This window comes from Anoplopoma fimbria, chromosome 14 (genome assembly GCF_027596085.1).
Source record: "Anoplopoma fimbria isolate UVic2021 breed Golden Eagle Sablefish chromosome 14, Afim_UVic_2022, whole genome shotgun sequence".
Classification (NCBI taxonomy): Eukaryota; Metazoa; Chordata; class Actinopteri; order Perciformes; family Anoplopomatidae; genus Anoplopoma; species Anoplopoma fimbria.
Window position 1 is genome coordinate 1,715,876 of NC_072462.1, and position 220,000 is coordinate 1,935,875.

At 37.3% G+C, this 220,000-nt stretch overlaps 14 protein-coding genes across 18 annotated transcripts in view; 5 read left to right on the forward strand and 9 right to left on the reverse strand.

The window, feature by feature from the left end:
• Positions 1–581, reverse strand: part of LOC129102497 (peptidyl-prolyl cis-trans isomerase-like) — a 2,151-nt gene extending 1,570 nt beyond the window's left edge. The window contains exon 1 of the mRNA XM_054612673.1: positions 483–581. Coding sequence (XP_054468648.1) covers positions 483–551 — 69 coding nt within the window. The 5' untranslated portion in view covers positions 552–581. The remainder of the gene's footprint in view (positions 1–482) is intronic.
• Positions 582–1,574: 993 nt separating this feature from the next.
• zmiz2 (zinc finger, MIZ-type containing 2) lies at positions 1,575–29,291 on the reverse strand. Its single transcript, XM_054612651.1, is given in 21 exon segments — positions 1,575–3,812; positions 5,714–5,923; positions 7,147–7,262; positions 8,039–8,280; positions 8,373–8,441; positions 8,532–8,599; positions 8,839–8,996; positions 9,690–9,795; positions 9,895–10,026; positions 11,023–11,101; positions 12,785–12,926; positions 13,567–13,656; positions 13,659–13,743; positions 14,528–14,611; positions 15,368–15,580; positions 16,291–16,497; positions 16,665–16,833; positions 18,015–18,217; positions 19,752–19,869; positions 21,399–21,500; positions 28,601–29,291. Coding segments are annotated over 20 exon segments (2,649 nt in total). The 5' UTR covers positions 21,449–21,500; positions 28,601–29,291; the 3' UTR covers positions 1,575–3,704.
• A 4,899-nt stretch (positions 29,292–34,190) lies between these two features.
• pargl (poly (ADP-ribose) glycohydrolase, like) lies at positions 34,191–43,172 on the forward strand. Of its 2 annotated transcripts, none has more exons than XM_054612461.1 (16): positions 34,191–34,310; positions 35,600–35,931; positions 36,995–37,117; positions 37,298–37,384; positions 38,262–38,333; positions 38,422–38,508; positions 39,593–39,753; positions 39,827–39,906; positions 39,988–40,054; positions 40,142–40,217; positions 40,375–40,522; positions 41,429–41,507; positions 41,608–41,716; positions 42,473–42,569; positions 42,645–42,773; positions 42,868–43,172. In XM_054612461.1, the coding sequence occupies exons 2-16, from the start codon at positions 35,602–35,604 to the stop codon at positions 42,984–42,986; spliced, it is 1,764 nt and encodes a 587-aa protein (XP_054468436.1). In that variant the 5' UTR covers positions 34,191–34,310; positions 35,600–35,601; the 3' UTR covers positions 42,987–43,172. The 2 variants fall into 2 exon arrangements, with proteins under 2 accessions (XP_054468436.1, XP_054468437.1); XM_054612462.1 differs by having other exon boundaries at positions 34,191–34,303.
• Positions 43,173–43,996: 824 nt separating this feature from the next.
• On the reverse strand, positions 43,997–66,013 carry ogdhb (oxoglutarate dehydrogenase b). Of its 3 annotated transcripts, none has more exons than XM_054612139.1 (23): positions 65,854–65,994; positions 64,405–64,817; positions 61,882–62,070; positions 60,589–60,682; positions 56,000–56,115; positions 55,117–55,271; positions 54,836–54,982; positions 54,649–54,739; positions 53,793–53,972; positions 53,573–53,701; positions 51,762–51,941; positions 50,615–50,767; positions 49,632–49,734; positions 49,421–49,549; positions 49,176–49,326; positions 48,368–48,495; positions 47,463–47,641; positions 47,214–47,285; positions 46,795–46,920; positions 46,649–46,721; positions 46,387–46,550; positions 45,701–45,855; positions 43,997–45,523 (listed from the first exon to the last, which is right to left on the reverse strand). In XM_054612139.1, the coding sequence occupies exons 2-23, from the start codon at positions 64,636–64,638 to the stop codon at positions 45,403–45,405; spliced, it is 3,069 nt and encodes a 1,022-aa protein (XP_054468114.1). In that variant the 5' UTR covers positions 64,639–64,817; positions 65,854–65,994; the 3' UTR covers positions 43,997–45,402. The 3 variants fall into 3 exon arrangements, with proteins under 3 accessions (XP_054468114.1, XP_054468113.1, XP_054468115.1); XM_054612138.1 differs by having other exon boundaries at positions 64,405–64,820; XM_054612140.1 differs by lacking the exons at positions 43,997–45,523; positions 45,701–45,855; positions 46,387–46,550; ... (8 more) ...; positions 50,615–50,767; positions 51,762–51,941 and adding an exon at positions 52,897–53,366 and having other exon boundaries at positions 64,405–64,820; positions 65,854–66,013.
• A 4,522-nt stretch (positions 66,014–70,535) lies between these two features.
• On the reverse strand, positions 70,536–110,950 carry LOC129102112 (calcium/calmodulin-dependent protein kinase type II subunit beta). The gene is made up of 21 exons (XM_054612093.1): positions 110,876–110,950; positions 107,768–107,862; positions 106,001–106,060; positions 105,137–105,191; positions 104,516–104,581; positions 99,995–100,067; positions 96,273–96,375; positions 93,875–93,958; positions 93,667–93,761; positions 93,130–93,252; positions 90,986–91,069; positions 89,586–89,628; positions 88,287–88,358; positions 86,614–86,651; positions 78,734–78,799; positions 76,623–76,667; positions 76,031–76,076; positions 73,948–74,023; positions 72,565–72,659; positions 72,247–72,483; positions 70,536–71,441 (listed from the first exon to the last, which is right to left on the reverse strand). The coding sequence occupies exons 1-20, from the start codon at positions 110,935–110,937 to the stop codon at positions 72,248–72,250; spliced, it is 1,617 nt and encodes a 538-aa protein (XP_054468068.1). The 5' UTR covers positions 110,938–110,950; the 3' UTR covers positions 70,536–71,441; position 72,247.
• Positions 110,951–114,948: 3,998 nt separating this feature from the next.
• Positions 114,949–120,151, reverse strand: nudcd3 (NudC domain containing 3). The gene is made up of 6 exons (XM_054612516.1): positions 119,773–120,151; positions 118,148–118,455; positions 117,079–117,211; positions 116,838–116,981; positions 116,556–116,744; positions 114,949–115,623 (listed from the first exon to the last, which is right to left on the reverse strand). The coding sequence occupies exons 1-6, from the start codon at positions 119,968–119,970 to the stop codon at positions 115,513–115,515; spliced, it is 1,083 nt and encodes a 360-aa protein (XP_054468491.1). The 5' UTR covers positions 119,971–120,151; the 3' UTR covers positions 114,949–115,512.
• A 668-nt stretch (positions 120,152–120,819) lies between these two features.
• Positions 120,820–122,648, forward strand: mrps24 (mitochondrial ribosomal protein S24). The gene is made up of 4 exons (XM_054612517.1): positions 120,820–121,054; positions 121,464–121,529; positions 121,795–121,906; positions 122,212–122,648. Exons 1-4 carry the CDS (start codon positions 121,013–121,015, stop codon positions 122,493–122,495), a joined length of 504 nt encoding a protein of 167 aa, XP_054468492.1. The 5' UTR covers positions 120,820–121,012; the 3' UTR covers positions 122,496–122,648.
• A 1,241-nt stretch (positions 122,649–123,889) lies between these two features.
• Positions 123,890–136,603, reverse strand: gnsb (glucosamine (N-acetyl)-6-sulfatase (Sanfilippo disease IIID), b). Its single transcript, XM_054612275.1, has 13 exons — positions 136,307–136,603; positions 134,202–134,261; positions 133,675–133,878; positions 132,789–132,854; positions 132,601–132,699; positions 130,747–130,914; positions 129,943–130,025; positions 128,963–129,081; positions 128,773–128,876; positions 128,500–128,601; positions 127,920–128,030; positions 126,256–126,366; positions 123,890–125,714 (listed from the first exon to the last, which is right to left on the reverse strand). Exons 1-13 carry the CDS (start codon positions 136,451–136,453, stop codon positions 125,559–125,561), a joined length of 1,530 nt encoding a protein of 509 aa, XP_054468250.1. The 5' UTR covers positions 136,454–136,603; the 3' UTR covers positions 123,890–125,558.
• A 2,793-nt stretch (positions 136,604–139,396) lies between these two features.
• polm (polymerase (DNA directed), mu) lies at positions 139,397–146,163 on the forward strand. Its single transcript, XM_054612683.1, has 11 exons — positions 139,397–139,798; positions 140,702–140,879; positions 141,014–141,112; positions 141,214–141,384; positions 141,471–141,542; positions 142,767–142,887; positions 142,960–143,092; positions 144,130–144,232; positions 144,834–145,064; positions 145,143–145,226; positions 145,468–146,163. The coding sequence occupies exons 1-11, from the start codon at positions 139,560–139,562 to the stop codon at positions 145,552–145,554; spliced, it is 1,518 nt and encodes a 505-aa protein (XP_054468658.1). The 5' UTR covers positions 139,397–139,559; the 3' UTR covers positions 145,555–146,163.
• An 11,583-nt stretch (positions 146,164–157,746) lies between these two features.
• On the forward strand, positions 157,747–160,388 carry ved (ventrally expressed dharma/bozozok antagonist). The gene is made up of 3 exons (XM_054613013.1): positions 157,747–158,074; positions 159,098–159,348; positions 160,059–160,388. The coding sequence occupies exons 1-3, from the start codon at positions 157,837–157,839 to the stop codon at positions 160,386–160,388; spliced, it is 819 nt and encodes a 272-aa protein (XP_054468988.1). The 5' UTR covers positions 157,747–157,836.
• A 4,332-nt stretch (positions 160,389–164,720) lies between these two features.
• Positions 164,721–165,946, forward strand: purbb (purine-rich element binding protein Bb). Its single transcript, XM_054612918.1, has one exon. The coding sequence runs from the start codon at positions 164,793–164,795 to the stop codon at positions 165,750–165,752; it is 960 nt and encodes a 319-aa protein (XP_054468893.1). The 5' UTR covers positions 164,721–164,792; the 3' UTR covers positions 165,753–165,946.
• An 11,266-nt stretch (positions 165,947–177,212) lies between these two features.
• il1b (interleukin 1, beta) lies at positions 177,213–183,095 on the reverse strand. Its single transcript, XM_054612859.1, has 6 exons — positions 182,985–183,095; positions 181,971–182,025; positions 181,123–181,312; positions 179,505–179,681; positions 178,506–178,639; positions 177,213–177,731 (listed from the first exon to the last, which is right to left on the reverse strand). The coding sequence occupies exons 1-6, from the start codon at positions 183,017–183,019 to the stop codon at positions 177,510–177,512; spliced, it is 813 nt and encodes a 270-aa protein (XP_054468834.1). The 5' UTR covers positions 183,020–183,095; the 3' UTR covers positions 177,213–177,509.
• A 9,163-nt stretch (positions 183,096–192,258) lies between these two features.
• LOC129102252 (metal transporter CNNM3) lies at positions 192,259–209,871 on the reverse strand. 2 transcript variants are annotated; one of them, XM_054612308.1, is made up of 12 exons: positions 209,450–209,859; positions 207,476–207,761; positions 204,416–204,750; positions 204,151–204,327; positions 202,687–202,844; positions 201,860–202,003; positions 201,622–201,780; positions 200,095–200,264; positions 199,090–199,186; positions 198,158–198,288; positions 197,292–197,418; positions 192,259–192,333 (listed from the first exon to the last, which is right to left on the reverse strand). In XM_054612308.1, exons 1-12 carry the CDS (start codon positions 209,857–209,859, stop codon positions 192,329–192,331), a joined length of 2,199 nt encoding a protein of 732 aa, XP_054468283.1. In that variant the 3' UTR covers positions 192,259–192,328. The 2 variants fall into 2 exon arrangements, with proteins under 2 accessions (XP_054468283.1, XP_054468284.1); XM_054612309.1 differs by lacking the exon at positions 192,259–192,333 and adding an exon at positions 194,466–194,845 and having other exon boundaries at positions 209,450–209,871.
• A 6,636-nt stretch (positions 209,872–216,507) lies between these two features.
• Positions 216,508–220,000, reverse strand: part of LOC129102251 (metal transporter CNNM4) — a 19,022-nt gene continuing 15,529 nt past the window's right edge. The window contains 3 exon segments of the mRNA XM_054612307.1: positions 216,508–217,457; positions 217,460–217,565; positions 218,515–218,690. Coding sequence (XP_054468282.1) covers positions 217,027–217,457; positions 217,460–217,565; positions 218,515–218,690 — 713 coding nt within the window. The 3' untranslated portion in view covers positions 216,508–217,026.

Here is a 220,000-nt window from a genome sequence, read left to right on the forward strand (position 1 = left end):
GTTTACATTGTTATTTGAAAGATATTAAGTTGAGTATCATAAATGAGAAGATAAATAGTTATATTATTGCATTTTGTGCTTATTGATTTTCTGTCCATTGACTAATCGATTAATTGACTAATCATAACAGTGTTTACATGTGAAGACACATCTGATAAACTGTTAAACCTGCAGATTATTATTATTATTGTATTTGTTATGAGTCCTCCAGCTGTGCTGCTGCTGCTGCTGGGCGTTTCCACCAGGATGTGTTAAATCTGTATTTGTGCAATTAATCATATCATATCACACATTAAAAAACAAAATATGCAGGTTATTTATTATGCAAAATGCTGACAAAATGGAAGCCTAAAAGCTGCATGAGAGAAACTGTCTGTCAGAGGCCTTTTTTTTAATCAAACAGTGTAAAATATATATAATTAAAGCTGAAATTAAATGAAATAAAGTGACACATGTGGAGTAAATGTTGTGTTTTATTTTACCTGCATTATGATCCTTCCGGCGTTTGCTCCATCAATAGTGATGTCAAAGAAAACTCTGGGGTTTCCCATGTCTGTGAGTGTTATTCTAACGCTCCGAGATGGAGATACGCACTTGAACGCAGCTCTGGATCTATTCTGGTCCGTATTTATACGGAGCGCTCACATAGCGGTGACGTCAGAGGCAGCCGACAGCCAATCACGGCCGCGTTCTGTCTGAGCGGCTCCGGGATGGACCAATAGGAAAGAAGATGCGTTTGAGGTGGTGCGATGGTTGGAAATATCCACCGGGGCGGCGCAGAGGAGAAAACAGAGGAGTCTGTCGGGGAGAATAAAGGAAGTGAATGTAATCGAGCGCACAAGGTGTGAGAATCAAACTCATCACAAATATTAGGTGAGTTTTGAAGGGTTTTCAGGAAAATAAGAAGTAAAAGTATCATTAACAAAATAATAAATAATGAATTAATAAAAATGATCAAATAATTAGCTTGAATACTTAAATGTGCTCCATTAAAATAGTTTTTTTTGTATTTAAAAAAATGTTTTTTTGTATTTAAAAAATAGTTTTTTTGTATTTAAAAAAAGTTTATTGTATTTTTTTCCTTTTCTTAATGTATTTAAATAGAATAAATTTATATTTATTTCTTGTGTATGCGCTAAAGCAGATTCCATGAATGTGAAAATCGACTTGGCAATAAATCTAAACTATTATCAGCTAAATCAACTTTAAGTCTCAAAAGTAAAAGTACTTTTTTTGCAGTAAAATTACATAAATGTTTGATCATTTTATCCCTTTGGCCTCAAACAGTTAATGAAATTAAACCATGGGAGAAGTTTAGAGGTTTAGAGTTTAACCCTGCTTTTATTGTGAACTTTGAATCTGTAAAGAAACTAGTGGCCACATCTGATAAATGTAGTAAAAATGACTATATTTTCCATTTAAATAGTAAAAGAAAATGAAAAAACTAAAATCCAAAAACCTAAAAATGTAATAAAGTAGCATTTTATGCGACATTAAAAACCTACAAATTAAACGTCTCGCTGCTGAATATTAAATAAAACACCAGAGGCTGCAAAACAAACATTTTTGTCAGATAAAGTGATTTTTAATTCTGAGATTCAGGAGAGGGACAAGGTAACTGTAGGTACAATGACGATTATGATTAAAAAATAAATAGAAAATAATGGCAATTACAATGTGTTACAAAATATGTGGAATAGTTTACATATTAAAAAACCTTTTTTTTCTCCTTTTTTTTCTAGCAAATTTGCAGTTAAATAGTCCATAATTTCCAAATATAATAACATTATTGTGTTGCTCAATTGGCAGAGAACATTAATTTCTTGTTGCCTTGTTGGACCACGAAGGATGAAATCATTGATAGAAAAAAACACACGTCAGCTATACAAAGTGGTATTAAGAATATTTCTGCATCTTTAACTGTCAGCTGACCGTTTTTCTGTCACACGCGCTCTCGTGGGACCTTTTTACAATTGCTTTTATAATTCTTCTAACATACAGTATGTATACAGTGCCAACAATGATCCATTATCAAACTAAATAACATTAAAATTACCATGATTAACAATTCATTTGATACACACACGTTCTCTAATGAAAACAGCTGATTATACAGTACACAAACCCGCGTCATGATGGGTTATACATGTCCAACGATTTCTTTTTTTTAAAACATACTAATAATAGCTTTCAAATGGCAGAAAAATGCCACGACACACAGCTGTACTCATTTACAGTATGCTCGAGAAAAAAAAAACTTTAGAAAGAGGGCGAAATCATCGGAGGGAGAGATAGGAGTTTTTTTTTTTTTAATATATTTCACAGTGCTGAAGGACGTCAGCGCTCCCACACTTCATGTTTTTAAAAAAATGTCTTTTGTACATCTGTTTATTTATTTTTTTCTTCTTTTACTCCGTCATCTCACTGATCGGAGAGAAACTAAAAAGTGACCACTGCCCTTATCTTACATCCCATATTAATCTGGTGATACTCTGTAGTTTTCTTTTTGTCAAATAATCCCATGAAAAGATCCAAATCAATACTCAATCTGACATTCGAATCCTCACTAGAGAGCCAAATGTAGATTCACCCGCTGCTGAAAATAGTCTCCAACAAATTCACTTTTTCTTCCAGTTTGAGTAAAAATGAATAATGATGTAATTAAGTCATTTTTAAATGGGCTTTTAAGTGACATTAACATGAAGCTATCCCATAATTTATACCTTAAAAAGCTTTAACTTTTACATGTTAAGGTGGAAACCTTTTGGGGGGATTGTTAAAACGTATGTTCTTACCTTTCACAATAAAAGCCCTGGATATATAATAATCCAAAGCGTTGCATTTTTATGTGCTTTTAATTTGTCACGACCCCACTGTGTAAAGGCCATTAGATGTCAGGAGAGGAGGCGAAGAAAGGAATCGAGGATATACAAACAGAAAAATGAGAGGAGCTCTTTGTCTTTTCATGGGATTAATAAAATATATAATAATAAAAGAATATCATAAGCTTTTACTTTTAACGCAGTGGTTCCCAAACTGGGAGGTTGCATCAGGGGATGGGGGGTTTAAAATATTACAAGAAAGGATTTTACAACTCTTGGAACTTAACATGTTATTGATTTTGTTGCGAGGACCTTGAGGTAAACGGTAGAAAAACGGCGTTTAAATTACAAAGTCATCTACCGGGAATGTGTGTGTGTGTGTGTGTGTGTGTGTGTGTGTGTGTGTGTGTGTGTGTGTGTGTGTGCGCTGTTAAAAAAGGATTTGGGAACCACTGTTTAAATAAACGTGTCTGTTAAATCCTCATAAACAGCTTCCGTTATCCTCCACTCCAACGAGTACGATCCATAAATTAAATACTGTATATTTAAATCCTTCAGCCGGTGGTTTGTGCTATAGTTTAAATGCTGGTCTGCAGAGTCGATACTTCCGTGAGTTCTGTTAAATTCTTCTTCCTGTCGCCGCACGCCGCACTGGATGAACCTCAAAGTACAGCAGCACACTTCAAAAAAGACAAAAGATACACAAAAAACACAATCGTGTACACTGACACACACACACGCATTTATACACACAGACACACACACACACAAACGAACAGGAAGTGGATGCCGACAGAGACGGCGTCGTCTTCGGGGGGCGGGGCTTCAGCGAACGGAGAGGCGGAGGCTGGAAGATGAGCGGCGAGAAGCGATGGAGGCGTTTCAGTTGTTCTCGAACAGAGACAGAAGGTCGTCGCTGCTGTTGTTGGGGAGGTCGGGGGGGCCAAGGTAGGACAGCAGCTCGTCAGGGTTGGTCAGCTCAGGAAGAAGCTTCAAGACAGACGAGAGGAGGAAAACATTTAAATTAAAAGAGCAAAATGTGAAGTTTTTAAGAATCTGGACGTGTTAAACGTTTGGGTTAGAGAGAAAGATGTTGGAGGTCAGAGTCTGAATTTATCAAACTTCAATATCTTAAGTATGATGGTGTCTATGGGCTTTTGAAGGTATAAAAAAGAAAAAAGATACGGAGCCAAGGGAGGATGTATTAATAAGAGAAAGAACTCTGAATTTCAGAGATTGAAATAGTAAATTAATAAAAAAATATATATATATTCTCTGAGATGACAAAATTTGAATATTCTATGAGATTATATATTCACAAATTCGTAAAAAAATTGAATATTCTCAGAGATAATAATATCACAAATTTGCAAGGACGAACCTCATAAATTCTTTGAAATTACAATCATAAATGTACAAGAGGAAACTTGAATATTTGCAGGGAAAAAACTCAGAGATTCCTGAGATTTAAGTGTAAATTTACGAGATAAAATCTGAATATTGTATAAAATTATACAATCACAAATTTGTAAAAAAATAAATAAAAAGAAATTCTCTAAGATTAAAAAGAATGAGGAAAAGCTTGAATATTCACAGAGATTATGAAATCCAAAATTCGTGGGTAACTTTGAGACTATAGTCTCAATAAATTTGCAAGAATAAAAGATAAAAAAAACAAACACAAATTTGCGAGAAAAAAACTCAGAAATTCTCTAAAGTTAAAGTTGTAAATATTTGAGACAAAACCTGTATATTCTCTGAGACTAAACTCATATATTTATGAGAGAAAACTGGAATATTCTTTGAGATTAAAGTTGTAAATTTGCCAGAAAAAAACCCTCAGAAATTATGAGATTATGAAGTCACAAATTTGCGAGTAAAAAAAAAAGAAAATGTTTAATGTTTCTATGTTTGTTATGTGTGTTTATATGTGGGAAAAACTTTTAGACCCCCTTGTAACAGAGATTCAAAATCTCAATAGGATCATCTTTGATTAATAAAGATTAAATAAAGTCATACATTTGCAAGAAGAAGCCTCAGAAATGATGCAACACCGTGGTAACGCCAGCCAGTAGAGTTATTTTGTTAGGTTGTCCTCTGAGCGAGGAGAAGGAAAGATGCATACACGTGTTTTCTTTCATGTTCTTTTTGTGTTATTTCATGAACATGAATAAAAACTAAATAGAATTCATATATTTTGCAGCTCGGCGGCTCACATTACCGCTGTGTTTACCGGTGGTGTTTGTGGTGTTGATCCAACCTTGCAAAGTGAAGTGATGTGGGTCCTTGAGAAACAAAAAAAAAACAAAAACAACAATTTTTCCGAGTTTTTTTTTCTCGTAAATTTGGGAGTTTTTTTTCTCTCTCGTAAATTTACCATTTTAATCTGAGAGAATATCCAAGATATTTATAACAAAAAAATAGAGAGGAAGTTAAAGGAAATATCTTAAATGAAAACAAAAGGAATATTGTTTCATATACGTTTCATGAGCAGTGATATTTTATAAATAATCTGGTTCTTAATGCTCCATAAAACATCTAATTGTAATTTTTACACTTTGTGATTTGTTCAGATAATAAAAGAAATGATATAATTTGTTAATAAGGGAGATGTAAAGATGCTCTCAGGTCGGGGCTAGCTGTTTCCCCCTGTTTCCAGTCTTTATGCTAAGCTAAGCTAAGCTAACCGGCTGTAGCTTCATATTGAGTACAAGAGTGGTGATCTTCTCATCTTACTCTCTGCGAGAAAGAAAATTTCTGAAAATGTCAAGAGTGTTTTTAAATAAGAAGAAGTTTCATAAATTTTGGCCCTGAATTTATAAACAGATTGTTTTAGTCTGAGCTCTTCTGTGATGTTCTATCAGATGATCAACAGGTCGGTTTCCACTCACGTCTAGTGCGTGGTCGGCGCCCTCCCCTCCGGGTCCTCCGGGGCCTCCTAGAACGAAGGGGCCCTCGCTCTGCAGCCGGGCATTCTGGGTATTTACGCTGCGCTGTGGCAGTGGACTGCCGGCGTCGCCCAGACCCTGACTGCCGTGAACGCCCGAGCCGTGCTGCTGGAGGAGGCTGTGGCCGTGTTCCATCCGTCCAGAATGAGACGTCTAGAGACACAAAGACAAGAGGACGATCTTTATCGATTAGGTTATAAAAACATTAGATTCATAAAGGGGGTAAACACAACGCCTTTAACTCTTGTTGGTCTTTTTCTTGAGAGGCAGCAGAAGTGTGTGACAGCGGAGGTTCAGCTGTCTGAGGCAGCTGGTATGTGGTTCAGAGACCTCGGTATGCGAGCGGACACGTTCTCCGTAAACGCTGTCCACTCCAGGTTCAGTTAAAGACTCTTAACTGAGCTCACGAGACAGAAGGACGAGACAGTCAGTGTCGTGACTAATGCAGCAGCACACTGTCAGACCCTTTAGACCCAACAGTTAAAGGTAGGACGGAACCGAACCAACGATGACGGTAAAAAGAAAAAGAACAACGGCAGTGTTTGGAAACAAGAAAGTTCTTTGGGTTTAATGCAGAGACTCTGATGTTTAAATAGATGTGATGAATGAAATGTACATGATAAATATATCGAATATTCTTTGAGATTATAATTAAAATGGTACATTTACGAGAAAATCAGGAGATTATAAAGCTTCAGGGACGACTGGAAGCTCTTTAAAGTGAAATGTTTTTATGTTGTTTTTTAGAGTAAAGCAAAGACGGATGTGATGAATAAATAAAAAGGAGATGAGGTTAAAAAAAAAGACGGCGTGTTTGTTGGTTGTTTGCTTATTATTCAGAGTAAAGGAGGGTTATATTCATAAAAACTCCACTTTAACCTTGGAAATGACAAAACTTAAATATTTACTGAGATAATAAAGTCATACATTTGGTCTCTTAACTTAAAGTTGTATATTCATGAGACAAAACCTGTAAAGTCAATTATCAAAAATCAAAAAATTAATCACTTCAAACACAAGAGGCATAAATTTGCTATTTTTTTCCACAACATTCTCAGTTGGTTTTGGGGTTTTCTTGGGATTTACTGACAAAAAAATAGAAAAGAAATCACCCGACTCATTCCTTTACTTTAACTGGCTGATTCCATTTCTACCTCTAACTCTGGTTCTGTGTGTGAATAAACCTCGGTGCCTTCAGGCTGCAGTCTTTTCATCCTCTCTCTGTCATTGTCATCAACTCATCCATTAAAGGAAGTGAACCGAACAGAGAGGACGGCGATCCTCGTCGCTGTGGCCGCGAGGCTACGTTAAAGAAAAAACAGGATGTGAACTCTCTTCCTTTCGTGACGTAGGAGTGAATAAAAAAAGTGTCTAACCTGCTCCGTCTGATAGGAGAGTGGAGGTCCAGAGGACGAGTACTCTCCGAGGGTCGGGGTGCCGGGAGTGTTGGGGAAGTCTGAGAAGCCACCTTGGCTGGAGAATCCTTGACTCCCTACGACAACAAACAAACAAAACAAATGTTACGTCCAGATATAAAAACAGCTGATTGTAGACGTTCTCCTGCAGGACAGAGCGCAGGGAAAAAACACTTCCAGCTGTGCAGCTTTATCCTTCTGGGTCACCTCACATCTAAGAGCAGATGATCCCAATGATTGTGCTAGAAAGTTTGATTGTGTACTGTATATATATATATATATATATATATATATATATATATATTACACATGTTATATAAAGAACCACTCAAAAGTACACATTCCATACAGCAGGTTTATAAAGATCTTCTATATCTTAAAAGGTATGTGAAACTTCTCTCAATTAAATGTTTAAAAATAACTAGACCTATGTTATATATAGTAGAAGTAGTAGTAAAGTACATTTACTCATGTATTAGAGTGTACATTTATGGAAGCCTGAAAAAAAAAGATCCTGTAGGTTATTATTATGAGAAACAATCTTAAAAAATGAGAAAGTTTGTCATTACTTTTGAGACACTAAGTCTTTATTTTGAGATCAATTCTCATCATAATGACTCACAGAATCTTATTTTATTTTTTCATCAAAGCAGCGAGAATGGGCTTCCATAGAAATCTGAGGTACACGTCAGCTTTAGTTACACGTTACTTTACAAAATAAGATTTGTAAATACTTTTAAATTACTTCAAGTACATTTTCGTTTCCATACTTTTCAAAGAAACATTTTCTTGTAACGTAGTATTTTTACAGTGTGGTACTAGTATTTCTGTGGGTACTTCCCCCCCACTCTACCTGGCCGGTTGTAGTCGGGGGTGTTCCTGCCCCCCCCCGTCAGACTGTGGTACGGTGACGACGCCGGGCCCAGAGCGGCGATCATCTCCATCACGTTGGGCAGAACCATGTGACTCGGGCTGACGGTCCGGCAGCGCTTCAGAACCGGACCGTCGGGCTCCTCCTTTATGTGCAGGTCCGGTTTGACGGGAACCGGTCTCCACCCGCACACCGGGTCGATGGTGATCTCCTCGTAGTCCGAACTGAGGGAGGAGGACGCAGACGGGTCGTTAAGTCACCGGACAAACATAACGAGTATTTAATTCTAAAGATCTCCACACATCTAAACACTTACTTCTGGATGTAGACCAGAATCCCAAGCATGTACTGGTCCACCTCCAGCCCTTCTAGCAGCGCCGTTTTACTGTGGAAAACACAAACAAACAGTTATATTTCATGCTTAGGAGATCCGATTAAAAGAAAAGGTGCAACGAGACCTGGATGCAGAACGTACTTGCACACAGGACATCTCCAGGTTCCTCTTTCACAATTAAGCTGCAGGTAGGACTCCAGGTCGAAACACTGCAAGATAAAAGACACCAGTATGAGAAGGATAAACCCCCGAAACCAGGTTCTAAATGAGTAAAAACCTGAAGTACATCATTAGTACACAAAGATCCAAAGTGGTTCTACATGTTCCTCCAGTAGACTCTGAGAACTCTCGTTGTCTCAAACTCAATAAACCCTCACAAGTTAAGGGAGGAAACAGCAGCAGTTTATCACAACATCTGGACAGCAAGCAGAGAGAGAGAAGCTCGTACCTGTATGTGTCTGCAGTCGTGTCCTCTGGCTGGCAGCTGGATGCGTCTGAAGGTGATCGGGCATTTGAGGGAGACTTTGATGGCCGTCTGCTCGACGCCGTCCTCTCCGTTCAGACCGGGAGTCCCGGGGATCGTACCGCTGCTGAAATTTCTCTTTACTGGGAAAAAAACAAAAAGGAAGCACAGAAACTTTACTGCTTAGTGAAAGAAACGAGTTGTACTTGAGTAAATGTTCAAGGAACCACCAGGGTAAGATAAAAAAAAAAAAGCAGCTACTGTTGAGTACCAAAATAAGTTTCATTCATGAAAAAGAGGCTTAAAAACATGGAAACTTTTGTTTATGTACATCAGACAATGAAAAGACATTAATCAAACAAAAAAAAAAAAAAAAAAAAACCTGGAGCAACACACATAAACACTAATAGTAAATAAAAAAAATAAAAAAATAAAAATAGATAAATATTAAAAGAGGAAAATGTCTATTCTTAGATTTATTTTATACCTTGAAGGTATATGAAAACTCTCCACATTAAAATCTATTATATATAGTAGTAGTAGAGTAAAGTTACTCAAGTACTGTACTGAAAATTTCTGGAAGCCTTTTTTTTCTTTTAAGTCACTAAAAACAGAAAACTCTTTTTTGTTGTAGCATATACATATTTATTTATGTATTGTCAATTTTTTATGTATATAAATATTTATTTCTTTTATTAGGATATTTTCTCTTTTTATCTGCTTTTTTCAATCTGTTCCAAAACTCCCCAAAAAAATCCTTTCACTTTAATATCATCTGATTTAATTTCAGAATTCTTTCATATAAATGCTTTCAGATTAAAGTGATCTGAACTCACTCTTCGTGATGCAGTGTTCGGCCGGCAGGAGTCTCTTCTTCATCAAACCCTGCAGGACGGAGCGGACGGACGGCCGGTGGACCAACTGTAACACAAACAGGTGGGACTGGAAAGAGACAGAAAAAGTGTTAAAAAGGGATTTAATCTGTTTAATGTAAGAAGTAGAAATGTGTTGGATTGTTTGTTTCATTATGAGGCTACTCACACAACAGCAGGCGGTCACTGTGATCTGAACAGTGTTGCGTCCTGGTTGACACACCGGCTTCAGGTACAAGGGCTTGTGGGAGGTTTTGTTGTCGCCTCTCTCAATGCACAGAGGAGTGGCATTGACGCTCACCTGATGAAAAAAAAACATCAATTAAATGACAAATACGATTATTTTACGCTTGTTTTTAGCCTCGTTTTTGATGGTTTAATTAAAAAACGTACTTATAAAACACTTCAGTAAATGGAAGCCCACAGGAGACTTTATTAAAATGATTAGTAAACTTAAAAAAATGTAATTCCATAATAGCAATATCATTTTTCACATAAGTAAAAGTCTAATTTTTTATAGAAATGCAATAATTAAACTTGCATTTTCACATCCTCGTATGGGCGTTAGACATGAACTTTTAACTCACTCTATGTGGAAGCCCAAAGATGAATTTATTTATATCATAATAAAATGTAATTTTCCACAAGTGTATGCTATATTTGAGTTAAAGTTTAAATTAAATAATCCAATTTTCATATACCTGAATGGGCGTTCTATGACCATATTGAAATTAAAATGGAAAAGCTGTTTTGACATTTCATTTTCAATGTTTTTAAAAATATTAATTAAATGTTTTAATTAAAATCCAACATAAACAATGTATTCTGAGTTTCCATTAAAGCAAGCAATATTCAAAGTCAGAGTCAAAATGAAAATGCAATTTTCTAGCAATTTGAAAATGAAAAAACACATTTCACATTTCATTTTCAGACTAAAGCTGCAGTGCAATATTTGCAATATTCAAATGCAAAAAGCCAAAGTCTATTGCATTTACATTCACATTTTAACACACTCGTTTGGTGTCAAAATGAAAATGATAATGTCGAATTACACTTTTTAAATTCCTCTATGGGCCTCCGTAGAGATATCTTGTATCCTTAAAAATATATATTTGAATAAGTATTACCACAAAATTAAGGTTTAACAGTCAATAATAGCATCCAGGAGGTATGAAATATCTATATTGATGGCATAATCAGTCTCTCTGGTGAAAAAAATAGAATATGAACCATAATATCTTTTAAGTAAATTCTCCATCTTATAGACTCATGCAAAAGAAAAGCTCTGGATGCTTACTTGAACTGAGGCGGGCCAGTTGGTGTTCATCTGTCTGTCCTCGTGGTGGTAACACTTGAACTGCAGCTCCAGGTCCGGCCTGCAGGGGGCGACACAACACAGCGATCAGAGAGAGGGAGAGAGAGGGAGAGACTGGGTGGGGTTATCAGACATTCCTCGTTTGTTTTTCTTTCTTTTTCTTCGACAAATCCCTCAGGAAGAGAAACTGAGAGCTCGGAATTCACTCTGAAGACTCATGTTATGTTACAGATGAATACTGGGTTCTACAAGAACAAAACTATCAGTAATCAGAAAATATCTTCCCTTTATAGAGAAGAAGACTCATCTGGAGTTATGATAATAGAGAAGATATTATTTCAAATCTAAATTTAAGCATAAATCCCTTTAGATCCTGTTTTCAAAAAGGTCCTGAAGCACAAAAACATGGACATGAACAGATATTTAAACAAAACATAAAGACATAAATAACGATAATAAATGAAGACAAAGAAAACGGCACAAAACTATTTACACACTTTATCTCTCCTACAAGTTTCAGCAGCACAAAATCAGCAAGATATTATATAAATTAACTCTGCAGAACAAAATAACATTATGTTGAGGTACAGAGCACCTAGAAACTATAGAAGTACATTTGAGGTAAACAAGCAAAGAAGTCATGAAAATAAGTTATTGATCTGAGTGCAAAAATAAAATGTTCTAAAATGATTTAAATTCTACCCACATTAAAAATTATAATAATTAAAATATAATAAAGGAAGAATGTTCACATGTTTGCTGATAATCAAACTGTTATTATCAGGTTCTAAGTTTGATAATATAAAATATGACACCATGTATATTAATCCAAATATCCAAGAAAAGTCCATAAATTATAAAGAAAATGGAGATTATGATCATGTAAGATTTCTGAGATAAGTGGTTTTGTTTCTTCTCTTGTTTACTATGGACTTATATGGTAAAATATGGTATATTTTTTTTATCTGGACACCAAATAAACAATTAATGCATTTCTGAAAACACACTATAACCATCTCTTATTGGTTGAAAAAGGTCTTTCAAGTGTGCAATCAATGAAAAAATGCCCTTTAGCAATGAAATCAAATAACTAAAAGACTTTGGAAAGTCATTGTTTGACGTCTTCAGAAATGATTCAACACAGTAGAACTCTATCTGATCTGATGAAGAAAGCGATGAGTTAAGAACTCTACGCTTTCTGGTTTTGATTTATTAACACTGATGAGCAGAAAAGCTTTCATTCATGAAAAGATGAAACAAGTCAAAAGGATTAAAAACATGTTTGTGTACTTCAGACAATCAAAGAGTAATCAGTCAAATACACCCTGCAGCTACACACACTACACAAAAACAGTCAAAATATATATATATTAAAAATATATATATAAAATATATATATATATATAAAAAAATATTTAAAAAAAATATTAAAAATATATATAATAAAAAAATATATATATACATAAAGAAATATATATATAATAAAAAAAGAAAAAATATATAAATAAAAAAATGTATATATAAAAAATTATAATATATATACATATATAATAAAATATATATATATAATAAATATATAATTTTTAAATATATAAAATATATATATATATAATAAATAAATAAAAAAAAATATTTAAAATATATATATATATAATAAAAAAATCCTTTCTGACCGTGTTTTGTTTGTCTCACATAGAAACTAAACAGGATTAAAAGACAACAGTAAGAACATATGTCGTCCTACCTCAACATGAGTGTTTTGTAGACGGAGTCTCTCAGCTGGAAGGCGTGGTTACTGACGGCCAGGTTGTGCTCCAGTCTGAACGGCTCCAACACGACGCCGTCTCGTACCGGGAACGTCAGACGAAGGTCGTCGCTCGGGTTTCCTTCAACGGAAAAACAAGAGGCGGCTTTTAGGGAGCGTTCACACCACAGATACTTTAAATTAATTTCCACAGAAAGCAGTAGAGAATTTAAATCCTGTATGATAGTTACAGTCCCTGTTTTGAGGGAAATACTGTCTTAACAGTTTTGTTTTGACCGCGCAGACTTTTTCATAGTTGTCCATTTGTCGTGTGGCGTTCTACTGAGCATATGCGAAGTGAGTTCTCCAAGCAGACTGATAAATCAGTGAAAACATCAGAAGACTCTTGTATTATTTTACTTCACAAAAGGAACGTGTCTGAATTTTATAAGTAGTCAAATGTTCAGTGTTTAGACTTCTGGAAGAACTTTGCGTTAATTTCAGTTTAAGTCTGACTTTTTATTTATTAACTATGAATACACATTTCTAGGCAAACATTTCTACTTCCATCCAGGGGGTCTGTTACTTTTTCTGTCATGCACATCTTAAAAAGCTAATTAGAAAGTAGAAATTGCACAGAAATCTGTGCTTTCCAGGAAATGTGTGCCTGGAGCAATCAGGTTTCTGTAATTATGTAATTATCAAGCGTTTAAATAAGCTCACTGGAGAAGAATTCAGACTTGGCGTCTATAAAGTATGACTCATGGGTTCTGATGTCTCACCTGTGGAGACCTGCTGGGGGTTGATGTTGGGCTTGGTATCCGGTGGGAGGTAGGGGGGTTTCGTGTCCTGGCCCGGGGACAGGTAGGGGGTATGGACGTCCCGGGTGTCATCGGCGGCGTGGGGTTCCCTCCCATCGGCGAGCTGGGATATCCGGGCATCACTCCCCCCCGACCTGGCTGAGAGACGAGGATGAGGACGAAGCGTTTAGAACCTCAAAGCGTCTCATAAGAAACCTTCAGCACACAGTTTGTTTCTCAGATGTTTAACACTCTGAACCTCAAAACGCCGGCGTGACTGTAAAGCATGTTTTCTTCAAACAATTGCCAAAACTACACCGTTTATTACAGCTGTTTAAACCAACATTATTGTAAGATTCTCATATTTCAGACGTTCCTTGAACACATCATGTGTGATGAAAAAGAAGCCGAACCCAAACTTGTGATATTTCATCACAAACATTTTATTCTACATGTCTCATTTAAAATCTTGCTACAAATAAACCGTTTGCTTTAACAAGATTCTGTTAAAAACAATAAATTCTGAGCTCCTCAGAGAAACTATGAAGCCATCATTGATTCAACTGAGACCAACAGTCATGTGACAAACATTCTGAGAAACTTTGACTGAACTATATAGCATGTAGAGCCTCCTTTTTTCAACATTGGTAACACTTGCTTACACTTGGAAACATGTCAGATGTAGAGATTATTTGTTTTCATGTTTTTGTAAAATAAATGATCAAATTCAACATTGTTTTTTTTCACTTTTTTATGATTTATGTCATTATAACTGTGTTATTCTGCAATAAAGACATGTTTGCGTTTTCTCTAATTCTAGTCATGATTGTTCTGTTTCTATAGAGGAGCAGGACTTTTATATTGCAGTGAAATCAAAGCCACAGAGAGTTAAATACAAGAGGAGCAAAATGGGGTTCAGAGGGTTAATAAGCGGAGGTCTTACCCCGTTGACTGCAGCCTGTGTGAAGGCGTTGTATCCTCCTGTTCCTCCAGATGGAAGGCCGCCCTGACCATTGAACGGCTCTGTCTGGAGAACACAGACAGGAAACATGACAAGTCAATTCCAATGAAATGTTTTTAAGACTCACATTTCCTTTCACTGACTGCTTTTATTACATTACATTAGTCATTTAGCAGACGCCTTTATCCAAAGCAACTTACAATCAGTGTATTGTGAAGCACTTTGTACTTTTGTTTTGAAAAGTCTCAAACAAATCAATCTTTTCTTTCTTACAAAACAAACTTTAATAACAAACTTTCAGAGACTTTTACTGAACTTTTTCTTTTGTTGCTTTTTTAATGTGTTTGGTAAAAAACAAATATTGGATTAGTTTTCAAAACTGTATTTTTTAAAACATCAATGTTGTCCTTAAACAACAGTCAGGCTCTAATTTGCAAAAGGAACAGGAAGTAATTGCCAGTTCCACTTCCTTTTGAAAGAGTGACATAAATACAAAAAGAGAAACAGGATATGTTTAAAAAGGTACGAGTACTATTGACTTCTTTTGTGAAATGTATGGATCCATCAGATGAGGAAGAGGAGGAATAAGGTTTCCATATGACGCAGAAATGTTAGGTCTATTTAGCAAAATAATGAAAGACCTTAATCCACTACCTCCTTTTATGTATTTACAAAATATAGTTCTATGTCTGAGAGGATGAAATTGTGATTTTTGTTTGTTTGTGTCTGTATTTATATGGGAACACGTATATATGTAAAGGAAAAATATTGTTTTATAGTAAATATTGTGTAAAAAAAGAAAAGGAACAGGAGGTGGATTACCTTGTAGTACTGTGGAGGATTGGGCTGTCCGGCTCCGGGGGGGAACTGTCCCGGGTTGTGTGATCCAGAACTGTACTGCCCCATGAGAGGCATCCGACTGGAGGGGTAGGAGGGTGAGGGGGCACATCGCTGCTGTGGACCAGAGGGGTACTGCAGAGGCTGGGTAGGGTACCCCGACATCCCCCCAGACCCGTACTGCTGCACCGGAAAACCCTGGAAGAAAAAAAAACACACACATATGGGATGAGTTACCGAATCGAGTTTAATCAGGAAAAATACGCCCGTTTGTATCGGAGAATAATGCAACAAACAGAGAGTTGAGCAAAAACGCCTTCAAACATTTTCCTGATTAACTGATAAGCTGTTTGGTCTATTAAAATTATTAAAAAGATGACGTCCGTCAGTTAATTTTCACAGAGGAGTAAAGGAACCAGAAAGTATTCACATTTAAGAGGCTGGAATCACAGAATTTTCACTTAAATTGGCGATTAATTTAATTGTTGACAACTTATTGATTAATTGCTGCAGCTGTTGATGCAAATGCAGGAGACACACATGCAGACAGCAGAACATAGACTATTTATGTTTTTGCACAAAACATATAAATTCAAATGCTTTCAATAACCCACATACATAAATGTCTATTTTCAAAATAATCTAATATTTAAGGTACATTGTGTCTCATTTAGGGGGATCTATTGGCAGAAATGGAATATAATATTAATACGTATTTTTTCGTAAGTGTATAATCACCTGAAAATAAAAATTGATATGTTTTCGTTAGCGTAGACTGAGCCCTTTATATCAACATATCCAGGTTTTTGAGTTGGTTGCGATCTGCAGCTTCGCCACTAGATGGCACCAAATCTCACACACCGGCCCTTTAAGATAATATTAAGAGTTCCCTTCCTTCCTTTACTGACCTCTGAGTGAAACGGGCGTTTGAGCCCCTGCTGCGGACCAGGGTAACCTCCGTGCTGGGGCATCTTCTGAGCCTGGGCCGGGTGAGTCGGATACAGGCCTCCGCTGGAAGGTGGGGGGCCCGGTCTGGAGGAGACCATCCCAGGAGGAGGACCGCGTGGGCCCGCATGAGACAGGAACTGGGTGCTGTAAGAGGATGCTCCACCCATCTGGGAGGGGAAAGGGAAGTAGGACAGCAGGGGTGAAAAGTATTTGAGTGTGAATGGAGAGGGAAACTTTATTAAAAATGCCACAACCTAGATTTATGAAAAATCACTTCAAGGTATCACATTAAAAGTGATATATATATATATATATATATATTATTTACATTTACCTGGCCATAGTTCATCTCCTGGTTCTGTTTCTCCTGTATTGCTGCAACGGTTGCCGTGGCGGTGGCCGTTGCCGTGGCGGCGGCCGCGGCAACAGCGGCGGCTGCAGCCTGAGTGAAGTCCGAGGGAGGACGCACGCCCATACCGGCACCTCCGCCGTTACCGGAGTAACTGCAGGGGGGAGACAGGGAGGTGAGTGTGAGTGTGTGTGTGTGTGTGTGTGTGTGTGTGTGTGTGTGTGTGTGTGTGTGTGTGTGTGTGTGTGTGTGTGTGTGTGGTTTCGTCAACAGCATGAGTCAGAGCAGTGGGTGAGAGCAGCCACGCTGTCATATGTTGATGCAATAAACCCCCCCGCAGAAACAGCAACAATAAACATAGAGCTGCATTAGTAGAGAAAACTGTTCAGTTTTTAAACTAATTTTGTTTTTTTTTAATTTGCATTTTCTTCCATGATCAAAAGAAACTATAGGTGTTAATTATGTTTGTCACCTCTAAGAAATTATATTAATTGCTCATGTGTTGTTGCTTTTGTTTAATTTAATTATCTTTACTTCCTGTTTGAGGACATTAATCTACCTGGGTGTCTCCTCTGATGTGTGATGAGGTAGATTTGGCTAATTTTCTGCCTTAAAAAGACTTCCACAGAGTTCATTACAAGTGACAAAGAAAAGGTTTCTTTTTACCAAAATTGGATACAAAAACAATGTTCAATGTTCAATGTGCAACGTGGCTCTCGGGATAACAAAAGGTCCAGCCTGTTATGTCTCAACAACTATTGGATTGACTGCAATGAAATTTAGTTCAGACATTCATGTTCCCAAGAGGATGAGTCCTACTGACTTTGGTGATCCTCTGACTTTTCCCACTATCGCCATCATCTGGCAACGCATCCTCAAACAACAGTTTATATGATATCTTACAAAAAAGGTTGTTGTTGTTTTGTCACAAACAATAAACAGAAGTGACCATATATGGACTGAGGAGGAGTGACGTAGAGACGCCGTATACGTCTCTGGTGTCGACCTGTCAATCAGTGTGTAGCCCCGCCCTAAAGCATCCCCTGCTTTATGGTCTGTTTGACTCTAAATGGAGCATCATTTACTAAATGAACATCATGCTGTATTGAAGAAGACTTGAAACTAGAGATTGAGACCATAAACTCATGTTTACAATGTTTACTGAGGGAATAAATCAAGAGAGAAGTAGAGTCATTTTCTCATAGACTTCTATACAACCAGAGGAGTCGCCCCCTGGTGGACAGTCCAGAGAATGCAGCTTTAAGGTACTTTATATCATAAATATATCATTAAATCAACTGCAGGGGACTTTTAGTGAACAGAAACATTTCGTACCTTCCCCCATAGGCCGACGCCGGGTTGTACGCAGCGTTCGGACGTCCATACATCACCGGCTGGCCGTAGCCTTTAGACATGGCGTCTCCGTACGACTGCTGGCCCATGAACTGGGAGCCCATGCCTGGACCCATACCGGGGCTGCCGCCGGGCATCATGTGACCGCCGGAGCTGTCACCCGGACCCATGGGAGAACCAAACACCTACACAGGGAAAGAGAGAGACAGAGAGAGAGACATAGAGAGAAAAACATAAAGAGAGAGAGACATAGAGAGAGAGAGAGAAAGACATAGAGAGAGAGAGAGAGAGAGAGAGAGAGAGAGAGAGAGAGAGAGAGAGAGAGAGAGAGAGAGAGAGAGAGAGAGAGAGAGAGAGAGAGAGAGAGAGAGGTGTTATCTCAGTGTGTCACATAACAAGTGAGTCATATTCTCTCCTGAGAATGAAAGTTTAACTGGAACCAAAGAAAAAGTAGATGAAGAAGTTCATGTTCTCATTTAAAAGAAAGACAGAACTGAAGCATTACATTAAATTAAAAACTCAGCAGTTGTGTTTTGTGAAATAAACTAATTTTTCTTGAAAATTAACTACAAATTGCAAGAAATGTTTTTCTGCACAGCGAACACAGTATTTTCTGTTTGATTTTTACAAAACCTCCAAGAATGTGCATGTATTACCCTTTTTATATGCTTAATATATGCTTTGCAGCTCTCCTACGTCCTGTCGGAGATATTTACCAGGATAAAATAAGAAGCTTTTACTCCTACACTAATAACTAAGACCAAACATGAATCACTGAGCAGTTTGTGACCATATTTAATAAGTTAGAAATGCTCCAGTGAGAGATCTGAGGAGTCAAAATGTTGTCGTTGTTTTATTTATAAGAGAATAAGAAAACCTGTTTTATCAAGCAGCTCACTCCTACTGACAGCGGAGCGTAGGAGTGACCTTTGAGAGAAGCTTCCATCAGAGAGGATTCAGCTTCACTGTCGGATCCATTGAGAACTTTATCCAAATAAATGCCTGGAGTGTGAGGCTTTTTATGAATTTCTAAAGATCTTCACATGAAGTTGACAAGTAGCAGTCAACAACCAAAATCTGGGAGAAATTATGGGAAATAAATGGAGTTAAAAAAATTAATAAAACTCAATATGACAGATTTAACATTTAAATAATTAACATTTTAATTTTCTTCTAATCCTTGTTTTATTTTGCATCTAATTATGTTGTGTTATATATTAATATAAAAAATGAAATAAAATACATAAATTAAAATAGAAAAGTGTGGAAAAACAAACAAGAAATTACCTCTTTTACATTGTTATTTTATAAATTATTATAAACAATATATAATATAACAAAATATTAATATATAAAACTGTATTTTTACTGTAGCAGTCTTGTACATATAGGTCTTATAAAATATATAAAATAAAATAATATAAAATGTTGTTGATAATGTATTATTGTTATTATTATATATCTTATAGCTTGTTAAAATATTTTGTCATCAATATTAGGTAGTCATATCTTATATATATTATTATAATATTGTGAAATTTTACCATTTTGTAGGTGGAAGCTTCAAATATGCCCAGTGGGTTTTCTCTTCCTGCAGTGTTATATTTTTTAATCTTTGTTATATTTGTCCATTCTTTATTTATTGTGGAAATACACTGCTTTTCCATCGTTTCAGCACACATAACAGGAGCAGGAGAAGAAAGACGAGACATGTGTTACCTGGCTGTGTGTGGGATTGGTCACGCCCCACACTGTGGTTACTACGGAGAGAGATCCTGGGTGCTGATTGGTTCCTGGTTGCCAGGAGACTGGGTCATTCAGGAAGGGTCCGTCGCTGCTGCAGAGTGACACGAAGCAGAGATACTGCGACGGTTAAGGAGGGTTCAGGAGAGATCATTCATCCAGATATCGATTAACATATCACAGACGACGTTTTATTATTTACGCTTTATTTGTACTGAAGCAGCAAAGAGACGGTGTCGAGTAAAAGGTCGTCAATAAAAGGTCGTCAATAAAAGGTCGTCAATAAAAGGTCTTAACCTCTGTGAGCTAACGATTGACCCGAGTGGTTTATTCATCTGACGGTTGAGGTTTCCCTCCACTTCCTCCTGCTGAACCTCAACAGGAAACGACCACAACAGCAACACTGGCAAACCAAATGAACCCTGTGAAAGGTTTTTTTTATTTTTATATACATCATTTTTTTTGTTTTTTGCCTGAATACATATATAAAACATATATACATATATATATAAATAAATATATATTGAAATAAAAAAATATATATGTATATATATATAAAAAAAATATATATATATATATATATATAATAATACATATATATAAATAAAAATATATCAATAAATAAATATATAAAATAAATATATATATACAAATACATTAATATATATAAATAAATTAATAAATAAATATATATTTATTTATATTGATATATTGTTTCAGAGTAAACATACAGTGTTAAAAGCTGGATTGGAACGGAGTTACCTGGACCAGTTGATAACCAGGTTCATGATACCAGTTATAAGTGTCTCCTACTGCCAGTATGTTATGTGCATTTTAAATTTTCCCATAAAAATTATAAACCTGAGACGTAACACCAGAAATTTTATGCGGAAAAGTTGGTCGGACACTACCACTTTAGTCCACAGGGGCCGCCAGAATCAACACAAGATGAAAGATCCTTGTAGTAACTTTAAGTAAATGGTGATGATACATACTTTTACTTCAATAGGGTTTTGAATGCATGACTTTTACTTGTAGTGGAGTATTTTCACAGTATTAGTACTATGATCTGAATACTTCTTCCACCACTGTACTACTGTATAATGTTTTCGAAACTTCTGCTGATACACCTGCTTTGAAACACTATCACTTTTAAGGACCTACAAAATCAACACAAATTAAACTTCCTTGTAGTAACTCTAATTAGAAGCATTTATCTGTAAGGATTATGTTATTCTACAGTATGTTTGTATTTGAAGTTGTAATTGAATAAGAAGCATTTTCCTAAATGTTTGGTGTGTTTTATGCATTTGCATGCCCATAATTCAACATGAAAAGATTGTATTTTTATGGATTAAAACAAATCTAGTCATTAGTAAGTTTTAATGATGTATAATGATATGCTTAGAGCTAGTGTTAGGAAGTTAAACAGCTACAAAACTAATACATTTTCTGGAAATTCTGATAAAAACATGAGTCACTTTTAGATGGAAACTTACAGACCCCCCCATAATTAAAGCATAACAAATACAGGGTGTCACATGGTTCACCTGAGGACACTGAGCTTAATGTCACAGCAGTGTGTGTGTGTGTGTGTGTGTGTGTGTGTGTGTGTGTGTCTACCTTTGCGGATTGGGATGCTGGGAAGGTTTCATGGAGTTGAGGGGGTTCATCGGATGAACGGGGGGATCATTCGAGAGCCCCCACTGTCCTCAAGAGGCCGCCCTGAGAGGAGGAAGAGGAGGAGGAGGATGAGGAAGACACAATACATAAACGAGACGGTTACTCAAAACTCATTTGCTTCACGGCAACAATTCATCATCACGTAGCCCACACCGTGTGCACAAAAGACACAGCGCCCTCCCACTCTGAGCCACTCACTTTAATCTGTGCGTGTGTGTGTGCACATCAAAACGTTAGCCTATCACTATGACTGCTGTAGCTCTGATACCTCTCACAGGAGGAGGAAGAGGAGGAGGAGGAGGAGGAGGAGGGGTGCTGTAAGCTAAATTTAGCTCTCTGATTTCAAAAGGAATTTAAGAGAACAGAGATGTGAAGAGGCAGACTCTTCTCTCTGCAGCCCGCCGACGTACAAATCAGTCGCAGGAGGAATCGTCTTCTTCTGTGATTTATCATTTAACACTATTTTTTTATACCTGCCACCTTTCTCCTCCTCCAACACCAGATGATTTCTCTATTTTTCCTCCACATCCTCCTCTCCTGCTAATGATTTTTCTTTATCTGACAGTTAACATGCTAATTTTTTTTCTCCCAACAATAACCCTCCCTCCTCCTCCTCCTCCTCTCATGTCTTCCTCTTTGGTTTTTGCAGATTTGGGTCACATCTCGTGTAGAAGGGAGGTGGTGGAGGAGGAGGGGTGCTGCAATCACATGACCGGTTCTACCTGAATTCAAAAGGCGTCGTCGGCCTCCAGACGGCACCTCGTAACTTCCATCAAAGCCGCCGCACAAAGAGGTTTGTTTAAGATGTCTGTCTCCATCACACGGAGTACAGACTGTACCTGCAGACGAGACACGCCGTTCTCTTCCTTTCAACTTCCTGACCTTATCTTTTCCCGCAACTCTTCCTCTTCATCACACTGCTCTGATACTAACATCACACGACAGCCCAAAAACAAAGACTCAATCCACCCTCAGCTGACCCTCCACAAACTGTGGAGCTGTTACGTTTGAAACGATTCCAGCTTTGGTGCAAAAAGCAGATGAAACAAATATATTTATAGCCATATTTATTTCTCTTTGTTTCCCTTTTAAATAACGCAAGAGCTGCAACAAACAATTATTTTTTCAATTAATTGTTGTAACTTCTGAACCCGAACGGTTTTTCCCTCCTGTCACGTTTAATATACGTGCCTTGTATTTTTCACTGCAGTTTAAAAGTCTTGCACCTCTATGGAAACAGAACAATCATGGCTAGAAGAACAGGGAACTCAAAATGTATGCAGAATAAGCAGTTACAATGCCATAAATCATAAAAAAAACAACAATGAAAGATGAATTTCTGTGATAAATAATTTTACAAAAATTGGAAAACAATGGAATCTAGATATCGAACATTTTTCCAAGTTCCTACAAGTGTTTAACCTGAACCCTCCTAATGATTCGTTTAAACAGAACTATCTAAGAAGCCACCATTGGAAAAAAATACTTGTAAGGTGATTGGATGAACCATCTGTCAATCAAACTCTTACTGAAGCGAGTCGGGAGAAGAATGGAAACGCGTTCAGTGTCGTTCTTTGCTCTTCTTTCAATCAATAAATACTCTCCAGTTCTGTTGTAACTAATGCTATAAGTAGCATCTACGCTAACCTCTTTGGGAGCCTCTCCTTGACGTAACACAAAACACACAAACACACCTAAGCCCCGCCCCCTAGATGCCAGTGGCTCCTCACAGGAAGCTGATTGGTTCGTGTGTTGGCTTATCGGACACAAACCTGACAAGGTGGATTCTCGCATGATTTAGTGACATCGAGAGATTCCAGCTGCTCTTCAGAGTAAACGAGTGTTACTACTTTTGGAAAAGAAATTGAGGCTCGTTGTGCTTTACATATTAAACTATTTTCACTTTTACAAGTTCTCTTGTGATCTGTTCTTTGTTCTATGTTCATCAAACATGATGAGTTCAAGGACCGTCGTAAAGCTGATACCCGATGATATCATCTGTTTTTACAGCTTCTGGCAATGATCAATGGTGTATTTCTAGCGATTGTTCTTTAGAAAACATGCTTTTTCAAACCAGTTGGTGGATTTGGGGGTTCAGAAGGTTTATTTACCGTAATGTAGCTGCTATAAAGATTTAATTTAGGCTGAAAAAAGCATTGTGTTGTTTGTATCTTAGTCAGTATAAGGAGAGAAAAAGTAGGACCGGTGCATCCAGACTTTGTTCAGACAAAGTTTTTGCACAGCTGCCTGTGTTTAGCCAACAATAACATTAAAAACTTTTGGCTTCTTTTGCTAAATCAAAATGTTTTGGTTCATTTTGGTACAAAAACTCAGGTTTCGTATCTGCATTGGCATCTAAAGAACTCAAATTACCCTCTGCAGGAATCACCATTTACATAAAACTTAATAAAAGGTAATGCTTTAAAACAACCTCTTCATCATGATTTCATCCCTGGACCGCTGTGACAGAGAAACATAAAGCAGCATTTACACCTCAATAACAATAATATATGATCATGAGATACTTCAAAACTTACATTTTATAATCAAAACACACGGTTATGAGCACTAATCCAAACACACTGAAGTCTCTATAGATTAAAGCTGCCGATTACATCTGGAGCCAGAATAAGCTGTAATCAAATTCAATTAAACTAAGTAATCAATTCAAGTCTGGAGAACACAGCCATTACTGTTCAAGTATTCATGAACGGCTTGAGGGGACGAGAGGTTGGCAGCCAGTCAGAAAAGATGATTAAATACTCCGTCTGATACTTCGTCAAGTACAACACACAAATACACTTTACATCATTTATTAGCTGCCGGTCAGCCCATCACGTAAATTAATCAAACGCTCTTTTGTTATGGTTTCCACTTATCCAGTGGTGGATTGTAACTCAAGTACTCAGGCTCAAATTTCAGGTACTTGTTCTTTACTTGAGTACTTTCATTTCATGTATTTTCTTATTCTTCTACTCAACTATATCTCAGAGGCAAAACGTTGTATTTTTTAATTGCATTATTTTTATTTGACAGCTGTGGTTGCTAAATCATTTTCAGATGAAGATTTTGTACACAAAAAAATATAAATATATTAAATATGATTCATTGTTATGGATCAAACTACCAGAAATTTAAAGCCGAAATGATTTGTTGACCAGTTGAAGTCCATCGTCAGATAATTTGAACTATTTTGAAACTGATAAATTTATAAAACTGATGCAAATGTGTCATTAAATGGTTCCTGCTTCTCAAAAGTGTACTGTACAGAGTGTATTTTATAGTGTTGTATTAGTATCTGGATACTCCCTACACCACTGTATTTATACTACAATTCCAAATATCACACACTTTATTTTCTTGTGCCGAAATTAATAGTCGGGCTAAAATTATTAGCCAATATGACAGAAAATACTGTTTTGGTTATTGATAAATCGTTTAGGTTTTTGAGTAAAAAATACCAAAACTTCACAGGGCTCGACATCGTATCTTAATTACTAAACAAATAAGGTGACTAAAAATGTTGTGCAAAGTCACAATCTGATGCTTTAGTCTGTAAAAACTTTTGGAGGGTTGGTCAGACAGAAAAAAGACTCTGAAAGAATTTTTACTATTTTCTGATGTTTTTTTAGACGATGATTTATCGATTCATTGAGAATAGAAACAGCAGATAAACCGTCAGAAAACTTTTTCACCTTCAATCAGCAGCCACCTGATCTAACTGTAACAGGGTTGAACATGTGAGTGAGCTACTACTAAATATGTAATTATTTCTCACACATTAAACTACCGGCATCAAATGTTTTTTGACAAAGTTAACCCTCTGAACACAAAGCAGTTTCAGAGCGTTTTTTTTTGCTCCTGTCACATTTTTCTCGCTGTGTTCTTGATTTTCACTGAAATATAAAAGTTCTGCTCCTCTATGGAAACAGAACAATGATGACTAGAAGTAGAGAGAACTCAAACATGTATTTAGTGCAGAATAACACAGTTATAATGACATAAATCATGAAAGAAAAAATAAATTGTATTTCTTTGATAATTCCTTTTACAAATACTGGCAAACAATGGAATATATATATGATATAAACATGTTTCCAAGTTAGTACAAGTTCTGCCAATGTTGGAAAAAAAAATGGAGGCTCTGTTATATATATATTGAACTATTTATATACTTCCAGCCACTCCTCTCCTCTGTGCTCTGTGTTCAGCAGTCTGAAGTTCAGCCAAAGTTTCACTGAATTGTTGTCTCATGACTGTTGGTCTCAGATGAATCAATCATGACTTCATAGTTTCTCTGAGGAGCTCAGAATTGAATGTTTTTTTACAGAATCTGGTTAAAGCAAACGGTTTATTTGTGGCGAGGTTTTAAGTGAGACATGTAGAATAAAACGTTTTTGATAAATAACACAATTTTAAGCTTCATTTTGGCTGCTTTTTCTGACGGAAGCCTTTCGTTGCAGATGATGTGTTCAAAGATTGTCAGAAAGATGAAAATCTGACAATAATTACAGTTTTTAAAGCTTCTAGCTGTGATAAACGGTTTAGTTTTGACAACTATTTAAAGTAAACATGTTTTCCTATCCCATAGGTGGGTTTTCTGGTTTATAAATCTGATGTTTTACTGAATATTGGAGGAAGAACAATCTTCAGTAAAACTTTATTTCACACTGTGATGGTTAACGTTAAACTGTGTTATCAATCCGCAGTTCTGTGTGTGAAGAACCATGAGGAGGATCTGTACGGATCACGGTTCCACAATGGTGCGTTACAACACTAATTGTGGCAAACACATGAAAAGAGCAGAGAGGAAAACTCACTAATGAATATTATTAGTTAAGTGCTGAATTCTGAATAAAGAGAAAAGCAGAAGGCCACAGGCTGCTGGATGAAAACATCCTGCTCAACACAACCAGCTCAACCGGCTGATCTCGCTCTGCACCTTTTAATAAAGCGCTAATTAGGAGCCTCAATGGATCTGAGAGATTACCGATTAATAGCCTCTTAAATACAGCGGAGCAGCAGTCAACAAGAGACGTCAGCACAACAACAACAACGAAGAGAGACAAGATATCATTACTCCAAAGAATGAACGACTGTCTGACACCAACGAAGAAGAAAAGGCTGGAGGACCTTTGTATGTTGTATCTGTGAAGTGGTAGAACTACATTCACTCAATTTTCAGGTACTATTTATGAGTACTCCACTACATCTAAATATAGTACTTTTTACTGTACTACATCTCAGAGGTAGATATTGTACAAAGTACCTAGCAGTATATCAAGTAATTAAAATGAGCTCCACCTTTAACAGCTGTATGCATCAATTGTTAAAATCCAATATATGATTATTCTGCATAATGAGTACTTTTACTTTTGGAACTCTAAGTATATTTTGATACTACTGCTTTAGGTAAGATTTTGAATGCAGGAAGTTTACTTGTATTAGAGTATATATAAACTGTGGTATTACTACTGAGGGTAAATACCTGATCACTTCTACCACCACTGTATAATGTGCAGTATGATCAGTGTGCTACAGGTGCCTGATTTAAATCATCAGGATCAAGATTCAGGCTTTAAATTGAACCAAAAAGAATCAAATATCCAGTGTCGCATATAGGAAATCAATACAAAGGCTGTACTATAATAATAAAGTCATAATTCACATCACTTTACTGCAGAATTTCAGATAAAACACAAAAAGGTGCACAGAACAAATCCTGCAACAAAAAAATATATAAATAAATATCTGATGGATTCAGAATCACCAGCAGCTTCAATATCACCTTCTTGAAGCAGGTCTTCTCTACCTTCTCACATACACACTGACCAAAACTACACTCAGCCTGGCTTCCGTCCAAAACAACATGTTATTGAGCCCATGATGCATCCAGGAAGTCCTGTCCAAAGAGGAGTGGAAACAACACAAGCAATGCAACAACAATGCAGATTAAATACAAATAATCCCCTTTAGGATGTGGTGCAAAAAAAACCAACAACATGCAAATCATGTCTACCTGCAACAATGAGGAATAAATAAACAAGCAAATCATGTCTACCTGCAACAATGAGGAACAATTAAAGAAACAAGCAAATCATGTCTACCTGCAACAATGAGGAATAAATAAACAAGCAAATCATGTCTACCTGCAACAATGAGGAACAAATAAAGAATCATGTCTACCTGCAACATTGAGGAACAAATAAAGAATCATGTCTACCTGCAACAATGAGGAAGAAATAAAGAAACATGCAACAATGAGGAATAAATAAAGAAACAAGCAAATCATGTCTACCTGCAACAATGAGGAATAAATAAAGAAACATGCAAATCATGTCTACCTGCAACAATGAGGAATAAATAAACAAGTAAATCATGTCTACCTGCAACAATGAGGAATAAATAAAGAAACATGTCTACCTGCAACAATGAGGAACAAATAAAGAAACATGTCTACCTGCAACAATGAGGAACAAATAAAGAATCATGTCTACCTGCAACAATGAGGAAGAAATAGAGAAACATGCAACAATGAGGAATAAATAAAGAAACATGTCTACCTGCAACAATGAGGAATAAATAAAGAAACATGTCTACCTGCAACAATGAGGAATAAATAAAGAATCATGTCTACCTGCAACAATGAGGAATAAATAAAGAATCATGTCTACCTGCAACAATGAGGAACAATTAAAGAAACATGCAAATCATGTCTACCTGCAACAATGAGGAATAAATAAACAAGCAAATCATGTCTACCTGCAACAATGAGGAACAAATAAAGAAACATGCAACAATGAGGAAGAAATAAAGAATCATGTCTACCTGCAACAATGAGGAACAAATAAAGAAACATGCAACAATGAGGAAGAAATAAAGAATCATGTCTACCTGCAACAATGAGGAATAAATAGAGAAACATGCTGCAGCAGAACAAAGCGGTGTGCATGCTGCTGTGGAGCAGTGCATCCTCTCTGCACACCTCCTGTATGTCACCACCAACACAACACACCAACACACCCCATAAACACACAAACACAACACACACACACACACGTTGTTCCTCCCTGCTGCTGTGTGTCTGCAGCTCACTCAGTGATAAAGTGATAAAGTAATAAAGCAATAATGTGAATAAATACCTGGTGGTGCTGTGAGGTCAGAACACTGGGTGGTGTAGGTGTCAGATCCTGCAGACAGGAGGTGTTTGGGTCTCTGACACGCTGCGTTAGCCACGTTAGCCACGTTAGCTCCGTTAGCTCCCGGAGGCTAACCTGCAACGTTAGCTTGTTTTTCCTGCAGCAGCGTGGCTACGCGGCTAGCCGGGGAAGCTAACAGCCGCTAGCTTTGATAACCAGTCAACACACCGTCACAGAGAGCTGTGTGTGTGTTTGTTTGTTTGTTTGTTGGAGGAAGAGGAAGAGGAGCTGCCGCCGCTGTCGCTCCTGCACTGCTAGCTCCACTAAGCTAGGCTAGGCTAGGCTAAGCTAGTGTCGCAGTCCGGCTGTTGATCACCGGTGTCGTCGAGCGAGTTAATTATATATTTATATTTTTTTGTTAGTTTCACCTCCTCATGGCTGCTGAGGAGTGAATGCACTGGAGATAATAATGATGCATGTGCAGGTTTTGTTGTTTATTTAGAGTGTAATGTCAGCTGTGAACGGTGGCTAACAGGCTAAGCTAGCTCGATGAGGAGGAGCCTGTCTGTGAGGAGGAGGAGGGAGGAGGGAGACACCTTCCTCATTGCACAATGACCTCCATAATGTATTCATGAGATCACAGGGCTGATGTCTCCCACTGAGAAAAAGGCATTTTCCTGTCCCTCCTCCTCCTCCTCCTCTTCCTCCTCCTCCTCCTCCTCCTCTCCTCCTCTTCCTCCTCCTGCAGACCAGAGCAGCAGATCAGTTTAGAGGAGGAGGAGGAGGAGGAGGAGGAAGATCATGGAGAATGACGGCACCCATGCATCTTATGATCCATGCATGTGCAACATGGTTTTATGACCTCCTCCTCTTCCTCCTCTTCCTCCTCCTCTTCCTCCTCCTGCAGACCAGAGCAGCAGATCAGTTTAGAGGAGGAGGAGGAGGAGGTGGAGGAAGATCATGGAGAATGACGTCACCCATGCATGATCACGTATGTTATGATCCATGCATGTGCAACATGGTTTTATGACCCCCTCCTCCTCTTCCTCCTCCTCCTCCTCTTCCTCTTCCTCCTCCTGCAGACCAGAGCAGCAGATCAGTTTAGAGGAGGAGGAGGAGGAGGGTGGAGGAAGATCATGGAGAATGACGGCACCCATGCATCTTATGATCCATGCATGTGCAACATGGTTTTATGACACCCTCCTCCTCCTCCTCCTCTTCCTCCTCCTCCTCCTCCTCTTCCTCTTCCTCCTCCTGCAGACCAGAGCAGCAGATCAGTTTAGAGGAGGAGGAGGAGGAGGAAGATCATGGAGAATGACAGCACCCGTGCATCTTACATATCTTATGATCCATGCATGTGCAACATGGTTTTATGACCTCCTCCTCCTCCTCCTCCCTCCTCCTCCTCCTCCTCCTCCTCTTCCTCCTCCTGCAGACCAGAGCAGCAGATCAGTTTAGAGGAGGAGGAGGTGGAGGAAGATCATGGAGAATGACGTCACCCATGCATCTTATGATCCATGCATGTGCAACATGGTTTTATGACCCCCTCCTCCTCCTCCTCTTCCTCTTCCTCCTCCTGCAGACCAGAGCAGCAGATCAGTTTAGAGGAGGAGGAGGAGGAGGTGGAGGAAGATCATGGAGAATGACGTCACCCATGCATGATCACGTATGTTATGATCCATGCATGTGCAACATGGTTTTATGACCCCCTCCTCCTCCTCCTCTTCCTCTTCCTCCTCCTCCTCCTCCATGCACATGCTTATAAGACTCACAGAATGTGAGGGAGGTGGTGTTTTTCTGCAGCTTCTCCTCCTGCGTGGAGTCATTAGGAGGTGGTGTCTGCAGTATCTCGCCAGAGGGGCAGTGCAGCGTGGAGAAGAATACAAAAAAAAAGAAAGAAATGAAATAAAAAATGTCCAACCTGCCTGTGTTTTTCAGACCTCTGTTGCCCTGGAAACAGGTGCTGAGATTTCACATTTCTTCATTTTTTTTTTTACTCCACACTATCCATATTACTCCCCCCCTCCACCATCACCACCACCTCCACCTCTACACTCCACACTGCTGCTGCTTCCTCCCCCACGACCTGCCGCATAGTACAATCACACACACACACACACACACACACACACACACACACACACACACACAGACACAGACACACATTTTCCAATCTACTACTGCAGTCATTTCACAATGTCACAGGACGGAGTGACTCCTCCACCACATTATAGCTGCACACACACACACACACACACACGTACACACACATGTACACACATACACACACACACACACACATACGAAAAGCTGAGACTCAAACCGAGGCGTTGACCCTCCTTTGACATCCTGACCTCCAGGAGGAAATTAAAAAAAGGAGGGGGGGGTCTCTCACATTAAGGAATGTGGTTCATCTCGCTCCTGTATTTTTTTGGTGATGGAGGTGAGGATAAAGAAAAGCTTACATCCTGCCTCACTTTTCAGGCCTTTTTAAGTCATTTGTGTGTTCTGCAGTGTGTGTGTGTGTGTGTGTGTGTTTGTGCATACCATTGTAGTGACTTGTCTTTGGCAGGAGGCGGAAACATTCCAGGGAAATGGCTGACCCAGAATAACACACACACCACACACACACACTCCACCCTTTTTTTCTTGCCCAAGCTGCTGTTTTGTGACGGTTGACATTTCATGTTGGTGGAAAACAAACGTTACCGTACAGCAGCATCACATGACCATCGTCACATGAACACATGCTCCTTTATCTCGTCCTCAAACCAAATGAAATCATGATTTTCACCCTGCAGTCATAAATCACCTCCCAATTAATCAAGTAAAGGGCTGCAACTGATGATAGATTCATTTTTTTAGTCAGGAAATATTTTAAAATTGCTTGTTTTACATTAAACTACATATTAAACCTATAAAATACAACATTTTTAAGATTAAACCAGCCGTTAATAACTATTTGTCTTGTGAAAGCTGACAAAAAAAATCAGGTAGACGCCTTTTGTCATATTTGAGATCTAAAGAGGTAAAATGATTCAATAATATATCCAAAATGATTGATTATTATCAAGCAGAAACATTTTCTTGACAAATTGGCTGAAACGATGAATCAAAATTCAATTCAGAAACACATTTACTGCAAAGAAGGAAGGAATTTTTCTTGGTATTTTGGTGCAAAAGTCAAGACACATAATATAAAATAGAAACATTAACAAAAGAAAAAAATGTAAGAAATACGTTAAAAGTTTATTTTTTACGTATTTCTTATATTTTTCTATTATTTATTTAGTACCATTTTAACTTCTACTCCAATAAGTCTCAGGGAGAAATATTGTTCTTTTTATTGCAATACATTTATCTGACAGCTTTAGTTACTTTACAGATTAAATAATTAAAATTGTATAAAATAAAGATGAATATATATGATACATAGCTGCAGATTAAACTTGCCAACAGAATTAAAAAATAGATTAAAATTTGCTTCATCTTAACCAACTGATACGTTAAATAGCTAAAATAATAATAATAAAATAATAAATTAATATTAAAAATAAGAATACATTTATTTATAAATAAATTATTAACACAAAAAGATAAAAAGCTGAGGGTCATTTTTATATGAATTAATAATAATACAAAATAAATAAAAAAAACTAAAAAGACAAAATGAATGCAGTACTCTTACTTTAAGTGTAGTATTTAATACTTTTACTTGTGTAAATGATCTGAACACTTCTTCCTCTGCTGCTGTAGCAGATGATGGATCCTCGTCCATCTGTTTCAACCAGTTGAGTGTTTTTTTTTTATAATTCAAATGCAGAATTTATTTTGTTGCATGCAGCGTGAACTCCAGATCACCCTTCTGTCCTTCGACCTCTGATTTTCATCTTTTTTCCACACGTGACTCCCACGACCATCTGGTGCCGCAGACTTTAGCTCGCACTTCTATTTCTGATCTCGGCAGAAATTAAAAAGCAGCGTGAACTAAAATGTTGGAGGATCCTCAGCTCAAACTTCATGTTATTGGTGCATCGATCAGAACATCTGGAGCAGCTGGAGCAGAGCTCTGCTGCTCTGAATGGAGTATCAATATATTCTATTTTATAAGCTGATCACATGTTTTGAATGTAAAAGATTAATCAATAACTATAGCTGTTAAAAACATAAACGTAGGAGTAAAAAGCACAATATATCTCTTTGAAATGTAGTCATGTGAATTATTGTCATTGTTTAGGGTTCCTGTTCATCATTGTTGATTATAATTCTTGTTTTATGTAATAATAATAATATTAATAAATTACTATTGTCATAATATTTATCTTAAATAATTGTATCATTATTATTACTCTCATTAATATTATTGATATTGTTATTATTGTTATTAATATTATTATTAATATTATCAGCAATTTCATTATCATTATAATCAATATTAATATTGTCAATAAAGTTGTGTTATTTTATTACAGTTATTATAATTATTATTATAATTATCTTGTTTTAATCATATTGACACCAGAAGAAGAGGATCACATTGTTTTGTTGCTGTGGTGAATCTCAGCAGGCTCACTGCTGCCACCTTGTGTTCAAAAATCTAAACCAAAAAAAAAAAGTATTATGTGATTATACACAAAACCCTATTGAGAATTATTTAAAATATTCATATAGGCATTCAGATATATGAATATTTTAAATAATTCTCAATAGGGTTTTAATTAGAAAGCCTTTTCTGCAGCAGCTTAACACATTTAAAAGTAATATTTATTCAAGTACTTTCTTTTCCTTTATACTACATCTCGGAGGCATTGATTGTACTTTTTACTGCAATGCATTTATTTTTAAGGACTTTAATGACTCTGTAGATTCAGAATATTAATACAAAAACACAAACAGCTGATAAATAATGATGTATTATAATAGAGTAAACTACCCGTGCATCAATAAATATAATATATATTATTCAGCATAATGAATGCTTTTACTTTTGGTAAATTCAGTATATTTTGATAATCATATATTTCTTTTCTAAAAAGGTATTTCTTCAGTGTGGTATTTTTTACTTTAAGTTTTAGGTTAAAAAAAAAACTATCTGGTAATAATATCCGGTAGATATGGAGCCATTTACTACATAATATACTGTTAGACAAATTAATCTAGAACAAAGGACTGCATTTGTAATTAATAACCCAACACATTAAGTGGAGTCAGGTTGTAAAAAAATAAATACTATTTATATAAATATATGTATTTTTTAAATTAATTTATAATATATACATTTTCTACATAATATATTTATAAATCTTCTTTTAAATATATTTATAAATATATATATATATATTTATATAAAAAAAATATATATATATATATATATTCTTTTTTTATTTAATATTATTTTTCTTTATTTTTCTTTAAATAATTATCCAGTATTTGTTTATATAACTATGACTATAAAACGTGAATAAAGTGTAAATCTCCTTGAATGAAGATTTTATTAAAACATTTCATGTTTTTTCACAGTAGGATTTCGTGTATAATGAAAGTATACAAACGCAGTATTACTTCTTCACTTCACTTTCGTTTTTGCCTCAAAGTGAAAGTAAACCTTTGTTGGTGTGTTGGAGACGTGTCTGCTGCGTTTCCATCGATGAGCGGTTTAAATACAGATAATCTGAACGCATCTGAACGCATTCGACCACATCTTAGGTGAGAGGTGAGTATTTAAACTTGTTTTAATTAATGTAGTTTATCTGATGCATAAACACAGAGTTCTGCTGCTGCTGGTCGTGGATGTCAGGCCGAAGTCTCCACCGTGTTTATGTGTTTGAAGTGGTTCATCATTTGTCTTTCTGCTTTTAAATACGACTGTTTGAAAGATTAGTCGGATAAACAAAGTGGCAAGAAGTCAGATCCTTTGTTTACTATTAAGTTACAACCAGGATCTTGTATTCTGTGTTGATTCTGGCGACCCCTTGTGGACAGCAGTGGTAGTGTCTCTGAGCACCAGAGTCCCTTTAGAAAACCTCTCGTTTTACTGCAGCAGGGTCTGACAGTCTGACCCTCTCAGTCCTGGTTCTGGTTCTCCCATGACTGCCTTCCCTCCAGCGGGTCCAGCAATACGGCCTGGGTCTCCAGGTGTTGGGACAGTTGTTTTTAATTTAAATGAAACAAAAAGCAGACAAAAACAAGACAAAGATTTTTACTGATTGATTAAGACTCATTGATTGAAGTTTACTCAGACAGTCAGAAACAAATTAATGACAATATATGAAAATAAAGCAATTTTACAAATGTTTTGTTCATGTCAAAGATGTCTAAACAAGAGAAATTTTAAATATAAGATGTTCAAATTCAAACTGCAGATTCTTCAGTTTAAATTGTATTATTTTTACCCCAAAACGAAGTGTCCAAAACCGACCAAACCCACTCTCCTGTTAGATGTGAAGAGAAACAGCCGTTATATTTATTCCTTAAAGACACAAGACTCCATTGACAGAAACAAAAATGTAACTTTGCTGACCATTAAAAAAAACAAAACACTCAAAATCGACAAAAACAAACAAAAAAAATCATCAAAACTTTCTTTTTCTTCGTGTTTCCACTCTTCCAAACAATCACCAACTCTGGTTTGAGAGTTTGAAAAGAGAAACTGAAGAAGAAACAGACATAAACAAATAAGTAACCAATGAAACATTTTTGTTTTCATTAGCTCTGTTTTAAAATTTGTGACATTGAAAAAAACAGAAAGAATTTGTGTTTTTTTAGACACAAATACGGCGATAGTTATTGTAAGAAAAAGGTATTACAGTATTTTTTGAACAGGTGGTTACATTTTTTTATTTGAAAATCATTTCAGAAACAAACTGAATTCTGGTTTTCTTAAACATCTGGTCCGACCTGTTTGTCCTGCTCCTCCAAACTATCTTCAAGTTATGGGGTCAAAATGAAAGCTGACCCCATTGTCAGCTTTCATTGTTGTTGTTTTGTTTTTTTAACTTCCAGAGATGTCCGGGCACGACCAACGCAACGACAGCTCCCAGATGAAAGACCTGCTTCAGCCTGAAAGAGAGCACAAAGAGAGCTCAGATCAGACCGCCTGCTGCTCCACCTCCACCTCCACCACCACCTCCCCCACCTCCTCCTACACCGCTGCTGCACCCTCCAGTACTGCAGATGTGAGTGTCCGACAGGTGGAGGTGTGTGAGGCGGCGAGGACGCAGAGCGATGACGTCACTTCATCAAGTTGTCCTCTGGACGATCTGAAGTATCTTCGTCAGTGTGACAACAAACTGGGAAGACTGAACTTCAGCCAGACGCACGCCATCCTCGTAGACGTAAGACCAAGTACATTTACTCAAGTACTCGTGTACTTCTACTCCACTACATGTAGAAGTGGAAGTACTGGGATCCTTCATCAGTGTATCCAGTCACTCATTTAGAGTTTTAGATTTAGAGTTTGGAGAAACAGAGAGACCAGAACGAGAACATATGCTCTTTACAAAGCTACCAGACTCCATTGACTTTAAGGGTAATTTAACCCCCGCTACTGCTGCCTCCATCGGTTAGTTTATTTGTGTTATTGTGTGACTTTTGTGTTTTAAAGGGGAAGTAAATATTCACAAAAGTCACTCAATAACACAAACTAACTAAAGGATGGAGGCAGCAGTAGACCAACAACTCCTGTGTTCTGTGAGGTAAAATTACAGTTTTTTTCAATGGAGTCTGGTAACTTTGGCGAGAGCGCATCGATAACGGCTTTCCTGCTGAAACGTAGATTGTACAACGGTCTCACAGCAGGAAAAATAGGAGAAAATATTCTGAAAACATTGTAAACTTGAACTAGTATTGTGTTTTTTTTATTTGGGGCCGGTACTTGTGTCTGCTTCTCCAATATGTACTGTACGTCTACAGTAAGTAATTCTCTGAATATTAATAAGTACCTCATTCAACCTCACTTCGAAAGACCCGAACCATCCCTTTAAAGTACGAATACCACAATTAAAAAATACTCCATTACAAATCCTGCGTTCACTAAAATAACAGTAGTATTATCAGCTAAATGTACTTAAAGTATCAAAAGTAAAAGTACTCATACTGCAGTAAAATGTCTCCTGTGACAGTATAAGATATTTTAATACTGAAGCATTAATGTTAGAGCATAATGTTACTGTTGTAGCTGCTCCAGGTGGAGATACTTTTAAATACTTTATATACTGTCAGATAGTTTAGTCAAGAGGTTCTAAACATAGGGGTCAGGACCCTTCAAAGGGACACCAGATAAATCTGAGAAGTCGAGAGATGATTAATGGGAGAAAATAATTTGTTCTAAAATTTGTTTTCTATTCTTGATTTTTCTCTCATCTTTGTTTGTCACTAAATAATACATCTTATTCTCAGGTGACTGTTTTCAACTGTGGAGCAGGACTTGTGCCTCAGAAAGGGCCGGACATGTGGAATAGTAACTTTGTGAAAATGCCGACTTCAGCATCGAGCGTCTTCGTTAAGTCTGGATTCTTAAAGGTGTGTTCGAGGCTATTCACCTGCTGGATGTTCATCTACATCTGCGCTGCTTTTGCTAAATAAACGATACGATGTAAACATGTTAAGGAGGTAGATCCTACCTAAAGGAAACACTGGATTATATCAACTCAAGAAAAGGGGAGTTGTTGATGTTATTGAGTGGATGTTTTCTGTCGGCAGCCTTCCCAGAAGAGGAGGTGGGAGGAGATCTCCAAGCAGCTGAGCGCTCTGGCCAAGAAGAACACAGCGAGCGTGGATGATGTGGAGGTAAAACCTTTTTCATTCACTGATCAATGTTGTTGTTTCTTCCAAAACTTGTCTTCTTTCAGACTATTAAAGAAAACATTTATTTTACTACTTTGTCTATTTACATCTGTAGATTTCTCCTAAATTCATCAAAAGTAACAATAACATAATGCTGAATTTGCATATTTAAACATGACATTTCAGAAAACTTGTAATACAAAAAACATTCATCTTAATGTCAGTAATGAACTGGTGAAGTTTCATGTTGATATCTATTAGTTATTTTTTTACCCTATTCACCTGTAGTGTCTTCAACATGTATGTAATTTAACTAAACATATCTTTAAAGGACGTTTTCTCTAAATGAGTTTTTTCTCAGACTCTGATCCATAAATCTCCACTTCAGTAGCTCTTACATACACCAAACTTTACAGCTTCATTCCTCTCTATATTCTGAAGGTTTATACAGAGGGGTTTGTTCATATATCATTCATAACCTGAGTTATACAACATTTTATTACTAAAAACATGCAGAAAGTGGATGTTTTTTATGACTATTGACTGTATTTTCTGGTACAAAGACATGTAAAATAATTCCCTCTATAAAAACATTTGACTCTAATATGTCAACAAAAAGAAACAATAATTTTGAACCTGGCTTTATCCAATGTTCAGATATTTATTTTGGAAATATATTCAAATTAGCACATATTGAATAAGATAATGCCTCATTTGCATTGTTTCAAACATAAAACTTGTAATAAAATTTCTCTCTACGTTTCTTGAGACCTTTATGCACCAAAACTCAAAGACAAATCCCTTGATTGTGAAATATACCTGATACTAATTCTGCATTCATCATCTTTAAATGTCTTTAAATCTCCGTCTCTCTCACCAGGAAGCCATCATGAAATATAACCCCAAGTATAAAGGCCAGTGGTCCTTTGACACCCTCTCCAGCTTGGTGAAGGTCAGAGTTCATGAGTTCAAACCATCTGACCATCAGCTTTGTGTATAAACTTTCTTAACGATAAGAAATCATCATATTTTATTTACAGATTGTCCCAAAAGCAGAAAACTACTACCCAAAACTGTTTCCAAAGATTGCAGAGTTGGCTTTGAGTCTTCCAGATTATGTGCAGAAGGTATGAAAGTTTACAATTCACTCTACAGTCCATGATGAGGATGATGATGATGAAGATGATGATGATGATGATGATGAGTGTCTCTTACCCATAAATTCAAGCTCAGCTCTATTCCCCCTAAACCCTTATAATTATATATAAAAAATACTTTAATATAATACAATCGATTCATTTATCCAATTAAAATTCCTTAAATTATCATAAATTTAGTTTCTTTTCTTCTAGATTTTGTGTTTTAACCACAAAAAATCCTAAATATATAATTGTTATATTTCATAGTTATTTCAGGCGATTCATTTCAGTCTATTAAATAAATATATTATTATATAAAAATATATTCAGTCTTATAATTTGTCCATTAATTATCTGTTTGGGGTGAATCTAGGGGTAGTATTTTGAATGTGTACCTTCATTTTTGATCTTTAATAAAGTTTTAAATTCAGGGGTTAATTTAAAATACAAATCTCTTAATATCATAATTGAAAGTTTTTTTGTACCCCATAGTGTCTGTGTTTGATCCTAAAAAATTCCTAAATATATAAAAATATATTTAATAATTATTTCAGGCCATTCATTTCAGTCTATTGTATAAATAAAAATGAAATCAGTCTAGTAATGTATCCATTAATCATATATTTGAGGTGAACCCCTGAATTTTCACACCAATTAAAGATGACAAATTAAGGAGCACATTTAAAATAAAAATCCCTTAGAATATTATAATTTTAGTTTTGTTTTACCCCTAGACTCTGCATTTAATACTCAAACAAATCCTAAAAATATATAATATTAATATTTCATAATTATTTCAGGCCATTTATTACAGTCTACTAAATAATAGACAAATTAATTAAACAAATAACATTTTCTAGATTCTGCGTTTTATTCATAGAAAATCCTAAAAACATCTATTAATTATATTTCATAATTATGCCTGGCTATTACATCAGTAAAAATAGATGTGGTCTATTAATGTATCCATTAATCATCTGTTTGGGATAAATATTATAAAATCCCTTAAAATATCTTAATTTAAATTATATCATTTGTTTTCAAAAAATTAAATAATTCATAATTATTCCAGGCCATCCCGCTGCTTCGGAGGGGCCAACCTGCATCCATCACGCTGTCACAGGTCCAGATTTCCTGCCTGCTCGCCAATGCTTTCTTCTGCACCTTCCCTCACCGAAACACGACCGGTCCCAACGCAGAGTACAAGAACTTCACCTCCATCAACTTTTCCAGGTCAGAAGAACGTCAGTCACAAACACCCTAACTACCCCGTTCTGTGTGCTAACTCTTCTCGTTCTGCATGCAGGCTGTTTGGACAGACGTGCCACCAGAAGAAAGAGAAGCTGAGGGCTCTCCTGCATTACTTCCATGTCGTTACAGACGAGAGTGAGTCGACGATAAATCTCCTCTTCATCATGTTTGTGAGACGTTTCAGTGAAGATCTGTGACCCATTTTTGTTTCTGCAGACACTAAACCAAAAGGACTGGTGACGTTTGAGAGACGATGCCTTAAAGACTTACCCAACTGGAGAAGGTAGTAATAATCACAATAATACTAATAATCGTCTTTATCAAAAACACACAAGTTTAAATCAGTCTAACAGTTTTTTTTTTGCGGCAGCTGTAAAGAGAAGATGAATAAACTCCACGTCACGTCACGCGGCGCCATCGAGACCGAAGGAACCGGTTTGCTCCAGGTGAGAACCGACAGGAAGCAGCTACCAAAACCAGCCTTTTCTGTCCAGAAGTAGTTTTTAAACCTTTCCTGTGTGTGTGTGTGTGTGTGTGTGTGTGTGTGTGTGTGTGTGTGTGTGTGTGTGTGTGTGTGTGTGTGTGTGTGTGTGTGTGTGTCAGGTCGACTTCGCCTCCAGCTGGATCGGAGGAGGTGTTCTGAGTTCTGGTCTGGTGCAGGAGGAGATCCTGTTCATCATGAATCCAGAGCTGATCGTGTCCCGACTCTTCACTGAGAAACTCGCAGACAACGAGTGTTTGATCGTTACAGGTAGAAATGATCAGATGATTAACTGATTAGTTATTGTTAATCAGCAGAAATAAATCAATAACGATGGTCTAACAAATCAAAACATTTAAAGATGTTTCTTTAAGCTATGAGGAATTGCATTTTACATTTAATGTGGATTAATCCGCCGCTGAAAATAGTCCCCAACAGATGCACTATTTGGTTTATGTTTCTTTCTATAAAATGTCAGGAGGTCAAATTTTGTTAACAAATTAGTGTTAAGTAAAAAATGATTGTTAATTGATTATCTATATATTCTGGACAACTGTTTGGACAAAATATGGATTTTTTTTTTTTTGCAAACAATTAAGATTTAAATACAAATCCATATAATGATAAAAATAAGAAATGCGACAGCAGCGATCAATAAATAACAGGCAAACAATAAAAAAAAACTAAGAAATGAATAAATTATTGGATACATAAATTTAACATAATTTATAAAAATACAGGAAAAAAATGAATGACAAGAAGTACACAAAATAAGCAGAAAACAAAACAATCTGTAAAAGATAATCTAATAAAAAGAAATAAATGAAAAACAACACATGGACGAGGACATTTTTTATATATATATATATATATGTATATATATACATATATATCTGATGAAGTAATGGCCATGTTTAATTTTGAAAAAAGAAGGTGAAGATTATCAAACTGTTTAGTTTTATATGAATGAATCTGGGAATTATATTTCAAGAAGTTGCGAAATTTTTTGTATTTTATGTTTTATGTTCTAAAAGATGAGTTGTTTCATCAGAAAAATAATCTATAAATACAAAAAAAAAAGATGTGTTTTTAAATATTAAAGAACCAATGGGCTCGTAGCTGAGAGCCTCAAACAGGAAGTCAGGCGGCTCTGACGGCGGTTTCTCTGGTTTTCAGGCTCTCAGCAGTTCAGCTGTTACTCCGGTTACAAAGACAGCTTTGAGTGGGCCGGACCTCACGAGGACCGCCTGCAGAGGTACCATGTGTTTCTTTAAGTATCTGGACCGGTATGACGTTTCTTAATATCTCTTTATGTCTGAACGGGTTTGGTTTTCTCACGTGTCTCGTCGCCGTAGAGACCGGTGGTCTCGGCTGAACAGGCAGATCTTGGCCATCGACGCTCAGCACTTCAGAAACCGGAGGGATCAATACGACATGATCAGCATCACACGGGAACTCAACAAGGTGAGGCTCACCTGTGTGTGTGTGTGTCGTTATTCTAACAGTTACAAATGATTTAACTATCATACAGTGAAAACGTATATATAGAACAATATATGGGAATATATACTGATATCAGAAAAGAATCAGATATTTGTTTTGTTTATAGTTTTCTTCTAGTATTTGTTTGTGGGATTGAGTAAAAAAAACAAAAAACGACAGTGTGTGTTTTCATGGTGATGAAGGAACAAGTAACCAGGTGACACAGTGTGAGCCCTGCACGGATTCAGCATCTGTTCACCAAACCCCATCAGCAAAACGAGCATTTTAACGCCGGCATGCTCACCAGAGGAGTTACGTTCCATAAAGAATAGACACTTTAAACATTATCGCACGTAATACAAACTTCTAATTCATTCGGGATAGAAATTATCCTCGATATTGTAATAAAAACATTTGTGGTCGGAGAAACAAGGTCAATAATTATAAACTGTTTGGTCATTTTTAAAGAATGAGTCTGGCTTTATTCTATATTTAATTAAGTGTCATCAATTCTCACATTCAGACTCAAACCAACGATGTGTTAGTCCGTCTGTGGATAGTTCATTTTAATAGTTTTCAGAGGAAGAGGAGGATGAGGAAGAACAAACACACACACAATACTTGTTAGAAGGAACATTGAATGTTTGTTTTGGTGTTTTTGTATTTTTCCTTTAAAGTGTGTGTTGTGTTTCATCCCTGATTGTCATTTTTGCATGATTTTTTCTGGTGTCCTTGAAGGCGTACTGTGGGTTTAAGAGTGACAACCACAACGAGCCCGACATCGCCACGGGTAAATGGGGCTGCGGAGCGTTCAACGGAGACCCTCAGCTCAAAGGTACTTCAGCAACAATCCACTGATTTATCAGAACACGTTTCAGACTCTCACCCTGAACTTTCCCTCCTCGTACAGCTGTGATCCAGCTGATGGCGGCGGCGATGGCGAGGAGAGGATTGGCCTTCTTCACCTTCAAAGACGAGAAGCTGAAGGAAGGTCTGCAGCGAACGCATCACCTGCTGGTCACAGAGGGAGTCACAGTCGGTGAGACGTTTAAGGACACGAAAACGGCTCAAATAGTTCGCTTGTTTTTTTTTTGTTAAAGCAGCTTCTGATTTTGTTTTTGTTTCCGTCACAGACAAACTGTTCGGACTCCTGGAGGACTTCTGTGCTGCTCAGGATGCGTCCAGCAGGTCTGGTGTGGATCTGTTCCAGTTAATCAGGAACCAGTTCAGGACCTCCAAGAGTCAGCTGTGAGGGCGCATTCAAGTCCACGTCAGCATAATTTGCACTAAAATCGTAACAGGAATGTTTTTACGACAGAAATGAAGAAATTGATTCATAATTCTTCTTGATTGTTCAGATCATTTTTTTGTATTTGTACGTTAATGGTCGACAGCGTAGCGATGGATGTGAAATGTGTCTAATAAACGGTATGAGCTACAGGTGTGATTCATAAAGATTACCTGCCTTCTGTCCGGCTCTAATCTGTAATAAATGTCAGATTATTCCAAATGAAAAGGACTGGACCTGAATAAAGAAGTCTGAGGACACCTGGTGGACAGGTAGAGAACTGCAAGGAAGGGAGGACATTGGTGGAAAAAGTACTAGAAGTTAAAATACAAGTGTATTAACATCTCAAAAAATGTAAATAAAGTTATAACACTGTGGCATGTTATAGACTTATTTACAGTTTATAGTGTAGTAAATGGCTCCATCTCTACCAGATATTAAAATCAGTTTGGGAAGTAGTACTCCGATATTTTACTATAAAGTAAAAAAAGAAAAAGAGCTAACTACAATGTAGAAATACTCGGTTACAAGTAAAAGTCCTGCATTCACATCTTTATTTAAAGGTTGTAGATTGCAACAGGAAAACTACGGTATCAGCATCAGAATATACTTTAAGTATATCACACAAGTACTCATTATGCAGATTATTTTATATTATATAATAATTATTGATGCATTAATGTGTTCACTTTATTGATGCAGCTCATTTTAATTGAATGACTTCATATACTGCTGGTTGTTTAATCTATAATGATACATTATCACTGATTATATATTTAGTTTAAATAATCTGAATCTGCAGAGTAACTAAAGTTATTAAATACATTTAGTGGAGTAAAAAGTACAATATTTTCTTCTGAGATGTAGCAGAGAAGAAGTATAAAGTAGCAGCAAATGCAAAGTACAAGTACTTCACACTAAAGTACAGTAGAGGATGTTTTAATACCTTAAACAGACGACAAAACAAACGTCTCTCCAGGAACAACAATCTTTATTTATCCAAAACAATAAAACATACAAAGACTTTATGAAAATAAATACATCCTTTAGATCGGAGGAGATCTCATCGTGTCTTCTCAGACGTCTCCTCCGTTCCCAGGAATGATGTCGTTATTAAAAAGTGATCTCAAGTGATCTGTTACATTTGGCACCAAACAGACGGTTGACAGTGATGAAGGCAGGAGGAGGAGGAGGAGGAGGAGATAAATAGAGGTGTGTTCATGTTCACTGCATGTGAAGCTTCTGTGTGAACGCAGATTAAAGAGCAGAAACATGTTGAGTTCTGAATGTTTACTCTTCCACTGAAGAATATTTTAATTAATGTTTATTATTGTCACAGTTAATATGTGGAGGAATGTTTCAAGAAATTATAAAACATCCCTTCAACCTTTCAGCTATTGAACCTCCACCTAATCACTTTAAATAATCCCCAATATTGCACATTTACAGACGATCAATTCCAGTTAAAAAAAGGACCAGTTTGACATTCTGGGTGAAATGCAGCAGGTTATCTTAGCTTAGCATAAAGCTAGCCTGGCTCTCTCTTAACGTTTTAAAAAAAATCTGACTTGCAGCACCTTTAAAGCTTAAAAAAATAGTCACTGCACAGGAAGAAACACTTTTTACTTATAAACCCTGTTAAAAGAATAAAGTGTCATTTTTTTGATTATCTGCACAAACAGATCTCGTTACTTCTGGACTGAGCTGCTTCCCTGTTTCCAGTCTTTATGCTAAGCTAAGCTAAGCTAAAAGACTGATAACAGAGTGATGTCAATCTCATCCAACTCTTGGTATGAATACTCTTATTTTTCATCATAATACTATTATAAATAAATATATGCATCAATAAATACGTCTACATGCACAAAAAAAATCTTATTCTGAAAAATACACAATATTCTTAAAACATGAACAATATCAACATACCACACGTTTTAATCTGAAGATGATGCATTTGGAATGAGACCTAACTCAGAATATCAAACCGGAATATGATGTTTCACAATAATCACATTTTGAATATTGTCATAGTCGGAATATTAGTGTGCATGTAAACGTAGTCATTGTTTTCGACATTGTCCTTTAACTAAAATACACTTCTAGGAAATCTACCACGGATCAATAAATGATTCTGGATGAACATTATTATTAGTATTATTATTATGATGACGGCATTATTTTTTTAAATAAAAACAAATCAAAAAAGATAAAAGTCTTATTAAATTAATTTCGTATAAATTCATACATTCAATGCAGGTGAACTTAAATCACAGCTGACCATCACTGTGAACACGAGGTCGTCATGGTAACAGTGTTAGAAGTCATTGTGCGTTTCGCCTGATATGTGAATAATAATAAAAACCTGAGGAGGCGTGATAAACTACACTTTCCCTGAGAACGCCTCCAGGTCGAACGCCGTGTCCAGTAAACGCTGCAGCTCCGTCAGGTGAGTCGGTTTGTTCCCGGTGGCCGGAGCCGATGCAGGGTCACGACCCGCATACCTGAAAAACACACACACACACACACACACACACACACACACACACACACACACACACACACACACACACACACACACACACACACACACACACACACACACACACACACACAGATGAGCATACACACCTTCATATACTGGGGTAATATGGTTTTTTTCTGGTTCGTTTTGGACTCACCAGACGGGGCGGGTGTGGTTGATGGTGGTGCGGATGCGGGGCTTGACGTAGTCGTAGTAGCCCTGGTTCTTGTGCTCTTCCTGGCACCAGACCAGGTCGGCGTTCACATAACGACCCGTCTCTGCTTTCACCAGATCAAACGGGAACGGGGAGAGCTGGGAGGACAGAGAAGCAAATATGAATCAGTGCTTTTAAGATGGTGTTTGTTTACATTTTGGCAATTGGCAATATTAAAAAATATGCAGAATAATCTATAATCAGATACTGTAATCAGTGTACTCATGGACGTGCGGACAACTATCACTGGAAGACATTGATACAGAAGTAAACTTAAAAACAAGTTCTGCAGTTAGAAGTAGCGTCTTTCTTCTATCATTTCTAAGCTGATTTATGAATATTTATCCACATTGACATTAAATGATATCCTCTGAAAGTGTAAGATTCACTGAAACTAAAGATATGTGTGTGTTCAGATCTGACTGCCTTATGACTCTCCCTTTCTTAAAGTATGATCCTCAGAAAATATCGTAAAATATTTTTATGAGCATGAGTGTAAAGGTGTTGACAGGGGCCTTAGCTTTTACGCTGCAAAATGAATTCATGTTCTCGCTACTATAGTTTTTATTTCAGATCGATTTAAACCTCCTCCTCTCCTCCTCCTCCTCCTCCTCTCCTCCTCCTCCTACCTGTTCGACCCGGACCACAGCCACGGTCTCGTCCAGGCCTCTGTTCTTGCGCTCTCGGGTCAGCTCGTAGTAGATCTTTCCGGAGCAGAAGACGACTCTCTTCACCTTTTCTGGGTCGGCGGCTGCAGGACCGGCGTCTGGGATTAAACGCTTGAAGTGTGTGGCTGCAGAAAGAACCAACAAAAAAAACAACACAAACTCTTAACGACACAACGAGAGACTGAGCGATGACTCAGAGAAACGAGGTCTACAACATCTCTACCTGGCAGCATGTCGTCAAAGCTGGACTTGGCCTCCGGATGGCGCAGCAGCGACTTGGGAGTGAACACGATGAGCTGAGGAGAAACAGAGTCTCAGTGACCTTGAAGCACTAATCATCCTGACCTTTGGTTCGTCTTTAACACTTACAGGCTTCCTGAAGGGCTGCAGGATCTGTCTGCGGAGGACGTGGAAGTAGTTTGCAGGAGTGGAGCAGTTGACGACGATCCAGTTACAGTCGTAGAGCTGACGCACCGCGAAGTCCTCCGACAGTTTCTGACAGAACACGAAAAAAGGACATTTAGGAACTATTCAATACAAAACAATAAATCTTTATCGTCCATCAGGGTGGGGATTTGTCTTCGGCTCAACAAAAAAAAAAAACAACAACATAAAAAGCAGATGTCAGCATTTTTCTAGACCATTTTGTTTACATTTTGGAAAATCTGTATCACAGAAGTTCTTGGTGGTTTGTTTACCAGCAGTTTCTACAGACAAACAATCACCTGGATTCTAAAAGTCTGATAAACGTGAGCGAAATAACCTCAATGTTTCTGACAAAAACTCACAGGGAAAACATCAGGATCATCATTGCACATCTGTAGAAACCTTTCAGGGCGGGCAGACGAGTGCTCCGGACCCTGGGAGAGAGAGACAGAGAGAGAGAGAGAGAGAGAGAGAGAGAGAGAGAGAGAGAGAGAGAGAGAGAAGAGTCAACATTAAAAACAAAGTTAAAAGTTGTGTATTTCTAAGAGAAGCATCGCGGTATAATCCAGCTGTGAATCCAGATGTGTGAGTTCATGTGTCCTGGTTCGTACCATCCCCTCCATGCCGTGAGGAAGCAGCAGCACGATGCCGTTCTGTCGGACCCACTTGGCCTGACCGGAGCTGATGAACTGGTCGATGATGCACTGAGCCGTGTTGTTAAAGTCTCCAAACTGGGCCTCCCACAGAACCAGAGCGTAGGGACTGGCCATGGCGAAGCCCAATTCAAAACCTGCAGACAGAAAACAAGAGAGCAATACGGAGAAGGTTCAGTGATGAGGAGATGAAATACTTTACAACATTTACAGAGATTGGTTCTCCATCTTAACTTCCTAAAATTCTTGTGTGTCTCTCTTAACCCTGGTGCATCCCTTTAAAAAAAGTTGCTCTGATGTGATCATAACTACCAGATCATTCAAATGTTTATTTACATAATATTTCTGTCTTTTGTTTGTTTTTATGGGAATAAAACATAAAACTTTTTATTATTTTCTGTATACTAAATTCGAGAGGGGATCTTTTTTCACAGTCTGGAATATGCAAATGATTGGCAACAACTTAGATTTTAATACATTCCATCAACCACTGCAGTTCTCCATAAAACAGCAGTGATGCCCCTAGTGGACACCAGGAGAACAGCATGTATTTGCACCATAGGAGAAACATGAACAAATTGATTAATGTGGTGGAAAATAGTAAAAAAAAACGACAATTTTGATCTGATATTATTAATAGGTTTCAATGTTGACATTTTTGTCCTTAAGGTTTTGAGTTTCTGTATTTAAGCTACTTAGTTTATCTTATACTCATTATAGAGGCTGAGGTTTACCTTCCAAAATAAAAATCAAAACAACATACGCCTTTGCTTAAATGTTTGCCACATGCATTAACACAGACAAAATGGTCGAAAAAATTATAGCAGGGATTTTAAAACAGGGTGTGTGTTTGTGCTCCTCACCCAACACTCCATACTCCGACAGAGAGCTGTTGCAGACGGTGTAAGGAGCCTGATCGGGGGAGATGTAGTTCATCGGGATGCAGATCCTCTTATCAACGTTCTGGTCGTGAAGAACATGATGACGGTGGCTGTGAAGCGGTCACAGAAAAGAAACTGTGAGAATCATCAAGGAAGTTTTGTTTTTATAACTTTTTGAATTAAGAGAGGAACATATAGATATGTTTATACATGAATATTGGCAAACAACAGATGTAGTTCAATAACCCTCTGACCACTAAGCAGTTTTTGTGTTGAATTTCTTTTATAATTTCTTTTACAAAAATTGGAAAACACTGGAATCTATATGTACAACATTTTAATAAGTGTCTACAAGTGTTACCAGTGTTGGAAAAATAATGGAGGCTCCCCGTGCTATAAAGATTGAACTATTCACATTTTTCGGGGGGTCTCAGACCCATTGATTGACCCTTCAGACCGCCTGAAAGCCTCAATAGCAACATTTCAGGGGTCTCTAACATCATAACGCAATTATTTGTCACTTGCAAGAGTAAATAAAACGTCTTTTAAAAACCTTTTTAAAACATTTATTCACAAATATGAGTAGTGAGAGACGATTTTTTCCCCCATAAATGACACAGACAGCCAGAGATGAAGCGACGCTGTCTTCACGTCTCTTTGTGGACCTACTAGGACCCCCTTTGGACATATTTGATTTGAAGTGCAGTAGACAGTTGACTGTGCCAATAGTTTCTAAGCCTTTCTCTCAAAAACACAGTGAGAAACAAAACCTCGTTCCTGTATGAGTTACCTGAACGTGCCTCTCTCCACATCCTGTCCACTGAGGCGAACGTGGATCCCCTCTTTGAGCAGAGAGCCAAAGGCCATATATTCCCCCAGAGCCCAGTCACACACTCGCTGATTCACCATATTTGCTCGGCCTTTTAGGATACGACTCAAACCTGAAACACAAACACACAGCATTTAAATTACAGATTATAAAAGAGACATTTTGAGGATATTAGTTGTAAACAGGAGGAGGAGAGCGGCCGGTACCTCCATGGATCAAGAAGTCCTCCTCGGGAACAGAGGCAGCGATGTTTCCAATATGGCCGAGCTCTTCCTCACTGATGCCGGTGGAGGGGCAGTTCATAGTTTTAGGCTGTCCCTCCAATGTGAAGAAATCTACAGACGACACACAAAGAGGTCACAGTCTGGACTATATACTATGATTTAAATATAAACATACGATATAAAGCCTCCTCACCGGGCCACGGGGAGTCCAGCCAGTGTTTGATGTGAAGGATCTTCTCATCTTTGGAGCGAGCGTAAGCCTCCTCGCATATTTTGTCATAGCTCGCTACTTCCTCCTGAAAGAGAAAGATGCAGGTTATATATGTTTACCCAACATATTCATGTTCCAGACACTGACAGGGTTTGAAGGTCACTTTCACAACAGGAAGAAGGTGTTTGTTTCATACAAGGCACCTCATTCATGTCTCCAATAGTGGACAGGATTAACTGCTTTGAAAAATCTTCTTTTCAATATTTAAAATATATAATTTTCTCTCAATCAAAACAATAACAACAGTTGTAGTTTATTTATGTTGTGAAGCAGAGTGGGATCATGGGAGTCGTGAATAAAGTAGCTTCACGTTAAAATCAATTGTTCAGATGACGCAGGTTACTGGAGGAGCTGAGACGAGCTGCTGCTCACATTTGTTCTCTGATGACTCAAGATCCAGACGTCTGATGACTAAAAGTCTAAGTGACTAAAAAGTGTGTCGTAAAGTTGTTGCATAAAACTGGATAAAAGTCAGTTTATCAACGCTGACGCAGCACAAAGAGGATAAGACGCCACTGACAGGCGACCGAATGAAACACACCTTAATAGTGATCAAAACTACAGATATCTCTGTTTGAATATTGTTTGAAACATTTGGGATAATGTAAGAACACAACTCATCTAAATATATAACAAATATTGAGACATTTTCATGTTGAAAAGTTACATTTTATCTTTGTGTTGCTCGTCACAAATTGCAAATGGGTTAGCAGAAATGTTTAATCTACATTTGTTGAGCCAGAAAGTCAATTATAGTCTTGATCCTGCACTGACAAATGAGCCTTCATCATCAGAATAAGAAGGCGCCTCTGCCTTTGTTGGGATGCCAATGTAAAACATATATCACTCTGTGCATGATCACACCTGGTCTTCCAGAAAAGTGCGTACACATGTAGCATCTTTACCTCGTACGCTTGTGTTGTGACGACGCCCTCTGCGATGACTTTTTCTGCAAACTTCTGCAGGACACATTTCTGCTTCTTGATCTGCTTGTACATCAGCGGCTGCGTGAACATCGGCTCGTCCATCTCGTTGTGGCCGTTACGTCTGTAGGACACCTGAACGTGAGGAGAGGAGAGTTTAGAGAAGCTCCTCTTTACACACAGTTCTTCTCAAGTGACTGTTTTTAGTAATTATCATGTCAAAACATAAGTGAACTTCAGTATTGATATGTGCTTGGCAAAGTTCAAGGTTCCTGTTGTCTTGTGTATTTCCACATTATGTTTATTATTTTTGTATATTATCTATCTTTGGTTTATTAACTTGAACTACACGTCTGCCACTAGGCGCTCGCTCAGGTACGGTCAGAGCTGTTCAGACCTGACTGTCAGAAATAGTTCACTGATAAAATCACTATTTACATGTCTTCATGAGGATTTCATGAAGATGGTCAATTAGTTTTTAAACACCCTGAGGCTTTAAAAAAACATGTTAAGTAAATATTTTGCAGCCAAATCAAATATTTTACAGGATATTCAACCTTTGTTTTTCTAAAATGCCTTATAATACTTGACTTCTTTCTTTAAAAAGGCAATAAAGTAGTTTATGAATATGAGATATGAGTTAACAGATAATTACAATCCCTCCTCGGCATTGTGGAGTTTAGTTTATGGCTTTTTGGTGGTTACACTCGTTATCTTTTTGATTCCTCACAGTTCATTTTGTTTGTACGCCCTCTGGCCTTTTGGAGAATACTGCAACGAACCGCACATTGAGGATAAACACTTTTGTGCATGATTAAAGTTACAGGAAAAAGAAAAGAAAACTTGTCATGTACCGTAAACCCTGACGGTTTGTTAGGAAGGTATGAAAACAGAGATACAACCAAAGCCTCTGTTGTTTCCAGTCTGACCTCACAACTAGTTGCCTGGACCTGTCAGGCCACGCTTCCATGTATAGGAAGCTGTAGCTAATCCAGTAAATGTCAGTGGATAATTAAAATACCTTGACCATCATTTTTCTGTTAGGGCTCCACCTTTAAAATCCTGTCAGCAGACAAACCCCCCTGCATATAACTGTGGAGCACTAAAGACCTCCCTCCTGTGTACTCACCAGGTCCACGACTACATCTTTATGGAAGGTGGTCCTCCACTCGGCCGCCACTTTACACACATACATCACCGCCTCAGGGTCGTCCGCGTTGACGTGGAAGATGGGAGCGTTGACGACACGCGCCACGTCTGTGGGATAAGCAGACGAACGCGCCATCCTGGGATCTGTGGTGAAACCGATCTGTGTGGATGAGAGGATTAATGACAACATTAGACAGATTTAAACCAGCAGAGTTTACTCTTTTTATCATTTCAGGCTGTGTATTTAAAAAAAAAAAACTCTGATGACTAAAAACCTAAGTGACTAAAAAGTGTGTCGTAAAGTTGTTGCATAAAACTGGATAAAAGTCAGTTTATCAACGCTGACGCTGCACAAAGAGGAAACGCCACTGACAGGCGACCGAATGAAACACACAGTGATCAAAACTGAAGATTTCTCTGTTAGAATATTGTTGGAAACATTTGGGATAATGTAAGAACACAACTTGACTAAATATATAACACAAGTTGAGACATTGTGTAGAAAAGTTAACCTTGTTTTGCGCGTCACAAATTGCAAATGGATTAGCAGAAATGTATAATCTACATTTTTTGAGCCAAAAAGGCATCAATTATAGTCTTGATCCTGCTGAAAAAAAAAAAAAAAAGTTATATAAAAAGAGAAAACCCCAAATATCATAATGAATAGAAGTGTTTTGACTTTTGAAATCAACGGCAGGATTAGTTTTCTCTCCACTTTGACCTACTTGCACGTGTCCAAAGTAAGGTATAATGGCTGGAGATGACGGAGAATCCTCCTGCTTTCCCTGAACTCACCGGAGTGTCAACAGTTCTGCCTTCCTCCGTGAGTTATGTAAACAAAGAACAGGAATCTGGAGACTTTAACAGGTCTAAAGTAGCTCATGCCGTCCAGAAGCTCCTCTTTCTGTTCACTTTGTTCCCAGTTGACTAGTGAAATAAGTTATTATTACATTCATTTGACCATGTGGCCTTACTGTGGTACATTTCCCCAGAGAATATGGTGGTTATATCACACTTGAGACCATCTAAAGAGACAATATAAAACCAATAATCTGTTGACAAATCAAGACTACTTTAAAATGAAAATTGAATCCTATATTTGGAGAATCATGACAAAAACAGTGGTTGTGTTTGACTTTCTCGTGGTCCGTCATTTTGACAGACAGGGTTGTAAATATTCCGTCATAACCTGTTATTACTAGTCATTTAAATTGAGTAAATTATAAGTCAGACATAGAATGACGGACACGATGACATCTATCTTTTTAAAATACATTTTGAGTTTTTTTTACTGAGGACTGAGTCAACGACACACAAACATTAACATTAATATGCAGAACAAGTTTATAATTTATGCGTTCATAAGGGAATGGAGAGAAGAGATGAACAGAGACACGTCACCGACCTTGCTGTCAAATTTCTTGTCAACACAAACGAAGCAAATGTATAATTATATTTCCGTATTTGCAGCAGACGGATGACTTTCATGTCCTTTTTATTTCATACTGAAGGCTGAACCGGCGCTCTGCTGCCACACTAGAGACTGGAATCCCCAGACTCTCTGAACGTAGGATTTCCCAATTTCCTGCAAGCACAGATTAACCTGGAGGAAATTCCCACAACGTGTGCCGCTCTGTGACACGTCAAAGTGACAAACAGCCTAAGAATTTATGTTGCATATGATTTATGATGCCTCGAAAACTTCACGAAAAACAGCACTTCATATAGCTAAACTGGTTTCGTTTATTTAACATATCCCATTAAGGTGCTGAAAGACACGAGGGTGGGTACCTGGTTGTTGACCACCACGTGTATGGTGCCGTGTGTGGTGTAGGACGGCAGGTCAGACAGGTGGAACGTCTCGTACACGATACCCTGGCCTGCAAACGCAGCGTCGCCGTGAAGCAGAATGGACATCACCTGTAAAATCAGGGTACAAAAACGTTAAGAATACGAGCAAAGGTGCCTTTTTTATGTCCCCCTCCATTTGTCTGTATCAAACCCAGCGCACCCTCTTGCCCTCAGTGTCTCCGCAGTAGAACTGCTCGGCTTTGGTTTTTCCCTGAACCACCGGGTCCACGGCCTCCAGGTGGGACGGGTTCGCCATGAGAGACATGGTGATCTCCCGGTCGCTGACCCGGTTCATCCTCTTGTGATACATCCCCAAGTGATACTTCACATCACCAGAACCCTGAGAGCAGAAACATCAGGAAAGAGTTTATACTTTTAGGCTGCAACTAGTGCTAAAGGATTGGTTTGTAAAATCAATTCGTGATTAACAGACAATGTTTTGTCAGTTAGTCATTTAGCCGATTCATCAAGTATAAATCTTTGGGATTTGGCCTGTTGGTTGATCAAAACAAACTAATTAAAAGAATAGTTTGACATTTTGGAAAACATGCTTATAAGCCTTTTTGTCAAGATTTAGATATGAAGCTACAGCTGGTTAGCTTAGCTTAGCATAAAGACTGGAAACAGGGGGTTACAGCTAGCCTGGTAACAAATCCACCTCCCTACTGCTCTAAATCTCACTATTTGACATGTTAAATCGTGTTTGCTTAATCGCTAAACAGACCAAAGTGTGTGAACAAGATGTTGTGTTTGTAGAGACAGTTATGTGCTGGAACTATAGTATTACTCGGCTGGGCTAAGACTAAACAAAACAAGATATACACGTGATAATTAGTGAGTTTTAGAGCCATTTGTTGGCACATTCTTTTAATCTTTGGAGAAAACCAGGTTTCTCTTTCTAATTCCATTCCCTTTATGCTAAGCTAAGCTAATTGCCTGCTCACTGTAGCTTCATATATTGGAGGTATAACGATATTCTCTTTTCACTTTTAGCAAGTTCATGTTCATGTTCAAACCTCGTCAGCAGCTTCCAGTTTAGAGTCGAACTGGCAGAAGATTTGGTCCAGCTCCTTCCGGATCACGTTAGCCAGAACGTTCAGCCTCCCTCTGATGGAGAACCACACACCAGGTACAAGCTGTTTCATCTGATGGTATCATGTGTCAAAAAGGGTTGGATGTCTGCGTGGTACACCACTGTGTTACCTGTGAGGCATCCCCATGATCACACTCTCCACTCCGCTCTGGCTGGACTTGTCGATGATGGTCTTGAGGGCCGGGATGAGCGATTCGCAACCCTCCAGACCGAACCGTTTCTCAGAAGACCACTTCCTCTGGAGGAACTCCTCAAACCTGTGAACAGGTGGTGGTGCTGCTGCTTCACATTGAGGCTCATAATCCATCCCCACCCACCTCCCCCCCACTTTGCATGCTTTTCCGTTTAATTACGGAGGTGTGATGAGGAATGTGCAGAAACTCAGACAGACCTTGTGGATCGGATCATCCTGCCCAGAAGAGTCCTCTTCTCCTCCGGACTGAACTGCATGACTCCTGGTGTCTCAAACTTCTGCCTGATCCACTTGCACTGCTCCACGTCGTTAATGAACATAAACTCGACTCCGATGTGCTGACAGTAGGCCATCTGGAGGAGAGAGGTTTAATGAGTCGAATCATCTGTGTCAGTTGTCCTGTAAAAGATCGAAGCTGCACAAGATGGGCCTCCTGCAGGAAGCGATATGAGAACTCATTTCTGGGCTTCACCAATGTTTTCTTATTTTTGCTTTTCTCTTCTTACGTATGAGAAAATGTCACATGAATGGTCGGGAGCTCTTTTACAAATTTAGGAGAAAAAACATTTTTGTTTTCACAGTTCACGAATTGTTTGTCCAATACAAAGAAAAATACGTTTTTAAATATGAAGAACATAAAAAAAATGCATATTTATCATATAATCAAATCATGATTATCAATACATTTTGATTATCCTGTAACGCCAGAACTGACGCTTAAGAAAATTACATGTTTACTTTGTGTAACTTAAATTTCACTAGTGCTGAAGTTCTTTTCCTCAAGCCATCTCTCAGATTCTTGGACATATTTCAGAGTGTTGTGTTTCAACAACAGCTGTCAGATGTTTCACTTTCTTTCTTTTTGGTGTTTCCAAGAAAACCAGTGAAGCTACTTTTTGTTTGTATTGTTTTGTCATTGAAATGTCAAATTCTACTTTGTTTTATTATTTTAATTTCTAATGGTAACGAATTGTAATGAAATATTTCACTAGTTTTTAATCCTATTTTGTGGTGTTTTACAAAAAACTATTTATCACTGTAGGAATGTTTTTCACCGTTGACCCTTTTCAAAGTGTTTTACCTCCAGGCGTCGTATAATCTCCCTGAGAGGCAAAGAGCTCTCGCTGCCACCGATGAAGGTGGTGGTGGGAAGCCGGAACACTTTGTCCAAGTCGGACTCAGTCAGTCCGTAAAAACCTGTTGCAAAGACATAAACGTGAGGAGAAAAACCCAGCGAACGAGCACAGGCATGCAAACCAGGTCAAGGTGTTGAGGGGGGGAGAGAGCTGGGAACAGAAAGACACCAAGTGACTGACATATATAACCGAGGAACAGAGCATAAAAGAAGGTACAGGAAACACACCTAGAATTTGTGATCCCTGCTGCTTTATTTTCATCTTCACTATTTCAGCTCCCTCAGCAGCTGTTTACTCTGCCAGATGACATTTAGTCCAAAATGCTGCAGCATTCAGACAGTACTTTTTCCACTTCAATTACATTTGTATTATTGATAAACTTTAAAAAGGAACTGGAGGGCTGCAACTACCAAATTTTATTTTTTTTAACATATTTTGATTAATCGTTAAAAAGTGTTAAAAAAAAGCAAAAAACGCTCATCATAATCTCCAAGCAGTACGAGAGCACGTTAGAGCCGTTGTAGATACAAAAAAAAACGTTTTGGGGGATATAATGAGAGACAAAAAAATTTAATTTAAACCTTGGATATTTGCTGAGATTATACTATCATACGTTTGCAAGAAATTCTCTAATTTAAATAATTTTTTTATCTCAGAAAATGTCAGTTTTTGTCTCGCTTATTTTGTGATTTTTTTTGTTAATTTCAACATTTTAGTCTATGACATTCTGAGTTTTCCTCTAAATATTACCCCCCTTCCCCTGTTCCGTAAATTATTATTATAATTATTTTCGTAAAATGCCCTATATTCTGTTTTACCAAAGTGATGTCTTAAAATTTGGCCGACAAAAAGTCATAAACCAAAACGTATTTAATTGACTATCAAAAATGGCAACAAATTGACAGAAACATTTATCGAATTCCATGATATTAATCATAATATTAATTTTCTTTTGATGGACTTAATGATTAATAGTTGCAGCTCAAAAAGGATTTATACACAAACATCAGTTACTGATCTTTTGATTTCCTGACTGCAGGTTGAGCTACATGGAACCACATTTTGGACTCATTATGAGCGAGTTTCAGTTCTCCTCATTAAGAGTAAAATGAGCTTTTTGGGATAAAATCGGTCAAGTAATTATATCCTCTACTCCCTTATGAGGCCAAATGTCTCTCGGGGGTTTCTACTGAATCAAAACTGGGATGAATAGAATCTTTAAAAGCCTGAGCTTTCTTCATCAGGACCCCCGAGGCTCTGGTCTAGCCTGACAGACAAGATCAGGTAGGTCCGGGGTCCTCCTTAATAACCTGCTTGTGGGTTTTAACATGAAACTGTGGTCTTTGATTGTATTCTTAACCCCCCACACACACCTTTAATGAACCAGACAGTTTGTTAGACAAGACACAGAGAGAAGCAGCTGATGTGGTCCAACAAACAGGACTGGTGTGTTTATTCTGAGGAGGAGCGGTCTGAGACTCGATAGCTTCTGTTTATCTGAAGCATGTGAAGGCCTGGTGGCACCCAAACAGAGATAAGACGCTGTGAAACAGAGGTTCTATCTACGGCTGTGTCTCTGTCAGCAAATTAGGGTTGTGCTGAGGAAAGGGGGACGGTGGGTTCAATCCAATATGCCAGAGTCAGCTCTCTTTGTTACAAAAGGGATCTTTAGACTTTCCTCCCCCTCCATGAACAGCCTCGCACATGAAAAAAAAAACCCACAGAACTTTGTTTTCTCTGATGACAGAATGAGTCAACACAGTAATCAAGCGCTGCCCACGATAACATTTTAATGAAGCGCACACAGATACGCTGCTGAGCAAAGGTCACACACCCTGTAGCTCAATATACTTTTCCCTTTTCCTCCAAGAGAAGGATCATGAAACTCACGGTTCAGATCGTATCACGGATCAGAGCCACGGCTTGGATCAGCACAAAAGAAAAAAGGGAGCAAATATAACTTTTAGAGATTAAAACAGACACAACTAGCAATAAGAGATGAAGGACAACATAGAGGAGACCAGTAAAGAGCACAGTACTAGTTAATAAGCTAATGATGAACCACAGGAAACATGTTTTGAATTGAATTTCACCAGGAACACCACAGACCGGATGAGGGCCAAGAGTCAGTTAGCTCCCACTAGAAGAGCAAAGAGCAGGTTCTCCTCCAACATCTGATCAGATAACACACACGTTCAAACTCTGGAGGCATGCAGAGCCACAAACACACACATACTGTGGGTAAAGTACTGCACAGAGCTTCTCATTTACTCTCACAGGCCGTGATTAGGAACGCCGACACCGACCTTTTGTCCGACCTCTGTGAACCTCAGGTCCACCCGGACAAAGCAGAACACAGTGAAAACTGAACAATGACACTTCTAACCGTCGAACAACCCATCACAGCTCACAACAATCAACCTGTTTTTGAACTCAGAGGCCCAACCTTTTCATTAGGCACAATGACACTTTGCTGCAGGCATGCATCACACGCCACACACACACACACACACACACACACACTTTCCAATATGTTTGAACTCTTTGCATCACTGCAACAAAACTGACAAGTCAATGTTTAGTTTACACAGTAAATGGAACAGAGCAAACATGTGACCAAACTCAATAAAGAACATTTTTAATTTCCCAGATCACTTCCCAAACATTAGACCTGAAAGAAAGTGTTGTGTTAACAACCATAAAGCACGTTTTCTTATCTGGCTTCCTCAGAAACTATAACTCGCTGTACAGCCTGTGCTGATAAGATACACGTGTGAAAGGCCAAACGTGACGTATTAGGGCAAAAAACATTAATGAATAATATTCCGGTTAGAAACGTTTGAGACATATTTACAAAAGAGATAGATTTTCTAATGCAGTGTTTCTTACTTTAAGACATTATGTCTAATGGCTTTATCAATGGGTCATAAATGTTTTTTTAATAATAATAATTAATAATAAAACAACTCTTAGGTTGTTACCAGATGTAGCAGGTTTGTATCCTCTATCATAACTGTCCCTTTGATTCTTCTTAGAAAGCAAAAAAACCAACTAATTAAGTTACTCTTTCTAAGAAGCAATAAACTCTGCTGTTATTAATGTTAGTAAACGATTAACAGCCTGTTTTACTATTAAAATAATTTATAAAGTCTGCAGTTTAATAACTTTTAAAACTGACCTAAAAAAAGGACAGAGGTCGAATTCCAAAAACGTAAAAGCTCTCCCTCCGACAACTTGTTTTCAGCAACATTTTGAAGGTTAACCATAACTGGAGGGCTTCAAGTAACGACTTCTATAGATTCATCTGCAGATTACTTTCTTAAGTAATTGACTAGTCAATTCCATAAAACCTCAGATAATAGTAAAAAAAATGGACGGCACTCCTGTCCACAGATATTATACAGAAACACTTTGTGACATGGTACAAAATGTTTTTATGTACACCAGCCAAAATGATGTTCTTATCAATTACTATAAAGCATTACTTATATTTGTATATATATATTATTAAATACAAGGGATAGTTTAGAAGTGGAGTTCTATGAGGTCCTTCTCCATAGTCAGTGTTAATAATAATAATAATAATAATTGATTGTACTTGTATAGCGCTTTTCTAGTCTTCCGACCACTCAAAGCGCTTTGACATTACCAATCAATCACCCATTCACACCCATTCATACACTGATGACAGGAGCCACCATGCAAGGTGCCACCTGCCCATCAGACTCTAACTAACATTCATACACATACATACACACACCGCAGGAACAGCCTGCGGGAGCAATTTGGGGTTAAGTGTCTTGCCCAAGGACACACCGGCATGGACTGCCGGAGCCAGGGATTGAACCGCCGATCCTCTGATTGGAGGACGACCCTGCTCTCCACTGAGCCACAGCCGCCCACTGTTACTACAGTAGATGGAGTTTGGTGAAACAGGCGTACGGGAGAAAAGCAAAGTACCGCTGTGGACGTCATTTAGTCCCCTAAAAGAATCGATATCCGTTTAGGTGAACGCTATATTTAGAATATTTTCACCTCTTTATCTTACTGTCAGACAGACCTTTATGACGAGGAACTGAAGCTGTTATCTACGCTCTCTGCAAAGACCAGACTCCATTGACAAAAACAGTCATTTTACCTCAAAGAACACAGGAGGTGCTGGTCTACTTCTGCCTCCATCTGTTAGTGTGTTTGTGTTATTGTGTAAAATTACTGTTTTTGTCAATGGAGTCTTGTGACTGATAGAGCATACCTAGACCCTGAACCTACAGTACATTACATTCAAAACAGAGTAAAGGTGGGTTCATGGACGTGAACATAAGTGGTTTGACCAGGTTGGAGGGGAGATCACTGAAGATAAGTGTGTTGGAACTGACGAGTGTGTCACATGGAGAAAGGTGTGCACAGAGCAGAGTAGAAAGAAAAACACTCAATGTAAAGCGTGGGATGGGACAATTATTTGTGTGAAATGAAAACAGGAAGTGGGAAGAACTGGGACAGAGAGTAAACATGTAGGCAGGTTGATATTCCTCACCAACGTTCTGGAAGCCAACGGTACAGGGGGCATCGTCAAAGTCCACACAGCTGATCTCCAGAGGGTCCAGCTTGGCTATGTGATGTCCTCGTACCTTTTGCACAGAGAAACACAGCTCAGTGATTGTGTAACAGGTCAGTATTTGACAACCCAATTTCTGCAGATTAGTGTCTGTCTGTGTTTGTCAACTGCTGACCACTTCCTGTAAGATTTCCTAACATATGACACGTTAGTAGAAGAGATGTAGGTCAAAGTTTGTAAATCCAATGTCCATCTAGCAGGCCTTTAGCTCGCTAAGCAAACTGAGCACATTTACTAAATGTACTACTACTTGTATTGAAATATTTCCATGATATGCTACTAAATACTTCTACTTCACTACTTTTTTACCGAATATTTTACTCCCAGAAGACCTTTATCTGAAAGCTATAGTTCCTTATTGCTATAACTGTTTTCATCATGACCAGCTGCAACATTTAAATGACACGTTAAGGCATCATTCAAAAAGTAGTTTTAAAAAAATACTTTCGAAGGATATATTGTTATTGGTTTAAAAACTAGACATTGATATCAGTATCAGCCTCATAAATACAGTACGGATAGTTTGTACTCAACACAGCTCTGATAAACAATAAAATAAGGCTGTAAACAAAAGTATGAAGAGGAACACAAGAGTAAAACTGACCTCTGAACAGAAATCAAAGTTAGCTAAAAAAAAAAAGTACACAACAGCACAGTGCAGCTGGGTGTGAATATCCGCTGCTCTGTAAATATGTCAATGTAGATTAGTTAATTGTCCAGGTAAGTTTTTTTTAAATGGCAGTATAGCATCTCTCTGAGGGATTGCTTGATAATACATTTATTTTTATATTAAAAAAAGGGCATCAAAATTAATTTCTTTATCCCCTAAAATGGCACCTAACTTGAATTTAATGGAACATTTGCAAACAAACCAAACCAGAATTTTGGTTTCAGGTTGAAAACACCGGTCTGCTACATGTATAACGTTGTCTTCTTGAACACATGCAGCCTAAAAAATGAGCCATTGTTTTCTAGATGGGGTTTGTAAAATCATTTTTTTTCTTGCCAGTAAAATGAAAGACATACTATTGTCAGTTTGCTGTTTGATCTTTCTCATCGTTTCATGATCTAGTGCTGATACCAGAGGCCTGATGATGAATGCAATGTGGTCAAACAACACTCCATCTAATATGATTCACGTTCCGAAAACAATGCAGCATTCCACAAATATAATACACAACAAAAAACATTTTTGTATTTTTTGTAGTTTACCTGGTATGCTCTTATGAGTGACTGTACTGCTAGATGATCCTCCACCAGCTTCTCCACATTGGGCTGGACCCCCACCAGTGCCCGGACACCGGCCAGTCCCTGAGAAGACCCACTGAGGGGTGGAGGGCTCTGGTAGGCTGCACCAGGCGGAGCCCCGGCGTTAGCATTACGGAAAAATATATCCCAGGACTGAGAGAGAATGAAAGTAGACAAGTTATTCAACACTATAAAACAAATATTTTATTTTACATACATATTGTTATTGTGGTTGTATAATAAAAGTATGGTTCTGTTAGATTGCTGCAAGAACGCCCTGTTAATAGCAGTGCGTGCCTTGCTTTGTGGCGGCAGTGAAAATGCTGTTTTTGAAATGCTAAAACACCAACAAATATGGATTGAAGCTGAATATTCTGTTACATAAAAACAAGATGTGAATTATTATTATTATTACATCTATCTTTTGTAGCCGCGTCATTCACTGTGTGTGTGTATGAAAGCGTGACTATTGATAATGATAATAATTGGAATATCAAGGTTATGAATGAAGCTTTGAAGCGTCAAACGATATTTAGTACAGCACTAGCTATCGGTATGATTTGAATTATGCTATTAAAGTTAAGATGATGTTAAACAGAACATGATGCTGTGATATTGTCGCACCAACCTTTAAAAGGGAGCTGTGTTTTAGTAGAGGAGACTATTTATGCTATTTAACATCATTTTTTTTTAAATGTTTAGATATTATAAACAAAATGTTCACACTCTTTCATAAATGTTTATTCACTTAACTTTGACTGTATCGCTTGCAAAAAGCTTAAAGGTTCTATTAATCTAAATATGAATTGAAACGGTCGCCCAACCTCACCTAAGCATCTAAGTTTCTACCCAGAGAGAAGAGTAATTGGCTTATTGCTTTGAGAGGCTTTTAAGATCAGTGTAGTCACAACGTAAGGAAAGCTGCTTCACAAACCGCCTCTGTAGTGAGATATCAGCAAACAAGTAGCGTGACTTAACCTTTTTTTACTACGTCATTGTAACTTGGCAGCACAACAACACAGATCATTAACAACAAACAGTAATTGCATGGTGTCTGTTATTACAAAAACCAAAAGATGAACAGTCTTTCATTGGATTTACAGTGTTGCATTAATGTAACATCCCATCCCTCCATCTTTCACGAGCTGTTTGTTTGAACATTTTTTATGACGGCTCTACAATGGGAAAGCTTGTCTCCAAGGGTATCCAGGTTAATCTATTTAATGATGTTTTTCAATTCATTGGTTGTAAATGTGAGGTTGTTCTACTTGGCCGACAAAAGGCAAAGTTTAAAGTTCTAGATAAGCTTGGTAGTAAACAGGCTTTTACATCACCCTTTCTAGTAATTTGGAAGATTTGTTTGTAATGAAAGTTATTCACTGAATTCAAGTGAGAAATGACATTTAGTAAAAGCAGTAACAACGGTAACCGAGACTGGATAATCACACCTGTGCAATATTCATTAAACAGCAGAAACAGTGAGGCCTGTCTTACGTTAAAACAGATGTTTCTTCCTCATCTGTTTCAGCGCAAAACTGTCCACCACCGTATGAAAAACCCAACTGCTCTGACCAGATCACTACATGCTAACAGCTAATCTTTTTACTCTGAGCTAACAGGGAGTTTAAAACAACATTTCCTAATGTTTATCTCCCAATAAGCTCACAGTTATTCTGTATTTTCTAACCCCCACATGCATGAATCTCACAAAGACGTCACTTGGAAATCTGTTTATATTACAAATAGTACAAACTATAGTTCAGGGTAATCAGTGTTCTCTCTTAAAGCTCTCGCAAAAACTCATTTCTATCTCTTGTGAAATGTAATGTTTTGATTATGTCATGTTACTGAGACACTGTCTTCTAACAGTGCTGCATAAATAAAGTTATTGTTATTTTAATACATGTTTCTACCAGTGCCATTAAGTGAGAAAATATATGTTTACTTTTGTATGTTGGGTAAACTGACCCTCTAACAATATATTTACATTTGAAGTGTCCTTGGTAAGTCTTGCTTTCACTTTAGATCTCCAACCCTTTAGACGCTAACATGTGCTTAACACACAGCAGTCAGTTTGTCACTTAGATGCTAATGAGGTATTTTGCACTGGACTTTACATGTTGAACATTTTTTGTGACCTTTGCTCAACTTACTTCGATGTGAAATAACTTGTGTAACTGTATTTTGTATTTTGGTTTAGAGTACATTCAGTGTTTGTTTGCTGTGCTATCTGTCATTCACTGTTTGCTCTGCTTTGCTCTGTTATTCAAACATTCATAAGCAAACACAAAAAGTACCAGCAGTGTCTATTAGTACCTTTACCCTACTTAACTACTGAGAGGACATGTGTATCATTGCTGGAGGGACACACAATCATTATGAATTAGCACTGAACCTGTTTTGCATATGTGCATGAGCAAAATTCAAGGTCTCAAGCATAAATAAAGCAGGTGTGACATTAATCACAAGACAAAATATGAACAGTACCTTGTGCACATTCCTGGGATTCTCCAGCCACGCATAGTACATCTCCTCCACATAGTTAGAGCTGGTGCCATTAAGAAAGGGCTCAGCAGCCGCTGATGAGTTCAGGCGCCTCGCAGGCTTAAACGTCCTTAAGCCCCCTTCGATGGCCCACAGTCTGGGCTGCGATGGGCTCGGGGCTGTCTGTGATGCTGCTAAAGGCCGAAGCCTTAAAACTGTAGTCCTTAAGCGGTGCATGGCTGCAGATCAGCCACGGCTCCTTAAAACCCCCTCTTCCCTTCCTGGAAGAACAACACAGCAGCAAGTTCCCCGAGGCTAGGAGGCCCCTCCACGCTCCTCTGGAGCTGCTCCTCTAGTTCCTGCTGTTTGGGGTTAACTTCTCCACGGCTCCTACTCCTGAGATCGTCCCCTGGATCCTGCTGAGGGTAAATGTAAAATATCGTCCATCAGAAACACTTCATCAGTGCGACTTGTGAGCAAATCTTAAAGCATGAGATCAAAACTATAGATTAAATATGAAAGGTGGACATCGTGACGTCACCCATTAGTTTGTGGACTGCCGTTTTGAACCCTTGATTTTGGCGACTTTGCCGTCACCATCTTGGATTGTTTTTTGGTCTGTGTGACTCTAAATGGAGCATAATTTACTATAAATATATAAATATTTATTATATATATTTATTTATTCATATAAAATAAATCAAGAGAGAAGTAGAGTAATTTTCTCATAGACTTCTATACAACCAGAGGAGTCGCCCCCTGGTGGACACTAGAGAGAATGCAGCTTTAACACATGAAACTTTGACTTCACTCAAACTACAATTTCCATTTCCTAAAACACCTGAGAATCGTAGTTTTTAGCCAATGTTACAAAATAGTGCTCTTTTTATGGTCTATTTTCAGTGGTGAATTAATCCACATTTGGTGTTCTAGTGAGTATTTAGGTGGAAGCAGAACCGGTCTAAATAAACCAGTGACAGGATGCGACTCATTTATTTCAAGTTGTTTATTGTCATTGTCATATGCACAATGAGGACTAGTTTGTTGGTGATGAACATCTGAGATCTCAGGCTCCCTCCAACAATGATCATTAAATATGTTTTAAAAGAAAAGAGTCTAAGACATAAAATAGTGTTATAGTTAAAATAAAGGCATAAAATATAACATATAAATAAAATAATACATATTTTGGATAAAATGGAGCTCTATGGCACAGAGGAATCCACCTGTTCAGGCTACACATACTTTAGAGTTTAGGTTTCATTATGAATATTTAGAATGTCATCATCTTTATCTTTTTATTGATGACCATGAAACCCAGGTGTGCCTTTATCTCAGGTGTAGATCAGCTGATGAACCTGAGTTTACCTGTCACATTAACATTCACCTCCTTCAGAGTTAACCACCCAGCTTCAACTTTTGCATTCTTTACCTTTTCTTCTTTTTTCTTACCTTTCTCTGTCGCCGCTCACCTGGGGCTTTCCTCTCCGCAGCGCTCACCTGGACGACACAGAGAGGTGAGTCCGAGCTCGAGCACTGTCTCGTCACTCCGGTGCTGATCTACGTCACGCAGGACGCCGACGTCAGCAGAGAGCCAGTGCGGCTGCGTCAGAAAAACACAAGGAAAACAATGAATTATTATTATTATATTCCTTTATTGATCCCCATGGGGGAAATTCAATAAATACACATACTATACAACTACACAGACAATAAATACACATATTATACTATACAACTACACAGACAATAAATACACATATTATACTATACAACTACACAGACAATAAATACACATACTATACAACTACACAGACAATAAATACACATACTATACAACTACACAGACAATAAATACACATAAATACAACATACTATACTATACAACTACACAGACAATAAATACACATACTATATACAACTACACAGACAATAAATACACATACTATACAACTACACATAAATACAACTACACAGACAATAAATACACATACTTATAACTAAATACAACTACACAGACAATAAATACACATACTATACAACTACACAGACAATAAATACACATACTATACAACTACACAGACAATAAATACACATACTATACAACTACACAGACAATAAATACACATACTATACAACTATAAATACAACTACACAGACAATAAATACACATACTATACAACTACACAGACAATAAATACACATACTATACAACTACACAGACAATAAATACACATACATACTATATACAACTACACAGACAATAAATACACATACTATACAACTACACAGACAATAAATACACATACTATACAACTACACAGACAATAACACAGACAATAAATACACATACTATACAACTACACAGACACATACTATACAACTACACAGACAATAAATACACATACTATACAACTACACAGACAATAAATACACATACTATACAACTACACAGACAATAAATACACATACTATACAACTACACAGACAATAAATACACATACTATACTTTTATTAAAACACACAACTTATGAAAAAGTAGTACTTTATTTAGGTTTTTGTTTATTATATATTAGTATTGGATTATTATTATTATTATTATTATTGATGTACATGTAAGCAAGTTAGAAGATCACTTAACAATACCACAGTGTACATTTACATTTTTACTGATGTAAAAGTACATAAATATGATAGGAGATAGTTCATACTGAAGTCAGTGCTGTAGCTGATCCAGGTGGAGCTACTTTATATACATTTAGGCACTTTAGTTTATGACAAATCATTGTATTTAAGAGCCTTTATTTATGTTTTCTATATAAATATTTAAACTGACAAGTAATAAACAATTGCAGCTTCATACGTGATGTACAAGTACCCTAAATTGTACTTAATTAAAGGAGGAGTAAATCTACTTAGCCACTACTGGTGTTCAATATTCAACATGTTCACCTAAAATGTATCAGAGTAGAAGTACAAAGTAGCATAAAATTAAAATACTAATGAAATTGTGTTTAAGTACATCACTAAAACTGATTTGTGATTTGTTTCTTATAAAGTTCAGAGCAAATATTATTTTATAACCAACCCAATTTTACTATCTGTCTGATCTTTTGGACTGTTGAGGTAAAACATGATCTGTTACCTGTTGTACTTTTACACCCGGTACTTTTATATGTTCTGGTACACAGCCAGATGTACTTCATTCACGGCGCTGCCTCGAACAGAACAATAAACATCGACCTTTGTTCCGAGTCACTGATTATCTAAAGAGCAAGCGAATGAACTTCCTGTCCTCACAACGTCACCAGCAGACCTCTCTCAGTTATACAAGTTTTACTTCAGTTAAAGGACAAAAGTACTTTGAACAAGATGTACTAAAGTATTGTAGGTAGAAGTACTCGTTCTGCAGTATACTAGGGATATCTGGTTCAATGCAACATTATTATCACTGAACTATTAATGTTACAGCAGCATGTTACTGTGAAATACTTTATATACAGTAAACTAGTTTAGTCCAGTGGTTTCCAACCTAGGGGTTGGGGCCCTCCAAAGGGTCTCCAGATAAACTTGAGGGGTCGAGAGATTATTAATGGAAGAAGAAGAAGAAGAAGAAGAAGAAGAAGAAGAAGAAGAAGAAGAAGAAGAAGAAGAAGAAGAAGAAGAAGAAGAAGATGAATAGGAAGAAAATATATATTATTGAATAAATAATTATGGTTTAATCTGATAATCTAACGTCATTCTAAAATGGGCCATTCTACATAATGAGTACTTTTAAATTTGGTACTTCAATTTATATTTTGATGCAATTCTTTTTGTACTTTTTTTGTACTTTTGAAACTTGGATGCTGTTACAGTATTTCTACGCTGTGGTATTTATTTATTTTTCACTTCCTCCAACACGGCTGAGATGTGGCGTATAAGTATTAAGTGGTATCAAATAGAAAAATACTCAATAAAGTAAAGTACAAGTACCTCAGGATTTAACCTCTTGTGTAAGTCTATTTCCACCAGTGTTCTTCTCTCCTCTCTGTGTTTATTGAACCGACGTCTTTACCAGCTTTGTGATCAATACCCACTGATTGATTGATTGATTCCTGAGCTGTTTCTTCTGCCTCAGGTTGACCTCTGACCTCTGGTACACACACACACAAACACATCCATGTCGTGATCAGAGAGAGGAGTAATGCGGATCTCTGCGTTGTCATTTTTATTGGTTCACACACCGATTACATCTGATCACATGTTTAATATTGATAAGACTTGGAATGCACACCGTCGTCATCATCATCAGTATAATAAATCTTTAAAAAAGAAAACCAGAGAAGCTTTTGTTTCACACACAGAAGCGTTCTTTTACCGCCACACTCGTCTCCTGCTCATTAATAGAAAATAAATCCAGAGGCTCTTCTGAAGCAGTTTAAATAGCGTTTGAGAGGCTGAATACTAATGAAGGGAATCAGGATTAAATAGACCTAAGTGACCAGTAATCCCATTACAGCTCTGAGACTAGCAGGGTTTGGACTGGACAGAGAGGAGCAGCTGTTGGTTTTGGTTTCAGGCCCTTTATGGGAGTTTCACTGGTACTAATGGTGATAAAATACTTAAAATACAACCTGCAGAGCGTCTGTATGATGATAATGCAGGTTTGTTAATGAGACTCAAACACAGGGTTCGATTGTGAATTTGATTTGCAGTTTTTAAGGTTTAGTTTCAATGTGCAAAAGAGATAAAACTGACTTGTTAAATTCTTACTTTTAACGACAAAATGCTGTCTGTTTCATGCAAAGTACAGAACAAAAGGTATGTTATACAGACAGCTCATGTCAGCAAGAGTTTCAATAATTACAACTTATTTTATTCTTTTTTTATGTATCATATATATGGAAAAAACTCACTTATTTTAAATCAAGGTTGAATTATTTTCTGTTTATTTTATTATTTCTTAAACTGCACTGCAGCTTTTATTATTTTATTCTATACGCGTCTTATTCTATTTTAGCTTGTTTATATTTTTTATACTCTATGAATTTTAATTATTTAAATGACCCTTTATAACGTGTTTTTTTTTGCACTTGGTCATATAATTTTTTTATGCAAAGCGTTTTGAATTGCCTTGTTGAGGAAATGTGCTACATAAATAAACTTCTCAAAACTTAAAAAAAAAAAGAATGTTAGCCTAAATATTTTATTAGTTTATTTAACTCTTATTATCTTTATCCATATTTTCTTTTATAGTTTGATATTTTATTCTCTTATTTGCTTGATTTTGTCAACTGTATTTTCAGTTTTGCACATTTAAACTTTTGTGAAAATTGAGTCAAAGCGATCCTAAAATTTTGTTGAATATCTTTTTAATATTAATTATCTTAATTTACTTTTAAATGTATTTGTCTCACACTCTGCTCTTTAGATGCAGTGGTCCAGCTCAAAGATCAGAACTGTGTGATGAACCATGTATTTGACTCAGATTTACAGTCATTTTCTGTTGTTTGACAGTGGCGCCCTCTTGAGGACGGTGTGTTCTTTGTCACAAAGCTGGGAAAAAAGGAGAGCTCTTAACCAGAATAAATGAAATGTTTTTAGAATGCAAAAAAAAAGAAAAACTAACTTTGATAATTTTTTTCTTAAATCCTGGCCTATCTGTTTGTGTTGTGTGTGTGTGTGTGTGTGTGTGTGTGTGTGTGTGTGTGTGTGTGTGTGTGTGTGTGTGTGTGTGTGTGTGTGTGTGTGTGTGTGTGTGTGTGTGTTGTGTGTTTTCTTGTGAAGAGCTAAGCAAAAATCTTAATTTCAAAAACTGGAGAATAATCTAAACTTAGACCCTGATGTGAAATCTGACTTGTGACATTCTCCTCAGTACTGGTCTGCTCCTTAAAAAATGAAAGTGATTTGGTTGTTTTGTTTTTTTCTTTGATAAAGCGAAAAGCTATTTTAAAATCTGATCTGGATCCAGCATTTCATATCCTATATGTCTATATCCTCGCCAGTATCCTCTTATACTACACTCATCATATCAACACAAAAAATAGTTTATGCACTTACAAAGCCCAGAAAATAGAGGCAATAGATTATAGCTCAAAAGCAGTTCAGTCCAAAAAAAAAAGAAATCAACAAAATGCACAATAACACCCAACTTACCAATGTTATTAACTTGCAATATCATGCAATTAAATACCATCTACAGCATAACTGTCAAGTCACCACGATGAAATGTACATAAACAGCCTCATAAATTGTCATAATTTCAGTAGTTAGCTTGCAATGTTCAGTACACAGAGACTCAATTCAGAACGACGGTAATATGTTGGCATGCTGCTTGGTTTTCACCGCGGCTCAGAGGGGATCCGATCAACACACGGAGGCGTCGGGTCAGGGGTCAACTACACACTCCAGAGAAAGAAAAGAAAAGCTCCATTGAAATAAAACAAATCGTATAATTAAACACACCCACTGGTCTCTTTATCTGTCAAAGAGACACGTGTGGGCCTGTTTGTTGGTTTTCACACAGGCAGCCTTCAAAGTCGTGCAGAAAAAACAGCCACTGGTATTAAGTACACAGGTAGGAGTCATGCTCGTCATTAAAAAAAAAAAACAGAAGATACAAGAATGAAAGGTTTTAAAATGACTAATAAATATACTGTACAGTCGAAAGAGCACAACAATAGACTGCAGCCATAATAATAACACGAGAAGTTAAGTAACGATAACGTTATGTGTGAGGAGAAGTAAAAGGGTGGATCTTCAGCAGCACAGAAATGAAGAAGAAGAGGAGGAGGACAGGTGTTGTCCAGGTGTGTTGAACGACTCGCAGCCACAAACTGAAGTCGAAGACGCAGGCGAAAGAGTTTCCTTTTTGTTGTTGTTGTTGATTGGCTGCTGTAGTGTTGACGTGATGACAGAAAAGAAGGGCGAGGTCGGCGACCACGATCACAAAATATCAGACTCCTTTTAAGCCATCCTCCATCTTCATCCACCTGCACCTCCCTCTCAGATAATCCTCTTACTCCTCCTCTGCTCCTCTCTGCCTCCTTATCAGTCTCCTGGAAAGACATTAGATACACAATTAACAATTTACCTGCAAACAGCGAGTTTAAACGTGCAATAAGTGAGTTTTTGTGCAACTTTGAGGCACCAGAAATAAGCTGTTAAGTTGATTTGTTGAACTTGTTGTCAAACAGTTTCTTATTTCCATATTCAGTAGTCACAGAACATCATGATAATTCATAAAAAGTGTTTGTTTCTGTGTCACCTGATGAATTTAATCTAATATTCTCTCTTTTTGCTCCGTTTTTGGTCCCCACCACCAAAAATAAGGGAAATATTTGCCTCTCTAGCTGCTAAATGCTCCATTATGTTCACCAACTAGTCTCTAACTGAGTCGCAATCTCATAGCTAAAATTACAACATCACATTATGTACAGTATCTGAAACAACGGAGAAGAGACATTTAAAAGCAGGTGCAGCGATCAGAGACTATGGTTTGAAGTGAGTTATTAAAGGAAGGTAACGGAATGAGGGTGTGGAGTTTCAGCTTCTTTAACAACCCGTTCCAGTTACTTTGAGCAGAAAACTGAAACAAGAGGCGGCTGAAGGAGGTGAGAACTTTTGGAAATGACAATGATGACAAAATAGCTACAGTGTAAATTGCAGTTATAACTGATACCAGTGGATTAATCTGCCGGTATGGAGTGATGACCATCTGACTAGAGAGCTAAAAGATCGCTGTTTGAATATCAGTGTGCCTAAGGGATGCTTGTTGGCAGATTTTGTTGCATTCAGACACCCTGTTTCTAGTCGTTATGCTAAGCTAAGCTAAGTTCTGTACTGTGCATGTTGTTTCCGTACCTCATCCCTGCAGCGGGGCAGCGGGAGCTCCCGAGCAGTGGAAGTGGACGTTCTGCCACCGGCTCTCCCTGCGGTGCCACACCCGGGTCTCCTCTGATTGGCTGGAGCGGGGTTGGCCCTGCCCGTCCACGAACTGCGTCAGGCGGATGTAGGCGATGCAAGCGGCCTCATCCCCGATCATGTGCACGTGGGGGTTGAGGATGGTGGTGTGGATGGGTTTGCTGTTCTTGGAGAGGACTGAAGGGAAATAAAAAGATTAGAATTCACCAACAACTCAGACGTTAAAGTTGCAAAAACAAATTTAGATTTCTGTCTTACGATTGTCAAAGTAAAATCTGTGGAAGTCCATTCCCTCCACCAGATTACCAAGCCCCTCGGGCTCAAACGAGGTCAGACCAGGGTCGCAGATCTTCCTGTAAAAACATGCAGGAGATAATTGTCAGAATATCACATTTAAATACCACGTTTTAAAGTGCTAAATGTGAGTTTATACGTCCTTAACACAGTGAACAAAAATAATGGATGGCGTTATTTCAGCGACTCTCTAGCAGCATTATACTGCTGAAAAACAAAAAACAAAAAAGTACTTTGGCCCCGCCCCCAATGTGATGACATCATCATTTCTCAACATCAATATTACTTTTCTATTATCGTTTCCATTAGGCACTAGTGTAAGTATAATTTCTTATACACTCTATATTTTTTGTACTCTTGGATTTAATCTTTGTTGTTATATTTTACTTTTTCAGTTTTAGCTGAATTCTTTACTTTATTTCTTTACATACTCTTATTGCTATTGAGTTCTGTTTTTTAATTGTGTCAGTATTATTTATTTTACACGTATTAATTGTTATTTTATTGTTCATATATGTTTGTAATTTTTATTCTATTGTTTTTTTTGCTATTCTTCTTTTGTAATATTTAGTGAAACTCTGGCTCAAGAATTTCCTTCAGGATTAATACATTTCTATCTTATCTTATCTTATCTTATCTGATCATAGTACCACTTTGAAGTAGTGCACCATTTATGTATCCGTATTGTCCCACTTATATCTGTTCTGTATGTGCTGCTAATGTCTACCTGAACGTTATGTCACTTAGTGTCTCGTAATTTTTCTGATAATAATTTCTGATTCTGAAATCTTGACTCAGCCTTATAATTCTGACTAAGAACCTCATCATTTTGATTTAGTATCTCAATAATTTGACTTAGTAAATCAATAGTTTGACTTATTAAATAGTTAAAGACTTATTATCTCAGAATTTTGATTCAGGATGTTGAGATCTTGACTTACTAAGTCAAACTTTCTCATAAATTTGACTTTGTAACTGAACATTGTGACTCAGTAACTTTTGACTGACTATGGCTTCACTACCAGGAGTATAATACTTTCCATCGTGCATATCTTTCCATCTATTCTCGTTCTCCCAGAGTAAACAGCCCCACCCCCCTCCCTCCCTCAATCTGCCCAAGCATTAATCTTAATTGTGTGGTAGAGAGAGGATACAAAAACGACTGTAATTACTCTTTAATCTTTTAATGCAAAGATAAAACACATTTGTCCGTCAATCAGATTAATGGTTCTCTGCGGCTGATGGACGGAGCTTTAGTGCTCACTTTTGCAGGATTGAAATCAGACTTTTCCAACGAGCTGATGGGGGGGGGACAAGAAACAAGACAAGAAGAAGAGGTGGACTCACGCGTACGCCTCAAAGTCTCCATTGTTGACAGCTTCAATGAGCTGCTCTGTGATCTTTATGATCTCCTGTTTGCGCGCTGCAGAGAAGAAAAAGCAAAGTGAATGTTTGACGATTCAACCTCTTTGTGAAGCAACAGTTCACTGAAGCTCTCCTGCACTGAACTATCCACAAACATCATTAGACACAGAGGAGGAACTCACCTAAGAGCTTGTCACTCATTTTAAGCTGCAAACAAAAAACTACTTCCATGCAGAAAGTTGTCTCCCTCTCCATGACCCCTCGCCTACATATCCACCTTTTCTTTCTTCAGAAATGTTCAAATCTAGACGCCCCGTCGCTCTCCACCTCCATCCATCATCCATCACATCTCTTCTTTGCATGTGAGGCTGCTTGAGCTCATCACGCTATTCTTGTCCCAGCGCTTTAGATGAGATTTACTGTGTCCTTCTCCCCTCGCTGAGAGGAAGGCTTAGCTCACTCTGATTGACTCTCTCTCTCTCTCTCTCTGACTCTCTCTCTCTTAGTCACAGTTTTTTTATGCCTCTATTTATCCGTCACAAATCTTATCCTTCACAAATCGTATCCCTCAATTCAACAAAATAAGCCAAACATTTCCATGTAAATTAAAAGTAGCAACATCAAAGTATAAAATTCCTCCATTCAATATTTTACTTAAAGGGCCAGTTCACCCAACTACAAAGAAAATAAATACTTACATTTTTAGGTACATACCTGTATTTTGGGTTTCTACTAGAACATGATTACATGCTTCAATATCAAGAAACACATTTTTTTTCATACTGCCTTACTGAATAAAGCTGTATTCATCTTTTGTCTCAATATTTAAGTTAAAGGGCCAGTTCACTCAAATTAAAAACAAGGACAAATCATGATCATTTTCAAGTACATACTCATATTTTTAGTTTCTACTAGAACATGTAAACATGCTTTAATGGTCAAAAAACACATTATTTTTCTCATACTGTATGACTGAATATACATGTCTTCACCGTCTGTCTAAAACACTCTGTTTTAGCGCCTGTCTCTTTAAAGAGTAACTAATCCACAAATTACAAAAAAAAATACTTAAAGGGGACATATCAGGCAAATTTTCAGTTACATACTTATATTTGGGGTTTATAGTAGAACATGTTTACATGCTTTAATGTTCAAAAAACACATTATTTTTCTCATACTGTCTGTCTGAATATACCTGTATTCACATCTGGCTGAAACGCTCTGTTTTAGCGCCTGTCTCTTTAAAGAACAAATAATCCCCAGAAACCCAGAAACCACTTTTGTCATTTTCAGGTACATACTTATATTTTTGGTTTTTACTAGAACATGTTAACATGTAATGTTCAAAAAACACATTATTCTTCCTCATACTGTCTGTCTGAATTAAACAGTATTCACCTTTTGTCTCAATATTTCACTTAAAAGGCCAGTTCACCCAAATTAAAAACAAAAATACTTTAAAGGGGACAAATCATGATAATTTTCAAGTACATACTCATATTTTTAGTTTCTACTAGAACATGTTTACATGATTTCATTTTCAAAAAACAGATTATTTTTCTGAAACCTTCATTTTGAATAAACCAGTATTCACTGTCTGTCTAAACGGTCCATTTTAGCGCCAGTCTCTTCAAGGAGTAACTAATCCAGAACCATTTTTCATTTTCAGGGTTATAAATGTATTTTGGTGTTAATATTAGAACATGCTTACCTAATTTAATGTTCAAAAAACATTATTTTTCTCATACTGTCTGTCTGAATAAAGCTGTATTTACACTATATTTTACTTAAAGGGCCAGTTCACCAAAATTGCAAAAAAAATACTCAAATCATATATATTAACAGAGAAGAATGCTGTTGAATCTGCATGGATTCACATTTAAGATAAATGGTGGTGGTTTTAAATTGGGAAATATTTTTGTCACTATTATTATTATTATTTTTAAATCTTTTTCTGTGATTAAACGTGTGTGTGTGTGTGTGTGTGTGTGTGTGTGTGTGTGTGTGTGTGTGTGTGTGTGTGTGTGTGTGTGTGTGTGTGTGTGTGTGTGTGTGTGAGACCCACCTTTCACATCTTCATCCTCAATTGTGGTGCTGCTGTCAGATGATTCCTGCAAAATGCACCGACAAAAATGTTAATTACCAAAATAATTAAAACATGCATTCACCCACAAGCACACAAATGCATGCAAACACACACACGCACACACATTTCTTCTACCAAATCTACAACTTAACACCACGTTTTTTTTTTATTTGCCTGCACAGACACAGCTGTACGTGTGACTCAGCAGCACACGACTGCATAAACACGACCACATGACGTTTCTGTCACACACACACGTCTGAACGGTGGAATGATGACGGATTAATCTGCTGACACACACGGATTCCTCAGCCAGCAAAAAAGAGAACCGCTGACTTCCATTTATCTGAACACAGAGGGGCAGTATAAGACAAGCCAACACCTCACAGCTCCAGAGTCGCTCACACTCTATCTCATGCATGAAACACAGATATTCAACGAAAAATACACAAATCCTGCTTCTTCCAAATACAGCTTTACCCCACAATAAGTGAAGACAAGGGTGAGAAATGAAGAAGAACAGGACGAGGAGGGAGGAGATGGAGGGAGGAGGAGGAAGAGGAGGATGTACCTTGGTCCCATCTATTGGATTATGGATGACAGTAGTCTGAGGCTCCTGGAGGAAGAATGAAGAGAAAAATGGAGAAAAGACAGAAGCAGTAGAGAGGGAATGTTTTATGTTTAACAAAATGAGAGATATAGGAGGAAGATCAATAGTGAGAAATACATGGAGGATCAGAAAGAGTTAATGATGATGGATGTAGCAGCAATGCTAATGATTGATCTGTACTAATGCAATATTTATTATCTCTCTCACATCATTTTTGTCCCATTTTATAGATATGAAATCAATAAGAATCACACTTCTATAATATGACATATAAGTATTGTACAAAGTTTTTTCGTCTGGTGATATTCTGTTTTTTCTTTCTGTCAATAAATCCCATAAAAGCCACAAATACTCGCTAAAGAATAACACTTGAAATGAAGAAGGCACTTGCAAATGACAAGGAAGTACAAAATGTAAAACCATACTTTGGTGTTTCATTTTTACTTCTTTACTTAAGATTTCATTCAACCTTTTTTTTTTTTTTTTTTTTTTTTTTTTTTTTTTTTACAAAAAGGAACCAAAACACTGGCAATGAGGAAGATCTTTGGGAAGATAATAATGAGAATAAATATGAAACTAAATTTAAATCATACCGTCTAAACTAAAAAGGAAATCTGGTTTGAATTGAAATTAAACACTATTACTATATGTGTTTACAATTTAGTCAATGCAGATCTCTGAGCCACAAATACTCAAAAATGTGGATTAATCCGCCGCTGAAAATAGTCCCTAACAAATCCACTATTTCCTCCTGTTTGACTGATTAAAAACTACTGAGACATTTTATATTTTTGTGTTTTTAAAGATTGACGTCTTCAGGACGAACCAATGGAGCTGAGAGCCACAGACAGGAAGTCAGACATCATTGAGAGACGGACCAACACGTTGTTGGTTTGAGTCTTTTCATGGGATTTGTTGACAGAAGAACACAAAAAGCTTAACCTTCAACTAAAATATACAAATTATATATAGAATAGTTCCACTTTTATGTAAATAAACCTGTGAAATCTGTTAGAAAGTCGTCGTTATCATGTAAAATAAAACACAAAGCCTATAAACACTACACTGTGAAACATATATGTGTTTTAATACATTCTCTTAAATGTTAATTATCTATTTGTTGTTGTATATTTTTAAATCTTAGAGGAAATGTTTTAGCTCTTATTTGCTGTCTTGCAGAGAGGTGATAAAATGGATTCCACTCTCATGTTCGTACATAAAATATGAAGCTACAGCCAGGAGTTTGTTAGCTTAGCATAAAGACTGGAAACAGGGGGAAACAGCTAGCATGGATGCAAAATGAACACCTCTGCACAGAGCTGCTTCAAAGTCTTTAGGCTGAGATACACTAATAGTAGTGTTGGAAGAAGTATTCAGATCAGTAAAAGTACTTATACCTCACTGAAAATACGCTTCAGCCAAATGTTATTAAGGTACTTAATAAAACTTAGTAAATGTATCTAGTCCTGGTTTTCCTGGATCTGGGTCTGTCCACGGTGGACTGGTCTCTGCTGGATCTGGGTCTGTCCACGGTGGACTGGTCTCTGCTGGATCTGGGTCTGTCCACGGTGGACTGGTCTCTTCTGGATCTGGGTCTGTCCACGGTGGACTGGTCTCTGCTGGAGTCTGGTCTGAAGGAATTTCTGGTGAACCTTCATGATTTCATCTGGTTTCTCCAGAATCCGACCCGGTGGCTCCGATGACGAGCTTTAAGAATAACTTTATAGAAACAGACGATCTTCTCTCTGATGGTCTCGTTTACTGATGGAGGTCTATAGAGGATCAGGACTAACCTGAAACTGGTTGAGAACCAGATAAAGGCTCCTCACAGTACCTTTAAAGTACAGTACTTATAGTAATTGTACTCATAGTCTCCTGGCTGTAGCTCCACACTCAGTACACAAAGATGAGAGAGGTTTGGATCTTTTCATTTCACTCTTGGCAAAAAAACGCGAAGAAACGCATTTACCAAATTGTCAAACTATAACTTTGACTTAATACCACTTTGATCCAAAGTGCAAACACAAGAGTATTGATCGGACGGACTGACGGACGGACACAGAGCTGCATACCAGTGCAGCAGAGGTGTGGCCTTTGGGACTGGTGACTGTGCTGTTTCTCGTGCTGTTTGTCTGCGGCTGTGCAGGAAAACACAAAGTGCTACATTAGTGCTCAGCAGCAATGTTGAGAGAGGCCATCTGCTGGTTGTAAAGTGGGTGGTTACTGTGTTAAAAAAACACAAAAAAACACAAGTGTAATACAGGTAAAAATAGCAGAAGAGTGCTCCAGAGACAGAAATAGTGGGCAGAGAGAACGGAGTGCACTCAGAGAGCAGACGCGCTATAGATCCAAAAAGAAAGGTTTCCCAACATTCTCCCCACAGTTTTTAATTAGATAAAACGGTTTTAAACAATTCATAATTTCCATCCGCAGTGAAATCGAAATCAAATCCTAGACAGAGCGCCGATATTTCAACCTATTCTCATTGGCTTTCCCCCTGAATCTGGATGCTTTTTTTGGCAGATGGCCAAAAACCGATGACAGCTGTGCACCTCTGCAACATCTGTCAGATATAAAAGGAAAACATCCATTTTGTCAAACTAAGGGCATTAGCATCTCTTAATGTATCCCTCTGCGGGTGAACGGCATTCAGACGGCTCATTTTCAGCAAAACGAGGCGCTTATGAAACAGCACCATTCACATAAAGACACTGCAAACGGCCAACAACATGCTAAATATACAGACTCCCTGTTTCATAAGGACTCACATCACAGCTCTTCCTTTATGACAGCATGCACACACACGTACACACACACACACACACACACACACACAAAGCGACAGACACGACGAAGAAGATTCATGCTAGAAACCAATTAACTGTATTTTTCTGCTCGTTATTTTCCTCGGCAGGGTTCGGCTGTAATTGTGTCGGACAAAAAGAGACAGAAACTAAATTCTGGCCATTATAGGGTGAAGATGGAAAAGTGTAGGAGAGAGAAATGGCTTTAGAGGTGATGTAAGAACATGGTGTAAAAAAGTAGATCCTCATGTAAAAACAGAAGGTCATCAAACTGACAAAACACCTCCAAAGTGACGTCAACAATGATGGAAAATGTGCACAATACAGGTATAAAAACTACTAAACTAATCAAAAGGCTGCTCGGTTTCCAAAGAAACTGAAACAAAAATGATCTTATATATATCATACCATCGTCTACGTGACATTTTTTGTGTGTTTTCCTGCAAAAGTAGAGAACTTGTTTCAATTTCTGCTCGATATAAGCATAACGTTTTCTTCAAAATAAACTTCTGTCCTCACAGGAAACTACTAAGTTAAGTTTAGGAAAAGATTATCATAAAAAAAACTTCTGTAGTGCCTTTTGTGAAGTATGAGGGTTACACGACAAACACATCAACGTTGACTTGAACCACGGTTTACTGGGTGAAAGATTGGCCTCGTGCTGTTCTTTGCGTTCTTGTTCATGACAACGTGGCATATATATATGACATCTGACTTTTGAGAACAGTGTAGGCAGCATGACGGTTTTGTTTGACTTGATTTGGGCTGCAACAAGGGATGCAACCAACGGTGCATCATTATTGAACACATGTTTATTTTTTGATTAAGTGCCAGAGACATAAGGAGGCAATTATCTGAACAAAGGCCTACCTGATACCATGCATAGTCATTAGAATGTATATAAAAAGTGGATGTAGTTGTTTTGACGTCATCCATTGGTTTGTGGTCTGCGGTTTTGAAGCCTGAAGTTCTGCATTTAAGCCGTCGCCATCTTGTTTTTTTGCAACCAGTGAACAGAAGTCACCTTATTTGGACTGCCAAATTATTATACCTATTGTTGACATAAAAATTCTTGCAGCTTTAAACTACTACTTTTAACTGTCACACAAAAGTTGCGTTCAGGCATGAATAAAGCATCTGATTTTGTTTTTTACAATTACAATTACTGACTTTAATTTAATTGACTTGAGTTTAATTTGACATCTACATACAGTCAACTGTTACAATTTCTTGTCTTTTGCTGCTGGAAACAAAGACGTGATGAACAGATGACCTATTAAAGAAACATTTAAGTCCAAAATCATGTCTGCTCCTATGATGCTTTTACATATCTAGGTAAAAACATGTTGATTAAATCTTATGCAGCTCTAACAGGAACATATTAAGAGACATCCCTGAGTAAAACAGGAAGCATATGACTGTTTCCGTAGCAACTGAGGTGACCCCATCTGTCCCTGGCATTAAGGTCGGCCCATTAGCGTCACCGAAAAATCAAATAGCCAAAAATATTCAGCCAGCGTTTTTCAAAGCATCGGATTTCCCTCTTTTGAAGGTATTTGCTGTGATGTTTATCCTGCTGGCCATCCAGCCAAACGGGATAAACAAGCATTCAGCTGTTAAATCTCATTTAAAGGGACCTCATCTGTGCAGCCTTCTTCTTCTGTGGTGTCCTTATTTTGTGACTCTTTGCTGGAGAAGCAGAGGACAGCCACAGTCAGACCAATCAAAGTGGTAATCATTAATTGAATCATTTTAAGCATTAACGCTTATAGTAAACTGTTCAACATCTGGTAAATAGCTGTGTTTTCGTTTGCCTCATTCCATGAAGATAAAGCATTAAAACTAGTCCCATATCCCTAACAATTATGTTAAAATGTGCTTTATCATTTCACCCTTAGCTAAGCCCCGCCCCCTGGTTCTACCACGGAGCCCACACTGTCATTAACTGCAATCCCTAAAGAAATATTACCTAATTTTCTCTCAGTTTCAGAGAGAAGCAGTCAGAGCGGTCTATAATATGTGTTTGTTTTCTGTAAAGCCGAGTAGGTCCTTATTCACTGTGGAACTTTCAGGACCTACACCCAATTTACAACGTAATTTATGTGTTTAAAACTGCGATTGTAATCCAGTAGGAAATACGTTCCCCTTGAAACTTAACTGAGAATGCAGTTTAGTTGTATGGGAACACCGTTTTGTAGGAGACAGGCTGCTGAAACACGTTAGCTTCTTGAAGGATATTACAACCACAAAAATTGGTAACAGGAAAAAAATGAAAATGAATCTACAGGTGTGTTAAAAGCAGGTTGGCCCACCACTTTTGTTCCATACTGTTAAATGGATCGCCATTACATTTTTTACAGACATTCATGTTGCCAAGAACATGAACCATACTGGCTTTGTGATTCCCTGATGTTTCCTCTGGCACCATGCAAATAATTTGTGGTTTTTTTATTTAAAATGTCTCCACAACTATTGGATTAATCACCTTGAAATTTTAGTTCCCCAGATCATGCTTTAAAGCAATACAAAGGATGTTTGAGGAAAAAGGGGAATGCCGTTAAGTTTTGTTTTGAACTCTGAGAGTCTCAGACACTCTGAGAGAGAAGGGAGGAGAAAGTCATGAACAGAGATGTTTCTACCAAAAAGTGTCTTGAAGGAGATCAGAGAGGATGACGAGTAACTGACGACAGAAACACAAAACCACCCAGACTGACGAAAATCATTTGACTCCTCAATAAGAGTTTCTGTTAGCACGGGGAAGGTGATTTATATTCCTACTAAATTAATTATCTTTGTAACAGGAGCACAAAAGACTAAAGTACATTTGCAACAGTTGTTGATAGAACGAACGCTGTGGGAGTGAATAATGATGTTTCATTTTGCAGGAAACGGAGGCAAGTGGTTTATTCGGCTTGCACATCAATTACATCCTCTCATCTGAGGCGCACAGCCATCAATTTTCTGAGTCACAGTCTGATTCATCAAACATCATTTTAGATTAACACACTGAGCTTTTAACACCAGATGATGAAAAACAGTGTTTGGTCAATTTGGCTTCAAACAAGTGTAATTTAACGTGAAGCTAAAGGACTGAACACATCTGTCAGTTGTTGAAATATATTGTGATGGTTAGTGAATTCAATACATGTAATTAAAGCAGCGTTAATAGAGACGCCGTATACGTCTCTGGTGTGGACCTGTCAATCAGTGTGTAGCCCCGCCCTAAAGCATCCCCTGCTTTATGGTCTGTTTGACTCTAAATGGAGCATCATTTACTAAATGAACATCATGCTGTATTGAAGAAGACTTGAAACTAGAGATTGAGACCATAAACTCATGTTTACAATGTTTACTGAGGGAATAAATCAAGAGAGAAGTAGAGTCATTTTCTCATAGACTTCTATGCAACCAGAGGAGTCGCCCCCTGGTGGACACTAGAGAGAATGCAGCTTTAACACATGAAGCTTTGGCTTCAATTTCCAGAACCAGAGGTTTCTGCCTGGGTACGAGGCTGCATGGGGTTCTTCACTATGTAAACTGGGAAACAAAGATTACTAGATGAGTTAACTTTGGTTGAAACGCTCGTGATTTTAAGACATTTAAGTGACATTTAACATTCTTTTTAACAGCTTTTACATTTTAAACATGGAATTGGAATTTGCATCACATTGAAATATAGTTATTTCAGTTTAAAAAACATTTATATGCAATGTAGATGTTAAAAGAACGTTCAATTTGCAACCTTATTTAACAACCTAGATGGCTTTTAACCCGCAACTCATTAAATAAGTACTTCCTATTTAGTTCAGTTTGCACATATTCAGTTTTGTCGCTCAGTATCAGGAAATCAATAAAGTAAATACCGAAAAATAACATTGTAAGGTGTTTATTTGGGTTTAAAAGCTCCAGAAAAGGTTTATTTCTGGAGCCACCATTCCTCAGATAAACTGTCGTCTATCATTATTTAATAATTGATTTAAACTCTGTTTCATTGCCTTTATAGGAGCTATTGTACCTGCTTAGAGAGAATAAAAGAGCATTTATTATCAGTAACAGACTGGAAACTGAGATGTGATGCAGACAGAGAGAGACAGCAGAGCGGGTGGCTGTGCTAATGCAGGAATCCTGAAATAGCTCCGGGGTTGTGTGCATTGGTTTGACGTCAGGGTGCAGCAAAGGGGGAGCCGTGATTATGTAATGATAGATTAATCATCTGGTGGGAAATAATCTGAGATTAGCATCGGGCCACCCGAGGAGAGAGGGGGAGGGGCGGTGTGCAGAGGGAGAGAGGAAGAGGAGGAAGAGGAGGAGACGAGGAGAGGAAACCAGCAGATGATTCACTGTTAAACATAATCTACACTCCTTCAACTCCAAAAGTTACACTCCTCCCCAAAATAATAAATTGTTTTACAGTGTGCACAAATTGTTGTCTGGTGCAAAAAAGATCTTCTGCACATAAAGTTACTATATTTTGCGTATATAAGATTCATGTATTTTGTACATAAAACATTATCTTGTGTGAACAGGATAGAAATATAATCATCATATATAATCATAAAGATATATTATTGTGCAAACCAAATAAAATACATATCCTGTGGACACAAAATACATATTGTGAACAAAATAATATATCTTGTGCAAATAAAGATAGTTGTTATTTCAAATTATTGAAACAATATCCATATATTCTGCACATGAAATGTTATCTTGTCTGATGAAGTAATTATCTTGTGCAAGTTAGGTCCATACCTTTAGCATAAAAGCTTTTCTCTTTTATTAATCAATCCATATTTTAAGGACACAAAATCTAAAGTTTATGTCGGCAAGATCTACATCTTAACAAGAACTATATTTTGTGTACAAAAAGTTATAATCATGATGCAAACAAATCCATATCTTCTTCAAATGAAGTACAAGTTATTATCTTGTTTAAAACAAGATGTTTATCTTATGGATGCAAAATATTATTTCGCGATAATAAGATATGATCTTGTGCTTTAACACATATGACAAGATATAATGTAGCGTGAACAAGATCCATATTTTATGAACGTTAAATAATCAACATATTCAAACATAGATATCTTGCATAAATGATATCTTATATCTTAGTTATGACAATAACATTTATATATTTTAAACCAAATTTCTAATTATCATATTTAAACAATATCCATATCTTCTGCACATAAAGTATTGTCTTGCATGAACAACATATATATGTCATACACGTAAAGATTTAATCTTATGCGAACAAGTTCTGTATCTTGCATGCACAAAATACATCCATATCTTGTGCATATAAAATATAATCTTTCATGCACAAGTTATTTAATGGGAACAAGTTATAATGACATGTTCACGTGTGCACAAGTTTGGGACACTTTTCATGCTTCTGGAAAAAAAAAAGCTAAAGATCTATATTGTATGTGCAAAAGTTAGCACAATAGTACATCTTCTGCACAAGATAATAACTTTTGTGCACAACATATGGATGTTGTTCATACAACATAAAACAAATATCATCCTTCTGGGACTTTGGGAACTCTGTAAAAAAAGATCTGTGCATAAAATTCTTCATCTAAAGACAAATTTAACCAATAACCTGTAAAAGAGTGTTCATTGAACTGCTCATCCAGAGTTTATACAAAGACTTCACACTGACTCATGCATAACACACATGCGTAACAAACCACACACACACACACACACACACACACACACACACACACACACACACACACACACACACACACACACACACACACACACAGGAACATCAGTTTGCAGCGGTGCATTGAGTGCATTGAACACCGAACAAGGACACATTACAAACACTTGATGGGATGAGGAGGAGAGAGGAGCTAACAGAGGAGCACCGATAACGTCAGTCTCTGCACCATCAGCGTCTGAGTGATGAAGCAGTGCAGACAGTCGGACTCTAATGAGCTTTGATTTGGCACCGGAGAAACATTCTGGGAGAGAAAACGTCTGCAGGGGAGTGATGCAAAGCTCCCATCAAACCAGCCAGTAAGAGAGGAATAACCCTCAGAAGTGAGAGGAGTCATCCTTCAAAATAAAAGTCTAAATGTCCTTGTCAGATTAGTTAGAATGGTAAAAAGTATACTTGATTTTGTGTTGTTTAAACAACCTTTGGAATTAAAGTTACTGTGTGAATTTTGAACACACATGGACACTTTTATTTACCTACTTATTTATCAAACATCATTGCAATCCAGCTATTTATGTTAAGGTTCTTAAGGTTTTACACATTTCACCTGTAAGCATCTTACTGTGTGTCGGCGTTACTTAAAAAAGGCTTGTTTCGCACACATTTTTGCACATTTTTCTGCACATTTTATTCTTACTTTTTATGTTAAGACAGGCCTTTTTAGGAAAATGCATGATTATGAACATTTGCAAGTCTTTGAAAGGTTTTGGAAATTTATCAGTAAAAATGTGCTTTAATTGTGTTATTTGATGATGGTTAATTACATGTTGGTTTAAATTATGTGATCAGTATTTCATTGTTTTAAATTTTTTATTATATTGCATTATTTAATAGTGGTATATAAGTGTATTTAAACTTGTGTTTTCGTCAGTATTGTTTATATATATTATAGTTGTATTATTTATTATAATCAGTGTATTGTCTAAAAACAACAACACATCTTTTTGAACATTAGCTAGATTCTTTGTATAACATTTCATGATTTGTATTAGACAATTTCAACAACACGATTATTTGTGTTGTTTATCAAGATTGCTATATTACCCTTAAAAAATATCACTTTACTTGGCAATCATAAGGTGAAAGAATAAAAGCGAAGCCAACATCTCAAAAAGTATTGATGCATCTCAGAGTTACAGCGTGAAAGAATCACAGACAGGACAGGAAATGACATAAACATTATGCTTACACTGCGCCTTTAAGGCCCAAAAGAACATCTTTAAAAAAATATTAAAGTGAACGTCACAGCACTTTACAAAGTCAAACCACCCCGAACGCCTTTGATCGGAATATTTATGGAATAATAAAAGTAGATCTGAGTGCAAAGGTCGTCGGAACAGCGGTAAGGATGTGAGAAAGGAAACGAGGCGAATGAAAAACGAGGCGAGGAGAGAGGAGAGAGGAGCTAGCTCACCTTCACATCAGCCTTCTTGTTGAGGAGACTCTTGGCTGCTGCAGAGAAGCAGAAGGACACACCCTCAGACGGCAGAGTACACATCATACACCCTCAGAGGACCACGGCTCTCTGAATCTGCTCACTCAGACAGACCAACGCTGATGCATGCTTTAAAAATTCAAGGGAACATGCAAACCACCAAACAGTGACAATGCTTCTCCCTCCACATGTCCTCCACTTCTCCACCCTTCAGGGAAGAGAAAACACCGGACAGGACTCATCCCTCCCTCGAAAAAAAAAGAAAACCCTCCCTCCGTCCAAAAAGAGACTCCATGCAAAAAGACATTTAAAAACCCAACGAATGAACACACATTAAAAACAAACCCTCCATCCAACTGGCACCTCCTCGCCCTCATCCAATGCCTAGAGCGTTAGATAAGCAGAGGGCATCATGAGGAGGCAAAAAAAAAAAATCTAACTAATTCTCCATATAATCCAAATACACTCACACACATGGAGGCACGCACAGCCTCAGATAGAGGAGGGGGGGGATTAGGAGTGAAGGCATGCTGGGAAGTGGAGTGGAGATGCAGGTATGTGATAATGGGTTTATTAATCTCAAAGAGTAGACTGGATTAGTTTGAATCACTGCAGAGTTCATAGATGTGCAAGAAATGAAAAAACACTTTGGTGCAGCAAAAAATGAAACATGCAGAAGTGATTAGATGTGTTGCATTAATGCTGTTCTTTGAAGATACAAGAGGAAGAAACTGCACAAAAAACATCCTCAGCTTGAAAGCTACACGACTTCTTTTTGCACTTCACAGTTAAACTGCATCCTTTTCTCTAAGCACATCCGACAACCGCATGCATTTTGTCTCATAATTCCCCGGAGGACATGTGACTGTGTTGCACAACAGAGACGCCGTAACCCATGACGAGCAGAAGATATCTGAACTGTAATACTCTGGGCTCCCAGATGAGAGATGAGAGGCTGCTTACCTTGGCAAACATTCGGGAAGCATTAGCAGAGAGGGGGGGAGATTTAGGAGGAGAGATTAAAACAAGCTGAGGGACGGTGGAGGAGCGTGTGATGTTGTGACTCTGGGAGGGATTTTTCATTTAATCACGTTCTCCGCAAGTTCAGTGAGAGGAAAGGATGTGAGGTTTTAGGAGAGGAGAGGTTAGAGATGTAAAAAATATTAAGAAAAAAAATACAGAAGATGTTTTAATGTTCGGAAGAGTCTGGAGGGGAGGCATGATGGGAAAAAATGAGGAGGAAGATATTTTGTTTGCATTTTGAGAATAAAGTAGAAAAGTCGAGAATAAAAGGCAAAACGTAAAGAATAGAATTGAAATGTTGAAAATAAGATCGAACTTCCAGTATTAGTGACAGGCTAAAGAAAAAATAAATCAGAGGACGAAGATTCTTTTATGTTGAGAATAAAGTTAAATTTGAGAATAAAGTTGAGAGATTTAGAATAAAGTTGGAAAGTTGAGAGGAAAATTGAAATGTTGAGAGTTCAGAATAAAAACAAAATGGCAAAAAAAAATGACGTCGAACTGTTTGGAATAAATCTAAAAATTAGCTTCAGCGCTAATACAGACATTTTCCTCCCCTTATTTCTTTTCCCCTAATAGTCTAAGACTCTGATACTCTTTCTGTAACGGTACAGCTCAGGTGAGGTTACCTTGCTCCACGATGCCGGCGGTGGTTCCAGCCACAGAGCTGACGGAGGCCGGCGCTGTCGTCTGTCGACCGACTGAAACACAAGAGAGAGGAAGACAGAGTGAGACGGTGAGGAAGAGGAGGAGGATGGAGCAGTGGTCATATATAGGTGGAGCTGTTTTTTAAAATATAAGATGGACAATATTATATCATGTCAGAATAAACTACAATTTGTGTGTTTTCTGCCATCCAAAATTGTTCTACACATTTTTATGCAGATGACACTACTCTTTTTGCCACTGGCTGTTCGGTCAAACTTAGTCTTCTTTTGATACATTAAATATATCTCTCTTAAAACACAAACTAGTTTTAAATTCTCACAAAGCTGCAATAATGCATCATGATGTATTAGTTGATTTGTGTTAATAATATGAATGTGCAAAGTAACTAGCGCTACCAAATACATGTAGTGCAGTAGCTAGATAGCCAGCTGCATAATGAGTATAATTGAATAACTTAATGCTTCATCCACACACCCTTGTCACAGCATAGGAAAGCACCATATAGATTCACCTGATTTTGTAATGATCCGCTAAATATAATTGAAGTCTATGGAAAAATAAAGAAAAGGCTTCTGTTGTGCTGTGATTGAAAGGCTGCATTTCATTTATTTTGTATTTCCAGTTGAAACCTCTGAGGGTTAGTTACTCTTAAAAAAAATGTAAATCCTCTGCAGCATTAATGTTTTATGCCATTTTATGCCATCACATGTGACCATTACATATTCATATTTCTTGCATATATGCAACGCTGCAGCTACTATTTATAACGTCCAGGTACCGATGGAGCAGTTCACATCCTGTGATTAAACACGGTGGGTTTTGAAGGCTGATGATAATATTGCTTTATTGTAAATGAAGCATTTGTTTGAAGCCTGGTATGGGCCGGTGGAACGAGATTTATTCCTCCACAGCAGCAGGAGACTCAACACGAGTCCTCTCTCATAACAGCTGATCTAGTTACGTGTGACTCTAAATATGATGAGTTGTTTACAGAGAAATTGTTTTATTACTTCATGATGGATCAGATGTCGACAAAACGAAGAGGCTCAAACTCAAAACGCCTGAGAATCAAAGACAAACAAGTTATATTGTAGCACAAAAAAACCAACTAAATATCTGTGCTGTGTTTCCTGCTCGCTGTAACGCCGCCGCCCATCAACCCGCTGTGTGAGTTCGTGTATGTGTGAAGAGATGGCAGAAGACAGATGGCTCGTCATCACATCATCACGTCCTCTCGTTTCCACGAGGCTGACACTCACCAGAGAAGTTCCTGGAGACGAGCATGGTGGTCAAAATGGCGCCCTGAGGAAGAAAAGACGAGGATGAGCGTCTTTTAGAAATACACGTTTAAAGTCACGACGGCTGATCTGAAACATTTCCATAAAACTTTAAACCAAAGTCTGAAGTGAAGGCCGTCAAATTTACATAAAAGGCTGGTTAAACATGCAGAGAGAGTTATAAATGTGTGCCTGACATCACTGTGATAAATGCAGTGGTGGCAGAAGTACTTCAGTAAAAGTACTAACACCACAGTGTAGAAATAATCTGTAAAAGACCTGCATCAATTAAGTAAAAGTATCAACATCAAAATATGCTGATATCGATGTTTTTAGGTTTCTAAAATACAATATGCTGCTGCATTACATTCCTGTCTCTTTCTCCAAACTCCATCTACTGTAGTAATACACAAACTATGGAAAAGTACTTCATACAACTACACTTCAAAACGTCACAAAATAAAGTTTCATAATCCATCAATGATCCTGAGAGACGACAGGAAACACTCCTCTTCCTCGTCATCATAACATTTATAACTCATTCTCTCTCTCTTAAAACTAATTAGCTTTACTGGTATGACTAATAATAATAATCATAATATTAAAAATAATTATTATTAATATTAATATTACTATAATAATGATTACATAGTTATTATTATAATATTATTATATAAATAATAATAATATTAATAAAACCTTTACTTAGAAAAGCCACTTTACAAAGGATATAATTATTATAATTATTGTAATAATAATAGCATTAATAATAATAATAATAATATATATATGAATGATTACAATAATTAAAATAATTATAATAAGTATAATAATAACTAAAATAATACATTTTATTTAGATAAGCCACTCTACAAAGGAGATATAACCGAGAGAAATACTTAAAAACATACATCACAGGAATAGACATGATATGTTTCATAAGTTTCATAATTTCCAAAGCTAAAATATACGTTTTACACAAGTGAACGAAATAGATGACGAGATCTCTGTCTCTCTTTCTCTCTCTGTCTGTCTCTCTCTCTCTCTCTCTCTCTCTCTCTCTCTCTCTCTCTCTCTCTCTCTCTCTCTCTCTTCTCTCTTTCTGCACATGAGGCGCCAAATGTCACACGAGCTCTGGGTCTCTTTCTGTAAACGTGAAGTCCTATCTGAATAAAACATTAATGTAAAAGTCACCTCTGAAGGACGAAAGACGTCACTTAAACAGACAAATGAAGCCTGTAATGTTATATTGATACATATCTAATGTCTGAAAGGGGCCTTAATGGATATAAGAAGGGATGGGGATTATTAAAAGAAAGGATGGATTGATTTACAAAAGAATTAAAGAAGCAGAAACATCTTTTTTTTGTTCCTGTTCACACCTTGAGTTTCCTCCTGGCGTTAAACTTCTTCAGGCACTCGACTGTCTCCTGTCTGTGCATCATGGAGGCCACCGTGGAGCGTTGCTGTGTTCAGACGAGAGAGGAAAAGAGATGCTGAACATAATAAATCATAAAAACACAACAGTAGAAGAGCAGCTCTCTCTGACGCTGACAGGTTTATGTGGGCAGGAGCTGTCGCGGATAATCTGTTGATTCTGAGGCTCTTTAGGTGACAAAAAAAAACATGAAGGCAGAATACATCCAGCTCTGCTTCTGGTGTCGTGACAACCATCGCTCTTATGTATATATATATATATATATATATATATATATAGTGAATGTGTTTTATGTACATTGTTGAATTCTTACAGGATGATAAGACATTTTTTTCAGCATGATCGGTGACAGGAAACATTTCAAAACATCGCTGGTTGTGGGAAAAATGTCTGAAAAAGGTGTTTTTTACTTTTAAAAAACTCACTTTTCCTCACTTTTATACACAACAAACTATTCCAGATTGACTCCCTCACTTTCTGTGTTGTTTTTTTGGCAACCAGTGAACAGGAAGTGACCATATTTGGACTGAGGAGGAGTGACGTAGAGACGCCGTATACGTCTCTGGTGTCGACCTGTCAATCAGTGTGTAGCCCCGCCCTAAAGCATCCCCTGCTTTATGGTCTGTTTGACTCTAAATGGAGCATCATTTACTAAATGAACATCATGCTGTATTGAAGAAGACTTGAAACTAGAGATTGAGACCATAAACTCATGTTTACAATGTTTACTGAGGGAATAAATCAAGAGAGAAGTAGAGTCATTTTCTCATAGACTTCTATACAACCAGAGGAGTCGCCCCCTGGTGGACAGGAGAGAGAATGCAGCTTTAACACATGAAGCTTTGGGTTCAAGTATATTTTAGTTTATAAGAACATCTCAGGCAAACTTCAGAGTTTCCTGTGTGTGTGTGTGTGTGTTTGTGAGCTGAATATCCTGATATTTCTGCACACACACACACACACACACACACACACACACACACACACACACACACACACACACACACACACACACACACACACACAGAAGTGTTTATCCCAGCGTTCGGTTGCTCTTTTACCCTCCTGTGGGGAACAAATTGTCCAAAGATAAGCTGACCCAGAATCTGCTAGTACATCAGAGATCGCATGTTTGGAAACAGATGGTGCAGATATCTGGCAGCTCTGGACAGATGTTCACTAAGTTCCTGTTGGAGGATTTACAAATTGACATTTAGGGGACGTCCCCCAACACAGGTGTGTCACATGACAGTGTCACATGACACGAGGAGAATCCTCTTGAGCTTGATGTGTGAATTAGTTTCATTATTGAACTGTAAATATTGATTTAAGAGGATTAAACTGTGATTAGTTCAGCATGTATTCCAACACTGCTAACTCTATTCTAATCTTCTGTGTATATTGTGAATTCTGAAAAAAACATTTGATAAAAATAATGCCAGCTTGTTCTGGGATGCTTTTATTGTGAAACAGGAAGTTGTTCATAGGGCTGGGAAATATGGCAAAAGCCATCTATTCCGATAAAGATAATATAATATATGGACAATGATAAATATATAACGATGGAGCATGTTTCCTGGTATTTCAATAAATATATATATATTAATATGATATAACCACATGGTAAAGCCTGTTTTAGTATATTTTTTTGTGAATTAAATACTTAAACATAATAAATTAAAAGCTCTCTGTCTTTTATTAAGAACTTTCCTGCAAAATTATCTGATTTTCTTAGAAACTTGAGTTGTTTTGTGCTCGTTATTATGGACGTCTCCATGTGTAATTTAATCACTAAGTGGTTCCACTGAAAGACGATAATTGCAAATTTCCCCGCTGCGGGACTAATAAAGGATTATCTTATCATATTGATTGATGATTATATTAATAATAAGCCCTGTCCTTGTTTAATCTGAGCTTCCAGGATCTTTGTCTCCTTCAGATGAACCATTGGAGACTTTCTACAAAATAAAAGCATCATTCAGACATATAGAGTCGTCCTCTCAGACACAACCTAGCTTTGTGATATATATATACATATATATATATATATGTATGTATATATGTAAATATATGTGTGTATGTACTTACGCAGACCCATGGGTGCTTCAGAGCCTCCTGGGCTGTGATTCTCTTTGCAGGATTGATAGTCAACATCTGGTTGATCAGGTTTTTAGCCTCCGGAGTCACCGTGTCCCACTCTGGAGAGGGAAACTAAAGACACACACATGCAAGACCACATATATATATATATTTATATTTATGGTGCAAACAGATCTTAAAACTCACGGTTCGGATCGGATCACGGATCGGATCAGCACAAAAGAAAAAAGGGAGCAAATATAACTATTGATAACATTATAATTTACCTTCACCCAATACTCATTTTCACTTCAAGAGCCTGAACGCATCATAATGTTACTGAACTGAACCTCTGTTCGTAACATTATCGGAGATCAGAGAATAGAAAAGCATAAATGATGTCCTGATCTCATATTTTACTGAATATTGGAGGATAACGATGGTCAGTAGAACTTTATTTCACACTGTGATGGTTAACGTTAAACTGTGACGTTTAGGTTATTTTTAACCTATTTAAAGTGAGACAAAAGGTGAGTGACGGCTCACATCGTACGCTCCGGCTTTGATCTGCTGGTAGAGTTTGTGCTGGTCCTCGTCCCAGAACGGAGGGTATCCAACCAAAAGGATGTACAGGATCACACCTACGCAGCAACAAAAAACAAAAAAACACAGTCTTTGTCTGAGTGTCGAGAGAAGGAGAGCGAGGAGGCGGCTGACGGTGAGAAACGCTTAGAAAGGAAAATAAAGAGCTCACCACATGCCCAGATGTCGACTGGTTTACCGTACGCCTCCTTCCTCAAAACCTCTGGGGACAAATAGCCGGGAGTCCCTGCAAAGCCTGCACACAAAAACACACACAAACACACATCAGGGACCAGTTTCTTGTAAATAAATTAGTTTTGTAACAACGCTTTTACATGCATATGCCAAAACAACACTCGAGGAAATCAAGGAGGAAGTTAGGTGATGAAAAAAGGTCCCTTATTGTTTGATACTTGCTGTCATTTCACTTTTCCTGAATTAATTTTAGCTGAATATTAAAAGTCGATTGTTCAGATTACCTTCGCTACAGTCGAAAAAGTCCAAAAATGACCTCCTAACGTCCTTTCCTAACCACTTTTCCTTGACCTAGATGGAGAACATTATGAGGTCAAGGAAAGACGTTAAGGAGAAACCATGAGGATACTTTACTGTTTAATATTGACTTTGTAACTGATGCTTTTTGTTGCAAATGTCTCGCTGTGGAATAAAGTATTATTTTATCTTAAACATTGACACCTGCGGGAAAAATATTACTTTATTACCAAGGTTGGAATTTAAATTACAAACAGGAATGTAAGCTAGCAGTCATAATTTATATGATAAATAATGAGTTAATTGTTTGAGTTATGGATGAAAATAATTGTTAAATCAAGATTTTGTTTGTTTTTCATGGACGAACAAATGGTGCGTCAAATTAAATGTTTTTGCCGCAAGGAATTGTGGGTCGGCATTATGTTCTTTCCTTTGGTAAAGGATGGTCCAGTGTTTCCTATGCTAAAGGAGATAAGAAAGGAAGCATTGAAGCACCTTCCCTCACTTTTAAGCCCAAGTTCAGACAGTGTAAAGGGGTCTTTTATTAAAATGTTATTAATGTGACACCTTATGTGTCAATGATGAATCATATCCGAAATACAAGAAGAAAACTTAATTTATTTTATAGGGAATTGGCGACTGAAGGTTTATTCCTTTTCTTTGTTCCATGTTGGTGATTTGTGATGCAGCAAATTTACACTGAGTGCATTATGAAAATGAAGCTTGATGTAAAGTCAAGAGCTTTTAGCTGCAGAGTCTCTAATACATCTTCGTCTTGGCTCTGCATCAAAGAAAGCATAAGAAAGTCGTTTCATGCACTTTGTTTCGATCCGACTGAAGTTGCTGCTGAGCGATTCCTAAAAGCATTAGTCATCATCCCTGTTAGCTTCCTGAATAGAACAATAGAACACAATGGAATTAAGAAAAGAAAAAGAAACTATAAACAAAAAGATCAGGAAGAGGTGTCATGTCGATCAGATGAGATGAGTCTAAAATTAGAGGAAGAGGAGGCTTCTTGTTTTTAGACACCAGGGAACGCTGATAAAAAAAGGATAAATGACAGTATGAATGAACGTCTATTTGTAGTTGTTTTGCGTCTCTTTATGCTAATGTTGTGCCTCTTTTCAGTAATTTTGAGACTATTTGTAGTAAATTTGCTTCTCTTTTGGTAATTTTGGCCTTTTGGTAGTTGTTTTGCGTCTCTTTATGGTAATTTTGCTCCTCTTTTCAGTAATTTTGAGACTATTTGTGGTAAATTTACCACCCTTTGTAATCATTCTTGCTTCTCTTTTTGGTAATTTTGCGTCTTTTTGTAGTTACTTTGCATCTCTTTTTGGTCATTATGAGTCTCTGTAGTTGTTTTGCGTCTCTTTGTGGTTATTTTGTGTCCAAATATTTTGGAAGTTTTGCTGCACATCAGAGCTGTCAGGCAGTAGAGACCTTCATCACAGAGAGGAGGAAGAGGAGGATGGAGACAGACTGCCACATGTTACTGCAGATTTTATTTAATAGAAAAATAATGGGCTAATTTGAGATTCTCTGGATACAAGTACTTGTTAGTCTACAATTAATTCAAGTTAAATTAAGAAACAAAAGGCATTAGATTAGTTTCATTATAATGTTTGACACAAACAAGCTTTTGTGGGAAAAAGGTTTTTGGTAAGATTTGGAGGAAAAAACAGAGTACATTTACTTCAGTTTTGTGCTTACATACAATTTTGAGGTACTAGTATTTTGAGTATTTCAATTCTATGCTACTAGGGTAAGTATTTCACTTTTTACTCCACTACATCTCAGAGGTGAATATTGTACATTTACTACTAACATAGCTAGGTAGCTAGTTAGCTTTTGAATTAACATTTGCTAGGTAGCTAGTTGGATTTATTTTATCTGGAAGTGACTTCAATTATTTCAAACAGCAAAACTGTCAGATGGAAACAAGAAGCTGCTTTTGGTCTGTCTCCATTTAGAATCAAACTTAACCAAATTACTAAATCCTTGTGTGTAAACTGCACGTGTGTGTGTGTGTGTGTGTGTGTGTGTGTGTGTGTGTGTGTGTGTGTGTGTGTGTAACGTACCGAACCAAGCCTGCTGGTCTCCTTGGACCTCGATAGCCAGACCGAAGTCGGCCAGCTTCACCGCTGCGTTCTTACACTTGCTGGCCAGCAGCAGGTTCTCTGGCTGAGTGTTCAACGACACAAACACCAAACACAACGACGTCAGTGACTTTTACAAGTTTCATTTCCTCAACACATCATCTCAGAACAACTTTCAATAAGGCAAAACACCTCCTTTGTTTTTCTATGTTTTCATATTGTGGGTACAAACAACTATAAATTCTACTATGAAGTAATATCAATAAATAGCAGTTTTTTTGTAATTCCTTGTGGTAATTTTGTGTCTCTTTGTAGTTGTTTTGAGTCTCATTGTGGTAATTTTAGGCCTCTATGTAATTGTTTTGTGTGTCTTTTCAGTCATTTTAGGTCTCTTTGTAGTAGTTTTGAGTCTCTTTGTGATAATTTTGCCGATCTTTGAAGTCTTTTTGCATTACTTTTTGGTCATTTTAAATGTATTTGTGGTTGTTTTACATTTCCTAGTGGATCTTTAATCTCTTTGAGGTCGTTTGACTGAATTTCCAACAAGAAAGATAATTTGACACTTATTACAGATGTTCTCTTTGAGGAGAACTAGGACTGTACCGGTTAGGCCTGTTCAGTAATCAATCCATAATGCTGATAAGTCAACTACCTATAAACTTCTGACTTTGTTCGGGGCAACACCAAAGGGGGGCCACTCAGATTTCTGATTTAAACTTTAAATTAATTTAAGGGATAAACAGCAAAGAAAGTGTGACAGACCACTGGAAGGAAACCAGTTAAACCCAGATTGGAGGACTAAGAACAGCTTTGAATGCGGCGCACACACATTCAAGGCAACACTATATTCTAAAACACACACAAACACTCAAACAAAGACAAAGACACACACTCAGAGGCCTGAGACGAGCAGATGGGACATCCACTTGTTTACTTGAGGAAAACCAGCAGTCGTGTCTTTCCTGCTCTGACGCTGATGTAACAGAAATCTGACAAACATCCAACGAGTCCACGACAAACACAGAGAGAAACAGCTCCTTGTTTTATAACCAGTTAGTGCTGATGCTGAAGGCCACAGAAAACAGCTGGATGTTGCTCTCCAGCTACAGGACAGACATCATGTCACCCTCTGCTGGCTGATTTAGAAACTCAATTAGAGGACGCTTGACTTCTCAACAGGAGGCGGAACCTATTTATGAAATAAAAAATCACGTAATCAACTGAAGATGTAAATCCAGGAAGAAAAGACTCAGGATTTGAAGGATGAGTTTAATAATATGTTGACTTTCTTGCTGAGAGTAAGACGAGAAAATTGATACCATACTCATGGTGTGCGGTAAATATAAAGCTACAGCTAGCATGCTATTAGCTTAGCTTAGCATAAAGACTAGAAACAGGGGATACAGCTAGCATTGCACTCATTGTGAGCATGATAGCATGCTAAAGTTGAGAGCGGCTAGCGTCAGTTTTATTATTTATTTATTTTATAGTGTTTGTTGTTGTGTTATTTTTTTATTGTAGGAAGAATTGTTGAAAATATTTTAAAGTAGATACAGTAGATTATTATTGTTTTTGTTATTATTATAATTATTATTTTCCTTATTATTATTATTATTATTATTATGGGTTGTTAAATATCAGTATAGCCTGGTTTTCTACAACTTCACTTCTACATTTTTGACTTGTAGGATATTGTTTATCATCTTTTCATATGTATATATGTTTCAAGTAAATTAATTTGAAAACCCTTTGTGTATAAACTGTTGTATATAAATAAATTTGCCTCCCTTTAAATTACTTAAGAATTAATAGACAATCAGAACAGATGCAGAATCCACTAATTGGTTACTTAATTCATCATTGCAGCTCTAATCTCGCCATTAAATAAACTTTATTACAATAAACATTTAGTCTAGAGAGATTAATGTGAAGAATAAACGGTGTGAGTCGTTGCAAACAGCACAAAGAGATGAAAAATATATCTTATTGGGGAATAAAATATCCTTTTTTTGTTGTGTCCTTTATAAATATGCTAACATACAGAACATGACATTTCCTGGGGACCAAATATCGATCCTGGAGATATTAGAGATTCATCTTCCTGCTGGCTTTACAGAACAATAGATAACTGACTTTTATCTTTCAGCCTTGTTTCATAAACAACTAACGAGAAAACAACGACAACATCTCAGTGTCTTTTCCTTTGCAGTAACTTTATGAACCTCCACGAGTGAAATCATCACATCAACCTCTCCACCTTTTTATATACGTCCTCCTCTGAGAGGGAAACCTTTAATTCACTTCTGTAGAACAACGTCAGAGTCAAAAAACAATAATATTGTGTGAGCCGAGGCTGTATGTTTCATGAAAATTCATATAAGTAATACAAACATTACACGCTGAAAATATCAGTGTCGTTTTGAATAAAAAAATGTTTTATGACCATGTCATTCTACTTTATAGACAGTTTAATAGCAATTAATACATGGTTTCTAACATATTATAGCACACTGTAAAGCAGCTACAAGAACAAATTGTAACAAGCCACAGTAAATACTGTATATATTGGTAAGATTAGGAGGTAAGATTATAAACCCATATGTACAAATATTTAGGTAGGTTTAGAATTATTTATGATTTCTTGATAGAGGTCTTGAATTTTTCTTAAATATACATTTAATTCAAATTAATTATTCTTATTCTTAATAATAATAATTGAAGGGCATCACTTTTGAACATGTTCATAATGTCCTACTATGTTTAAGTTAATTAATACTTTTAAGAATAACCAATTTTATATCAGCAAAAATATTAATATATTAATAAAATGATAACACACTATAAATTGATTGATTTCAATTTGCTGTTATTGTTTTTGTTGTGTTATCAACCATTCATTAACTGTTTTTACCTTAAAGATACTTCATGGAAGGCGTTCTAGTAATCAAAATGTCTTTAAATCAACAACTAAATTATATTATGTTATTAAACTATTCATTAATTGTTCATATAATAAGTTTATATATAATATAATAAAGTGACATCCTTTGATTTGGCATTTATATAAATCAATTATATAAATCCAATTTCATTTTGTTCAAACACAGCTTGTATGTTCTTTAAAAAGTCAGTCAAAAATCCTACTTGTTGGATCATTTGTTTATCTAGCAAAACCTTACTTTATATTTATATTTATTAAGATTTTATGTAATTAGGAGAACCTTATCACTCTTTTAATTCAATGAACTTCCAGAGTAACTTAACACCAGGCTGAAAGTTTCGAGTCTGTTGCACCTGTAACCACACCCAACAGTGATGTCACGGCGTACCGACACACCCTTATGTACACTTCTACATCACTGCAGCAAGATGGCAGCTTAAACCACAAAAAAAAACAAGATTTCCAGCTGCTGTTAAATTGCTCTTTCACAAACATTCAGTTAAAAAACCCGTAAATGCATGCACAGACATTAGTTTAAACACAAACAAGAAGGCACAAACTCATGCATGTATCGATAGATCAGACGCACAGACGTGCATGGACATGCTAGGTTTAAATACAGCACTTACCAGCCTTCACAATGTGGTACACATCCCTCCCAACACACACACACACACACACACACACACACACACACACACACACACACACACACACACACACACACACACATAGACACACACTCACACTGCAGGTGACTCACCTTGAGGTCTCTGTGTACCACCCCCATCTGATGGCAGTGGAGCACGGCCTCCAGGATCTGCTGGATGCAATGACTGCACGCAAACAGCAGGGGGTGAGGGGGTGGGGGGGGGAGGGGGGAGCAGGTTAGTCTGATGCACATTCACCCCCCCTCAACTGTCAAGTCCATGCATGAGTGTTCTCGCTCTGCACGCTCACACCAAACACACAATAATAATAAAGGAAGTGTTAAGAGGGAACCTGTCTGGGAGCTAACGCAGAAAGAAGGTGTGCAGTTTTTCTATTTTCTGTTTTTCTAGATTAGTCAGGCAGTGTGTGGGAGTGAGCTGCAGCTCCATGTGGGAGACGCTGCTGTGTCTAACCTGCACTTTATATTTTCCATTCCTGTGTAATTTATTCAGGAGCACTGCTTCTGCCGAAAAAAAGCTTGCAGGTTTCCGAGCATCTGAAGTAGACGCTGCTGCTACTCCACTGAACTCTGCTCTCTCTCTCTTTTTCATGCCCACTCTCTCTCTCTCTCTCTCTCTGCTCTGTCTGCTGAGGCCCACAGGAAATCACACTTCTACTTCAGACGTTCTAAAATAGTGCAACAAGAGTCCCAAAAGCCAAAAAAAAAACACAAAGAGTCAGACTGACAGACAGCAAGCACAGGCATTTTTTTTAAAATCACAGGCAGGAAATTAAAAACAGTTAAACAACAAGCATGTACCCTTTGACGTGAGGGTGCAGGGCAATGCAAAACAATGAGACACACACACACATACACACACACACACCTTGAGGTCCCTGTGCACTATTTCATGTTGGTGGGTGTAAGACACACTGTCTAGAATCTGATGGATACAGTGACTGTGGAGACAAAACGACAGGGTGAGGGAGCAGATAAAAGGGAAGGGAACACAGGAAGGAAAGGAAGCATAGAAGACGGTAATACATCGATAAGGGAACATCTGACAAGAGGAACAAGAGATTAGATGGTCGGATCACCAAAATGACAATATCTGTAACTTTCTATGTAGATAGTGTGGTTTTTATTTTTCCAGGTTTTGAGATATTTGTCTCTGAATTTCCTGCCGCCATCCCAAAACAATGGAGGTCATCAGGGGGCGACTCCTCTGGTTGTATAGAAGTCTATGAGAAAATGACTCTACTTCTCTCTTGATTTATTCCCTCAGTAAACATTGTAAACATGAGTTTATGGTCTCAATCTCTAGTTTCAAGTCTTCTTCAATACAGCATGATGTTCATTTAGTAAATGATGCTCCATTTAGAGTCAAACAGACCATAAAGCAGGGGATGCTTTAGGGCGGGGCTACACACTGATTGACAGGTCTCTACCACTAAACACAAAATACAGCTGAGGCTGATGGGAATGTCAGTTTTGTAATTGTAATTTTTGACTAATTAAAATGTTGTCTTGATGTTGGCGCTGGATGAAAAGTCAGAGGATCACCAACAATTCATCCTAAGGAGAACCTGAATGATAAACTGCATTTCATGGCCAATCCATTAAATAGTTGGTGAGACATTTCTATCCAAACCAAAAACGTAAACCTCACAGTGATGCTCGAGCAGAAGTCAGGGGGATTCATCCTCTGGGGAACACGAGTTTTTGTAAAAACTGTCATGTCAGTTGATTTCATAGACTTTAAGATATTTTGTCTGTACAAACTGGCATTCAATCCCCAAAGCTGTGCTGCTAGCATGGCTATAAACTTCTACCTCACCAACAGTTTACATTGGAACTGCTTTACACTGAATGAATAGTCTCTGGGGATTAACCAGAATAATGGTGACATTAATGTGGAAAGACACCTTGCTGTTAATATTAAGAAATGCTGCCATTTATACTCCATATTATTGGGACTGAAGCAGATATCTGAGAGACACGTATCTTAAAACCTGGACGCAAAAACCCAGAACTCTCCACATGGCTGGAATATGAGAAAATATGTTTTTTTGTCATTTGGGTGAGTCTACTCCTCAACAGGGTGGAGAAAGGAGGGAAAGGATGGAGAGATTCTGTGTGCAGATGGAGTACAGAGAGGAAACTGTCAGTGAGATACTGTTGGACAGTAATCAAGCCATGCTAATCACACACCCACACACAAACACATTGAGCGACACACACACACACACACACACACACACACACACACACACACACACACACACACACACACACACACACACACACACACACACACACACACACACACACACACACACACACACACATAATTTATGCAAAGAAACCAGGGAGAATGAAGGCAGATGAGACGGGAGAAACAAAAAAAATAGGAAAGGTAGAGCTAAAGAATACAGAGGAAGAAACATAGATATTGAATACATTGAGACAGTTAACAGGGCTCTTTTGTGTTGCATATGTGCCCTATATTCAAACTGGAAAATTAATATGGAACCACTGGTGTGAGTACAAACAGCCGTCCTGGTGCCAGTGTAGCAAATCCTGCCTCAATAGAATTCACCAAACATCAATTTTGTTTAATTTTTTGTCTCAAATTGCTTTTCTTTACTTAAATGAATAACTAAATCCTTTCCAAAATAGCATTTTTACAGCTTGATTGATAACATGCAAGTTCATTAGAGTGTTCATCCTTAAAATCACTTCTTCTAACAGATCATGAGTATCTGCTGTAGTAGTGCATTCACTATGGTAAAGTGACACATGCAAGATGTACGCATACTAAATCGATTGCAGACGGCAAGATACACATCCGTGACCTTAGAAATAGCGAAAACCTTGTTTTGTTGGCATTTTAACATAAGCATATGTACAAGTATACTGTAAATGATCAACAACAACATTAAGAGAAGAGTCATGGTGTATAAAATGATATCATCTGCATTTAAATGTATATACAATGTGAAAAGGCAAGGATAATAATACTTCTGTAGTAAATTGAAGAGGACCAATAATAGAGCCTTGTGGGACACCACAAGAAACTACTGCTTGAGTTCTATCGGACAGATAAGAATGAAACTATTTCAAAGTTTAATAAACTGTTCATATAAAAAGGGTTAAGACAGGATGATATGTAAAAAATAAATATTTTAATGTTACTGTGTGTTTATAGCTGGTTTGATGAATGACGCAATGAAACGATGATTTGTTGCTCGATTAAAGTGTTGGAGGTTTGTTTAACTGCCACCACAACAAATTAGAGTGTTATCAGCCAATGTAATGCTTGTTATCAATACCTTTTTAATGCTCCCATCTGAATAATTACGGTCACTAGAGGTCGGAATTGATGTTCAGCCATGTGAATAAATGATAACGGCTTTCTGGAATTCCTTTAGGTGTAGCAAGCCTTTTTAACCCACATGAGGCTGATCACTGCTGATATCAGCCATTAAATCGGCGGATAACATTCAAAGCCGATGCAAGTGGACAAAGTTAAAGCAGAGGAACATTGAGACAGTGAGACACCTAGCTACAATTAGCAGCTAGCAAGCGGCTTAAAAAAACCCTGGCCTACCGCCTCTGCACTTTTGGCAATAATACTATTGCTTTTACACACTTCTTATGTATATCTAAATCTAATTTTTTCATTATACATTATATACAAGACTTTTTCTTGTGTAGCAAATTATGATTTGAGTCATTAAAATAGAACAAATAGTGCTATTTAGGTGTTTTTTACAAAGGGTTAATTTGCAAAAACAGATAAAAGCTATTCTTAAAATGAATAAACCGACCTACAGAGATATCTGTTTTTGTAAATGAATCCATCAAGTGAATACCTGTAATTTATTGTATTATTCTGCATGAGATGCATTCGATTTTGCGTTCACTATTCACAGTGTGCTGACTCACAAAACAAAATGTGCTTCCTCTTGAAGTCTCATGCTATCATGTGCTTGACAACTGATGAATAACTTATGCTCCAATGTCTTCATGCTGATAGAATTAGAGAATATAAAAGCCTTGATTACGATAATAAGAGGGTGATTAAAAAAAGGCCAAATAAGGGAAATAAAGATATTTAAAAAGGATCAAAAACATCCTGAAATAAATCAGTATTCTTCTTTTTGCTGCATCTCTTTCCCTCCCTTTAATATTTCGGTCCCCGTCGTTTCTTCTCTCTCTCGCCTCCACAAACCGCCTCCTCCGTCAAATTGATTTAAGTCTACCTCCGGCTGAGGGGCGGGTTCGGCTACAGCGTGGGCGTGTGTTGCGTTTTGTGCATGTGTACGTTTCCATCTGTCTGTAAATTCTGACTCTGTGGGGGGGGATACGAATAAACAACCTCGACCTCGATTGGTAATTCAGTTCACAGAAAACAAGCGCAGAGGTTTTATCCATTAAAAAAAAAAAAGCCCTGTATGTGTCTAAAATTGTCTAATGAGAGGAGCCGAAACTCTGAGGGCTGCTGGAGGACTGATACATGGAGGGGAAGAAGAAGAAGAAGAAGAAGAAGAAGAAGAAGAAGAAGAAGAAGAAGAAGAAGAAGAAGAAGAAGAAGAAGAAGAAGAAGAAGAAGAAGAAGAAGGTGTTTACCTGGCGTCTGCTTCACTGTAGTACTCTCTTGCCACGATGTCCTCAAACAGCTCTCCTCCTGTCACCCTGAGAAAACGTGAAGATGGAGGTTAAAAAAAAAAGATTATATATATACATTCTTTCACACACACACACACACACACACACACACACACACACACACACACACACACACACACACACACACACACACACACACACACATACACATAGAGATAGGAGGGGGATGTCCTCATTAGGGGAAACCCCGGCTGCAGGATTCACTCTGACTGGGTTGCCATGGAGACTGGCTCCAGTGCGGGGGAGTGTTGCATCCGTGTGTGTGTGGAAGCCGCAAGGATGGAGGTAGGGGAGGAGGGGAGGAGGGGAGGAGGGGAGGAGGGGAGGACTGTTATGTAACGGGGGGAACTGCCTAGGAAGCGAGGAGGGGATGAGGAAGAGAAGAAGAAGAAGGAATGCGGATATGAAGAAGGAGATAGATGCAGCAAGGATTGAAGAAAGAGAGAGGGGTAATGAAGGCCCAGGGGAGGTGAGGGAGGAGGAGGATGAAGGAAGGGGAGCAGCACAGTATGGTAGAGAAAGAAGAGAGGGAAGGAGGGAAGGAACGAGAAAACAACTCACAGGTCAAAGAGGAGGTAGTGGAAGCCTTCCTCTGAGATACTATCATGGAGACGAACTGCAGGAGGGCAAAGAGGAAGATAGAGGCGTCAAAATGTTCTGTTTTTCCTTTTCATCTTCATCTAGAATTTACTGTAATAACGTACACACTTTATTTATTAAGATTTAGAGGACAAAGATGGTCTGAAATCACCAATAAAATGATCCTACAACAAGTAGATTTAAGTGGATTAGTTCACATTTGAACTGTTTTCACTGCTCATTTCATTTGTACAAAATAAAATGGCGTTTGTTGTTTTATTAAGACAACAAATGCTATTATTTGTCATGTATGACTTACAGAAACATCACATCCTCACAATTACAAGCTACAAAAAGCTATTTTTCTATTTAATTAAATTTGGGACAACTTATTAATTAATGTATTGCACTGAACTGTAATCGTTATTAAAATTTTTGTATCTGTTTCATTCTATTTTGGTTTATCCTCTCATTTATTTTACTCCTATTTAAATGTTTTATGTTATTAATGGTTGCCAGTTAGATTATCTGTCAATTGACTAAACAATTATGTGAAAATCATATTATGACATATTGTATGAGACCTTTGACAAGCGTTCCTAAAGATCCTAAAAAGTTCCTAAAAAGAGCCAAGTTCAAAAGCAAACTGAAATCTTTCCTGTTCTCATCGGCCGATTGTGTTCATGTTTTCTTTTCATATTTTTATTGATGTGTGGTCAGATTGTTGTCTTCACAGTATTCTGATATTCTGTCTTTGAATGTAAATCACTTTGAGTTGACGTGTGATGAAATGTGCGATGTTAAATTTCCATAACCTCGTGACTAAAGAGAGAAGAAGAGTCTCACCGATGTTGGAGTGCTTCAGCAGTCTGCAGATTCTGGCTTCTCTCTCCAGTTTCTGATGATCTGCAACATGAAGATTAACAACAACGTCTCAGATTCACACAAACCAAGAGGAAGAGGATAAAGTTTTAGATAGTAGACGTTTTATTATTTATAAATGTGTCAATGAGATCAAATGTGTCATAATGAAAAACTCTTTTTAGTTTAAAGCGATAACTTTTCTCAAGGTGATGGACAAGGAGACATGACACACACAAGGACACACACACACACTATGAGATCAGCCCGAGGGCTACTTCTCTCCCAGATGGCTATTTAACCTCTCCTTCCAGATAGAGGAGAAATGGGAGAGGAGGAAGAGGAGGAAGGACAGAAGAGGAGAGGAACGGAAAGATGAGGAGGAAAGAGGAGGAAATAAGAGGGAGATACGAGGAAGGAGAGGAAACTAGGGGAAAAGAGAGAGGAGGAGGAGAGTAAACATTTCAAGGGGAGAAGAAGAGGAGAGGAGTTGAGATGTTGAGAGGAGACTAGAAGAGAGGAGAGGATTCACAGGAGCTACAGGAGATACGGGCACAAAGACAGGAAACATGAGGAGGAGAGGAAAAGTGGAGAGTATGGGAGCCGAAAGAGGGGAAACAAAGGAGAAAAGGAAACAAGAGTAGAGGTGAGGAGGTAATAAAAGAGGAAACGAGAGGAAACGAGAGGAAACGAGAGGAAACGAGAGGAAACGAGAGGAGAGGTGAGGAAACAAGGTGAGGTTACAAGAAAGGGAAGGAAACAAGGAGGTAAGATAAGAAATGACAGGAATAAAAAGAGATAAGGAGACAAAGACAGTAAACAAGAGGAGAAGAAACAAGGATGAGAGGAAAGGAAAAAGGGGAAACAAAGAAGGAAAGTAAACAAGAGGAGAGGAGAACTGAGGAGAGGAAATGAGAGGAGGAAAACAGTGGGACATAGAGGAAAGGGAACAGGGAGAGGAGAGTAGACCATATGAAAGGTAATGAGGAGAAGAGAAGAAATAAGAAAAAGAGATGAGAAAGGAGAAGAGGGTAGAGGAAACCTGGAATACAGATGAGATGGGCCAAGGAGACTCTGGAGGAGAGGAGGAGAGGAAACGAGAGAAATGTAGAAGAGAGGAGAGGAGGAGAGAGGAGAGGAAAGGAGAGCAGGAAAGAAGAGGAGGCTATAGGAAGGAATCGGAGAGGGGAAACTGTTAAACAGGAGCTGAAGCAAGGAGACGTAGGAGAGAAGAAGAGGAAACAGGTGGAGAGGAGACAAGCTGGTTCCTGAAGGTGGTGTGAGACTGATGCCGCCATCGTCCCTCCTGTGATCTGATTTCTCTTCTTTTATCAAATCATTGTTGCTATTTTCAGACGTTTTTTACAGTATTTGAAGCGTATTATATTCGGGATAAAAATAAACAAAAACACAGAATGACATAACGTCTAAAACGCCACGAATAGACCTTTAAAGGAGACACCGTCTGTGTTTTCTGTCTCAAAAATCTGAAGCAGAAAATCTGAACTCAAACTCGTAGTTTTTCTGTCCTCATAAATAATAATTTACTCTAAAAAAGAGTAGATTTCCCTCATCCTTCATGATCATTTCCCCTCTCAGAGGAGGAACAGACGTGGAATCAAACACTCGCTAAAATATGCTAATGTGAGTGTTCAGATCTGGGACACATAGACACATGAAAACCCCCATGATGCATCACTGCTTCCTCACACAAACACTTATGTGTGTCACATGTTACCGTCTTCCTCTCACCTCTGGCCGAGAGCTTTTTGGTGTTGATGATTTTGGCGGCGTACTCTTGGCCCGTGCAGAGTTTGACACAGCGACGCACCACTGAAAAGGCTCCCCTGGGAAACAAAGACAAGGGGACAGGAAAAGGCCACAGATCAGATGACATAAGAGCCAAGTCAGCATCGGATCGGCTCTCTGCTCTCAGAACCTCCATGATCTGCATGCACGATGTGCACGATGTGCACGAGGCCGGGGAAGAAGTTCTCAGATCATCAAAATATACTTATTTAAAAGTACTCTTTCTGCAGAATGTCCCATTTGAGATTTAAATATTGTATGTTCATCACTTTAATGTTGCAGCTGGTAAAGGTGGAGCTCATTTTATTATTTATTATTTATTAGTTGATTTATATTTTGTATTAATGATCTGAATCTTCAATTGTAATTCAGCAATCTGTGATGGATGGATCTTTAAATCCATCAGTTGGACAGTAAAGGCCATAAACTAATGAAATAAATGACGCATTCGAAACAACACAATGTTTCTGTTTTCTCAGTCTCTACTATTTCTGAGCTGATGTTTTGAAGCATCGATTTCTGCGATTTTGCCGTCACCATCTTGGCTTTTTGCAGCAAATAAACAGGAAGTGACCATATATGGACTGAGGAGGATACGTCTCTGGTGTCGACCTGTCAATCAGTGTGTAGCCCCGCCCTAAAGCATCCCCTGCTTTATGGTCTGTTTGACTCTAAATGGAGCATCATTTACTAAATGAACATCATGCTGTATTGAAGAAGACTTGAAACTAGAGATTGAGACCATAAACTCATGTTTACAATGTTTACTGAGGGAATAAATCAAGAGAGAAGTAGAGTCATTTTCTCATAGACTTCTATACAACCAGAGGAGTCGCCCCCTGGTGGACAGCAGAGAGAATGCAGCTTTGAGACATGAAGCATTGGCTTCACTTTTCAGAACTGGAGGTTGTCTCCTGACACAAACACAGAGACTCCTGATGAAACATCTTCAATACCATACAATACCCACTAATTATAATAATCTCAGCGATGTGAGCTTCATTAAACAACAAGAACTAGAAGAATAAAAAGCAGCGTTTCCAGGAGAACTACTGTACCTTTTATTTTTCTTGGGGCCACGTTTGCTCATCAAACCCAACAGAGACAAACAGAAATAACCACCTCTGTCATTTCTGTGAGCTAATTTTATCTCACCTCTGTATTGTTACGCAACGAAACACACACTCACACTCCTCTCTTCACCAGCACTCCAACATGCATTTACATGATGAGGAAGCCTGGTGTGGTAGGAAAGGCTTCGACATGACGGTTACCTGAAGGACAGGTTGGAGTCAGGAGGATCAGAGTAGAAACAAATCCAATCCTTGAACTTTAACTTTAACCGTTTCTCATTGTGTTTTCACCTCATGAAAGTTAACTGTAACATTTTGTTGACTTAAAAATGTTTTATTAAATTTAATCAGTTGTCTTTAGTTCCACCCTCTTGTGACTCTTCTGGTTGCAAAAAAAAAAGATATGGCGTAGACTAAAATACCAAACTGGAGGCTTCCAAACTGCACTTCACAAACCAATGGGTGACGTCACGACAGTTACGTCCACTTCTTATGGACAGTCTGTGGTTTGTGTCCAAATGATGAAATCAAGTCCAATATTTTCTCTCTTTTTTTAGCTCCGTTTTTGGTCTCCACCACCTCCTGAGGTAAATATCTGTCTCTTTAGCTGCTAAATGCTCCACAATGTTCACCAGCTGGTCTTTAAATGAGTCTGTCGGCTGTTTGTTGCAGAGCAAGTAGAGCAAAATTGTCTTTTTACAGCTTGTTCTCTGAAAACGACGCCACAACAAGCAACTAACGTGATTAAGAAGTTGTTTCTGCTGCCGCTAATTGGACCCAAAAGAAAACATTTTTTTGCAGGTTTATAGTGGTAGTGTTACGCTTAATTGGTAGACCAGTCTTTGTAATAATTAATGACTTCATTTAAAGTCTTATTTAACCTATTTTCAATCTGCTGAAAAAGCAACAATTAATAAGCTGGAACTGGAACATTTGGTTTTTCACAGTAAGTGTTGTAAAACATTTAATAAATCATCGAAAACAGTTGTTGAATCGACTAATAATTGGAACACTTAGGTCAACATCCTACATCTGCATCTCTCACACACACACCCACACACACACACACACACACACACACACACACACACACACACACACACACACACACACACACACTAAACACTGACAGCACCAGCAGAACAGCAATGAGTCTCTGTTATCAGTGAGGGCAGCTGCTGCTTTACTCCAACATCCGCTATTGTCTTTAACTTATCACATCCCACACACACACACACACACACACACACACACACACACACACACACACACACAGAAGGCCTGGAGATCCCAGCCTCCACTAAAGACCTCAAAATGAAGCATCAACATCGGAGCTGAAACGTCGCTGAACTGCTGAATAAATGTTCCTGAGAGAGAGATCCTCTCTTCCCACGCACAACCTGACAGAGACACTCAGTCCACTCTGCATCACTCCATCCATTCAGTCTCTCTCCATTTGTCTGCATGCACGTCCAATAAATCTCTCTACTTCTTCCTGCTTTATCACCAGACACACCTCATTAGATAAGCAGCAGATCAAGCAGCAGCAGCAGCAGCATTATTCTGTGACTCCCCCACTGAGCTGAGTGCCACTGTGATTAAAGCCAGCTGATGATGAGGGAGCTTAATGCCGACACATCAGCTATTCACTCATATTAGGCCTGTTTGTCCCTAATTAGCCTTTGGGGCAGAAAGTGGAGGATGAGGGAGGATGGGGGGGGGTTCCCAGAAGTGTGCATGCAGCCACAAATCATGCACAAATCTAACTGCATTAAAAAGAAGTATTATAGTGTAAATAAACATGAATAAAAGCAATGCATAGAGGTTTTATCATGCAGGAGAGAGGACCGGCGTGCGTTTAGTTTGGAAGAGGATGGAGCTGCATCCATCACCGCAGATGTGCAGATGCTCCATCCATCCATCCATCCATCCATCCATCCCTCTGGACTTTGCATGCAGGAAAAACACAGAGTCTTACTTGCCCAGCTCCTCGTACAGCTGGTATTCATCCGTGAAACGCGTGCATGTAGTCGTAGCCATGATGCCTCTCCACCTCCTCCTCGGGACGGGTGCGCGGTGCCGAGTCCGAATTGCACACGGGGTGCGTCGCTGCGGGAGGACGGGAGGATGGGGAGGACGGGGAGGACCTCGGTGCTCTCTAGTCTCCACCCACCGCAAAAAAAACACAACCCAAGTGGTTCAGCTGCAGCCCGACACACACACACACACACACACACACACACACACACACACACACACACACACACACACACACACACACACACACACACACACACACTCTCTCTCTGTAATGTGAGCTCACCACATGACGTGTTCCTCATGGAGGAAAAGAAATAAAGAAAAATGAATGACTTCATTTAAAGTCTTATTTAACCTATTTTCAATCTGCTGAAAAAGCAACAATTAATAAGCTGGAACTGGAACATTTGGTTTTTCACAGTAAGTGTTGTAAAACATTTAATAAATCATCGAAAACAGTTGTTGAATCGACTAATAATTGGAACACTTAGGTCAACATCCTACATCCTACATCCTACATCTGCATCTCACACACACACACACACACACACACACACACACACACACACACACACACACACACACACACACACACACACACACACACACACACACACACAGCCTTTGATTCCATATTATTATAGATCAGGTAATGAGGAGAAGCCTGCAGACCATAATGAAATGACTTCACTTGTAACTTACTGGAGCTGATTTAATCTATTTATAGGATTTTATGAGGAAGGGAATGAAAAACTGCAGAGGAGATGTGATGCACTTCATAAAGTGCAGGGGACTGCGATGCATTTTAATGTTCCTTTATTAATAACAGAAACATGTTTTCATTTATGCAGGGCCGGGTTAACCTGTCAGGGGGCTCAGGGCAACACATTTCTGTAGCCCCCCCCAAACTACCAAACACTCTGCTCTTCTAATCAATTACATAGCTGATTATACAACTTTATTTTGAAATATTGACTCTGTGATTAAGATGTAAACTAGATTATATGGCCCAGTCACAGCAGCATTTAAAGGAATAGTTTGGTATTTTGGGAATTAAGCTAATTGTCCTTTTTTTTAGGTTTTTTTTCAAATAAAGGGACCTGATTCTCCCTTAGGAGTCGATAACATGATGTAAGTTGTATGATAAGAGGTACGTGGTGACAGGAAGTAGGCCATGACAACAGGACTGAACGTAGGCGACGACAAAAGGACATGGGCGACTGGATCTAGCCAATGACGACAGGAGATAGATGTTGACGACATGACGTAGGTGACAGCGACGGGAAGTAGCTGACGACGACAAGACACAGGTGAGGTTGGTGTGATGTAGGTGAAAACCATGGGAAGTAGGTGACGCCAGCGGGAAGTAGGCAACGGTGATGGGAAGTAGGTGACCTTGATGGGATCTAGGTGTCGATGACGGGAAGTAGGTGAGGACAATGGGAAGTAAGGGACGTCGACAGGAAGAAGGCGACGAAGACGGGATGTAGGTGACGACGACAAGACATGGGTGACGTTGTTGGGAAGGAGGTGAAAACAAGGTGAAGTCGGTGACGACAAAGGTAACTAGCGGACGCCAAGGAAGTACGGAACGACGACGAGACATAGGTGACGACAAGGAGAAGTAGATGACGATGGCGGGAAGTAGGTGCCAAGACAGGAAGTAGGCAAAGGCGACGGGAGCTAGGTGACCGCGACGAGACGTAGTTGACAACAACAGGAAGTAAGTAAAGACGACAGGACGTAGGTGACAACGACTGAAAGGTGACAACGATGGGACATAGGTGGCGACGGGTAGTATGTTACAACAACGGAAGCTGGGAAACGACGATGGGAAGTAGGCAAAAGTCAAGGGGATCTAGGTGACAACGACGGGACACGGCTTACAAGTAAGGAAGTAGGTGACAACAAAGGGAAGTAGGTGACAACAAAGGGAAGTAGGTGACAACAAAGGGAAGTAGGTGACAACAAAGGGAAGTAGGCAAGGACGACGGGACGTGGGCTTCAAGAACCAGACGTAAATGAAGTCAACGAGAACTAGGTGATGGTTGAGGGAGGACATGGTTCATAAACAACGAGCCTGTTGCTGTTTCTTTCATTTGTCTGACTGTTTTGTTGGTTCTCTTTGTTATACTTTCATCTCCGTCTTAGTTTCTCGTCTCTTTGTGACTTCCAAACAAGAACTGTTTGCAGTAGCTTCAAACAGAAGCTCTGGCTCTGGTGCCCAGTATGCCCAGAATAACCAGTAACCCGTCCATGGCTGAAGTGCTTCTGTTTAAGTGGCTTTAGATCAGAAGATTGACCCTCTTCATGAAAGTGCAGCAATCAGTTTGGTGGATTTCTCTGCAGATTCGTCACGACCGAGCAAAAAACACACAGAGAGAGATTACAATTTAGATGAAGAAACTACTTATATTTATGGAAGGAAATAAGTTTTGATGATGATTGATTATTTAAAAAGGTTTCAGTTTCTAATAGTGAGTAGATATCAGTGGATATGTCTTAGAAAATGGACAGTATACATTAGATAATTTTGTAATGTGTTAATGTACTTTAGTGTATTGTAAAGTACTGTGCTTTACTGTGTTGTACTACAGTGTTTGCTGTTGTATTGTACTGATACTACTGATGGAAAAGAGCTCTCTAGCTAACTCATTTACATTTAGGTGCAAACTGAAATGTTGTTTAATGTGCACTGTTCCTGTTAAATAAACAAATGAATAGTTTAATTTCTTGCAGACAGACTGATAAATGAAATGCTCAAATATATGTGATCTTTATATGATTTTGCCTCCAGCTGAGGAGAAACGAGGCGTTCGTGTCCGACTCCACTCTTTATTTTCAATCTTTCCTTCTCCATCACCCCGTCAGCACATTATCAACTCACTGTTTCCATGTGGAGAGTGGAGAGATGGATGACAAATAAATGAATTCAGTGACGAAGGTATCGTTGGAATCAAGACGTCACGAGTAGAGTTTTTATCTCGAGCTGAGTGAAGACAGGAAAACACATTTATCATTTAAGACTAATGTTAGAGTCCAGAGTGACGGGGAAGTGATTTATGTATCAACGAAGGGAGAGATGAACAGAGGAGAAGTACTGCAGAATGTACGAGATTTATTATCTTATTTAGTTCATAAGCTGTAATTATTGTCTTATTGATAGTTAATAAAAATAATTGTGGTTCTTTATCACTAATTAGCCATAAATAAGAATATTTTTTGGGCTTGTTTCTTTCAGTTTATCAGCCTCTAACTTTTGTCTTTTTCCTTTAACTCATAAGGAGGCAGCTCAAATGTTTGACCAACTTATTACTGATTAATTAGGCATTAATTACCAATTCATTAACATTTATAAAGCATTAGTTACATTAAGTTATCTTAATAGCCAATTAATGAAATGAGAAGTTGATTAATTAACATAATTAAAGCCATTAAAGTCTTCATTAATGGATTGTGGATAAATAAGTTAGGTAACAAAGTACATTTACCCAAGTACTTGAGCAGAGTTTTGAGGTACTTCTACTTTACTGAGGTCACTTGGAAGCAACTCAGGAAACTACCTGCTGATGAGGAATACGTGATGCGTTTAAAGTCCCTGGATAAAAATTGTAAATAGGCCTTAAGTGGAGGAACTTTAACTTTCAAGTTCAAGAACGAGCTTTTATGTTTGATATTTAAATCTTTTATTAAACAATAGATTTCAGTTTGGATGTGAGGTGGTTGAGCCAGTTAAAGATTTTTTCTTTTCCATGTTTTATTATTGTCCATCTGCTGAGTCTGAATCAGCAAACATTCTGGTTGATTTTTCCAGTTGGAAGAGACTGATTCAACCAGGAACAAGAAGTCTTTTTCCTTCTACATGTTTTTATGAGCATTTTTAAATGTGCATAAAAAAACTGAGTGGAAAAGTCTGAAAATTCCGAAAAAAAACTTGATGTATTGCAAAAAAAAAAAAAAAAAGGTTTCTACACATGGCTTTGGTGGAAAAGATTAAAAAAATAAAATAAAAAAAAAAACCTTCATCACAGAAACGTTACATTTCCTTCATTTTCTACACATTGTGTCCGACTGTTGGAGGCTTGGATGAAATGTGAAAACTGGCCACAAAACTCAAAGATGGTGCAGACAAAAAGATGTCTAGCTCTATGAATTGAGTCATAATATTTGCATAACTGCAGTGGATCTATTTGCACATTTTCTGGAAGATTTGTGTAAATGTTTGTGCTACATTTGGATGAAACTTGGCTGCTGAGAGACGACTAAATGCTGTAACAGTTTGGGGGAATAAGTATGTGAACAAAACAGAAAAATAACAACAGAATTCATCATAATAGGCACTGAAGAGTTTTTTTTTAAATAAAGAGCAAATCGGTTAACAAAGTACACGTATTTATCAGATTCCAAACGGCCAAAACATCAAATCATCATTTGATATAATGACGTCTCCTCGTCTGTGTTCCTCACGCTCTCACGTCCGACACATCATCGCAGCAGGTAAATGTCGACCTCACAACGAGCGACTCCGTTTAACCAAACGAGGATTCAGTTCTTTTTTTTTCTTCGTCCGTTCCCTCAGAACTGAACGGCGCTGGGCGGGATGTCGAACATGGACGGGTCGAACTGCTGCCCTTTGAACGGCGAGCCCTCGGCGTCCCAGCCCTTCTTCAGCATGTCGTGCACCTTCTGTGGAGAGAGAGAGAGAGAGAGAGAGACGGTATATGTATGTGTTAATGCTGATTAAACCCACAGTGCCATCTAGAGGGAGTCATAAAAACAGATGATTTTTAAAACACAACTGAACAAGTTCACAGTTTTTTTTTCTAGTTTTACATAAATCCAACAGAGTGACACCTCGTCTCTCCAGCAGATCACGTCACATCGATTTCAGGAGTCGCATTTTCAAGGTTTTATTTTAACATGTTTATCACTGAAGCAGGTAAAGGTGGAGCTCATTTAATCAAATAATTAGATGAAAGGAAGAAAATGTTAAGTAAAATGTAAAGTTAAATGCATCAATCTGGTGAACTTTTAAAGCAAAATTAAGAAGCTAGATCAAGAAAAAGACTTTGTGCTTTTGATTTAACAATGGTGGAATGTAACCAAGTACATTTACTCAAACATTGTATGCATTGTATGTAACTTTATACTCCTGGTCCTCCACATCTCAGAGGGAAATATTGTACTTTTAACTTCCCTACATTTATTTGATGATATTAGTTTCTAGTTAGAACTCTAGATTCTGATTCTTTATACAAAATATAAATCATCTAATAAACCATGATGTTTCGTTAAAGTTACTACAAGGAACTTTTATTTTGTGTTGATTCTGGCGACCCCTGTGGACAAAGGTGGTAGTGTTTCTGGTGAACCTGCATGATTTCACCAGAATCCGACCCGGTGGCTCCGATGACGAGCTTTAAGAATAACTTTATAGAAACAGACGATCTTCTCTCTGATGGTCTGTTTACTGATGGAGGTCTATAGAGGATCAGGACTAAACTGAGACTGGTTCAGGACCGGATAAAAGTTCCTCACAGTAACTCTAAAGTACTTGAGTATAAGTACTTAGTTACTCTCCACCACTGTCGATGTGTTGTGTTGAGATGTGTCCTCACCGTCTCGTGGCTCTGTGGTTTCCCCTGCAGCTTCTGATGATAGTCGAAGGAGAGTCGGTCCAGGACGGCGTGCTCCTCCTCGTCCACCGTCGCCATGGAGCGCTCACGGTTTATTTGGTTTATATCAATCTCCTTTTCTCCCTTCAGCACCGCGTTCCACCAGACCTCCGAGACCTTACTGAGCGACAGCTGGAGGTCAAAGAGGACAAAGACGGTAAATAAAAAATAAATAAAAAGCCAGACAACAGAGAGATGAGTGTGTGTTTGTGTGTTTGAACTCACGACCACGCAGCTCCCCGGCTCCAGACTCCACAGAGAGTTCTCGGTGTTGATCTTGTGGGTGAACTCCCCCTCCATCAGTGTCTTCTCCTCGGCTCCCTCCTTCACACACACCTGCATGCTGTTGGTCTGCAGACTGACTCTGACCTGAGGACAGCCAGCGGGAACACGATGTGAATGAACTCACAGTGACGTATTCACCGGTACGTCAGGTGACGGGATGTGGACGGATGTTTGGTTTTACCTGTCGGCCTTTGACCACGGTCTTGGGTACGAACACGCGGATCTCCATGTCGGTGTAGTCCTGAGACCAGCTGTAGTTTTCCCTCACGGCTCCGTTGTAACTGTCGGGGTCCGACTGAAACTTCTCCTGACTCCTGAAACACAACATGGACAAAAATAATTAGACAAAAAGTTAGGAAAACCAACATTATGATTCTGTAACCCTCTTCATTACTGTCATATCGACATGTTTCATTCATTTATTCATTCATACAGTTCACCTAGAAAGTACGACAACAGATCTAACGTTACAGGCCTCAGTACCAGGGGGCAACCTTGGCGGGATGAAGTGTCTTAAAGCTGCATTCTCTCTAGTGTCCACCAGGGGGCGACTCCTCTGGTTGTATAGAAGTCTATGAGAAAATGACTCTACTTCTCTCTTGATTTATTCCCTCAGTAAACATTGTAAACATGAGTTTATGGTCTCAATCTCTAGTTTCAAGTCTTCTTCAATACAGCATGATGTTCATTTAGTAAATGATGCTCCATTTAGAGTCAAACAGACCATAAAGCAGGGGATGCTTTAGGGCGGGGCTACACACTGATTGACAGGTCGCTACCATGGTGTTGTCCGGTCTGGGAGTTGTCCCTGTTTTCATCTTACAACTTTAAACTTTTCACAATGTGTTTTCACTTCATGAAAGTTAACTGTAACTTCTTACTAAAAAATATCTTATTTAGCATATGGTTGTACTTTTGGCTCCACCCTCTTGTGTCAGTTCTGGTTGCAAAAAAAACAACAAAGATGGCGACTCAAACCGCCAAACTCCAGGCTTCAAAACAGAGAACCACTAACCAACCAAGTGCAGAGACAAATTTTAAGTGATGTTATGTCAATATATCAAACTCAAATGTTGGAGAAACACAGCTTAGGATTAGAAAGAGCTAATAAAGATATTCACTGTCTTTTTAAGTGTTTACTGAGTTTAGAGGAAGAGAAAGAAGCATTGTGTCTGAGCTCAGATGTTCTGGTCATCGGTGTGATAAAAACAGGAAGCTCTGATGGACAACAATCGCTGTAAGTCACTCACACTTCTGATGTTGTGCCGGATGCTGCTGCTGTGTCTCCCTGAGCCGTCGGGTCTGAACTGCTGCTGTCGTCGGGCTGAGCGCTGACGGTTTCTTCTGATGAAGCAGGAGGTGGAACATCTGGAGGAGAGCTCTCCTTCTCCTCCTCGGTGCTTTTCTCCTCCTCGGTGCTTTGCTCCTCCGTCACCTCAGCGCCGATCTCCAGCTCCTGAACCGCCGGAGGAATGCGTCGACTCTCTTCTCTCTTCTGCAGTTCGCTCCGCTGTCTCTCTCGGTCGTTCTCAGCGAGCTTCTCAAACAGCTTGAACGTCTGAAGAGGGAAGAAAAAGTTAAATATTAGGGCAGGAATTTAGTTGGGACACTTATTAATCTTTAAAAAAACAGAAAATACAGACAAAGCTTTGTCTTTAGTAATTCTTAACTAATTTGTAGTTAAGAAAAAAGGTAATAAATTGCAATATATGTTATCGCAATCCTCAAAAGATTGAAGTATTGTGATAATATCGCATTTTATATATAAAGTAGTGAAGAAATAGGATTAAACAGCTGAAGAAGACAACAGAAAAGCAAATTCTAACAATTGAATAAAATATACAAACTCTCAAAATGAACATATGCAACTAAGTCACACTAAGATGCCAGTTTATGAGAGAAATCCAGCTAAAACATCGCTGTGTTAAATAATCTCTTTATGCAAGTTTAAATGTTCAGGTTTTGTTACTGTTTGATCATTTTGGAGGTTGTTTAAAGAGTTTATTTGTCATATGAACTATACTTCTACACTTTTTTAATGTGATAGTGTATGTTAACATATATTTATATTAACTTTTGCAAGTCTTTTGGTGTGTTTTTATACAAGCCATAAAGGATTATCTTATCTTATCTTAAGCCATAACAGGTTTCTACCATACCCTACTATATATATATATATATATATATATATATATATATATATATATATATATAAATATATTTATATATATATATATATATAAATAAATATATTTATATATATATATATATATATATATATATATATATATAAATATTATATATATATATATATATATATATATATATATATATATATAAATATATATATATATATATTTATATAGTAGACTGGTAAACTATTGTACAGAAGTGATAGAAATGATTAGACTGTAATACAAAAAGGAAAAACTAGAGATGATGTTGAACTGTATTTATATATACATATATATATATATATATATATATATATATATATATAGATATATATACATATATATACATATTCATATATATATACACACACATACATATATGTATATATGTATATACATATATATATATATACATATATATATATATATATATATATACATATATACATATACACATACATATATATACACATACATATATACATATATATACATATATACACATATATATATATATGTATATATATATATATATATATATATATATATATATACACATATATATATATATATGTATATATATATATATATATATATATATATATATATATATATATATATATATACATATATATATACATATGTATATATATACTGGTGAAATCAGCTGCCAGGGCCCTGAACATGCAGATAAACTCCACCTTGAACACCATCTTCTCCGCCACACCTGGAGGGAAGCCCAGCCGGTCGTTGGGAGCCGACAGCAGCCGATAGAAGTCTGTTTTTCGGTACAGGAACCCGAAGTAAACCTGCAGGAAGTCCTGGATGTTCCCGACGTGCTGCAGGATCCCGAGCAGCGCGTTGTCGTACATCTCCGTCATCTGCAGCGGCGACGCCATGTTTGACCGTTTAACAGCGTGCACCGAGCGTGTAATTACCCAAACTAACGAGTTAAAGACCCAAATAAACAGCCTGTGTCAATAAATACAAGTTATTGTTCAATTTTGACCCGCTGGGGAACGATTCTTGACACCTCTGCTGCTCCTTCCAGAACAATAACAACACTTCCGGTCCAGTCTTTTCAAAGTAAGTTCACCTGTTCCACAAGAAAGTGAAAACAAAGCAAAAACATCCCTGTGTTAAATAATCTCTTTATGAAAGTTTAAATGTTCAGGTTTTGTTACTGTTTGATCATTTTGGAGGTTGTTTAAAGTCTTTATTTGTCATATGAACTATACTTCTACACTTTTTTAATGTAATAGTGTATGGTAACATATATTTATATTAACTTTTGCAAGTCTTTTGGTGTGTTTTTATACAAGCCATAACAGGTTTCTACCATACCCTACTATATATATATATATTGTTCAGGTTTTGTTACTATTTGATATATATATTGGAGGTTGTTTATAATATATTTATTTGTCATATATATTTATATATATATATATATAAATATAAATATATATATATATATATATATATATATTTATATATTTATATAGTAGACTGGTAAACTATTGTACAGAAGTGATAGAAATGATTAGACTGTAATACAAAAAGGAAAAACTAGAGATGACACACAGAACAAACACAAAAAAGCGTTATTATTAAGATACTAATCTGTATTATGTATACTTTAACACCACAAATAACTATTCAAATAAAAGTATAGAACGCTAGCTGTTCTCTAAACTATTTTACTTTTTCTACATCCGGTTGGTCCAGCTCAACAGTCTTCCGGTGGAAACAGATGTCCGACTGTCGCATAAACAGTTCCTGTGTTCACGCATAGCTTATCGGAAAAACAACAAATCTGCTAATTAAATACGAGTTATAATCATTTCATTAATTAAATATTAAAACTATAACGGAATAACAACTCATTTGTGCATATAGTGTAAGCTATCTACGCGCCCTGCATTTTGATACTGAACAAAGATGGCGGCGTCCTTGAGCAGCACAGTGAGCGTGAGGCTGCTGGTCAGTAATACTTATATTTAAACCTTTAATACATTAATATGAACACATTTCGACATCTTAACTCATCTATGTGCTCTGTTTATTCAGCTGTTCGGTTTGAGAGCATGTTTATTCAGGATCTAACGTTAATGGTTTAACCTGGCAGCAGCTGGCAGCTTCATGTCTGTCCTGTTCACGTTTGATTCCTCTGAGTTTAACATGTATATATACTCCTTTATATATTCAGTTTGCTAGGCAGGTAATGTGAACTAGTTAAAGAGAAATCAGCACCTTTTTGGGTGTCTTATTGTGGACAAAACACAACTTATAGTTTATTAAAATGCATAAACATAGGGTGGATAAACAGCTGGGTTAAACTGGGAACTACAACTAAACATCATTTAAAAGTCTCATGTTGTTTCCTCTGCAGAGTTCTTTATTCAGGTCCGGCTCCTCTGGAAGCAGAGCCCTCCATGTCACCGCAGTGTGCTGCAAGGTAAACATCCACAAATCATCATCATAGTCAACCATCAAACTGTATTCACTCACCAAAATGAGTTATAATTTAAGACGATATCTCCCAAAAGTATAGCCTTTGAAGTAGAAAAAATCATTGCATATTTGGGATTTAACTCATCTCGCTAGATCTAGTTATTATTTAACTTTTCCAGCGAGCTTCTAAACAAAGATTGTTCCCATCTGACATTTGTTCCTCTTTCTTTCTTTCTTTCTGTCTTTCTTTATCTTCTTTTCTTTTCCAGAATCGAGCAGCTCGTGTCCGAGTGGGCAAAGGAGACAAACCTTATACGTATGAGCAAGCACTGCCACCTCATCACATCGGCCACCGCAAAGGATGGCTGTCACAGCATACCGGTGAGCACGAACACGCTCCTTAACGGGCAATTTAACAGCTTTAGGTCTGGTGTTTTAATGATTTAATGTGTCCCCAGCCTGACACCGATATGAAACACAATAGGACACGTTGAAAAGTATCATAGCATTCAAAAATATCCTGACTAATTGGTTTAAAAAGTTGTATTTTGTGTTTTTACCATTTTTTTCAGTTCTTAAAGTCAAGATTTAGATCCAGATTGAATCCAAGATGCTTAAATTTAATAACTAATTGGTCTTTTCCCCTTTGACGACAATGTTAACACAACCCTTCCTGTTACTTCCAGGTAACCTGAAAGGAGAGGAGGGAGCAGCTGATCGGACCGTAGAGGACCTGTTCGTGAGGCGGTTCATGTTCGGGACCTTCCACAGCTGCCTGGCCAATGAGATCGTGATCAAAAGGCGCGGCAACGTGCTCGTAGTGTGCGCTTTAATGCTTCAGAAGTTACCACCACAGAAGTTTTACTTCCTAATCGGATACTCAGAGACAATTTTGTCGCACTTGTACAAATGCCCCGTCAAGTTAGAGGTTCAGACCCTGCAGGATAAAGCTGTGTACAAGTACCTCTAGTGGAAGTGTGTAGTACTAATACAGAATGTTTCTGTATACGGCCAGCTGAATTTTGCTCTTGTATTAAACCCACTTTGTTCCTGTCATTCGTGCTCACAGTGATGTCATCTTCTGTTTTCAATTATTTGTGCTTTTGTGAATAAAACTCTCAGAATTAAAGAGTGTTATTGAAACATGATGCCTGAAAGTGTTTAACAAATGCAACTACAAGGTTTAATACGGAAGCTACAGTTCACTACGTTTCAACTGATATTTACATTTGGAAATGTCATGGTGTCATCATTTTGTCATCATAATATAAAAAAATCTTTATTTGTATAATACTTATCAAAACAATGTTATAAAGTGTTTCACATAGCAGGCAAATAACTCATAAAACATAACAGAAAAACATAAAATCACAGCAATAGAAGTACTACATGAACTACACACAAAAAATGTCAGAACCCGTAAACAGTAAAACCGAGCAGATGAAATCAGGGAAATTGGTGTAATAACAACTGTTTCCAGCCTACATTTAAAAAAGCCACTGACTCAGCCTGCTGTATCATCGTTTGTAAGTCAGAGGAAAGTTTAAAGTTTGTGTGATTTATTAAAGAAACCTAAAAAATTCAGTCAGAGAAAGTTGTTTTTTATCCAAAACAGATATTTTATAAAGCGTAATTACCAGTTGAACCAGAGTTCTTTTTAAACGTGTGTATGCGTTTGGCCATAAATCCAAACATCACTAATTTGTTGCATATTCTTTAATAACGCTGTTGGAACAGGACCTCATGTTTTTGACCAATAGGGGGCGACGGCGTGGCCAAAACCAAACATAGCCCAGAGCAGAATTAATGAGCATCTGTCATAAAACCTGTTAGTTATCTTTAATGTAGGTGTGATAAAGTGTCAAAGGTCGTGTTGGTTTGAACATCGGACTCATCCCTTGCAGCTGTATCTTTATTTTCTTATGAAATCAAATACCTGGCTGGGGTCCTATAACATACTTCAGAATTGTCAAAACATGAGTTACATTAATTTTCTGCACTGAAGATGCAAAGAAAATTCACATCACTCATACAGAATGAAAACACTTAAAGTCCCCGTTTAGTATTCATAAGCAGTATATAAACATTTAATAAATGGTTTATAACACCCAGTAAGCAGATACAAGTGTTAGTGTTATGTAATTAATTACAATATTGTGAAACACAGTTGAAATAATAATTATATTAATTAATTATATTACTAAAACTGTACCTGAATAAACACTTAAAATGTCCTCATGGCTTTTTACAGCTAAATTATAGTGCGTTTATAGTTAATTTACTCATATTTAGCGTTTATATATTGTTTACAAATGTTCTGTGAAACACCTCTTAGAAAAATCCACATGACAAGTTAAATGCTTCTTTTGATTTATTTTAATTTCACAGTGCAAAATACATTCACATTCAAGGCACGTGAGCCTCGTCAGTGCAAACACAAGGCACACAGGATCAAAGTGCTCATTTCAGATGTTACCAGGTGAAACTTCCCCCTCGATTAATTCATCACAGTCACAAAATCGCCAACACGCAATCATCTTTCACAAAAAAAAGGCTCTTTATAAATGTCATCGTTAATACTTAGTGTAAAAATATTAAACATGAGATTTAAACATTTTCTAAAAGTTTTGCACTTTCTTAAAATCTGAGGCACAAAATTGGAGCAATAATCGGACACGACAGATGGTGTCCGTTCAAAAAAAGACTAAATGTTTCAACTTCTTTCATTAGAAGTTGAAAGTATGAGCTCAAAGACTAAACATAGGTTCAGCTAAAAGAGATAATTTGACGGGAAATTGGTGTCAAGAGTTAGATGAAAAGATGGACACCACGCTCATATGAAGCTACAGCCAGGTTAGCTTAGCTTAGCATAAAGACCAGACACTTATGTTTTTGTATGAATTCAAGAAGCAAGACATAACATCTTAATTATAGCGCTTTAGAGTTGTATTTTGTTACCTTTTAACAGAGCTAGGCTAGCTGTTTCCAACAATTTTTTGTGCTAAGCTAAGCTAAGCTAACAAGCTGCTGGTGAGCACTTTAAACATAACAGACAGACATGAGGGTGAAACCAATCTTCCCGTCCAACTCTCTGCAAGAAAGTTAAGAAGCGAATTTCCCAAAATCTCAAACTATTAAAACCTTTGGTTGTTTATCGTTTGGTATAAAAATGTTACGATTGCATTTTGAACCATTAACATTGTAAAGAACAGATGTTAATAGTGCAGTTTATATGCAGAAAGACATTAAAACATGGACTGACAGTAGATCTGCATAATATATGAACTGGCTTAGGAGTTTATTATACATATAATAAACTCTTATTTTGAGATATTTGAGCACAGTTCGGAAGAAAAGAAACCCAGACCATTTTCACAGCAGACATCTTGACTGGTAATCTTAAGAAAAACACAGGCGTTTTAATAATAACATGAAAGGAAACGCAAGACATTTTGGGAAATATACTTATCTGCCTTCTGGTGGAGAGCGTGTCCAAAAAACGTGTAAAATTTAAAAAATATATTTATAGTACTACAAGGACTTTTTCTTCTTTATTTACCAAGAAAAAGTCCAGCACATACTTGTAAAATCACAGAGCCAGGCTAGCTGTTTCCTCCTGTTTCCAGTCTTTATGCTAAGCTAAGCTAACCAGCTGCTGGCTTTAACTACATATTTATCGTACGGACGGTATCAATCTTCTCATCCAGCAGGATGTATTTCCCAAAATGTCAAACGTTTCCTTTACCAATGGCTCTGTTCTCATCAAATGTCCCCGTAAACCATAAAGGTGTGAAAGTGACCCAGCATGCACGATACGAGGACCCTCAAACTGAAGCAGCTAAATGGAATCCAGCCATCATTAAATTTGAACTTTTTCCTATTGAGACATGTCAAAATGGGAAAATATGGTTATTTAAAAGGCAGATCAAAGAAAGTTGCCTTTGATCAAACAGTCAGATAAACCAACCCCATCCTCCTCTGAGAGGATGATGCAGGATGACGGATGTTTGGCGACTTCCTCCAGAGTGTTGCTTCATCGTTGCTTGGTGTCACGGCAGCTGTCGCCCTGACAGGACTGGAGCTTTATGAGCCGCTGGTTCATCGCCTGCAGGACGGCCGGATCCACCTTCTTCACGATGTTCTCCAGCTGGTGGGGGTCCGACGTCAGGTTGTACACTTCTACAAACGACTGGAGACACAAAGAAATTAAATGTAGTAAAACTAAACTATGAAAATACTCCACTTCAAGTAAAATTCCTGCATGTTAACTCCTTCATATCCTGTTGTCTAGTTTAATCTACATCAAAGCATCATATTCTATAAGATCATCACATGTTCCTGTGAGGACCTCGTATCTCTAAAAAGAACAAACAGCCTGTTTTCAGCTTTGTGACATTGATGCATTTTCCAGCTGATCCAAGAGGCTTTTTAAAGAGTTTATTTATCTGAAGAAGTAGGAGGATTTTCTCAACACATGAAGGAAACACTTCATCCTTCAGTTTACCACAAACATTCAACTGAACAGGAAGGGGAAGAAAAACTGTCATCTGAGAAGAAACTAAAACTGACAGACAAATGTCGTAAAAGTACAATATGTACCTCTGAGATGTAGTGGAAGAGAAGAATAAAGTGGCAGAAAACTCAAGAACAAGTACATTGAATGTGTACTTAAGTACGGTTCTGGAGTAAATGTACTTCGTTACATTCCACCATTTACAGTCATTAAGTACCTCGTTGTCTGCAAACTCGCAGTATTGCAGGTTGTTTTTGCTGTCGAGGGTCCGGACGCAGGCGTAGGTGTTGTTGAAGGCGTCTTCACACACACAGTCTGGGAAACATTGCTGGATAAAAATAAAGTTTTGAATTATTGTCACTATATTTTTAATTTAAAGCCTGGAGTATTCGACCAGAAACTGCACTAAAGAGTGATGTTTTAAAAAGCAGGTTGTTATTCTTGCCATTTTTGGCGTATTTGCAGGAGGAAAGAGTCGACTCCAAAAATATTTCCTGCTGACTGCAGAGGACAGAAATAACAACATGTGGTGCGTACAAGTCATAAAAGACTGAGGAATGTCTCTGCCGTCAGAATTTGGTCTTTTAAAAGGTGAGTTCAGATTCACAGTCACACAACAACACAAACAAACTAACCAACAGAGGCAGCAGTAGACCAGCAACTCCTGTGTTCAGAGAGGTAAAATTACTGTTTTTGTCAATGGAGTCTGGTGTCTTTAAAGAGTGCATAAATAACAGCTTTATTTCCCCGTCATAAATGTCCGCATGACATCAAGATAAAGAGGTGAAAATATTCTAAATATAGCGTTCACTTAAACTGATATTGATTCTTTTATGTGTCTAAAATACGTCCACAGCAGTTCATTTCTTTGCCAACTGTGTTTTGAGAGGTTAAATCCCTGTTTTTGTGAATGGAGTCTGGTATCTTTGAGGAGAGCATATTTTCTCCTGTTTGTTTCTCTAAACTCCATCTACTGTAGTAAAACACCGACTATGTAGAAGTACCTCATACAACCACACTTCTAAACATCTCTACTAAGGCAGTTTAAAGAGGACAGACGGGTTGTTCTCCCCTCTGGCTTCCTTTGAGGTCGTTAATTGTTTCACCAATGTTGTATGATGAGGTGACATCTTACACATTGCTGCCGATGACAGGAACAGGATTTACACGTTTATTTAAAAGGCTGGTTCTAATCTTCTTATGGAATATTTCAGAGTAAAGAGTGAGGAGGACTTGAGGTTGAAAGTCGCACCCTGATTGGTGTTTTTTTAGTAACATTTAAAGTGTTGAGCGACAGCAGATTGTCACGTGTGTCTCTTTTGTTGTTGTTTTTTTAACGGCGTGTATCAGACCAAACTAGTTTCCCCCTCTGAGAAATAATAAAGTTGCAGCTGGAGATTGCACAGATGTCACGTAACACTAGATCTTCAAATTCATATTCCACAGAGATCTTTAAGACCATGCGATGTGATCGAAAGCTCCAGAAGAGCTACTGAATAAACCTGCTGGTCAGATTATGTTTGAATAATTCATCCCGCCTCGTAGCTTGTTTGATTCTCTGTTAGTTTCTGAGCGAATAAGCAGAGCTTCAAGGTGCCTCAAGGGGAGATTGTAGCGTCCCTAAAAGAGTCTATACCTTCTTTGCATAATCAGCTTTTTCTTTTAAAGCATCCAAGAATGGAATAAGATCCTGGTCAATCTGAAAACCTTCACAGATTTCAGTGTTTTTATTCAGTGAGGTTAAAGAAAATGCAGATAGACATTAGCGAGCAGCTAAATCTATTACAAAGCTTCTCTCCTCTCTTTTTAGAGATTAAAGTATTTTTATAAACTAAATTTAATCAATAGTTTGCAGATTCGTTTTTTGTGGTTGATACTCACAGAGAGTCCAGGTCCCAGTTTGGGACAAGCTGGATCCTTCGTTGGTTGTCCCTCTCCGTTGTATTCAACCAGGAAGTAGGGACGAGTGGTTCCATTACGCAGCGACGGGGCCTGATGGGAAGAGAGAAGATTAAGTTTTTAGGAAAAAGGAACTTTGAGAAAATTAATTAAAGAAGCAGCTGAAATTTAAATATATATATAAGAATATAGATCATTACTATTAATGTATTTTTAATTTTCAATGTAAATGTATAACTGTTACAATCTGTATTTTATTCGCAAACATATAAATAAAATGTAATTGAATCAAATTTAATCGCATTTAATTTAATCACATTTAATTTAATTAAAAATAACTTAAATGTGATTAAATTAAATTTTATTCAATTAAATTTTATTTATATGTTTGTATATATTTCTGTAAAAATATGCGTGTGGATGTACGTATATGTGTATGTGTAAGGATGTGTATACATTTGTGTTAATATCCATCAGTATTACACATTTGACTGTCTTTTTTTATGTCTCTGAAGGAAACAATAAAAATCATAATATATAAAAAAAAGAAGAAGCATCTGACCATCTGAGAGAGGAACGACTGTCCATCCACATTCACAGTCGACAGGTTGACACCAGAAATGTCCAGAATGGTCGGAGCCAGGTCAATATTCAGCACTGGAGCCTAAAGGAGTACAACAAACAAAGATCATTAAAAAACTCAATGAAACTATAACTATAATGTAGATGTGTGTGTGTGTGTGTGTGTGTGTGTGTGTGTGTGTGTGTGTGTGTGTGTGTGTGTGTGTGTGTGTGTGTGTGTGTGTGTGTGTGTGTGTGTGTGTGTGTGTCCGACCTGCAGCGTCTGGTTGGGTTTGATTCCCGGACCGCGGACCATGAGTGGGACCCGGATGTCAAATTCATAGAGCTGCCTCTTATCGATGGGTAGAGAGAACTGACCTGTGAACAGTGAGGACGTTGTTGTTAAAGACAAACAGGAAGTGAATCGTCTTTAATCATGTGAGGACCAGCGGAGGGAATCGAACCCGTGTGGTAGCCGTTGTCCGAGGTGTAGAAGATGTAGGTGTTGTCCAGTTCCTTGATGCTCTCCAATTTCTTGACCAGCAGCTCCACCATGTCGTCCACCGATAACAGCGTCTGCCACCTGCAGAAGAGATCGTTATAAAGATGATTTAAAGTTTTAAATTTGGTGACATAAAGTTTATGCAGAGACAAAGTCTTGAGGTCAGAAAATATTTAAATAAGATTTAGTTAAATAATATTCAGAAAAGGAGAACTTATTAAGAATAAATATATAAAAAAATACATAAATAAAAAAGTATATAAATAAAAATAAATATATATATATATATATAATAAAAATATAGAAATATATATCAATAAAAATAAATATTTTTTTTTATATATATAAAAGTTTGGAGTAATAGTGTTTTAATTCAAATCAAACCTGATTTCTTTTTTAGTTTAGAGGGTAATACTTCAATTCTTATTCTTATTCTCTTTATTATATACCCAACATTTTCCTCATGTTTTGGCACATTTTGTATAAAAAAAAGTTTAATAAAATATTAAGTAAACAGGTAAAAAATAAACACCTTGTCACTTGTGTTGATTATAAAAATAAATGTTATTTCTACTATGTTTGGAGTATAAAAAATATAGAAACTATGACAGGTGCATTTCTCATTTTTTAAATATAATTTTGGGGATATTTTGCACAATTTAACCTCTTTGTCTTTCTGTTTAAAAAACAACAACATTTCTTGAGTTATTCTTTTAAACATTCTACACTTTCAAGTTTCATGAAAATCAGGTTTGTGTTTTTTTTGTAATTCTGCCTCCAAACCGACCTAAAAACATAACCTCCCCCCAAAAAAAGACATCATACCTTCATACATGTTCATTCAAACATAACTTCTAGTGAACCAGAACTGGTGAGATATTTGATAAGAAGTGAAGCGACCCCCATCATGTCTGAAAGATGAGAATTGTTGATTAGTTGTACCTTTTCCTGTACGCGTTGTCCAGGAAGTCGAGAGAGCTCTCTGGCATCGGGTTCACAGGCTGACGGAGCAGCCAGTGTTTGTCCTGAAACACAAACACAGATTATAAGATTATATAATAAGACCAGTTATCATGTTTAAAGTGACTTAAAGGAAGTTTCATTTTGTGTTGATTCTGGCGACCCCTGTGGACAAAAGTGGTAGTGTTTCTGAGCACCAGAGTTCCTTTAGAAAGCCTCTAATTTTACTGCAGCAGGGTCTGACAGTCTGACAAGACTGGTCTCTGCTGGATCTGGGCCTGTCCACGGTGGACCCTGTCTCTGCTGGATCTGGGTCTGTCCACGGTGGACTGGTCTCTGCTGGATCTGGGCCTGTCCACGGTGGACTGGTCTCTGCTGGATCTGGGTCTGTCCACGGTGGACTGGTCTCTGCTGGATCTGGGTCTGTCCACGGTGGACTGGTCTCTGCTGGATCTGGATCTGGGTCTGTCCAAGGTTGACTGGTCTCTGCTGGATCTGGGTCTGTCCACGGTGGACTGGTCTCTGCAGGATCTGGTCTGTCCACGGTGGACTGGTCTCTGCTGGAGTCTGGTCTGAAGGAGTTTCTGGTGAACCTTCAAGATTTCATCTGGTTTCTCCAGAATCCGACCCGGTGGCTCTGATGACGAGCTTTAAGAATAACTTTATAGAAACAGACGATCTTCTCTCTGATGGTCTGTTTACTGATGGAGGTCTATAGAGGATCAGGACTAAGCTGAGACTGGTTCGGGACCAGTTAAAGGTTCCTTACTATAACTTTGGACACACCTTGCCGGGTTTGTCAAAGCTACCGTCTCGGGGCGCTTTCACGTTGCTGAACTCCTTCTGGTACTTTGGCGCCGCGGTCCATGGAGAGTGAGGAGCCGGAGGAGACAACATGAGGAAGAACGGATGCTGAGGACTCCGGTCATCCAGGAACTTCAGGGACCGGTTCGTCTGGAGGGGAAAAAAGCAGAGACTAAATGCAAAATGTCACATTTGATATTGACTGAAACAACATCAGCGTGTTTGTTAGTCAGAATTGGTTAAGTGGAAACACTGATGGTGTGTTAGAGATCGTGGGAGGAAGTGAAATGAAGTGAGCTGAGTGAAGAGGGAACGTTGAGCTGCATCTGTGAGTCATTAACACCACAGGATGTGAAATAACAGCTGGTCAGACACATGCTTCTAGGTGTGACTGATGCTCCCACACGGTTTTAAATAAGTCCTTTAAATGCTCAGAGTACTTTAGATTATGAATATGTCCACTGCCTTATGGCATAAACTTGTTTAAGTCCAACTAACTAGATGGATTGTTTCCTGATTTTTGGCTACTTTATAATTTTTCTGCTCTTTTTTAAATTCATTTTCATCTTGGTTTCAGTTTACTAGGTCTGTCCTCGTAAAAAAGGAACTCTCAGTTGACAAACACTCACACTATTATGTCGACAAATGGATTAATTGATTCCTGTTAAACTGAGTTTCTCCACAAAGAATCCCACTAAAGCTTGTGTTTACCAGAGAAGTTTCTTGGAAGTAAGTGACATAAGCATAAAGCTTTTAAGTGACTGTTAATCATCTGATGTTACTTATCCACTGCTAGCTTTGCTAAGTATCGCATGGATTACTTTGAAGTTTTTTTGTTCAAACACAGAGTGTACATAAGAAGTGGACGTAGTCATTGTGAAGTCACCCATTGGTTTGAAGACTGAAGTTTTTGCATCCCATGAACCGAAGTTACCATATTTGGAACGTGGAGGAGTGACGTGGAGGAGTGACGTGGAGACACCGTAAACGTCTCTTGTAGCAGTATCTTAAAGCTGCATTCTCTCTCCTGTCCATCAGGGGGCGACTCCTCTGGTTGTATAGAAGTCTATGAGAAAATGACTCTACTTCTCTCTTGATTTATTCCCTCAGTAAACATTGTAAACATGAGTTTATGGTCTCAATCTCTAGTTTCAAGTCTTCTTCAATACAGCATGATGTTCATTTAGTAAATGATGCTCCATTTAGAGTCAAACAGACCATAAAGCAGGGGATGCTTTAGGGCGGGGCTACACACTGATTGACAGGTCGACACCAGAGACGTATACGGTGTCTATACGTCACTCCTCCTCAGTCCATATATGGTCACTTCCTGTTCACTGGTTGCAAAAAAATAACTAGATGGCGACGGTGAATTTTCCAAACTTGAGGCTTCAAAACATCAGTCAACAAACCAATGGGTGACGTCACGATGACTACGTCCTCTATACTTCTTATATATGGGAACAACATTACTGCAGTTCAGCTCTCATAAACTCATGGAGGAAAAGCCAAAAGTCTTCATTCAAATACTGTAAGATGTAAATGCAAATATTTAAATTATATTTAAATGACATAAATTCAGCATTATTATCTAGTTTTCTTGCATTTCTACTCCACCATCTAGCTGTTGATGATTAACCTCTCTCACTGCTGACTGGCCCACAAAGAATGTTGTATTTCTGTGAAAGCAGCTGATTCAGACAGTTTGGAGGTGAACGAACTAATTTCTTCCCATAAACCTTCACATAAAATGTGTCCCTATTGATGTCCTGATGCAGGAGAATACTGCTGATCACAGGTTCGGTAAAAGCACAAGTCCTCACACTCCAGACTTACTATGAGGTCCGTGAGGTAGTCCGCCTCATAACTGTCTCCGTGCTTCTGCTCTTTGCCGTTGACTGAAAGTGTGTAGTTGTAGTACTGCGAGTTCCCCATCTGTAACATACAAGTGGAAGAAGCTGTGAAAACAGAAGGAGTACTTGAGATTATACAGTAGTATTTGTGTATATGTGCGTGAGACTCACCAGTGCATGCCATTGGTCCCAGCCAGGCGGAACATGGCCGACGTCTCCTCCATCTTTTTTACCGTACTGACGGCAGAAAAAGAAAAAACAGGAAAATGTAGTTTAATGTGATGTAGCATGCTAACATATGCTAATTAGCAGTAAACACAAAGTGCAGCTGAACCTGCGGCTAGATGAAAAGTGGTGGATCATCATTGCCACACCAAGCAGTCTGCACGGCTAAAGAACAATGAGTTCTGTTGTTAAAATGACTAAAGAGTAAAAATTGGAAGTGTGTTTCAGGAAGTAGAGGTGCTGAGGGTGGGTGAGGCGAGCTGTATTTGTATTATTGCAATATATTTGTTTGTTGCTGCAGTATTTATTAAATTTTTCCAGGCCAAATACTATTCCCTGTAATTTAAAGTATATAATAATAATATTTGCATTTGTCTTTAACACAAAACATAATTAAAAGTAAAATAGTGAAATAAAAAAAACAGAATCCAATACAATAGTATTAAAGTAAGAATAAAAGTATACGATAACATATTTTATTATATAACTGTATTTGTATAATTGCAATATAGTTTTAGTTGTTGCAGTATTTATTTAATTCATAAAAAATTTCCCTTAGAATATTGTGTCTAAATTAATAAAAAAGATTATTAATAATAATAATAATACAAATACAAATAATAATAATAATAATAATAGTAGTAATAGTAATAATAATAATAATAAAAATAATAATAATTATAAAAATAATAATAATAGTATAGCACCTTTCAGAACATATTCAAGTTAGATAGTAAAATAAAAACAGAATCCAATAAAACTTAAGAATATTACAGAAAGAATAATAAAACACATTAATCAAAACCCAGAACTGTCTATAAAATGTTCTCACCTGGTTCAGGTATTTCCCGGCGTAGAACGTCTGGTACTTCTGCTTGCTGAGGTAGACGGGGAAGGCCGAGGCCTCGGGTCCGCTCTGCCACTGAGGGCTGGAGCAGTTCCCCGACACGGAGTTGTTCCTCACCTCGTGGTTGTGGGGGTACTGACCCGTCAGGATGCTGCTCCGGCTCGGGCAGCACAGCGGCGTCACCGTGAACTTCACGTGGGGGGGGGGGGGGGGGGGCGAGAGAGTGGGCGATAGAGGAAGAGGAAGAGGAGGGTGAAGGGGGGGGTTATGAAAGAGGAGCGTGACAGCAGAGAGGAGGATGTGTTAACTCTTTATGTTACAACATTTAAAAACATGTAACATCAGAGGGCTTTACTTAAGTCAGAGTACAGAATATTATTTATACATCAGAAAAAGTACATATTGTGCAGTAAAAGTACTCATTGTGCAGTAAAAGTACAGAATATTATTCATATGGTGAAGTATAAAGTGTCATAAAATAGAAATATTAAATGTATTATAAATGTACTTACAGAATTCACAAAAGTTGCTCCTGCTTCTCCTATTAAAGATTTAGCTTTCTTCATGGGGGTCTGAAGAACAGAAACAACAACAGATTAAGAAAAGATGTACACAATGCAAAACATTTAAAAAAAAAAAAAAACACAAGGGAATATTTTTTTGGGATTAATTGTTTGCTATAATATGACGACAGTTACCAGAATATTCTTTTAAGTTTTCTGACTATTGGTTGGAAAAACAAATCAACCTGAAGACGCCAATTTGTGTCGGGGATATTGTGAAATTTCCAATATTTTCTGACATCTTATTGACCACGATCAATAAATGAATAGAAAAAATAACAATGGTCGGATTTATCTAAAATGCAAGTCATCAATATTTACAGTTTGCCCATTGCTGTTTCCCAGAACACAAGTTGATGCATTGAAACATCTAATTTTGTCCAAACAGTCTAAAATAAAAATACAAATTTAATTTACTATCATATAAGACAAAAAAGTATCCCATTTTTGTCATTTATGCATTACTTAAAGGGCCAGTGTGTAGCAAATAGGTGGATCTATTGGTAGAAATGGAATATAATATTAATTAGAATGTTTTCATTGTGTTTAATCACCTGAAACTAAGAATCGGGTTCATTGTATTCATTAGCTTAGAATGAGTTTTTCATATCTACATACAGAGCGGGTTCTTTTCAAAGAGTCGGCCATGTTGCACCGCCATGTTTCTACAGAAGCCCAGAACGGACAAACCAAACACCGACTTTAGAGAGAGACTTTCACGTTTTTACGTTACTGGTAGGCCACCATAGTTTACTTGAATGGTAGAAGTATCAGTTGGGTGCAATCTGCAACGTCACCACTAAATCTCAAAGATCTCAGTTTTTCGTACTCTTTGGCGACACCTATGGCGACACGCTGTAATTGCAGGTGTTTGTTTTATGGATCTCACTTCCCGGCAAATGCCACTTGGGATTTTTCCCAGGAATGTTGGTGAAACTGAATAATGCCATAGCTTTCCTCAGCGGTCCGTAAACTCAATCCCCACTGTGTTATTACGGGGCAATTTATAGAAACTTAAATTATCTTATTTAAGTGACTTGGTTCGATTTATTAAATGCTAACTTCCTGTTGGCCTAAAAATATGTCATTTCTGTGGTGCTCTATTCCCTTCATCCATAGATAAGAAAATGCTAACGTTAAACTACGACTCTAAACATCGTAAACCATTATACCTGCTGTCCTTGTGAGCATGGTAGCATTAACTACAGCCTCACAGAGTCACTAGTGTGGCTGTCAACTCATTTTACATTTACATTACATTACAGTCATTCAGCAGACGCTTTTATCCAAAGCGACTTACAGGAAGTGTATTCAACATAGGTATTCAAGAGAACTACTAGTCACCAGAAGTCATAAGTGCATCTCCTTTCTTAAACAAGCATCTTAAAGCATAAACCAGAGCAAAAGTATAGTGCAGAGGCAAATTACTACGAAAACAATAATTGCTACAGACTACTACGAATAGGATAAGTGCAGTAAACAAATACGAATTCAATAAGTGCTACGAGGAAGGCTCAGGGTAGTTCAGGGTAATTAAATTATTATTATTTATTTTAAAATTAATATTCTATTCAAGAATAAATATAATATATAATATTCCAAGGGGTATATTTATACACTCCTACGTCTTGTTTTCTACTGTTTTGTTAACTGATATTTAATTAATTTATTGTGTATTGTTTTGTTTCCTTTGTTCTGTTTTTGTCATGTTTGTATTTCCTTTAATGCTGTGGATAAAAACAAAGTGTTTTGCTGTTTCAAAATAGTTGCAGAGGAATTATCAGCCGATCAACTGAATTGATTAACAGACTTTAAGGTGTCTGAAACAGCTTCCTGCATTAACAGCAGCCCAACTTCAAACTTCTGTTTCTTTACTTTATGGATATAAAGGTTATAAAAACACCACAAAGTATGACAACATGAGTCTAAACTCAATGCCAGGCTGCTGTAAACACACTCACAGGTGTGTTTACAGGTGCTTTAACCTCACCCCTCTCTTTAGGATCAGTACAGGTGGTTTATTGATCAGTGTGTTCCGGACAGGCTCTACTCACCATCCCCCCCAGATGAACATCCTGGTCGTCGGTGAGGATGAGGATGATGTTGCGCAGTTTGTCCCCAGCCGCAGCACACCTGACGCAGGTGAGCAGCAGCAGCAGCAGCAGGAGGGTGACGTCTCCGCTCCTCAGACCTTCCATCATGCGGGTCCACACACACACAGACTGGATGGTTTCGTTTCCTGCTCTCTCTCTATTGACTGAGGAAGAGGAGGAGGAGGAGGAGGAGGAGGCGTGTTGTTGAATGAGCGTGCAGACTGGATGGTGAGAGGTTTGAGGAAGTGGAGCTGTCGGAGGTCATATGATCAGTGGGAGGAGTGAAGTCAGAGAACACGTTGTACAGCATGGACTTTATACTTCTATACTCCCAAAAACACTCTTTACTAACTACATAAAAAATATGAATACCTAGCAACTATGGATACAAGAATCCCATTTAATAAAAACAAACCTACATGTTATACATTATTATTATTTATTTTAAAAGTAATATTCTATTCAAGAATAAATATAATATATAATATTCCAAGGGGTATATTTATTTAAAAAATACACTTTTATATCGCTATTTATTATATTATATTATTATTATATTTCATTATATTCTTTCTATAATATATTCATTCCAATAAATATAATAATAATACTTCCAATTTTACTTTTTAATATATATATTATTATAATTAATTATTTTATAGTTTTATTGCTATTTATTATAATTAATTATTTTGTCTTTTAAACTTGTTTTATTTTTATTTTTAGACAACACTTAATTGATCCCCAAGGGGAAATTTACATTTACATTTTTTTATTTTATTTTATTTTATTTTGATAGAAATATACTTAATTTTAAAAAAATTGCAACTATTTTGCCAATAAGGGTTGACTTTTTTAGCACATACCAATATATAAGTGTAACATATATAAGAAAACATTTTGAGAAAGATCCTTCAGATTCAGCTATTACGGAAATGTGACCAACATTTGTGGCTGTAGATTTATTTTCTGAAAAATAAAACTGAATGTAGAAGGAGGATCTGAAACCAGTCTGCCACTAATATGCCCGTGTATTTCCCCTTAAATGTCCCCTTAAATAGCTTCAGAGTCACTGTAGATCCAATCCTGAAATAAGATGACAATATTGTGCAATAATATCATAGTATTTTTTTATTTCATGTGCCTTAAGTTACATCATAAACGTTTCCCTTTTTTTCTTCCTATTTAAACCGACATATTTCATATCTTTGTGATCTTTTATCACTTAACGATCAGTTAACAAGGGTTTATTTTGGCTAAAGAAGATATGAGGAACCAATGATTCTTGGTTCCTTAGAGAAAACTAGGAGCTTAGAATTTCATACAAACTACATTTATTTTTGGAGCACAGAGGCTCATTTGCGTGTCGTTGTCTCACAGGAAAAAGAGATTTCTCAATAATAGGAAGTGTCTCCAGATATTGGAAAGCCCAAACAACAGACGCCAAACGTACAGGAATCAAGATCAACATAAACATTGTTCTGTAGAAAGAGATTTTTAAATATTTTTCACCATGAACACACATTAAAAAGAGAAACAAACACAAACCTTATATGAATGCAGGGAATGGTAAGTACATCAACCCCCTCAAAACAAGAACATATACTCTGATGACATCATCTTTTTATTGTCAACAGCGTTGCCTTTAAGTCTCAATCAGAAAGTGAATCATTGCATTTCCCAAAACATCAAGCAAAACCTTAAATCATAACTAAGTCCCGAAAGGGGAAAATGTTGTGTTATTAGCAGAACAAGAAAAACAACATTTTGATAAAAAATAAAACATTATGAAGCAATCAATAAATCAAAGTTATGAATATGAAAAATTACTCAAATCAATACTGACAGGGATGATGGTTTGGATTTACCTCTTATCTGTACATCATAATGAGGATAAGTGAGGATGAAATGATCCAAACATCATGTTTTAACAATCTCTGAATTTGGCTGCAGTTCTTTTTTTATTCTGCAGCTGTTGATGATGATGTTTTTTTGAGGCAGGTAGTAATCAGTGCAGTCATGTCTGACCTGCCCACTTGTCAAACCATAAAATGAGCCGAGAGCTGAAGATGCTCTGCTGAGATGATGGTAGCTTCCGAAAAAGAAGGAGGTCATTACAGGTTTCTGCAGACATCTCATCATCCTCATCATTGGTACTTTTATGGGATTATAGCGGAAGAACCTCTAATTTTCCGCCACATTCAGTGGTGGAAAGTATATTAAGTCAAGTACAAGTGTGAGTTCTTGAACTTTACTTGAGTTTTATACTTCTACTTTATTACATATCATCTTATCATATTGTACGTTTTAAATATTGGATAAAATTATATATTAAATAAAATATAATGTATATTATGTATTAAGGAGATTAATGAATCAGAATCATGATATTCTAAAATGAAATTTTGAGGTAATAAGTAAATACTTTGAAATATTAAATATTATAACTTATCTTTAATATTCAATAATAAAAAAAAGAAAATTATGAAATAAAAAAGTAAAAATGATGAGAAAGTAAGAATTTACAACTACCATACGAAAATCTATTTAATACTGATACTAAGTCCAAATGATGTAGTAGTTATTCAAAATGATGAAATGTTTAAAAAATAATAATACATCATGATGCTGAGGTGGTCATTCAAATGTGGATAGTCAATTTTCTATAATATTAATATTAATTTTCATATCATACTTTTTATTATTCTTATTATTTTTATTTTTATTATTTTTATTATTATTTATTTATAAAATTTTATTTATAACATTTTCATTTTCATTTTCATTTTTATTTTTTTTTTTTTATATTTCTATATTTTATATAAATGTACTTACATTTTTTTATATATTTACAATGTCAGAACATAGTTTCCACACGGACAGTCTGAACGTGTCTCGCAGTTTCCAGTCGGAACTATTTTGAAGACGCGCAGATTCAGACGCCGGCACAGCTGCATCCGGTTGCAGTTCTTCACAGAAGTTTGCAGCTTTTCTGCTTTTCTGTGGTTCCTTTACTGCGAACCTTCCTCAGAGAACCAGGTTAGACACCTGAGCTTCACTATGTCGAAACACTTTAGAAATACTAATGACTATTTATATAAAAAAATAGCTTTTTAAAAGCAAGAAATAAACAAACTTCATATTTAAACTAGTTTCTTATAAAGACATTGGACTCAAAGTGTTAACTCAAAGTGATTTAACAACAGAGAGAACCATGGTACCACTAAAGAGAAGAAAAGTCCTCTCCTCTGGTGCTGGGAGCACTGGGACCACTGGGAGCACAGGGAATACTGGGAACACTGGGAACACTGGGAGTGGACATGAAGTAACATTTCCATCAAAGTTCCCTCAGGTTGTTTTGTTCCTGCTGGAGAGAAGAATGGGAGCCAGTCGAAAAGCGTTCCTGTCTCGGCTCGGTCGAGGGAAAGGATTCCAGGTGGAGGAGACCTTCAGGTGAGTTAATGATATGCAGAGAAAGTCAAGTTTACAGCAGAGGTAAGTGTGGAATGTGATGAAGTACTTTTACTCAAAGTACACATTTCAGGTACTTGTACTTTGCACTTTATGCTTCTACACCGATAAATATCTATCTGACAGCTACAGTTACTTTACAAATGAAGGTTTTAACACACAAATAACTGATAAAAAGTTTATAAAATATGATGTTTTGTTAGAAATTAAAATACGTAAAAGTTAATCCAAGTACACCTAAAATGATTAGTCGATTGACAGAAAATAATGTAAAAACATGTCACGGTTTAAGCTTCGCAAATGTGAAGGTTTGCTGTTTTTCCTTTATTATAATGTGAATAATGTTAACATATTAGTACTCATTTGGTGATATAAATATGTTCTTAATAATATTAAAATATTAGTAATAATTTGAATAATGTTCATATATTCCTAATACTTTTAATAATATTACAATATTTGTAATACAGTTTATATGTTAATTTATTAGTAATAATTTTAATAATATTATTATATTTGTAATACTTTGAATAATATTACAATATTTGTAATACTGTTAATAGTGTTAATGTATTAGGCGATGAATCAATAATGAAAATAATTATTAGTTAATAGTTTAAAATGATCTTCAGCTCAACCAACTACAGCAGTAAAATCCTAATTTTACATTAATGCATGAGTAATAAAATATAATGATAGAATATGTATAATAGTAGACAATTTTCTTCTTTGAATACTTTTAAATGAAACATACAAAACTATCATATGTTGATTGTAAGCATTAAACATAATAATAACATGTATTTAAACATGTATTGTATTAGTGTCTTACATGCAGCTACAGTTGTGTCCGTGCATCACATGTAGAATATTGTTCTTTAACAGTGAAAGAGTCACACATGTGATTTGTGAGAACAACTCTGGTGATGAGGTCAGACGTTGGTTGGAGTCTGAGGTCAGAGGTCAAGGCCGAACACCGGCTCACCTGCTGGACGTCAGCTGGTTCACGGAGAGCATGAGGGCCGGACGTCCCGTTGAAATACTGGACGGACACAAACTACAGGTGGGTTTCACTTTTACCCAGACACAGATTTAGAGAATCTTGAGAGAGAAATTTAGAGAAGCTTTAGTGAGGTGAGTACTGAGTACAGTTTAAATATTTTTTCCTTTCCTTTAATCCCTCTGTGTCTCATTCAGGAGCAGCAGATTGAAGAAGAGGAGGTCGTTGTGGTTTCTGTTCCCGTCTACGCCTGTCAGAGACGGACGACACTGGACAACCACAACGCCGTCCTCACCGTATGTCCCCTCCAGACAACACAGATCTCATATATATAAATATATATATACTGATCGTTAGCTTAAATATAAAAAAACAACATCTGGTGTTTTTCTGTCAGGATGCGTTGTCTCTTCTGGCTGAAAAAGCTGAGCTCAGTGACGAGGAAGGTCGAGGCGTCGCGTTCCGTCGAGCCGCCGCCGTGTTGAAGGCTCTACCCGAACCGGTGACGGACATGAAGCAGCTCAGAGGACTCCCATGTTTAGGAGGACATTCACTCAGAGTCATCAAAGTCAGCATGATTTATCTCCTTTGTTATATCTAATCCATCAAACTCAAAGAAGATCCAGTGATACACTTAATTCTGCTTTCTTGTAGGACATTTTGGAGAACGGAGCGTCGAGTGAAGTCGAAGCTACGAAGAATTCTGAGCGGTTTAAAGCACTGAAGGTTTGTAATCAACAAATAATAATAAACAAAATATGCTTAAACTCATAAAAAGGCAATTAAACATAATGGAATAACTTCAGCTTACATTTTAGTTTGTAAACAAATATTTGAAATGCATCACAGAAAGGACACGTCTTTAAACAATCTTAAATAAATAATCATAATAACAGATTCTAAGGTCATAATGATAATTCAATTTAAAAACTAGGAGCATTTTGTGAATGCCTTTTTTTATTTTTTATGATTTATGTCATTATAACTTATTCTGCACAAAAGACATATTTGAGTTCTCTCTACTTCTAGTCATGATTGTTCTCTTTTCATAGAGGAACAAGACTTATTATATTACAGTACAGAGGGTTAAACATAAAAGACTATACTCATCAATTTCTTTCAGATTTGTCTAATTATTTTCTTGTCAAATATGAAACCATTTTAACTCTTTCCCTTCTTTGTTTAAATGTCTCACAACTCTGTTCACTGTTGGGGTCACAAATAGATATAGCTTTGTTATTTTCCACTTAAATCCTTATTTGGTAAAAAAAAAAACAATGATGGTAACAAAAGAAAAAACTAAAACATTTTTCTTCCAGTTTTTCTATCTTAAATTGTCAAAATTGATCAGTTATTAGTCATGTGTCGAGGTGCTACCTTTCCCCAATAGCTTTTTTTACTTGATATTAATAGTATATCTGTCACACTTTCTTCAGAGAAACCACAGAGATGAAGCACCAAACAGCTCATAAAGACCTTAAATCACAGTAGTTGTTGTAAAACTATGTGAACCATTTTACAGAAAACACTTTTGTAACATGTGAGTGATCTTCCCTCTCTCCAACATTTCTGATGTCTGTGTAGATATGTTTCTTTATCTTTCTCTTTAGCTCCACCTAGTGGCACTGGACTGAATCAGTCTAAGTGTTGCTTTAAAGAGTTAGTCAGTATTCACCAAAGTCACACAATAACACAAACAAACTAACAGATGGAGGCAGCAGTGAACTAGCAACTCCTGTGTTCTGAGAGGTAAAATCACTGTTTTTTCAATGGAGTCTGGTAGCTTTAGAGAGAGCATAGAGAAACTGATTTTGATTCTTTTAGGTGTCTAAAATACGTCCACAGCAGTACATTGCTTTGTTCTCTTGTCCGTTTCTACAAACATCACTACTATCCCTTTAAGGTGATCAGTGTATCATACATTTATCACAATTTTCGTGTGTATTTCAGGTGTTAACAGGTATTTTTGGAGTCGGAGTCAAAACAGCAGAGCGGTGGATCAGAGACGGGATTCTCAGCCTTCAGCAGCTCCAGGATTCAGGACAAACACTGAACCGAGCTCAACAGGCCGGTGAGTGTTGGTCTGCTTTCCTTCTGTAGCTCCTCTGTTCTCTCTCTGAAGGAACAGTTTACTTCCTCTCAGGTCTGCAGCACTACGAAGACCTCAACCAGCCCGTCACCAAGGAGGAGGCCGACGCCATCGCCGCCGTCGTGGAGGAAGCGCTCGCGTCCGTGTTGCCGGGGGCTCGGATGAATCTGATTGGAGGATTCAGGAGGTAAAAGATCAAACGCTCACTCTCATGAAGCTCCAAGGTTAAAGGAAAGGTCGTCCTGTCACTTATCGATGATCTTTGCTTCATAAGACACTGGGAAAAATACAGAAGTGGAGGTTTCAGAGGTAAACATAACCACAGGTTAAACTAAACATAGATGTGATAAATACACAAGGATACGAAGAGACTAATTCAATTCATTAAAGTTATTTGTTCTTAATTATTGATGTACTTTTGTCACATCTTTTCAAATATCTGCATCAAGATAGTTGATGGAAAAACACAGATTCATACAGAGTTTATTTTGGACACAGAATTCTTTTTTTTGCTGATACAGATTTAAGTTTATTTTATCTGCAAGTCTTTATAAAAAAGCTTATTAAAAAGTTTTCAATTAATTTACAAAAGTGCTAAATATCTTCACTTAACGTTGGTTATTAAATGTTTTTGAAGAGAAGACGTTCTATCTATAAAATAATATATCTCTTAATGAACAAGTGTCATTTGTTATCAATTGAAGTTTCCATTTAAACAGTAGAAAATCTAAATCAGGCAAGTAGGTTTTAAGAGACAAGGAATGTGCTGTGGTGTTTTGGTGCATAGACAATAAACACAGTAAGAATAAAAAAAATACAAAACAAGTCATAAATTAAAAGAACCATGAACAATATGTAAAAATATATAAATATATATATTAGCGGTACAGTGCCTGCTTGATGATGATTAATGCAAAGAGGAAATAAAAATTTGGTTTAACATCCTTTCCTATATATAAATAAATATATAAATATAAATGAGTCAAACATATCTGATATAAATGAAATGGCAGCCGAGGCTCATGGGGATTGTAGTATTTATGTTCGATAGACAAAAAGTATTTCTCTGAAACTAAATTGAAGTAAACTGTGAGACCTTAAACCTTCATCATCATCAGATTATCCAGAGGAGTCCTGTGTTTTTGTGTTCAGTAACATTTAGGATACTTTTAAATTTAAGGTTTGATATAGGAGTACACTTAAAACATTTTATTTACTTTCCAGAGGGAAGCTGACGGGCCACGACGTTGACTTCCTGATAACTCACCCAGAGGAGGGCCGAGAGGTCGGACTGATGCCCAAAGTCGTCTCCTGGCTGGAAACTCAGGTAACTTAGTTGTTTTGATGTTGGGAATGTCAATGTTGGGAATGTCAATTTTCCTCAACATGTTTCACCTAAGGAAAATTCTTCTCAACCCTCTGACCCCAAAGGAGAGATGCTTTTGGCAATTTTTTTGCTTCAATGCCATAAATCATAAAAAAAGAAGAGTTGAATTTCTTTGATAATTAGATTTTTTTTTAATAGAAAACACTGGAATCTATACATCCGACATGTCCACAAGTGTTACCAATGTTGGAAAAAAATTGATGCTCTATGTGTTATAAACATTGAACTATTCACATTCAGCAGCCTGAAGTTCAGTCAAAGTTTCACAGAATTGTTGTCACATGACTGTTGGTCTCAGATGAATCAATCATGGCTTCATAGTTTCACTGAAGAGCTCAGAATTTAATGTTTTTTACAGAATCTGGTTGAAGCAAACTGTTTATTTGTGGCGAGATTTCAAACGAGACATGTAGAATAAAGTTTTTTCTTTAAATATCACAATTTTTTTGGCTAATTTTTCAGATGGAAAAACTGCCTTTGGTTTTGGGGTTCAGAGAGTTCATAATCTAGACGTCACAATAATAGTTTTCCGTCTCTCCAGGGTTTCCTCTTGTACCAGAAAACTACGAGGAACTCTTACCTGGAGGCCAAGGACGGTCCCGCTCGGCCCGCCTCCAACATGGACCGCTTCGAGAGGTGTTTCTCCATCTTCAAACTGTCCGAGGAGGTCAAAGGTGAAGGACTGAGACCGTGGAGGGCTGTGAGAGTGGACCTGGTGGTTTCTCCCATCAGCCAGTTTGCTTTCGCTCTGCTGGGCTGGACCGGATCCAAGGTGACCTTTTCATAAATCACCTATTATAAGATTTATTTATAGAAAATGATGCATTCACTGACTCCACGTTCTTTGCAGTTGTTTGAGAGAGAGCTGCGACGCTGGGCCGGCCACGAGAAGAACATGTCTCTGAGCAGCCACGCTCTGTTTGATAACAAACAGGTGAGAACTAACCTACCTAACTCAGTATTTCACCATCTTTTACTAAACTTAACTAAGTATTTTACGACTGTCTTCATGTAACAAGCAGAAATTCACTGTTGTTGCTGGACTTTCGTAGGAAAACATGCAAAAATGAGAAGTAACTTTTTCATAAGATATCATATGAACTATTTAACTCATGTTATCTGTCTTTTTTCTAGCACTGTTAATAGTTTGTCTTTGATTGTCACTATTCCTACAGAGTAGATACCTGAGAGCTTCGTCAGAGGAGGAGATCTTTGCTCATCTTGGTCTGGAGTACGTTCCTCCGTCAGAGAGAAACGCCTGAACACAACTGATGAGGATCAAGAAGGAATCATCTGAGGGTTAGAACCTGCAGACAGGAAGTAAACGTACCAGATAAGTGTCCGTTGATGAATATATTTAGATACAAATCCACAAGTTTTAACGTTTATCAGACACCAAAAAACTGCATGTTTTATTAACTATGAGACACATTTTAAACTCTGGACTTATCAGCAGTTATTTTATCTTTCGTTGCAACAATCTCAATTTTAAGGAATACTTTGTGTTTACTGAGGGAATAAATCAAGAGAGAAGTAGAGTCATTTTCTCATAGACTTCTGTGTTGATGATAAACAGTTTGATTCATTATAGGACTGTTGCATTAGTTTTATCTATAGATATTATCAATTAAACATTCAAACCTCAGATATTAAGTGTTGTGATGTTGCTGCTATGTTTTTAAAACAAGTGCCTGTAAATTAATCTGCTGAACTGTTATACTTTGCAATAATAGGTGTACGAATCAAAGGTATAATATGAATTGTATACATTAAAATGTGTTTTATATGTTGTTGATTTTGTACTCACATTATCACAAATGTTTCAGACAATTTTCAAACCAGAGAAATCTGTAATTTTAATGAAGGTAAAACAAAATAATTTTTTGATCTTGGTCCTTTTTTTTTTAACTGTATGAAGGATTTAAGTAGTTGGACTTCTGAAATCTTAAATTATCAGAACATAAATTATATTATTACATATTATATTCTGAGTTTTTACCTGTTTTAATCATCTTGTCACTTTGTTTTGGAGAGGAGGAGACCTCTGCAGATAAGTAGGCTCCCAGTTAAAACCTTCTGAACGTTTTACTTATTTATAATACTTGTTTTTTACTTATGTCTCTTGTTTGCACTATCCTCTCTGCTGCTGTAATCCTGCAAATTTCCCTGCTGTGGGACCAATAAAGGATTATCTTATTTTATTTTATCTTAATCTTAAATTATCAGAGAAGCAAGCTAAGCTATCGTTAGCGTCACTTTGTCTCTCAGCTCCTCCAGGACGTCCTGCGTTCTCTGAACAGCGTCAGACAAACACAGATTTTTAGCTTGAATCTGCTTTAAATCAGAGGAGACATCTGTGGTAAAAAAAACTCCTGAAACATGAAACTTGAAGGAATCCTAACAACTGCAATAAAGACAACAACTCCCATGATCCCACGCTGCTTCACCACATCACCAAATTGCATCTGTTTTTGATTGAGAGAAAATTATAGATTATGCTTTAAAAAATGTGTAAACAATCTTCCAAACACGTCTCAATACAGCCTTCATAAACGGTTGATCTGTGTTTTATATACATAATGTAAAGTGAATTAAACTTTACACTGATAGATAGATTGATAAATGTTTATATATCTCACTTATTCCCGTTGAGCAAGAATGGCCTCATGGTGGCGCCAGAGAAAACGCAGAGGATTCATCTTTTAGAAAAAAAAGAACATAAAATATTTAAAAGATATTTCAGTCTGACGACTTCTTCAGTAGAGACTCTGGATTTAAAGGGCCAGTATTTTGGAGATGTTTTTATATAGTTTCTATTCTTAAAGGTGCAAAGAAGAAACAAACCTGGTTTCTTCTGAACAGCTGTAGTGTGATGGGATTAAATCTGATGTCCTGTTTAAAAAAAAGAGTTTGATCTAATCAAACGAGAGCAGAGCTGAAAAGCTTTATAATTTGACAAAGGAATAAAAATAAAAATAACTAGTAAAGCTGTTGTTTCTACTTGTATATTTTCCTACAACTCGTATCTGGTTTTACACGTTTTACTGTCTGTAAAGTTTCCCCTCAAACAAACACACCTGTGTTCTACTGACCTGTTTTCTACAACGTCTTCTTCTTATCTGAACAATCACTCAAGATGAAACCACACAGCAGAGATCACACAGCAGATACGGAGGGAGGTACTTGTACTTTACTTCAGTATTTCCATTTTCTGCTACTTTATACTTCTCCCCCACTGCATCTCAGAGGGAAATGTACTTTCTACTGCACTACATTTATCTGACAGCTTAAGTCACTTTACAAAGTAAGATTTTGCTTTTTACGAGATAAACTTGTAAAATAAAACACGTTGTTAAAGATCAAACCAGTGGTTCTGAACTTTTTTGACCTTTTAGATAAAATCAGTCTGCGTCTCCTCATCATGTTTCAGATCTGAGTCGTTATCAGTTCCTCCAAAGAGACATTTCACCTCTAAACTTCTAGAATGTTTCATTCAAATAACTGTTAAAAGTGGAAACAAATGTGAAGTTATACATTATAGGACAGAAAAAGAAAAGATTTAAAGAAGCGTTTTAAGGCCAGTCATCAGAATAAAATGTTAAATTGTGCATTTAGAGAATAAAAGCAGAAATTGCAGTTAATTAGCTGATGCCAGTAATTTGACTTATTCTTAAAAGTTTGACGTTTATTCTCAACATTTCATCTTTATTCTCAAAATGCAAAAAAATAAATCTTCTTTTTATTTATTTTATTTTGTCTGACCCTGATACTCTTCTGTAAATATTAGAGTAAAGAAAAATATATATATAAAAATGTCTATCAGAACTTCTTCCTCTTCTCTCTCATTAATCATCTCTCGACCCCTCAGATTTATCTGGTGACCCTTTGGAGGCTCTCGACCCCTATGTTGGGAACCTCTGGACTAAACTATCTGACAGTGCATAACAGTGACATTCTGCTCTAACATTAATTTAACTATCCTAAAAAGGTGAAGAAAAAAGAGTACTGCTGATACTTTAAGTTTATTTAGCTGATAATACTTTTGTACTTAAGTGGGGTTTGAATGCAGTACTTTTACATGAGAAAAATATCTGAATCCTACATATGTAATCCAGAAGATGAATAAATAATCCTTCTGATGCGTTTGTGTCCTTCAGGTTTCACACAACAGAGATTTACAGCAGATACATTTCCTCTGTGTGTGTGTGTGTGTGTGTGTGTGTGTGTGTGTGTGTGTGTGTGTGTGTGTGTGTGTGTGTGTGTGTGTGTGTGTGTGTGTGTGTGTGTGTGTGTGTGTGAACTCACAGGCATTTCCTTCACCTCTTCCTAACAGCCTCATTAACCTCTAAATACCAGTTTAACATCAAAGGACACTCACACCTCAGTCTGCTCTCCTCCTCTTTGACATGAACACACACACTTCTTCTTCTTCTTCTTCTTCTTCTTCTTCTTCTTCTTCTTCTTCTTCTTCTTCTTCTTCTTCTTCTTCTTCATGATCCCTTCATCTCTCAGATTTATCCCAGGTGAGCTGGATTACCTGTAAACCCGGTGTGGTTCAGTGTGCGTCTGCAGCGTCGGTATGAAGACGTTGTGTTTTATGCTCCTTCATCTCCATCGACACGTCTCTGTTTTTGACGCCGTATGTGTGAACCAAAAGGAGACATGAGAGGGACGAGGAGACTCCCAGTCTGGACCTCTGAGAGCAGACATCTTTAAAGAAATGTTAATTTATTCATCTTTATACTTTCTCCTTAGGAAGGAAAAATAAAGCTCCTGGTTTTTGTTTATCAGAAGGAATTAATAGAAATGAAAAACTTTAAACATTCTCTTATTTACTCAACATGTTCCATGAGTCAAAGAGGAAGTAAAAGTACCAGAAAAACAATGTACAAATACTCCGATACAAGTAAAAGTCCTGCTACAAAACTCCATGTAAAAGTTTTATCAACAAAATGTACAACATCCTCGTTGGAAAATATATATTTACTAAATACGTATATATTTACAAAACAAAACTTACAATATTACAACCAACTTTTCTGAATAGTAAAAAGTTAATATAACCAGTAGTAAAAGTACAATACAGCAATATGTAAAATACACCATTACAAGTAAGAGTCTGAGTATTATCAGCTAAATCAGTAGTAAAGGTACTCGCTCTGCAGTAAAATGTCTTTCAGTTACTGATATTTAATTCTGTCTAAATGTTGATTTACTATCTTACTATTTTCTTTAGCTTTTAATTAAGTATTTCAAATAAACAAATCGCTATTTATTATGATTTACGTATTTAGAGTTTTGACTTCACTTCAGTATCTCATGAATTATGGTTTGCTTTTTCTATATTTTGATTTACGTTTTAAATATGTCACAATTTTCTTTGTTTTTAATTACATATTACATATGACTATCTCTAAATCTGGACTCACTTTCTCCTAATATTAATTAAGCATCTCCTAATTTTGATGTCCTATTGAATCATTTTCTTTTTTAATTAATTGTTTCAAATATATGATTCAGTATTTATCTTTAAATTATCACTCAATACTTCCTCATTTTCTCCCATTCATCTCCATTAAACTGAGATTCTGCATGTTTCAATATTTGTTTTTGTTTTTGTTTTTTATTATTTGAGTGAACTGAACTTTTAAATCTTTGTTTATTTGCAATTTTTAACTTTTGCTCCGATGGTTTCTTTTCTGCATAATCCTTGTTTACACACACGACTTAAATATTCTGCTTTTATCATCATCATGCACCGTCAGGATCACAGTCTGGTTCATCGGCCTGATGTGTGTGTGTGTGTGTGTGTGTGTGTGTGTGTGTGTGTGTGTGTGTGTGTGTGTGTGTGTGTGTGTGTGTGTGTGTGTGTGTGTGTGTGTGTGTGTGTGTGTGTGTGTGTGTGTGTGTGTGTGTGTGTGTGTGTGTGTGTGTGTGTGTGTGGTGTGTGATGAAGGGAAGGGGTCTCTCTGGTCGTCCTCGGCCCCAGACCCTGCTGCTGTCTGTGGGGGGGCCGTCTCCTGCTGAGCTCGTCTTTGATAGGCTCCATTCAGAGCCTTTCATCTCTAATGGGCCTGTTTGCTGCTCTGTTATGGACACAAACACACCTCAACCCCCCCGAGGGGGAGGGGTGGGGGGAGACCAGAGGGAGACACATGTCCCAACCTGGTGCTCAGATCTCTGAGGCTAATGTCTCCGTCGTTATCAGGTCTTTATAGATAAAAACCCAAATAAATGTCAGTTAAACTGGTTTTAAATACAGAAGCTTTGAAGGAGAAATCTGATTTGTTTTTCTTTTTGTCAACAGAATCTCGTGAAACAAAGTGTTTACGACTTCCTGTTTGTGTCTCTCAGCTCCAAGCCCGTTAATTCCTCCTTTTTTGAAAGACATAACTATAAAGTTTCTTCTTTTAAAAAGAGGAAATAGTGCATTTATTGGGGGGCTATTTTGAGCGGCGGATTAATCCACATTTGGTGCTACAGAGTGAGTTTAGAGCAACTTTAACACAAATTGTTTGTTTTCTAGCACTACACTACTTGTTCTGTTTGGTCAAATTTACAAATCAATACGCTGCATGAGTTCTTCATAATTCCTCTTTAAGAGATTTCAATATTTCTTTATTTCTTAGCCAAAATCAGATTTAAGAAACTACACATTCCCTGACTACAAGACTCACATTTTATCACCAAAAATGTAAATTATGAGGAGGAACAGTAGAGCTACAAATATGTTAAATTATACTATTTCTATATTTTTTTAATTTTAAATATATTAGCAAAATAAACAAATAAATAAGTCTTTCCCTTCTTTAATTTAAACTTAGAAAACTTTGTGATACAGTCGTTCTTCTTGTCATTGTAAAGAATGTTAACAAAAATTATAAAACAATAATAATGAAAAACTATTTTATTTTCTATTTATTCCTTAAAAATAATTTGTTGAAAAATAACGACAAAATTACTCTTTTTGTGTGTTTTATTCTTAAAAAATCACTTGTTGAAAAAATTATATTTAGAAAATGAATATAAACAAAACTGACAAAAAAAGGAGCTGACAAAAAACAACTAAAACGTCAATTTTTAAGAGGAAAAGTAGAAATACAAACTAAGACTGAGAAAACTTTGTGAAACAGTCCTCCTCATTGACGATGTTAACAATTTATTTTATTTTATTACCGACAAACTCTTTCTATGTATTTTTTTACTTTTTATAAACATTTTGGGACAAATATAATAATATTTAGAATAATAATCCTGATACATTTCAACCCAAAGAAGCTTAAATAAAACAAACTTTTTAATGTAAAAATCAATTAAAGTGTTCCTCAGATGCTGAATGTTTCCCTCTATGCAGATGACGACGCTCTGATGACGCCCAATAATCATTGATCTCCACGGCCGGCAGTCTGCAGCGGTTTGCCCGCCCCGTCTGTAACACAGTCAGTTAAGACCTCTTCCCCTGTCCCCATTGATCCCTATCAGCCCCCATCAAAGGCTCCCGGGGCTTTGATGGGGGACCGGCGGGACCGGTCCCGGTGGACGAGCAGGCGCTGCGACTCCCCTCCTCAGACCGGAGGGGGGTGGGGGGGAGACAGAAGAAGGGAGATGAGTCTTGTCTCTCTTTAAGTTGTGACATTTAAATTTCTTCTCCCCCCAAAAAGAAATCCAGCACACCTGAGGGCTCCTCGGCTTTTTTATGGCAGGTAATAGAGAATAAAAATCACCCTAAAATGTAAAAACAACGTCTCACACTTGAATACTGGACTTTGTTTCAAATTTAAATGTCTGGATTCCTTTTATAAAACTCCAATACTTGTCATCAGGAAGTTTGTTTCCTTTCCAATTAATGACAGCATTTTTGGATTTGTTTACAAATATTTACTCATCCTGGATGCTTAAATTAAATACAAAATAAACAATATTAACACTTTTTTAATTAATTAATATAAAAAAATGTATACCACTCATAAAAGTTACAATACAGCAAAATTAAAAAATAATTAAAAATACTCCTTTACAAGTAAAAGTCTCAGCTAAATGTACTTAAATATCAGCAGTAAAAGTACTTGCCCTCAAGAGGTCAAAGGTCAAAAAGGTTGGAAACGACTCGATTCATCTTTAATTGATTGTGAAGTCATAATAAATATGATATTTATATTATACTTCACATAAAACGTTTAGTATTCCCTTCTGAGATTTGTCAAAGTAGAAAACAAAGTAAAATAGAAAGTACCTCTGAGTCAGAAGAAACAACAGGCAGGTGATCGGTTCAGTTTAAAGGTCAAAGTTCAAAGAGTCCTGACCATTTGTCTGTCTGTCTGTCTGTCTGTCTGTCTGTCTGTCTGTCTGTTGGATAATGGATAAGTGTCGACCTGCTCCACCTCGTCATCTTACATCCTACAGCTCTTTCATGTTACAGACAGACAGACAGACAGACAGACAGACAGACAGACAGACAGACAGACAGACAGACAGACAGACAGACAGACAGACAGACAGACAGACAGACAGACAGCATCATCCACAGACGTGAAGAAATGTCAACAGTCTGTCTGCAGCTTTAATATTTTATAACCTGATCACATCTTTACTTTGTTAACTTGGAAACTAAAGCTGTGGAGTAGAAACCTGTAAAATCATCATCAGTAATATTTCTATAAACAGCTCTGATGACATCATCACTGAGTATATATTTAAACCAGCTGAAGTGGATATGAGGAGGATTAATGGTCTCCTCTCCTCTCTCCTCTCCTCTCTCTCCTCTCCTCTCCTTTTCTCTTCTCCTCACTCCTCTCCCCTCCTTTCCTCTCCCTTCTTTTCCTTTCCCTCTCCCCTTTCATTTCCTCACCTCCTCTCCTCTTCTTTCATTTTCTCCTCTCCTCCCATCTTCTTTCCTTTCCTCTCCTCTAGTCTCCACCCGTTTCCTTCTCCCCTTCCCTTTCCTTTCCTTACCTCCTCTCCTTCCCTGTCCTTCTCTTTTCTCCTCTCCTCCCTTTCCTTTCCTTTCGTTCCTTACATTACCTCTCCTTTCCTCTTCTCTCCACTCTGTTCCTCTCCTTTCCTTTCATTCCTTACCTCCTTTTCTCTCTCTCCTCTCTCTCCTCCCTCCTCTCCTCCCTCCTCTCCTCTCCCCCTCTCTCTCTCTCCTCTCCTCTCCTCTCTCCTCTCTCCTCTCTCCTCTCCTCTCTCTCCTCTCCTCTCCCCTCCCTCTCTCCCCCTCCCCTCCTCCCTCTCTCTCCTCTCCCTCTCTCCTCTCTCCTCTCCTCCTCTCCTCTCTCCCTCATCTCCTCTCCTCCCCTCTCTCCTCTCCTCCTCTCCCCCCCTCTCCTCTCCCTCTCTCCTCCTCCCTCTCCTCTCCTCTCTCTCTCTCCTCTCTCCTCTCCTCTCCCTCTCCCTCTCTCCCTCTCCTCCTCTCCCCTCCCCTCTCCTCTCCTCTCTCCCTCCTCCCCCCCCTCCTCTCCCTCTCCCTCTCCTCTCCTCTCTCCTCTCTCTCTCTCCTCCTCCCTCTCCTCTCCTCCTCTCTCTCCTCCCTCTCTCCTCTCCCCTCCTCATCTCCTCCCCCCTCCCTCTCCTCTCCTCTCCTCTCCTCTCTCTCCCTCCCCCCCCTCCTCCCTCCCTCCCTCCTCTCCTCTCCTCTCCTCTCTCCTCTCCTCTCTCTCCTCTCTCTCCTCTCTCCTCTCTCTCTCTCCTCTCTCCTCTCTCTCTCTCTCCTCTCTCTCTTGTCTCCCTCATCCTTCTCAAAGGCTCGTTTCGTGATTAACCCTTTAAAGTCATGATGTCTTCGGCCCGCGCGACATTTGCACACAAAACAGCGCCCGCCCGTCTGTCCTCCTCCTCCCTCCTCCTCCTCTTCTCAAAGGCTCGTCCTCCTCCTCCTCCTCCTCCTCCTCCTCCTCCCTCCTCCCTCCTCCTCCTCCTCCTCCTCCTCCATGATGATGATGATGATGAAGATGATGATGAAGGCTCTGAACCTCTTCACAGGATCATCGTCTTCAGGTCGTTTTCAGTCTCTTTAACTTTAATCCACAAAGAAAAACAGATTAAGATGATTTAAAACGCCAAAATATATAATCCATGTATATATGAAGTACTACTACTATATCAGAGTACTATCCTCTTTATGTATATATGAAGTACTACTACTATATCAGAGTACTATCCTCTTTATGTATATATGAAGTACTACTACTATATCAGAGTACTATCCTCTTTATGTATATATGAAGTACTACTACTATATCAGAGTACTATCCTCTTTATGTATATATGAAGTACTACTACTATATCAGAGTACTATCCTCTTTATGTATATATACTATATCAGTACTATCCTATGTATATATGAAGTACTATATCAGAGTACTATCCTCTTTATGTATATATGAAGTACTACTACTATATCAGAGTACTATCCTCTTTATGTATATATGAAGTACTACTACTATATCAGAGTACTATCCTCTTTATGTATATATGAAGTACTACTACTATATCAGAGTACTATCCTCTTTATGTATATAGGAGGTACTTTTACTGAAGTCAGGGATCTAAATACTTCTTACACCACTAAGGTGATATTTAGTGTGAATATTTCTGAATATTTCTGTCTTGCATCGTTAATGTTCTTAAAAAACTTAAATATATTTATTTACAGATGTGGAAATCAATAAGTACGTTTACTCAAGTATTGTATGAGTATAATTGTAGGTATTTGTACTTTACTTGAGTACTCCCATATCATGCTACATTATACTTCCAGTCCACTAAATCTCAGATGGAAATAATGTACTTTTACCAACAACAGTAAAATGGCCACATAAACAATAATAATCAAATTATATCATATTTAATAATATTTTAGTCACTATAGTGCACATTTTTCTGAATTAAATACTTTTACTTTAGAAACATTTTCAAAGCAGGATTTAGTGTATTTATATATTACTGTATTCGTGTATTTATTACTCAAGTAAATGATCTTGATACTCTGGTTTGTAGTAATCTTGTGATATTTGGTAGGATTTGTTTTTCTGCTCTTTAAATATTACTTATATTATTAGAGTTGTTGGTATTTCAGACTGCTAAAGATATTTATTTGCATGAATAGAAAGTACTACCAAAGTACTTGTACTTAACTGGAGAATTTCAACTTCAAGATGCTTTTACTTCTACTCCATTACATTTCAGAGCACAATCTGGCTCCATAACAAGTACTTTTGATACTTTAGGTACATTAAGCTGTTAATACTTTTACTTTTGAATAAAATACTTTAACTTGTAACAGATATACAAATGTGGTATTGTTATTTTTACTCAAGAACAGGATCTGATATTTGCACGATGAGAAAATACTTAAAATGTGTGTTCTTTGGACAGTTTATACTAGTGTCTTAACTACTTTATGACATTTATTTACCTTTTATAAATGTCTGGTTTTTGTTTATACTGTAACAGCTGTAATATCAGGTACATTTCTTGTGATTATTGATCATCGTTGGATCCTGATCAATAAAAAGAAAAGATAACACATCCTTTAAAGCCCGTCACAGTTAAACCTCTGGTCGTATCGGTGACTGTGTCTTTAATCTGGGATCATCCCGGATTATCTGATGAATTAAACCACTCACTGGTCATTATGTTACTTATTGGCTCCTTTCAGTAGGAGCTAATGGGAGTTAAAACCTAACGACTGTTTAAGACGAGCAGTGTATCACTCAGTGAGACATTCAGGAGGATCAGCATCTGATTAATGTCTGGAAAAGAAAAGATAGCAGCTAATGATTATTTATTTTATCAATGAATCTGCAGAAAATAGTGAATCAAATCCTCAATTTTCATTTCCCAAAACTTAATGTGATGACTTTGAATGTCAAAAGATGTTTTTTAAATGAATATATTCATCGTTTGGTCTCTAAAAAAACTGAAAATTGGAAAATTTCCGATAGTATTCTCTGTCGAACCTATATTTAAAAAAAATATAAAAACAGAAAACAAAGAAAAGCTCAAAAAGTTGCATTTAAGAAGCTTTAAAAATTAAAAAATGGCATTTTATCTCATTGGATTCGATTTTATCATGTTTTATTTATTGTTTTTTAATGTTGTTATGCATTTCTTCACTTTGCAGTATGCACGTTTAAAACTGTGCTGTCCTTTATGAACATTTAAATCAATGCTACATCCTTAATTCTGAGATTGAGAACGACATATTCACTGATCATAGAAGAATTATTGTCAAATTAGTCTTGTTTTATATGAATAACAGTCCAAAACCAAAATACATTCACTGAACATTGAATATAACACAGAGCGAAAGCATAAAAAACTACATTTTCTGCTTTAAAAGAGGATTATACGTTTATTTTTGTGATTATAAATATTGATTCATGCTCTGCTCATGTGAGTTCAATGTTCACAGGCAACTTTAAAAATGTATAAATCTTTAGTTATAATCACTCAAAACATTATAAAGGTTATTCACAATAGTGTTTCTATATTTTTAAATCAGAGAAATAAACAAAAAATAGTTGGTTAACATGGAAAGTGGTTTTATTTTAACAGTTTTTTGTGCTTTTGAAATTAAGTCAATTAAATGTGTGAAAAATATTCAACTGGTTTCTCAGCTTGTCTCTACGTGATGTTTAAATAAAGTTATATTACTATAAATACAACATGTTCAGTGTATTCTCAGATGAAATGAGGACCTCCAGAGTACAAAAACAAGTAAACACTTAATATAAATGTTATTTTCATAATTTATATCATGGAGCAAATAATACTAACCTAACTAACTACTATACTTTTTAAAATATTGTTGTTTTATAACAAAACAAAAAAAGAAGTAAATACATATGTTTTTATTTCTCTCTTTGCTACAAAGAGGTCTTTTCCTCCATCATTTATTTTTCTTTTTAGGAGAATTATCTGCAAATAAAAACAGACAAATTATTTGGGTTTTTTTTTACCTGAAAATGCAAAGTAAATGCTGGACTTTTTTTCAGCCTTGAGTATTATTTTTTGATTTATTTTATTTTTTATCTGAATTTTCCACCAGGTTTTATTCTGAATGAATCAAACTGTCAAAGTGAAAAGAGACAAAAACAGGTTTTTATTTATTTACAGTGAGGACGTGATTGTGGAGGAGCTGCAGACAGTTTGGGGTGAGGTGTGTCTATTATCTTTTTTTTTGTGTTTTTGGGAGGCAGGAAGGAGGAGGAGGAGGGGAGGGGGGGGGATTCTTCCCAGACTCACTGGAGCCTCGTTGTAACAGCCTCATTGAGACTGAATGAGACGTCTTAATTACTCCAGTTGTGAAAACTAAAGGAGGGGAGGGAGGGAGGAGAGGGGAGGATGTGTGCTTTGATCTTTGGGGCTCCGGGAGTTTGATGCCTCCTATAAATACAGACAAGCTGTGAGCAGGGGGGACAGTCAGACCTCCCTCAGGACCAGGACCAGGACAGACCAGCACATCTTACTCCTCTTTTAAAACAACAAGGATTTACTCTTTTGGACGTTTTCTCCAGGACAAACTTCAGCACTCTGCAGACATGAGGGGACATTTTTCTATCGAGTGGATGGCTCAGAGCAGCCAGCCTGCAGGGACAGAGACCGGATCATCCTCTAGACCTGGACCTGGACCCGGACCTGTTGCCTGTGGGACTCATTCTGAGAGTCTGCCGGGTTTTTACTGCAGACAAAAGTTAGAAAATTCCCCAAAACAGCAAGAAAGCAGGAACCAGAGCCTAGATGCTTTCAGTCTGAAGCTCCAAAACTCCAATAATCAAGGTATGTCCAGTCCACTCATACAAAGTATTAGTACTTAGTAAAATATTTGTACTGTACTTTCCACTTTATAAACCTACTTCTCTAGATTTAAGGTGAAAAAAGGCACTTTAACTTAACATTTATCTAAAAACAGTTACTTTACAAATGATACTTTACGTACAAACTGTATCCTCAGCTTATAAAATAAATGACTTTGCAACACTTTAATCTGCCTATTTAGGAAATTAGTGTATACACATTTAAATAAATGGTTTAAAACCCGATATTATGTAGTTGTAAGCAGATATAAAAACATGTTAGTGTTTATTAATGTGCATTATTTCTCCCATGGAAATATATATTATTACAACTATAATAACATTTTGAATGCAGGGAGGTACATTTACTAAAGTGTACTGTATTTAAGTACATATGTATGGTACTTTACATGAGTATTTTCATGTTACTTCCTACTACTAAGTCTCACAATGAAATAGTGTAGTTTTTACTTTACTTATAAAATATGATGTTTTATTATAAATGTATATGTACAGCTAAAACAACCAGTCGGTGTATCTATTAATCAATTAAAAGAAAGATTGTTTATAAGCTTTTTTTTTAACCAAATCGTATATTTTAAGTAATTTAAATGTATTTTTTAAGGAACAAAACAAACATTGTGAAGGGCTTATTTTGGGCTTTTTGCATTTCTGACTATTTTAACATTTTTACAAACCATATAAATCAATCGATTAATGGAGAAAATAATCAGCAGATTAATCAATAATTAAAATAATCATCAGTAAATAGTTCAAAATGAGCTCTAACTCAAATCCAGCTTTTGCATAAATTCATGAGTAGTAATTATCTAATGATAGAACATATGAAAGTAGAACAGTCACAGGGGACGTTCTTGTACTTGTACTTGTACTTGTACTGGAGTATTTTACAGTGTAGTATACGTACTTTTCCTGCAGTAAATGCTCTGAATACTTCCATCAGTGGTTCAGTCTAACGTGAGTTCCTCTTTGTTCCTCTCTTCAGTGTCTGAAGCAGGTTTCAGCAGCGGGACGGAGGAGGAGGAGACCTCTGGCTACGAGAGTGAAGGAGGTCACTCCCTCTCCATCTCCACCTCCACCTCCCCCCCGGCGTCTCCCCCGTTAGGGAGGAGGCCTCGCACGGCGTTCACGGCGGAGCAGATCAGCAGCCTGGAGAGATCCTTCAAGAGGAACGCCTACCTGGGAACGCAGGACAAGGCCGAGCTCTGCAAGAAGCTCAGCCTGTCAGACAAACAGGTAAACAGTCCTACACATGTGTTATCAATATGTGATGATCAATATGTGATGATCAATATGTGATGATCAATATGTGAGACATCTCATGTCCTCCGATTTATTTTACTTTGTTTATTTCTGCAGTTAAATGATGGGTATTATATCAGTGAATTCCAGTATTTTTAGAATTAATACATAAATAATATTCCCCGGGAGTGTCATTAAATACAATTATAAGGATGTAAATCAAATAAAAAATGAATACATAATTACATACAAATATAATAATATAATTAAATATAATAATATAATAAATATAATAAAACATTTTAAAGACACTTTTTGTTGGTCTGTTAGGGGGACAGAGTTTTTATTTATTTATATGTGATTTCATTTTTATTTTATTTATATATTCACTTTTTTTGTACTTTTCTTGAATTTATAAAAAAATATATATATTGATTTATTTAAGTTATTGTACTTAATATTTAAAAGTTTAGTTGTTTTTGAGTCAGTAAGTAAAAACATAGAACAAATATATATATATATATTTTTTCCAAATATTTTTATTATATTATATTATTATTTATAACAGAGGAACATACATCATCTTCAGTGTTTATTAACATTTCTTGATGTTCACTAATAGTGAGAAATGTAAATATTCTGCATAAAAAAATACTTTTCCTCTTGAGACATTTTCTAATTCTTCTTCTTCTTCTTCTTCTCAGATCAGAAACTGGTTCCAGAACCGGCGGATGAAGCTGAAGAGGACGGTTCAGGACGCCCTGGCTCACGCCTGTCACGCTAACGTGTCGTCCCAGTTCATGCATTACCCCGAGCTGCAGGCCTTCAGACCGGGTCCATACTCCAGATACCACTCAGCAGCAGCTCCAGACCTCCATCCTCCACACGGCCTGCAGTACGGCTCCTCTCTGCCCAGCGTCGCCTCTCTGCCCCTGGACTCGTTCTACCAGTACAGCAGCCTCCCTGGAGTCATGCTGCCTCCGTCCTCGTCTCCTCTCATGGCATCCTACTCCACGCACCCTCAGTACTACTGATACTCTGATCTGTACTGACAAAATGAGACTGTACTGATCGTGTTCATCTTATCCTAATAGGATCAATATAAGGAACTTGGCTCAGTTGCTGCTGTGAAGCTTGAATCAAACAGGGTGGAGTGCAATACTGTGATTTACGTGTGTCTTTGTGTATTTTCTGATTGTATAGTTTGGATATATTTAAATTTGAATCTATGAAGTGTTTTATTTTGATTTGTGTGTTATGTCAGAATGAAATGAGATCACTAAAATAAAATCATTACTAAAACTTTACAGCTCATCTGATGTGTTTTCGTCCTTAAATGATCTCTGGAACAAAATAGTATTTTTAAATGGTACATTACTTAAGGACATTTAAAGTTACTTGTACTGGACTTAAGTAGTTTATTTTATGGTACTTTATACTTCTAAATATTGTACTTTTACTCCACTACATTTATATAGATTTTTCAAACAATATGAAATATATCTATTTAACTGTTTGATAAACTTACAACTTAAATTGAAATATGAATGAGTTACTTATGGGTTCAGAATAACATTTCTGATCGTCTGCTAAATGACTGTAACGTAATGTTGATTGAAATCAGCATCTACATATCATCTCAAAATGTAATTTAGTCATAAATATATTCATACAATCAAGAAAATGAATGTTTACAGTTTACTCAAAATGAGTCTTAAACACTAAATTAACAATAAATATATTAGATTACATATTATGAATAAAACACAGAAACAATGCATTAATCAATTTATTCACAAGCATAAATACAATTTAAAATGCAAGATTGATTAATTATATTTACTTACTTAAGTCAGATTCTTTTTGTATACTTGTATTTACTAAGTATACTTTTAACACAGCTGATTGTTATTTCACTATAGTATTCTTTTAGCTCAAGTATTGCCCTGTGGAGAAGGAAAAAAAATAAATGAATCACTGACTTAGTGCACCACCCTGTCGGCACGACAAGTTTACTAAATCCAACACACCTTCCATGCTGCATCATCAACAGGTGCATACTGGGGCGTGGCTAAAATGCTAACCTGCTCAGGTGATCTCTGCTGGAGCAGTTTACCTCCAGTGAGGTGTGTGAGGACTGTGGACTGGTTATACTGGGACCAGAGGGACGGAGGGGACTGGTTTTATGCATGTGGGGGGGAAACAGAGAAGTTGAACCTCATGCAGATTGAGGAGGACCTGCATGACCTCAGACAGGTGAGTAACAACTACAACACTCCGGCTGTTTTCACTGTACTTTAACAAACAAAGTAGTGTCATGAAGGCTGAAACTTCAGTATTTCTACTGTAAAATATTTACTACGTTTGTGTACAAAATACTTCTCTGGTGCATTCAGGTGTTCACAACCTGCTATCCGGCTATAAAGAGGACTGATACACCTGTAAGATTACAATGAGACAATGCTGCCACCTGTGGGCAGAGATGGGTAATGCAACGACAATAATGTGATACTTGAATACATGCAGTAGTGATGGGAAGTAACTATTTAGCCACTAAAGAACTGAACTTAAGTACAAATCTTGAGGTACTTTTCAGCCACTTAATACTTCTTCATCACTACATCTCAGAGGTACATATTGTACTTTTAACTGTACTACATCTCAGAGGTACATATTGTACTTTTTACTGTACTACATCTCAGAAGTAAATATTGTACTTTTTACTGTACTACATCTCAGAGGTACATATTGTACTTTTTACTGTACTACACCTGAGAGGTAAATATTGTACTTTTTACTCTACTAGATTTTTTGGAGTAAGATACTTTGCAGATTCAAATTAGTACTCTAGTACAACACATAATAATTTCTACAGTATGTCCTCTGTGGTATTTCCATTCATATTTAAGTCAAAGATTTGAGTACTTCTTCCACCACTTGCTTTTAAAAGTTTATTTTCCACTATATCATTGTGGGGAGAAAAACAAAGTATGTCGACACAGTTTACCAGCTGAAGCCAAAAAAACAACATAATTTTCATCATATTGTGTCATAAAAACAAAAAGAAACATAATTTTCATCATATTGTGTCATAAAAACAAAAAAAACAATTTTCATCATATTGTGTCATAAAAACAAAAAAAACAATTTTCATCATATTGTGTCAAAAAAACAAAAACATAATTTTATCATATTGTGTCATAAAAACAAAAAATATTTCACCCCTAGAGGGAGTAAACACAAAAAAACACATAATTTTCATCATATTGTGTCAAGATGGCGCCAGAGGTCGGCAAAATAAATAATAATATTTCACCACTAGAGGGAGTAAACCCAAAAAAAACTAGTCGAAGAAGAAGAAGAAGTACGCAACCGGAAACTCAATCTGACCAATGGTTATCCAAAAAACCAACCCACCAATGGGCGAGCCGTAACCGCGTGAACCCGCCTAAGTGGCAGACGGCTCAGCCAATCACAGCGCTCCGTGAAGCGCACCCATAGCGAGCGTGAAGGGGGAGCTCTTAAAAGTTTATTTTCCACTTTATCACTGTGGGGAGAAAAACAAAGTATGTCGACACAGTTTACCAGCTGAAGCCAAAAAAACAACATAATTTTATCATGTGTCATAAAAACAAAACATATTTCACCCCTATAAATAAATACAAAAAAAACATAATTTTCATCATATTGTGTCATTAAAAACATAATTTTCATCGTATTGTGTCATAAAAACAAAAGAAAACATAATTTTCATCATATTGTGTCATAAAAACATAATTTTCATCATATTGTGTCATAAAAACAAAAATAATATTTCATCTCTAGAGGGAGTAAACACAAAAGAAAACATAATTTTATCATGTGTCATAAAAACAAAAGAAAACATAATTTTCATCATATTGTCATTAAAAACAAAAAAAAACACAATTTTCATCATATTGTGTCATAAAAACAAAAAAACAACATAATTTTCATCATATTGTGTCATAAAAACAAAAAAACAACATAATTTTCATCATAATGTGTCATTAAAAACAAAAAAACACATAATTTCATCATATTGTGTCATAAAAACAAAAGAAAACATAATTTTCATCATACTGTGTCTTAAAAACAAACAAAAAAAATTTCATCATATTGTCATAAAAACAAAAAAAAACATAATTTTCATCATATTGTGTCATAAAAAAAAACAAAAAACATAATTTTCATCATATTGTGTCAAGATGGCGCCAGAGGTCGGCAAAAGAAATAATAATATTTCACCACTAGAGGGAGTAAACACAAAAAAAAACCAGTCGAAGAAGAAGTACGCAACCGGAAACTCAATCTGACCAATGGTTAGTAAGATATCTCACACGTGGGCGTGACCGAAGAAACAACCCACCAATGGGCGATCCGTAACGGCGTGACCCCGCCTAAGTGGCAGACGGCTCATCCAATCACAGCGCTCCATGCAGCGCACCCATAGCGAGCGTGAAGGGGGTGCGCTGGCAGAAAGCAGCTACGCAGGAGAGAGGGGCAGAATCATCATATTGTGTCATAAAAACAAAACATATTTCATCTCTAGAGGGAGTAAACACAAAAAACCCATCATTTTATCATATTGTGTCATGAAAACAAAAGAACATAATTTTCATCATATTGTGTCATAAAAAACAACATAATTTTATCATATTGTCATAAAAACAAACAAAAAACATAATTTTCATGATATTGTGTCATAAAAACAAAAATATATATTTATATATATATATATATATATATATATATATTTATATATTTTTATATATATATTTATATATATATTTATATTATATATATATATATTATATATATAAAGAACATCATTTTCATGATATTGTGTCATAAAAAAACAAAACATAATTTTATCATATTGTCATAAAAACAAAAAAAAACATAATTTTCATGATATTGTGTCATTGATACAAATATATATATATATATATATATATATATATTTTCATTTTTTTAAAAATATATATTTCCCCACTAGAGGGAGTAAACACAAAAAATATATATATATATATTTTTATTTTTTATTTTTTTTTATGACACAATATCATGAAAATTATGTTTTTTTGTTTGTTTTTTGTTTATATATATGTATATATATATATATATATATATATATTTTTTTTTCCCCTTTTTTCTTTTAATATATATGTCCCCACTAGAGGGAGTAAACCCCAAAAAAAACCAGTCGAAGAAGAAGTACGCAACCGGAAACTCAATCTGACCAATGGTTATCCCCGTGGGCGTGACATAAAAAACCAACCCACCAATGGGCGATCCGTAACCGCCTAAGTGGCAGACGGCTGAGCCAATCACAGCGCTCCGTGCAGCGCACCCATAGCGAGCGTGAAGGGGGTGCGCTGGCAGAAAGCAGCTACGCAGGAGAGAGGGGCAGAAGCCGAATGGTGGAGCTGAACATGGCGGATGGCGACAGCGGGAGTGAGCGCAGCGGGGGAGGAGGTGGCGGCGGCGGCGGCGGCGGAGGAGGAGGTGGAGGAGGTGGCGGTGCAGGCGGCAGCAGCAGCTTCCAGCACTTCCAGCGGGACCAGGAGACCCAGGAACTCGCGTCCAAGCGGCTCGACATCCAGAACAAGAGGTTCTACTTGGACGTGAAGCAGAACAGCAAAGGCCGGTTCATCAAGATCGCAGAGGTCGGGGCCGGAGGCTCCAAAAGCCGCCTCACACTGTCCCTGTCGGTGGCTGCGGAGTTCCGGGACTACCTCGGGGACTTCATCGAGCACTACGCGCAGCTGGGGCCCAGCAGTCCGGAGCAGATCGCTCAGGCGTCCGCCGGGGAGGACGGAGGGCCGCGGCGGGCGTTGAAGAGCGAGTTCCTCGTCCGGGAGAACCGCAAGTACTACCTGGATTTGAAGGAGAACCAGAGAGGGAGGTTCCTCCGCATCCGGCAGACCGTCAACCGAGGCCCTGGCTTCGGCGTGGGCGGCCCCGCAGGCGGCATGCTGTCCGGCCAGACCATCGCGCTTCCTGCTCAGGGGCTGATCGAGTTCCGAGACGCCCTTGCGAAGCTCATAGACGACTATGGAGGAGATGACGAGGAGCTGGCCGGAGGAGGTGGGGCCTCCGGGGGCTGCAGCGAGCTCCCCGAGGGCACCTCCATCATGGTGGACTCCAAGAGGTTCTTCTTCGACGTGGGCTCCAATAAGTACGGCGTGTTCCTGCGGGTGAGTGAGGTGAAACCCAGCTACAGGAACTCTATCACCATCCCCTTCAAGGCCTGGGGCAAGTTCGGAGGAGCTTTCAGCAGATATGCAGACGAGATGAAGGAGATCCAGGAGAGGCAGAGGGATAAGCTGTACGAGAGGAGGGACGAGAGCGAGGGCGACGAGGTGGAGGACGACTGATGCGGGCTGCAAGATTTAAGAAAATGTGGGAGAGGAGGAGACATGTTTCTTAGTCCAGACAGATCTGCAATATATAGAGGGTGTTTTGCATTAAAAAAAGATAAAAGTGCATGACAAAATCGTGCTGTAATAGCCTACTAAAGTATCGTGGCGTTGAAAACACGTTGAAACACACACACACACACACACACACACACACACAGAGAAAAAAACCCACAAAAAAAACAGAAAAAAGTACATGTGCAGGGAATTATTGGTGTTTTATGCTAAAAGTGTGTAGGTTTTGGAGTGATGCTGTGGGAATCTGGAAGTGAGGAATGAGATGCTTCTCATTGTGAAGAAAATGAAAGAGCAGACAGATAGAGAGAGGGGGAGAGAGAGAGAGAGAGAGAGAACCTACTAAAACCAGCAGAAATTGGTTTTTATAACTAGACAAATAAAGCCAATGAATGCTTTTTTTCCTATTTGCAACATAGTTTATATTTAAAGAGTGGCGAGGGAGGTGTTTTAAGATGTTTTTTTGTTTTCCCAGTTTAAGGAGAGATGACTATAGCATCCATTGTATTCCTGTTCCAGTCCAGGTCTCTCCTCAGTGGGCAGATTGTGGGGGATTTTTTTTTTTTTTTTTTTTTGGTTTTGTGCAAGTAAAGTGAGACACGAACCGGAGAGGAATGTTTAGAAAGCTGCTGTCACTCTGTGGATGTTTCTGCATTTGGATACGAGTGCAGTTAATCAAAAATAGATGACCCAAAATATTAAAGGGGGGGGTAAGTTACTGAGAGGATTCTCTTTCTAAAAAAGCCCAAACAACAAGATGTGGGGCCTTGGCGATTTAAAAAAAAAAAGTAAGTTTTGACTCCAGAAGTCAATGACGTTGCGGATCAGCTGGGTTTTATGTTATACATACGATCATAGCTGTATTTTTCAAAGCATAATTAGTAAGAGTCAGCTTCCTCACGCCAGAGCATCCCTGGTGTTTGAGAAAGACAGCCAACATGTGGGTGGGGGACCGTCTTTGGGCCCCCAGAACCACCACCAGGTGACAACATCCAGACCTCCGTACAGGACTTTTTAAAAAATGCTCCCGCTGTGCCACAACAAGGGTCCAAATATCTGGCATTTTTGAAGCTTCTCCGACCTTCTAGCTCTTGCAGACTGCAGAGCGTCAGCGATGAAGGTTGTTTTTTTTTTTTTCTTCTTCCCATGAGCCTCTCTGTTAACGTCAGAGCTGGACAGACGGCCGTCTCGACCAGTTGGTTTTCTTTCTGACGTAACATCTTCCAACACGTGAAGACCCTGGACAGAAACACATTGATGGATGTTTTATTTGTTTTGTCTTTTTGTTGTTTTCAAAAAGAGAACTATATTGAAAATTAAATTCTACTTATAGGAAAAAAAGAAATATTACTGAGCAAACCAGCAAAAGATATTTTGAAATACGTATAAAGGAAAATGTATTGTGTAAAGGAATTTCAAGTCTAAAAATAATAATAACAATATTAATAAAAGGTTAATTTCTTTAAACAAAGTTGTGACCCAAACCTCCAGATTATTTTTTGTTTTTCCTAGAGTGAAAGTATAACACTTCCTTAATTAAAACAACTTTCAATGCAATACCTGATGTTGTGACTGTATGTTTTTCAAATCCCTGTACTCGTACTTAACGATAATCTATTCGTTATGGCTGCATTGTCCATTAATCTGTTCATTATTTACTTGATTTATCAATTAGTTGTTTGGTCGATAAAATGTCGACCAATGTTTCCCAAAACTGAATACGACGTCCTAAACTCAAAGATATTCAGTTTACTGTCACAGAGGAGGAAAGAAACCAGAAAATATTCATATTTAAGAAGCTGGAATTAGAGGATTTACCTTATTTTCCTGAGAAATTACTCACAATCTGTTTATAAATTGCCAACTATCGATTTACGGACTCATAGTTGCAGCTCTTCGTTCTGCAGGATATTTGTTTCATTATCGATTATTTTCTTGATTTCATTCCGTAAAAATGGAGGAAAATCTCTCAAATATTTCAAAAGTTATTTAAGTTACTTATTTTTCCTCCCAGCAGTCCGAACCCCAAAGATATTCAGTTTATTTAGATTTATAACAGAGAAAAGCGGCAAATCCTCACATTTATGAAGCAAAAACTAGATAATTTGTTTCTTGTTTGATAGATCAATTAAGTAACTGATCGGTTATCAATGTCGTTGCCTGGCGATCAATGTCAGTTTGTGTCGTTAGTTTTCTGTCATTTTGTGCAGAGTTGACCTGAAGTTCAACCGACATGGGAAAGGGAAAAATAAATCCTTACTGGGAATAAATGTCCAGGATTATTGTGCTTTCACTTAAAGAGGTCACTGAGGATTACAAAGACGCTCCAACAACATATTGATTTGGCGACAATTACATTTCACCATTGATTAATCAATTAAGTACAAGATGGCGTCTCCAACTGTTCAAAACCAAAAGATATTCAGTTTAAGATCAGAAAAAAACCCAGCAAATATTCACATTTTAGAAGACGGAAATGTTATTTATTCTTGCTTAAAAGACATAAATCGGTATTAAAAAAAATATATATACATATTATTACTTTTAGTTTTATCCATAACAGTGTATTCAAATATTTCAAAAACTACTAGTCAGATGTCAAAGTTTTACTTTCTTAAACAAGCATTTGATCTTAAATAATCTTTTAGTAATAAATCAAACATTCAAAAACCTGGCAGATGTGAAGGTTTTACTTTGTCACATTTGATCTTAAATAATTATAATAAAATAAATCAGATAAAAAAGAAACGTAGTACAGTTAAAAGTACAATATTTACCTCTGAAAGTACAATTCAAGGGTACTTGTACTTTGTTACTTTCCATCACAGATCAGTTTATATAATAGAATGCATACCTGTAGACTTAAGGTAACAGTTTAAATAGCAAAAAAAACAGAACAAAAGTATATACAATATTATTGTGAAAGTGGCAAGTAAAGTAATTCAAAATTGTACTTGAGTAAATGTACTTTCCACCACTGATCCTATATGATGGTTAAATGAATATTTGTGTATTTATGATGACAGAATTTACACAGAATTTACTCTACATTTACTTTAAGAGGATTTCTGTGTCTCATAGTCGTTCCAAAAGAGTATGAGGAGCATATGCTTCACAGTTGCTGTCCACACACACACACACACACACACACACACACACACACACACACACACACACACACACACACACACACACACACACAGTTTGGTGTGACACAGCAGCTGTCTCTGAAGGAAACAACATGAGCTTGTTCTTGACTCCACAGTCAAATCAAGGCGATGCGCCGGTTAGTCGTGGTCTTCTTCCCCCCCTCCTCTTCCTCTTCCTCCTCTGATGATGAGGAGACGGACAGATTTTGTGGACTTGTCTCCCAAGAAGAAGGAGAAGAAGAAGGAGAAGAAGAAGAAGAGGCTACTGGGTAACCTGATCTTCCTGCTCCCGTCTCCTGTTGTTGCTACTTCTTCTTCTCCCCCTCGGTATATTTGGCAGCTGTCAGCCTCTTGTGTGCGTGTGTGTGTGCGTGTGTGCGTGCACGTGTGTGTGTCGTTTAGGGTGCGCTGACGCCGGCTATTTTAATGGTTGAGGCCTCCACAGACTCCACATTCCTGGTCCAGGAGTCAGTCAGCTGTGCCATCGGGACCTCCAGTGATTGTGCTGCTCACATGTGGCACCCACACTAAGATATTTATATATACATTTATATATATATATTTCTATATACATTTATATATATATATTTCTATATACATTTATATATATATATTTCTATATACATTTATATATATGTATGTATATGTACACTGCTGTGCAGGCAGGTACTTCCTTATGCATCACCAGAGATGTTTTGTGAATGGTAGTGAGCCTCATTCATAATTAAATCAGCCATTTGAACTATTTATATATTGTCCTATAGGAATGCATTAGATTTTACATCACATTTACTCAAATATTGTACTTACCGTACCTTTAAAATTTGTTTTTACATTTATAATACAGCTTTGATTATTCTACAGATTCAAAATAATCAAATAATATTATTACATAAATAAAGCTTGTTGAATCAGGGGGACAGCTACCCATCAGTATATGAAGTTTTTTATATATATATAAAAAAATGTGTGTGTGTGTGTGTATATATGTATATATGTGTGTGTGTGTGTGTGTGTGTATATGTGTATATGTGTGTGTGTGTGTGTGTGTGTGTGTGTGTATATAAAAATATGTGTGTGTGTGTGTGTGTATATATGTGTATATGTGTGTGTGTGTGTGTGTGTGTGTGTATATATATATACACACATATATACATACACATATCCACATATATACATATATACACACACACACACATATACACATATATACACACACACACACACACACACACACACACACACACACACACACACACACACACAGAGTATTTCGTCATGTTTCGATAACCATAAATACAGTGATGGTGTCTTGATGGATTTTACTTTCTGACTTTACGGTTTGGAATTATTGAAAATGTTGAAAAATATCTAATTCCACAAATAGTATAAATACGAGTAATATTAGAGAAGCGAGGCGGACATTGTATATAAAGATTTGCTATTCATGACTCGCCTTTTTAAATAAAGTAAGATTATGACACTGTGTACAAATACAGCTTTTAACAGAATGTGGTTAGGATGAAAACTTTGACCCCGACATATTGCTCCCATTAATGAGGCCCTTTGTGCAAATTTAAGCAGATTAATTTCATGTAACGTCACATTTTACACGAAGACTTTACTCCCCCGTGAGCTCAGAGGTGAGAGGTCGGCTCCTCTCGGTCCTTAATGAGAGAAAAGAGAACAAGTCCTTCACACTAGAATGACATGAAAAGACATTGTTTATATATTAAAAGACTTGCAGCACAATATTGAGCGATCTCTGTGTTTCCAGTGACTCACAGTGAATTCCACAAGCGTCTTTTTCATTTGAGGTCCAAGATATGTTCACAGTTTGTCTAAAACATATACATAAAACCAGGCTTTTCTTATTTTATGATCATATTTCCATGGTTTCCAGAGAGACCAGCTCTGTGTGCAGGAGGCTTCAAGGCTGAGGCTCAAATGGAAAGAAACATCTTTATTGATGTAGAAATAACTGACTTATATCTGCATCAGTGAAGCTCTGTGGATCAATAATAGTTTGCTCCACTGTTGGATGGATTGACATGAAATTGGGTGCAGACATTCGTGGTTCTCGGGTTGGAACATGGAGCATCATTTACTAAATGAACATCATGCTGTGTTGAAGAAGACTTGAAACTAGAGATTGAGACCATAAACTCATGTTTACAATGTTTACTGAGGGAATAAATCAAGAGAGAAGTAGAGTCATTTTCTCATAGACTTCTATACAACCAGAGGAGTCACCCCCTGGTGGACACTAGAGAGAATGCAGCTTTAACACATGAAGCATCGGTTTTCAGGTGATTATTAACTAAAGAAAACATATCAATTAATATTATATCCCATTTCTGCCAAAAGATCTGCCTAAATGCTGAAGTCTGAGCTGAAGGAGTTCCCGTCCAAAATTTAGATTAAGAGTCACTATTTATTAAATAAAAAATCAGATTTTTTTGATTAAAAGTCAAAATAATGAGATAAACGGTAAAGATTCTAGGATAAGCCAAATTAATAATAAAGATCCCCAATTATGTGATTAAAAGAAGCCAAAATTATGACATAGAAGGTCAAGAAATAAACTTCTTGATTTGGCTTAAAAAGTTTGCTAACCTTACACTCTTATCGTATTTCTACATCTGGAAGAGAGTGAGGCTAGAGTTTCCCACTGTTTCCAGTCTTTATGCTTTACGCTTGGCGGTACATTAAAAAAAAAAATCACCAAAAATATGTGAAATAAACAGTCCAAATTTTAGGATTAAAGGCACAATTATCCAATAAAATTCAAAATAATGGGATGAAAATGAAAATGATTTGCTAAAAGTCAAAATATGGTAAATAAAAAGTCAGAATTTTAGGATTAAAGTTACAATATATGAAATAAAAAGTCTGAAATTTGAGATTAAAAGTAAAAAATGATGAGATAAAATGCCCAAATTTATTATTGTTATGATATATTTTTAATCACCAAAGCCTTATATTTAAAAAAAAAAAAGTATGCCAACCTTACACTCTTATCTTATTTTTACATCTGTAAAGAGAGTGAGGCTAACGTTTCCCACTGTTTCCAGTCTTTATGCTAAGCTAAGCTACCATGCTGTAGATCAGTGGTTCTCAGATGGGGGTACGTGAAGGCACTCCAGGGGGTACGTGAGATTTTTTTTTATATATTTAAAATTAGCATCCATTCAAAAATCCTTTAAAAATAGTTATTTGATAAATATTCAATAAAATATAATTGTAAGTTCATGAACTGAATTCAATGCAACAATACAATCTTCAGTGTTGACAGTTTAATAAACCAGACACTGATGGCAGAGCGCTGTGTATTACATTTTTTTTTCAACCAAAAATGCTTTGTGCTTGTTAGGGGGTACATGGCTGAAAAAATATTTCACAGGGGGTACATCACTGAAAAAAGGTTGAGAACCACTGCTGTAGATGCATGACCCCGGTGACCTCCTCACAGCCACCACCACGTTTTCAGCAGTGATGTGTGCGAGCATGCACATGTGATGCGCGGTCCCGCTGCAGCCTGTGAGCGACGTAATGCCTCACTAAGGCAGAGAGCCAAATGAAGCCCGGATTAAACTCCCAGCAGTCCATTACGATCACGCTAGGATCAGTCCTATCGCTGACTTCTATAAATATGACTGTGTGTGTGCGGCATGGCCTCGAGCAGTGCAGGGACTCAGATCCTTCACTTAAAGGGCCAGTTTGTAATATTTAGGGGCATTAATTGGCAGATATTGACTATAATATATATATAATATATTTTTTAATTGGTATATAATCACTTGGAACTAAGAATCTTTATGTTGTATGTTTTTATCTGGTGACTTTTTCTTTTCAAGAGTCTGGAATTTGATCTCATAATTTTGGACCTTTCATTTCAAAAGTTGGCTTTTTATCACATAATTAGGAATCTTTATTATTAATTTGGCTTATCCTAGATGCTTTACTGTTTTTATTTAATAAATAGTGACTCTTTTTTTCATAAATTGTGTTTTTATCTAGTGATTTTGACTTTTTCATCAAGAGTCTGGAATTTGATCTCATAATTTTCTACCTTCATTTCATAATTTGACTTTTATCGCATTCTTTTTAATTTTTTATCTTAAAAATCTTATTTATTTATTTTCTATATTTTTACTTTAAGCAGATAACTTTGACCTTTTATCACATAGAGACTTTTCATATTTAAATGCTGAATTTTCTTTCCATAAATTTTTACTTTTATCTAATGACTTTGACTTTCTATCCCATCATTTTGACTTTTTATCTCATACATTTGAGTTTCATGTCTGTACGCTAAATACAAACCTAGTGCCATGTTAGCTTAGCTTAGCATAAAGACTTGAAACAGGGGGAAACCGCTAGCCTTACTCTCCAAATGTTAAAAAATCCATCTACCAGCACATCTAAAGATCACTTTGTTTAATCACAGACCTACTCAGAAATATGATGACACTATTGGAAACTATAGCCATCTAATAACTTTGTTTTGTATAGAATATATTTTGCCTCATACTGGATTCTTCAAACACACACTCATATTAACACAAACAAACACACACACATGGAACCAAACACATACACACATAAACACCAATAAACACACACACATGGACACAAACACACACATACACACAAAACACCAATAAACACAAACACATGGACACAAACACACACACAATAAACACACACACATGGACACAAACACACACACATAAACACAAACACACCACACATGGAACCAAACACACAGACACACATAAACACAAACAAACACACACACACACATGGACACAAACACACACACACATGGACACAAACACACACACACACATGGACACAAACACACACACATATGGACACAAACACACACACATATGGATCCAAACACACAGGCCGCTGTGATGAAGTGACCCAGGTGAAGGTGAAGTGAAGGTCACTCGAGTTGACGACGTTTGTTACTGTACGTGCAACAAAACATATACTATAATTATTATTATACTATTACAAGCAAAAAATACAATACTTGAATACATCTGTGAACATGTGAACAAAAGTGAAACCTAATCCAGTTGGCAAACGCCGCCATGTTTACACAAGAACAGCATGAATGATGGGACAAAAGCTAAAACATTAAACACCACTAGATGCTTCTAAATCTAACACACTGGGCCTTTAAGTAGAACTAGAATTGTCTTATACACAAGATTAAAGGAAATATAAGACTTTGGTGATATAAATAAATTATAAAAATAATACATTTCTGACTTTTATCTCATCATTTTTTATCATAGATTTCTGATTTTTTTATTTCATATATTGTGATTTTTATCTAAGGAGTCTGGCCTGTTATCCCATCATTTAGACTTTTGTTGGATAATTGTGGCTTTAATCCTAAAATTCTGACTTTTTATTTTGCATGTTTTGACTTCATTTGGAGTTTCTGTCTGCATTTTTACTTTTGATTTAATACATTTTGACTTTTATTCAATAAATTTGAGTTTCTATCTCGTAATTCTTTCCTTTTCATAACAGAAGTTTGAGTATTTGTCTCAAAAAGGTAATTGAAGGCAGTTTACGTGCCTTTTGGCAGGAATTAAACCTCGTACACCTGTGAGGTTTTTTTTTCTAATTCAAGTCAGTTTAACTATCTGAAGTTATCAGATTTAAGAGATATAATGTAATATTGATAGTGAGAACATTATTTGACACCACGCTGCCTTCATGTGTGTGTATTTGGGTTAAAGTGGTTGTTAATGTGCAGCTTCAGAGGAGACAATCAGGTTGCAGAATGAGAAAACAGATGCACGGAGACAGAACGGCAGAATCTGCAGAGAATGACGGAGGGGAGGGCAACAAAAGAGGAGATGGGGGGAGTAAGAAGAGAGAGAAAGTGAGGGTAAGGAGGGAGGAACCATGTTTGTAGGAAGCAGAGAAAGGAAGGATCCTACACGTTAGCGAGAGGAAGCATGATCCCGCTGTGAGGCCGAGCTGCTGCTGCTGCTGCTGCTGCTGGGTGCTATATTTAGCTTCTGTTGCCATGAGCCGGGAATGTGCATGGCAGAGGGAGGCACACACACACACACACACACACACACACACACACACACACACACACACACACACACACACACACACACACACACACACACACACACACACACACACACAGGCACACACACACACACACACACACACACACACAATAGGTTGACTGCCGGTCATGCACTCCTGCACATGTGATTGTGTGCAGTTTCAGGGATGTGATTGAAGAATTTCTCGTGATTTCATTTCGTCAGCATGCATAGTTTACACACACACACACACACACACACACACACACACACACACACACACACACACACACACACACACACAAAGATTTCCCCGCTCTGCGTTCGTTATAAATGATAAAAAGCTGAAGACGGATGAATTCAACCGTTTTAAATCGGGTCGAGCACGTCTTTAATATTTATATATTCGATGTGCATGCTCCGACGTGTTTTCATCACTTGACCTCTTCAGTTTCCTTTTTTTTTTTTTTTTTTTTTTTGTACCCACTTTAAAGTTAAATGCACATCGCTTCATAATCTGCTTCACGCACACCCACGATGCAGCGTGGCGTGCACAGAGCATCTCTGATTGGTGGAGCAGTCGAGTGGAGGGAACAGCCCGAGGTGTCGCCATGCAAACCCGGGCGAGATGCACCAATGAGGGGGTTGGTGGGGGGGGAGTTGACTTCCTCTCAACAGCCTCTGATTGGCCAGAGTTTCATTTAAGGCTGTTTTTTTATTTATTTTTTATTTGTGAAGAGCAGATTGACATTTAATTCAGATTACAGGCCGTTGTGCATGTTTCTCTGGTGTGTTTGTCACAATATGATATTGTAATTGGTCACAAAAGGAAGTGGACCCACATCTGTACAGCTGTGAAGGAAAAATAGAGGAAATATAAGGCTTTGGTGATTAAAAGTAAATCAACATAACAGAACTGAATGTCAAATACAGAACTACGGCAAGAAACTGGTTGATTTTGTGAATTGTGCTTATTTGATTTTTTTGCCGAACAGTTAAGATCTCATGTCTGTCTGACTTTTAGTTTAATAATATGTGACTTTTAACTTTCATGAATACCGCCAACAGCATGTTAGCTTAGCTTAGCTTAGCATAAAGACTGGAAACAGTGGGAAACGCTAGCCTCACTCTCTTACAGATGTAGAAATAAGATAAGAGTGTAAGGTTGGCACACTTTTTAAGCCAAATCAAGAAGTTTCTTTCTTGACTTTCTTTGTCAGAATTTGGGCTTTTTATCACATAATTAGAATCTTTATTATTCATTTGGCTTATCCTAGATTCTTTACTGTTTATCTCATAGACTTTTAATTTCAATTCCAAATCCATCTACCAGCACATCTAAAGACCACTTTGCTTCATCACAGACCTACTCAGATATATGATAACACTATTGGAAACTATAGGTTCTGATCCAGAAGTAAAAAGGTCATGTGGCCCAATGTTTACATAAGGTTAGCACGTCTTTAGATTTTATCTTGTAATTTAGATTTTTATCTGATAATTTAGACTTTTTAACTGAAGAGTTTTGCCTTTCCTGGATTCTTCACTTTTTATCTAAAGAAATCGGACAATTAATTGTGGCTTTTTTCCCATAATTATGACATTACTTTAGGATTATGAATCTTTATTTTATACATTTGGACTTTTTCTTTAATAAATAATTAATAAACTTTTAGCTGAATACTTTGACTTTATATCTCATCATTTGGAGTTTCTCTGTCTACATTTTGACTTTTTACTTAATACATTTTTACTTTTAATCAATAAATTTGAGTTTCTATCATAATTCTTTCCTTTTCATAACAGAAGTTTGAGTATTTATCTTAAAGTGACATTGAAGCCGGTTGACATTTGGCAGGAATCGAACCTGGTATATCTGTGTGTTTAGAGATTTTAGAGTTTATAATGTAATTTTGATAGTTAGAACATTATTTGATGACCTATAGCATCAATCTGATGCTAAACTGCGTTATTTGAAGCATTGTTGTGACAAATTGTTGCAACTGTAGGATTTGTTAAAACAAGGATTAACATATAATTAATATCCTTCATGGAAACACTTGGAAATAACACTGAATTAAAGGCATTGCAATTTTAAACTTTTTTCAAGTATGTTTCAACACAACAGAGCACACATAAGAAATAATTGTGGAAACAAACAATAGAGAAATTAATTTAACTTTATTTACAATAATAACCAAAACAAATTACAAGGAATATCCTGTAACAACTCTCTCTTTCAAATGAGATACATTTTTTTAGTACGAAACATTTAAGTCAGTGTTAAAAATAATTTAAAGTAAAACAATTTTTAGTGGATTATTAGAGCGTGTTTTCACTACTACTATCAGTTTACATTAAAGACAAATTGCTCCATCTGGTGGTGAAGCAGAATAAAGATAAAATAATAAATCAGCATAATTCTGGAAACATTCAAACTCTACTACAGCAATATGTTTTTAGTTAATTTTGAAGGAGGTGCAACGGCTGGGGGCCTGGCTGGAGTCCACTTTACACATCTCCACTGACTTGTCATCCTGACAGGAGGTGCTGATGAACCAGCCGGGACATTTAACGGACTCAAAAGTGTTCACACTGGTTCCCATAGTTTTCCTGTAGAAGAGGAAATGGACCATGTCTCCATCAGCGCTGATATTTCGCAACTCTTGTTTACAGCATTCCTGCCACAAGACAGAAAAACAGTAAAAGGGGGGGGGGACAATGGGTGAAGGGTTAATCCTAAGTGAAATGTTGAATTTGCTAAATCAGAATTATGATAATGAGTAAAAGTATAAATGTTTGAATTATGAGATAAATGGTCAAACTTATGCTATAAAAGACAAAAGCTAGATTTATTAGCTAAAAAGCCAAAATTAGGGTCCAAATGATGAGATAAAACCAGGATTATTAGCTGAAAAAGTCAAGAATAAAGGTAAAAAATTATGAAATAAAAATGAGGAATTATAAAGTTGGATAAAAAGTCAACTTTAAGAAGATAAAAAGTTAGAATTATTTGATAAAAAGTCAAAATGATAAGATAAAAGTAAGAAGTATTAGATAAAAGGTAACAATTATTACATAAAAGTCAAAATCAGAAAACAGACATAGACATTTGACAGAGATAAGTCAAAATAATTGGACAAAAGTAAGAATTGTCAGATAAAAGGTTGATTAAAGGTCAATTATAAAATAAAAGCCAGAATTATAAAATAGAAGTTAGAATTTTTAGATTAAAGGTCAATTATTAGATTAAAAGGCAAAGTTATGAGATAAAAGTTGGAGATTTAGAACAGTCACTGTGTGTGTGTGTGTGTGTGTGTGTGTGTGTGTGTGTGTGTGTGTGTGTGTGTGTGTGTGTGTGTGTGTGTGTGTGTGTGTGTGTGTGTGTGTGTGTGTGTGTGTGTGTGTGTGTGTGTGTGTGTGTGTGTGTGTGTGTGTGTGTGTGTGTGTGTCACCTTCAGCTTCAACACAGCTTTGCCGTCTTCCATAAAGCAGGAGATGTGCTGGTTGTCGTTGATGGACAGGCGGACAGCCAAACGTGCTTCAGGTGAGACGTTGGGATTCAAGTAGTTTGCCATTTTAAAAGTCACTGATGTGGGAAAAGAGAGAGAAAGACGTGATTTCACCGGTTTATTAAAGACATCGCAGTGTTGACGTCTGTTTTGGTCTTTAAAAAATATCACAGTCTAAGAAATACTTCATTATAACAAGTCCTGCATTCAAAATGTCCCTTAGGTAAAAGTACGGAAGTATTATAAGCAAAATGTATTGCACTATGAAGAATGACAAGTGTTTTATTATTATAATAATATTATATGATTCTGTTTTTATTACTAACCAATCCATATAGGAGTATTTTAATGTTGTAGTTCATCAATGTGGAGCCAATTTTAGATACTTTGTATATTACTGGGAATATTAGTAGTATAGTACTGCATTTTATCATGATGGCACATCAGGTTTCTGGAAAAAGTATCAAATAAACTTATATTTACAGTAGAAAGTACAATATGTACCTCTGAGATGTAGTACAGTTAAAAGTACAATATTTACCTCTGAGATGTAGTGGAGTAAAAAGTACAATATTTATAAAATATTATATGATTCTGTTTTTATCACTAACAGATCCATATAGGAGTATTTAATTGTTGTAGTCCATCAATATGGAGCCAGATACTTTGTACACTACTGCATAGATTAGTAGTATAGTTCCTCATATCTTAAAATCACGTTTCTGTAAAATATTTTAAATAAATGTAGTTATGAATCCAATATGTTCTTCTGAAATGTTGTTTAAAGTCGCAGACACTGGTTATACTCGTATACATATAAGTAAAGTGCATTTAAGTAAAGTACATTTAAGTAAAGTACATTTAAGTAAAGTGCATTTAAGTAAAGTACATTTAAGTAAAGTACATTTAAGTAAAGTACATTTAAGTGTAGTTTTCAGGTACCTCTGTGTTCACCTTGTCCTCCTTTCAGAACGATGGCCTGCAGTTCTGAGGTTCCAGAATTGAGGCCGACGACCTTCTGTGACAAGTCACACAGAGTGCAACTCTCATTGCTGATGACTCGCTCGTATTTGTTCCGTCCTGCCTTCGCCGATGTCCCCGTCGTCATGACGATGGTTTCTGTGGAGAGACGGAGGCGGCTTTCAGAAAAAGGAGGTTCCCAAATGAGAACGGAGCGTCTTATAAAGAGCTGAGGTCATCGCATCCTCTTCTCATCCATCATCCATCAGTCCATCATCCATTCATCCATCCATCCCTCCGTCCATCCATCCATCCATTCCTCCGTCCATCCATTCCTCCGTCCATCCATCCATTCATTCATTCCTCCGTCCATCCATTCCTCCGTCCATCCATCCATCCATCCATCCTCCGTCCATCCATTCCTCCGTCCATCATCCATCTGTTCCTCCACCCATCTATCATCCATTCCTCCGTCCATCCATCCATTACTCCATTCCTCCATCAAACCATCTGTCCATCCATCCATTCCTCCATCAATCTGTCCACCTGTCCATTTATTCCTCAATGGATGGGCAGACTGTCTGCAGTAAAATGAGAAGTTTTTAGTGGGGAGCCCTGAAACACTTCCTCCATCTGTCCGTCCATCTATCATCCATCCATTCCTCCATCCATTTGTTCCTCCATCCATTTATTCCTCCATCCATCTAACATCCATCAATCAATCTATCCAATTATTCCTTTATCCGTCCGTCCATCCATCCAACCTGAAACACTGCTCTGAAAACTTCATCCATCCATCCATTTATTATCCATCCATCATTCCTCCGTACCTCCGTTCCTCAATCCATTCCTCCATCCGTCCATCCATCCATCCATATTTGCATTTGTCAATGAATGAGGAGAAGGTCAAACCCTGATGCAGTAAAATTAGACTTTTTTTAAAGGGACTCTGGAACACTTTTGCTTTAGTCCAAAGGGACCGCCAAAATCAACAAAAAATAAATGTTTCTTGTAGTACTTTTAAAGGTCAAGTGTGTAGGAATGGCGACGTCTAGTGGTGAGGTTGCAGATTGCAAACAACTGGAATGTCCCTCTCTAGAGACGGTGTTCGGTTTGTCCATTCTGGGCTACTGTAGAAACATGGCGGCTGGCTCTGTGAAGACGACCTACACCCCATGTAGACCTAATCAGCTCATTCTAAAGTAACAATAACACAACAACTCTTATTTTCAGGTGATTAGACGCTAAAGAAAACATTCTTATTAATATTAAAATCCATTTCTGCCAATAAATGAAACACACTGTATCTTAAAGTATAATGTTGAATGCAAGACTATTACTTGGCATACACTGTGGCATTAGTACTTTTACTTAAAGGTGCTAGATTTGATATTCAGAGGATTCATATATCATCAAACAACTGCGGGCAGCTGTGGCTCAGTGGAGAGCAGGGTCGTCCTCCAATCAGATTTTAATCATTAGAATTGCTAAAAAAAAAGGTGAATGGGATTTTGAATGAGGTTTTCTTACTCCTGGTTCTGGTTACAATTTTTGGTTCCGGATAACGTTTAAAGATGTAAGAGAACGGTGTGTTACCCACCGGTCACCAGGCTCTCCATGAGGGCGCTGCAGAGCTCGTCACCGCTGAGCTCCCTGCCGTGGTGAGTTAGAGGCCACTTCATCCTGTTGACCGCCAGCAGAACGGTGGTGACGGACTTCAGCGTTTTGGGGTCGTGGGAAACCAACCTCTCCAGTCCGCAGTCGTGTCTGATGATCTTCTCCTGAACCTCCTGCTCACACACACACAGAGTAGAAACCATCAAGTCAAGTCTTCCTGCAGGTGCTTCCCCTCATCTGAGTGCCAAAGTTTGTGATGACGCTTCCACATGTCGTTTATTTTAACTCTTTCATTTACAAACTTGTCTTCTATACAAACTTCAAATCATCAACCTCACATATATTTGTATATTTAGACTCTTGAGTGATGTATAATCCCTCTAATCACATACAATAGAAATGAATTGACCCTACTGACAAGTATTGTGTGTGTGTATCCAAAGCCTGATTTTATTCCTCTTTCGGTTTTAAGAGTCGCTTCCTCTCAATTAAATCAATTATTTTATGTTTTTGAATCAGGAACTTCAGTATCTCATGAAAAGGAAGTGGTGTATCAGATTAAGTAGCTACAGTAGATGCATATTTAATCAATATTTAAGTAATTATAAGATAAGCAGAGGGCCAATATTAAAGAACGTGACCTTAATCCCCATTAAATACATTTAGTTTTTAAACATTCTCATCTTACATACATATATTCTTATAATATCAGATAAGGACACCTGAAACTTAGAGAGCAAAAATGTAGGAATATGAGAGTGAACATACATGAGAGGAAGTGAGTTATGGCTGGCATGGTCTGTAATTAATAAATAATATATATCGTCTTACCGTCATATTTAAAGAGTCGCAAGATTCAAATCCCATCTCGACTGAGTTGGTCGGGCTGAAATACAAAACCGATGAATATTAAACAAATACATAAACGTTCTTAATAAGCCCAATTCCCAATAGTGGAAGAAGTATTCAAATGCTTTACTTCAGTAAATGTACTAGTTTAATCTACACCAATGCATCATATTCTATAAGATCATCACATGTTCCTGTGAGGACCTCGTATCTCTAAAAACAACAAACAGCCTGTTTTCAGCTTTGTGACATTGATGCATTTTCCAGCTGATCCAAGAGGCTTTTTATTTATCTGAAGAAGTAGGAGGATTTTCTCAACACATAAAGGAAACACTTCATCCTTCAGTTTATCACAAACATTCAACATCAACACATCTGGAGATACGAGGTTTTACATGGACAGGAAGGGGATGAAAAACTCCCTTCCTAAAGAAGAAACTAAAGCTGACAGACAAATGTAGTAAAAGGTACAATATGTACCTCTGAGATGTAGTAAAAGTACAATATATACCTCTGAGATGTAGTAAAAGTACAATATATACCTCTGAGATGTAGTAAAAGTACAATATGTACCTCTGAGATGTAGTACAGTAAAAAGTACAATATGTACCTCTGAGATGTAGTGAGGACTTATAAAGTAGCAGAAATTAGAAATACAAGTAAAGTATCTTGAATTGCTACTTGTGTATATGTATATTCCAGCGCTGCCTTTTATCACAGTTTTTCATCATGTTTTGTTGTTAGTGGGAAGTGAAACACTTTCCGACACGCTGGAGCTGTTTCCGTTTTAGAGACTTTCACTCACAATATAAAGCTGTTTGCTATTTATTCAGCTTCACTTATTCTGCTAAAAATGTCACTTTATACTCTCAGCTTCCATCAAAACATCAAGTAGTTACTTAAAAGGTTTTGGTCTTGTTATCTTGATATTTCCAATAGTTATTTAAAAAAATGCATTTAAATAAAATAATGTAAGTTTAGGCTCAAACAACTCACCTGTCTAAAGCTTGAGACAGATCAAAGTCAGACATTGTCTCGATGTGTTGAAGAATGTTTGAATATGAAAAGTCAGTGATTTTCCTCTGAAGCTTACAGTTGATAGCCTCGTCCCAGCTGCAGGCTGACTGAACTTCTCAGTGCGAGCCTCTCTGATAATATCAGCTTCCTCACACACACACACACACACACACACACACACACACACACACACACACACACACACACACACACACACACACACACACACACACACACACACACACACACACACACACACTCTCAGGAACTCAAACACCCAGTGCAGATGAAACAAAACACAGCACTTGTTGTAATGACTCAGAAATGGACAATCAAGACACAATAACAAGACAAATGTGTTAAACCTGTTAGTTCTCTATGAGCAGAAATAATAAATTCCTGTTCCCAATCGCATGGTGGTCCAACATTACCTAAGTACTTTGTTTCAATACACATTCTAGGTAGTTTAACTTTAGTATTTTCATTAAATGATACTTTCTGTAAAAAAATGTATATAATATTCCAGTTTGTAAATCCTTTTAGACACATTTAGCCCGATGTCGTCGGCATATGTGGACACTTTTTGATTGCTGCGTGAACTTAAAATGAGAGTTTATGGGTTTGGAGAAATGTTTGAAAAGTGTTTTCTCTTTTTTGCAGGAATGAATGTTTTTAATGAAACACAACCATAGGTTTTGTTAAGCTGCTGCTTCGCTGCTCTTAGACAAACACTGCTGCTGGTGAGGTTATGTGGTTTTGTTTTGTGTAACCTCATTTGACAGAAAACACTTTCCTGTACGTCTAGTTTCTAGGTACTGCCCCAGAAAAGATAGCCAACATCCCCGACCTTTTCGCATTTAATTCATTGAATGACATTGTGACATCTATTTTTGGCAATAGAAGGAGTGACAGTTATTATATTAGTCAGTTTTTCGAATATGATAAGATCTTCCCGGAAAATATATGCCATGACATCTTAAATGTGCTCCTGACCCACCTCTGAACTTTAACAATTACAAAAGATGGGAAACCACAGTGTACTTTCCATTATACCAGAGACGTATGTAGATTCACTACGGTTGTTTTTCTACTATGTGTTTGCAGGGTGGTTAGGTGATTACTCATTACTATATATCTGTCATCGCGGTGTGGAAGCATTTAAGAAAAATAACAATATGAGTACATCTCACAGGAGCACTATGAATAACTACAAAGTAAAATAAAAAATGAAAATAAAATAATAATAATAATAATAATAATAATAAATGTTATAGATAGATAGATATATAGAGATGTATGTAGATATATATAGAGAGATATATATAGAGATAGAGATATAGAAATATATATAGATATAGATATATGTATAGAAATAGAGATATAGAGATATAGAAATATAGAGATGTATATATATATATATATATATATATATCATCCAGTCCACACCGATGAGAGCAACTTGAGAAATAAAGATATAGATATAGATAAATACATATAGAGATTTCTATATAGATATAGAGACATAGATAGATATAGAAATATAGTTTGATGGATAGATAGATAGATAGATAGATAGATAGATAGATAGATAGATAGATAGATAGATAGATGATAGATGGATGGATGGATGGATGGATGGATGGATGGATGGATGGATGGATGGATAGATAGATAGATAGAAAAATGTTTGGTTCAAAAGTTAAACTTTAGATATAAAGAATCTCTTTGATAATTGTTAATTTCCCCCCAAAACTCACTTATGTTAGCACACTCCCTGACAGAGGACAAGAGCTCCTCTCGCCTGCGGCAGGAAGTGGTGTTGGTGATGCAAATGATACGCAGATTAGGCACGTTGTTGTTTATTTAACATGAAAGTGTCACGACAGATGTGTGTAACACATCGACCAAACCTGACAACGACATGAAATCACGAGGCTTCAGCAGAAACACAGTTGTCTAAATTTGCATAATCATGACTTAAACTCAACTTTTATGCTAATTAAGTCTCTCCATTGCAAGACAGTAGGCTCATGTCATATCAACTCATATCAAACTCTCGAGTAGGCCGTGTTGATGGAACATTAATCAATATTCTGTTTCTGCATTGCTTCATTCTCGCCTCAAATGTTTTCAGAAACATATTATAGTTTACTGTTCAGCTTTAAAGTGAGAAAGTTTTTCATCTTGACACAATGTTGTAAACAGTCGAGCCAGAACCAAAACCTCGCCCACCGAGGACCATTTGGGGTTCAGACACTTTGGATCTGGTGAATATATATATATAGAGAGAGAGATAGAGATATAGAAATATATATAGAAATAGAGATATAGAAATATAGAGATGTGTATATATATATATATATATATATATATAGAGAGAGAGAGAGAGAGAGAGAGAGAGAGAATGACAAAGATATAGATATAGATAAATACATATAGAGATTTCTATATAGATATAGAGACATAGATAGATATAGAAATATAGTTTGATAGATAGATAGATAGATAGATAGATAGATAGATAGATAGATAGATAGATAGATAGATAGATAGATAGATAGATAGATAGATAGATAGATAGATAGATAGATGGATGGATGGATGGATGGATGGATGGATGGATGGATAGATAGATAGATAGATAGAAAAATGTTTGGTTCAAAAGTTAAACTTTAGAGATAAAGAATCTCTTTGATAATTGTTAATTTCCCCCCAAAACTCACTTATGTTAGCACACTCCCTGACAGAGGACAAGAGCTCCTCTCGCCTGCGGCAGGAAGTGGTGTTGGTGATAGAGAGCATATTTGGTCTCCACCACCTCCTGAGGATAATATCTGTCTCTTTAGCTGCTATTTTCTCCACTTTTGTCCACCAGCTGAGTCTGTCTGCTGTTTGCTGCCGAGCAGGTAGTGTACAAAGGGGTTTTTAAAGCTTTATCTCTAAAAAAAGGTTTGAGAATCAGAAGAGTAAAGTAGTTGGTGGGAAACAAAAAAAACAATCTGCTGAAAGACGCCATAAAGCTGCTTAAATCTGAGGTGATCTACAGATTCGGCTGATTATTCTCTGTGGTTTCATCTCTGCGAGCAACGCCCTTTCACAAACAGTCATTTGACTGTTGTCATCCAACGGGCCCAGTGGGGGAGGAAGTAGTCAGATTCTTTACTGAAGTAAAAGTGCTATTATAATGAATAAAAAAAAACTATTTTACAAGTGAAAGTCCTGCGTTGAAAATGTTCCTTCTGTAAAAGTGTGTCAGTATAAACCAGTAAACTCTATTTAAAGTATTTAAACTGTGACTGTCCTCCTATTATATATATGAGGTCAAAACTACCCAGTTTTTAATGACAAACTACTTAGATCTTTAAAACAGGTGTCATTTATAAGCTCCTCATATGTATGGTGTGAAAATCCTAATTTGTAAAGTAATTTTAGCTGTCAGATTAGTGTAGTGCAGTAATATGTCTGTCTGATATGAACTCAGGTAGAAGTATAAATTGATACTAATACTGCTAGTAGATGTAGTTATTTACCCAAAGGGGTTATTACTCATAATTCGATTGAGAATGTTTTCAGGATCTTTTAAATGAAATTATGAAGCTTCTGCAGAAATATAACTTCATCCGATCCTCTGCACTTTTAATTCAGCGTTTAATGACGTATGACCCCATTTTAAAATAGCACTCCAATGATTAAGTGTTACACTATTGCACATCTTTATTGTTTACATTTTGTTTCATTGGCGCTCGATATATTTTCAATCTTTCACATTTTTGTACTGCATCTGCTGCATGATAATGTCCCTCTTAATAAAGGTGTATCTTTTCTTGGAACAGCCTCCAGAAACACTTTCTTCTCACTCCAATAACTTTACTTACTAAGGTTCCAAACAAATAATAAATAAAAACTTGCATGTCGAGCTTCAATTCCAAAACAGAACAGGAAAAAAAAACACAATTTACACCCACAAAAAAAAGGGGTTTACTCATCAATGAGGGATACAATGTAGCATCGTTACATGGCAAATACAAAAATACATATCTGTAGGCTATACATACATATGTACATGTGTAGTAGAGTCAGTTCAGCTACAACTTACAATTTCACAAGTCACCTTTCACTTTGGAGCTAAAAGCAGAAGAGGTGCACAGAATGTGACAGGCTGCTTTCACTCAGCTCCTTCATAAATTCTACTTTTACAAAGTTTAGAATGTTTCGTTTTCGTTAACATGTCTGAAAAAAAAATGCAGTCCAGTATAACATCATTAAACTAAGTGTTTAAACATACACTTTTAATGAACACATTTATGAGAGTGTCAATAAAAATGTAACACTTTCAATGTATTACATTACATTACATTACATTATATTACATTACAGTCATTTAGCAGACGCTTTTATCCAAAGCGACTTACAGGAAGTGTATTCAACATAGGTATTCAAGAGAACTACTAGTCACCAGAAGTCATAAGTGCATCTCCTTTCTTAAACAAGCATCTTAAAGCATAAACCAGAGCAAAAGTATAGTGCAGAGGCAAATTACTACGAAAACAATAATTGCAACAGACTAATACGAATATAATAAGTATGGCATAGTTTGTACAGGTGTACCTAAAAATGTGACAACTGAGTGTTTGTGTAGTACCGAAATGATAATGATGACCAACACTACTACAGCTGGGAACAGCATGGTTTACTGTGAGTGTTTTTTTATCATCTCTCTTCATTTTACACTCATATTATTAAATACAAGCTCAAAGCGGAACCACTTTCACCCGGAACAAAGGTTTCCACCGGACCACACGAAGTCGTACAATCAACCGGAAGTTCAAAAGCAGGAAACACCGCGCTAAAGTTATAAAAAAAAAAACAAAAGATCTTTAGCTTTTCATCTTCATCAACCTTTATTTTTCTTTATTTCTTTATCTCCCTTTTTCTAAAAAAAATTCAAAAGCCACAAAAAAATGTTTTTTGTCTTCATTGTGCAGGTTTCTCTGCTAAAGCTTTGTAAATAAGTATATGTATTTATATATCTATATTTATGTGTATACATGTATATATGTATATATGCGTATACATGTATGTGTGTGTGTGTGTGTGTGTGTGTGTGTGTGTGTGTATATATATATGTGTGTGTTTGTATATGTATATATTTGTGTATATATATATTTGTGTGTGTATATATATATACATTTTTATAAATGTGTGTGAATATGTATATATATATTTGTATATATATATATTTGTATATATATATATTTGTGTGTATATATATTATGTATTTGTGTGTATATATATGTGTGTGTATATCTATGTATATATATATATATATATACCTATATATTGCCTGTATCTATCTGGTCCATATACCAGCAGCCAGCCTATACACGTATCCAGAGACCCAGTTGCCTGAGCTTCAGTCTCCAGAGTCTGGTCCAGAAATCCAGCAGCCAGCCTCCTGCTAAAGGCAAACCTTTTGGTGCCAGTAAAGTCTCACACGGCCTCCAGAGCGTTTCTGCCTTAGTCCCCAGTCTCCAGCATCTGGTCGTCCTCCAGATGTGCTCAGACCATCTGGTCGTCATCCTACCTGTCCACCTGAGAGGTTCTTCCTGTTCAGTCGTCCTCCTACCTGTCCACCTGAGAGGTTCTTCCTGTTCAGTCGTCCTCCTACCTGTCCACCTGAGAGGTTCTTCCTGTTCAGTCGTCCTCCTACCTGTCCACCTGAGAGGTTCTTCCTGTTCAGTCGTCCTCCTACCTGTCCACCTGAGAGGTTCTTCCTGTTCAGTCGTCCTCCTGGCCGTCCTTCAGAGAGGTTCTACCTGTCTTTCCTGCTAGCAGGTCATCAGTACTATACTATGACTTTTTATGACAAATTTTTGAGATACTAAACTATGGCTTTTTATAACATACCATGATATGATTATTTTGTAAAAACTTTCAAAATATTATACCATGATTATTTATGATATAGAATTATGAGTTTTTCAACAATAATATACCTTTTTATCCCATTTTTCTACATACTAAAGTATGACTTTTTTCATAAAATATTTCAACATACTATTACATTTTCTGACAAACCATACTACTACTTTTCTTCGACATACTTGGTAACACTATAATATGTAATTGATAACATACTATATCTCTTTCTGACAATTTTTTAACATAAACTTACTGTTTATTACATACTATAATATGACTTTCACTGATATTTTTCAACATTCTATAACCTTTTTAATGACATTTTTCGACATACTGTACTATGACAGTATATGACATGCTAAACTATGACTTTTTGTCAAGACATATTTTAAATTTACTATGACTAATGACATACTTTACTATACCTTTGTTGAACTATTATACCATGATGTTTTGATGATATTTTTCGACATACTATGCTATTACATTTAAATTCCATTTTTGACAAACTATAGTTTGCCTTTTCTTTCATAAAATTAATAGAGAAACAAAAAATGCAATAATTTATTGATAACAAATAATCAGCCTCAAAAAACTATACTATGACCTTTTTACGACATGCTAGAATCTGACTATTTTGTCATTTTTTGACAGATGATTTCATTACTTTTTTTAAATCTTTTTTTGCTTACTATATTATGACTTTTTTTGACAGCCTTTACTACTTTTTTTTGGACATGCTATACTATCAGTTTTTTTCCAGTATTTTTCACCATGCTATACTTTGCCTTTTTCCTTTCATTTTTCGACATACTATACTATGACTTTTTCGACATACTATACTAGGAATTTGTTTTTAAATAGTATACTATGATATTTTTAATTGCATATTTCGACATACTTTACTATAAAAAGAGCAAAACTTTTGCACTCCAGTAGGACGGCAGGTCAGACTGCCACCTAGAGGTGGCGACTTTGACTTAAAACAACGTGAGGCGTTCTGGATATTCACCCTAGAAACCTTGTCTCCCAAAGGTTTGAATGATGAATTATTATTAAACGTAATGTTATGAAATATTTTTCCAATGCACTATTCGATTTTATTTTATTTGTACTTATTTCAAACGTATAATACTAGTTCTTTATAATGTGACATATTTTGTCCTTTCTTTTCTTTCCTTTTCTAGCGACAGACTGTAGAAGAAAACCTTTGCAAACTCCTAAAAATCCTGTCCTATAAAAGAAAAGTATTGATCTTGGCATTACAGCCTTTCTATAATTTCTATATTTATCTTCTTTATGTGTTTTTTGATTGAAGACATTCCTCCTATATGATATTATGTATTATGTGTATGTTTTCATGTTGTTTGTAGGCCTTTAGTGCCACGATAGAATGTAAATTGATTCTTTATTTGTTGATGGTTCCGATTCGTGTATGACTGATTGATGTCATGTGATTGGGGCAATCTGATTGGTCTACCAGCCTATTTACGAAACCAAAGTTCTATTTAATGCATGTATCCTCATTTCCATGTAAAATAACCTGATGAAGGTCTACGTACCGAAACGTTGTTACTAAAAGATATTTATACGCAAGTGAAGAAGACAGTGTGAGGGAGTGTTTTGTTCTATATTGACATACTATACTATGACATATGACTTCTTCATGACTTTTTCCTGACTTTTTTTGATGTACCATACTATGACTTTTGCATTATATTTTGTTATACACTATGATATGACTTTTTACGACATACTATACTATGACTATTTTCATGAATTTATTCAACATAATATACAATTACTTTTTATGACATTTTTAAATGGCATGCTAAACTAGAACTTTTGAAGACATACTATACAATCTTTCTGTGTGTGGCACTCAATCTCTCTCCAATCAACCTTCAGACCTGATACCCATCCACTCATCGTGCTCCTGCTGTATATGTACCGTGGCTCTCCACTCCAGTCTTCACCAGATTGTTCAGGTTGCCAAAATGGTCCAAAGTTTGTCTCAAACCAATCATCCTGTTTAAGCCTGTGAATTCTTATGTCTCAGATTCATACTCTCATTGCGTCTCCAAGCGACTCGCCGGTCTGCTTCACTTCCTTCAGCTTCACTTCCTTCAGCTCTGCTTTTCTGCCTGTCACGCTCCACAGAGACTTCCGGATCTGCTATCATCCACTATTTGCTCCAATTAAGTTACTTGTGAACTTTGATTAAAAACCTGTGTCCGAGTTCTGATCTTAGCACCTAAATTTAGTCAATTTGAATCTATAATATGCCCATTTTAGCCATCATTTATTATGATTTTTTTGTTGACTTTTTTCGACATAATATACTTTGACTTCTTTACATGAAATGATTGTCATATTATATAAAGCCTTTTTTTTATTACTTATATATATACATATGTGTTTGTTTGTCTGTGTGTGATATAAATGGGGTAGATAAACGATTAGAAACATATTCACTCATTATAATGTGGTTTAATTTAACAGCACTTAAACCGTATCTGGCGAAATGACCATAAAATGTAATTAACACCTTTCTAAATATCTCATTTATATCATGTCTGAAGGTAGGTTTCATTACAGGACTGATGTAAACGACTGCATCAGTTTTAGATATGTGTAAATAAATAAATATATATATCATTCAGAATTTGGTCAACGACAATTTTAAGGTATCTTAATGAGTATTTACCTAAATAAAGTCACGTCTTGTGATATTGTAGGCCATGTCTGTGTGGGAATAGAAAAGACAAACAACAATAACACATTGTAGAACAGGATTGAGTTTATTTCCTAAGAAACTTGATTATTGAAAATGAAAGAGTCTCTCAATGTACTCAAAAAAACGGCAGCATTCCCAAAAAATAAAATAAAATAGAGTAGTTTTATACAAATGTAACCTGGACAGAAAGAGGAATTGCTCTAACTGTATATCTCTCAATAACTCATGTAGTAACAGCGTTTTTTGTACCTGAAAACAAATTACCAATAAACTACATCCTCAAATTATATTATATTAATACACGCTTCTTCAACCAAACCTTTCTCTCAATCAGTACAAAGTAATGATCATCTTTTTACATTCAGTCAAACTTATTACAACAAAACAAAATACAAAATATTTACTCAAGTCTCACAAAGATTTCTCCTGGAACATGGCAACGATGAGAACACTGAATGATTAAAACACACAAAATGGAAAAAAAAGAGACAGAAATGGTGTGAATGTACCACAGAGCCGACGCCTAAACACCCTGCTGCTGCTTTAAGGATCCGATTCTATACAAGTATACATACTATACTCACATGTCATACTGTGTGTACTGTATGTTGAGAGAGAATATTCTGTCTTCATGCTGGCTGTGACGGAATCTCCTTGTGCTGTACTACACTGTAAGAAATCAGGGGAAATAATAACTTTGTTCTCTTGTTTTGTGCAAAAATTCAGTTTGAAGGATCACGCAGGAAAAACACTCGTACAGTGGTGGAATGTAACGGAGTACATTTACTCTAGGACTGCACTAAAGTACAAATTCAAGGTACTTTACCTGAATATTTCTATCTTATATAGCTTTACACTTCTCCACTACATCTCAGAGGTACATATTGTACTTTTTACTACATCTCAGAGGTACATATTGTACAGTCTTTAGTTTCTTCTCAGATGACAGTTTTTTCATCCCCTTCCTGTTCAGGTAAAACCTCGTATCTCCAGATGTGTTGATGTTGAATGTTTGTGATAAACTGAAGGATGAAGTGTTTCCTTCATGTGTTGATAGAATCCTCCTACTTCTTCAGATAAATAAACTCTGTAAAAAGCCTCTTGGATCAGCTGGAAATGTTTGTTGTTTTTAGAGATACGAGGTTCTCACAGGAACATGTGATGATCTTATAGAATATGATGCATTGATGTGGATTAAATTAACAAACAGGATATAAAGGAGTTAACATGAAACATACACATTAATGCAGCAGAAACATCAGATATAAAAGGAAAACATTTTACTGATCAATCAATGCTTTTACTTTAAGTCCTTTGTGTAAATTTAGACGATAATACTCTTACTTAAGTAAGGTTTTGTATGCAGTAAATGTACTTGCAGTGTAGTATTAGTACTTTTACTGAAGTAAGGGATTTCTCCAATGCGTCGTCTGACAAACTAGTACATGTTTTAGCATATTCCCGCTTTAAACTTTAGAGTTTTAACACTGAACATTTCTTTTGTCGTCTATTTTTTACAGTGTAGTCGCAGAACAAAGGAGCCTCTTCATGACCAGTGTGGACGGGACGACACATGACTTTCTGAACATACATAAGGGCACGTGAGTACTGCATTAAAATACACTTTAAAACAGATTTTTAAAGATTAAGTCGTGGGGATCAATGAGAGTCCACTTTATATATCGTTAATATATTAATGTACAAACAGGGAACACAAAGGGTTATTTAGAGGCCATGTTCTGATGTAGTCCACATGTTTACACACATGCAACTGGAGAAGACTGGATGCTAGCTTACCGACATGTACGGGTGAGATACTGTATGTGACACACACACACACACACACACACACACACACACACACACACACACACACACACACACACACACACACACACACACACACACACACACACACACACACACACACACACACACACACACACACACACACACACACACACACACACACACACACACACACACACACACACACACACACACTTGCGTACATATTTTTCTTTTTCAAAATAAAGTAGAGGGGGGGGACTTTGCTTCTCTTTAAGGTAAAAAAACCTAAATAAATCTCAAATTAATGAGTTAAAATGTCTCATTTCTGTCTGACAAACAGCCCAAAACCCAAAGATATTCAGTTTATCATCACATCAGACAAAGAACAGAAGCGAATCCTCACAACTTAGCCGATTAATTGATTATCAAAATAGTTATTTTTCTGAATCGACTAATTGTTTCAGCTCTACTTCCAAAACCTTCTTAGGTTCATCTCGTTCTTCAGCATCAATAAAAACTGCCACTCTTATTTAGTTTATTTTTTACTTTGGTTACATCCGGGGCCACTTTGTAAAAATACTCACTTTACGTCTCACTTTCTAAATGAATATTTAAAGTATGAACTATCTGAGAGCTTGTTTTTGGCCACACACACACACACACAAATAACACACACAATGTTTAGTTGAGGGTATAAAAATGTGGACGTACCTTACAGCTCGTGAAATAGCTTAATACTATCAACAGTGCACAAATTTAATGTGCAAATCTGCTTTCAACCAACATTTATTCTTATAGAGTCACAAAGGGACGGATGCTTCAGCACACACACACACACACACACACACACACACACACACACACACACACACACACACACACACACACACACACACACACACACACACACACACACACACACACACACACACACACACACACACACACACACACACACACACACACAAATGTAGCTTTGGCACCCAGACAGACACAATGTAGCTTTGGCACCCAGACAGACACAATTGAGGAATCATGAAGAGTTTAGAGCGAACGTGGAAGAAAAGGCACCGCCCAAATTAAAATAAAATGTATTTATGCATAAATATACACATAAAGTCCAAAGTGTGTAAAAACAGCAGGAAATAATAATAGCAATGAAAATCACAAACAAACAAAAAAATAGGAATGAGGAAGGAGATGAGACGGGATGTGGATCTACAAAACAAATAAAACCTCTCACTCCAGTTTAGTCCAATAACTACGTTCCAGCCATAAATGATTCATCCAATAAAAACAACTATAAAATCTCTACTTGTTTGGAGCAGGTCAGAACCGCACTACCCATGAGCCTCCTCTTCTGTGGAGCTCTCCTGGGCGCTACTGCCACCTGTGGAACCCGAGCCAATGAGAGGGGAGAGCTGGGGTGAGTGACGGGGGATGACATCACGACGAGCACGGCAATCACACACACGGTGGAAAGAGAGGAAACAGGACAAGATGGTGCAAAAGAGATGAAGAAGAAGAAGAAGAAGAGCCGGAGTTTAAGGAGTAGAAGAAGAAGCCAGAGCCCGGTTCTGCTACAGAACCATAGAACCTCATTCAAAAGCCCATTGACCTTTTTAACGATTCGATGCAGCGTCTTCGGATGCTTCCTTTCATACGTTTAGATAAGGATGGTAGTTGTTTTTTGTTGTTTTGAATAAATGTCTAATACTGTATTATTTTTAATGACTTAGCAGCTTTTAACAAACTCTATTTCCCATAAGCCCTTGGACTTCGAGGGCTCAAAGTCGTTGCTCGACAAAAGAGGTGAGTAATCTCTTAATGTTATGTTTCAGGAAATATTAAGATAATTAATTCAAGCTTTTTTTCAGGCGACTTCTTGTCAGTTTTAAGTCCTTTTTGATGTAACACATCCTCAGTAATGTAATGAAGTAATTAAGTTATTTTTAATAGAATTTTAAAGGGGGTATTAATGTATTTTAATAGATTATTTGCACATTTAAAGGGACTTTTAAAAAGGTAAAAAAAAAAAAAACCCATCCCATAATTTATACCTTATATAAAAGTTTGTTTTTCAATTAGGGTGAAAATGGCTCTCATGCTAAATTTTCATCGCATTGTTGCATCTTAAAACAACTGAAACTGAACAGATAATATGTTAAAGCCACCTTTTACAATAAAACATATTAATAATAATCTATTTATCCATTGATAATAAAGAAAAATTAGGAAGAAAATAAAGCTAAAGCTACTAACATTGTCACTCTGTTATTATTCTTTGGTTTACTTTAATTATTTGTCTAATGCTCTATGTTACGTAACTACAGTTACAATAATTTGGGGGCTTTTCTGGACGTAAACAGGAAGTATAATGTTGTTTTTTTACTCTATTTGTTTACATACATCTGATGCCGAATGAACTATTAGCAGCTCCTGTTTGCAGTGAACTATTGGATGTACAGACAAATATCTCTGGATGAGTTTGATACTGAAGAAAACTTTAAAACGTGATTATTCTTGGCCTGCAGTAATACTGAAAGTCTTTTTTCTCTATGCACCTGGCACTTTGACCTCAGATAGCGTTTCTGCCTCAATGCCCCTGAGCCTCCAATATGGACGCCAGAGGACACATTTCATCCCTTTTAAAAGTCATAATAATGTAATTAATATTAACAGATAATTCTGTGTTTTATGAAGTGAACATCTTGATCGGATCAGACACAAAGTTTACGCAACAGAGAGAGAAGTGAGAGGATTTCAGGGAAAAGCAGAAGCTAGGAAACGAGACAGGATGAATAAAAACAAAAGGTAACAAAGCTTCAAAAACACAAATAGGAATTAGTCTGGTGGAAATCAAACGCACCCACTGGGACGGCTTATTCAACGAGGTAAAGGGAGGAAACAGTCCTGTCACTAGTGTGTTTGTGTGAGACTGAGTGTGCTGTTTGTACAGTCTGTGTTTGCTGTCATGCCACAGACGGGCTGCATTTCATTGACCTCATGCAAAAAAACATACTAACAGTAATTCTCAATGGTATCAAAGAATGAAAAGTTTACAGGGAACTCTGGACAGAGAAGAAGACATGGAGGCACGAAAGCAGGGAAAAAGAAAAAGAGAAAGAAGGAAAATTATTATCATTCAGCTGAAAGCAAACAGGAAAAGTGCAGTGAGAGAAAAATCCAAAGAGGTGTAGATTCAGAAAGAGATTTAGTGAGATTCATCAGTGAAAGGCCGTGTCCACCAAAAGAAAACACAAAGTTCATCTTTGAAAAGCTGGAAATGCTGAGGAGGCTAAGCGTTTAAAGAACGGAGGAATGGAACGGCATATGTAGCATAGCGTAAATACATACTTATCAGGCGGCAACCTCCTTTTCAGAAAAGCAAAGCCAAAACTAAAGAGCCTTTAAGCCAAAACTAAAGAGCCTTTAAGCCAAAACTAAAGAGCCTTTAAGCCAAAACTAAAGAGCCTTTAAGCCAAAACTAAAGAGCCTTTAAGCCAAAACTAAAGAGCCTTTAAGCCAAAACTAAAGAGCCTTTAAGCCAAAACTAAAGAGCCTTTACGCCGGCAGGATGGAAAAGCCCATCATTATTGTCAGATTTTCACCTTTCTGACGGTCCTTGAACACATCATGTGTGACGAACAGTTCCATCCTAAACTAAGCTTTAAATTGTGATATTTTATACGTCTCATTTCATTTTTCAAATATGCTCCCAGAGGCAATCATTACAAAAATACGCTCTCATCAGGAAAAAACGCTTTGGTGGACACGGTGAATGTTAGTTTTTAGAGATCCATACGGTAAAGACAGCGGTTTTAAATGAAACATACCTTGTTGTGAGTTTCTGTCGTTGAGCAGCTTGGTCTGACTGTTGGGCAGGATCTTAATCTCAGGAGGATCTGGACTCTGACCGACCCGGGACGCCATGAGGGCGTTCAGGTACTGGAGACGGGTCACCTGCAAAACAAAACGCATGAAAAAAGCAAAACACTAAAGGCCCCATACACTGTAATAAGAAGGATAGTGTATGCTGTATGATACAATTATAAATGTAAAAATAGTTATTTAAAGAATATATGCAAGCAGAGGGATGTTTTCAAAACAATAAACAAGTTTTGAACAAAGCGCCGGCTTTACTTTTGTTCTTTTTTAAATAAATGTATAAAAAATAATAAATACATGCAACTTCTCTTTTGAGCCGATGAGATCGACAATCAGCCAAAAATGAGAAGCCGCTACCTGTTAGGCTTATTTTGCTTGTTTGCAGGTATTATCAGCAAACTGATTGTAGAATGAGAGGTTTTCTGAAGGGAGTCTGGTGCTCGGAGACAATACCACTTCCGTCCACAGGGGGCGCCAAAACACAAAATCAAAGTTCCTTGTTGTAGCTTTACATGTATTATTCCTTTACTTTTTTTTTGTTCCTGTTTGTTCATGTGTGTGTTTGTCCTTTTGTCCCTGATTCACAAACAGTGTACAAGAAGTATTCAGATTATTTACTTCAGTAAAAGTACTAATAATACACTGTGGAAATACTACTTTCATTGGAGTCTGATAAACATAGATTTGATTAAGTTTCTGACACAACTTTGGTCTTTGACATCTGAAAATGCGTGTTTTCATGTGACTGAGACAGACAGACACCAGACACACACAACACACACACACACGCACACGCACACGCACACACACACACCCGTATGAGCTGCAGGTCGGTGAGCGCTCGGACGGTGTAGTCGGGACAATAGTTGGACGGACTTGTGGCGTCCGCTGACTCAAAGGGATCCCTGGGAGAGTGACGCTGGGTCGACACTGGAGACTGGTGCACTGCATAAACACACACACAAGAACACACACATACAAGGACACACACAAACACACACAATGAGTCAGCACAATATCTGCAATCCTGCACCTTCCTCTTCTCCTTTTTATAGCCATGTGTCGACTCGAATAAACCTCAGTTATGTAAACTCAGAGGAAAAACTGCATCATCATTCATTTTACACAACTGTGTGTTTCATGTTATAACTGAACGATGAAGGATCACAGAATCTGCAATAATATAAAATGTAATAATGTATTATTTCTTTATAAGTGAACAAGGAATTAAAGCTGATGTGATGATGTAATTTAGGGACAAATCATGATGAATGATGTGTTTTATATTCATTTGAATTATTTATTTTTTTACTTCTGTTCTTTTTACTTCTTTTCATGTTCAACACTTCGACTTTTGTTTGATGTATGATTTCTACTTTATACATAAAGTTTTGATAGATTGATTTTCCCCAAATGTTTTTTTTCCACATAAAGGGAATTTTCCTTGGTATTTTGGGGAGAGTCACCATAAGCAGAGTAATAAAAAATAAATAAATAAACAAGTACTGCAATTTTACTGTATTTAAAATGTTAAATATTTCTGTTTTGAAAATGAAAAAGGGCTGAACAGTTTTTAATAAGTAAGAGGATGTAATGTGCAAATGTTCACAGTCTTAATAATATGTGAAATAAAGATTTGCGTTAGTGTAACATGTTAGTTAGAGTTCCGAGCAAAACTTAATTCTTTTGGTGTAAAATGTGTGTTTGTATTTGTTGAAGAGATCTTCCTGTAGTTCTTCATCTCACCTGAGGAGGGCAGCGTTAGTGCAGAAACGCCGTAGTACGTGAACGCCCCGTTCTCAAACTTCAGCCCCTCTTTACCGATCTCCACCTCCACTCGACCCTGAACGCAGCAAACAGGAAGCACCAACACTTTAATGTCAAAATATTTCATGTTTAATAAAGAAAACTACACAGTAACAAAAGTACTTCTTTTCTTGATTCTTTCTCTTTACCCACATCTTCTCTACCCATACTGACATTTTTTGGGACAGTAATAATTAATAAATAAGCCATAAAGTAGAGTGTTGTTTTAACAACACATCAACATATTATGTTATGAAGAGAAAAGTGTGTTTTAATGTCATTAAGTACCATTTAAATTAAAGTTTTGTGATAAAACAAGATAAAAAGTGATAAGTGATACATATAACTGCAGAATTTGCCTGAAAATCAGCAGATTTGAACTTTATTTCAGTTTCAAAGTAATTTAGTGATACTTGTATGTACATCCATTTCTTTTAATTCAATCTCAGAAAAAACATCAATATTTTTTCTCGTGAATTTGTTTTTTTTTTTACCGTAAATGTACCACTTTAATCTCAGAGAAAGTCCAAGTCATATTCTTTTAAATTAAGCACATTCATTTAGGAAATTCTGTACTTTTATATAACCTCAAACTAGAAAAACTGTACTTTCAATAAAGCTTTGAGACATCGGTGTTTTAAAGGGTTACTTTGGATTCACCAAAGCCACACAACAACACAAATAAACTAACAGAAGGAGGCAGCAGTAGACCAGGAACTGATGTGTTCTGAGAGGTAAAATTACTGTTTTTGTCAATGGAGATCATAGATAACAGATATTTATTATTTTAGGAGTCTAAATTACGTCCACAGTAGAACATTGTTTTGCTCCAGTGCTGATATCCTGTCTGTTTCTACAAACTCAATCTACCGTAGTAAAACACCGACTATGGAGAAGGACTTCATACAACCACACTCCTAAACATTGTGAACATGCGGCACACACCTGCAGCAGCAGGATGAAATAGTCCACCGGGTGGTTGCGCGTGTAGAGATAGTGACCCGGGCTCTGCCGGTTGTTGGGGTCAAAGTGCACTTCCTGGTTGACGCTGGGGTGACGGAGCAGGTGGAACAGGACCTTCTCCGACATGCGTCCCGGGCTGAAGTGCGACACCTCTGCAGGGGGGGAGGTCAAAGGTCAGAGTGGTGTCAAATATGTCCAGATAAACAGATTTAAAATGACTTGTAGCGGCTTCTTTCTCCAAGCAATCCTCAACCGTCACTCCTCAGAATTATAATATATAATATATAATATATAATGTATAATATATAATACATAATATATAATCATTATGTGTGCGGAGTTAAACTGTGACTGATTCATTCAGCTGGAGGCGAATGGTCGATCGTTCTCTCCGTTAACTACCGTTGAGAAGTTATAAATCAGCTGCTATATTGATTCTCTTCTTTTCTTCAAGAAGAACTGTTTTAGAGATAAAAACAGCATAATTCAGACGCCAAATGTTTTATTTACATGTGAAATAAAAGAAGAAGAATGAAATGATTCAAACTTCACCACAGTGTCACATGACAGAGAGAATCCTGTTGAACTAGTTTCATTATTTAACTGTAAATATTGATTGAAGAGGTTTAACTCCAACAGTTCTAACTCTAGTCTAACCTTCTGCCTCTATAGTGATAAGTCTAAAATAAAGAGCTTTGGTAAAGGTAATTCAATCTTGTTTTAGGCTGCTTTTATTGTAAAACTCTTGACACTGAAACAGGAAGATTTTCCTATTTAATCTAAGCTTCGAGTTTCTTTTACCATTAGGCTCGTTTGAGATAAACTGAGATATGTTTGAGATATTTTTGTTCTCCATCTATTAAACTACATAAACCATCTATTATTAAAGAGACTTTCAACAAAATAAAAGCATCAAGCACCATTCAGACATGTATAGTTGTCCTCTCAGACCAAAGACTGTATGTAAGAAGAGGTCGTGGTCATCATTACGTCACTAATTGGTTTGTGGAGCCTTGAGTTCTGTGATTTGGCTATCGCCATCTTGACATTTTGCAACCAGTGAACAGGAAGTGACCATATTTGGACTGAGGAGGAGTGACGTAGAGACGCCGTATACGTCTCTGGTGTCGACCTGTCAATCAGTGTGTAGCCCCGCCCTAAAGCATCCCCTGCTTTATGGTCTGTTTGACTCTAAATGGAGCATCATTTACTAAATGAACATCATGCTGTATTGAAGAAGACTTGACACTAGAGATTGAGACCATAAACTCATGTTTACAATGTTTACTGAGGGAATAAATCAAGAGAGAAGTAGAGTCATTTTCTCATAGACTTCTATACAACCAGAGTCGCCGCCCCCTGGTGGACACTAGAGAGAATGCAGCTTTAAGGTACTTCAGAATTAGCTTCACTCTCCAGAATTTGAGATTGCCCCCTGACTCAGACACTATCAAGATTTGTGGCAGGAGATTACAAACTTTACAAACAGGTGTGCAGGTAAAGACTCACCTCTGGACAGGAAGCGGTGTGTAGCCAGCAGGAGCTGTGGAGACGTCCTGATCTTTGGTTCTCCTTCAGGGGGCTTGAAGAGAGAGAACTCCTCGTGGACGCTGCGAGGCTCCAGAGGAATCTCCAGCGGAGCGAGAGGACGCTTCACCTTCCTGTCCACTACAGGAGGACACGGAGAGTTTTAATAAAAGGTATCAGATGCTAAGTGAAGAAACAGATTTATAATAAATGAACTTACGGTAGCCGTCAGACTCATCCAGGATCTCTGATTTGATGATCTCCTCGATGACGTCCTCTAAAGTGACCAATCCCAGAACCTCGTAGAACGGATCCCCCTCCCCCTCGTTGTTCACCTTCTGGACGATGGCCATGTGAGAGTTGCCTTATAGAGAGAGGAAAGGTCAGAGGTCAAATCACAGTAAATCAATCACTCTTTCAGTAAATCAGTAATGTTCTTCCTCCTGTTAAGATACAGTTAATTCATGAGGCTTTTATTTTGAAGGGGTTGGGAGACAGGAGAGTGGGAGAGAGACAGAATCATATCTGACAGTATTGGGTAGGTAGCCAATAAAAGAAAGCTTAAACGTGAGGTTTGAACTGAGTTGCCTGTTAAGATACAGTTAACGTATGTGGCTTTTACTTTGAAAAATTAGGTCCATAGCTAGTTGCCTGTTGACATACAGTGAGAGTTGGTGGCTTTTATTTTTTAAAACAAGACCATGCCTGAGCTTCCTGTTAAGATTCAGTTAATTCCTGAAGCTTTTATTAGCTAGATAGGTAGAGTTGCCTGTTAAGATACAGTTAATTTATGGGGCTTTTCTTTTGAAAAACTAGGTCCATTGCTAGTTGCATGTTGACACACAGTGAGAGTTGCAACCGTTTATTTTGTATAACAAGCCTCATCCTGAATTTCCTGTTAAGATAAAGATACCTTCTGTGGCTTTTATTTTGAAGGGGTTTGGGTCGGGAGACAAAATTAGATCTGACAGCCAATAAAAGGAAGCTAAAACAAAATAAATCCAAATAAAAAGGTAAAGAACATTAAAACTGTGATGTGTTTTTCACCTTTCTTGAACTCCTCCAGCATGGCGTCCAGCTTGGTGTCGTTGAAGACGTAGTGCAGCGGGTGGTTGTAGAACTTGGTGATGGTCGTCATGGGGGTGCAGTCGTCCGGGTCCACCAGAGCCAGGTCTTTCACATACAGGATCTCCACGATGTTGGACCTGGAGCATCAAACACACGTGTTAATGAACGGACATTCATTCTTCTCTAGTCTGTGATCTCTGATAAAGTTACATAGTAAACAAACAATCAGTGTTTAAACCAACAGGAGAGCTAGTAACGTTAGCAGCACCATTGAAGTGTGTGTGTGTGTGTGTGTGTGTGTGTGTGTGTGTGTGTGTGTGTGTGTGTGTGTGTGTGTGTGTGTGTGTGTGTGTGTGTGTGTGTGTGTGTGTGTAGTTATCACGGGTCACTAAACCAACATCACCAGGTGAAATCTGAGGAGCAGAGAAGGTTTAAACAATAACAGGTTCTTTCTTTCATTATGAAAAGTTTAAACATTGAACTGATGTGTTTTTCTGCTGCAGTCAGGACAAAGAACCAGGCTTTTAATCTATTTTATAATAACAATAATAATAACACCATTTTTATTTTTAGAGCACTTTTCAATATACTCAGATGCTTTGCAGGTTAAATGGTCATTATGGAGGACAGTATATATACTGTGTATAAATATGATATACACACACACTCAGTGGCTAGATTTATATTCTAATCTAACTAATCTATAACTCTTAGAATCTGCAAATATGTTTAATACCGGTCTAATATCTTTCAAATAAATGTAATTCATGTTGTTCTTTCATATATCTAAGACTAATCAAGTGTAAAAAAAATAGACTAGTTCTATTAATTCCAATGGACATATATTAGGCCAATTATTTCAGTATTTATTAACAACACAGAAAGAACATGTATCTTCCAGGACCTTCACCTTACTTAAATCATTACCGGAAGACCATTAATTAATTAAAAAATAATATTTTTCCCGCAAATTTATGACTCTATAATCTCAGAAAATATTTTGCTCGTAAATTTTACGACATTAATCATAGGGATTTTTAAAGTTTTTGTTGTAGTTACGATTTGAATCTCAGCGAATCTAAAAAATGTTCCCGTTAATTTACACCTCAAATCTCAGAGAAGATTCTCTTTATTTTTTCTTATAAGTGTACACCTTGAATCACAGAGAATATTTTAGTTTTTTCCCGTAAATTTTCACATATAACCTCAAAGAATTTTCTTCTTGTAAATTGACGATTTATATATTTGAAATTGTGATATTTATTAACCCCCTCCCCCAGCTCCAAAATATATATTGTTTATCTGCAATGACCCTAATATGCCATCATTCTGATCTGATTGTGATTAAAATAATTATTCCAATGAATTAACTGTTTTCATCAGTAAACAATAACTTTGTTTAGTTTGTTAAAGCTTTGAACAGAGCTGTGTTCCCGCTCCCACCTCTCCTCCTCGTAGATGGGCACCCTGGTGTATCCGCTCTGCATGATCTCAGACATGGTGGAGAAGTCCAGGACCACGGAGCTGGGCAGCATGAAGCAGTCCTTCAGGGGGGTCAGGATGTCCTCCACCGTCTTAGTGCGCAGCATCCCGCGGCTGAACTCCTCCTTCACAAACTCACTGCGACAGGAAACAAGATGGAGGATGAGACCGCAGAGCGCTTTTCACACACATCTCATGATACGCGTGTGTGTGTGTGTTTTCTCACCTGTATGGATCGTTGACGCTCGTCCGGATCATCTCCATGGCCCGCTCCCGTATCCCACAGGTGCTGATGTCCCTCCTCAGACCCAGGTCCAGGATCAGCCCCAGAGGACAGGACAGCGGGAAGGTGAGCACCAGACACACCTGGGCCAGCCAGGTGAGTCCGGGCGCCAGCTGGAACCCGTAACCGGAGCAGAGGATGTGAGGAGCCAGCTCGACCACGAAGAAGATGAGGAACCCGCTGGTGAACACGGCGGAGACGATGGTGCCGAGCGCACGGTAGAGGAGGACGCCGAGGACGGAGTGTCCCACGGCGGACAGGAAGAGCAGGGAGCACGTCTGGATGGACGAAAACACAGAAAGATGTTTAAGAACAGACGTTTCATTTAATTCTATGCCTGCAAAGTACATTTACTCAATTTAGTACAATTTTGAGGTACTTAAGTTGTACTTTACTGGAGAATTTTCCTTTTTACACACTACATCTCAGAGGAAATATTGTTCTTTTAACTCCGCTACATGTTTTTGATACTGTTACTTACTGCATACTTTACAGATTCAGATTATTTATATATATCTATTTACATATATATATATAAGCTATAAACTGTATATTATGAGAGTTTATAAAGCAGTGTAAAAATACAACTTTAAAAAGTACTTAAGTTGTACTTTACTGGAATAATTAAATTTTATACTACTGTATACTTCAAATCCACTACATCTAAATGGAAATATTGTTCTTTTTACTTATATTTACTTGATACCCTTATTTACATGTTATTTTACACATTCAGATTATTTATAAAAAATATTTACAAATAAATATACATAATAGCTTTCTACACTACAGTATCATTACAGTTTATAAAAGCAGCCTATAAATGTAAGTACATTTACTCAAGTACTGTACTTTGGTAAAATATTGAGGTACTTAAATTGTACTTTAAGTTTATGCTACTTTATACTCGCACTCTACCACATCTAAAAAGGGAAATATTGTACTTTATACCCCACTATATTTATTTGATACCTTAAATTTACCTTTTGTTACTTTACACATACAGATAATGATAAACAAAATATTTAAAATAAAATATATTTAACAGCCAAATTTTGTATATTTTTAAAGTTTATAAAGCAGTGTAAAAAAAATGCAAGTCAATTTAATCAAGTACTGTACTTTGGTACAATTTTGAGGTACTAAAGTTATTCTTCACTGGAGTCATTTCATTTGATGCTTGTTAATTCATCTCAAAGGGAAATAATGTCAATTTCACTCCAATACATATATTTGAAACCTTTGTTTACTCTTTACAGATTCTGATTATTAATACAAAATATTTAAATATATATATACAATAGCTTTATACAGCAGTGTAAACAAAGGAGCTCCACTTTTACTAGCAGCAATATTAAAGTGATGAAAACATAAATGCATCAATAATTATAAAACAATAATATGAAATATATGAGTCTGAGATGAGCCTTTCTGCATAATTAGTACTTTTACTGAATGCATGACTTTTTCTTGCAACAGAGTATTTCTACACTATAGTACTGCTAATTTTCCCTTAAGTAAAATAGGATCAGAGTACTTTTACTTTTGGTACTTCAAGTGTATTGTGATGCTACTTAAGTAAGATTTTTTTCTTGCTACAGAGTATTTATACACTACATTACTGCTACTTTTCCCTTAAGTTAAAAAGGATCAGAGTACTTTTACTTTTGGTACTTCAAGTATATTTTGATGCAACTTTTAGTAACATTTTTGAATGCAGGACTGTTACTTGCAACAGAGTATTTCTACACTATAGTACTGCTACTTTTCCCTTATGTAAATAGGATCATCCATCCATCTTCCGTAACCGCTTATCCAGTTAAGGGGGTGCTGGAGCCGATCCCAGCTGTCAATGGGCGAAGGCAGGGTACACCCTGGACAGGTCGCCAGCCTATCACAGGGCTGACATATAGAGACAGACAACCACTCACACTCATATTCACACCTATGGGCAATTTAGAGTCATCAATTAACCTAAGCTGCATGTCTTTGGACTGTGGGAGGAAGCCGGAGAACCCGGAGAGAACCCACGCTGACACAGGGAGAACATGCAAACTCCACACAGAAGGTTGTCTGGCCCGGGAATTGAACCCGGGCCCCTCTTGCTGTGAGGCGACAGTGCTAACCACTACACCACCGTGCAGCCCCTTAGATAGGATCAGAGTACTTTTATTTTTGGTACTTCAAGAATATTTTGATGCTACTTAAGTAAGATTGTTGAATGCAAGACTTTGACTTGCAACAGAGTATTTCTACACCATAGTACTGCTAAAAAGGATCAGATTACTTTTACTTTTGGTACTTCAAGTGTATTTTGATGCTACTTAAGTAAGATTTTTTTCTTGCAACAGAGTATTTCTACACTATAATACTGCTAAATGGGACCAGAGTACTTTTTTCTTGCAACAGAGTATTTATCCACTATAGTACTTCTAAAAAGGATTGGAGTACTTTTGGTACATCAAGTAATATGTTGATGCAACTTAAGTGAGATTTTGAATGCATGACTTTTTCTTGCAACAGAGTATTTCTACACTATAGTACTGCTACTTTTACCTTAAGTAAATAGGATCAGAGTACTTTTACTTTTGGTACTTCAAGAATATTTTGATGCTACTTAAGTAAGATTGTTGAATGCAACAGAGTATTTATACACTATAATACTGCTAAATGGGACCAGAGTACTTTTTTCTTGCAACAGAGTATTTCTACCCCACAGTACTGCTAAAAAGGATCAGAGTACTTTTACTTTTTTGGTACTTTTGGTACATCAAGTATATGTTGATGCAACTTAAGTGAGATTTTGCATGCATGACTTTAACTTGCATCAGAGTATTTCTACCACATAGTACTGCTAAAAAGGATTGGAGTACTTTTGGTACTTCAAGTAATATGTTGATGCAACTTAAGTGAGATTTTGCATGCATGACTTTTTCTTGCATCACAGTATTTCTACCCCACAGTACTGCTCCATGGGACCAGACTACTCTGCAGAGAACTCACCAGGAAGTTCCCCCTCCTCCTGACGGGCTCCAGGCGCTTGGCGGCCCGCTTCTCCTCCTCGGACCCGCAGCTGTGCAGCACGTAGAGCTCCACAGGGTCGAGCCACAGCAGACTGAGGTTCACGACCCTCAGCAGCGCGCACACCGGGAGCAGCAGCACCACGAGCACGGCCAGACCCCACGGCGGGATGTAGTCCACCGGGAGCCCCGCGTCGGTGCTCACCCGCAGCCTGTCGGGCCCCGCAGACGCCCACCTGCCCCCGCTGAGCACGCACAGGTGGTGGTACCTGTAATGGAAAATTATATCAGTGTATGTTGGAAGTATATAGTGTAAAGGTTTTGAATGAAATGTACTATGATGTGAAGATTCTACTCTAAAGGTTTTGAATGAAATGTACTATGATGTGTACTCTAAAGGTCGAGAACCTCGTCTCTCTGTATGTTAAGTTACACTGTGTGGAGATGCTCCTTATGTCCCTTCACCTTTGTCATTCATGCCCCCACCTTTTGGCCCTCTCACACCTTTGTCCTTCCTCCCCACCTGAGACTCATACCCACCTTTTGATCTTCTTCCTCTCCTTTGTTTTACTTCCTTTTCTTTGATATTCATGCACCCCTTTTGTTCTTCATACCCCCTCCATGACACATTACTCAGAACTGAGCCTGGCCACCCCGGTTCCCATATATAGAGGGGTGAGCAGCCTGACTCGGGAGTTCAGTACTTGATGCAACTTAAGTGAGATTTTGAAAGCATGACTTTTACTTGCAACAGTGTATTTCTACACTATAGTACTGCTACTTTTACCTTAAGTAAATAGGATCAGAGTACTTTTACTTTTTGGTACTTTTGGTACATCAAGTGTATTTTGATGCAACTTATAGAAAGATTTTGCATGCATGACTTTTTCTTGCAACAGAGTATTTCTACACTATAATACTGCTAAAAAGGATCAGAGTACTTTTACTTTTTGGTACTTTTGGTACTTCAAGTGTATTTTGATGCAACTTAAGTGAGATTTTGCATGCATGATAGAGGGGTGAGCAGCCTGACTCGGGAGTTCAGTACTTTGCAGGCTCCCGGTGACTCTGTAAACTTCTGGCTCTTTCATGCAAAGAAATAAAATACCGCAAGGACATTTCATTTATCATTTGATCATTATTTCAACGCTCATTGGGACTCATCTCGGGACATATTTATATTTTGATGCAACTTAAGTGAGATTTTGCATGCATGACTTTAACTTGCACCAGAGTATTTCTACCCCACAGTACTGCTAAATGGGATCAGAGTACTTTTACTTTTGGTACTTCAAGTGTATTGTGATGCAACTTAAGTGAGATTTTGCATGCATGACTTTTTCTTGCAACAGAGTATTTCTACCCCATAGTACTGCTAAAAAGGATTGGAGTACTTTTGGTACTTAAAGTATATGTTGATGCAACTTAAGTGAGATTTTGCATGCATGACTTTAACTATTTCACCACTGCTAAATGGGATCAGAGTACTTTTACTTTTGGTACTTCAAGTGTATTGTGATGCAACTTACAGTACTGCTAAATGGGATCAGAGTACTTTTACTTTTGGTACTTCAAGTGTATTGTGATGCAACTTAAGTGAGATTTTGCATGCATGACTTTTTCTTGCAACAGAGTATTTCTACCCCATAGTACTGCTAAAAAGGATTGGAGTACTTTTGGTACTTAAAGTATATGTTGATGCAACTTAAGTGAGATTTTGCATGCATGACTTTAACTTGCACCAGAGTATTTCTACCCCACAGTACTGCTAAATGGGATCAGAGTACTTTTACTTTTTGGTACTTTTGGTACTTCAAGTATATGTTGATGCAACTTAAGTGAGATTTTGCATGCAGGACTTTTTCTTGCAACAGAGTATTTCTACTCTATAATACTGCTAAAAAGGTACATAGATAGTACTAGTACAAATTGTATTGGAAAAACTTCCAGCACACACCTGCGGGAGGAGACGCTCCCTCCCCGCAGCACCGCCACCGTGACCAGCCCGCTGCACGGCTCGTCCGCGGTGAGCGCTCCCGTCACCTGGAACACGGCCTCCCTGCGGCTGGGCTCGTCCCCGCAAGGGTCAGGCGCATCCCCGACCCCCGCAGCAGCTCCTCCCGCAGCCCCGGCGAACGCAAGCCACGGCCCGGTGGCGTTCGGCTGGCTCCCGTAGTAGAGCCGGAGCTCGAAGGTGGAGCCCTCCGGAGCCCAGATGACGCGGTCCTTCATGAACACGGGGCCCGCCGGGTCCTCCAGCCGCAGCCCGAGAACCGGCGGTGCTTCCCGGCTGCAGACGCCGTCCCTGATCCCGCAGAACAACAATACCATCCACAGGAACCGTAGACCCGCAGAGCTGGCCACCATATTGGAATTGCTCACTCTGCGTGTGGGTCATGTGACTCCCCGCTGGGGAGGCCACGCCCACTTGGAGGGAGCTGCGCCAGCCAATCAAAACGGACACGCCCACTTGGAGGGAGCTGCGCCAGCCAATCAAAACGGACACGGCCACTGGGCTGCGCGGCGGCCATTTTGGTTCTAACACGTTGGGGTCTGGTTCTTGAATGTTTTGGGTTCTTTACTGCGCCCGCCTCTTCTCCAAACCAGCCAATAAAAAACGTGAAAACAAGAGGAGAGAACGCCCTGCTTTGTTAGATTTCATATAAACAAGTCATTCATCCCTCTGGGCCTCTGTTAGACCCACTACACATTCATCAAATTAATGCAAATTGTATCACACTATGCAGAATTCGAGGAAAAAGGATTGTTTCTGACTTGTTTTTTTTATGCACACAAAATGGTGCAGAAGTTCAAATATAGTGAAAAAATAAAATACAGTAGCGTGTAAAGTGAATAAACTGAATGTAAAAGGAATGTAGAGAATGTATGCCCAATGATAGGTAATAAAAAGGCTATATATAAACATATATAAATAAAGGTCTATATATAAGTCAAAGTATATGAAGGTAAAGTGACAATTAAAGGTACTTTAATTACAGGTACTGTAATTAATCCATCCTATGTACAATAAGATAAACTTAAACTAATAAAAGGGCTTAAAAAATGAATTAGTCAAGTCTTTTTAGTATTAAATGTCCTCTTTATGTTACTATCTGTATATAGTAGGTCAACAAGGTAACAATTATGGAAACACAAAGCCCGATGATTAAGGCCTTTAGTTTAACAAAATCTGTCAGATTGCTAGGCCGCTAACGGGACAATAAGTTTAGTTTACTCCAGAGACGTAATACCAACAACTCCTGAATTGTCAAATTTATGTCTCTTGGGCTGTGCTCTGACAAAGAAGGGTAAATCGGGCGACAAATTTAAGAAGCTACGATTGTTTCCTTCATTTCAGACCCTGAAAGATCAGAGATCACATGGCGGTTGGCTGACGAGTTAATCCCCTTTTTGTGACTGTATTGTTTTAAGGTAGACTTGAATGAATGTGAATTAATCCTATTTAATTTCCCATAAAATCTTCCCTGTCGTGTATTTTGAAATAATGTCCCATCTTTGCAGTCAGTGTGTGAGAAGAAGTGCAGGGTTGGCAAAGACAGGAATATAATAACCTGCTTCCTTTTTGATAACAGAATTTCAGGATCCTCCCACATGTCCTGTAAACATTTCTCACATCCGTTAACGTGACATGAACAAATCCAGCAACCAAATGAATCAAACAGAGACAGATTTTCTGTAGAGAAATATATCCCAGGTTTATTAACCTCATAGATTTTCTTCAAATTGCCTTACAGTTGGCTACTTATAAAACAGTATGTACACATTGCTTTTTAAGTTTCACTATCCATGTTTGAAAGTGCTCCTCCATCTTTGCTCCATTATTGCCAATAAATAAAAATTCACACCCATGTCAAACATGTTGCAGCCTTGTCTGGATATTAAAACATGCCAAACAGGTCTCTTCTTTACATACCCTGTGGAAGTGAAAAGGGAAAATACTTTACTTCCGTATCAGAGTTTATAAACCACAGACCAGACTATGTTTAAAGTATTATTGTAATACTTAGCTATAAATATTTTTGTTTATATTTCAGAGGCATCATTTATCTCATATCTGCACTGCCACTATGATAAATACAGCCTGATCTCTCTGTGTGCAAAGTAACTTAAATAAAAAAGATGATAATAACATGCAAAAACATGTTGTGGGGAAGTTCAATCCGCTTTTTCTGCTTCGCTCCACATGCATGAAACCCGAAACAACTCAAACAATCCACTTGTGAATGATACACAGTGTGGAAAACTCTCCGGCCTGAGAACCCTGTTCCAGAAAATATTTAACCTTCGTACAGGTCTAATCATCACACCGCCGCAGGGCTTAAAACAACACTACAGGAGGCGCTGATAAAGCCCTGCTCTCCCCCGCTCCAGTCCCATGATAGAACCAAAAAAAAGAAGAAAACTCTGAACAATAAAAACGGCTTAGCAGAATCAGAGCGGCAGTCAAAGGCTGCAGGAATTTCAATACTTTTAAGCGGCGGGAGACGAGTCGAGATAAGGGTGAAAAATAGATGAGGAAAAAGTGAAAAGGAAGTGTGGGAGGAGAGGAGAAAAAGAGGCAGATACAGGATGCTGAAGGATGACAGGAAGGGATTTGGTTATCACGTCTAACGACAAAGAATGGACAGAGATATGAGGAGTAAATTATTATTTGAGGTCAACTCTGTGCAATGTTTATTGCTATTTGATGCCTAACAAAACAAAGGAAATAAAACTTGAAATAACATCCCATCTCTCGTTATAAATAGATCTATTTTCAACATCTCTTTCAGCTATTTTTTTTAAATGTCCGTCTCTTCATGTACAGAGTATTTACAGTAAAATCACACAAAACAGCAATCAGGGAACTGAACACAGTGTTTCTGGGTAAATGAACCCGATAAAAAGCTGCGTCTTACAGCTGGAAGCCCGTTTCACAGAACCACACCTTCAGGTGCCTATAACCAACAAAAAATATATATAAGAACAACAATAAATACAGTGTTTACAATAAATACAACATTAATAAGTAGAACAATTGTTTGCACATTTCCCAGTACACAAACTGGTAGTCACACAGCCAACCAGTGGCTTCACCGGAAACCAGTATAAGACCAATTGCTACATGAGACCTATGAACCAGCAGGCAGGTCTACATTTCCTTAAGGCTATTTCTTCTCTATATTTCTATTTATTGAGCAGGGTTTTCCTCTAAGGTAAGTGAACTGGAAGGTCCTGCTGAATTAAATCTATGGTTTTCACAGAGTGCAGATCTTCTATATTGCCAGTTTAACCTCGTAGGTTGACCCTCCGGGATAAAATTGAGCACAAAAATGAAATAATAAAGGTCTGAAAACTAGATTTTGACATCTGTAAGACCTCAAGCTAAGAAACAGTCCAGTCGCCAATAAAAAATGCTGCCATTGTACATTTCTGCAAACAGCGGATACGTTGAATTTGGACGTTTTTAAATTCAGTCAGAGCAAGTTACACAGTATATCGATGGGCGGTTATTGAAAGTTATGTGGCATAAAAACGACAAACAAGCAAGAAACAAACCCAGGACTTTCACCCAGGAGGCCGATGTTAGTGTCCTGTACAAAACCAAAAGTTAACATGTACTTTACGACATTGTTTTTTTCCCAAGTTGTTCTACATAACATTGTTTAACATTATGTTGTTTTACATTTTTTTACGCAAGACGTTTTCCGAAATGTTGTTTTTCCAAACGCTGTTTAACGTAACTTTTTATGTAACCTTGTTTTATGTAACCTTGTTTTATGTAACCTTGTTGCATATCCCACCGTAATGATGTATTGGTTGCAATTGGTTGGTACTAGCTTATGTAAGCACATATATTTATATTTTACTTTACAGATTTTAAAATAAAAAATACGAAATAAGAAATATATTGCATATATTTGAACAGGGGCACAACATGCTAGGGTATGTGGTCTAAAAGGGTTAAAAATGAATTTTTCGTTTCATCTCGACTTTAAAGACGTGGCTTTTTTGCGTTTTTACCAGAGTGGCTGATTTATGAAACATATTTTTGTTCAGAAACGTGGACATTCATTGTATCCTGTGGTTTGCAAAAATCTTCAATTGCAACATTTTTTTCTGGCAACTCGATTCATAAAAATATAAACCTCCTTTTGTACCTTTAAATGACCTTAAATGCTTTGGAATATTCACTTTTTCACATTTCACCTACGTGACTCACACGTTCAAAGTGTTTTTCAAACCAGTGCTACCTTACACAACAGTTGTTCATTTTTCTTATCTTGTTTTAAATAAATCACTATATCATCAACAAAATAATTTATCTTCACAGTCACTTAAAATTGTTTCAGTGTCACTGCATACATAAGAGAAAAATAAATAGGTAGATTACATGCTAGCAGCTTTAACATCTGAGCTCAGTCCGTGAGAAGTGAGCTGCTACAGTCGTCTTCGTGTTAATCTCTTTATCTCCACTGGAACACAAACCAAACTTTCTCAAACTCCTTTTCTGCTCTAAACACGGGTTCAATGTCATTTACACACACAATAAAATCTATTTCACATTGTTTTGAAGTGCCATTCAGACACTCACACACACGCCATACATACAATTGTCCAGTTACAGGAAGAAATGTGAGGTTTTTTTCCAACGACATTTAGCCCCGACAGGGTTAACATCAGTAGTGTGAAGACATGCAGTGGAACGTTTGTTGTCCATTAAATCTCATCACGTTATTGTGCTGTGAGTGTTTCCAATATTCAAGTGTCAATCCTTAACCCTGGGCTTACTGCAAGCTCAAAGGTTAACAAATACGTGTGTGGAACACAAGTGAAAGAAACGCTTTCCTGCTGAGAGTTGAGATGAATTCCACTCTCATATCTGACCATTAGCTATACAGTCACAGCCAAGAGATGGTTAGCTTAGCTTAGCAAAAAAAGCAGTTTGTTGTATCCGTACAAAAAGTGAAGTTTGTGTTTTATGCTGGATTCCTGAAGATTACATTACTTGTTATTTAAAGGAATATAATAATTAAACACTTTGATGTTTGTACAAATATGTCGATTTTCTTAACTTTGGACAGAGCCATGCTAGCCATTTCCACCTGTTTCCAGTCTTTAAGCTAAACTAAGCTAACGATGTCCTGGCTGTAGTTTAATATTAAGGGTAATAATCTTGAAAATTTAATTTAAATAATTTAATAAATATCTCCGAAGTCAATGATAAAAGGGTTTCTGTGGCGACATTCCCGGGAAAAATCACAAGTGGTAAATTCTGGAGAAAACCAATATCGCTGTGATCTTTTCTGAGATCACAGCGATAAATTTAAAAGAAATAAACTAACAATTTTTTTTTTAATATGTTAAATATACTGCAATGACTCTTCAAAGTCTGGATGCTTATTATAAAAACACATTCTTCAATTTTCTTCCCATGCAAATATATGACTTAATCATCTCAAAGAATATTCTAGTTTTTTCTGGTAAATGTACAACTTACATTTTGGAAATTCAGCATTTTTCTCTGAATATAATCCCCCCTCCTCGGGCCCCGTCATTTTTTTTAATGGCCATAATACGATATTGCAGTTATTACACAGTCAGGTGCAAAGCATATTTAGAAACTGTGAGCATTAAACTACTCATTTCTCTGGGTTATTTGCTCTTCGTGTCTGCATTTGTGTCAAAGTGAAACCATATTTTTGTGTTTAAACAAACAATAACTCAGTGGAATAAATAAAAAAAAACCAAAGTTCTTGACATCATCAGTCCATCGCTTCATGTCAGTGAACGCACAGTGTTAAACTAAAGATCCAGCTTTGTCAGCTCTTCGATTCACGACTTGGTGAAGCTTCAACAAAGAGCTGGTGTCCACTGAGCTCCGTTCACAGTGAGGAATATTTAGTGGAGGAAAAACAGTGTCTGAAGTTTGCAGCTTGTCCTTCAACTTGAACCGTTTCCAAGAACCAATGAAGGCAAAAAATAAATAAAATCTCTAAAATATAAAACAACAAATTGAATGTCAATATATATATAAATTAATATAACAGAAAATAAATAATCTATCATCACTCTTAGAAATTAAATAATTTAAAACATATATATTGCGTTGGTCAAGAGGTAGGCCAGGAAGACACCCACCTTCACATCACCAGTAATATTAACTTAAAGGACCACACCGGTGTTTCTGCAGGTAGTCACATGTAATTCATATTATTATATTATCTATTACACAGAGCATCTGGTTGGCCAATCAGAGCGCAAGTTGTGATTGTAATTAAAAGTAATAAGAGAAAGTCAGAAAGCGACACACACTTCAGACCCCATAGAAACCTTTTGGAGTTGTTGAACACAAAAACAAACTGCCGCTCTCTATAAATAAAATCTTACGTTTACGTTTTTGGAAGTTTCACTCTTTCGAAAAATAAATAAATAAAATAACTACTGATTTCAACGCACTGTGTGTTGGAAATGTGAGTTTTTTTCTGTTTGTGTCATACCACCAGTGACTTAAAGGTTCAGTTCACATAAATTACAAAAAAACTTGCAATTAGTTTTTTTATGTACAGAGCTTTTGAGATTTCTGCCTCTGAAATAACAGGTTGGAAGTTTTCATTTTGTCGTCGACATCTTGTAATATGGCCGTCACCATGTTGTTTTTTGCAACCAGTGAACAGGAAGTGACCATATTTGGACTGAGAAGGACGTAGAGACGCCGTATACGTCTCTGGTGTCGACCTGTCAATCAGTGTGTAGCCCCGCCCTAAAGCATCCCCTGCTTTATGGTCTGTTTGACTCTAAATGGAGCATCATTTACTAAATGAACATCATGCTGTATTGAAGAAGACTTGAAACTAGAGATTGAGACCATAAACTCATGTTTACAATGTTTACTGAGGGAATAAATCAAGAGAGAAGTAGAGTCATTTTCTCATAGACTTCTATACAACCAGAGGAGTCGCCCCCTGATGGACACTAGAGAGAATGCAGGTTTTAAGGAACTTCCTAGTCGGTTTAAGTCACGATGTCCAAGTTATTCTTAATAATCCACAGAGTTTCTCTGTTTAAAGTGGCTCCTATGGAGACTGTAGGTCTGTAAATGATGCACAGAAAATAGTTTCTGTTGAGTTAATTTTTCACTAAGGTGAAGGCAGAAATCTCTAAAAACCTGGACAAATTGTTTTTTGGTCATTTTGGTGAACGGATCCTTTACAAACATAAACCCCGTCTACGTTTCCACTCGTGCTCACTAGCGTTCCCTCTGTCATCTTTGTAGTCTATTCTTTTCAGTTTTGGGAGGGGGGGGAACATGCAGATTAAAGAGGATCTCTGTTTACAAAGTACACATGAGGTTCTGGTCCTCAGCAAGTTCTGGAGACAACGAGCAAACAGGAAGTAGTGCGAGTGAGTGAGTAAGTGAGAGAGTGAGTGAGTGAGTGAGTGAGTGAGTGAGTGAGTGAGTGAGTGAGTGAGTGAGTGAGTGAGTGAGTGAGTGTACGGGTAGTTTAGTTCCCCCTCAGGGACTATTTTACGTTAGATGGTGCTTTCAGTGTGTGTGTGACAGATGGTGTGGCTGGGCCTGGTTGGGCCCGCACAGTTCTGCTGCTCACTGAGCAGAGTGGTGGTTTCTCCAGGCCCGTTCTCCGAGCCGGGAGAGGGTGGAGACAGCTGGGGCTTAGGGGAGACGGAGGACGGCGGAGCTGGTTGGGGGTTAAAGGTGCACACCGTCAGGCTCATGGAGGACGGAGGGTGTTGGGTTAAAGGGGTGTGGTTAGTTGGAGTGGGCATGGCTTGGAGCAGAGGCTGGCTCGGTCTGCGGCTAGAAGAGGAGGTGGATTGAGACAGAGCGCCGCTGCGGCTGCTCGGCGGCGGCAGTGGCAGCGGCGGCTGAGTGTTAGCCCGCGGGCGCTTAGCAGGAGGCGTGGCCAACGGCAGCGGAGCTCGGATCCCCGGTGGCGTCACGGGGGCAAAGAGACGGACGTGTCCAGACGAGTGTGACTGCCTTCTGGGGACTGTGGCGTGCTGTCCAGTCTGGACGTCAGGAGGCCGTTCTGGTACTGAGCACGAGTGATCTGAGGAGGACGAAACACCAACGATAAGAAAATATAGAAATATATAAAAATATACAGTTTTTCTCCGACCCGTGAGGCGAATATCAAAAATGTTACCAAATCATAACCAATAGCGTCCCATTTTTTCTAATACAGCCACGAAATATGTAAATTGTTGTTGCATCCTTGAATTTAAAAAAAGAGAAAGAGAGTCAGTGGTTCTCCAGCTTCATGGTTCTCCAGATGTTCCAGAAACACAAACAAGAACGTGCAAACAGGACTTTAAGTTCCTAGTTCAGTTCCTGAGTTCAGTTCCTCTGATTCCATAATTCTTTCTTAATAAAACGTGCCTAAATTCATAAAATCTAGAACGGATTACTGCAATTATTTGTATTCATATAGCACATTTAAAAGCAACAGAAGTTGACTCAAAGTACTCTCCAGTAGAGGTGGATCGGTTAGTATCTCCCTCGAAACAGCCATACCCAATAAAAGACATAAAAAGGTGCATAAAAGGCAATAATATATAATACAATAAAACAATGAGGGAAATATAGTGACATTGTAGTTTTGACAGATATAATTACTAGTTAGTTAAAGTTACAAGTAACTTTCATTTTGTGTTGATTCTGGTGCCCCCTGTGGACAAAAGTGGTAGTGTTTCTGATCACCAGACTCCCTTTAGAAAGCTCTGCTCCTGGAGGAGGAGGAGATGCTGCTGCCAGGAGCTGAGCCACCGTACTTCTCCGACACAGAGGCTCATAATGTTGCTTGTAATCTGCAACCTCACCACTAGATGCCACTAAATCTTACACACTGTCCCTTTAAAGTAGCTCCACCTGGAGCAGCTACAACAGTAACATCTTACAGGAGACATTTTACTGCACAACAAGTACTTTTACTGCTAAAGTAAAGGTACTTTAACTTAGGTTAAGGATCTGATCAGCAGAGTTATCTGACTGGTACTTACCTTGACAAACTGCAGGTCCGAGAGAGCTCGTACGCAGAAGTCCGGTATGTACTGGAAGGGGGTTCCCGGGATCTGAGTGACGCTCCCGCCGACGGAGACGTTTTCCGGAGCGCGTTCGGTGCAGCTCAGAGACGCCGAGCGGTTCAGGTTTCCCGCATGTGACGGAGAACGAAACTCTGGTGGGGGATGGATGGATGGACAGAAGAGAGCGTAAGCGAGAGTACAGGAGGCAAAGAAAGTAAGAAAACACAACAGGGGAAAAAATGATGACGATGAACACAAAACACATATATTAATGTCAACGTCACACATGTGATGCAAAGAAAGCGACAAACGTGACACGTGTGATGAGGCGGAGTGCATCGTTTGAGCTTTTCTTTTTGGGGGTATACGATAGGACGGAAGCTCTCTCATTGGCTGGGTTTAGTGATGTCATGGAAGGTGATGTAAAGGGGTGGGAAATTAAAAAGTTAATCAAAGTTCAGAGTGTCGTTTAGAGGAGATAACGACGGAGGTACGAGGGGAACATTTGAGCTTGAGGGAAAAGTTCAACTTTATTTGTTTACTTTTTTCCCCCCGAGTTAGATGAAAAGATTGAAACCAAACTTTGGAGGTAGAGTTCGTTAGCTTAGCTTAGCATAAAGAATGGAAACCGATGGAAACTGCTAGCCTGGCTCTGTCTTTTAATGGACAGACATGTGAGTTTTTATCCATCTTCTCATCCAACTCTCAGAAAAAAAGAAAGCAAATGAGCGCATTTCTCAAAATGTCAAACTATTCCTTTAACCAGAGGTCAGAGGTCAGATTAGACGACTCTTGTTGTTGATATAACGTCATAGGAGTAATGAATAACATCTGACCACGGATCAGTGGTTAAAGGGGAGGAGGTGGTGAAAATACAGGGCGCTGCTCCTCGAGCCCCATCCAGCAAGTTTGTCTTCTTCAGGCGGTCATAACCTGAGAGTTATTGATCAGATTGATCAGATGATCGGGAACTTAACTCTGCTCTGGAGGTAACTACTGTTGACTTCTATAATAAATAAAACTATTATAAAGCTAAAACAATCAGACAATTAATCAACAAAAACTCAATCGAGATGTTTTACTAATTGATTAAGACTTGTTTAACAAGCAAAAAAAATGAACTGGTCCAAGTGTTGCAAATGTAAGAAATACTTTTCTGTTGTATTAGAGTAAATTAAATATGTGTTGGTTTTTCACTGTTATATACAGAAGAGTTTGTTGTTGTAATACTCTTTTTCACCTCTAGAGGCCGAACTGCACCACTAGTTCATGTCCTAATGTATAATTAAAAGCTTTCATGTTTTCTTCCAGGTGAGTTTTAATTTGCATTTACATTTTGATCTTTTTATTATAAAAACTATCTCTGCAATCTTGGATGTGGCAAATGTGCATTGGAGGATTTGGATGCAGCCCTAAAAGATTCTTTATTTTTAAATATTAGTTTCATATAAGTCTAATTTAT

What these genes read in the sequence shown, in the direction of transcription:
- pargl (XM_054612461.1), top strand. Translation starts at nt 35,602, where the DNA reads ATGTCCGGGCACGACCAACGCAACGACAGCTCCCAGATGAAAGACCTG. An exon ending in GACTTACCCAACTGGAGAAG is followed by an intron (nt 40,055 to 40,141) that starts GTAGTAATAATC and finishes TTTTTGCGGCAG; the next exon opens with CTGTAAAGAGAAGATGAATA. An exon ending in CACGAGGACCGCCTGCAGAG is followed by an intron (nt 41,508 to 41,607) that starts GTACCATGTGTT and finishes TCGTCGCCGTAG; the next exon opens with AGACCGGTGGTCTCGGCTGA.
- ogdhb (XM_054612139.1), bottom strand. Translation starts at nt 64,638, where the DNA reads ATGCACCGCTTAAGGACTACAGTTTTAAGGCTTCGGCCTTTAGCAGCA. An exon ending in GCTGGACTCCCCGTGGCCCG is followed by an intron (nt 49,550 to 49,631) that starts GTGAGGAGGCTT and finishes TGTCGTCTGTAG; the next exon opens with ATTTCTTCACATTGGAGGGA. An exon ending in CTCACGGCATGGAGGGGATG is followed by an intron (nt 47,286 to 47,462) that starts GTACGAACCAGG and finishes TCTCTCTCCCAG; the next exon opens with GGTCCGGAGCACTCGTCTGC.
- LOC129102112 (XM_054612093.1), bottom strand. Translation starts at nt 110,937, where the DNA reads ATGGCTACGACTACATGCACGCGTTTCACGGATGAATACCAGCTGTAC. An exon ending in ACAAGAAGGCTGATGTGAAG is followed by an intron (nt 78,800 to 86,613) that starts GTGAGCTAGCTC and finishes TTTCCTGCACAG; the next exon opens with CCGCAGACAAACAGCACGAG. An exon ending in GCCACACCTCTGCTGCACTG is followed by an intron (nt 76,668 to 78,733) that starts GTATGCAGCTCT and finishes TTCTTCCTCCAG; the next exon opens with GAGCCTCAGACTACTGTCAT.
- nudcd3 (XM_054612516.1), bottom strand. Translation starts at nt 119,970, where the DNA reads ATGGCGTCGCCGCTGCAGATGACGGAGATGTACGACAACGCGCTGCTC. An exon ending in TCCGGCACAACATCAGAAGT is followed by an intron (nt 117,212 to 118,147) that starts GTGAGTGACTTA and finishes GTTGTGTTTCAG; the next exon opens with GAGTCAGGAGAAGTTTCAGT. An exon ending in AACCACAGAGCCACGAGACG is followed by an intron (nt 115,624 to 116,555) that starts GTGAGGACACAT and finishes CTCTCTCCACAG; the next exon opens with AAGGTGCACGACATGCTGAA.
- mrps24 (XM_054612517.1), top strand. Translation starts at nt 121,013, where the DNA reads ATGGCGGCGTCCTTGAGCAGCACAGTGAGCGTGAGGCTGCTG. An exon ending in CAGTGAGCGTGAGGCTGCTG is followed by an intron (nt 121,055 to 121,463) that starts GTCAGTAATACT and finishes TTTCCTCTGCAG; the next exon opens with AGTTCTTTATTCAGGTCCGG. An exon ending in ATGGCTGTCACAGCATACCG is followed by an intron (nt 121,907 to 122,211) that starts GTGAGCACGAAC and finishes TGTTACTTCCAG; the next exon opens with GTAACCTGAAAGGAGAGGAG.
- gnsb (XM_054612275.1), bottom strand. Translation starts at nt 136,453, where the DNA reads ATGATGGAAGGTCTGAGGAGCGGAGACGTCACCCTCCTGCTGCTGCTG. An exon ending in ACTACCTCACGGACCTCATA is followed by an intron (nt 130,915 to 132,600) that starts GTAAGTCTGGAG and finishes TTTCCCCTCCAG; the next exon opens with ACGAACCGGTCCCTGAAGTT. An exon ending in GCTTTGACAAACCCGGCAAG is followed by an intron (nt 130,026 to 130,746) that starts GTGTGTCCAAAG and finishes TTTGTGTTTCAG; the next exon opens with GACAAACACTGGCTGCTCCG.
- polm (XM_054612683.1), top strand. Translation starts at nt 139,560, where the DNA reads ATGGTACCACTAAAGAGAAGAAAAGTCCTCTCCTCTGGTGCTGGGAGC. An exon ending in CAGGTGGAGGAGACCTTCAG is followed by an intron (nt 139,799 to 140,701) that starts GTGAGTTAATGA and finishes GTTCTTTAACAG; the next exon opens with TGAAAGAGTCACACATGTGA. An exon ending in TGGACGGACACAAACTACAG is followed by an intron (nt 140,880 to 141,013) that starts GTGGGTTTCACT and finishes TGTCTCATTCAG; the next exon opens with GAGCAGCAGATTGAAGAAGA.
- ved (XM_054613013.1), top strand. Translation starts at nt 157,837, where the DNA reads ATGAGGGGACATTTTTCTATCGAGTGGATGGCTCAGAGCAGCCAGCCT. An exon ending in CCAAAACTCCAATAATCAAG is followed by an intron (nt 158,075 to 159,097) that starts GTATGTCCAGTC and finishes TCCTCTCTTCAG; the next exon opens with TGTCTGAAGCAGGTTTCAGC. An exon ending in TCAGCCTGTCAGACAAACAG is followed by an intron (nt 159,349 to 160,058) that starts GTAAACAGTCCT and finishes TCTTCTTCTCAG; the next exon opens with ATCAGAAACTGGTTCCAGAA.
- purbb (XM_054612918.1), top strand. Translation starts at nt 164,793, where the DNA reads ATGGTGGAGCTGAACATGGCGGATGGCGACAGCGGGAGTGAGCGCAGC.
- il1b (XM_054612859.1), bottom strand. Translation starts at nt 183,019, where the DNA reads ATGTCTGACTTTGATCTGTCTCAAGCTTTAGACAG. An exon ending in CTGTCTCAAGCTTTAGACAG is followed by an intron (nt 182,026 to 182,984) that starts GTGAGTTGTTTG and finishes TTTGTATTTCAG; the next exon opens with CCCGACCAACTCAGTCGAGA. An exon ending in AGGACAAGGTGAACACAGAG is followed by an intron (nt 178,640 to 179,504) that starts GTACCTGAAAAC and finishes TTCCCACATCAG; the next exon opens with TGACTTTTAAAATGGCAAAC.
- LOC129102252 (XM_054612309.1), bottom strand. Translation starts at nt 209,859, where the DNA reads ATGGTGGCCAGCTCTGCGGGTCTACGGTTCCTGTGGATGGTATTGTTG. An exon ending in GCTGGAGGAGTTCAAGAAAG is followed by an intron (nt 202,004 to 202,686) that starts GTGAAAAACACA and finishes TCTCTCTATAAG; the next exon opens with GCAACTCTCACATGGCCATC. An exon ending in ACTAACGCTGCCCTCCTCAG is followed by an intron (nt 198,289 to 199,089) that starts GTGAGATGAAGA and finishes GTGTTTATGCAG; the next exon opens with TGCACCAGTCTCCAGTGTCG.